The following is a 242,354-nucleotide window of genomic DNA, read 5'->3' as shown; positions in this document are numbered from 1 at the left end:
CTCAGTGTTTGTGACACAACAAAGTGTGCCAATATATAACCTGGACCGATGAATATTTAATAAGAGCAGGCCTGGTACGCATGGAGTCTCTTATTACTTATAAGTAGCTCTGATTGGTTCTTGTTTGCCTCATACATCTCGTTGACAACCTAGTTCATTTGCTATTCATTTATACAGTAAGCACTGTATTTACACACTCTGCTAGTGCAGTAATAGTGATATATAACCATAAGCAGATGGTGTGTATGGAGATCATTTTGATTTAGATGAGAAGTAAAATCTCAATTCACCAGCTTGTGTGTTTTCCGGCCAGGCAGTGAGCGTGCATGGGTCGTAAAGACTACGAAGATGAAGATGCAAACTGCAGCCGGCAGAACTAAAAAGGCAGAACGATTCAACAACCGAGAGAGGAAAGCCGCAGCACAAAGCCTAGTGAAGCTGTTATATCCTTCAAAGTGTGGCTAATATCAAAAACAAGGCTGTTGAGGCTGTTGGCAGCCAGAGCACAATCCACAGCTTAAAGAGAGACCCCCCAATTTAAAAAATGTGTTGCTCTTTCCAAATGGATACGTTCTGTCAAATACGTGTAACATTTACTGCCAACAGCTAAATGTGCAGTTAATTTTCATATAGAGCTCGTGAACACATAAAGACTATTAAAGGAATTCATTTAAAGCTGCTAGAATTATGTTGTAGCACTGATCAACTTACGTACTGCCTCCTTACATGTAATACTTTAAGTACATTTTAATATGAATTCTATTTTCACACCTAACTTGGGTTTTGATTACATGATTTTTTTTTCTTATAATGAGTTTTGCCCGATTTGTCCCGTTAATGTGTCACAGTTGGAGACGAAAATAACAACACGTGTGGCTTTAAAGACTTCACGTCAATGGAATTATTGCACACACGTGAAGGCCTCAAGAGTAAGTTCCAGGGTAAAAGGCTAAAATCAAACAATGAAGTGGATTCATTACAATCATTTGTGGGGTGATGACTGACAAAAACATCTCCCCCATTTCATCTTTAAAGAACAGGATTTCAAAGTTGTTGTGGTTACCTCGAGCACATGCCGGGATTTGTGTGCACAGGATATCCTCATTAAAAAAAATAAAAAGACATCCTCCTCTAATTGCTCAGCTTTGAGACTTCCTGGAGAACAAGCGTCCATATCCTTGCAGCCACCAAACATCCTCTGTGTTGTGTTGGTTGTAAGGCTGACTCATCTCAGAAGGAGGACAGTGGAAATCCCTTATTGTTCCATTGTGGTCATCTCTGTTGTCTTCGACGCCTTGTTTTTGCTTTACTTCGGTATCAAGCATTTCTTGACCTGTCATTTCCCGTCGCTCCGTGATGAACTACATGTCAGAGTCACATGTTGCTGTGATAGTCATCATGAGACAACACTGCTGAGTGGATCAAATAGAAAGACAAGTTTATTTTTCTAAGGTTATTAATGTTTGTTGGGGGAAAAAATGAGATTACAAAAGGCCCTGACATCCAACACTTGGCTCGACCTCGTTGCAATCTTTGTTTATTTACTTGAGTGATTCTTTGGCCTGAGCTGAATGCTAACGTGCTCATTTTGGCATGCTGTTCTTCCCTCAGTTAGCATGCCTGAAACATTTGAACTATTACATCACACACTAATTATGTACGTACTATGTTTTAGTTTTTCTATTATTCTTCTATTCTTAATAAGAGGTCACTATACAGAAGTAGAGAGAGAACTTCAAGAACTTCCTTGTATTCGTCTTGTGCATTTAAAGTCACAACTAGCTTAGCTTAACACAACTGTCAGCAAAAGTGCCATCTTTGTTCCATGGTAACGAAATAATTATGTATGCACCATTTTTTATTTTGTCTATTCTTCTTCTATTCTCAATAAGAGATCACTACACAGAAGTAGAGAGCAAGAACTTCCTTGAATTTGTGTGGTGCATTTAAAGTCACAGCTGAGCTATCTGGCAGTTAGCTTAGCTTAACATAACTACCAGGAAAAGCGCCATCTTTGTTAGAAGGTAATGACATTTGGCTTGTAGCACTCGTAAAACTAATAAATAAATATATTAAATGGCTTTTTTTTGTGTGGGGAAAAGGTGATTTTTTAGAGTTAGTTGCATGTCAAACTACAGCTAGCGTGCTTTGTTTTTATCAACTAAATGGATTTGACACCAAGATGGAGTAAAAATTATATTAATGATGTGGTACATTTCTGTAATAAAACAATAGGTTCTTTTATTAGTATTAGTGGTTAATCTATTCACAGTATTTATGCTTAACTCATGTCACAGTTGTTTAGCATCGTATGTATTTATTTAAGACTTACATGTAACTAACTGGCAAAGACTTGAATACACATATTCCCCTAATTGCTTGTACATTACAAACATTGTTATCAGGCAAACTAAACATTTGGGATCAGTAAGCGCTCATAAAAAAGAAGAAGAAAATTAAACAGTTGGCACTCACTTGTAGTATACTGTAGCATGATGAAGACACCCACAACAGCTGACATACAAGTCAGCTGAGGAGAATATAATTCATATCAGACCAGCTTGTCACATCTATGGACACTTTCAACTTGTAAAATTCACGCTGGCGCTCACTCTACTTTTAGCTCAAAGATAGCGACTTTGCTTTTAAGCAGGTTTAGTGAGGATGATAAGTAGCTTCTTTGTCTTTCATATTTTTGTTTATTGCTGTTTGACGTTTGTGGATAGTCATTATATTTCCCCATGAACTGGTCCAGCCTGTGTGTATGTAAGATAAGATGATACTTTATTAATATTCATATGTGATATACAGCGTAACATTTTGAGGTGTTGTAGAGTCTGTGTCATGATTGTATCTATAATAGTTGTAGGTTTAACTAAAAAAAAGTTAATTATATTAAAAAGTATGGAAATTGGAGAAATATTGCTGAGAAGATTAAATAGATTCCTTATTTAGAGGCAACAGAAACGCTAAACAGCTAAGAAGGTGATGTTATCTTATACTGATAAGATTCTAGTTGCTGTTGTGTTTTCCAGATATAAAATCTAAGATATACTGTAAATGCTTGTCCCCTTTACGATACAACTCCACCTTCTGTTATTAAACCGTCAGGTTTGAAGATTCCTCAAAGGCAGAAATGTCCCTTTTTTATCATTCACAGCCTGTCAGATCTCATGGCATTGTTTTTAAAGGAGATCTGAACATGTCCTGAGAAACCCACAAACAAATCCACAGCAGAAGCCACAGACAAATCCATGTATTCTGCTGTAAAATAGAAGTTAAAGACCAGAATAAACTGAAGACAGTAAATACTTTTGTTCAGTTTTGGACCGTTGAATACAAACATGTGAGGAAATTCACAGCTCGTTGTCTGTCTCCTATTTTTGAGCAGAGGTTGAAGAAAGACATATTATCTCGTTTGGGGAAATATTTTTGAACCAAGCATGAGATCTGTGGGTGATGTGAATCTCGTGGCTGCTAATAAAGTGCATCAGACTGAGATTTGCTCTTGTCTGTTAGTGCAGCAGCAGGAAGAAATTTGTCTGTGTGTATAAGTTGTAGAAATTTCCTTAAGAAATCTTTAAAATTAAAGCAAAAAGTAGATAATTTAAAAATATATACATATATATATATATATAGACAATAAAACAGCCCTGTTCAAAATTTCACATATTAGCAGAAATTACTTTGCTACAAACTAGGAATGCTTTCAGAAATGCAAGTGTTAATGGTTTATTATCATCAATTAGCAAAGTTCACTGAATGAACAGAAGATAATTTAAAATCAAATCAGTATTTGGTGTGACTACGCTTTGGCTTCAAGACAGCATCAGTTCTTCTTTGTCCCCTTGGATACAGTTTTTGAAGGACCTCGGCTGGTGGGTTGTTCCAAACATCTTGGAGAACTAACCACAGATCATCTGCGGATGTAGGCTTCCTCAAAACCTTCTGTCTCTTCATGTAATCCCAGACACACTCCATGATGTTGAGATCAGGGCTCTGTGGGGGCCATGCCATCACTTCCAGGACTTCTTGTTGTTCTTTAGATGACCTTGGCTGTATATTTGGGCTCATGCCGTAGAATAAATTTGATGGTATTTATGATGGATAAGTATCTGCTTGTATTTCTCAGCACTGAGGGCACCATTAATCCTGACCAAATCTCCAACTCCATTTGGAGAATTGCAGCCTAAAACTTACAAGGGACCTCCACCATGCTTCACTGTTGCCTGCAGACACTCATTATTGTACGCCTCTCCAGCCCTTCGGTGAACAAACTGCCTTCTGCTACAGGCAAATATTTCAAATTTTGACTCCTCAGTCCAAAGTATTAGTGTAACGGTGTGGGATCTTACAGTACGGTACGATGACGGTGTTAGTACAGTATCCTACAGTATTTCACGGTGACAGTATTTTATTTTTTTAAAGATTTTTTTTGGTCCTAGGGGCCATGAAATAACCAACAAAACAGAAAAGTATCATTCTTAGAAGAAAAACATTGCTTTATTGATAAATGAATGGAGTCGCTTGGCTGGAGGATAAAGAGGTGGTGAAGGATGGGATGCGGGTAAATCTGCCTCTTGTTCAGAGTCTGCCATCATCATTTTTTCTAGCTTCCTGGATCATATGGGTCTCGCGTGTGTTTACCAAAACTACCTTTTTTGATTGGACTGTCACTGAACCAACTAAAAGACGCTGATCATGCAGCCTGTCCTGTACTAAACGGAATATACATTTGAGCAGCACACAGGTAGGAAACGCTTTTTCAATCTGCTGCTGCAGCTGTAAAATTAGATTATAATGTGTATGAGTGCTGACGACTGACCACCACTGACCTTAATGTGAACGTGAAGTGAAATGTTTTATTTGCGAGTTCCCTACTCGTGTAAGTGGAGTTGTGCCGGCAACGCCGCATAATATTAAATTAATTAATTAATTACTGTCACCGTGAGCTTGGAAATCTCACATTGTCACCACCGTGGCTTTACACCAAATATACCGAAATACTGTATACCTTTTAGTTTTAGTTAATGACTGTGTTTCAACCTACATGTGACACTGATGAGCGCTAGCACCTGTTTGATATAATTGTGATCAAACTCTTGACTACAGTCCTGCAAAACCCCTGACATTTTGCAAGTGTACCAATAAGGATTGATGCTAGTTTGAAGGCAAAGGGTAGTTACACCAAATATTGATGTGACTTGAGTTTTCTGTCATTTGCTCACCTTACATTTTGTAAATTGACAAAAATAAACAATCATAATTTGTATTTTTGAGAGCATTATTAGTTTACAGCATTTTTTCCCCACACCTGCCTATACATATATATAAATATGTATACACAAACATTTTGAATAAAGCATTCAGCTGCTTGCAATATTCAGTCTCACCACTAGACACCACTGAATACTACACACTGGTCCTATAATGTGGAATACACTTTTTTGGACCACTGAACACAGCAGGAACCATATGCAGACCCAGACCGGCTAAATGCAAACTATAGGATACACTGAACAGCCACAACATTAAAACCACTAACATCACAAGTAAATAACACTGACCATCGTGTGACAATACATTGTTCTGCTGGGAAACTTCTGGACATGGCATTCCTGTTGATGTGTTACCACCCACCCATGTACCCATGTACCACCCACTTAGACCAGACCAGGCATCCCCACCCCATAGCAATCACACTCCTTGATGGCAGCAGCTGTCCCCCACAGAAACCCCTCAAAAAATATGAAGAACAGCACAATGTGTTGACCCGGCCTCCAAATTCACTAGATCCTAAACTGATGAAGTATCTGTGGGATGAACTGGAACAAACCTGATCCTGATCCTGGTTCATACCGACCACAGTGCGTCTATGCCTGGGTTCAGGACTATGGGTTGACACGCTCCACTGGTGTTTTCATCCCTCCCTCAGCGGACAAGGAAACACCATGCGATGGCACGATCCATGTCGCTGTTGCTATGCAACCAAATCAAGCAACCACATCACCTTGGACACTGTTTTTGCTGACTACTTGCTGATTCTGTAATTTTTTTATTTTTTTTTTTAAGACTGTTTACTTTTATGTGCAACAAAGCTACGGTGACAAAGTAATTCCCCCCCATGGATCATTAACGTTTGTGTAAGTCTAAGTCTACGTCTGAGTCTAAGTCCTTCCCTCAACCCACAGAAGCGACCTCAGTGCTCCGCATGCTACTCTGTAAATGGCTACCCAGTTTTCACTGTGCAAATATTAAAATATAAGAGCAGTGGAAACATATTCCTCCAGCGGTAGACTTTACCCTGAAGTAGGGTTGACCCTGGTCATATGGATGTCTGCTGTTTGCCAAGAGAAGTCAAAAGTTTAGCTGAAACTGTCATGTGTTAATCTAATATTTCCACTGATGGCTGCACTCTGCTCGCTGGACTTAATGTACTTTCCCGAGAAAGAAGATGAGCAGACCGGGGAAATATTGAATTTAAACATTTTTTTTTCTTTTTTTTTTTGCCCTGAGGTTGACAGTTTATCATTGAAAGCACATATGAGACACATCAGAAAACAAAACATCGCTGAAGACTCAATCCGCTGGCAATTCTCCACGAGTGACACCTTTCACGTACAGCTAGTCATTTGATTGACCGGCGCTTTGTAGTACTTAAACACTGTAAAACCTTATCCCAGGCGTCCACACATGCATACTAAACATTTACACCAAGCAACAATGGCTGAATTTGCATGAATAACCAACTTCGCCCTTTTGAAAATCTCTTTGCTCTTTTCTCCCAGAATAAAGACAACGCACATGCCTGTTCCCGCTGCTGCTGCTGCTGCTGCAATGTTCTCTGTGCCTGAATAATTCAATATTGCTCACTGTCTGCTTTTGTTGTGTGCTGCATGGTTAAGAGCCAGTGAAGTGGAAGGCTCAATGCATGGGGACAGGGGGAACTTGTTTGCTACGCCCGCAGTCAAGCGTGTGTCTTACGTAAGGGATGGGGCTGGATGGCCAGAGTACGACATCCACTACACGAAAACTCATGTCGCTCTGTCATCATGTCTTCCCCACCTCCACTCTCACTTTCTGTGTTGTACGACGTCGCTAATGCTCTAATTTTTAATGAGCGGGCCACATTCTCCTTGCAGACAGTTCTCCGCTTTGCTATTTCATTTTCCGTCACTCTGTTTTCCAATCCGCCATCCGCTTTTCTTTTTTCTTTTTTATCTCTCTGGCCCCCTCCCCCGCTCTCTCCTTTAAGAAGCAGAAGACGTTCAAACGGGACAATCACCATTATGTCATTTTGGACTTCTTTCGTCGCACAGTTTTGCTACGCTAACAATATATGTGGCAAATGGCTGTTTGCAAATTGCATGACGATGTCCTTAGTAAAACAGGAAGATTGTGCTTATTAAAAATAAATTGCAGCTCTCTGTATCTGTATCAAGTTTCTCTAAAGGAGAAGATTTGAACTTTTTTATCCTGCGAGACATCTGGAATATGTGGATTCAGCTGGTAACTGCATTATTTAACAAACCCTCCAGCCACCTGATCCCTCGCAGGTGTACTCTGGCCTGTTTCTCATGGTTTCACCCCACGCACTCTGCCCTTCAGATGTTTTTATTTTTCATTATTCTGAATTAGAAATAGCCACTGAACACATATTTTTGTCAATAACCTTGTATTTCAGCTTACAATTGGTTTAAGCTTCTTAGGCTTGTCTGGTCATCGACTGGTATTTTTAAACATCTTCGCTTTTCTGCTGAACTGACGCATACAGAAATGTTGCCGACCACAAATGAAGAACACGGCGTGTGCGTCCCAAAGTCAGGGCATGTGAACATTTTTTTTTTTTTCATAAGAAACAGAAATAAATCTTGCTAAAGTCCACTCACCAGCTGTTCATCTGCGCGTGCTAATCCCTCTCACATGCATAAGGAGGAATCAGGCGGCCCGCCGCTCTCACTGCTGGACTCCACGCTAGCATCATTTCATGCAGCTGCGACTAGTTTTGTAATAACGGTGAATGAAATAAACGGTGGTGTTAGGATCGACAAAACTGTAAGGAATTATTACCTGAAAATAAAGACACTTTACACAGCAGGGTGGGTATTGCACAGATAAAGACCCACATATTTCCCTCAGGAGCTGAAAGAGAGCGATTATTGGACTTAACCTCATCAGGTGGGCAGAAGCACAGATCATGCATCCATCTCTCCCTTAGCTGTACCAGCTTTGTCTTGTAGAGGGTCCAGTTGCCCGATCATAGCTGAGAGACAGGCGAGCATTCATCCTTAAACCTGTAGCGTCACAACCAGTTCATCTAACATGCACAACTCCAGTTGAGTGATAATGCGGCTTTGTTACCAGTGGATGTGTAAATAATCAGGTGTATCAACAAAAAAGTGATCAAATATTTACACCGATTGATCAGCCATAACATTAAAACTGTTGGACCTGGTATTCATACCGTCCAGATTTGTTTGAATGAATATGTAAAGGATCTCTGGCAGAGGGATGTAAACAAAGGATGTAGCTCTCACCTCCACAAAGAATGTACGATATACCCACTCACAAACTGCGTTTTACTGTCTTTTTGAGTCACAATCTTGATATAGTAACTGTCTGTTCTTACACTAGGACTCTACTAGTACTACTAGGACATTAGTACACACACTAGGACACACTTTGGTTATTATTAATACTTTTTGGCAAACCATGTGAGATTATGTCCCATTACATCCATTTTAGCATAACTTACATGGCGGAGAAGTATTAAAAGGTACTATATCATACATGTACTGGACACATTTGTAGTCCCACCATATGCTTTCAAAATAAAATTAGCCTCTGATTGGTTAATGTGTAATACATTCTGCATGAGGATCAATAACTCAGACGAAATGAGAGATCATTTGGCAAGCAAAGTAAATGATGAGGGTCAATGAAACACCTTGAGCTATCACAGCATACCCTCTTTGATGCAGTTTATTTTACCGCCTGACAGCCACACAAATCGATACAGTGTTTGACTTGCTGGTTAATATTTAATTATTGTGGACTCGTGGCATTCCTGAGGCTTTGGACGCACAATTACTGTTCTCATAAACAGTGAACGCAAAGTCTGTTACACAATACTGGAGGCCTTCATTTGTTATTTCACCAGTCTTTGCTGCAGGCCCCTCTTTGTGTGCAACTCAAAGTCAGGCCTTTCTCATTTGTCTTGAAGTACTGCCACAAGGTAAACAGAGTTTCTGTTTACTTTCTTTTACAGTAAAAGACACGATTTGCTAAATTTGGTTCTCAGACTAGAGAGTGAAGAGAGTTTTTGTGCCTTGTGTGTGTATAAATTTATATTCAATTGAACTAATAAGTTTTTGTTGTGTCTTATTATGATTACAAGTGTTGTGTAACAGACTTCATGATTCATCTAAGAGTCTTTTTTTCCTCTTCTTTATTCTTATTTGTCTCTGATATTTATACAAAAGGTCACCTGTTCACATTCTTTCTCATTACATGAATGGCCTTAAGTTTGCAGTTTAACTAACACTTTAGTCATCTTACTCTCTCAGGGCAGATGGAAACTCTCTCCTGTCCATGGCTCTCTCAATGGTTAGCAATTAGCTAGCGGTTAGCTTAGTTATCTTCTGGTCACAAAGGAATATCTAAAGTCTAAAGCCACACTAGTGTCATATGGGCCTGCGGACTGATCGTCCTGACCCTTTGTCTGTTAGTGAAACTTTTAAAACATTTGCTGTGCTCTTTTTAAATCTGAGACTATATTTTAAGAGTCCTGTTGGAAGGAATTCTTCGATTAACTCATGTTGCCGTTACAGCCCAACCAGGCAGAGGAGTTATTAATGCTCCTTTACACTGAGGTGAATTGAACTGTGCAATTAGATGTCTAAAAATAAAAATAAAACTTCAGGGTTTAATGGCCTCCTTCCTGTGCTTTAGCTAGAAGTTTGAGATGTAGCAGGCCTTCTTATGTCAGGTATTAGGTCTGATGCTTTCACCAGGATAAAAAAAAAGAAACCGATCTTTCTTCTAGAAGAAGGGAAAGGTTAACAAATTTCTCTTACAGGATCTGATTTCACAGAAGTATGATAGTAGGATTAAAACTGATTTGGACAGATGGTGTACGGTCATTGTACCTTTGCATTTTCAATGACGATCTGTTTAACAGAATATATCTTTCGGTTTCCCATGTCGATAGATTCAGATCCCGAAGTGAAATGAGTCATCTATACAAAACCAAAATGTGACAAGCAAGGGCTGCCGTACAGTACACTGGTTAGTAAACCTGTTGGTGGTTTGATACTGTGGTTTGACTATCAAATGGGGAGCCAAGTGTAGGAGTGTGTTGCCATTTTCGATCCTGTGTTTCTTTGTTATTTGTACAGTCCTGGAGGATAAACATCCGGCCAAGTGAGAATCCGAGTGTTGCCGACCGAAGACTCACAGGTTTTAACGTCTGGTCTTTGATGTTGCTGCTTTTTTCATGAGAAATATTAAAAAAACATGGAACCCTGAACCTCAATAAATCCAACATCACTTTAAGCCAGATTTTTTTTTTGATTTATCCCTTTGAACAGCTCAGAGACAGGCAGTTTTAATCAGCATTTAATACAGAAGTACTGTCAGTCACCCACCACAATGAACAACTAGTCTGAATGCACACATGTTTGTGGTCTCACTGATACCATATGTAGCTACAAGGACTAGCCACATTCAATTGGAGAGAACACGCTACACCAGTCCAAAGGTCCAAGATGAAATTGCAAATGAGCTGCAGCTGTCAGATGTACAACTCAAGCTCTCCAGGAACTTTTCTTCACATACTCTGAGTCATGTTTCTTGTCTCTGCCTTGATATTGATACTGATGCTGGTCTGAAGATAATCCAGGAGGGAATGTTGTTGTCTGGATTTACAGCTGCCAAGATTCCTAAAAGCCTGGATTACGGGCGACGTCTATATGCACTCATTCAGGATAAATAATCTGATCAACATAGTAAATCTGACTCCTTCGTATATACAGCTCCCCACTGAGGAACAATATAAAGGAGGGCCGAGGGCAGGGGCACGGAGTTCAGGTATTACTGGTTTTTATGTTCCATTTCTAAGACTAATACTGTAAGTGGAGTTGTCCTATATTCAGGTCAATGCAGTACGTACACTGCAATATCAATGATCCCAGTAAATGATGGTTAAATGTTATTCAGACGTCATTAATTTTTATTAATTCTACTATCCTACTTTGACCTGTTGTAGGAATGAATTCATATTAAATGATCAGCTTCTTCTGAAGTGTTATCTTAAAACAGGCATTCTAAAATTTTTGCATGAATTTCATATCAGTGTATATTTGAGTATGATATAGATAGCGATACAAGAACAACTGAGTCGCCAGAGGTCCCTTGCCATTATTTGTGCACCTTGTACCATTTCAGATAAAACCTCTATGGTAAGGACTTACGCTTTCAGACGGCGCTTTAATCAGAGGTCTGCATCTTGTAAACAGTGTTCCCTCAGTGGAAGCACATCAGGGCCCTGGATGTGTGTCACGTTCAGGGCCTGCAGCTGTTAGTTTTCCCTGAACGTCATGTGATGTGTGACTGGCAGACCAGAGCCCATTTCACAACACATTAGAGCCACTGACAGAGTAGCATGGTATATGGTATATACACATGTGTGAGTGGAGATCTAATAGATATAAAAAAACAAAAAAACACTTAATGTGGTAGTTTGAGACAAGAAGGAGAGGTAAAAGAATCACAGCTGAGTCACCACGAAAACTTCCAGCACTCAGCGTTGAGATTAAATGAGATGGAAGGCAGCCTTTCATGCGCTGCTATCCAGGCCACTGCCCTCGCAACAGTGGAGTGGCAGTTACTGTACTTTATCTGAACAAGCAGGAAACACAGAGGGCCTGTTTTTCCCCCACAGTGGCATGTGTTTCTCACCTGATCCTCCCGCACTCTTTCCAAACTGGATAAACCCCAGACATTTCCATTTGCTGTTGATGTTGTGAATGAGGACACTGACACCCACCTATTTTTTTCTTCTTCTTTTCCTTGTGCCTCTCACAGTTGTGACTGATCAGAGAGTGGACATGGGCCTTCTGAGGGTGTCCTGTGGTGGCTGGTGGCAGCATGTTGTTAGCAGGGGACCTTTGGGTCCGAAGGTTCGATGGGAGGGGCCTCTGTGGATCGGACTTGTTCCAGTACATCCCACAGATCAGTTTTCCTAAACTTTTAAGTGACTTCCTCGCTTTATTCAGTGGAACAGGAAAAAGGCGGAAGTGGTGCTCCTTTGCAAAATCAGCTTGAAGGTTTATGTTTTCACAAAGAGATCACCACCCACATTCCCACTGACCACAGACTTTTGCACAATATGTGAACCCAAAGCAGGGGTATTATTGTTGGTACGGACACAACTGCCTGGCGCACCAAACTTAAGTGGCCCACAAAGCAGCACTGAGCATTACATTTATGTACAATTTCAGAAGATTAGGAGAAGAAAAAACGTACAAAAAACATTTGAATTGGTGAAAATATAGTGTTTAGAATAGTTTGTGCATTCGATCTATAGAAAAACAATAAAATGCAATGCAAATAATAAAATTTTGATGATAATGAGTCAAATAGATTTGAGTACTTTATTTCAGTGTTACATGTTCAAGTACACAGTGCAAAGAGCCTAATACTTATGCACTTTTTGTTAAGTAACAATTTGGAACGATGACGTTTGTTTCTAATCAGGTCTGATGGGTTAGATGGGCTGGTATTGTTGTAGTTTTACAGAATCAGAATCAGCTTTATTATTTATGTGTGCACATACAGGGTATTTGACTTAAATAAGTGTCACATAGTTGTTACTTCGTCGAGGATCTTAAATCTAAATCTGCAGCTCCTCCCAGATAGAACCGCTCCCTGCTGTGTGTTTTCATTATTTATGACCAAAGACAACCCCCCGCCGTCCCCTTCGGGATTAAGAGGTAGATATCGATGTAATCCGTTTGGAAACGCATGCTGGCCGTCGGTAGGGGAGGAGCTTCAATCCAGGACCCGGTAGGTGTGGGGTGGGGTCGGATTTTCCTCGTGGAGTAGCAGCTGGACGCATGCGCCCCGCTTCCACTACTTGTCTCCATCCCCAGCGCAGGAGCAAATAGGATGAACTTGTGTTACCTGCTTAAAGGCGCCGCCACTTGCGCGAAAAGCTGAACCTGCTGGTGGGAGAAGTGACAATTTTTCTCCGCGTGGAAAGTTAAAAAAAAGATAAAGCGGCCAAACGGAAGCGGTCTGAACTAGAAGACTAATGAGGAGGAGAGCGTTTTGAATGTCAAGCGGGCAATCTGGGAGCGGATCAGATACCGTTGCGAGGAATCAGAGCGTGTGTTGTTGTTAAAGATGCGGAAACAACAGCAGAAGCAGCAACAATCTGGATTTTAATCCACTGGGATATCTACTCTGTGCGCTGGGAGCAGCATGTCTTGCTTCAGGAGAAGAGCGAAAACCTTCCAACTCGGACCAAAACACCCCGAAGAAGTTTTCTTTCTGGTGGGACAACCTGTGTGGTATGAGTCGTCCGATCTTCGCGCCATTCGTCGGATTTAACGGGTTTGGTTTGGACGTTAATCACCATGTCAAAAGTCATTCAGAAGAAGAACCACTGGATCACCAAAGTGAACGAGTGCGCGGTCCTCCGGGACGCGTACGGGGAGCTGAACGTGGATCTGCGCGGGGGAGCGGAGAATGGAGAGTTTGCATACATCGGGCAAGTTAGAGAGGATGCTATGGTTTATCAGCACGGTAAACTCTACGAAGGGGAGCTCCTCCTGGAAGTCGAGGGCCTTTCTGTGTCTGGATTACCCCTTTATGACATTTATACTCTGATGAAATGCTGCAAAGCTCCCGTCAGGTTGAAAACCGTTCGTCAAGGTAAGACAGGCCCCAAATATGGAATATGACGGAATTGTTTGTAAAGATTAAGTACAAAGGTGTTTACAAATCCCAGTGGAAGTTTTGTTTTTTATAATTGCAATGTGGCACAACATTATACACAAGTACACAGACAGAGAATGAGGGAGAGAAGTGAGGAGTCCTGCTGCTGCTGCTGCTGCTCCTCATCTTCCCTCCACACCGCCTGGAGTTTTCTCAGACTTTGACATGAAGCTGCCCTGACAGTCATCCTGTCCTCGTTTGTCTAACATTGCTAAAGCCACTCTGGGTCAAACTTGCAGGGTCACGGATTAGGCCACTTACACTTACACACAAGCACAGCATAGTGCCAGTTTGCTTCGGTGACATGTTGATTAAGAAAAGAAACCCCCCATTTTTTTATACTTTCTCCATCTTAAGGCTAACTTCCACTCTCACATTATGTGTCTTGTTATTTCTACAGATGTTTAAAATTGCATTTCGGCTACAAATTCCTAGACTTTCGGGTCACCTGTTCATAAAATGAATTGAGATTAGAAGCAGTATCCTAGATTCACTCATCTGTTTCACAGTTCAGCTGAACTTATTTGCTTAAAAGAGCGTGTTCATGCAAACCGAGGGGAACATAAGGGAGTGAGACGTACTCGTGGACAGCAGTTTTTTTTTTCTTTTGGAAGTATTCACTTTTGGATGAGCTTGACCCAGTGTCCAAGGTCTGCGTCGCTCTGCGGAGAGGGACACAGCCTCTGACTGAAGCTTTAGCTCTTGCATTTTTTCTTTTGCCTTTGTCTACTTTATACTGAGGATTCATTATCCGACCTAAATCCGGATATTCCGTGATGCCTGAGTAAAATACGTTATTGTTAAATTTAAATCTAAAGGGAGATTGTTGTGTATTTCACCTCAGAAGAAGTCTTTCCCAACACGCTCACATTCATTTCTCGCTTGCACGTCCACAATATTTGATAAAGCTGCAGTGCCTCCACTCTTGGGAAATCATTAACCATGTTATATAACTGTGCTTTAGTGACAGAGTAGCATCTTTTTCCTTTGTGCTGGATGTCCATTAGTGGCTGCACGCTGAATGTTTGACCTCTGAAACCGAAGTCTCGGCCCCTGGGACAAGAGCTCAGCATTAATGCTGTCATGTGTTTGCAGAGCAGGCGCTTGTTTGACTTACAATCAGCCCAACGGCATCATGTCATGGGAGATTTTTAATATTCACAAACCATTTTGTTATTATTCCTTACTCCTATGGAAACACTTTGTAATTTCAAAGAAAGCTGCAACACTCTGAACGTAGACATAAAGGATACCCAGGTCTGTCCGTCATTAGTTTCTTGCATGAGTCAGCAGGTTCTTCTTGTCTCTAATTAAAGGAGGGGGATATTCTTAGATTATCTGACCAGCTCACAAGACCTCCATTGTGTCCAGCAGTCTGTTGAGCTCCCAGGCAGAACCAGTAAGGGGTGGCGAGCCAAGCTGTTCCAAACCAGATGACTGTGGGGACGGATCAGATCGCTGTCCTTTTCTCTCCAAAGAACCGCGGGTCTTATTACGTGAGGCCACATCGCCTCAGTGCCATAACTAGAAACACTATCGTAGGGCGCAGGTAGGAAGGTTAGTGCCTACAGGTGTGTTTCTCCCGCAGAGGAATGCAGAAGGTGAACCAACTGAATGGAGTCTGAGCATTCAGGGAGGACATGGAACACTACACTCTTGTGGTTTTCATTTGTGGTTTTTATTAAGGTGTAGAATAAGTCTGACTAATTCAAAGTCTGGCACAGACTCTTACCTCCAGTAATTTGTCTTTATCGGATATCAGCTTCAAATATGTTGCTATGCAGCAGTGTGATGGCTGGCTGCAACATAAGCCACGTTTTTTTGTTGCCTAAATACCAAACTGGCAATTACAAATGTATGCAGAATGAGCTTTTAGCAACTCTAGTATGCGATGTAACCTTGGAAGTTCAAACAACTAAATTCACTGGGATACTTTGACTCTTAAGAATCCTTAAAAATGCGATGACTCACTATAATAAGTTGTCCACTGATGGCAGGGTTGGCGGTTTGCTCAACAACCCCTCCACATACACGTTCCATGGTAACAACAAACCGCTGTTGTTGTGTGAATCGGTGAATGAGAAACACAGTAATGTAGCCTTGGCTAATACCACGGTACTAAGTGCAGATCATTTGTGACGTAGATTTAAGGATGTTTATTCAAGATGGACGTCGAAAGGGAGTAGTTGAGGTTGTTCTGGCTTGTGATGAGGATGCCTCCTGAGCGCCTCCCTTTGGAGGCTGACAGGGCACGATGAGCCGGGATGGGACTCTAAGTTAGACCAGGTACTATGATCACATCCATGAGGTCAACATCACAGACAGTGCAGCTGTAGCTTCTGGCCGTGTGGATAAAAGATAGAGATTACAATAACTACCTTCTCGTTGTATTCTTTACAACAGCGTGCACCTGCCCCTTTCACCTCTTGTTGTTTCTTTGCCTCACACCTGTACCTCACACTTAAACAAACTGTCTCATTCAAAGGCATACAAAAGAAACATTCAATGGAAACACCCTCAGGTCATATTTTCTGCTCTATTTCCACGATGGGCTAGGGTTACTTCAGATTTAGTAATATGAAATTCCAGGTGAGAGACAAATGGTTTTATGGTATGGCATAATAGTCAGGTTAAAGTACAAAGAGGGAGTGCTTCCAGTCATGTTACGACCTACCTGTGTAGCTGTTATGTGTTGTCACCAGTTGGATCCTGTGCACTGATGAAACTTTTTATCGCCATTATCTTTCATCCTGATTATATTTAGGGAGCATCCAGTAACTGGGTAACGTGGTTTCCGGGTGAAGGTGCAAAGTTTGTATGTCATATAGTCATAAAAAGACCTGTATTGACATTCAGTGCGTTTACATGCAGAGCTTAATCAAGCTATGCTCAAAATTTGACTATCTCACTACAGTCCTTATCCCAGTTTGCATGCAGAGCAAGAAAATCGAATAACTGTTCTCCTCCTCTACACTAGGTGGCGATACATGTCTCTTTGTATAATAAACAGTCGTTCATGCAGCAGACCGACATTTCAAACAACAACCATGGGGATAATAGTACATATTTTAATCTCGTACATAATATTTGCGCTACTTCTGATGCAGATAAGTTGCGCGATATCCTTCAAACGGTTCTTCTAGCGGCTCCGTTTAGCTTCTTGGCTGTTTTTGTTCCGGGGTCACACTCCAGCGCAGCGGCTGTGGAGCATGTGCACATGGATTATCCGATTGAAAACTTCGATTCCACTGTATACATGCCGGGGAAAAACAAATTCCAATCACATTGGTGTCTCAATCGGATAATGAGAACTCCAAATTAAATCGGAGTAACGTGTTTACATGCACTTAAGTTCTCCTGTTATAGTCCAATTAAGGCAATAATTTGTTTTTTTCACGTGCATGTAAATGCACTGAGTGAGAGCCTTTCAGACTGGAATACATGAAGAACAAAGCTTTTGTTCACACCTTTTTTTCAACATGGGCATTCTTGTTCAGAGTTTACTTTTTAAGTGTACCACAAAAACCTCCTGCACCTAAAGGGTCTGGGGGTTTATGGTGCGCTGATTGAGAGTGTGATCTGGCCAGGTGTTTGACAAATCGCCCCCTGGTGTCTTTGGATCTTGCCTTGAACAGAATCCAGCCAGAGGGAATGTGGCCAGCCTGCTGAATGCCAGGCATTCCTGACGGGTGGCCAGGAGTTCATTGTAACACTCTGATGAAACTATGCAGACTTTTATACATAAAATTTTCAGTTTTGTTTAACATTAGTCCCATCTCTCAGGTGTCATTTTATGCATTTTTTTGCAGTGTATGTCAACTTAATGTTCACTAATAACTGACACCAGACATTGGCGGTATCCCCAAACTGATTCCCTTGTCCTTATCCATCTCCTTGGAGCACATGTGGGCTGAGTTTGTATGTTTTAGTGTAGAGAAGCAAAGGGAATTGTTCTAAATTTGCAATCTTCCCATTTTCCATTATAAAGTATAAACCATTCGCTGCTGTTATGCAAATAGTAGAAGTGGAGCACATCTTGATAAATAGCTGGAGGCACCAGTTCTTGAGTGCCTTTAAACAACTGCAGAAGGTGGAGTCACCATCAGACGATAAGAGAGCAAGTCAGTGTGTCATGCTGTACACTACCAGTTAGGAGTTTGGACACGCTTTCTCAGTGAATCCAAACTTTTGACATGTAGTTTATATTATTGTACGGAGAGGGGCTAACTGGCACGAGCTGCTTCTGTTTTCATGAGTCAGATTTGGTGAATGCAAATAACCAGGACTGTTGATTGAATGTCAGTTTCTGGACACAAATTGGACACAGGTTGTACACACAGTACTTTCCACATTCTGTAGAAATATCCAGTGTTCATATTTAGCTACAGTATACATTGTTCATTGCTGGCATTGCTAACAATGGCTGTGACAAAGGAGGCATCTAGACTTTGTGACTTCAGCTCTGGTGTGACGTCATTCATAGCTCAGACTTCCGAGGTAAGTGGAACGTGGCATGAGTACCATATGGAGTACTCAGATAAGTCACAGATGGCACCAAACAATGGCTAACCATGTTGGCCCTGCAAATGGCTAACAGCCTGAGAGACTGTTGGAATGAGAGCCATTTTACAAACCGACGCCGATACTGTATCACTGTATCATTCACACCTTCTGGGGAGCATGATGTTGCGGCTTCTATGACTACAGGAGAAAAAAAAAAACAAACAAAACAAAAAAACAGTTGATTCCTTTTGGTAGTTGCACTTTTAACCAGCACACAGTTAAAACAAATAAAGGAAGTTTAATTTGAGCATGATTTTAATCTCTGCGTCTTTGTTTGTGTGTCTCTTAAGAGGCTCCTCTGTCTCCTGCTTTTGTGCATGATTAACTAGGCTGACACAGTTGCTTTGGAGACACGCAGATATCTTCAGCGACGAACTCGTCCCAGAACGCTGGCATTTTCTTAAGCATGAAGACTTTGTCAGTCTTGATTAAATGCAACTGACAGCATATAAGCATACCCCTGAAAGACTTGTCAGAGGCTCGTTCCTCCGTCCCTCTGTTCCCGTTGCTTTTTTTTCCCCTTTTTACTTCCCCATCCACTGTTCATTTCTCGAGCTCTGTGTTTTAGACACCGTTGAGGCCTCTTAGATGTTTCGTGTTTCGTTTGACGTGATAAGAAACGTTGGTGAGGACGCCTTCAGTGGAGCTGTCTAAAAGGCTGTTAGCTTGTGTGCATACTGTATGAGGCTTATACGGTGGATTTGTAGTGACTCCCCTAAAGTGGCAGCACACCAGCTAAGGAACTGTACCGGCACTTGCACGCAGCTCGTGTCATTTACGCTCCAACAAATGGCTGTGTAATTCACAGACTGAGCCTCAGGTGTTGCAGCAATGAAGTCAGGATGGATCGCAGGCCAGAGGGCTAACAAGAAACATCCATCAGTACTGTGGATGTGACGCTCTGAGAGGCCTTCATTGTTTCCTCTCTGTGGCTATGTAACAGTGTTTTGCGTGTGCATTACCACAGCACAGTATTTTTAATCTTTGTTCAGATGCTTCATAAATTAAATGAAAAGCCTTTTTTTTATTGAGGCAAAGAGTTACTAGAGTTGCCAAAGCTACTCCTTTTTTTTTTTGATATTTAAAATCATAGAAGTTTGGTTTCCTTTATGACAAAAACAATGTGTTTGAGGGACACATTGTACATTAATTATCCTTAATTATCAACAAATAATTAACAGTTATTTTCCCAGTTAATCATTTAGTCCTTTTATTCAAAAAAAAAAGAAAGACTTAAAGGGAAAAAGAAATTAGGTGTCACAGCTCCAGTTTGGAGTTTCCTGTTTTATTTTGTTGTGAAGTTCCTTGGTTTCCTGTGTTTTCCCTTCATTGCTCGTTGGTCTCTCCTCGTGTGATTGCCCTGATTTGTTTCACCTGTGTCTCATCATCCCTTGGCCCTCTTGTGTGTATACTGTATATAGCCCTGTCTTTCCCTTTGTTCCCTGTCACGTCGTTTAGTCTTCTGGTTTAGTCTCCATGTGTTTCTTCTGTGCATTTGTTATTTCGCTTTTGTCTTCGGGATCCCTTTTGATTTTTGGATTCTTCCTGCCACCTGCAGCGCCTTTTGTTCTTGTTATACCTTTTGTTGTTTGGAACCTCTGCCCCATCTTCCTTTGTCCTGCATTTGGGTTCTACCCTACAACCCACATTTTCATGACATTAGGAACAATTTGTAACTATAATGAGACCTATAGTATTGAGACATGCAGCGATCAGCTGTAGACATTAATAACATTGACCATCTTGTAACAACACAATGTTCTGCTGGGAAGCTTTCACGACTGGGCATTTGTGTGGATGTTACTCAGACACGTAGCACCCACCTAGACCAGACCCCCACTAACAACATCCTGTTACCAGACACCACAGGACACCCTCAGAAGACCCATGTCCATTCTCTGATGAGTCACAACTGTTTTGGAGGCACAAGGGAGACCTACACAATATCACAAATGTGGTCGTAATGTTATGTCTGGTCGGTGTATAGTGAACCAGAAAATATTCCCTCTTGAAACCAGAGCAGAAACTGTAGTCACTGATTATCCAAATTCCATTGTTGTCATTAAACTTTTTGCACAGCAGCTAACTGATTAACCAATAATTGTTTCTACTCTGGTAAACACCTGTATGCATAAATTGGTTTCAGTATTTTGCTTCTCAATGTTGAAAGGCTGCAAAACTTGAGCTTTGTGTTTTTATAGAAACTATATACAAAATGTGCCACATTGTGCCATTAAGGCAGCTGTGATACTACAATTACATACAGGGGAGAATAGTGTAGCTGAACTCATATTAGCATTATCATAAATAGTATTCATCCAATATTAATATACAACATGGTATAAGAAATGTTGACAAAGCAAATTCTACCAAATAGTGCTGGGTATTGGCAAGGACTTTACGATATGATACGTGTCACAATACTTGAGTCACAATATGATACATTATTGCGATATTATGATACATAGTTTACTGAGAAATTTTAAATGCAGTTTAAAATACAAGTTGTATATATGTACACAGGATGACAGTGATAATTCATTGAACAAATTGCGTCAAAAAATTATTATTATTATTATCATTATTATTATTATGTTTATTATAAATGATTTCTAATTTCTTGGAAGAAAAAGTGTTGTGATATGTTACCATATCGATATTTTTTCTGGTAAGTGACAAATTACACAAAAACGTTTACAAAAATGCAAACAAAAACAAAGAATCCTCATTTCTCATTGATAGTTTGCAAGTTAGTCATAATGTAAATGGGATAATAGAAACTTTTTAATATCCATCCAACCGTTTTCTAACTACATTGGACTGTTTTTGATGATGTGTGAATAAAGGGGACCTTCCACAGCAAAGAAAAGACAATGAATTACGTGCATCATATAATCTGTTGTATAAAACATGATTACATAACATGATGGGAAGTCATTGTGACTGATTAGATTCTTGTTAATTATTGGATTAATAAAGAAAGATCCACGGAGAATAAAAACTAGCGTGTGTGTTTGTTTGTGTGATTTCCTGGAAACTTGAGGGAGCATTATGTTGCCAGTGTAGTAAACAGGTGTTACCCCCACAGGGAAACGCAGACACGCAATGTTTTTTCTTAAATGATTCAACTGTGTTTCAGGAAGAGCCTGGGGATGTTAGACTGTGTATTTCTGGGGGGGGGGGAGTGTTTAAATGTTTGTAATGACCTCAGCTTGAAAGGAATGCTGCAAATGATAACGGAGGGTATGTCCGTGTCTGTAGGTTCGTCAAGAGATACTCCTCCATGGCACTAAAGTTACATTATCAGCAGCAAACACAGAGAGCCTTAGGGATGTCTGAGGTACACAATGTGCGGTTCACATGTCCTTACGGTTTCATATTCACGCTCACAGCAAATAGACAGCATGTTACTGTGCATAGAGGGGTGATTGCAGTAAAAGTATAAAATCAACTATTATAATTTACTGAAACATGCACCACTTTAAGTGCCCCGAACTCAGCAATTACATTGCAGACCTGCAAGAAGAAAGCTGGTCCTCTTTTTCTAAACTGGGCAAATAAATGATAATTCTGTTAATATCTTCTACCTCATGTGTCATGAATGTGGAATGACTACACATTTTATCATTGTCTTCTTTATTCTAGCCTTAGCTAATTCCTGGGAGCTTTATGAGCTAACAGAGGATACCTGAACGCACCATTAGTTTAGTTTGGTGTAACGCTGGTTGGTTTTCGTGTGGAGGTGAATTCCCCTCCTTTAGTCCTCTGAACTCCACACCTGGTCTTTTGAATAGACGCAGGTTCTTTATGTCATATGTTTTTGAGTAGGTAGTGTCTTATGTACATGTTTAATGTTTAAACATGGAGACCCACCCTGGTTGTGATTGTGATTGTTGTGTCGTTGTTCCAAAGTACAGCCAGTGTGATCAGAGGTGAAGAGGCGGGGCGTATCCACACCTTTGACTACGGTGGTTTACAGTACACCAGCCTACATATGACACTTACTAAAGATTAGCCACAGACGCTCTCCTTTGCGTTGCATTCTGTGGTTTAAGTTTTGTGTAGACTTTTGTTCCCAGACGTGCAGCCAGTACCTCGTCTGATTGAATCTCGAGTTTACAGCCTGGAGACACAACGGGCAGAATGGAAGTATCCGTTTCTTGTTACCGAACACTTTATTTTTCTGAGAGTATGTGTGAAAATAAAAAAAAAAATTAAAAAAAATACTCTTGCTTTGAAGGAATCGTTATATTTCCCAACGTAAACACCTGATATCAAACATGACTTTTGGGTTTTAATCCTCTGGGATGTTTTTTTCTTTTTTCTTTTTCCAAATACTGTTGATTTTGCCTTTATATTTATTCTCCAGTGAAGTTGACAGCAGCGCTCCAGGTGACCTAGTTTTCCTGTTGTGATCATGGACTCGCAAAGGTTAAGCTTGTGTGGCGTATATCCTTATTTCTAAAGTAACTTCCGTTGCTACCCAGACTAACAAAGCTACTAGAAGGATTCAAATTGAGTGGGACACTTCAGATTAAGGATTGTTTACTGAGAGACTATTAGTGGCCAGTCACAACAACATTGCTATTAAATCTCTTATCCTGTCTGTGCTACTGTCTGTCTCCTGCACCCCTGTGCCGTAGTTTGACAAGAGAGTTTTAAGATCTTGCCTTTGGCTTCTTTCTCTATTAGTCCATCTCTCTCCGTGCTGCTCTGACATGCACATGCAGCTGCACTCATGCATGAGGCTACAAAGTCCATCACCCCCCCCACACACACACACACACATACACATCCTTACTGAGTGTCACATACTGGAAATAAATTGACATTTAAGCCTGGCTCCTCCTGGAGTCACACATCTGGAGGGGATTACTTAACATTACAGGCCTGTCACAGTTCCACTTTTAGGCAGTTTCTTTGGTTTTGTTGTGGTTTGTAGCCGCAGTAATTACACCTTCCTTAAGATGCAAATTGCATGTAGTGTGAGACACGTTCTAATTTTCCCAAAGCTCCTCTGTCATCAACCTGGCTTTTAGATCAGCCGGGGGAAGGACGCCTTGCAGAGTTGAAAATGTTTCTACAAAGGTCTGCGCCGAGCTTTCTCTCAAATAAAATGTGCCTATGTGGACACAACGGTTTTCTTATTGCGCGGCGTGCTGTTTAGGCCGAGGGGAAAGGTTCGCAGATCATCCTTAGAGGATTTCTCCTGCTGTTGATCTCTCCATCCCTCCCCTCCTCCTAGTCTGTCAATCTCCAGAGATTCAGGTTGCTCATAAGCTCTTGAGAGGCTGACCCGACCATGCCGGGTTTACCAGTGTGTAAACCACTTTATACACTATCAACTGATACACTGACACTGATGTTCACACTGCTGCTTAATCTGAAAGCATACTGTGTGTAGTAGTAAAACACTAAGATGTTATTCTACAAGTCAACGGCAGGCAGCAGCGCAGTGGCCAAGTTGCTAGAACGGAAAGGCCACTTTAGTTTATGAGTGCCCACAGCTCTAGGTTTACCCATGTTTACAGCAATGACAGCACAAGAGCTGTTAAAAGTATATGAGGTTTCTATTGACAGAACCCTGTTAATATTTAAAGAGTCACAGCGTTGTTGCGCTCAGCCTGTGAGAATCAAGGTAACTCGCTCTGACTTGAAAAGTCCCTTTTATGTTAATATCTCACTGCTTTGCTGAAACAATAATCAAGCTTTATCCAAAAAGGGGGAAAAAAAAATAAGAATGAATTGACAAATCTCTGAGCGTTACATAAGCTGTGCTGATGTGAAATATTTTTTCCTGGAACTTCGTCAGAGAGCTCCGCCAGTCATGTCTGCTCCAGCAGACAAAGTCCAGACTTTTGTTTGGTTTAGCGAAGCATCATGCCAAACCTACCGTCGCTCAGAGGGACAACAAAGTGATTTAAAATGTGATTATTTAAATGAGCTTTTTGGTCTGTTAAACATCGGTGTACTGTCCAAACTCAATGGTTTCACCTCAGTCCGAATATACACAGAGACAATCAGAAAATAGTCACGTTTAATAGGCTGGAATCAGAAACCGCTTGGAAAATGGCCAATGGCATTAATTGAGTATTAAAAGTTCAAATAGATTCTGGTTGTTTTTATAATGATCAAGTCATTAGACATTTTAGATTAGTTTGGAGTGGCAAGTGATTCAAACCAAAAATCAGCGTCAGGTTAGAAATACTAGGCCAGATGTTTGCGCTGCAATAAAAATGTACACAAATCAATTTTGGGTGAAAAATGTGTAAATGTACTTAGGATTAGTCAATGACATTAATCACACTATCGTCATGTATATTTTATCTTAAAGGATTTTCTAGTGTTTATCTAAACCACTGCTGCTTTGTTACATCACTTCCTGAGCAGCAGAGAAACTATCCAGCCGCAGTTGTAGCCTCCCGTAACTTCTTATGTGTTGATCCGCATTTGTATAACATCACCTAGATTATAAGACTATCAGAGGGGCATTATGAAACAGCTGGGAGTGGCTGGAGGATTGCAGACACGTTCCAGTGAGTCTAGAAGTAATTTCACACAGAGCCCTCCAGTGGTAGAATCATATAGTAGTATGGTCACGATGAGACCAAAAGACCCGGGGAGGCTTGGTGTCAGTTGTTTCCGTTTTTTATTCACCTTTAGTAATATAATACATCATTGAACTACACTGTTTCATGAGTTACAGACTTTTATATTGAAGTTGTGTGCAAGTAAAGCCTCCGGTGCCGCTGGCTTTGGTGCTGATATGAGAGGTGTCAGTTGAAGTTAAATTTCTCATTTTCATTCTAGTGACATTCACCGCAGACCTTTATGACCTTATGGAGCCTTTGAGAGTCTAATTACAAACGCTGCAATCTCCAGAAGTCATACTCTAGATGCAACAGTGCAATTGGTTTGGAAGGTATCTTTATTATTTATTTAAATAATTTAGGTCTGTCTGAAGGTTTTGTTACTTTTATTTACCCACATGGTGGATCATGGTGCTACCTGCTTGTCAGTCCAGACAGTCATATCATATGTGTGATGACGACACAGATGTTTGTTTATCACCACGGTAAAGTCTATGTGAATTCTGACATTTTCAGCTCTCTCAACTTTAAACGCATAGTGTTTAGATATTTGAACTCACAGACCCACACAAGGATATTTGGAGACAAATATATATAATTAAAACGTGTTATATGCAAAAAAAAAAAAAAAGAGATACTACAATTCATAAACACATATTGAACCAGGGTTTCCCTATATTGTTATATCCATCTATCTTGAAAGGTTGGTTTTTAAACCTTAACCGTACCATAGCAACTTGAGTCAGTAAGCAGAGCCAGCTTTGATCTTTGAGTGTAGAGGGGCCAGTCTAGTTTTCCCATGGTCTTGTATCCTTGAGTTTTTACCCTGCAGTAGGTGAAGAAGTGAAGCCCCACCACGGAGCACTGACAACTTTGAGCAGGTGGAGGCGAAGGTTCAAAAACCTTCATGTGCTCTTTGCGTCTGTGTGTACGATTGTGGCTCCTAGCATCCACATTATCTCCTCCTCTGTTCCCAGTCGTATATCTTTGTGCGTCAAGTGGAAGGACGCCTTATCTAAATCAAAGCAGCTTTGCAGGAACTGGCTTCTTTCATCTGATATTCTCATTACTGTCAAGATGCTTGCGGACGGTTCCGGTTGTGGTGGTCTAAGTTAGTCACGGTGAGGAAGTGGAGAATGCCACAGTAATGAAGGTGAAAGGTGTCGGCATGGGAAATGTCTCTGTTTACACCCGTACACCCGTACAACACAACAAGAAAGAAATACATGCTACTGCTATTGGACTATTGAAAACGCTTTATATGCTTGGGCTCTCTGACAGCTTTAACGAGCTACCAGATTATTAGTCACATATATATTATTCTAGTGATATATTATTCACTTTAGAAACATGTTCACATGTTATTGTACATCAGTAAGGAAAGGCCTTGCTCTGTGTCTCATTGAAATTCTTTGGTTCGCTTTTATTCTACAGTTTCTTAGTTGATAATGAGCCACGTTATGCCCGTCATCTTTTCAACTTTAACCAGTAATGTAGTTATGTGTGCAACATTTATGTTTGCAACTAAGATGAACAAAGTCAGTCTGTAATTTTTCTATTATTAATTGCTAGAGAATATAATAATAATTACAAAGAAAAAACAAAAAACAGAACGGAACAGAACGTCCTTTGTAACTTCTGACACCAGCGGCAAAGCTGGAGAAACTTGAATTGCTTCTTTTGTCTGATCAAAAGGACCTGAAGATATATACACCAATTAGGCATAACATTATGACCACCTTCCTAATATTGTGTAGGTCTCCCTTGTGCCTCCAAAACAGTTGTGACTCATCAGTAAATGGACATGGGTCTCCTGAGGGTGTCCTGTGGTGTCTGGCAACAGGATGTTGTTAGTGGGGGCCTTTGGGTCCTGTGGATTGAGGGGAGGGGCCTCTGTGGATCAGGCTGGTTCCCGGGCATCCCACAGATTCTTGATCAGTTTGTAATGTAGTAAATTTGGAGGCCAGGTCAACACCTTGTGCTTGTACATTTAAAATGTTTTTTTTTTGAGTTGTTTCTAAACTTTTTTTGCGTATGCTTGTGTCAGGCTGCATCCTGCTGGCCATCAACGAGTGTTGTTGCTGTAAGGTGGGGGTGTCTGGTCTAGGTGGGTGGTACATGTCTAGGTAACATCCACACAAATGCCAGGGCCAAAAGTTTTCCAGAAGAACACTGAATTGTCACAAGATGGTCGATGTAATTTACATCTCTCGTCGGTGGTCATAATGTTGTGGCTGATCAGTGTATTTATTATGTATTATATGTATATCAACATATGAGCAACCATCAGTCTGTTGATTTAGTGTTACACTTAAAACGGTGGGGACTCGCAGTAGAAAAAGTGACTTTGAAGGTGCGTTCAGGTGAGTGGTTGTTTCTGTGTCTCCTAATTATAAACATGAAGTCTGTGTAAATGAGAATTCACAATCACTGAACGTCCTGGCAACAAGTGATTTGGGTTGCGGCAACCTTGTTTCTTCAGCTGAAAGTGGATAGAGCTTGCTGTGTGAAAGTGTTAAGATTATTTGAGTCACACTGCAGAAATGCTAGATCTTATGTTTCCTTTTAAATGTTCTTTAGCGCCCCAGAGCTCAGCTGCAGCTGGTCTCTTATAAATACTCGGAAACAATGGTAACTCTGACAATATTAGCTAGACTTTTTTTTTTTTTTTTTTTTCAAATTGTAGATTGTTCCCTCCAGAGCCTAAGAAAACTTTACACAGCTGTTTAAAGAGGCAATGAAGTCGTCCAGCGTGGAGTGTGAGTGTTTTAAGCCGGTGACCCATGTTAACGGCTTAATGACTCATTTCATGATCAAAAACACTGTTCTATTAGTTTATTAACTAAACATTTCAGCCCTTCAGCCATTTCTTTTCAATAAGTAACTACCCTCCAGTAACTCTTAAACACGTGTTGAATTTATTTCTGTTGGCAGTGCCTCTAAAGTCCCTGCTGTACGAAAGTCATGTCTCGCTCTCTGCTCGTGGCCAGTGGCTCAGCCCATCAACATGAACCTTCCTATAGACCAATATTTTCCTCCAGTCATCCGGCGGGCATTCACGTACAAATCTACCGCAATCTGACACATGCCTCCACGCATCAAATCACTCTCTGTTTTTCTTCCAGCTGTGGCTCTGAAGCGCCGTGTTTCCAAAGTAAATTCAGAGTGTTTTTAACAAAGCGACATAATGACGGAAACATTTTTGTCTGAGCTGTTGGTGCCGGCTAAACTCACTGTTCGCTTCTTAACTTGTGCGACTCTCATGCCGTCGTATCTTGTGTTGTGCTGCCTTTGTTAACTTGACCTGAAACTGACTCAAATCTCATTCAGCTCTTAGGAGGAAAACAGCGTTTTATTCTTTCATGTTTATCTGTGTTCTCATTATATTCAGTGTGTGGGGGGTAGCTGGTGCTGTTTAATCAGTAAACCGTCACTGCAAAGGCCGTATTGTGGCCGTAATGCCTTCAGATGGCTGTTTTTAGAACGAGGAGTATTTTTAAAACCCTCGGCGGGTAATGTTATGAGATGATAAAAGGAGTTTCTGCTGTTCCTCAAAGCTGGAACGGATATACATGGAAACCGCGTGGCTGTTGCTTTTGTGTACTTCTGTCTGCACGGGGGGAGGGAGGGTGGTGACCTTGGGATGCAGCTGTTTGTTGGAAGGTGGCAGCGTCTGGTAGGCCCGAGGGCGAAGGTGTACAGAGGACAGGTTACAGGTTACAGATGAGAACAGGAAAAGAGACGGTCAGTGACACCTCAGCAGCCCGCAACCTATGTGGGCACCACATGTAATTTTATATACGCTACAGGCCAGAAGTCTGGAAGCAACTTCAAGTTTCTGGTCACAATGCCTTTCTTAAAAACCGGCATGAGTTATATGTATACTGGGATGTATTTATGATTCGTGATCAGACTTTGCTTTTATAAGTATGCACCATTTCCCTCAAGAAAAGAAGGGCTTAGATTTAGGGTTGAGAAGATTTGCAAGAGTCACAACTTCAGTGCAAAAGTAAAAAAACAAAAACAAAAAAAAACAAATCCTAGTTTGAATTATTCACTTTAACTCCTTGACGTTTGAGAATCTGCATATGAATATCTCCTGTGGAACGAATGCCTTGTAGATGCCGTCATGTTGTTAAAGTCAGAAGAGGTTACTTTGAAGAAAGCAAAGTATAAGCAAGAAAAACTCAAATACTTGATAATTATAGTAAAAAAGTAAGTCTTTATATAGTAATCATGTTTAGTTCGATGCAAAGTATAGGCTACTAATGAAACTATGATCTTTTATGTACAAATTTGATCTTGCTTCAAAACTTTTGGCCTGTAGTGTATATTTTTTTTTTCTTTCTTATTAAACCAGTGAGTTGTGTCATGCAATTGTCACAAAAGTAGCTACCCAGGTTGTAAACATGTATTTTTCAGTTGTAAAGTTGGTTTTGGAGGTTTATGGAGACTGGATTTGAAACCAGCCTCATGTGTCCATTTGATGAGCTACAGTTTCTGGCACTGGCTTCAAGTTTTAGAAAATGCTTTTAATGATACAGAGCAGGATTCTTTTTTACCCAGAACACAAATGGCAATAAATAACATTATGTTTCCACATAAATCAAAGATACATGAATACAATGGAGTCGCATGTATCCATGCATTCATAAATATGTCAAACAAATGATTAATGGTGAGCTTCCCTTCCCAAGGCCATTATTTTTTTTTTTACAGTCACATTAAACCTTGAGATACTCCAATAACATTGTGTTATCATTGTGTCTTATTTTGTTGCCGAGATGTGTTTTGTTTCACACTGATAGTTCATTCGTTGCATTTTAATGCCATAATGGGCTCAGCTTCTTTTATTGCAGCTTTGGCGAAATAGAAATAGAAAGGTTGTGTAATTCTTCTGATTAAACTACACACTTGGCTGCTGCTAGTATCTCGGTGATGAAGGCTTCTCTTGTAGTTTGTAGTTAACACGAAATTGAGCACTGAGCTTCTTAAGGTGAACCAAAATGGAATAATGTAATGTAATATAATCCCGGCCATACAGATTTCCCAGGTAAACGGAGTCTGATGCACTGAAGCATCAATAACAACAACATATTTACTGTTTGGTTATGTATTGCATTTTTGGCCAAACTCATGCACTACATCTGGCCACATCAAACGACCTTCTGCAGCAGAGAAAAAAAGTGATAAATACTCTACCGATTAGGCATAACATTATGACCACCTTCCTATCATTGTGTGGGTCTCCCTTGTGCCTCCAACACAGTTGTGACTCATCAGAGAAATGACGTGTGCCTTCTGAGGCCTTTGGGTCCTTTGGGTTGAGGGGAGGGGCCTGGATCATCATTGATGTTTTTCATGTTTTTTTTTTCTTAAACCCTTTTCATGAGTGTGTCAGACCAGACTACATCCTGCTGCCATCAAGGAGTGTCATTGCTATGGTGTGGGGGTGCCTGGTCTGGTCTAGGTCTAGGTGGGTTCTTAACACTGCATGCTAAGAAGAATGCATAAGGAATATGATTAAATGTTAAGATGTCACAAATATAACAAAAGACAGCAAAACAAAAAGAAAATATAATTAATTTCAGATTAAAACCTGTAAATATTCACATTCAACATACATTGAAACAAGTATCAGACCTTATAGATATTAAAGATTGCAAGGACGTTGACGCATGTCACGCATGTGGATAGACACCTCCCCCCAAAGTTTACCAGCTTTGTCGTGTGTCTTCCATGATCACACCAGGAAAAGTGGTTAAAAAAGGCACAAGGTCTTTACTATGTTTAGCTACAATTAATACACATCCTTCCTCGCGTCAGACCTTGAACTCATCACAGACTCAAATATGGCTGGGTAAGCACTGGAAATGTTCCAATCCTATTGTTACCGTCTCTGGTGGATTTCTTGTCGTTAAAATGAAGGATGTTGGAAGGAAGGAATTACGAATCACGTTTTAACGGTCCCCCGACAGTAGCCTTGAATGTAGCGGCGATACAAGAGGAGAAGAAGAAAAATTCCTTCCTGATCATTTTTGCCGCTATCCTGTGTCACGATGTGTTGTCACCACTTTTGGGTGCCAGCAGGCGCTCATTAAAAGAGAGCTCGGAAGGACGAGGACTCGGCGTATTATGTCACATCAAACAATGAATCAGTGCCTCATTAAAGGACTCGTACAGCAGCCACAGTCAAACGCCACACAGGCAGAAATGCAAGGAGTAGGAAGCAAAGCTCAGACTCATTTTAGTGATTTATGTAATAACGTCTGCTCCAGAGAAATGTTCATTTTATTGTGTTTATTTTTAAGCTGTAAACTGTTCTCAAACAGTCACCATCAACCATTTCTGACTGTGAAGCAGCTTTGATCCAAATACTTAAGATGTGGCTGTTGGTTTTCGCTTTCTTTCCTCTTTTTTCTTCTTTTACTTCTGAAGTACAGTTGCAGCAGTCGATAATTACGTTATTCAATATTAAATAATCACTGAATTGTTAGGCCATGAAATGTCACAAAAAAGGAATGCTCACCATAAGATGATAGAGGGTATGCTCTGACGTCACTGCCGTCTGGGGAAACGCCCCCCTGAGGTGAAATGTGTTAGAAAATGGGAAAAATGCAGATTATAAAATCAAATTAAGGACATTGGACAAGCCAATGATCCATACAAACTAGTATGGATGTGAAAAAGTGGATTAGCCTCAGTTTAAGTTAGTTTCAGCTGTGATAAATGTATTTCTGTCTGTATTTATCAGACAGCGTAACTTAAGGTATGACTGAAGAAGAAGTAACTGAAGGTATGACTTCATTAAACAAATACAGCATAAATTAATATTACCTGACAGCAAATGAGAACCACGACACCAGGTTTCTGTGGCTTTCGGAGATATCTATAAAAATATACAGTATCTCTCATTGCTTTTCAGATCTGTTGGTACAGTCAATCACAAAACAGCTCTTCATCTTTTTTTTAAGTTAATTTTATAATTTAGACACTATTAAATCCTATGGTTCAAGCTAATGCTGCTAATCTCCATGTTCAACTGTCACTTTTTGCCACTCAGTGGCCGCGGAGACGTCCGCTTGCCCTGATGTCACGTGCATACCCTCTATTACCTTCATCCTTCTCTTCAGTTTTCTATCTCAGTCAGGAGAAGAAAATACAAGTCTGTAACTCATCGATTCTACAGCTCTCCTGATTTCATCCTGGACCGTCGGTACATCATCTGTTGCAGAAGTTTACTGTATGTAGCTTTCTGATTAAACTTGACAAGACTCTATCAGTCGTGTTTATGAGCTGCACTCAGTCAAATACGTCTATAATGTCTTACTCTCACAAAGCTGTGGTAGCGGTTTGGATTGAACATACTTATGTCTTTGTAAAGGCTGGGGTTTGTGTTGCTGTTGAGTATTTCATTGTGAGATATCAAAACAAATATGATATGATTCTCCTCTCTCACAAAGGCAAATGTCTCTAAGAAACTCAAGTCCTGTTGACTTAATTTTTTATTTATTGGTAAGATCTTCATAGTGACCATACATTATGATTAGTTAAAAAACAACTAATTTAAATGTAAAAGCATACTCGCCTGACATTTGTTTCCTTGATATTTCACGACCAGAACACATATCTTGTGGAGGGTCCTGGTGGAGCTGCTGTGGGGCGAGAGGCATGGTACACCTTAGACAGGTCGTCGGGCTAACACAGAGAGACAGACAACCTTTCACATCCACACCAGCTGACGTAACTAGCACGTCTTTGGATTGTGGGATGAGGCCAGAGCACCACAGTCACAGGAACTTTCCTCCTGCAAGCCGCTGCATCACTGTGCTGCCTGAGTCTGGTCATCGTTCATCTTTTGTTGCTAAAGTTATTATAAAATCATTGATGTTTCTCTTTCATGCTACAAAAGAAGCCGTTAGCATTTCTTGTTTTATCTGAAATCTATCAGGTTTAGTATCATGCGTGACAAAGAGAAGCAGCAAATACTCGTGTTTGAGTAGCTGTAAATTGTTGCTGAAACAACTCATTTGTCCATTTTCGAAGGCATTTGTCTTTTAGGATCCTTGTTGCCTCTTGGTTCAGTAGTGTAATGAAACCCACACGTTCATTCCCCCTGTTTCTTTAAAAGGCGTCACACGTATTTCCCTTCAGTTTCCGGTCTTTGTTTCCATCACCTGCGGGTTCCATCTTAAAAGTCACTCAGTCGTCTCGTGTGCTCGGTTCTCTCCAGCTGTGAAGCAGAATCAGCCGTGTCTGCCAGTCTGATGGTCAGTGTTTGATGGTGAGCGGTTTATGAAGGGTGACCGCGGCCTCGCGTTACACACATACTCACCTTTAATCTGAAGCAGCTCAGCCCTGAGGGCCACAGATGGGTCACGTTGGTGGTTTAATGAACGCTCCAGTTAGGTTTCCCAAACTGAGCTCAGCGAGGAGATCTTATACTGCCAACATGTGTCGCTTGAAAGTGTCTTTTTGATTGGGCAGCGAGCATCTCGCAGAAAGGCCTTTTTGACATTTGTCTTTTTGTCGCCTGGTTAGGAAGAAGAACGCGCTGAAGCCCGTCCATTTCTGCATGTTTCTGTATTCACTCAGAGCTTATAAAAAGGGACAGACTCTTCTGTTCTCTGGACCATCTGTTATAGCGTCACCCATGGGGATGCTTAGATTTACCCGACGAATCAATCAGGTTGCATCACCCGAAGCCGGAAGCAGCGCATGAGTTTGGGAAGTGGCATCTCACAACATGGCATCAGCCTTTTTTTTTTTTTTTTTGCCGTTTCTGCTTCAGTGTTTAATTGAAAGGATAAGGCTTAGGGCTGTTACTTTGTTTCTCTTTTCTGTCTTGTTATCTCTTTGTCCCATTAACTTTTTTTTTTTTTAAAGGAAACAGAACTAGGTCTGAAATGTACCTATGAAGGTTTTTAGCATCGTGATAACAAGGCTTCCCACTGAGATCCGTGGTGTTTCTTCAATCCCCAGCTGTCAGTCTGCGGTCTGTTATCAGCTCCCAGTTTTGATGGAGCCTGAGATGTATGCTCCTCTTTAACCTAATCATAACTGCGAACCCCCACCTCCCCACCCACCATCTGTCTAAAGTAAAGTTTCTTGAACTCCAATTGTATTGTATTTTTTTTTTCCATTGTTGCTTTACACTTCCTTTTCTACGATATGAGCTAGGTCCTTTGACGAACATTGCCAGCCTGGCATTTCTGAAATAGTGCTTCCTCTAAACACAAATTTCTAATAGCAGCATCCAGTTGGGTTACAAACTGAAGAAATTCACACCACAGACAGCTCAGACACACACACACATACATATATATAAATATATAGGTCATTGGAAGTACCACCTCTGAAGTCATCTCCACTGGTTTGTTTGTGCGCTGCAGCAATACCCTTCAATTACAACCCTCAAGGTACAAATTAGTGGTTATTACACCCGGTGGAAAAGCTTCCCCCGTTTTCCACTCCTTCATTCAAATGCATATAAACCATAATTCAAGCCTAATGTGGTCATTTCTCCTCTCGTGTTTTATTGTGTTTCATCATATTAGCCGGCTGGTGATGACACACTCGTCCCTGTGGTGTGATGTGTTCCAGGCTGCAGCCGGGAGAGGGAGGGACGGAGGAGGAGGAGGAGGAGGAGGAGGGAGGAGGGATGAGGGATGAGTGGTGTGGGGGGTGGGCGTCTATCTGGTCTCATTGCCCGTGGTGGTCGGCTCCTGTGAAAGAGGGGACTTTAATGACAGAGGGGGCCCTTTGAGTGTGACGACGAGGCGGGCAGTGACATTTAACAGAGGCAGCCAGTCAGAACTGATGGCGTGCTCGCGTCCCCACCGTAGCTCGATGCTTTCCGTCGGGGAGGGGTGGGGAGGTTTCGGCTCGCCGGAAGCTTCGGAGTTTTTACATGTGCTGCCCATGGGAGGAAAAAAGATACAATAGACACATTAAAATAGCTGCTATGCGTGCGTTTTTATTTCTTTTTAAATACATGGCACACAGAAGAGTTTTTCCTTTACTTTACCATCAAACCCAGAGGATAATAATAGAAATCCTGCCATCTGGAGTGTATTGAATTTGGCGTTCCAGTATTTGACAGGAATATTCGTTCATGTTTAGTCTGTGCTAAAATATTTTTTGGGTGCAGGCAGAATGCTGAAGCTGCGTCTCTGTTTTTCTGGGTTGATGCCCATGTCAGTCAAGAGTGACCCTTCTCTCAACCCTCAAGCTGTTTCTCTTTCTTTTGGTCTCCACAATCGCTGCCTCTCCTCCCTGCCTCCCCTCTTCCTTTCTCCATCCTTCGGCCGACTCAGCTGCTAACAGCGAGCGGGAGGAGCGGCAGGCCCGGGTTCCTCTGGTTATATTTAGCAGTGAGCAGATGCAGCGCACTGGAGCGGAACATACCGCCTCTGCTTGCCTCAGTGTGTGTTTGTGTATGTATTCGTCTGTGACTCTTATTTCAAACCAGTTCTCCCATCATGCACTGCGGACTCTGACTCAGCAGCACAGCACCAGAGAACTGGGTCAGAACCATCCATACGTTTCTGCAGCTGTCCATCCAAAACCAACAACAAGTCTACAAAATAACATCAACTAACCAGTGATCAACTACGAGAACTGAGTAATCATTTTATATAATAATAATGATTTATCTAATGTTCTCTGGTTTTAGCTTACTTTTACATGTTGTCTTTCAGGTTAAAGTAGGGTTTTAGACAAAACAACAAGTGAGTATTTAACTAGTGTATACGAGTATACGAGTATATGAGTATTTTTATGATTTTAACAATGAAATAACATTTAATGCAAACTTTCTGAATCGTTACATGCTTGTTTATTGTGTATCTTTTTTGCATATGATACGTTGCAACACGTTCATGAAAAAAAAATACATGCACTGTGTTGTGGTGTGTCCATTTCCCTTTAAAAGAGTTGCTATGAGCTGATGTGATGATGTCAGTTTCTTAAAACACTTAAATATAGTTATCAATATCTCTCAGTAATCCAGAGCTTCAAACATGCACTTGAACGCACCATCAGTGCAAGACAAAATTAACACTTTCACACAATAATTATTTATGAGAACTAACACAAATAAAATAAAGTAAAAGTTAAGATTCATGTTAATTTGTCTCATTAGATAGAAATAAAGTCTCTTTTTGAAATACAGAGGAGAAAATGGCTTTCTGTATATCATGGTGTCATTTGGTGTTCTCTATGCTCCCTGCTTCGTACAGAGGGAATCACATGAAAGGAGTGCTGGGTGCGGCTGGTTGTGGAGGTAATTATAGGATGCGATGGCAGAGGACCCGTCCAGAGCTTTACTACGGACCTCTCTGAGGCTGTTGTTTTTTCCTCTCCACCCCTGGCTCTCTGATTGCAGGGCTCACGGTTGGCAGCAGTTGAACGGCGGCTGTGACGAATCTGAATACACTTCTTTTATATGTGTGCAACAGAGCGACAGGGATGATGTGTGAGCTTAATTGACAAACAAGTGACACCCATGTCCAGTGTGGTCATTATTGCGTCTTCTGTGTCTGCTGCCGTGCCCTCTCTCGGGCAGGGTAATGGTTGTGTAAAAGCTGGAGATTGCAGCTACTCTACCACACCAATAGATCCGAGTGAAGCACTTCGCTGACAGCAGCGCGGACTATCCGATTAGTTTTGTCTCTTGCATCCCTGCCTGTGTTCACCTCTCTCAGACAGCCTCTCCTTATATTACTGGATAATGCAGAGTTAAAGGCTCTCATCTGTAACTGGAGAGTCCAGTGTTGACTGACGGGATGTCCTGAGACCCACAGGAAGCCGCTGAAACAATGGAATTTACTGTTTAAGAACCAGCATTTCCAGTTCCTACTCTGTGGCCATTATTTGGAATAGGCGAGAGGAAATACAATATTATTTGTCCCCTGGAGGAGACCCCATTTCTTTGTCCTCGGCCTGGGATTGCTTGAGACAGTCACAAAAACCACTTGAAACGCTCAGAAGATGTTTAGTATAAATACATCTGTAATGGACGGTCGGTGTGTAATTTTGTTTTCAGCTGCTGCTGTTGTGCCACAATAGACGGAGGGATGCAGACAGAGCGGAGTCTTCTTAATCAAAATGTGATAACAGACAGGCTTGTGAAATCCCCGGCTGGATGCTGCTTTGTAGACCTTTCTAATTCTGCAGACTGTTGCAGCTTTGTTCATCCCATCCCGAGTAGATGAATTCTTCTGCCATCTGCTTTTCTGCAGGTGTCCAGCATATTAATTTGTTCGCTCGGCTCCTCATAAGGACCGGAGTCTCTGCAGTTCACAAGTCAACAAGTCATACCGGTCACGCCGTTATGCTTAGCTGACCTGCTGCTGGCGTCATATTCAACACACATGTGTGAGAGTTATTGATCTCAAAGTGAATATACACGGTTGGCTTTTTAACGGCCGAACCTCTAGACCCGATCACCTCACCCCAACATCCTCAGGCTTGGGGGGGCGTCTTGTCTTGCTCCGTAATCCTCTCTGTCATCACTGCAGGTGGCGTTTCATTAGGCAGAGCAGTGTGAGTGTGAGCGTGTCTTCCAGTTGCTGTGTGATTATTTGTTCTCCTCTACCCAAAGTAAGGGCAACCTGCCTGTCATTTAACACCTAATCTGTGCCAACGGCAGCTTCCACGGGAGAGAGAAACACACAAGGCCGCTCTCAACATGTGTGGACCGCTGATACAGTGACTCCTGGTATCTCTGTGTTACACCAGAAGCTGAAACAAACTTCTCTTTGGTGATGATTTGGTGTTTTTTTTAAAAATCTATTTGATGTAAAAAAAACAAAACAAAGCAAGAATTTCATATATGAGCAAATTAAACTATTGTTTGGGAACAATGTTCACCTTATCATGTAATACATATTTTGCCCTCAGTAATTGCCAGATGCAGGGTATTAACTGTGTAGCCTTCTCCCAGGCAGCAGCTGTAATTTAAGGATTTTATTTTCTGCTGTGGCCAGAACAAACCTACTATCTGCATGTGTGGTCCGTATCTTGAATCTTGTGGTGAAGCAGCGGTGTTGGTATATTTTAAACCTTTTTACACTCGATTTGTTCCAGCTTGGCTACAGATTGTTTGTGTCTGCTCTCCAACTGGGTTTTCGACTGCCAGAAAGATTTAGTTGCATTACAAAACACCTTGGTGATAGTGCTGGGAAACAAAATTATATATTTCATGTGGTAAAAGTTGCACTGCCACTCTTTAAAAATACACACGGGTGCATATTTCCGTGTCAAAGCTGGTAGTTTGGGAGCTATAATAACTTTAAACAACAGTATTCCCTGCAGAAACAAAGAGAAGTGAAGGTTTAAAGTTTAATGAAGAGGAAGAATGCTAGTAAAGTTGGAGTACCTTAGAATTTTACGTAAGACAGCCTTCACTTGTGAAAATGATATCTTTTGAATCTTTAAAAAAGCTCAGAGTGAAACCACGAGGGATTAAGAGCCACATGGTTTGAGATCCACCACCAGGGGGCAGCATCCCATAATGACTACACATGACTCCTCTCAGTCGCTGGTTGGCTCCGGGGTTTCCACGGTAACGGCTCTGCGTGAAGCAGACCTATTGGTTATGGCGCTTGGAGACACAGAGGGCAGTGTTGAGCTGGAGGACGGCAGATGAATCCCAATCAGCAGCTGAGCTTCACATGCAGACAAACACAGAGAGAGGAAACACACTGTGGTTGTGGACGTTTCCTCAAATGAATGTCAATCCTGTATCAGCTGTTTGCTTAACTTCTACATGAACACAAAATGATCACAATCACCCAAACCGCATCTGCTGCTCGGGATGTCTAGCGCAATGCTTTGAAATAATAACCACCTGGCATGTTTATTTCCACAGGCATGATAGACAGGCAGTGGGGATGACTTGTAGTGATGACAGCTGTTCTGTGGTACTATCGACTGCAGCTGCTTTGCAAAATCTTCCGCTGATGTCTCACACAGCTGCTACCATATGTTTTTGCTCTCTGCCTGCCTGTATTAATGCACAAGTTTTTGTTTAATCCTCCCCAAATGTCTTTTTATTTTATACAGTGGAGGGATATACGTAGAGAATGCGTGACTCACTATCTCCTCAGATGTTTTAGTGCACGCGCTGCCACCTCCCATCCTCATTCCCCAAAATGAGACGAGGATGCATAACTAGATTGAAGGTTATGCAATGCTGACTGGAGGCATGGAGGATGTGTTTAATCCACTCTTATTTGGGTTAAATCCATCTCTCTCTCTCTCTCTCTCTCTCACTCGCTCTCAGTCTATCTGCAAAGAGGACGGAGAACTCTCATCTTCACACGTCTCTTTTCTGCCTCATCTGGCTTAAAAAGCACCAATTTCCGTCACGCGCGGTCTTTTAACAGCCGGCTCCTACAAACACCTTCAGCTCCCAGGAAGCTGTCTCTCAGCGCAGTCATGTCTCTCGTGCCTTAGATGTTCCCTGATGAAGTGATTCTTTTTTTTTTAGCGTTATGAGAGAAGATCCTCTCCAAACTCTCAAATGATCCATCTTATCGTCTGGAGACAGACTGATAGTCAGAGATTTTCACTGACAAGATTAATATGGCATTTTTAGAGCTGCGAAACACCTTATCATCACTGATTAATGTGCAAGGCTCTCCCAAAGACGTCATGCCCACCATCGACCTTTTGTACTCACTTTAATAACAATGTTTTGCTGCTCAGACCTCATCAGGAAAGGTACACGGAGGACTGAATGTCTGGGGACGGAAACATTGTTAATAAAGGACAATTGATGAAATGCTGCCAATTTGTGGCTTATGGCTCAGCGCACCTGCACCCATGACTTTGTGATCATTTAGAAATGTAGGACCATTTGCTAAAACATACCTTATTCATTTTCAGTTAACTAGTTTGTATCAACAAAAAATCTCAGTGGTGTGGTTTAACATAAGGATCACAGTCAGTTCTCAACGTACTCAGTCCAGACTAAAAATTTCTGGCAATATTCATGGTTCCCACAGCGAATTCTAAACAATTTTACATCTCCTCTAGCATGTTTCCCTTGGCATGATTTTTAATATCTTTGGGGTTGCAAAATCATCTCTCCAATACTTTAATTCAACACTTTTGTGTTAAACTTGACACAGGTAATGGCCAAATGCCAAAGGACAGATGTATAGACCCCTTCATGACCTATGTCACTGTGACGTCACAGTGTTAGCTGGAGGCAAAACAGAGGGAAGCTTGAGGCAAGCACTGTCACTTTCAACAGTAAAAATGTTGTCTTGCTGTATATGAACTGAAAAATCAACAACACTAACTTGAAGTTTTATCACATACCAGTCACTGCCAGTCATAGACAATGTTGGTTTGGCTTCGGCAATTAAAGGAAAGGGTTGGAGTGAGACAATCAACAATGGACACACTTCATATCAGGTCAAATTAATATGTAATGCATCATCAGTTTCAGCCTGGAAAATGTTATAGGTCAGATTAAATTGTGACTGAAATTATGTTAAGTTATTATTTAGGTGATTCTTGTTGCATGTTAATGCTAATGCTAACCGCGACCTACCGCAACATCAGTTGCGTGTTTCAGCAGTGTCCAAGCAGAAGTTGCATTTACTACTTTACCCCACACAGTGGTTCCACTTACTTCTTGTAATATCTTTGTTGGAGAGACTTCACTTGATAAAGACAGACCAGACTTCATCCCGTCCGTGTCCTCCTTTGGTCAAATCGTCCATCTAGTGAATGAGAGTTTAGGGGGCAGTGAATGTCGTCCCATCTGTCTTTTTAAAGTAACACTCGCGGCCTTGGCGAGTGAGTATATTAGTATATTCTCTAAATATACTAATATGCTCTATTCTCTGTATTCTCGTCCATTCTTGCCGGAACAGTCTCTTGAAATATGCTAACTGCTATTTACAAGCTATAGTGAGATGTTTTGCATCCAGTTAAGCCCCGCCCCTCAAAATACATCACATTGTTTACAAACCGTGAAGGTTTGTGTCTATCGACACTAACTCCACAATCTTTCATTACATTGTCTCAACTGTGAACACATGTTATTATTTGAATACAACAGCAGTATTACTTTAAATGAACAATAGATCACACTTGTATCTGAACCTAGTCACCGTTTCGCTGATGCTCGTTTGCAACTCATCTTCCCATGCTAGCAGTCTCTATCATGTTCAGAATAAACACGTACAACTGTCTATTTTGGTAAAAAGGTCAATATTGCCCGTTCTATTTATTCAGAAATAAAGGCCTGTGGTTGCTGAGCTGGGATCATATATCCAGTTTTCTCAGCACATCCAGTTGTTTTCTTTAGATTTAAAAACTTCTTTTTGTTATATTCAGCTGAGAAACCACTTTAAATGGGCCAAATAATACTGCTTTTGTAAAGCTCAATGTTGTAATAAATTGAAAGCGAGACAACTATATTCTGAAATGCTTTTTCTAAATGTAAAATGTCTCCAACTGTGACACAGCTAAAATGTACCAAATCACACTTTCAAATCTTTTCCTCTGTCTGGGTCTGTGATGAACTTATTTTTTTTGTCAAGCAGCAAGATATGTGTTTTTTTTTTTCTTAAAATTTCCAATTTTACATGCAGAAAGCTACATCTGCTGCACCGTAACATCTGCTTATTTGGTTTTGCAAAACAGCATTTGGGATTAAAAATCCAGAGGGACACTAAGTAAACAGCAACTCGACACACACTCGCACAAACACACACACACACATGCGGCCCAGTGGTGTGATTGTACACTCTGATTCACACGGCTTTAATCCTCATAAATATTGAATATTTGATGACTTCCTCATTGATGGAGCATGACACCTGGGCGGCCCGCCCTCTGCTCGCTGTACGTACCCATGGGAGGGGGTTGTTCCTGACATGCAGTCTTTATCTTGGGGAAAGCATCTGAGCCAGCAAAACTGACTGGGCACTGAACACAAGCGCTAATGTATGTGTAACATATTTTATTTTTGATGAGATGGTGTTTATATAAATCAAAATGGAGCTGCAGACGATGCGCTGATAGGAAGAATGCTTGTATGTGTTAAATGAGTGTGCGTGTGCGTGTGTGCTGTTGTATCTTTTACAATCTGACTTCTGCTTGCCTAGCAGGGACCGTAATGATGGTCGTCAGCACTGGCTGGTTGCTAGGTAACAATTACCTGACTGTGCTTTGCTTGCACTGAATTACACAGTGGGCTATATGTGCGTGTGTGTGTATGTGTAGTGGAACGGAAAAATACAGCAAAGTAGAATACCAACCAATGTCTCCACTAAAAAAAAAAAAACAAAGTACCCCACACTACAATTCAAATCAAGACTATACTAATATAAGCAGTGTGAGCTGAATGTTCACCTTAAATGTGGTCATTTTGTGCATTGTGCTTTAAATCTCTGTCGTACAATTTACTGTAATCTCAATTATTGCAATCCCTTAATTATGACAAATGTTTTAGTGCCCTGTTTGATGATATCTTTTTATTGTTGTCACTGTAGTATTCGACGACAGTGTTGTCAGACTCATTGCTTCACGTTTTCATTGTTCCTTCAGTGTTTATAGTCCTGTCCGTGGAGGGAGGCGGTGGACGTGACGGATGATAATGTCACCGCGGGGCCACACCTCAGGGCAGATCTTTGATACCCCTCCGCTTTAAGTGGAGGTTTCCCTTTCTCAGCTGCTGAACTGATGCTTCTGATATGTTTGTCCTTTTCTAGATTTCCTAGTCCCTCAGTAGCAGTTCCTCTTAGGCTGCAAGAACTCAACGCCTACTTCCTGGCTCATGTTAGCCAGACTCAATTCTTATTTGAATGTGTCTGTTTTTGAGTATGTCTTCTGGTGTTGTAGGATTTTAACACCTAAAACCTGTAACCATAGCGGAATAGTTTGACATATTTCAGGAACTTATATATATATATATATTATATAATACTATACATTGCCGGGCCAAAAGAAAAGTCGCCACCAAATAAAAAAGTCACACACTCTAACATTTGATTGGACAGCATTCTCTGTGCCATTGTTTCAATAAACTTATGCAACGTCACAGCATTCACTTCCATCTAGTTTTGAATTAATTTTTGGCCAACATCTTGTATTGATAATGGGAGAGTCCTTCTCCAGCACATCCCAAAGGTTCTCAGTGGGGTTAAGGTCTGGACTCTGTTGTGGTTTTTCCATGTGTGAATGTCTCGTGCAATTTGAGCCCCATGAATCCTGGCATCACCTTGGAATATGCCTGTGTAATCAGGGAAGAAAAAAAATCCATTCATGTAAAAACCTGGTCATTCAGTATATTCAGGTAATGAGGCTCCCTTCATTATTTGGGTTTAATGTTGCTGAACCTGGACCTGAGCAACTGCAGCAACGCCAGATCATAGAACTGCTCCCACGGGTTTGTAGAGTAGGCTCTAAGCATGATGGGGGCATCACTTCATCTGTCTCTCTTTTTATCCTGATGCCCCATCATGATGGATCAGGGTAAATCTGGACTCATCAATCTTTATGCTCCCTAGTAAAATGAAGCCTTTTTTTCCTGGTTAGCCTCACTGATTAGTGGTTTTCTTAAGACAACACAGCTGTTCACCAATCCCTTGAACTCACTTGGCATTATATTGTGTAAATGCTCTTGCTTTCACTATTAAACATAGCCCTGAGTTCTGCTGTTGTTTTACTTCGTTTTGATTTCACCAAACGTTTAAGTGATAGCTGTTCACGATCAAGAAGAATTTTTTTCTGACCGCATTTCATCCTCGAAGACGGTGGTTCGCCACTCTCCTTCCAGTTTTTAATAATGTGTTGGACAGTTCTTCACACAATTTTAGTAGTTTCTGCTTCACTCTGGTTAAATATTTTATCTGCTTGATGCACATCAATGATTTCACTCTTATCAAACAGACTAACATCTTTTCTATGACCACGGGATGTGTCTTTTTACATGGTTGTTGAAGATATGAAAAGCTACTCATTGCATCAGTTCTGGGTTAAATAACTTGTTGCCAGCTGGATAATCACCCATGGAGTAATTATCCAATAGGAGGCTCATTCTATTTGCTTAGTTAAATCCAGGTGGCAACATCTTTTTTTTTGGACAGGCAGTGTATTATATATTAGCTTTCTTGCTGCGAGTTAGGCCAGTAATCAGAACAAGTATCAAACATGTGCAATAAAAGTGAAACCAACCACAGTTAGCTTGGCATAGCATTAAAACTGGGATTGTAAGATACCAGGAGACTCATCCATGATATAAAACTACAGTTGGCTCTGAGCTTACGTGTCATAGTAATTAGTAGATGACATCACTAATAAAAACCCAGTAGAAAGCAATGGATTCTGCAACGAGGAAATCTATATTCTTGACCTGACCCAGTTTGTGTGCTACATACTCTGTGGTGCACATATGTTACATATGTATAGCCTGTATAAAAACAGGCTGCAACTCAGCACCATCAGTAGCATTTAGTAGTTCTCCACTGCGTGTTCATTGGATAGTAATGGACTTCAACACTAAACCTTAGCGTTTCTTTTAGACACTCTGGTTTCACATCCATAACAACCATTTTGTTATTGTATCCATGACAACAGTCTTTCCCTTGGTCAACCCTAACCAGACAGAGGTGGAAAAATGTCACTGGTAGGTTTGTTGGTTCCTTAGAAATGAAAAACCTATGTGGTCATTAGGACGACCTAAGAGTGATGTAATGGGTCAGTTGAATCCCAGTTGTCAAAAAAAATAATTTACATCTCCACAGAATGTAGTTAAGGTCTGTTTTATTCATTCTACCTCCAGTAAAAAAGCTGCTGCTGGAGGTGTGCGCACATATTCTGTTTCATATGGTAATAGATCACTTTCAGTAGGTTTAACAAGCTCTAAATGACAACTTTAAACCATGTTATAAGTCCCAGTCCCCAAGTAAACTCAATACCCAGTCAGCACACTGACTCTGCCATCCACCCCAAAGCTCCAAGCCAGGAGAGACTCCTCCGGTGCGATCTGAGGCCGACAGGAGGCCGTAGTACCTCCCCCAAGAACTGCTTGCCAGCTCTCTCAGACATGGATGATATATTTGGAGATCATTAAATGGTCCTAAATGAGACCCTGGCGTGAGAGAGAGCTCTGACCATCTGGCCCCATTGTGAGCACCGGGGCTGTGTTCAAACTCAGCCAGCAGCATCAGCACGCCTGATTGGACGGATGCTTGAGAATTCCAGCCAATCAGAGATGCTTTTAATCAATTACCCAGACCTGACTCAGTCTCTGCCTATCCAATTTAATGAATCATATTGTTACATATTGTGTGAATCCATCTTGCTACTCAAATTTATTTCTTTAAAACTGGCCCATTACAATCTAATTAAATTGAATGGGTAGTATGTGTAAACCTGTGTCTGTGTGATGGATTTCCATGATGGATTTCCATGAAATATGGTACATTCATAGTGAGGAATCTAAATGACTTTGATAACTTTTCTGCCCCACTGTGTGCAAGCATCTTCTTCTTATTAATCCCATGACATGACTTAAGTGCTAACATCAAGTTAAATTAAATATAGATATAAATATCTTGCTTGGTAACAATTGAATTCAGCGTTCAACAGAACACAAAGTCATGTTACTGACTCTTGCATTTATGTTTTAGCTCTGTCAGTATTTGGAATGGAAATGCTGTTGCCTTTTGTTGGCTGTATTTCGATCAAATGAAAAAAAAAATTAGAACAAGACAGAATGACCAATTTTTTTATGTATATATCTTTATTGTTTTATTGTTCTTTTATTGTTTTTATAAGCTGTTTTTGTGTGTCTGCATTTGCCAGGTCACAGGCTCAACAAGGACCTGAAGCATTACCTGAGCTTGAGGTTTCAGAAGTCGTCTCCTGACCACGAGCTGCAGAAGACCATCCGAGCCAATCTGTATCGTCACGCTGTGCCTTGTGAGTAAAAGCATTAGTATTCATGATACTCTGATGGTGGGTGCTGAAACCAGGACATCTGGCTGAAGAATGGTGTCTTTAACCACTCTTTAACATCATTTCCTCATCGTCACCCAAATGACCCACTTTCTTTTGGCTTCTTTCTCAGCCGTTTCATCTCCTTTTTATCTTATCCCTCCCTTTCACTGACCCATAAATTATCCGGTTACACTTTATTTTTCGCCTTCAACTTTTAAAATGCTTAATGATGCTCTGTTTCTGATAAACAAAATGAGAAACATACATTTCCTAAACACCCTCGCTGTAGACTTTTTTTTTTATTATTGCCCATTAAAGCCACTCGTTGACCGTGCCAGGGCACCATCTTTGCAGCTGTCTCACATAGCTGTGAAATATACAAGGACTGTGGCCCAAGTCAAACACCCAGCACCGTGCCAGACTCCACAGCTGGGCTCGGTTACATCACAAACAGTTGGATCTGCGAGTGGTTGACACAGTCCAGCTCTGCTTGGTTAATTTTCCTACTGTACTCCTGTACTTGCGTTTCCAAAGCATTTTGCTTGATGTGCACAAGACTTGAGGCTTTAAGCGATTAAACCAGCCTGTATGGTGAATCTACTGGGGATATGATGAGCATGTGTGCGCGTTAATGTGTTTTTGCCCCCAGAGACACTGATTTCATTACCAAACATATGCACGGGCAGGATTTAACCAGCCAAAAAGAGGCATCGTCAATCCTATCAATCACCATTTGCTCTTGTTTCGTTGGAATGGGATTTGTGTGTTGGTTTGCATGTGTTTGCATTACAGTGTCCCTTAATAAACTGTAGCTTCTCTGCTAATGTATTTCCCCCCTCTCTCTTTCTCTCTAGTCCTTTGCTTATTCTCTCTCTGCCTCTCAATCTCTTGCGCTCAGCCATGTGACTGGTAAATCCTCCTCTCTGAGCCTCCCCCAGTGCCCTGCCTGGGATTATGATGTTCTGATATATTGAAAATAGATTCCTGCCTGATTATGTGATGAACATGTTGGGCTCTTGCAAAGGTCACAGTACATCAGAGAGGCCCCTGCGTGCAGAGGACAGGCTGTGTTGACACAAATAAAAAAGAAGAAAAAGAAAATGCTACATGTTTGCATTGCAAAGCAGTATATGGGGCACTGGATGATTAAAGGGCTTGAAACAGTTTTATAGACAGAATTTATTGTGTATATTTTTGTTAGTCTTTTCTCTGTAAGCAACTAAGATACATTTACTCTTATCACTCTTGAAAAATATTAAAATGTAATACTGTGTGTCCTCACTTCTACTGTTATGAATACATAGCTGTATGCTTTAACATTTTCAGATTTTAAAAATATCTAAAATAACTGTGGAGTGCATCATCGCCTCATCATCCCTCTTAAAAGTCCCTGACCCATAAATATATTCAGGTCATAACCTGTGATGATGGCTTGCAAGTGCACATGAAGTTCGTTTTTAGGGAAGGCAGAAGATTCGGAGCCACACAACAGATGCTGCTTGAGATGTCACTGTCAATAGATCATCAAGTTGTGTTTAACAATAATAAAATGAATCCTGAGCTGTTGCATATCTGTTTCTGCCTTTAAGTTTAGGGAGTAGCCATTACAGCAGTGCTTGTGTTAAGAGGTGGAAGTGTTATCATAGCTGACTGGTAAAAGCCACTGGAGAGGAAATGTGAGAGCTTCAGTGTGATTGAATTGAACAAGGCATCAGCAGCAGCATTAAGTTATAAGCTATAACCTTTCAGTGAGTGAAGAGTGAGACGTAGAAGGAACAATGTGCAACTCAGGGGTCATTTCTTTCAGACTTACACTGTAGTGCTCTGTGCTCTTTCTTTAAAGGAATCCAGTCGTGCATTGAAAGAGCTGTAATAAATGTGTGTGACCGATTAGACTAATTCATATATGAGAACGTATGAATAAAACACCAAATGTGCAGAACAGAATTTCATATTGCTACATTAGCCCTTGGTAATTCTCATATACTGCAATTGCTCTTCTGTTAACAAGAGACTGCACAGCAATAAATGTCAGTTTCATCATGCAAACATCTTCATAGTGACAATATGTTAACATGTTAATGTTGAGCTAAAGTTGCCTTCATCTCCAACTCTTGAGCTTGGCATTCAAACTAACAGTTTATTTAACTAGCAGTTTATCTAGCTAACAGTTTATTTAACTAGCAGTTTATCTAGCTAACAGTTTATCTAGCTTTCAGTTTATCTAGCTAATAGTTTATCTAGCTTTCAGTTTATCTAGCTTTCAGTTTATCTAGCTAGCAGTTTAGGAAGATAAGGGCCAGATAACTCAACGTAGGAAACGGAAATTTGAAAAACAAAGACTCCATACAACTAAATTACAGTTACAACAAGAGTGGCTTGTACATAAGCTTTCTCATAAACACAATTAAAACAACTTAACATTGTATGTGTTGGCGAATTAGCTCTAAAAAAATGGGTTTCATCTGAGGCAGGTGTAAATGTTATATCTGTTTTTGGTCAACCAAGGTGAACAAATAAAGTGGTTCCCCTGATAATGACACTACGACATGTCTGGAGGTTGCACTGAAATGCGTCCTTGGGGGAATATAAGTGTCTGTATCAAGTTTTCATGGCCATCCAGCCGGTAGATTGTGAGACACTTCAGTCTGGATCAAAGTGATGAATGTCGAATTAATGCTATTGAGTGTGGTACAGCTGCAGTAGATGCTTGTAAGGACAGAAAAATAATCGGTAAAGGCAAAAGCTCCTGAGATTGATGTCGTAATTTTATATTATGCTGCTTTACACTTCTACTAAATGTATTATTTCATTTTATTCATAGAAAAGTTACTGTAACAAGCAAGTTCTAATACTTATGTACAATGTGTTTTGTAGTCTACTGTAACATTACGAGTGCACAACACCTGTAATCCAGTAATTTTAGTACTTGTGTCTTTGTGTTTTGCAAACACATAGACATCCAGTGCAGTGTTTCCCCAAAGCGATTCACAGTCAGTGATTACAATAGTTATCGTGCATGAAGAATAAGAAGTATATGGCGCATAGCATCTGAAATTGTGCTATTTTCACACCTGAGTAAACCACCGCTGAATCTGGGCACTAATGGGTTGGTGGACGGACACAAATAAAAACACTCATTCGACGTTAATCGATGTTAAGTATTACATAGTTTGGAACATGAAGCAGTGCAGTGGGTTTCTCACAGTCACTGGAACACATAAATGCCTGAGCATTGTCCTTGATTACTCATTAATTACAAAGATTTCACATGGTTCTGGCTATAGAAAGCATTGCCGCATGGCTGAAGAATGGCTTTGAGTCTGCTATGGATAAATCATTTAAGGACACAGTTGGCTCTATATTTTTCCATGTAAGAAGTCAGTGTTTTACTCCACCAGTCAATACTTTCTGACTCACCTGATTGTGCCGAGGCCGACTCTCACAGATTCCAACCATGTAAATGTTTGGTTCACAAATGTGAATCTCATTATCAATTATAAATATTTCCTCAAGCAAGCGTAGACTATATATATATATATATATTATTTTTTTTTTTTTTTTTTTTTTTTTACCAGAGCATTACTCAAACAGGAGGAAGCATTTTTTGGAAGTGCATTGGGTGTGTAATTGAGTGTTTACAGCAGCAGGGCAGCATATGTAGGACTGACTTTAAATGAACTCCAGCATCCACATTCCTGTTGATAAGGGAACATGTCATCTGGCCCTACCTAGGACCAAATCTTAGTTAATCCTTGTGAGACTTAATATTCAATTTTAAGTAAAGTTTTTTTTTTTGACGGTGTAAATTATTATTATTTTTATTTTTATCTAGTAATGACTAAGAAAAGCCAAAGTGGGTCACACTACAATGCTGGTCAGTCTGTCACTGAAATGTTTCTACTGTTTTCCCCCTCCTTTCCCTCTTTCCCCTCTTCCTGTCCCTCCCTCTCTCCCTTTCTTGTTGACCTACAATCGCTGCCACCTCGTCTTTATTGTCTCCCTCTCTCCCTCTCTCTCTCACACACACACACACACATGCAAATATTGTCTTAGCATGACAAGGCAGAATGACAAAAGCAGTCAAATAAAAGCCACACTTCTCAGCCTTGTGTTTCTTTGTCTCTGGGCCTATCGTGTCTCCTCCCCCTCTCCTGACTACATGCTCTGCTCTCCCCATGCTTGACTCGAACAGGTGCCTTTCCCTCCACCACTGGCCAAGGTGTTTTTCTTTTTTTCCCTCCTCCTTTTGGGCATGTGTGAATGTGTGTTTATAGGAAAAGCACCCCCTCTCACCCCCCTTTCACTCATCCCACCCTCCGCTCCTTCGTAGCCCGGCCGCTACAGATGGCCATTGTTATCATGTGCAGCAAATGTCACAATTGATAGAGAAGTCGCTCTCTCGTGGGATTCGTTTCCCTCTCACGTCTACAGCTGCCGCTTGCGGATGAGGGTTATCTCGGCGTTATCCCGGCGTTTGAGCCACGGGGCGAACCAATCCTCCCTCCCCCACCTGATCTCTCCCTCCCTCTCCCTTCTCCCCCTGTCGCTCTCTTCACTTCAAATCCTCCAGTGAGTGTCAGCGTCCCTGTGGCTCGGCGGTGGCTGCTGCCTTCCTCCGTCGCTCTCTGTCACACTCTAGCTGCTCCCACTGTCTCCTCTTCCTCTGCTGCTCTCACCCTCCATCTCCTCCTCGTCTCTCTCTCTCTCTCGCACTCTCTCTCTTTCTCCCTCCCTCCCCTCCTCACTGTCTTTCACTCCCTCGCTTCCTTGTTTTCCACTCCACTGCCGATCTCGGGGAAATCATTGTGGGAGACAAATTTCTCTGTTTGCCGCTCACACAAAGAAAAGGATTACGGGTTGATTTGCTGGCTCCGAGCTCGCTCCGCATGCAGGCAAGTGGCAGCTCCTTATTCTCTCCTTCTTCTTCTTTTTTTTTTCCGCTCTCACCACCATCCACCATCCAAAGCCTGTGATGTATGCATGGCAGAGAGTGTGTGTGTGGTTGATGCTGTGTATATAGGCTAAGGGAATCAGGGAAGGTGGGGGTAGGGGTGGGAATTATGGGAGGAGAAGAGGGGGGCAGGCACACACGGAGCAGGCACGTCCAACCCAGAGGGACAGATGGCCAGTAGCCTTGGTGCTTTTTCCTCTTTGGTTTTCTGATTCACCCTGCAGGCTTTGTATAAGGCCCACTAATACACAGACCTTCTTTTCAAGAAGCAAGAGATGGCTGCTTTCCTTAGCTAGAATGGGGAGGGGGTATCTGTGAGTGAAGAACGGATAACGCGTAGAGAGGAGAGGAGCGGAGGAGAGGAGCGTAGGGGAGCGTGTGTGTGTGTGTTGGGGGGGGGGGGTGCTGTAGAGGCAGAGCAAGCTTTTAAGAGGAGGTTAGTAAAGGGGAGAAGATACGAGGAGCTGAAAGGCAACAGAGAGAGAGAGGGGGGGGGGGGGGGGGTCATCAGCCTTGAATGCGTGGAGGTCAGGTCCAGATGCTGCCCAAACAAAAGGGCTTCTCTCGGGGAACGGCAGGGGGAAGCGTGGCACTCGCCATTGTGTGTGTCGCTGCATTGCAGGGTGCTGCTGGGGAGCCTCATGCTAATGATGGCCATTCATTCTTGTAACGGATGAGTGGGCCCCAGCTTCTGTTTGCCTGCTTCTCACATACGCACGGTTCCTATTTTGTTCATGTGACCAAGTATCTGCTGCATTAACACACACACACACACGATTGTCTGTGGAAACGGCGAGGGAGATGGAAAAACGGCTTCTAAGTTCTTTCGAAGAAGCTGAGCAAATATGTGTTTTTGCATAATAATGATGTAAAAAGGCAGGTGCAGGCTGTCCGCGTGTGTGTATGTGTTTGCTGCCATATTTAACGTGTTTCACAGATATGATGACAAGCATTATTTGGTAAAATAAAAATAAAACACATGTCAGCTACAGGCCAAAACAAATCCTCCCTCTTGTCTGTCAGCGTTGACAACCTCCTCCTATCTTAAGGTACATTATCTTCAAGAGACCTCTGTTTCTGCTTCTTCTGCACCTGGGATCCAGAACTAAATTATACTCTAGATCACCACTAGCACACAATAATGTTATGGTTATATTTACTTATTTACGTGTCATTGTCATGCTCATGGAAGACGATCGGTTAATGTGAAGATTAATGTGAAGATTGTTGACAGGATCACTCGAGTCACCGAGGTCCACTTGAAGTGGCCAGTCACTGATTAATGAGCTGCTACGAATGTTCCTTCATAACTGTATAAATGCTTAATTGTCTCTGTATTGCTGGGGATAAACTGCAGTCTGTGCATGAAATGAAAAGAGAGGATTGTTGTTTAAAAGCAGGCGTGAAGTCTCTTCACTGTGCTGATATTTTTCAGAAGGTACCTAGTACATATGTTAAGTCAAGGGTATGTTTAAGGTGAAGGGAATGAGCTTATTAACCGGCTGAACAAAGACTGTCTGTTATGCTCATGAAGACTCATCTGTGTGTGAGAGTCTTGTGATTATTTGGATGTGGATCGGCCGTGGTGGTCAGCTAGCTCACATCCTAGCTTTCCCCCGAGGCCTCTAAGCAGTAAGCGTGATGATGGTACATGGATCTAAAATTGGACATGGTTTCGCTTACTTCACAGAGATTTGTATGTAGCTGTATTATCTTTAATGGCTAACAGGCATTTTAGCCGTCGAACTGAATCACATCATTTGCTAATCTACACATTTGGGCTTCTGCGAACCTGAGAATCTCTTTCAGGGCTGCAGGTTTTACGTTATATCTTAAGAAGTCAGAGAAAGTCCTCTTTCAGAATTTGATTGTCAATACGTTTGAGTTGACTATATTGCAAGCAGTGTGTTATGTGCCACGTTGCTGCTGTTTCCTCTGTGTAGGTAACCCATGCAAAGGAATAGTTTGACTTTTTGCGAAATATTAAGCTAAAGCTAAGGTTGAACCCTGGAACTTCAACAAATTAACACGTCGTATCGGTTTTGCCCTGTTAAAGTTAATTGTTGATTTTTGTACGTGTTAAACAAATGAGATAATAACGGTGCTTTTAGGCTATATGGTTTAGAGAGAACCCCTCCTGCTCCCAGCCATTATGCTAAACTAGCTAAACTGCTGGCTGTGTCTTCATATTTAGCGAACATACATAGGAGTGCTTTTGATCTCAGCTCCCTATACTTTTGCTGATTCACTTCAGGATTTTTTTTTTTTTTAATTATTTATTTTTTTTAAAAAACCTTATAGTTTCAGGTGTGGTATAATGAAGGCATGTGGCACAGACTGGACCATGCGAATCCAAGCAGAAAGCTGCAGTCTTTCTCCCTGAGGGCAGCTCCTGGGTTTTGTGGTCAGGTTGCCTGGGCAGCTGTCCATGTCCATGCAGGTACAGGCCTGCGCTGCCAGGTACAAGCTCTCCTTTAGTCAGCCACTGGGCCCTTAATCTCCCTAGTCTGGTCAAAGGATAGTAAACAAATCCAACCGACAAACTTCTTATTCTTGTCGTCAGGTGCATCTTCTACTTCTGTATGTATACTTCTGTGTGTCCCTCCCATCTTCCTGCCCTCTACACCTTTCTTTAACCCAGCGTTCACCCCGAGAGAGAGGATTTCTCAGTCAAGAGACCTGCATGGAGCTGTTTATCACGAGGGAACATGTGTTAGGTAATGTCAAGAGTCTATATTTATGACTAAGATAGCAGGGGAATGGAAGAAGAGAAAGACAGAGGAGAGGAAGAGAAAGGGAGAAAGGGAGAGGGAGGGAGTAAGTGGGCGGGAGTATGCGGGGGGCTGCAGCCATTGGCCTCAGACAGGAACTGGAGAGTGAATAGCTCACATTGGCTTAGCCTCTAAGCTGGGCTGGACCTGTAATTTGCTCTGCTTGTGGAGCTTTGAAGAAAAACGGCAGCTGCCTACTAGCTGCCTGCCTGAATGAGCTTGCAAGCTGGGAGCTAGCGGTCGCTCGCGGACAGCTGGATGATCCATGGATGGTTTGGACGGGGCAGGGAGAGCGGAATACAGCCTGCTCGGATCGATCTCTTTGAACGTGTCTGTGGAATAACGTGCAGGGAGAGAAGAGGAGGGGGAGCGGCAGCGGTGGCGGCGTAGAGGTAAATCTGTGACATTTGCTTCTTCTCCTGCGAGTGATGCCCTGGCTTCCGGGATTAGACTGAAAGAGATGTGGGTGGGGAGAATACACAGATACACAGAGGCAGAAATACGGGCAGGTGGATATTTTTTTTTTTTTTTTGAGACTGTGGGAATCAGTGCTATGCAGCTTTGTGATGTGGTGTTGATGGGATGTGATGTGTTGTGCCATGTGTCTCTGATGATGGCGGATCTGGACATGCACACATATGTATGTCTGTCCGTCTTGGATGGTGTTTGGTTAGGGGCTGCATTCAAACACTGATCTGTTGACACACTCGCCTGCTGTTAGAGGACATTTTCCCCTGCCACTGGCTCCTGCAGTCACATCTTTCCTCTCATCTTCCCTTCGTTTTTACCTCCTTGAGTCACCTTTCCCTGTGCACTAGCTCCTCAGCTTTACCCTCTAAATAAAACCTCCTTTCCTCCTTTTCCATCTTGCTTTGTCTCCACTAAACAGTAGGAGAGGGGGGAAAAAATACAAAAAAACCACTGCCATCTTTTGTGTCATTTTACGAGATTTCCAGCTAATGACGCTTGAGATTGTATGTGCTTGTGCCCACTATTCATTTTCAGCCCCCCCCTCCCTCATTCTTCTCCCCCCATATTGAAAGGGGAGAGATGGGGAGGGAGCAGAGGGAAACAGCAGGAGAATAGCGGCTGGACTCAGCTGTGGGGAGTGTTGTGGCGCGAGCTGAAAGAATGGCCTGTTGTGTTGGGCAGCAGCAGTATTGTGTGTCTGGCCTCTCTCTCCCTCCCCGCGTCCTTCTCCTCTTTAATGGGCAACTCCATCATGCCTTTATTCAGACAATCCCAGTGAGGAACATGCTCTTTTTATCGGAACGAAATAAATTAGGCTCTTTGATGGAGAAAGCTACCTTTTACATAAGCGCGGGGCTGGGTTATTGTTTGAAATATTTCCACTGTAGTACCAATAAAATACCTGCGATGCACATATTTAGGCCCGGTTGTGACACGTTGCTCCTATAAGTACATTACTGTGAGAAATAAAAAGACGTGTGTCTTCATGTAAAATATGTGTTTCATTTTAAATAACACCAGGAACAGCTACGATTATTTTCAACAGTAAATAGTTCTGTGTGTATATATATTATATATATATATATATATAATTTGCAAAGACACTTAGCCACGTGATAGTGCTACATTGCTGGTTTTTATGCCCAATATTTCCTAGTAAATCTAAAGGCAGAAAATATTTACGTTTGAAAAACTGGATTTCTTGCATTATTACCCAAAGAATGCAGGTTATTATTTCCTGTTATTTGACAAATCAATGAACTGACAGCTGTTGTAGTACTCTGCACAGATTGTCTGCTTCAAAAAAACTATTGCCATCAATATATATATATATGATGTGGCACTTCACGTACACTAAAAACAGAAATTCTGGTTTTGCGTGTGTGTTCTGAAGCTCATGGTGAAGCGTCCTACCACACCGCGCACGGCGTGATGTGCTATTAGCAGCGCCTCGGCCCTTGATGAGGATCTGGAGTGGGACTGCTATTCGCTTAATCATTAATCTGAGGGCCTTTGCTACATTGATCCTCTCCCTGCGCCCCTTCATAAATCATTATGGGCCAGCATTCCCTTTAATGGGGGATGGAAGTGCTGATTGAACACAGCCATAGCACTCAGGATGTAATGCTCACCTTGGTCTCCAGGTCAGCTGATCAGGAGGGAGGAAACAGGTCCAGTACCTGTCTATCTGAGCAGCAGCAGCAGCCGCCGTCAAGCATGGTGACAGAGGCCCCATCCTTGAATTCATTTAACCTACAGTATGTCCAAACGAATCACGAAACCTTAAATTGAAAAACATACGTTGTAATATTCCATTAGCGTCTCTAAAAAGATTTGTCCCGTTGACACCATAATGGATGCAAATGGCCATCTATCCATAGTTTGTGGTTGGGACGCTCCCATCGTCTGACCAGTGTATTAAGGGACTACTTGTGTAGATGAGGCCTTAAAGTGCTGCCTCAATCAATGCAGTCCGGGTAATTGGCTTAGAGGCCCAAGAGAGTTCCAAGCTAACTCCCTGTGTGACTGTTTGCTTTCCCTGCCTCTCTCCTGTTCTCTGTCTGCTCTGGGATATGGACGTAACGTCTTCTCATGTCACCCCTCCGCCTCTGTTTTCATAACACACACATCCCCGTCGACGCAGCGCCAGTGTTTATTCTGGAAACAAGACCCAATTCGTTCTGTGGCCGTGGTGTCATATGTTGTAGAGGGGGCAGTAAGTGTAAGTGGCGTTAGGGTGATTACTCTTTTAAGGAATAATTAATTAATTTCTAGAAACTACTAGTTTTCCTGCACAAGATACAATCCCACCACCGGGCTAATCTCACTCTCAGGTCAGTACTTGCTCTTGGGTGCCCCCCCAGCCACACCCCTCCCTTGTCACAATGGTCACACCAGCAGGGGTTAAAAACAGCAGATGTTTGGCTGAACCGGTGTGCGTGTGTCCCCGTGTGCGTCTACAAGTGTGTGTATGTCTGTGTCAGACAATGAGTGGAAGCTCCACAGACAATCAACAGCAGGAAGGCGATTGAGGGTATCAGATGTCACCAGAGCGCTGTCAGCCCACTGCCTATTGTTCACACACAGGAGGACGTTTCATCACCTGGATTCGTGCGTGATTGTTGTCGAGGCGGTGTTTTCATATGACGGAGGCTCTATTTGCATTTACACTGAAAGGTAGCTCGCGCTGCCACTGGCAGTTTGCGTCTTTGATGTCAATCTGTGCAGGTGAACGGAGTGAGGTTGGGTGGTGACAGGTGTGCAGGTTATCTCGGCCGTGAACCAAACTGAACCAAAGGTCAGGACAGGACAGCGGGAGAAAGGCCGCGGAAGATATCACCCGCAGTCTGACACCTCTCACTTCACCTGTTGTCTTGCTTGAACGATACAAAATAGAAACATCAAATGGGTAAAATCGGAGCTAGATCTGAACAGGTTAGGGAAAAGAAATCATACAGTAAAAACAAGAAAAGTCTAGAGGCTTTCTGCATTGCCTCCCTCGAGTAGGAAATACACACCTCAAACCACACTTGATTTTCACTTGGCTGCTTCGGCACAACCTGAGCTGTTACAACAACATGTTTTTATTTTTGACTTTTGAAGCAGTCTCCAAATGGTGCACTGTAGTCATCACGTGACTACTGAGCCACAGGAAACACGATGAAATAAATCCGCAATTTTTTTTTTTAGTGATAGAAATAAAGTTGAGGTTACAGTTATAGTAAATCTGTGCAGATCAATTAGGACCTGTATATAGTCGTGTATAGGTTTGATACTGATTTTTCAAAACATGTGAATAGAAATAACTCCCCACAAAGTACACATGTATTTTTTAAATCACTAGAATACATAGTATACTTCATAGTATACATGTACAAACAGGATTTAGAGTTTGCTGCTTCACAAGCGATTCTACCCAGTAATTTCAGATGAATGCTAACATTCAGAAGTCTTAATCAGATATGCACTTTCCCCAGAGTCTACATTAAGTATTAACACTGGGGAAGGGCTTTGCTCTACTCAACATTTCTATTGGTCAACCCCTCAGCAGCGTATTTTGCAGGACGCCGTGAGTCGACCTCAGTCAATAATCTAAGCAATAGTTTCATATCAATGAAAATTCAGTTTTTAAACATTTTTTGGGGGGCTGCTTTGCTTCTAGAGCTCTTCTCTTTTCCAACGTTGACTCAGTGACCCCATTTGAAAAGCTGTAAATCCTGATCAACTGCCTCTCGGCTTGAATTCCCTCCATGCTTGTTACTGTGTCAACGCTTTATATGGCATTATCATTGCCGTCTTGCTATAAATATCTCACCTACTGGACTGGAGTGGAGCAGGCTGCTGCATAGTCACATGCAGAAAAAATGGCACATAAAAACAGCCATCTTTTATTCAAAGGACTAATTTGCCTAATCTTCAGACCGACCTATAAAAACAGAGACAACCGACAGTCTGAAGGAACCTTTTAGTTGCTTCAAAAATGTTCCTTGGACAAAAGTTCTTATGGCTACCATGCTAGCATGCTTACATTTTCTAGTTGGCCAGTTACCAAAGAAACCCATCCAGGAGTTGTATATACATCTCTTGGCAACTCATTTCAGACAGGACCATAGAAGAGCATCGTCCAAGCAACTCCACCACGCCTAGCGCCCAACAGCACTATAAATATAACCTGGTATTTTAATTGAACACTCGTGAAAGCACTCAAAATCTTTTTATATTCATCTTTCAGTTTAGGCTCAAAAGCTCAACATTGGAACCAAACCACAGTTTTCAAACCTTTGACTCGTGTACGGTACGGTTACGTTACATGTGGATATCCCTGGCAGGCTGGGGCCGCTTTTAGACAAAGCAAACATTCAGTGGGCTACATGAATGAAATATTTAGTTAGCCTCCACAGATAACAGCTTCTCTCTCGGTATAAACTTCACACAGCTTGTGTCGGCCCACCAGAAAGGGCTGTAGTGCAACTTCACTTCCTGCAAAGACGCCATTTATTTGTGTTGTGGCGTGCATTAAAGACCTCGTCTAGCATTTCGTTGACCCGTTCATGTCATGTTATGTTTTTTCATGTTAGCTTAGAGCGTGTAACGGCGAAATGCCAAATGATGTGGAGCTATAGAACCAGGAAAATAGGAATATTTGGCTGCCAAAATGGTGAAAGTTGTGCCTTGTGCATTGTAAAAGATTCAGTAGCCAGATGGCCTTAGAATCTGTTTTTTTCAGAGGCTACATAAAATGGCCTCTAAATGTTTTGCCACTCGTATGCTGGCTCGTTTGCAGCGTGCAGTAGGAGAGGACATCGGAGAATTGGAGATGCTGTCTGAAGCAAACTTGTGGATCATTTCTTTTCTCTGGTCTTTCTTTGCAGGAGGAAGTAAAGTGCCGCTGTGCACTTCTTGGTTTAAAGCAGCTCTCCGTGTCATTTCAAGGCGAAATTTGCCAAACAACTCGGTCGAATTTAGTTGAGCTTCAGAACAATGTTGCCATCATGGAGGAGGAAGCTTATCAATAACAAGGCCTTCATAGTGTCCATCTTATCTGCGTACTTTGCTTTCTAAGGCGCCTCTCCGAAGGATTCATTTTAACTCTAATCTGTCTCCGTGCTCTAAATCTTCCTCGTATATCTTTTGCACAGACATCGGCGTTTACTATGCGCCTGATGTGAATGTCCATTCAACGCCGTGATTCAAATACGCGGAGCCCCTACTGTAAGGTGATAACATTTCTCTAAGGTGTGCAACTTCAAGGTCTGTAATTAATGTCTTCGCGCAGCTCTGATGCTCCTGCAGTTTATGGTGCATGTTCGGTAGCAGCGAGTGAGTGGCCCAGTATTAGGAGACAGGATGTGGGTCATAGTGTACACTGAAACAGGCCACTTCAGGGACACATGTCCCCTGCTCCGGAGCTTTTTATGAACTGCCAGAGAGGACAGAACCTGGCTTCACCATCCTGATATTTATAGTCCACGCTCTGAATAGACTATGTGTGTTTACACACTCGGTCCCTCCTCTATCGGTGTCCCGGTCTTCCTCATCTTTGATTGTGAGTCTTTGAATGTGTCAGTGTGGATGCTCGTACCTGTAAACGTGTGTTTTCACGGTAAATTCTACAGTCTGTAGCTAAATATAGAGCACAAAACTGCAGGGATGAAAAAGTAAGCAAGAATGGAACCCTATTCTTGTTGTTATTTTTTACTTCTGGTAGACCAATGAAATCAGTTCAACAACTTTAAGAAAATGTAGCGTTATTGGCGTTTCAGTACCACTGCAATGTATTTTTTATTATTTTTTAATAATTAATAAATCTAGATTATTCTTTTGATTAAACTGTGCATTATTTAATGTATAAAGTATAACAGGATGTTGTAAAATGTAAAAATCAAATTGTGAGATCATTTATTTAAATTGCGGTATTTTTTTTTTAATGTGGCCTTTTATTTGAAACCCAAATAAATATTCTCTTTACAATGAAATAAAACAGAATAAAGCTGCAACAGTTAGCGGTTCAACAAGTGACTGAATGACACAAAATTTGTGATTGCAATTTGATCTTCATATGTTTGTAACATTTCTGGCCTGACGAGAAAAAAAAAAAGCACTTGGCGCTGTGGAAATTCATCTCCTGTACATTATAGACTGAAAAGTGAAGCAATGATATGGAAGGAGAGCATTCCTTGCGCTTAAAAATGGAGACCCAAGGAACATTTTGTGGTTTTGCTTGCTAAAGGACTTCAAATTGATCCCCAAAATGGTTGCCAATTAATTTTCCGTCAGTCAGCTAATCAGCTGATTGACTGCTTGTTTCAGGCGTGACGTTGCACAGAGAGCTTTAGGTGGTGAAGCAGTACAGTGACACAGACATAGAGATGATGTCAATGCCGTGACAGAGGCGAGGACAGGCTTGCCTGGACTCCTTTATCCTTTTAGCAGTGCTTAGATCAATACCCTCCCTCCCTCCCTCCCTCTGTCTCTCCCTCTGTCTCTCACACATACAAACATGTATATATAGCCCATCTTCTTCCCTGGGAGAGGACAGTTAGATGCATTAAATAATGTGAGGCCCAGACAAAATGAAGTTTGGGATGTGAGGTCGACCAGCATGCCACACGACAAGCCAGCGCAGCTCTGTGTGTGTCTGCGTTTGACTTCCTGGTGGTGGGACGGTTTGTTGCTTGTCAGACAGCGAAAGGTGAAAATGAGGGAGAGCTAAAGGGCACAGGATTTCATCTGCCCATTAGGTGATTGGTTTGTCCTGCTGTGTGTGCCGGGCGTCGTACGTCCTCTCCTCCGTCCTCTTTCACTCTCTCCATCTCCTCTGTGCGGCTCCACCATTTGGCAGATGTTCCCTGTCACCACAGCCCGGCGTACGTCCTGCCCTCCTCTCGCTGTGGGAGCAGACCGGAATTGCTGATTGACGTAGGGGAAAAACTTTGACGCTTACTGGACTCTAAGCTCTCACACGTAGCAGTCTGTTTTATGGTGGACGCCCAATCACACCTGGAAAAAAAAAAAGCTGCCGTGTCTGTGGGCTAAGGCCAAAGACTGTTTTCAAATGTAGGAAGACAAAAACAAAAAAGAGAGGAGCATAGATTTGTCACAGTGAAAAAGAACAAAGACGAGATACAAAGCGTTTTTAGGAGGAGACACGTGTGGAAAGATATGAAATAGTGAGAAGGACACAAGATAGTCTGCTGCAGTTATTAGAACAAAAAGTCATAAGAGTGGTGGGCACATTGCTTTTGGTGTTTTTTTTTTAAAGCTATTTTATTCCATAGCCTCATACAACCTCTAAAGGCAAAGCATTGATTTATCTTATTTGGTGCAAAAATACAATGATATTATAGAAATCTCATTGATTGCCATGAAGTAAGGATTGTTAGGACTGTACCCCACAATGATGTTGATATTTAATTTGTTTTAGAGTAATTCATCAATATCTCCTGGATAGGTTTGGTCGAGACAGTTGTTGTTGATCCTTCCTGTTTTAGAGACGTTATTAAAGTTTGATTTTGATCAGATTCCTTCAACATTAAAGCTACAGTGTTCAAGTTTTTATTTTTTGTCTCCCCTTTATTAACTTCCAGTGAGACTCATTACACAAACAGCTGAGCTTGTATCCAGAAATACAATGGTGCCCTTAAAGATGTGATTTATATAAATACCAATAAAAAAATCCAACTTTATGAGCAACAGTGTAGTTAAAAGATACAGAGGATTTTCTACACTTTGCATAAACCGATGCTTTATTTTGGTAAACGAACTAATAATGTGGCCTTCTCCGAATGTCTTATCAATGTGTCCAAGAGCAGTGGGTGATATCTATGTCATCCAGTCCCTCTGAGACTAATGCAAAGAGGAAAAGCCCCACCTCTTTTAATCTGTGTTTGTCCTTGCAGGTCATTCTTTTCTTGTTTAGACTTTAATCCCTCCTCTGATCAGAAACTTTTCTTGGATGCTACCAGGGTTTCTCCACCGCATTCCACGTTTAGCAGGTTACTCTGCCTCCGTTTGCAGTGTTGGCTGACTTAGCCTTAGACTTTACCCAGACTTTACCCATCCAAGGGAAATTGCTTGGTCACAGTAGCTCAGTTACACATAAAAACACTCAAGTAAAAAGAAAAATAGGTGAAGGTGAGCTGTTGTGAAGTTGGATAGAGCGGGTTATGAATGAAGTCCTTCAGCGTTCACTGTGGGAGTGGAGCTGCATCCGTTTGTGCCAATTGTTGCTCAAATGTATTTTGATTGCCACCGAAGACACCATATTTAAATCTCCTTTAGGCTTAACTGATTGTAACAAACATTTTCACTGCACGTTAAAGTACCCATCTCCACCTTTGATTTCCATCAGTTGTCTTTTGCATTGTGCTAACATGGAGCATCAGAGCGTTGCTAGCGTGGCAGTAGTTAATCATATTTATCTGAGTGTCCAAATTCTGAGTGTGTGAATCAATCTCCTTGTGCGTTCAAATATTCCTCTACAGAATTACACAAGAATTGCCGTTCACGGTGTCTCTGTGGCCGCTGCGTGACTCAAGAGCTCAAGGCAAAATGGCTAAACATTAGTGTGTAATCTCAACACCAAGCAGTAAATTGAGATTTACTGCTCACCCTTGAATGGCCATTATATAGAAAGTAGTAAATAAGGGTTACTACGCATGGGAGAAGCCGTTGTATTCCAGCAGAATTCACACACGTCCCTCTCAACGTTGCATCAGCTACTCTTGAGACGCGTTTTATTTTGCGTTTGATCTGAAAGCAGAAATGTTCTTTACGAGATTAACTCATCGTGATCAGTCGCTGTGGTTGGCCGTTTGAAGTGGTGATTTGCTGTTTGGTTGTGTACGAAGCATGGGACATAGATACCTTATAAATGCTCCTCTGTGCATCAGCATTAACTGCGTAGCTGCACTTTTTGGCCTCCATCGTTCTCGCTCAAATTCTGGAGTCTTCTCATCGTTGTTTGAACGGGCACTGAATCAGTCGCCTTATTAATTACGCTGGCTTTCTATTCTCCCTCTTTGATGTTCATATTCACCTCACATGAATTAGTAATTTAGGATATTTATAAGCTTTCATCCTCAAAAAAAGTACAAGAAAACATGCTCACCTGGCAGAATCGTTACCAATAATTTCAGAGAACGTCATTTATCATGCATTGTCAGCGCTGACATTACTAATGCCCTTTGAAGAAATTTTTGATCATTAAAAATAAGTTAGGAAAGTTGACAAATACCCAAATCTCTCAACAGATCCAACTGTGACGCGTTATAATTAGATGTGAGTAAGTTGCCTGCTACACCCACAGATGTTCCTATTGAACCTCAACTCCCCACCAGTCCTCAGGAACTGAATTCTTCTCAGATGAGCGGCGAATGTCTTTGTGAAACTCCAGAAAGTCCAGTTGCCTTTCTTAAACGCCTGTCAGCGTCTCAGAACCTCTTTTAATATAAATTAAAAGCTGAGAAATTGGCCAAGGTACAACGTGTTTACCCTTTAAAAGGGATTTAACATTGTCTGTAAGACAATGCTGGGTGAATTTCGGTCTGGAGTCACTCCATTAGGTGATTATTATACTGGGCGAAGATCTGTTGGTCCAGTCAAATCATCTAGGGAAAGTTATGCAGCGATGGACAGAGGGGAACCAGTGACCTCGTCATACGCATCATCTGAGACAAATTAGGTGAAATTATTTCAAAGTGGCTGTCGTCAAAAGGAGCAAGGTGTGTAGATTCAAGTCCCATGACGACTGTAAAAGAGATTGACAGCACAATAACTTTAAAGAACGCACACTCCATAATGAAATCCAAATAACCCCGCCGTGTTGTAGGCTACAATAAACAAATGTGATATTTGTGTTCCACAGATTCAAGATCCTTTATTGTCCTGGTATTGAACACGAAATGAAAAATCTGAAATATAAAGCGTAATATAAAAGTAGAAATAAATACCTATTCGCACACACGTTTACACACTCATACACTCATGCAGACACGCTGCATATCCACTCTTCATTACGCGCTTGTTGTTGTCATCTGCACTGCAGCCATTATTCCACATTAGCGTCAATTTTGATACCATTGAGCAGAAACAAGCAATCGGTTTACTGTGTTTAAGCTAAGCTAATAGGCTGCTGTCCTGTTAGGCTGCTGCTTGATGTATAGGATAGTAGTGATCATCTCATCTCTCTTCAAGTCAACATGCTTCTCAAAACTACTCCTTTAAGGAACAGGCAAACTTCCCTGCTCAGTGTTAGATTCCACTTATGCTGACAGTTGATTTATTTAAGTCTTGCGCACAGACTCTGGTTCTGATCTAAACAGTTTTCTTTTTTTGCATTTAAGACAAATCCTCAAACCGAGCTTCAGCCCGAGTACGATAAGTCTGTTTGGTTTTCTGTCGAAGGAGCTCACACGTGGACTTGAATCCTGACATGAAGTCTCTCAATCTGTAACAAGCTGTCACTGTTATGTAACGCTCCAGCTTTGTTCTGTCCCACACTCTTCATTGCTAGATTTACATCACAGAGGCACTTTTCTTTCCGGTAACTAGTGTAAATGCTGAAAAAAAAACGTCATGGACACGAGCCTCTTCAATGGACATCTGCTCATGTGTATCACCTGACACGAGTTAGTGACAGTTAGGAACGTTTATCTCAGTGCTGAATCTTAGTGCTGACAGATTTGTCTCCTTTCCTTTATTGAATAATCATACGCTCTGGCACCGTTCAACTTGAAATGCAGTGTGCAAAAGTGGCTTTTCGAGAGCATATTTGATGCCTGCAGATGTAGGCCCGCCCTGTCATGTTAGATTTTCTGAAAGCAAAACAACCTACGCAGAGGAACACGGAGATCTTAATTCACAGCGGTTCAAGGAAGCGCAGTCAGAAGCTCTTTGAGTTGTATATATTGTAATTATTTTTAGTAATATGTGATGTTGTTTTTTTTTGTCTTGGAAATTGACAGAAAAAAAATATGGCAAGTGAACACCAAAACGAAATTAAGTTCAGTAGCCCTTCAGTAATTGCAGTGTTTAATATTATAATGTAATTGGGATCATTTGCAACCGCTAGTTTGTGTTTTTTTTTTTTTATTTATTTTGTTGCTTACCACCCTCCAAATCTCGCCTTTCTACTACATTTCTCCACAGAAAAATGAATGTGAATACTTTTTTCTACAGTCTGTTGTGCTCTCTAGATATATCGTTTTATCTGAACAAAGACGTGTTCAGTGTTTCAAAACTGAAGATGTTTCCGAACAAGCTTGTGTTTCATTTTCCATTCACACATGCACAGGGCCGGTTTCTCACAGTGAAAGAACAAAAGCCCATTGATGACCGTCCGTGGAAGTTAGTTCACCAGAACCAGGGTCGGCCCGGTCATTGTTTAACTGGACAGAGAAAATAGAGACAGTGATAGCCAGGAGCCGGACCCTGACCTCCCTGTTACTGTCCTAACAGTAGAGCATTCAGACTCTATCTGATCTCTGACTGAACAAGTGGAGACAACCGTGATTGTCTCCCACACTTAATATCTCTTTAGTTTAGCTCATGAGTCTGGCAGAATAGCCTTTTATGGAAAGACATGATCGTCTGTTTAGTTCAAGGATGTATCTGTGACTCACAAACTTACAGATGGAATAATGAATGTATCCAATGATACTATAGAAGATATTATATCAAAGGGTCCATATCTCTAGGTGTATCAGGCCTTTGTGGACACAAGCTGCCTAGTTGCAGCTACGAGTTATCATTTTGTGAATAAGTGTAAAGTCCAAGGATCTTCACTCTACAAAGATATGAAAACAGACAAAAGGAAGGATTAAAAGGAAACTACTTGCATTTAAGCAACTGGTACCAGCACCTTTTTGTCTTGAATAAACTATTCAGCTCTGTATGATGTTTGCTGAACACTGGAATACCTTCACCTCTAAGGTGTTTCATTTTATTGTGCCAATTAAATATTTATTTCAGAGGCACATTCAGGTATGGGCAGCGTATTATCAGGGGCGGCACAGCCACTGGAATAAAAATAAAAAATCGTAACATTTGTTACATTTATGTGCTCTGTTTTCTGACGGTTTGCATGCCGCGTCCCACCAGTTTGATCGTGGGTTGAAGTGGGCACAACTTTCTAATGAGTCCGTAACCCTCTGCTTCCTGGCCAGAATATCTCAGGGGGTCCCAGGGTGCCCCGGTCCCCTGGTCCCCCAGGGCCCTAAACAGGCTAGAAGCGCCTCTGTCATCCAACATACGGTTGTTACAGCTTACATGCACAAATAATTTAGATGCTTCAAACTGCAGACACAGTTGCTGAATGTTGACAGCAGGAATCCAGCTGTGTTAAAGTTAATGTGTGTGTTTAAAGTTTAGGCTGCCATGTCACTTTGTAAAGGTTAATAACTATGGTATGTGGTTTCATCAGGCAGCTGTTACCTTGACTTTCACCCACTGGTCAAGTGCAGCGACGTGCCATCACGAGTTGAGGGGAGTCAGCTGCCTGTGGCGCCACAGATAGAGTACCCTGTACGAACCATTGCCAATCTGACAGCAGTCCAAAACTGTACCTAGTCATGTCTGACATAAATGAGCATCATATGGAACCGCACCAAACAAATAAAGCCACGTAAAGTCACGTTGGACCCATAGATTTGATTTCGAGGTAGGGATGTATTTATTCTTATTGGACCGAAAATTCCTGTTAATTCTGTTTTTGTATAATGCACGCTGTCATTTTACCAGTTATTTAAAGGGTGTTTTTGTTCAGCTCTAAGGATTAGCTTAGCATAATATTTTTGTGACTGTCTCGTCGAGACAATCAAGGCATAGTCTGAAATGTGACTCCTTATTTCTCCTCTGTAAGTTTAAATATGAATAATATTCTCTAAAATGGGTGATTCTGCTAATGTAAGAAGGAAAAAAAAGTATCTCAAATAACATAAATGTGATGATGTGGATGTAGCGAAAACTTCAATATTGTGTAATATAGATACACCAGAATAAGTCAGCCTATCAGAGCAGTCCACTGTGGGGAATAGCCTGGAATAACAACTTCACTCCCAGCTCAGCAGTCAGAGTCATTAGAGCAAGCTGAGCCTCCGAAACATCATATTCCACCGAGAGACCACCCAGTCCTAAGACTCAAACTCCCAGACAACTTCACTTTCATCCTACCCTGATCCACGAGGTGAATACAAAGCAGCTCTTTGTAGCTGCTGTAAACGGCCAGTTTGATGATTTATCGTGTTGTTTTCTTCATGTGAAGAATTTAGACGTTCGCAATCGGAGCACCGCCTCTTCTCTAACAGAATTCCCTCCTCTTTATCAATTTATCCTGAAAATGGCAAGAAGAAAAGCAACAGTGAGAACCGTTGGTTCCTTTGTAGCGCAGGTGCTTGGTTATTATGAGGTGTTTGTGAGCTGGGTGTACCTTGAGGGAAGAAGTGTGAGAGGCTTGAGTAAACATTTAATATTTTTTTGTGTGTTTGTCTTTTATCTGGAACAGAACAGAGTGTTGCTGTTAAAGGGGATGGAGAGGGATGAACTGTAACTTCGGCACTTAACTTCTGCCTAAAAGCAATAATGTGGTTAGTTTGCAAAGCAGCCTCTCATAAGAGCAGCAAGATCATGAGGCTACAACAGAATCTATCTTGACAGACTTTGAGCTGTGCAATTTTTAAACCAATCAGTAATATATTAGGGACTTCTGGCAGGTGTGATGACAGTCTATGGTGATGCTGATTTGTTAAAGCCCATGCAGACAATGACAGACTGGATTTTTTGCACTAGTTTCTAAGAGAACCACTGGGAATTTAAATAAACAAATGACTGGAATGTCTTAGAAGAGTAGTAGTGCTTATAACCCTGAAGCTCTTTGCGTGTACTAGCACCTTTAGACTTCTTACACTTCAGTTAAAAATAGTTTCACTGAGGTCCAGTATGGTGTAAAACTTTCACACGGCTCCACACGTTCCAGTCAAGTGAACCTTGCTTGAGATAGGTGTTAAAATGCATCATACTCCTGCATGTGTAAACACGTCTACATTAACACTCCTGTCCTGATCACAGATGGTTTACAACTTCAGTCAACCATCTGGCATGCCATCTCATCTCCTTTTTGTAAAGGCTGAGACACAATAGCCCCTGTCTCCATTGTCTGGTGTTCGGCTTCCTCCTGCAAAGTGGTCTCGCTACAAAGTGAAACACCGCAGACCACTAATCATTAACCCCAAAAAGGGGATCAGGCTCAGGGCAGTTGGGCCATCAAGGAAAATGTTGATGACTGTTTACCCTTTAACAGATTCTGAAACCAAAGATTTGATCGAGAGTCGTATTGGACATGTGATTCACGGAGTTTCACAGTGTTGTGCTTTCTGTGATTTCACAACACTAAAGAAAGAGTTGTGGTTTATACTGTCTCAAACTGAAAAGCCTTTATTGTACTGCAGTTAAATCAAACAACACCTTTGAATGGAGTGAGTGCGCAGTTTTAACAGGAATAGTTGAGCTTTGACAATCAATAACAGCTTACTGCTGTAATAGCATGTCAGTTCATTTCACATTTTGAGGCTTACCATGAAGAAACTGATAGATTGATAAGAGTACGAGGACTAGTGTATTGTTAAAAGTGACCTTTATTTTATCTCCTAACCTAGCAGGCAGCAGTCTCCCATGAGGCAGAGAGATAGCTGGAGATGTGAGCCTTGATTTAATTTCCTGACATAATATTCGCAGCCACTCAATAGACGCCGTGCTTCCAGTGACGACGCTGAATTACAATCACACCCTCTTCATTTCAGAGCCCTTCCTCATGGCCGGTCATCATCTCTAACAGCTGAATGAATATTGGCATTGTGGCTGCATTTGAACATTAATGGTCGGTGGTGTCGTTGTTGTGAGAGAAGCGCACTGAACGTCTTCGTCGGGAAAATTCCGATTTCACCTTCAATCTCCTGTGAACACATGATTTGAATATAAAAATTGGCAGGCAAGTTAAATTTTTTTTTCTTTTTCTTTTCCACAGGTACAACCCGCCCCCCTCGAGACGGAGAGGTCCCAGGGGTGGATTACAACTTCCTCTCTGTGGAGGACTTCCTAGAGCTTGAGGAGAGTGGCACACTACTGGAAATAGGAACGTATGACGGTGAGGCTCGCGATGATAATGATCATAACTGGCACTCGATGTGACTCATGATAGCGCAGGTGTCCCCATTCTCCACAGACACAGCGAGCATGCAGCCATCAAAATATATTTTTTCCTACATGCAGGCAGGCTGTGAGACCATGCACTCAGTTGATTCTGATTAGACTGTGCATGATGGGGGAAGATGCATCCAGGAGACAGCAGGTCACTCCACATCTGCCCCTCTCACTCTGATTAGGACAGTGTTGTGCAGCGCTAAGTCTCATACTGACAAAAACCTGTGTGTGTAAAACACATGCGCATGAGTGTGTTTGTTTGTGAGGCTGTGTGTTACACAGGGCTAAGTCTGATTTGTGTGTGTGTGTGTGTGTGTGTGGTGACTGTGTGCATGGTGCTGGAGAGAGGATGTTACGACATTAATCTGCTTGGCACCGGTTCTGCTGTGTGTTGGCACGTTTCTCCCTTTCACGCAGACAATGTCAAATACCTGTCCGCAGGAGTCTGTGTCTGTGTCTGTTAAGTCCAGAGAACTGGAAGAAGAACAGATTATTTTTATTACTTTAAGCAAAAAAAAAAAAAGCAAACAGCCACGTTTGACTGTGATATCTGGAAGTATTTTCCAAACAGTATTTGTGCAGTGGTATTTTGTTTATGAGGTAATAGCCAGAGAGTTGACAGAAAATTTAGAGAGGTGATATGGTCAAATTCAAGGGCTAGTTATGCGCTTCTTATCTTTCTAGCCTAAATTTGCTGGTTAGCTTAGCTTAGCATAAAGCCTTGAGACTGGGAGAGACCGCTAGCCTAGCCCTGTCCAAATCCAACCAAACGTGGCATCTTGCTCTGCTAGCACAAATGATCCTTTTTCTTTTGGACGCAGCCAGACATCTATTCCTCCAGTGCTGAGCTAAACGAAGCTAAGCTAATTTGCGACCTACTGTATTATAGCGACTGTGTTGCTCTGTCACTGACATTTTTGCAAGAATGTTAAAATGTGTATATATATACCTATGTAAACTTTGGCTTTTGTGTAGGTCAAACAAATACAAAATAGACATAACAGATAAGTGAACCTGTCTCATGAGTGTGTATTGTTACCAGTCTAGCTGTTTACCATCCTTATGCTAAGCTATACTGGCTACATAGGGAATGGATAGATAAAATGTGCTTCTTTAAAAAAAAAAAAAAAAAAAAAAAACAAACATACAAAAAACTTGCACTAAAGAAGCATTTGAGCACAGTTTACAAAATACACATTATCATTTATTAGCATCACTGTATGTAGAATGCAATACATTTTAGCCCCAGAACACCACAGAAGACATACAAATATGTTTTGGCCTTTGCCTGCAGCACTGACTAAATAAACAACATTTTCTGTCTGAAAAAAGGTCACTAGAACAAGTTGGATGTTGTGATCTGATCTGTTGTCTTTCTAAATGTGCTTTCAGAGTCCAGACAATACAGCCGTATAACCTCACATACAAACTGGAATCATTTTGCTTTAGCACGGCTGCTTATTTCAATGATTCGTAGTCACATTGTGATCCAGCTTTATGTCTCTTTCCTCTCAGCATAAGAGATTAGGACATTTCATAGATGCTGTGCCTGCTATCTCTCTGTCCCCCCCGCGCTGCCTGTTTTTGTCCCCGGCTTCCTCTCTCCGTCTCCGTTTTTCCTTCTCCCTCCTTCTGTGTCTCTCTCAAGCATGCTAATGACCTTCTTGTTGCCTAGGTAACTATTATGGGACCCCCAAGCCGCCAAGGCAGCCCATCATTGGGACAGTGATTCTCAGTGATGCAGGTTCCCGTCAGTCCACCCCACCACGCACCAAGTCCTACAATGACATGCAAAACGCCCGCGTAGTGCCTGCTGACGACGATGATGACGACCAGGCCACGGAAATGAACAACAGTTTTACAGGTGAGGGCACCGCTGCAGCTCTCCAGCCCCTCTACATCTCTCTCTTCCTCTCTGTTTGCTGAAGTTTCTGCTTCTGCAGCTATTCTTGGTCTCTGAATGTGTAGTATTCTCCACCTGTGCTGCGTTTGCTCTCCACTGGATGCTTGTTTAGGAGCTTCTCTGTGTGAAAGATGAGGAATACAGGAGAGGACAGACAATGTGTGTATGTTTATGATTCTCTTCTGTCGTGCGGTGATGTGTGTCTGGCGGTTACATCATGTCTTTGTGATGCTGATTCCTCTTCTTCTTCCAAACACTGCCATCTGCCTGTGAGGAGGGGTGTAGACGGGGAAGAAGTCATTTACGCTCACAAGATTTGTACTTTTCTCTGCGGATCCTTGTATACATCCATGTCTGTATCTTACTTTTGTAGGTTTTTCATTAATGCTTTCAGTGGGCCAGATGATAAAAGGTTGTGACCTGCCTGTTACATGACAGCACATTTAAAATCTGTTGTGCTTATGTAAAGTTATTCTATAATATGAATTAAAAAAAAACAGGAAAAGGATGACATTATGAGGTTTAAAAGCCAAAGCCTCCGTTCTTTTCCTCTCTTCTTAGAGATCTATCCTGTTTTAGGTGCAGGAGATGGTGGGTTTTTCCTCAATGCTGTGAATCTATGCCCTCTCTGTGTCCCCCGGCCAGGCTGCCAGAGTGTTGAATTTGCATTTGATCAACCCTGAAAGGCCCACGGAAGTGTTGGAGGATATTTGGCCGAGACTGGAGAGTAAAACGGGAATGGGGGTTGGGATAGCTCGGAGGCTTATGTGTGTGTGGAGTGGTAAAAACGGGCGGGGGTCAGAATGAGTTTAGGAAAGGCTGCTGCTGAAAGAATTAGCATATTCCTGTGGCCCTTTTGATTAGAGTAGAGGTGGGCGGCAACCAAACTTAGAATAGGGGGAAGGTGAAGTGCAGGGAATTTGGCGTGGCTAAAGTTTCCTGCTTTTTTCCCTGTTCTTTTCATGCATGCATGAGGCGTAAACTGTGTTCTTGTTCTTTTTTTTGTTCTTGTTCCGTGTTGTGGTTGTTGCGTTACCCAGGATCCTTAGTGCGTAGTCTCTTCCCCTCTCCTTTGTTGTGCACAGGTAACCCTAATGACCAGGATGAGAGCCGCGGCGGCATCCTCCGGCCGTACCCTGCACGTGAAAATGCTCCACCCTTTGGTCTGAACAATGCAGCCGCCTCCACCGCAGAAAGCGGGCAGCAGACCCTCGCAGAGCCGCAGGTCTCTCCAGAAGACCCGCTGGGACCGCTGCCTGAAAACTGGGAGATGGCCTACACGGAGAACGGAGAACTTTACTTCATAGAGTATGTATCAACAGCCTGCAACAGATTAATCCTCTGAACACACTGCCTGAGTAAGCATTTCTCACCATAGCTCATGCTGTAGTTGGTGTTTTCTGTGTTTCACCTGCACTATTATCCCTTTTGTTCGTCCAGTGGCTTGTCTTCCCCAATGATTTGGTTTTTAGGCCTCCCCAGCCAACCTGCCCAGCCCCCTGGGTGCCACTGCTTTCCTGTTAATCCCTGCATGTCCCGATCTCAAAAGGAGATCACAACCTGATCACCTGACTACCTCCACTTCTCTGTCCTCTCTGCAGCACGGCAAAGGCACACCACCAGGACATGGCTGTGTGTTTTCAGAGCTTGTATGTTCACTTCTGCTATCAATGAATTACTGTATGTTCTTGTTTAAGAGTAGCGGGAATAGTCAGGTTGTTTTTGTTGATATCCTGTCTTTGTCACTCTTTTCATTCCTGTTTGCAGCAGACGCCTCTTGTCCTCTGTAAACATGCTGATCCTTTTTTTTTTTTTGCTCTAATTCTTATTGATGCATCCACGCGCCCCTGCTGTGCTTTTATGTGTCAGTTTGACGGCCTGCGCTGAATTATTCTGTTGTCTTGTTTGTTTCCTCAAAGCCACAACACAAAGACCACATCATGGCTGGATCCTCGGTGTAGAGACAAAGCCTCCAGGCCTTTGGAAGAGTGTGACGATGATGGTAAATGTCTAGACGTCATTTACAAATTCAAAGTATGCTTTCACACTTCTCTGTAGTCGTTTGGAAACAGTAGGTGGTGCTTGTGGTCTCCAACATGGGGCTGATTTCTAGTAGTGTTTTTAGTACTTTGATCTGGTTTCGATTGCAAGATTTGTTGATCGGAATTATGTCCTACATTTGTCATGTTGTAAATGCTGCTGTCGTCAAGCCTATTTAAATGTAACTGCCACATAAACATCTGCTAAATTCCAAAGGACACTTCATTCATGGCACAAATTGCAAAATTGCACCATCAAGTGGCGAAACCGAAAGTGGCACTTTTCTCTAGATGGCTCAGGTTGTTTTTTAGATGTTATTCTCTTTGATTATCAGTTTCTAAGGGCTCTCTGTTTCCCCTCTTGCCTTCCTCTGGACTGTCACTTTGCTCATTCCTCATTTGTCCTTGATTTCTCTATCCCCACCTCTCCCCTACTATCCATCCCTTTTCTATTCTTCATTTTGTTTTCTTTGTTTCATCCTGCTTTCACCTTGGAGAAGAAGGGATACATACTGAAGAGCTGGAGACTGATCTAGGTAAGGCTTTAAATGTTTTGGTTCAAAGCCAAGCTTTCAGCTGGGTACCTTCCACCGGATTAAGATAACGGTGTTTCAAACATCAACGTCTTTAATAGGAGATGATCTCAAACGAAATGTGAGCTGCTGTATTCTGTAAGAGGGCCAGAGTAGGATATTTTTCTGATTCAGTTACGAGAACCGTGAGTGGTGCTTTAGAGCAATATTATAATATTTGGACTTTGTGCTCCAGCGGCTCATGCTGTGCATGCTGCAAGCAAAGTATTGATGCAATCGATGCTTGTCTCAGCTGCAGAAAGCGGTGGCACATATCGACAGCTGGTGGTGGTAATGTGCTATAATGGCATTGTGACTGTAAACGAACAAGAATGAATGAAGACCTCATAAAACCATAAAAAAAAGTAATCTAGAGTTTCAGTGGGTTCATTAAGGCCTTCCACAGATGTATTTCCAGGGAAAAGAGGAATTCAGTTCTGGGAAGTTATTTTTACCCTTGCTTTCAGACCGACTGCTAATCTCCAGGAACTTTCCCAGAAATAAAATTCTCCAACTCACATTTATGTTTTCATATCAGAGAAAAAGATTATTCCAATTAATTTGCCCGTGTATCCAATTTGCAAAAGTGTCAGAGTTTCAGCTCCCTCCAAAAATGGACAACAACTCTCACTTATGCCTGGAGCCCTTGACTTTCTGTAGTCAGTCGGATTTCTGTTGTGTGTCTCTTTCCTTATTACAGAACCTGCTGATAGTGTCCATTTGACATGTGAAAGCAGGTAAAACACACGTGTAACTGATACTATTTATTATGGCCCCACTGGCAGTGGTAGCCCACTGGAATGGTTGCAAACCTAAGAATGAATTTCATCAATTACATCTGTGGTTGCCCAGCTTTGGCAAAACCGTTTGTTTGTTAACAATCTGCAGCGGCGTTCAATTTGGCAAGCCCCGCCAGGTTTGGTTGAGAAACGTTAAGTATAAACCAAACAATATGTGTTCTCTGAGAGGCCAGCAGGGTGGTTTTTAATCAAAATGCATTTGAATCGATTTTCTTTGGATCTGTCTTTCAGTTTCAAAATGGCGAATAAAACAAATGGTGGAAACGCTCTCGATCAATTATATTAATAGTTATATCTGTGTCTGTGACAGAAATAACTACAATAATATTTTTCCCTGTGGGTTTTTATTACAGTTCTTGCTCTGCTCGCCAAAGGTCCCTGTAGGCTTTTAGTTTGTAACGGAGCCACACAGCTTTAGTTGATTACATGTAGTCCTGTGAAGTCCACTGTGTGGTTTAGTTATATGTTGTTGATCACACTCAGCCTTTGTTCCTAGCCAAAATCCTCGCCAAAAGGTTGTGTTTTTTAGGACATCTGGGCTCACAAAGTGTGCTTTTGGTGTAATAAAAGTCATGTTTACACCTTCACAGAACGTAGCATGAGCGTCATGAGTCAGTTGCCCGGTATGCGCTATTTGGATCATGTGATGCTGAGGACACAGTTTGATATACTCTGTGTCCGTAAGGGTCACTTCACAGACTCGCAAATTGCTCAGCTGCCGACTCTTATCCCATTTGCAAGTCGCGCAAACAACCCCGTAATGGAACAAGAGCTCAGTCTCAAACAAGACTTCCAATGTCTGGCTGCATGCCTTTAACATTGCTGGCTGCTCCGATGCAGACAGTCTGTGATTATTGATTGTGAAATCCAATCTTTTATAAAAGTGTTTACTGGACTTGGGAGAAGCCCACAGGAACACAAAGAGGTAATGTCTTTGTGTGAAATCAAATACTGTGAGGAGCAGCGCTGATGCCAACATCTTAATGGGAATGTGTCAGTTTAATAGGCCTCATCTGTCCGCCTCCTCTCGTGGAGCAGGGTAGCGTGTGCGTACAGTGTGTCTGGGTGTGTGCACAGAGGCGGGCTGAGTGACTGAGCTGAGGATGCTATGCTGACATTTAGTTTTTTACAGTGTTTTAAATGACCAGACCTATGGTCTGCATTCTGCTTTCCCATATAGACTCTTTCGAAGATACTGTTGTATTTCAGTTTTTACTCGTGCTTTTGATCATAATGAGTGCAGTAAAAGTGGTGGTTGGCAGCAGGGGAGGTCGTTATCATTGATAGGTCTGACGTGTTGATCAGAGATAAATATGCACCGCTGGCGCAACTAGAATCTTCTCTGCCTGTTAGAGACACTTCAGGCTCCAAACGGGCTTTCACTTACTCAATTAAACAGAAAATGTAAAGAAAGAATTTAAAAGTGCTGCAAGTTCTTAACCACAACTGGAATTTCAGGAACACAATAAAAGAAAAAAGGGTTGCTTTCGAAGTAAAATAGGAACGCCCATTAAGGATCGTGTTGTGTGGTAGTTAAAATGTTATTTTGTACCTGATGTTATTGTTTGGGAGAATCCAAAACAACATCTGGACATGGTAAACCGCCATACTACCTCACTTAGCTCCACTAATAACCAAAGTAAAAGTGTTGTCTAATGCTGTGCACCTTGTGTATTTCAGAGCTGCCTCCGGGATGGGAGAGAATAGACGACCCAGTGTACGGCGTGTACTACGTGGAGTAAGCTAATTATCTTATTGATGCATCACCTCACAAAGACAAACGGGGTTCCTCCAAATTAAAGACCCTCCCGCAAGTCTTTTTAAGAACACATCGATAAGAGCACACGTGACATTTTATACACAAGAGCTGTGCCCTTTCCCCTAACCTCACTTCGCCCTTTTGTCTCCTTTCCCTGTGCCCCTGTTTCTCAGTCACATAAACAGGAAGACGCAGTATGAAAACCCAGTGGTGGAGGCGCGGCGTAGAAAAATCCTGGAGCAGCAGCAGCCGCAGCCTCCAGAAGGTGAGCGGTATATTCGAGGTTCGTTTCCTGCCCTGGCACGGCACCATTTCTTTCTTTCTTCATGTCTGTCAGTGTCATGTCCTTCTACTTCCGTCTGGTGCTTTCCGGGGTTTCGGCCAGACTTGACATGACTTCATTTACCTTGTCTATACATAATAAAAATAACCAAAAAAAAAATAATCAAAAAGTCAAACCTTGATCCTCTCTGGAGGTTTTACGAAACTAAAGCTGGCCCAAGCCCCGGCGTCGTGGTTGTTGATGAGGTTTTAATTTACGTGAGTTACGATCATAAATGCTCTATGCCATGTTGTATTTGATCATTTAATTTGTGTTACCATGAAAACACGAGGGAGAGGTTTTTAATTTAGCCCTGAGGTTATAAACGATACCGGTTCATGACAGTGCAGTAAAACAACATGAATAACAACCACTGTAAAATAAATAATAATGATAATGATAGCTTGCTACTCCTCAGTCATAAAAAAATAATAAATAATCATCTGAAAACCAAACTAAAATAATAACCTTACACATTGTATTTATCATTTTAAGCTTTAATCAGTCCAGCATTGATCTATTAATAGCTTTCTATACATCCCTGAGTATATTTAAAGCATTAACTTTTAATAACTGATTAAATATACCGTTAACATTGCTAGTTAGTCAAAATCTAAAAGAACAGAAATGCTCTACTCACTGCCTGTATGTGACCCTCTGTTTTTACACATCCCATAGTCAAATAGTAGTAGAGGTAGAGGTGACATCAGCTACCGATTATTCATTAGTTTGACAGCACTAAGACTCATGTTTAATACTTATATCCCCTTAACACTCCATTTTGCCGAGTGGTGACATCAAACTCACAACATTCAACCGCACCCGCCAATCATTGTATTATTTTTGCATTGTAACTGCTGAGACATGATATAGTTTATTTCTTTTTTAAAACAACAACATTAAGTAATGGGAACAGGGACAAACTATGACAAATAATAGTATAGACAACGATAAATGAAGAGCTGATAGCGACTGAATCATGTGCCAATTGTGTGTAGTATTTGCTTTAAGCTCAGTGTCTGTGTCTGTGTATGTGTGCAGTCGTATCTCATGTAAATACACGTTTTACGTTTGAGTGTGTGTGGATTAACGCGTGGAGGATTGTGTCTGTGCAGAGTGGATAGAGGAGCACTCCTCAGCTGCAGCACCACTGGGAAGCTATGCTCCGAACCACCTGGAGACCTACAGGGACCCACAAGTCCCACCAACTCTACCTCCCGGCCCTGCAGGAGTCAAACGTAAATCTTTATGTTTATAAACCCCTGTATGTGTTGCATTAGTATCAATTCATGCACTATAACGCAAGTGGAAAATGTACAAGCAGCAAGAAAATACAATAAATTCCATTGTTGGTCTTAGCAGCCATTTGAGGAATCCTTACCTTCCACATATGAAAATGCAGTCTGCAAAAGCTGATCTGAGAAATAAGATTAAATGTGTTGATTGTAATACACAAGAATGCACATGAAGATAAGAGTTAATTCTTCCATGCCCTGCAGGGGGGAAACCTTTCTTCACAAGAAACCCAGCGGAGCTGAAAGGAACCTTCATCAACACAAAGCTGAAGAAAAGCCGCCGTGGCTTTGGCTTCACCGTGGTCGGAGGCGACGAGCCGGATGAGTTTCTGCAGATCAAAAGTCTGGTGCTGGACGGGCCTGCTGCTGTGGATGGCAAGATGGAGACAGGTGCAGTACACGAACACCGACCACAGGGGGCACTGTTTTCATTCAGCTACAACGGTGGTGCTCATTTACATCATTTAATTTCACAGAAATGTCCCCATCACTGTAGACAAATACACCGCAAACTGTGTAATTTGAGTTTGACCTGATTTCTGTTTTTCAGCTGTGTGAAGGACTTACTTTCTAACGGCATGCTCTTCCTTCGTGCAGGTGATGTGATAGTCAGTGTGAATGACACCATTGTGCTGGGCTACACCCACGCTCAGGTGGTGAAGATCTTCCAGTCCATCCCCATCGGCTCAATGGTGGACCTGGCCTTGTGCCGTGGCTACCCGCTGCCCTTTGACCCCGACGACCCAAACACTAGCCTCGTGACCTCAGTGGCCATCCTAGACAAGGAGCCCATCATTGTTAACGGACAAGAGACGTTTGAATCGCCTTCCAGCCAATCCGGACCCATTAACGGCATGCGCGAGCCACGGCCACACAGCCCCTCAGCCGAGGTGGCGTCCAATGGCTCCCATGGCTACTCCAGCGATGTGGTCACCCTGGCCTCGTCCATAGCCACCCAGCCCGAGCTGATCACCATCCACATGGAGAAGGGAGACAAAGGTTTTGGCTTCACGATCGCCGACAGCCTGACGGGAGGAGGGCAGAGGGTCAAGCAGATAGTGGACTATCCACGGTGCCGTGGCCTCAAAGAGGGGGACATTCTGATGGAGGTCAACAAGAGGAACGTCCAAAACATGAGTCACAACCAGGTGGTGGACCTGCTGAGCAAATGTCCCAGAGGCAGTGAAGTCACCATGCTGGTGCAAAGAGGTGTGTATTACATGTCGGTGTCTGGCATTTTTCAGCAGGTGTAGATAAATGGCTGCAGGGACTGAAGTTTTGACACGAAAGGCTGTGAGATCTAACACTCAAACAAAACAATGTACTGTTGTCTGCTGGGTTTCAAGAGCTAGCGTAGAACGAGTGACATAATGAACAGGCAGGAGAGAAAAGTGAGGGGCGAGGGAGAGAGAGAGTGGGTGGCAGGTTGAAAATGCTCGCGCTGGATGGGACGGAACGAGGAGTGAGGAGAGGTGAAGAGACGATGGGAAGAACTAGTGTGGCGGCGGCGGTGGTGGTGGTGGTGGTGGATGAGCAGATGAGTTCAGGAAGGAGTGGGAGGATGAGTGATGAATGAGAGGGAGGAGAAGAGGAGGACACTGGGTCAGGGACTCGTATGTCAGAGACTTTGTCATTTGTCACTTTCGCATGTTGCCTATATGATAAGTCAGGAGTCGTGAAGGTTGAGCCCGTTCATAGCCTCCTGGGAACGTTCGTCGTTAACGTAATAAGTTAATAGTATCCTGATTTTTAAGTTTGCTGATTTTTAATGGTTCCTTAACGTCTCAGGCTACTTGCTACCACCCGTACACCAGCACGGTATACAGGTATGGCCTGGAATGACACACAGATAAATGTTTTTCTCATCGAAATGTCAACCAAATAAATTGCGTGGCCGAGGTGTAAAGTATTCACCTGGACACTGAATGACATTCGAGGTCCCCCATTTGTGTCCAGCCCTTATTGTTTGCTAAATTGCCGTTCACGTTGGCTGACCCACATTTCTGAAAGGGGCAGGTTGGGATATGCACCCCACATCAATTATGTCCTCTAATGAGCTGACCTTGTGCTCTGCTGCTGGAATAACACTGCTGTATTGTGTTAAATGTCAGCATCAATACAGACCTGTGTGTGTGTGTGTGTGTGTGAGAGAGAGAGAGAGAGAGAGAGAGAGAGGGAGAGAATAATATGGATGCGGGGGCAGTATTCCTGATACCAGAGCACAGAGGGAGAGGTATAAAGAATGAGAAGGAAGGATAGGAGGGAGGAGTCGGGCAGTCTGGTTGACTGACAGCAGCGTAGATCATCTCTGTTAGCCTGTCATTACTGTGGGCTCAGGGGAGTGACCAGGTGATGGGGGACAGAGAGTACACACCCACAGGCAGCCACGGGGTTGGCATTTAGACAAACTGAGCTGTCTAAAGTCATTTTTTAGCAATGCTTCGCTACAAATGGTGTAATGTATGCAGATGTATTTAGTCTTTTGTTTTAGAGAAGAACTTAAATGTCTACAAATATTTGGAGGGATTCTACTAGAATAAAATACCTTTTAGCAATAAATCCTTATTAGGGTTAGGACACATTCATTTTTACACTACTCACGTAAGATGTTTAGTTAGTTGATGAATCTGTCTCGTAATGACGTGGCTCATAGTCAAAACACGAGACATAGCAATCCGAAGCTAACCAGCAAATATCACCAACTAGTCCAACAGTAGGATAGCCAGCTTAGTGTCTATTAGCTTGTAGCTTTCAGTTAGCTCTCATCAGTGACTAAAAGTCAGACGGGGTTTTAGTCTCGTCCGGCCCCTTGCTTGCTCTTTGTTAACTTCCTCTTTGGAGTCTAGAACAAGCTTCTTCCAATAACAACCTGAAGATCCATAGTGCAGTAAAGCATGACACATTTCTCAATGGCGACCAGCCCACGTTCCATAATACCAGTACAGGCATTAGGGGGAAACAGTGATCGTGAATGAGACCACGATCTCCGTATTAGTCAGTCAGTGGTCGTGATTGTTCTGTTATTTTAAGGTTTGACTTTTAAATCAGACATGTCTCATTAAAGACTAAATAACAGGAAGTCAGGACGAGCATTCACACACAGGTTTGACTCACAGCCCTTACCTCGTATAAAGACTAAATTGACTATTTACATGACGCCAACTGAACCTCTCGACCTCGCCGTGTACGCTAACAAACCACTCCGAGCCTCTAGCATAAATTCAAACACTGGCAAAAGAAGTAGGATCAAAATAGCACTGTGTGACTCACACCATGGGACTAAAACTTTATCAGACTGATGTCGCGACTTCCAGACATTTACTCTGATAATCGTACAGTGTAAAGACACTATTAGTCAGAGAAAATTAGATTTCAGGTCATTTGAATGGCTCCTTGCCTGGTTCAGTATGATAATTTGACCTTTTTTTTTTTTTTAACTTATTCTAGATTTAACATCCTAAGGTTTTGGACAACTGATCAGACAAAGCATGCCATTTAGGAAAATGCACCCGGCGCTCTGTGAAATGACATGTGACTGGAATCAACTATTTATTTATTAATTTAGACACTGATAAATGAGCCCAAACTACACATGACAAATGAATAAAAACCATTAGCTGAAGCTGCACTTGATAATAACAGCTCTATGGATCAAGTTCTCAGCCTGATGTTTTTGTCTGATAAGGATACTGTGACCTTTCAGGTGACTGCTAGCTGCTGCAGAACTGTTCACAAACAAGAGGTCTGGGAACTAAAAGGATTGCGATAAGAAGAAAATAGAGGATGGGAAATTGGAGAGCCACGGATCATGTTTAGGGAGAGTGGAGGTGGAGGATTAGAGAAGAGAGTGTGAGAATTGCTGAACAGCACTGGAAGTTCAGTGAGGGGAGCGTATATGAGGGGATTGCTTTTTGAGATGCACGGGCGGAGGAGGAGGAGGAGGAGGAGGAAAGGATAAGGTGGACTTCAGCTAGAGGAAGGGAAAACCTTGTGTTCATCTGTGACTCATCAATCTGCACCGTCTGACTCAGAGTCAGCAGGGTACATTTTTAAGAAAGGGGCCCAAAGCACAAGGTCAGAGCGGCAATCAGTGACGTTTCCTCTCAAACCCTTGTTTTTATTTGTTTCCCACAGTTAGATTCTCATTTTGAATATGTCCCCGTGAGCGACATTTTCTGTGGTAAAATTATTAATATATATGCGCAAAGTTAAAAAACAGCCCTAGAGTTTGCTGTGTTATAAGCTGCACAGAACAAAGACAGAACAACATCTTCTGTTACGCTACACCCGGTTATTCCTATTGCTCTGAGGCAGAGCTGCACTGAACTGAACGCTGTCACAACAGTTTGCTGGTGGCTTATCTCAGGTAGATACACAATAAATTCAGAAACTTTACAAGTGGGGAAAAAAAATAAAAAATCCAGGTTTTTCAGAAGACTGTGGAGCATTTTGTACATCTGCCACAGAAGTATTTGAAATTATCAGAGCCACATTTTGATCCACATTTCTTGGATTGTTTAACAAACGGTCTCTTTAGGTGCATATTTGTGGTCATCAAACTTCTAGAGGAAGGCAGCAAGTAATGCAGTGTAGACTCAAAGGTTTGTCTAGCTAGATGAATATTTTCAAACCTGAAAGCAATGTGTTTTTTTCTTAATTGTTTACACCCCTCCAGATCTAATGGCTGTTGGCGTTTCAGGTATCTGCTTAAATATCTACTACTACTTTAATAACCAATAAAATTTTAACGATAACATCTGGCGCGCTCACTCACAGGATCCTCCTCTGTAAAGGAGGCCAGGCCAGCTATGACTCCTCCATCTTGCCTTTTCCACCGTTGTTGCCATGACAATCGTGCACGGCGCTCCTGTCCCCCAAGAGACGGAGAGAAAATAGAGAGAAAATGAAAAGACAGAGAGGAGGGGAATAAAGTGTAGAGGAAAATGAAGGAATGAAATATGATGATGACGGATGCAGGGGAGGGGTGAGGCCGTGTAATTTAGAGGAGATGAAGAGAGAGCACTGTCGGATAATGGGACAATCTTATAAGTAGAGCAAGGACAAATGTTTACAGGTTTAGCTGCACAAAAGAGAGTGTTGCTTACGTCGCACGCCCTCTAACTATGTACATATGTATAGTAAACCTGGAGGAAGGACTCTGCGCGGGCTTTTCATAGACCCACCAAGGCCACGGTTTCAGCAGCACGTTGAAATAATGGAACATTCACAGCGCTGCAGATTCTGTTTAAAGAGCTCGCTCTGCGCTGTCCCTCCAGGATGAAAGAATGACCACGTGCTTTGTACCAGCACAAAAACGCCTAAAGTGTACATTCATTGTTTTTGAACAGGTGCAAAGCAATAACAGAGCACCAGGTTTCTGAAATTCAATATCTTTTCTTGAGACATGTGACGAGGCAAGTGGAGACAGAAATGCGCCCGGAAACAGTCCTTGACCGTTGGTACACGCAAATTATTAAACTTCTTGAGCAAATACGCTACTTTCCATGGGCTAAAATTGCCAAATTTATAATATGTGTTATTTGAAGTCCTTTGTGTGTGTCATGATGTGACTCTGGCGTTGTTCAGCGTTTACTCCGTTTGCGTCTTGCGCTGCTTGGGTCAACAATTAACCGACGCTGCTTGCTTTCACTTCCTATCTGTTGGCTTCCGTTCTCATTTTAATAATAATGGACACTCTCAAGTTTGCCTCAGCATTAGAAAAAAGAGGCCTTTTTAAGTCAGAGTCAACTGAGAGTGTTGTCGTCAGGTACTGAGCTTGGCTTTGTCTTCATTCAGAAGCTTTAGCTGTGTAAAAAAAATAAAAATAGCAGGATTATGGCTCAGGTGCATAATCTAAATCTCAACGTGTTTGTGTGTCTGTGTGCAGTATATAAACGCTCACCTTTGTGCGTGCCTGCCATGCAGATATTACATATGCATGGCATGCGTGTATTTATGGATGCTTCCTCGAGGATGCATGCCTGCACATGCAATTCCCACATCAACTGTATTTCACGAGCTTCAGCGTTACACAAAGTCACATTCAACCACATTCAGCTAGGGCTTACGTACAACATTTTCAACAGTATCACAATGATTAAGTGAGTTAAGTAGATTTAAATGCTGCATCAACACACACACTGGGATGTAAATCAGCTGTTCTAGCTCACAAAAGCCAACGTGAGCAAATTTACAGTTAGGTCCCTGAACTTTTACCCCCTTAGGTTCAAAATGTTTAACCGTACGGCCACAGCTATATTCAGGTTCTACACATTTATAATTTGTAGGTTTCCTGAGGATGTTCCCAAGTTTTTTCTCTTACCTTCAACACTGAGCAATTTAGAGTTCAAGGGTCACATTACCTGCCGCTGTAACACAATTATTGTCTCCTGTGTAAGACACGCCCACAAATACGCTACCAATAAAAAACCAAACATCAGCCACCGCGTCAGCGGCCTGAGACGTTCCCGCTCGTACCCCGTAATCCGAGGAAGGGAGAGTGTGAGATAGAGAAAGAGAGAGGAGGAGAAAATAGGGATAAATTATGAATCGTGTGGAGAGAGGGGCTTTGCAGCAACAGAGAATTTTAACATTTAATGATTTTTTTGCCAGTGCAGCAGAAAGAGCCTAAGATGGATGCTCGCATGTTGTTGCGTGTGTTAATGTCACTGGAACGCTCCCATTAATGCTCCCCGTACACGATGGGCGTCGCAAGTCTTTGGTAATAATACATTTTCATTGGCCTCCATGGCAGAAAATGAAGGAGAAGGACGTCATAACGGATCAGGGGCCTACAATTAATTTAAATGTGATGTGCTGCTGCTGCTCACTGCTTATATGTAACAAAGCAGGCTGCTGCCGTTGCATATGGAACTACTTGATTGCCGTGGCAACGGCAACGCCTTGTGCTGTCGCCGCCTCATCTCGCACGTGTGTTCGTTTGTCTGTTTTTCCAGAAGCTGTAACAACTTTGTGACATTTGACTTTTTGGGGAAACCGATGCGGTCTGGGTCAAGTGGTCGGTATTAATGCGTTTGATGTAGAAGAATCTATACAGCGAATGGATGCAAATAAAGGCAGTGAAGTGGGAATGCGTATTATTCCCTTACACTGGTACGCTGTTAATCATCTCCCCTGAGAAGTGCCACCCAGTATTAATATTTAATTAGCACAAATGAGACTGATCTTCTCGGCAACTCTCTACAGTACGTCAACTACTGTGGAAGTGTGGCAGAACGAGTGGTGGTGAAGGAAAGACGAGAAGGGGGAGGGAACGAGGGAAAAAAAAGGGGCACAGAGAGAAGATGAGCTTCTCGGTGTAAGCCTTGAGCAAAGCAGTGGAGTTGAGAGGAGAGGAAGCAGCTCTGAAGATGTGCGTAGTAAGGCAGAAGCTCGGGCTATCCTTTTATATGATGCTCAAACTGCTGAGCTCCTTCTCTGTGCTTAGTGGCGGATATTGTGGCGCGTCTATCTTGGAGACGGCTGCCGAGCAGACTGTGAGGGACCTGTAGCTCGTAGCGGCGGTCCGAGGCTGCTGCAGCATCGGCCGGCCTGTCTAATGCAGACACATCGGTAGCTCCTCTTCCAATAGCACGGGTGAGAGCTCTGAGTGGAGCGAGACACAGCACAGGGGGAGGAGATCACTTAGATTAGCGAGCAGCCTAGCGCAGTGTGTTGCTCAGAGAGAGAAAGCAACAGAGAGGGGGAGGAAGAGGCGAGAGAGCCTGGCCAGTTGCGCTCCGTTCTGCTGCAGGAACCGAGGGCTCATCGGTTTGTCCCGGGGAGCTTTTCATCAGACGGGACGAGGGCAGTGCACCGCAGGTCATTGATGCTCTCTCTGTCTCTCTGCCGATGTTTTGCAGGAGTGGTGCCGGCCAAGAGGAGCCCGAAGCTGGTGGTGAGTACCATGATCTTCTGCTCTCTTGAATGTGTGCATTTCCACACGCCTGCTCCTGACAGAGAGGAGTGCTATTTAAAGAACAAAAGGCACAGACGTGCGATATCAAACTCTTCCCCTACTGTTCTGCGTCCAGATCTTCCCATTTCCCCCGCTGCCGTCATCCATTTTCACGTCTTTCTCAGAACCGTCACTTTGATTGTTGTTGCATGCTTTTATCTGTCACAGCTTCTCTTCGCTTCCCTTGCCTCGGCGCTGTCTTCTTCTCTTCTCTTGCTTTCCCTCTGCATCCCTCCGCTCCTGCCATGCTGTCATCCGGTGACTGATTAAGCATAGCCTAAGCAGAACAGTGGAACAGTGACCAGCTGTTGAGGAGGGCAGGCAGCCACAGCGGAGGGAAGATGGGAGGACGGGGCAGGAAGGGAAGGAAGGCAAAAGAGATGAGGACGAGGGAGGGGAAGCGTTTTGTCCCACAGCAGTGAATCACTGTGATAGCCCGCAGATACAGAGGGAGCACTGGGGCTAACGCACAGGGAGAAGAGGGCAATGATGCCAGAGTGGGGTGGACGAGGGGAATCGGGGGAAGCTAGGGGAGAGATTGCAACAGATTGCAGTGCGACTTGCGGTTGTGATTGATAAGAGAGGCAGAGGAAAGGCGAAGAGCCAGAAGGACTTCTGTGAGCAGCGCGGGGGTCTCCTAGGGGACAGTGCAGTTATTCAGGAGTTTAAAGAGCAAATGCCTCCTCGTTTTTACGACTCATCTCAACCAGATAAAAAAATCAATAGTGAGTCAGGAGAGACGCCGGTGTGGCTTTAAATTACAGTCACCCTATTTCACCCTGGGAGTCGCAGCTGAAGGATGTTTCCTTTGAGCGGGCTCATTCAAGGTCGGCGACGGGTTCGATTCCCACCGAGGAAGAAAACCTTGCCTCATGACTCTTGATCAACATTAAAGCCCCCCCCACACCCACACACACACACACACTCAGCTGGCTGGATATTAGGATTAGGATTAGTTTGGAATGGTATCCGTCAGAGCTGTGGGTGTTACCTATTCAGGTCACATGGTGGGTGGAGGAGGGTGGGCGCTGCATGGGGGTCGAGTAGGACCAATAGTGGCCCTGCCTGGCTGTCACCCTGGATTAGCTCAACGTAGAGGAAAAGCCCGTCCCACCCCCCTCCCCGCGTTATGTCAGTGAAATGTCACACTGCATGCAGCTTCATGTCATCCCAGAACAACCCCTTTGCCTCCAGTTCAGCGTCTAAATAGATGCTCACAGTAAACTCCCATATGCAAAAGAGACTGCGCTGTCTCTACTCATTAAGCTCTTAAGTCTCCAGTGATCAAATAAGAAGTCAGTTTTGCATTGGCTGATGTCCTCATTAAGAAGCGTTACTGGAATGCTGACCCTCAATCTCATACGGTGTGATGAGTGCGAGAGACTGGGAGACCGTTTCATGCATTGGTTTATTATTCACACCGGATAAAAAAATTATTCAGTTGTCAAATTTGTCCTTTTTTTCCCCTGTCAGTAATTACATTTTCTCAGCAAGGCTGATTTATTTTTTTATTTTTTTATGAGGTTCTAATGTGCAACTGTAAATAATAACGTGGCAGTATATACATTTTATGTTTGTAGAATCAGAATAAACAGATTACAGAAAATGAAAGGTGCACAGCAGCGCAATACAAGCCACTGAAAAATGCAAAACCAGTGCAGAGGGTTGGTGTCAGTAGGGCTGCGTTGCTTGAGGCGCAGGTGACAAAATGAAATATGATGCAGGAAGTGTAGTTTGAGTAACAGACATTTGAAGTCTTATGAAATGTCAAAACACTGCACAGTGTAGTATGCAGGGTTTTTTTTCTCCCCCCACCACCATGAGCTACCATGTGTCCTAAATATCTCGCATCGTAAAAGCTGTCATTCCCTTTTTAAAACATTTTAAGCAACCTCCGCTTTGAGGTTTTTACGATTTTTCCTGTCAAACCAGATTTTACACATTCCCGTTTCTGCCGAGGCCAACCTTGATTCTGTTTCCATGCAGAGGACCTTCTGCAATAAACAAAGAATCATGGGATTCATGAAAAGCAATATTTCTCTTCATTAAAATTCCCTCATATTTCAATCTGTCTCGCAACCATGGAAACCAAGTTATTTCTCCTCACACTCCAGCAGATGTTTTCAGTCAGAAATGTTTTCCTGCAGTATCTTAAAAAGATGACCTTGGACGCCTTTTCCTTCTCTTTGTCCTCCAACACTTTTCTCACTGATCTCTTTTGTCCTCTATCTCACACTTGTCACTGACTCACTTATCGCTCTTACCTGTTTTTCTTTCCTTCTCTCTCTCTCTCTCTCTCTCTCTCTCTGCCCTCATCTACATCTTCTGTGTATTTGTGTGTATCCACCCCCATCCTTTAAACTCATGCTCTTCTCTCTCTCTCTGTTTTCTGTCCACCCCAGCACCAGTTAGAAAGGAAGGACAGCCAGAACAGCTCCCAGCATAGTGTGTGCAGCCACCGCAGCGCCCACACCGATTCTCCCAGCCACCCACCCTCAGCCATGCCCAGCGAGGCAGTGGTTCCCACTCCCGCTGCGCCCACCCAGCCCCTGCCAGGCCTGCCCCCTCAGGACCCTGCAGATGGCACCCTCACCCTCCAGAAGAAGCCGGATCCCTTTAAGATCTGGGCGCAGTCCAGGAGCATGTACGAGAGTCGACGTGAGTGGAATTTTTTTATTTTTTTTTAATGTCTGTTTCTGGAAGATTTTATCTGATTATAGAGTTGATACAGTCAACAAGTTGTGGCTTGTGTAAACAGCCTGAGATCATCTTCTTCGCCTACCGCTTATCCTCACTGGGATCGCGGGGGCTGAGATAATCTGAGATAGATTAAAAAAAATATCTGCATTAATGTGCGAGGCTATTGTGTTCTGGTGCTTTTTTTTTCCATTATGAACTCATAAAATTGGATGCTACTTAATTGTTGCTATGCCTGTTCAACTGCGCTGTACACGAGGCCTATTGTGGGAATGCCGTGATTAGACATGGAGGTCAGACAATTTTCAAGATTCGTCTGATAATTGCTGAGCCTGAGCGAAATATTTCAACTAAAACATCCTCTGATTGAATCGTCACGCCCTGCTGATGAAGCCGAAACACGCCGCCTCTGATTGCCGTGCTCGGAGCGGTTCGGGGGGCAAACACATTTCTACGTTTGCGGGGGATTGACCTGCGCGTGGTTTCGCGTGTAGCTCCGTTCATTGCGGCCACCGCGGGGCACACCTCTGTGGGTTTTGTGCCTGTGAATGACTTTGTTTGCTAAACAATTTTGTGCTTACTAAGTCTCCACTGATCCTGTGACGGGTCTTCCTCCAAGAGAGGAGCGTCCTTGGGAAGTGGGAGCTGACGATTTGCGCTTTTTGCCAGTGGTACACACACACACACACACAGACTGCTGAAAATAACAAGAAATGGACAACAGAGCATGCGCCCACGCTTCACTGCACGTCACGCAGAGATACAGGTCGCTTCGCCTTACGGTGAAGTTTAAAAGTGCCCATATTAACACTGTTAGCCGCTAAACAAGTTTAGTCAATAAATGAAAATCCAAAAAGAAAAAAAACAAATGCCACAACAGCAGCCTCTCTGTAAGACTTTCCATTATTCTTTGAAACCATGGTCTATTCTTATAATATTGATGGGGAAACACTGTAAGGGTGTCAAAGTACTTCTCCTCAAACATGAGGGCTTCACTCGACTGCTCCGCCTGAATGACATCTTTTGGACCCCTTGTACCAGTGGTGTTACTCACGAGGAGGGTGTGTGTCTCTGTGTGTGTCACACTGTGATAGAGTATTATTTATGTGCGATCGTAGAGGGGTGATGTCGACAAGCATTTACGACCGTTCCCAGCCAGATGTGCTGACCCTGTTGCGTTCTGCAGTGTTGGTTAATAATCATGCCTGCCTGTAGAATCTAGGACTGCTGCTGATTAAATATTAACTGAGCCCGGAGAGGACGGCTTTAAGCTCCAGCTGATTGGTATATCTGTTTGATAACCCCTGAAGGAGCTGCAGCCCCTTTTTTTTTTGATTCAACGGGGGAGGAGGAGAGGAGACACAGTGAAACGAGAGCGTGCGAGGGAGACAAAGAATGACAAAGAGGCCCAGATTCTCCGTCTGTGTACTTTCATATATATTCATGTGAATGCTGCCACATGCGAGCGCACACCGCTTGAATTTGTGAGTGGGCGCATTCATGCGCGCGCTGAGCGTGCTTGAAGAGCGCCGTCACCAGAGGCAGGACGGTGTGACCGAAAGGTGAGCTTTGGGGTGGGGGGGTTTCTACACGTCACCTGTCGTTTGATGCGACAGCAGTACCCGTGATTGTTGGTTTATGTGGCGTAAATACGGGTCAGCGGAGGGTTAATTACAGGTCTAACTCACACCAATTGGGGGGGGGGGCTGAAGCTAATGGGTTCGCTGTGGGCCCTGTTTGGCAGCCGTGTGGGCAGAAGGCGGCGCAGAGAGAAATGGCCTGTGCCTCCTGCGCGTACTGGACCCGTGGGTTGAACAGGCTGACACCAAATTGCCTGTGTCCTCCTCCACAGTCTGCTCGGTTCGTGGCAGGATGCAAATGTGCGAGGTGGTGCGTCTTTAGTGGAACGCAGAAGAGATACAGAACATAGAAAAAAAAGAACGAAAGAAAGATTTGTTTGTAAATGACAGTGATCGGGATGTGACTGAGGCGAGGGAAGGAGCAGGTGTTGACCCAGTGCCCTTTATTTATTTTTAAATCACCTTAATGATCAGTGGCTACATGTCTGGACTTTGAGCAACAAGCACTCGGTGATCAGCTGACACATATTTCACTCGGACTCCATGTGTAGTCCTCTAACTGCTTCTCTTGTCTCTTCCAGTGCCAGATTGCCAGGAGCAGGACATTTTCCTCTGGCGGAAGGATACGGGCTTTGGCTTTCGCATCTTGGGAGGAAATGAGCCTGGGGAGCCTGTAAGTATCCCCTCACCTTTTAATCTCATCAATGGTTTATTGTAGTGGCTCGTGAATTAAAAGACTAAAGAGTACATGCGCGCTCAGCCTCATTTCTGAATGCTTTGTCCCAGAAGAGGTTCTTTGCTTCATTAGCTTCATCTGCCTTTATCCTCCTTTCAATCTGCCTTAAAACTAGAGTCACAGAAAGTCCAAACACATCTCTTTCTCTCTCCAACTGGAGCTGCTGCTCTCCGGAGAATCATACAGACAGCTTGTTAAGAGAAGCAAAGGCCTTATCCGCCGATCCTTCTGGTTGTGCGCCATGTATTTGGGAGCAAGAGGAGGAGTGGAAGGCCGATATTGAGGAATAGAGGGAAATAAAATGGCAGCGGACTTCAGGTCTACCCCACAGGAGTTTGTGCTTGTTGTTTGTGCCAGAGAAGCTGAGCTGTATTTTGCGAGCTTGTTTCTGTCAGAGCTGTGTGTACACTCCCACACAGTGCCTAAAGCGCACATGATGCTCCGCGGCCCCAGTAGGCTGCATTAGCCTGCTCAGTTTCTCCTACATCAGCCACACATACCGTGAAGTGATGCGACAGTAGATTCAGAGAGATCAGTTTAAAATCAGGAGAAGATAAGTCACACTGAGTCACTGCGCTGTTTTATTTACTGATAATTAGCGTCACATCATTTTACAGTATCCATGTAGTTACACACAAGGTAATGAAATAAACTGCGCCGTCATCTCATCAGTGTACGCCGTGTCTTCCTCTTCCAGATCTACATAGGACACATAGTGAAGTACGGGGCAGCGGATGAGGACGGGCGCCTGCGGTCGGGTGATGAGCTCATCTGTGTGGACGGCACAGCAGTGGTGGGCAAGTCTCACCAGCTGGTGGTGCAGCTGATGCAGCAGGCCGCCAAACAGGGCCATGTCAACCTAACTGTCAGACGCAAGACCCCCGGATACGGAGGTGATGAGAGTTTTACGCGAAGCTCCGTGTTGGTAAATGTGTCACGCATGTTGAGGAAACGCGCCGCACGCTGCCCGCTCTTCTGTTCTAGTTGAAGGCTTTGTCAGACCTGTGTCATCACTCTGCCGTCTCCCTCCCGCAGTGTCGAAAGGCGAAGGCGACGTCCCCCCATCGCCGGCCTCGTCCCACCACAGCAGCACCCAGGCGCCCAGTCTGACGGAGGGCAAGCGAACCCCCCAGGGGAGCCAGAACTCGCTCAACACGGTGAGCTCGGGCAGCGGGTCCACCAGCGGCATAGGCAGCGGCGGCGGAGGCGGCAGTGGAAGCGCGGTGGTGCCCGCCTCCCTGCAGCCGTACGACGTGGAGATCCAGCGGGGGGAGAACGAGGGGTTCGGTTTCGTCATCGTGTCGTCCGTTTCCCGGCCAGACGCCGGCACCACATTCGGTAAGCGAGGCTGGGGATGAGAGACGGAGCTAGTGGAGATTGACAGGAACTTCAATTGAGTTTGACTTGAGAATTTATTTTGTTTACCATCGGACGCCTCTATCTGACTGTGAAGAATAACAGGGTTCGATTTAGACTCTAATCTGACTCAACAGTTTGATGGTGTGGGCATTTGTAATTTGAATTAGTGCATGTTGTGTGGAAATGGTGTTTGAAGAGATCATCATTATCTTTCTCTGTGATTAATTTACTCTCTGGCTGTGAGCAGCATGCACAAATGACTTCAAAACAGAGCAATGTTTTGGTCTCAGTGCAACATTTCTCAAAGGTCACTGCTCGGCACTGACAACAGCGCTGTCACGGAGAACAAAACTGAACTATTCACCTGTTTGACAGTTACTCCGGAGTAAAAATCACCAAGAAAAAATCAAGACAGTTTTAGACCTCAAAGGTGCACCCTTCGTTTCACAAAGATGGCAGCTAAAAAATGGGATCATGTATTACTATATCACACTAGTATATCTCTTACACAAAAACACAACATTAAATAGAGGAGTTTGCAAAAATAATACATTTTGCCATCATTAAAAGCCCCATTCACATATAAAGCAGTTCACTCACGAGCCATCACTTTGTAGCTGACTATTGGTTGCTAGTGCACAGTTCAGGCTCTGGTGGCCTGGTTAATCCTCTTGTATGTTTCTTATCCCAAATCTCATTTAGTGAAAGACGTAGAACACAGAAACATTGTTGCTTATGGTTGGACCTGGTCGGATATTTCAATCCGATTTCACCTGACGATCAAAGGCTGCTGTTAGCATGGGAATTTTAGCGGCAGGGGAAGGAAGCAAAGTTGTTGGCAGGAACTCTGAGTTTGCATCATGTGTCAAGCAACTCCATTCCCATTTGCCTCGATCCATGTCAGTTTGGTTCGCGCCCACTTTGCCTGGCCAAAGGTGTTTTCCGCTATCGTCGCTACAACTTCAACTCAATTTCAACATTACATGGACTATTATTACCATATTGCTAGTGTTAGTCCCCTCCTGTTTGTCTGCCCCTTAATAATAATAATACCTTAAAAGCACATCCTCACTCTTTATTTATACAATCATGAAACCCTACTCATGAAAACCTCACAATCCACATCCGCTCATATCCACAAGGCTTCAACAAGGCAGCGTCTCGAACGCATACGTTCACACTTTCACAGAAAGCATGAAAGCACCACAGAGTGAAATGATTGATGTCGTTTCCTGGCGGAACGGCCATATTTCAGCACTTACTCCTCATTGGGTTTTCTCGACTTATGAATAGCAGGGGAGTGCCGTCCCTGGCTCAGGTCACGGCTCCACCATTATGAGTTTAAGCATAAAGAAACTCTTCACTCCCCCAGGACCAGACTGGACGCCTGTTCATCACGAGCACCATCACCACAGATTCGCGTCTCACAAGTGGCCCCCAACAATTCATTCCACGTGTAATTGAAGTCTCCTCGGCACAGTCCATAGCTGTCCACACCGTTTACGTGTCACAGCAAAACAGCCGAATTGCATGTATTAAAGTCGCTCAGGCAGTGATGACAAATTGCGGACGTCGTCCTTGGACAAATTTGGTTTTAACCTCAGAGTGATGAATTTCCAACACGAATGTCACACCAAGGTCCCATGTGCAGTTGGCCATTATGATGATGTACTGTGGCGCGCCATAGGTGGAGCACAAGAATGAATGATAGCCACACTGACTGCCCAGGGAAAATTTCATTGATCTCACGGGTTAACCGCGTGGTAAAATGCAATGCAAGAATGAATGCGTTGCTCATAATGACAGGTGTGACAGTGCCAGTCACCAGCCTCGTCTACGCGTCTTCTGTTTTTCTAAGGTTCCCGTGTTTGCTGCAGCGTCCCTTTGCTCCGCTCCCCTGCTCCGTCACTATTCCTTTTGGGAGCGCGAGATGAAGTGCCGCTTCGTGCGCTGATCTAGGATCATTGTTGTGGCATCCTGCGCTCACTCTCATAATGGATTCCAACCACGTGGGACTTAGACTGAAATCTGACAGAGGGATGTGAATTACAAATAAATAACTGCCGTGACATTGCTGTGAGCGCTCGTCCGTTCTTTACAGTCTTGGGACAAACAAAGCACTTTCAGCTGATTCAATCTCCCGTGCAGCAGGGATACTAAAACCGTTTTGCTACAGACCAGTAGGGCCCATCCCCCCCCCTCCTCATTCCCTCTTGCCGTGACCTGGGGTTGGTGTTGTGCTTAGCAGATTGGGTATTAAATCCTCGCCACACCCTGTAATGTCCTACATCTCATTATTTAGATAGTGAGTGACAGGACACAAGTACATTTTTCAATCAAGACAGAGGACGGGGTAACTGCAAACTAAGGTGATGCAATAAATTTTGGTCGCTACACAAAAAATACCAGATAAACATGAGGTGGGTGCAGGGAGAGATAAAATGAGAGATGGAGGCAGGCTGAGCGTCAAGATGCGGTGTATTGAACGCTGTCACTCGGGTGCAGCTTGTATTTCTTGCAGTGTTTGCATTGACCAGTGCACAGCTCACCTCAGAATACCTGTCACTTTCTGAGGATCCCTCTGCCTTTTAATTCTTTTTTTTTTTTTTTTGTTAGCATGTCCAACATTAACACAATTTATTGTCTTTCTATCGGGGAATTGGAAATTGGGACGGTGTGATTTGGATGATTAACCTTTCTTCTTCTTTCTTTCTTTTCTCTCCATGTTCTCTTCCCCCTTCTTCCCAAAATGCGAATGAATACAACCAATCAACACCATCAAACAAATCACCGCCCCCCACGCGCTGTTTCTAACACACAAAACACGCACGCAATCAAACATGTATGTTAACGCGAAAGCCGGAAATGCTTGTGTGGCCATGCCCCACAAAATAGGACGCATCATAGAGGGCAGCCCGGCGGACCGCTGCGGGAAGCTGAAAGTCGGGGACCGGATACTGGCGGTTAACTGCTGCTCCATCACCAACAAGTCGCACTCAGACATCGTCAACCTGATCAAGGAAGCCGGGAACACGGTCTCGCTCAGGATCATCCCGGGTGATGGTAAGACTCTTGGCCTCCAGCCTCACATGGCTGTTTCATAATGCAGCATGATGTGACTTATTCATGCATGTGGTGGGAAGCAATAGGGCACTGATGCTTTTCGCAGGCAGGAGCACTTTTCATCAGGGTGTGAGCCCTTGTCTCAGAAAGTGAGTCAGAGTAGGAGTACGGTGGAGTTGCCCTCGGAAGCAGATGTGTCAGAGCACCCGTCACTTTCTCCGCTTCATTTTTTTTGTTTATTTTTCTTGCTGGATTTGTTGTCAGATTGAAGGGATTAAAAACGCTGCTCGCATTAATTACGTGCTTTCTGTGGCATTAATCGCTTCAGTTTAGCCCAGGAGAAATAAATAAATTAAAGCATCTCAGCGTAGTTTGTGACCTAAACCTCCACGTATTTGGGGAAAAATGTGTCAAAAAAAAGACGCGGAGCGGAGATTAGCAACATAAACCTCTATAGAGACGTAAAATAATGTTTAATTGCGGCTGGAGGCGTGAGCAGTGGGAAGAAACTCCCACGCACACACATGTTCGTCCACTCACAGTTCTTGTGCCTGGAGAAGCACGATGCAAAGTTTACAAAGTGGAAGGTGTGACTTCGGCGAGCTGGTCACCTCAGAGGCAGAGAGGTGGACGCGAGGAAGTCATATTTCTTGGGAGTAATGAGGGAAGAGTGAGGAAGGAGCCTGAGACGGATGAACCGCGGCGACGTTCTTGCTAAAGACACAGTCGCGCTCCTGCCAGTGTCATTAGAGACTAAAACGTGCTGCTGCGCTCCGGCTGGTGAAAACAATTAAGGAGAAGCAAGAAAAGACAGTTGTTGTTTTGTTTTTTTTCCTTTGGTGGAATAACCAAGTGATTTTTCTCTTACTGTGCAGCGGGGCCAGTGTTGTCCATGAGTAAATGGCAAATGACAACATCACAGGCAGTTAGCGTCAGGTTGAGCAGGCGGTCCAGGGGACTCTTCCGGACTAACATTTTGTTCTTCAGAGTGCCTTTTGAAAACTACAGCTACAGGCGAATGCATTTTCCATTCATTCCCTTTGCAATGCTTTAATTGTGTCTATTCAGAATCTTCCAATGCTTCTCTGCTGACCAATGCGGAGAAGATAGCTACCATCACCACTACACACACACCTCAGCAGTCCACGGAGCCCCGGTACGTGATACCACAACATCTTCGTCGTTTTTAAACCCAGCTGTCTTTCCAGAGCATATTCTGTCATACACCACAAGGCATATTCACAATGTGTATTCTTCTGTTTCTCTTATTTTAAAGGAATAATTCAAAGTCAAAAGGAGCACCCCCTCCTCCGCCTATACAATCTCAGACACAGGTATGAATCGATGTTTTCACTCAACAGTTCACAGCCACTTCAGATTTATGCCAGTTCTTAGTTCACTGTCGATCAGTCAATAATACCAATGGTCTGATCAGTTTTCTTTGCTTTTAATTTTCAAGCAAATATAAGAAACAACTTCCTTTGTGTCGATTAAATATGCAGAGCCAAAAAATACTTCCTGTTTGTATCGAAATTATATTTCAAGAAACGAGACCAACCCATATATCTTACATCCTGATTGCTAGTTTTTTATTCCCCTCTGCGCCCGCGACCGTGACCTTGCAGTAGCCACGCAAGTGTCTGTGAGTGGTGCATGGGCTTGATTGTCCTTATCCTCTACACACGGGAAGCTTTGAATAGAAGGCATGGCTGAGGGGGCCTGCGACAACGACGCTCACCAGTCCTTATACCGCTGCTGAGACTTGTCGTCTTATTAAATAGTTCTTCTCGCAAATGCTTGAACGATGCTGATGTTGAAGTGTCAGCGCGAGCGTCTCAATCGGCCACTTGTGAGAAGACGTGGTTCAAACACTTGCCCGCAGTGGCCGTCGCCACTTCTTTGTTGCCAGAGCTCACTGTGTACTTATTTGGTGTTTTATTTGAGTTATAGAATGAAATGAGGTTTTTCTGTGACGTGTGCCCACATGCTGGTTGTAAATGGCGGCTCGTTCAGGAACTCAAAGGCTTGTTGTTATTCCTGTCTCACCTGTTCCGCAAATCAACCGATTTCCACCTATTTTATGTTATCTTGAAAAGTGGTTGTTTGTACAAAATTTAGTTTCTTCTCTTAGATTGATCTTTTTTTTTTTTTTTAATGATGTATCTTAAACCTGACATTCAAATTGTTGGATGCTGTAGTGTGATTACAAATAAAGCGTGGACCTGTTTTTATTTTATTTCCGGGGGAGACGGTGCTTCTGCTTGGGGGGGGCGGACGTTTGTGAGCGTGGTGAGTTTTGGGTGCAGCCCTTGAGGCGTCCTTGCTTAGTGATCTGTACCCTGCTCACAAGCACATGCGACATTAATTATTCATGCATTCCAGGGTGTTGTACTGCCATTGACATTTTGTGAGTTTTGTGTGACACGACTTGATTAGCCCTGAAGTTTGGCTTCACCTTTAGACTCCCACTGTGCACTATGGATTAGTCACTCTTCTTCTGCGTCTTTTTCCTTTCCCTCTCGTAGGATGCTGAGTTCTACTCTGTGGACCTGGAGCGGGACAGTAAGGGCTTTGGTTTCAGCTTGAGAGGAGGACGAGAGTACAACATGGACCTATATGTGTTGAGGCTGGCGGAGGATGGGGCAGCTGTCAGAAATGGGAAGATGAGGGTACGATTTATTTATTTATTTTCCCGCCTGATTCTTACCTCTTCATGTTGGCAGGTTAAATATCATTTTTGAATGCTGTTGATGAAACCCAATCAGTAGCCAGCTGTCACAGTAACACGGCCTCTCTGTTTTAGGTGGGAGATGAGATCCTGGAAATTAACGGTGAGAGCACAAAGAACATGAAGCATTCACGTGCCATAGAACTGATCAAGAACGGCGGCCGGAGGGCTCGGCTCGTCCTCAAACGGGGAGACGGATCTGTACCTGAATATGGTAGGTGAACACGCCGCACAGTTTGACCCTTGTTTTTGAACTGAGACCTTAGTAGTGTTCCCGCTGGACATGCCAGACTAGAATAAAGTTTCTTCTTTCTAAAATAGATTTACACAAATGTTATCACTGTTTCTGGTAAATGCTGAAACAACCTGTCGTGGTCTTTGCACGAGATCAAGCTGTCGAATATTACTGATGGATGAATGAACGCTTGGCACAAAAGCTTGTTAAGTGATTAAAACAATATATGATGTGTAGCACAGATGCTCCGTAGCTGAAGTAATACTTCCTCCCAGGAGCTGGGTGCTCTGCTGATGGATTATTCCTCTCGCAGCTTGAGTCATGTTGTTGTTCTCAGCACTATGTACTGGTTTATCCGGGGTTTAATCTTCATATTTTCCTCTCTCAGGTTGTTTTTGGATGTTGTGCAAAGTGTAATATTTTCTTGTCTTTCACGACAAAACCCCTTCTTCTCTCTATTAAGATGCTCTGTAAAACAGCCTCTTGTCTGTTTTATTTGTTCTCTCCTCTCCACTCCTCCTCCTTTCTCTCTCGCGTTGCTGGGCTCTTCCTCCTCTCTCCAGCGATGATGGCTCCTCATCTCGCTGTTGGTACAATGAGGAATGACAAGATGGGAGAGCCCTGTTTCTACCTAATGGGCCAAAATCAGACAACGGTTTGTAGCCAAAAGTCTGTCCCAATCCACTCAACCCTGTCATCTTTTGCCCTATGAGTTTTATCCACCTTTCCTTCCGGCTCATCCCAACCTGCATCCCACGTTGTGTGTGTTTTTTTTTTTTTTTGCGTGTGGAAGTTTTTACATGGTGTACGCTTTATGTCCCATCATGCCTGAATTAAACTTCTGTATGAACCCTCTCCTGTCTGCCCAGACCAGATATTTATTGTTAATGGGACTAATGTAATGCTCATCATATGCGGCTGCTATAGCAACTTACCCCTAATTTGGCAGACATTCAGCCAAACACAGTTTTTTGTGATTTCTTTTTGTTTATTCTTCCAATTGATGCACATTGAGTTGTTCGCCATTTCGTTTTGAATAGGTGCCTGCTGTGTCATTGATAACCCATGCCCTACACTTGCTGATGTGTTGCACCTGCTGTCGTCGCTGACATCACCTTGTGTTTTAACCCGCAGCCCTGTAAAGAAAACATATTGAAGTGATTTGTCACTTCAATGCAATTTATGTGTGTGTGTGTGTGTGTATGAAACAGTATTGTTTCTGCGGATATATACTGTACAGCATATGAAAGGGTATGTGTGTGCATGATCCATAAATTTCTGCATTGACCGTGTGTTATGTTAATGCAAGAGTTCACATGAACCAGCAAGGAAAGTAATGTCTGCTGAACGCAGTTATGGCACGTTTTTGGTGTGAAAGTATTCCTCAAACCAATCCCTCTCACAGGTATTCCCAGTCAACACTTATTTCCTCCTTTCTCCTTTCCTGCAGACGGCGGCAGTGACGGGCACCCTTCCACACCCGGGGCACAAAACTCTCCGGAAGTGAGAACGTTGCCACTCAACAGCCGATATCACACCTCATTGGAGTCCAGTTATCCACCAGACCTTCACAAACCATCACGCCAGGAGGAGGCTGCGCGTGGCCGAGACATGGACAGGAACAGGGACAGGGCTGAGTCAGATCAGATGCACTACCAAGGTCGGCAATTTAACCCCCATCATCATCACACCTGGAATAACAGTCACAGTCAAAGTACCCCCGGACAGCAGTCTCCTGACAACGGTAACAGCGGTAGCAATGGCAACAAGAAGGGCCGAGGACGCAAAGTCAAAAAGTCTGAGTCGGAGAGTGGCATCTCTAAACTCCTAAAGACTCTGAGGAAGGACAGCTCGGGGAAGAAGGCTGCAGCTGCCGACAAACTGAAAGAGCAAGCCATGTCAAGCAGCAGTTCCACCTCGGAGGGAACGTTTCGTCTGCAGCGTCGGGGCTCCCTGGACCGCTCACCAACACAAAAGCGCGCCTCATCTCCTGACCGTCGACGGGCCAAGTCGATGGACCGCAGGGCCGAGCGGACGCATCGTGACCGCACGCCTGAGAGGGAGTATGATGATGGAGGGTTCCTCGCAGTCACCCCTGAGCGGAAGTTCTATGAGCGGAGGCTCCTCAAGGACTCACAGATGTCTGGGCGAGTCAGGGAGGCCTCAACCCCCGAGCGCACCAACAACAACGGGGATTCCTCATCTCTTTCCAGAGGCCGTACATACGAAAGAGCCATGAAGAACGGCAATCTTTTGAGAGACTCTTCCTCAGAGAGGATGGAGGGGAGATATCGGATGAATGGGACAACGGAGAGACGACACCGCGTGGAGCGAGACTCTTCCCCTGACAGCAACTACAGCCGGGACGAGCTGAACTATGCAGCAGCACCAAGACTGAAGGACTACTACAGCATGATGAAGAACAACGCTGCACACAACAACGCTGCCTACAACCACACAGGTCATAACAATAACGCAGTAGGCCGCAGCCCAAACCAGCTTCCTGAGCCCAAGAGAAGGGTGTACAAAGAAAGCCCCAAAGACCTCAGCATCTAGAGCAGAGTAGAGATCCCCCTCGCCACACTCTCCTCTATCTGTGCAAACTATGTACCATACACTGGAATTGGACTTCTGAGGATACTAACTCTTGTGCTTTATTTGGTCGACTGGTTTATTGATTGATTGGTTTGATTGACTTACAAACTTGTGATCCCATCCAGAGATTCATAAAACAGCAGGAGTACAATCCTTCTATCAGTTCATACTGGTTGTTTTGTCATTGTTCTAGTTATTTTGAACATAACAGAGGTAGTTGTACTATAGTAAAGGTATTGTATGTGCCTGCATATGAAATCAGTGATATTGCTTTTTGTAGGCATTGCTGACTCTACATATTTGTTCCCTCAGAGGTATGAAACATGCTTCCAGTCGTGGTAACTTCGAACTACTAAGCTTGTTTTCAACTTGATTTTAAATGTCTTTATCATTCCTGAATTGCTTTACTGGACAAACTATAGCACAAGACACTGATGGTTCACAAGAACTGTGAAAGTCACGTTGGATTTTGGGCAAAAATCTAAATTTGTGATCTGATGGTAAAACTGACAGAGTTGTAATTATGAAAATAATATATGACCTTTCTGCATTTGCTTACTATTTATTTTTTTTTTAATTTGGCACATATCTTGGAAAAGCTCCAATAAGGACCAAGGTAGAAGTGTAAACTGTACCTGGGAACGCATGCTGAACCCGTACACGCGTTGCATCCCTGAAACGCGCGGCAGCTGGCCGTCCTTTTCCCGAATGCAACCAGAAATCAGACAAGTGACGAGGAAAAAAAATTAAAAAAAAATAAAATTGGCAAAGCTATTTTTAGTTTCCTCCTGGAGTAGGATTACAGACTAACCCCTTTGCTCCTCTGTGTGTATTGATGCAGTGGGAAAAGAGCTTGACTTACTTACAGCTACAGCAAAACTGTTGCGCATCCAAATTTTAAATTCAGTACTTGAGATGAGTCTACATTATGCCACAATTCCAGCTGAAGCTGCCATAAAGTATGATTTTTCAAATAGGCCAAAAAAAAAGAAAAAAAAGAAGAAGAAGAAGCAAATAAATATGTAAATTATCCCTGTGCAAGATGCATGTGTAAACTAAAATGTAGTGTAACCACTTTATCTGATAGGTCTGAATGAGAATAATCGATAAGGAACATGCACTGTAATCCCACAGTAATTGTTACCCCTGTCCTCACGTTTATTATTATGCCCACATTTGTGCACCGACCACCTGCTGGGTCCTGAAACAAAGAGCTGATGTGGTTTGTTGTGTTGGTAACATACGGAGAGTCCCGGTACAGGAGACAACTAATCTGCCATGCTGAGCCATGCTGTCACGCCACTGGAGTCTGACTGCTGCTTTTTTAATGTGTTTTGTGTGTATTCTCTGTTTTATGTTTCGTTTAAGAACTAAAATATATATTGGATAAACCACAAAAAAAAATGCATTGTTTGATCACTGTTGTCGCCATGGTACTGTATTCAACAACAACAAGAAAAAAAAAGAATTAAAAAAAAGGAGTCACATGTAAGAAGTTAACCTGTTGGCCATCACCTGTAAAGAAATTTTCCAATGTAACTACTAGGAACCTGTCGAGGAATAAAATGTTGCCTTTTTCTTGTACAAAAGAGAAATTTATGAAAAACCTCAGCAGTGAGGAATGTGATATTGTGTTTATATCTCTGAAATGGACCTGATGATTTCTGGGAAATATGTTGATTTACTCTGGATCAGGTATGTAAAGACATTTTAAAATGAAAGACTGTATTTGGTCAATCAAAAAACTGTTTGATGGTTTGAGTCTCTCTCGATGGTTAGCCTGCCTTTGTATTATAAAGCACTTGTATGCAGTCTGTGTTCTTCAAGCATTATTTCTTGCTATGTGCTCCAGACATAATGCTGTCTCTGTGTTGATAAAAGCAGTACATGTATATGGGCCAATCTTTTTTATATAACTATGCATATATAAATACTACATTGTTCATAGCTTTATTTGATCCATGAAGCTATACATAACATTAGTCAAAGTACAAGTAGATGTGGACTTATCCAGCTTCTTTCCTTGAGATGGATTACAATGTATATGTAGCTATCAAAAGAAGTCTGTGAATGCTATTTTTATTATCAAATAAAGTTTTCCATACAAATTCAAAAGGATTTTATATTTCTACATAGCTGCGTGTCTCAGGAGAGGCCTTTGAGTTTGCTCGCTGCTTTTGATCAAATCTCTGGTGGTGTCAGTTGTGGTCACGCTGTGATTTAATATGCAGCTTTAGAGACTGGAGACGGGTGGAAAGATTATATCTAACAGTGACTGTACACTGGTTCAGAAACTCTCAAATGTTACAGCAGAATTAAGATCAGAAGAATTACTTGTCATAAGTGCGTGTCGTCAACTAGAATGCCGAGTCTTAAAAGCACTACTCATACGCTCCATTTAATATTCTCGGTGTAATATCTCTCATTTACCTGTAGTAAAAGAGGAATCCATTTATTGTTGTTATTATAGTACAGTAATACGCTGATTAGCCACATCATTAAAACCACTGATAGGATAACATTCAGCATCATGTGACAATGTGCTCTGCCGGGAAAACGTTTGGACCTGGCATTAGTGTGGACGTTGCTTAGACCTGTACCACCCACCCAGACCAGACCAGACATCCCCAAACCACAGGAATGACACTTCTTGATGGGCAGCAGCCATCCCCGGCAGGATGCAGCCTGACACAGGCACATGAACAAAAATGTTTGAGAAACAATTGAAAAAAAACATGATAAACAGCACAAGGTGTGGATCTGGCCTCCACATTTACTAGACCTCATCCTCATCAAGTATCTGTAGCACAAGGGAGAACTACACAATATTAGGAAGGTGGTCATAATGTTATGCCTGAATGTATAATGAATATATAGTAGTATATAGTCTATAATAATCTATAGTCTCTCAGCCTTAATCTCATGGGTTCCCATCCAAAATGGAGGAAAGGTGCAGGCATCACAACCACTTTTACACACAGAGCCCTCTATTTTTTTGGCAGCGTGACACACTTTAAGCCCACACTCTTTATATAGCTGTAGCTTCAGTATGTTTTAGGGAACAGCCAAAATAAATTGTCCAAGTGTCCAAGCATTGTGCATAAATGTATCTGACTGTATCACATATTTTTTATTAGATTTGTTTGAACTGTACTTGTTTACAAAAAGGTAAATGGTGTCTGCGTGAACACAACTACAGAAAGAGAAGCTTTTAACGCTAAAATAAAACAGAGAGTGATTGTTTCTTCGCTTAATCTCTCAGCTGGAGACTGGCTTCAGACTGCTCTGTGAGCATACCGTATCTATATTCCACAAAAGATCCGCTGGTGTTATGGTTGCTATGGCTACACATGAAGGTCGTTCTCCATCGGGGGTGTTTTATCAGTCTAGCGTGCCGCACAATCAAGAACTGAGGCGGAATCACTTCAGTTTCTGTTGTTCATTGCTCGACTGTAGTGTCATTCAAAGTCTTCAAAGAATTCTGCATTCGCATAAATTTGCAACAAGCTTGAAAGGAGCACAAATTGTTTCACAGTAACATCAACATCTGCAGCATTGTCTTTTGTTATGCTGCTGTAATCACTGTAAAGTGATACTGGACGTAATATAAAAGAATTCCTTTATTCTTTTTACCTGATCCTCAAATTTCTTTATTCAGACTTTATGAGATGTTTTAAAAATGCTGATCATTCCCGTCAAAGTATAATGTAGCTCTTCAGAAGCGTACTGTATTTGTCAGAACTTGTTTTGTCAAGACATATTCTATAATATCTGTTTATAGTTCCCACACAAGGAGCAACCTTGCTGCTTATCGATGCTAAATGGTTATCGAGTTCTTGCATCTTCTTTTGACACTGATTTTAGTTTAAGCTCTCTGTCCATAACCTTCGCATCATGTCTCTTGGTAATACCGATTTGTTTAATCCAGTAAATCTCTGTTCTGATTCATGTGATTAATATTCATCATCAGATAAACTTGGGTGTTGTGTCATGTGTATATCTATCCCTGATTAATAATGTCATAATCCCTTTACTAGGTCAAGTTCTAAGTCCAAGCAAGGTGACCTGTGACTGAAATGGCATTAGAGTATTACGGTAATGCAGATACCACTCCAAAAGAAACGAAAACAACTACTCTTGTTCTGTTCTTTGTAACACAAAGCAGAAGAGCAGCAGTCACTGCAATAATAGCTCTAAAATAGAGATGGACTCAAGACATGAATGCATTCTGAATAGGTCATTCACGTTTATTCATTTGATTAAATATACTACAGTCATATGAACTTTGCCACCCAGATCGCAATTAAAACATAAACAGGATGATTCATTTGCAAAGTGCGTTTTATTTTACGTTGCCTTGATTACATGCCTCTACATTCAAAAATAAGCCAGTATCATGTAGGATACAACTGTGAAAGATTAACCTTTTTCCCCTTTCTTCTCAGGAAAAAAAAAAATTTAAGTTGGATATTCTGTACATACAGGAACAACTCTGTAATGGGCTGACCTTTCCTGCAACTGTCTTTAGGTTGAATCAACTCGTTTGTAAAAATACAAAAAGGAAGTTATTTCTGTAGACATTAGCCTTCAGTCGTTTCCCTGGGGGAGCAGAAGTCTTCTTCTCGGAGGATGGATCATGGAGCATTTGCTGGACGCCCCTTTTATGCCGGAGACACAGAGCTGGAGGACACAGAGGAGGCCTCGGTCTTGGAGGTGGTGGAGGCTCCCTCCTCTTCTTCAAAGGGATTCTTCCCGCAGCACAAGGTGGTGATCATGCAGTGGCGGAACTGCTTGTTCATGCAGATGTAGATCATTGGGTTGTAGATGGAGGAACTCTTGGCAAAGAAGGCTGGGAAGGTCATGAAGAGTGGTCCAAATTCAGATCCCTGATGTGTGAAGATGTACCAGGCCACACCGGCATAGGGACACCAACATATCAGGAAGGCGACTACCATGATTACGACCATGCGGGAGACTTCCCTCTCAGCCCTCTGGGTGGTTTCAGACTCCTGCTGGGCAGCAGCAGCCTCCTTGACTGCACAGAGCAGACGGCCGTAGCAGAAAAACACCACAACCAGTGGAATGAGGAAGTGGCAGACGAACATGTAGATGACAAAGGACTCGTTGTTGAAGCCTTCTGCGCGTGTGTAGTAGTCGATTCCACATGAGCACTGCATGCCCTCGGGGATGTAACGGGACCAGCCAACAAGAGGAGGAACGGCGCAAGCACTAGCCATCACCCAGGTGAAGGCCAATCCCATAATAGCGTGATTCTCACCGAAGCGGAAGTTGCTAATGGGCTTGCAGACGACCATCCACCTTTCAATAGCCAGAACAACCAGAGACCAGAGGCCGATTTCACCACCAAGGGTAGCAAAGAATCCTTCCAGATTGCAGCCAAGGCGTCCGAGGACGAAGTAGCCGTGCATGGAGGTGTACATCGTTGTGGTGAATCCTCCGAACACCATGAAGAGGTTAGCCACAGCAAGATTCAGCAGGATGTAGTTTAGAGGGGTTCGCAGCTTCTTGTGTTCGATGGTAACGTAGAGAGTGAGGAAGTTGATAGGGAAGCCGAGGAGGATGAGCAGGAACATGTAGGCACCCAGAGCAGCATAGGCTGCTGGGTTGACAAGGTAGTACTGAGGATATTCATAAGGACTCCGGACAATGCCGGTGGTGTTAACCATAGGGATATAGAAATAGGGTCCCTCTGTGCCGTTCATGGTTGCAGCTGGCGGTTGCGATCAGCCCTTCAGTGGTGTTTCTTCTGGCTGTTTGGAAGAGTGATGGAAAGGGACCTTGCTACAAATGGACTCAGGTGGCACAGTCTGGCTTTTAAAGGCACACCTTGGATTATCACTTTCCAAATCTGTCAGCACAAACTGATTTAGGCCACAGTTAATATCTAATCCAGCCACCACTGCAAACATAACTGACCACTCATCAAGATATTAAGGTGACACCTGCCCGTGCCTATCAATGAGTTATTCAATAACTGCTTAATTTAAACATAAAATAAAAAATAATAATAAAATGTAGTATTTAAAAAGCAACCTCAGCTGTGAAATTATAGAACCAGTCCTCTCTCTTTTTCAGATCAATTTAAAAGCTTCCACTGAGAGTGACAGTTTCTGTGAACAGTCCAGATGTCTTCTCTTTTCCCTGTACATTTCATCCAGAAAAATTATGGTAAAAAACATACAAGTGCATGAGGACTGTGACAACCAATTTGCTCATATGTACATTTCACTGCACATACATCTTTCCTATGTGACAGATCTAGATCACACGTTCAATGTGTCCTTCCCTTTTTGCTGGAAGACCTCTATACCCTAGTCTGAAAATAGATTTAAGTCATTTGAATTATTCTGAATCCAGAACATTTTGTGAAAAATCTGCAAAGGACTTGGTACTTCATATGGAGGACTATAATAACCGCTGTCTTATGTGTTAGTAAAAGCAGGTATCGTGTCCTGCTCATGTGAGCAGCAGAAGAAAGCCTTGAACATTTCTTAAAATACATTCTGGTCTCATATATATTAATGTGTACTGAGTATTTTGTATACTATACTGTATGTAGAGCAGAGGCAGCGGTGTTGCTGAGTGGTGGAGCATCTTAGCTGTTGGTAAAGAGCTCAGCACTTTCCTAATGGGTGTTGTATTAAAGAGATTTGGGGCTTATGGACGTGTTCCTCTCACAAGCCTGTAATGGATTTAATGTCGCAGAGGGTCATTCTCACGCAGTAGGATACTACAGTCCTCACATGTGATACTTTATACTTATTTCTTTTCAAAATTTTGTTCATGATGAATAGGTAGACTAGTTATACCATAATAAGGTTGAATTATTTAGCATTTGTATGTGGTTGTATTCCCTTTAAATACTCAGTGAACCCAGTATCATCAGCTCTAAACAATATTTTTCTCTACTGTAACATTTTAAATTGCATTATTAAAGATAATGTTATACGATATATTGCCAGAAGTATTCACTCACCCATCCAAATAACTGAATTCAGGTGTTCCAATCACTTCTATGACCACAAGTGTATAAAATCTAGGACATAAACATGGAGACGGCTTCTACAAACATTTGTGAAAGAATGGGTCTCTCTCAGGAGCTCAGTGAATTCCAGTGTGGTACTGTGACAGGATGCCACCTGTGCAACACTTGAAATTTCCTCGCTACTAAATATTCGACTGTCGGTGGTTTTATAACAAACTGGAAGCGACTGGGAACTACAGCAACTTAACCACGAAGTGACAGGCCACATAAAATGAGTGGGGTCAGTGGATGCTGAGGTGCATAGTAAACAGAGGCCACCAACTTTCTACAGAGTCAATCGCTACAGATCTCCAAATTCATGTGACCTTCAGACTATCTCAAGAACACCAGAGAGCTTCATGGAATGGGTACAGCCAAGAAGCTGCATCCAAGCCAAATATCACCAAGTGCAACGCAAAGCGGTGCAGTGGTGTAAAGCAGCACGCCACCACTGGCTTCTAGAGCGTTCTCTGCAGTGATGAATCACAATCCTCCATCTGATGGACGAATTTGGGTTTGGCCGTTGCCAGGAGAACGTTACTTGTCTGACAGCATTGTGCAAAGAGTGAAGTTTGGTGGAGGGTGGATTATGGTGTGGGGTTGTTTTTCAGGAGCTGGGCTTGGCCCCTTAGTTGAAGTGAAAGGAACTCCTCAGCACACAGATAGATTTTGGACAATTCCGTGCTCCCAACTTTGTGGGATCAGTTTGGGGATGGCCCCTTCCTGTTCCAGCATGATGCTCACCAGTGAACAAAGCAAGGTCCATATAGACATGGATGAGTTAGTTTGTTCTGGACCTTAACCGAATAGAACACCTTTGGGACGAATTAGGTGAAGACTGTGAGCCAGACCTTCTAATCCCTCATTAGTGTCAGACCTCACAAATGTGCTTCTGGATGAATGGTCAAACATTCCCATAAACACGCTTCTAAACCTTGTGGAAAGCGTTTCCAGAAACCCAGTACATTTTGAACTTTTGGAAAGTTGTAACAGTAATTTTTCATTACTATTAATTAACATTTAATGGACTAAAACATCCATCATGTTATGACCTTCTGCATGCCAACTGGCAATGCTAAAGATGCCTGCAGAAGTCACAACTTGCCTTTTCTTTTCTTTCTTTCTTTTTTTTAATTCAATGGGAAAATTATTTTTATAAACTCCGGTGTCCATTCTTGACTTTATGTTGCAGCCTGTGAGCTGTAAAACGAAATTTACTTTTACAACTTAAAACTTCTTCACATATGTGGTATTTTTGGTTGATTAGTCTTGACACACAGTTAAAGGCATAGTACTATATTTTCACCTTTACTAATATGAATGCACCAAAAAGACAGTAGTATTAGGTTGACCAGATAGTGCTATTCTGGCATGGGGTGAGTTAAAACGGAGAAAAAGTGTGTTTATGGAGCATAAAAGAATTTTTAGCTTTCTGAGCAAACTGTGCTCTCTGGTGGAGAGTAAGTGAAATCGCCTATGTGAGTAGTAAATAATGGAAACTCTTGCATATACTGTAGTAACTCAACTCCCAACTCCCATACAACTGCAATGGTTATACATAATTAATCATTTCAAGAGTATGTGAATAAACACTTTGAAATTATCTTCATTAATATATGAATGGTCAGATAACCATCCAAGTCACAAACTATTGATTTCATTTTATCAGTTCCATTTGAACTAATAACATGAAAATAATGTAGGCTGGAAAAAGTGAATTCCTGGTCTAAAACCAAAAAATAAATAAAATAAAAATAGATATCCTTGAACCCTTATGAATACTCATACTAAAACAACATCAACATCAATAATATTAATAATAATAATAATAATGATAATCTACGTGAAGCTGAATGGAGGCATGACATGATATTAAATCTTCACCTGTACATAAATGGAAATTACTTAGTACTATAAAAAGTCCAATGCAAAATGCTCAGTGACTCAAAATAGCAACTTAAAGAATAAGTTTGTTAACATCTGTCGGTACAAATTATAGTTGTATAAAGGATTTCTATCGAATTGTGGCTACACAGCACAGATTTGGCAGCTTCTGGGCCGTCACAGCTCACCATCATCAAGAGGTAAAGTTTACTGAGGATTTATTGAATCCAGATTGCAACACTGTAAACATCTAATGGATGTGTTCAATAAACATGTTAAAGATTCTAACTAATATTAGCTCAAGCAGCATTGTGGTTACTGAGTGAGGTTGTGTGAGGTTTATACGTACGATAAAAACTAAACTACATTTTACGACCTATTACTGCAGAAAAGCTGGTTGTTCACATACTTCCTGCAACTACTGTGAAAGAATAGCTTCAGGGTTTGAACAAAATAGATGACATGATGATATCACATGGGCTACTAAACTGTAGAGTGTAAGAAACTAAATAATGCAAAAAAAAAAAAAATAATTAAAAACCAGAGCCAGTGGGAGAGTGTTGTGAGCTACTGTGTGCACCTGTTTTTCATCCACATGCTGTAAAGGATTAGAAGATCCTGCAGGAGAGGACAGACCTGTTGCTGAGCTGCAAAGCTTCTCCGTCTTGTTGATGCAGATCTGTAGGTGCTTTGCTGCTCTCCTCAGGAAGCTAAAGTAATTACACATTAATCTATGGGTCAGTGTTGATTCTCATTTTCCTTCATATTCATCTCTTTTTCGTACTGTGACAGGGTTTCACAACACAAACACAGTCATTTTTCCAGGCATTAATTTGTTAAAAATATTTGATATGTATTTCTTCTACAAAAATAATCACAATAATAACCTGATACTCAAAATTTCCAATATTTCGAAGTGCAAAAGCACTTCGTGTATCTGGCAGTTAGTTACTTGCTACTTACGTTCACATGAAGGGTTGTACAGACTGGCCGACTGGTCGATTAGTTTTACTCACACTGTGCCCTGACGCTTTAAGCGTCATATCGACGAGTCACTGATCACGTGACAATAACAACTCTCACAAGACAGGTGATGAAGAGATGAGAAGCTCGGTGGGTCCTTGCTGAAAATTAGCAGCTGTTCAAGTGTGTGGAAATGCTTCACTAAAGATGATGCCCATTGTACCGTGACGTACAAAATATGTAAGTCCGTCCTGAAATATAACTTAAGTACTACTGCAGCACACTCACGTGAAAAGGCATCTGCTAACGTTAACGAAGGAACGGTGCGAATCCTGTCGACAGCAGTAAATTAACAATTCATTAATTAACAATCGATTAACCAGAATGAATGCTGGTGAATTTGATTATCAAAGTTACTAGACATTTAACTGCTGTAGACTACACTGTGACAGAGAAATATCGCTACTGTCCTATCTTACAACATGCTGTGAAGTACTATTAAACGCTATTGATTGTGCCGATTTATCTAGGCTACACATATTTGCACCTCACAGTATTGATAAGCTCATGTGTTAATGTTCAGTTCTGTTGTGTTCTGTTAGTTGACTTTGTTGCTGTGGTTGTAGAGCGTGTTTGTTGTCCTTTATGTCAGTGAATGCACCATACGAGAGACTGACGTTACGGTGTCTGAGCTTTCTAAGAGTGTCAGGCTGACAGTGTTTGTTGTGATGACGTGGGCTACGGCCGACGGTAGCCTGTGTTCAAGCTTCAGTAAACTTGAAGAAAAGAGTCCGTAGCTTATTTTGTGTGAGACGCAACAATATTCAGGTCAAAATATGGATTTAATTATTCCAAAGCATTTCTTCCCACTGTATTTATATTAATGACATCATCGGCAACTACTCAGCCATGATTCGACCTCATAATAGTCAACTTAAAAAAACGTGAAGTTGTTCAAACCCTAGTATGATTTATATTTTGCATTGAAAAGAATATGTCATGCTTTTAATGTCTGACAGATAGTAGGGTAATATTTCTGTAGAGGCCAAAATACTCAAGAGAGAATTGCATAAAACTATTTCATAGAGCCTTGGAGTGGAACAAGAACAACTCCACTCCACTAAACTTCCAAATACTAGTATATTAATATGTCAAAAATATAAAAAATAGACATATCTGCGTCAACTACACCAAGTAAATAATATTTATGCATTGACACATTTCTATTTTTCCTTTTGTCTTTTTAATACCGCTGCATGTTTATTTGACTGAATGCAACACCTACTTTCTTATATTTGAGAGAATGCAGTATTTTAAGTTAAACGTGAAAAATACTTAAAATAATGATAACGAAAACAAATATTTAACTAAAATGGAGTGTAGTGTGGTAAAAAGCATCCACCTTGGGTTTGTATATCAGATGCCTTAAACATGGACTTCTCTAATGAATAATGCAGCAAGATTCACTATGAATAGTTTATGGCTTTCTCTCCAAAGATAAGTGCATATTGCACAGGAGATGTAAAGTACTGTTAGTGTTTTAAGGTGGGCTTATTTTTAAAGTAGAGATGAGAGGAAGGTATCAAATTTCACCAATAGCATTTTTTCACAGCAGATTTTACTTTGCAAGGGAGTGCAAAAACTGAAATTGTTTGTTAACCAGATTGAAATCATTCTGATTAGAGACTAAAAAGTAGCTGTTATTGTTGAATACAATGATCTGTTTAGATGCCCCAGAAGATCAATCAGAATGAAACCTTTTTTTGACTTTTTCGCCCGTCAAAACTGCTGGAAACATAATGGAAGAAGAAATTCATCGACAGTACAATTTCACTAGAAGAACATTCCATGACAGAAACACTCTTCCACCGGTTCTGTCCACATCTATTCAGGCTTTGTTTGTCTTTGTTCATCACCTCCAAGGCTATGTCATTCCCAAAAGCTCATCACATCACCTGATGTTCACATATTTTCACTCCATCCTGACTCAAATGACCAGGTCAATCACTAATATGTTCCTGTTGACTTTAAAAAAAACTGTACACTCCTCCTCTTAGTCTGATATTTTAATTCTGACTAAACCAGTCAGTTGATTACATGCTGACATGACGTACTTTACTATTATATTGATTATTAGAAGAATAATAGTGTCCAAGTAAACATACTTATGTTAAAAGACTTGGATGCTGCTGGTCAGTCTCAGGAGAGTCCACTGTCAGGTTTGACTGCCACATTTGGACACTGTAATGACATTTATGTCATGTTCAAATTTACAAACTTTGAGTATGTTTAAACAGCCACAGCCTCACCGCCTGATAAAGATGACTGGGGCTTTTAGAGGACAAATGTGTGGGCAGAGTGTGATGCTCTCTCACTCTGCCCACAGGAAGTCTCTTGCTGAGTGACCGGTAGAGAGGAGGGAACACTGTGACCAGGACATGGCACATTCCACACCACCAGCTCCCACAAACATTTCACACTGCAGGGTTATACATCATCAGACCCGTAAGAGCAAAAATAACATGAGCTGGTGTCGGGCATGTCAAGATTCGTCTGGAGCTTGAGTGTACAAACGTTTAAAAAATTCTGTAAGGTATTGTTCTTAAAATGATCTCCGATGTTATCTTCATTATTATCAATTACTCTGTTATACAACTGCCTTATCGCCATTACATTTAACAAAATATTACATTTTAATGTTAATTATTATTTAAAAAAGAAAGTCATTGGGAAAATCTTTAAATTTATTTTTTATGATGTTTGTTGCTTTCATCAGGCAACAGTCCGAAACCTGTAAGTGTAAAATGAACAAAGATATAACAGAGAAAAGCTGCAACTGATAAATTATTTTTTTGTTGTTGTGAGACAGAAAAGCAAAAATAGGAAAGACGCTTGCATTTACTGCACAAAATGCAAAACAGCAGCATAAACAAAGGTGTGCTTCCTGCAGTGACATTCATAAAGTTGCCTTTAACATATAAGTTGCAAACCACCAGTACTTGATTAATTGATTGATCACATAATTCACCTGCAGTCTGTCAGATCAAAGCTGAAAAAAGGAGAGTAAATAAATCAGAGCTTCTCCAAAGTTAGCCGAGTAGAAATCCCTACATATGCCTGCAGCATGTTAACCAGCAGTGGGAGCTGTTTGCCTTCAAGTGAACTGCATGGCATACATTGTTTACACTCTGCATTATTATTGATTCCACGGGAGTCGACTGAAGCAATGTTTGCATCTTGTTGCTGAATTAACAGCACCATGTCAGGCTGGCAGTATCTGAGGATGTCAAACGACAAAACTCCACATTTTACAGATTGTCTGTAAGGACAACACTTCTGAATTGTGGTGCAAAACAGTGGATGTACGTTCACGTTTCAGTGCCATTTCCACCGACTCTGCTGGTGTTGCCTGGCGCACTAATGTGTGACAAATGCACTTCTCAGAGCCCCCTTCTAGTCGGCAAAGACTGCTATTTGTCAGGAAACGCATTCAGGCCCACTCAGTCTTAAAGTATAGAGAAGATGAGGTCAGAGGTGTTGTTAGAGCTTCATTCAAATCATACTGCATCAACAGCATCCGCTCTTACCTGAAATTACAAGGTAGAAGAGAGAGGTTTTTTTTTTTTTTAGACTTAGACCTATATTTACATCTGTGTACAGCCACTGATCCCTGTGTGCAATCAAATCTAGGATAGCTGCAATCTGGATTTAACTTAACCAATACCTATTTGAATTGGGAGGAATAAAAAGAAACCCTCTTTAGCAAGCCGAGGAGCTCACAGTGTTTCCTTTCGATTAGTCAAAAGCATAAACAGCAAGTTCCTCTTCGTTCTGTCTGTCTCCAGCTTCTGATTAGCTGTGATTTTGCCTCTGTCTATGGTAGCCCTTCAAGTTCACACACACACACAACATTCTGTCTGTGGTAACGTTTCTGTGACTCCTTCTCACCACCCATTGTTCATGTTTGACAACGGCAAAGAAATTAGCAGTCTTTGACATGATTCATCATCTTTCAATCGACTGGTTGCTAAGGTGATGAATCCACTGTGTATGTGCGGAGCGCTGAAATCCTGTGGAGTGTGTGGAGAGCGGTGTCCTTAGTTTGACACACACAGACACACACACGCACACACGGACTGATGGTGGAAACGGGACTAAACTGGGTGAGCTCGGTTCTTGCCTCTCCTGGTTCGGCATTTTAGGGTTTAGAGAAGGAGTCCCAGATGCTGGTGGTTAAACCTCTCACTGTGCGCACAAATGTCACCCTCATCAGCAGACACTTCCAGACATACACACATCCACACACACGCACACGACACCTCCCACGCTCTCATCTGCACACGATCACACAACAACCGCTTCAAAGCCACACATATTCATCAGCCCTCTCTAAACTCCTTTTATCATATCTCATTATTCATATGTTAAACAGCCACACAGATTTTGGGATTGTGAACTAGAGCGTGGCAGCTGCTAAGGTAAACACCTGGCTCAAGAATGATTCTAGCTTGCTTTTGTTATTGTACTGAGCTCGCATTGACAAATGTTTCTCTCTCTCTCTCTCGCTCTCTTTTGATTTTGGTGCACTATTAAAGGGCCAATTTGTCAATTTTCAACCCGAATCTTTCTAATGTGGTGATCACAGGCGGCCAGATAGCCAAACAGAGGACAGAGAAACAAGCACCACTGATTGCCCGAGTCACGCCAGACTAATGATGACTGAACAATGGGCCAAAATCAGCCAGATTGGGCAACACTGCTCCAAATCCACTAATGGATTCTCAGCCCACAAATTATACCAAACCGACTGCCCCAAAACCTGGAGCGAATTGGCATCCACACCGACCAGCCATAACATTACAACCACCGACGGGAGAAGTGAATAACATTGATCATCTTGTGATGATCCAGTGTTCTGCTGGGAAACCTTTGGACCTGGCATTCATGTGGATGTTACTTAGACATGTAGCAACCACCTAGACCAGACCAAGTGCCCCCACCCCATAGCACTGAAGCTCCTTGATGGCAGCAGCCATCCCCAGCAGGATGCAGCCTGACATTGAAACACTTACAAAAACAGTTTAGGAACTCAAAAACATGAAGATCAGCACAAGGTGCTGAGCTGGCCTCCAAATTCACTAGATCCCAAACTGATCAAGTATCTGTGGGATGCACTGGAAAGAACCTGATCCACAGTGGCCCCTCCCCTCAACCCATAGGACACATAAGCCCACACAACAGGACACCCTCAGAAAGCCCATGTTCATTCTCTGATGAATCCAAATTCTTTGAGGTTAGATACCAGTAGTTAAGTACTTACAAAAGCTGATGAGAATACCCACTATTAGACAACTTTGTACAAATAAAATATAAACACAAACATTATTTGTTACTTTTTAGAGATAAAACATGTAGTAGATGAAGTGATTCCCGTTAATCAGCAATTATTTAGATTCTCCTGAAAACCACTCTGTGATTCCAGCTATGTCCATGTCACAGACAAATTATTCACTGTTTAAGCAAATAAACTGATGATGATGTACAAAGCTGTTAAGGATCCCTGAAATTTGTCTTCCTCCTAACACTTTCTAGACTGAAAATGAACCTATCTGTGATGGACAGTATACTTGAGTCAGTGTTGTTAAATGATACTGGACAGCAATCGCCTGTTAACTCATTTGTTAACACGTACGCTATTATGTCTTCAGTAAGCCAATGTTTAGATGAGCATAATGACGCGGGGTGGTGCTGTGTCTGTTTACTGATCTGCTGTCTCTATTGGCAACAACATTTTCCCAGTTGTCCTCTTTATCTGTCGTTCACGGCACAAAAAGAATATGGCAAGCAGTCTCAGTATTTAAAACAGTCCAAAAACAGGAGTGCTGCCTTTAAACCTTTTTTTTTTTTTTTTTTTTGGAGCTCAATTATTTATTATGCTGTCCAACATGAGGAACCATGACCCACTGAAGCCACTATACTATCCATCTACATGATTGTAGATCCAATTTTCCACCACAGATTAGTTTCGGTGAACCAGCGTGCTTGGGAGTGTTAAGGGCATTAATCATGGGGCTCATAATAATGTGGCGTGAATAGGGGAAAGTGGATGAAAATGATTTTAACGGGAATATGCATCAGCAGAGCTGCCTCCCCAAATTTGCCAAGTATGTCTGCAATTTAGGGGAAGTGAAGGGGAGATCGCGTTTAAGACATGTCAGAGAATTAACACAATTTCCAATTAAGGCGCTCATTTTCTTAATGAGAGGGAGGTGCTAGCGGAGGCTCGGGGGCAGCTAAACAGATGATGGATTGTGCTCTTGAGGGGTGGGACTGTGAAAATGCTGGTAAGGCTTTACACCCCATCTGCCTGGAAGCATGACTTGACTCTTGTGAAGAAGAAGACGTGCTGCTAGAGTACCCTGCTCCATGGATCAAATGTTTTTATGAGAGAAAGAAATTATTAAGCCCACTTAGATCGCAGATTGTTTTATTTTGCGAACTCTATGATGAAAGCGTTATCTCTCAAGGTTATATCTGAGGAGCTTCTGCAGCAGCTGGAGAGCTGATTGAAGTGTGCTAGTTAGACAGAGGTTTCTGCAGAAGCAGCAGGACCGAAACGCCTCAGGTCTGTTTATTGAATTAGGTGGGGGTCTGATGATTGGCATGGCATCTCATCTGCAGGGAAAATGACTGTAAGAAAGTAGAAATCAGATGGTTCTGTCCACATGACCCACTAAGGGAGGCAGAGACAGTGCCTCAGTGCTGTCAAGCTCAAACTCATTTCTGTTCACACTTAAATGAGACTTCCTTTTAGATATTTAGATTGTGACAGTGTTTCTGAACTGTTTCTGAAGAACAGATACTGTACACAGAAACAGGAAGAGCCTTAAAAACAATTTTAATTATTGATTAATTTAACTTATTAATTTTGTAATTAAATAAATGATTCAAGCAAGAAAAATGCCTGATCATTATTTCCCAAATTCAAATTAACGTCCTCTAATATCTACTACAGTCTGAAGAATTTCTTTTAAATATTTGTTCTTGTAAAACTGCTAATGGTAGATTGAACAAAAAAAAAAGTATTTTCTGTCATTTAAACAAATAATCGTTTCAGCTTTACAGCTGATTAGTCACTGAAAAGACGTTAATGCCAAACTTTCTCTGCTGCCATCTTCTTCAGTGTAACCTCATAATATATCGCTGTGAAACGATTTTTAATCAGATTAATAACAGGGTGACTGTGGATTAATTTTGATTAATCACAGTTAAATATCATCGTTATCATATAAAAACAACTTGGAACTAATGGGACCCTGTTAGTCTTATTTCCAGCTACTAAGACAAAGTAACTTAGTGACATTGGGTGGAGACCAGACCACTTTTTATTTACATTGTTCCCTGCAACTGAGAACAGTCTCTCACACATAACACAGGGTACCTACACAAGTATGGAAAGTATGGAATTTGATTTTATGATTTAAATATGGAAAAATTCTGTTCAGTTTTCTTAAACATAAAATTATGAATATCTAAAAAAAAAAAAAAAAAAATAGATGGATCAATCTGTTTTTTAAAGGCGCTTGGCAGCACAGCTAAAATGTTTGTCTGAGAGCACACGGTAGACTACGTGTCCAAAAAACTTTTGGGCAGATTGACAGGTTGAATGCACAGCCATCTGCTCCAACCCATTTTAAGGGCTACCCAGGTGTCGTCCGGTTTCACTGCTGCTTTGACAGACAGGTGACCACGTTTGAACCTCCTGAGCGAGTGATTCCTAACGTCTTTTATCTTTTCAATTTATGATTTATTCATTTATTTTTGTATTTGACTTAATTTAGTTACTTGTTAAAGAGTATTTGAATGCTTATTTGATGTTTAAGAATCCTAGTGAGGCCAAGTCTATTGTAACATCAGGTAGTTCAGCTGCTCATGTGCAACTTACAATAAAAACAAAACATCCACTGAATTTATCTTTAACTTATTTGTATTAGCTACATTACCTACCTACCTATAATCTTCTTGAAATTATTTGGTGACATAACCACAAATATATTCAGAATAATGAAAACAAACAATTAATTCCTTAATTATTATTATATACTTAATAATTATATTATTTACATGATGCAAGAATATTTACTCAAATGCCATAATTTACAAGAAAGTTTGGAAATTAGGGTCTGGAAAAACTATGTAATTTTGAATTATGTAGGAACCAACAGCTGTTGCAGAAGTTGCTAGATTATTGCAAGCCAGCTTGTCTTTCTTTGTCTTGATTCATCACAAGATGGGCGAGGAGATTTTTTGAAAAAGAATCAGTAATGTTAACTGAGGATGTTTGGAGATGCAGACATTTCTATGACTCGTGGGACAGAAATTTCAGTCGCCATTGTTGGAAGTGAATCAAGAAGAGCCAGAAGCCAGACTGACGAGCACACAAGTAGAAATGTCTCACATCAGCGGAGGATTCATGTGTAGGTCAGCGCAGTTCTATAAATTAGGCGTTAGCCAAAGTGCTAGCAGCATCACCGACTGATGTATACCACGTGAATGTGGTGCGTTAAGCTGAAAGTGCTTCGAAGTGCATAATACTTTATGTGAGTCGACTGTTCCGTCTTGTTTTTGTTTCTTTTGTACTCAGATTTCCCATGGAGAGGACCATCATCTGTTTAGTGTCTTGTGTAACAGTTGCTCTACTTGGACACACTGCCCAAAATGTGTTGCAAAATAGGTTCTGCGTCATTCTGCCCTGAAGATGGATTAACCCTGTTAAAAACTTTAATCAGGTTAATGGTGATGATGGATTAATTTGTGTTAACATGTTAATTTCGACAGCCCTAACATACAGTTGGTTCTCATCTGTGGTAACAATAAAATGAAGAAATTAGTAACTCCTCATGTAAATTGCACTGCGCTGAAAAAATGATTAATGGGTTATTTGCAAACATAATACTGATAGTAATTAGCTGCGGTGCGGTTGTACCAGTTTGGACTTGCGGTCATTGCTGCTTCAGCGTGTGGTTATGCAGTTTTGCTTCTAACTGCTACACACAGCTGCTGCTGTTCACGCCACCTCCCGTCCAACCCTCTGCCCTGTGCTGTGGTTTCTTATTAATCATACATTGATATTGCATTATGTATATTCCATATCTCGGTGATACGCTTCTGCTGTTCTGTTACCCTCTGCAGTTTCTGCTGCCTGAATGCTGAGCGGAGCCCTCTTTTCTCTTCCTTTTCTGTACAAACAGAAAGCCATTTGTAGCTATAAATGGCCCGGTCCTCTTTGACGCAAGTGCCACTAAATTATTTATTCGTCTTGCATGTTGACAGTGGACACAGCCAAATATAAAAATCAAACATCATGACAGGCAAAGAAAGGAGAACATAGAATAGATGTTTACGTTTAGCAAACCCATCATTATGTTGTTTGGTTGAAAATCTGTGAGCAGAAAGGGAGGTGTTAATCCTGCGTTAGCCACACAACAGATTTTCAGCAAGACAATGAAACGGAGTAGCTGCACGCACGCACCCACATACTGTACGTGTGCTCGAAACAGCCTCGCAGCTTTTGGAGAAGCTGATTATTTCTAACAAGGCTGGATGTTTTCATTTTGAACTGCTCTCTGCCTGCCTTTGAAAGGCAAATCTGCCTCACACAACGCCTCATGTGCTTACATGTGATGATTGATTCAAGTCGCTGGAGATGAATATTTCTTGTTTATTTGCGTGCATCTGTGTGTGTGTGTGTGTGTGCAATATGAAGGAGTACTACTCCACAATCTTAATTGAAAGCTGAACAGTATCTCGTGCTGCTCATCATGATCATGCACAACCACCGTTAAAATCAGCCATTGTTGCCGTACGCATGCAGCCTCCCATCTTCTGCCCTACACTCACATACGAACACGATTGTGCTTCTTCTGTCTCATCCTACTCGCACACTTAATGACACAGCCCATATTAGATAATTCCTTTTAAATGATGTTGCCAAAAATATGATAGGCTCCTCACTAATCCCTCCAAGGCTTGGAATAGAACTGAATTACCAAAATGCTAACATGATCATCCAGTGCTTAGGTTGTGTAAGTGTTGGTGCTTCTCCGTTGCTCTTATGATCCTGCTACTGCTGCACAGTTTAATCTCTTTTCTTTTCTCACACCAGCGGAACACCTGCCCAAAGCTCAACGCTCATCCGGGAGACAGAGCCCCTCGCTGTCTGCTAAATTGTCTTATAGATCATGGCCAAACATTGTGCTCATCTCTGCTGAGCTCACAGTCTTTAGCTGACTAGTCTGAGTATACTCTTCCAGTGCCTTTCTCTGGCCTCATCCTGGCTTTCAGCAGGCCTGCAACAAACGACAGTGGGTTTATGTGCTATGTTCAGCGGGTAAAAGTCTTAGTGTTTTGTTTTGTTCTGGCAAACACGGAGCAAAGATGAGCAACTGACTAGATCACGTGGCTCCAAAGTGTTTGGCAGGAGAACATAGCGAAGGCTCTGTGTTAAATCATACGACATGAGAAAATAAAACAGAGCACAGCGATCCCTGTGTTCCTTCATCTGTTTGTTCATACCAATTAAAACTCCCCTGAATGTGGATGTATTAGCAGGGTGGTAGAAGGGTGCCATGAATAGCACCGGGTCATGAGTTTTCTCTAGTTTTCTCCCAGAATTAAGACTAAATTGGCTGTAGGTGTAAGTGTGCATGATTGTTTGTCTCTCTGTGTTGGACAGGCGATTTGACCAGGGTGTACTACATCTCTTGCCCGATGTCTGCTGGGATATGTTTCAGCGTGTGATGAACCTCTACAGGATAAGTGTTTATGTAAGGAATGGGCATGTTGTTGTTTTTTTTTTAAGTTCTCTGGGGATCGTTTTTAAAATCTGGTGTTCTTGCGGGACCCAGTGTCATCACTGGCTGTCAGAAAAACTGGGCACTACTTGCTTGTTAAGCAAACTCCCTATTAGGGGTGTGCAAAGCATTCAGAATTTAAAACTCATAAAATAGGAGTAACAATCTAATTCGATATCTTCTTATTATAACTTCTAATTTAGGATATGTAAGTGTAAAAAATATCCATTATAATAATTATTGTGGATGTATACACAATATTGGTTGATGTTTAGCATTAAATGCAGCTAAAATAAGTGATTTATGGTGACTTGAAGGGGCAGAATATGACTATGATGATGATTTGCTTCTTGTTGGAGACATTAGGGGAGACACTGAACCTCTAACTGTAAAGCACTTTGTGTACCATTAGGTAGAAAAGTGCTATATATAAGCAAGAGCATTTACCATTTGCCAATAGATAATAGTCTGAATTACCGAGCTAACGAATGTTAACAGACGAATGCTACCATGAACATGACAGAACCTGACTGCAGACGTCTCAATACTAATGTAACGTAGCAGAATAATCTCCCGGTCAGACTCCGCTTCCCAAAAGTTATATGCTGCCTCTGCAACCTGGTTACGGTAAAAAAAAAAAAAAAAAAAAAAAAAAAATCATAATTCATATTTCGTATGAATTCATGCCTCCTCTTTTCACCCTGACTCCTGAATGTCGCTCAAACCGAGCAGACGCACAAATATTCACTGAGGTCACACAAGGAAAGACAGCTATTTGTAGATCTCGAATACAAATAGTTTGAAAACTATGTTTGTAAAAAACATGTTATTTGTGCCTTTCCGAATACTGTATTCGGGCTCGGCTCCACCGGTACCGGTATGTTTCTAACTGTAAAAATGCTCTCTAATGATTGCAGAGGATGTTATGGACTTGGAAAGATAGCCAGGTATGTATTTTATAGAGGAACAACCAATCCAGCAGACAGAGGCCGAGGCTGCAGCTGTATTGATCAACGTGTGAAAGTACGCTGTCAAAACCACAAGGTACCAAAGTAAATGTGGAAAAGACACCAGCAGGACAGAGAGAGCAGACGATCATCAAGTATGATAATGATATGTTTTGCCGACAGACAGAAAGCTTCAGGGTGGGGTGTTGATACATGGCTACAGCTTTTTCCTAAACAGTTGCACTATTTACATGGCAGATTGAGCTCCAGTTGGACAATAAAGAATCATTATTTGAGACATCCTTACTATTTATGCACACAACGCATCATGGTGCATGTGCAGTAGCACAATAGCAGCTGTACGAGCAGGACAACTCGCCAAACCCTTTCTTTGCCGTAGCAGTGGTGTGAATATAGCATGCAATTTATAGCTTCAGTCTGCTACTATTACCATCCACGCTCATTGGATAGCCACATAAAAAAGCCTTTAATTTAGTTCTGATAATATTGTTTTAAAAATAAGCAGGAAAAGAAGAACAAAATCTTTATTTTGCTTTACCGCACTTTTCAATGTTAGTTTATTCAGTTTAGAGCAAATGCAAACATCTTATAGTGGAATTGAGGCAGACGCACAAGTATCGCCTCCTCGAATGAGTGGTTCATGTTTCTTTTCAAGCCACAGTTGGGGAAATCTTTGGAGAAAGCATTTATCTGAAAGGATTTGCCACCACTTAAGCCATTCCCTGTGTTGCCAGCCACTCGGGTGTCTTTTGATGTCAATGAGCATGAAATAAAACATTTAACTGTTTTTTAAACTGATGTTATGAGATGCATAAGAGAAAGTTTCAGTCCACGCTGATCTCATCAAGCAATCTCACTAGCTTTAAACGCATCTAATTTGTAGTTTTAGTTTTGAAATGGAACCAAAATGCTACAATTTGACTCTGTCATGCTGGGCTCTGTGTGCAAATCACATAACAGATACCTTTGCTCAATACAAGTCTCATGCCGGGCAATTACACTTCAAGTGTCATGTCCACCTGAAACAGACTACCTGTTATTAGAACTGGGAGATACGGATCAAATCATCTATTAAGGTACATATAATTTCAACTCCATAGAGAAGCTGTTATGAATGAAGTAACCACATCTTGATTTCTGACTCACCAAGCAAATTAAATACCTGATGACATGGCTCGGCCCTTTGAGTTAAGTGGGCAGATGTGTCATTTCCTGTTCCCCTCTTTGTTTTGATGATTTTTACGTACTCCAACTTTAGTAACAGGTTAATGTCATGTATCCTGTGCAACCCATAGGATATTTTGTGACCCAGAGGAGTGGACTGTTGGATGGATCGGCTCAGAGATGTGATAAGTATCAAATTACTTGTAACAGCTGATGTGCAAGCCACAAACGCATCGTAATTTAATGTAGTGTCTCGGACATCGGAGTGCAGTCTGTGTGTGTCTGTGGCTACTCCTAAGTTGGCCAGTTATTTTAACAAAGACTAAGTTGAGCCATTTAGTCTTTAAAAATCTGGACTGTCTCCTTTGGTATACACCTGAGCTCTCAACTCAAGGCCTAAGTTTGCCAACTGGAGCATCTTCCTGCAGAAACTGGACGTCTGTACAACAAAAAATCATGTATTCAGATTTGATCAAGTAGGACAAAGGGAGGTAAAGCCCTATTCTCCCTGGTTAACATGATTTTACACCCACCAGATGCTCTTGCACCTCACCTCTACTCAACTGCTCAATGCAAAAATTTCACGACTTTCTTTTAAGATAAAATTTACAATATTCACCAGCAACTGAACTCCTCATCTTCACCAGCTTTCATCTGCAGCTCAGATCCACGACTGTTTAACTATTAGCAACACATTTGAAGAATCTTCACTCATCACCCACTAAATTTGTTCAGCATAAACACTTCAGATCTCACTCTTCCCCCGTTGCCCGAGGAGTCCTCCAGGGCTCTGTTCTGGATCATCAACTATTCATTGTCTACCTTTATCCTTTTAGCAACATTTTCCATAAATACAACATACATTTTCACTCCTACACAGATGACATCCAGCTCTACTTGTCTACAAAGCCGACTTTCACGATTCCATCCTCTCTTGTTTCCTTCTGTCCAACGGAAATCAAATCCTGGTTCTCCTGCAACTTTTTACAAATGAACAGCAGTAAAATATGACTGCTCTTTGTCGGCTCTAAGTCCACTGTAGCCAAAGTTGACTGTGTCTCATTAAATATTGATAAATCCACTGTACTTCCTTCTCCTCCGGTTCAGAGTCTGGGTGTCATCTCTGACACTACTTTATCTTTTGAAGTCCACATCACCAACGTCACTTGGCCCACTTACTTCAGGCTCTGCAGCATTAATCGACTTGGCCCATCTCTAGCACAGAATACCACTGCCATTCCTTTTCATGCCCTCGTGATTACTGCAAGTCTGTTCTTTTTGGTCTGCCCTGCAGCTTGTAACATCACCCAAACTCATTCCGTAGACCACATCACTCCAGTTTTTCAGCAGCTGTACTGGCTTCCTATAAAGTCCCGTACTGTGTACAGGATGCTGTTATTTCCTTCAAGGCTCTTCACAACCAAGCTCCATCATATCTGTCTGATCTTGTCCAATTATACACACCCTTCAGTACTCTCAGATCCTCCTCAGCCATGCAGCTTACTGCACCACCTTCTGTCTGACTTTCTACCATAGGTTTCAGAGCATTCAGTCACTCAGCTCCCTGCCTTTGGGACAGTCTCAGACCTGACATCCGAAACTTAAACTGTCTGACATGTCTCAAATCTTAAAACTGCTTACTCCCCTTTTCCCTTTATCTCATTCTGTATACTTCTAAATCTGCTTTTATCTTCATCAAATTGTTCGTTTTATTGTTATGGTGCTTTATATGTTACAAATATAGTGCTATTTAGACATCATCACATTGCAGTGATCAGTTGTATGTTTCTGTTGAAGTCGGGCCGTACCAGCTGTTGACATTAGTTAACAGTAGATGGTTTCTCAGTCAATCAGGTCAGCACATTTGGATGTAAAGGCAGACACTTAAGTATTAATGAAAGACAAAATTGACTCTTCACAGTCATCATTTCAGTTCATCACATAGACAAGTACATTTTATTTTAGGTGCAGTAAACCCAGCATGAAGTGCAGCGGCGCTGAGTTTGGTAATGTGCAGTGAATTAAAACATGAATAATTCAACCATTGCACTTAACAATAACTGCAACTGACCATTTAAAATTACATTACTCACTTATGCTGGCCTTTGTGCTTGGCTCTGAGCCAAAACTTCACAAATTAGGCCTGTTCCTGAGTAGTTCAGTTTCTGTGGAAAATATGGCCAGTGCATTGCTGACTCGTGTGCGTTTTGGGGACATGTCACGGTGCTGTGATGAAAATGTTTTAATATAAACCTGTTTGGAGCCTGTTTAGAGTGCAGTGTCTGCATTTAGGGAAAAGCTGCTTTAATGTGAGAGTCTATGAAATATGAGCTGGTGAACGTGCTGAACGTGGCGTTAATTAACCAACTTTTTTTATTGTCTGGATTAATAGTTCATAATAATTTTCTATCTACAGAGGGGATGAAGACTTGGTGTTGTGTGTTTTTTTTGTTTGTTTGTTTTTACCTTTTACTGTGATGTGTCTGTTTCCTGCCCAGGTAGCCGTCAGCCATCTTTGTTTTGATTTGGAAAAAAAGTGGCGCAGCTTGATAGAAGGAGTACATTTTTTTTAAATTTCTTTTTATATTCTGCAGATGGGATCTTTTCAATCCATATGGTAGTAAGAGTCCCCGGGGACAACGTAAACATCCTCGCAACAATATAAGCGTTTTTAAATGACTTGTGCTTTTTAGAGTGTTTAATTGCCTTTTAGAGAAACTGATAGTTACATCTGTGTTTCCAGTGTGGGGTAATACATGAGAAGTTAAAAGCGGGACTTACTGATACATCTCTTCAACAAACACACTTTTATTTTAATTGAATCAGTGTATGAATGAGTGTAAAGTTTTACATTTGAGAAGAACATTGAGGCTTGTTGTAGTCTCCCTGTTCCTTGTGTGGCTTTAGAGAAGTTGTCCTCCTGCCTCTGGATATAGGCCACGTTCCATGAAGCTGGCCACTTTTGTGCGATATCATTCTGGCTGCACACACTTAAAGTAGAAGGCTGCACAATATTAAAGTAGAATTTATTTTTGTTCGAATTGCAGATGCTGCAGTGCAATCTGAATGAGTTCTACCAGAGCTTATTTTTGTCACAGGAAAATTGTCTGTTCATCCTGGGCTCTAGAAAGAGCAGAAAGTTCGATTAATATATCCCTGCGAAACAGGATGGGGAGGGAATCATGCCTGATTGCAATAACAGGGTAACTCATCATTTTCCTGCTTTGAAAGAGAGGGGAGCAAAACTTCAATATACTGTCAGTGGATAGTGTACAGTAATTTAAATACAGAGTTATGTAACAGTGCAATAAGTGCAGTGGTTTAATCGTAAATGCTTTTACTTTATTGCACAATATCAACCTCACTTCCACTGCTCTTTATTCTGAATCGGCTGCATCTCAAATTGAAAGAAATGTGATGCACTGAGTCGGATGAGGTGATGATTCATTTTTCATTGATACTAAAATAGTTTACGTCCAAAACCTTGTGAAGTGATGAATGGTAACCTATTTACTGGTGTTATTGCTACCTGAGTTGAATGGCAAAAACCAATTGTTCAATGCAATATGACATTATCTAGTTAATTTACTCATGAGCCTTTGCCGGCATTGCACCGTTTTCCTCCTCAGAGAGAGCTGCCAAAAAGACAGAGTTTGGAGACTGTAACTCCTGAAACTCTTCTGGATCAACTTTCTATGACTCCTGATGATTTCAGTCGCCTTCCCACATGCTTCTGATTCTGTGACCAGTTATGTTCTGGTTTGGAAACTGGGTGCCAGGTTTTGGATTTCTTTTTTTCATCAGACTTAAGTAATTAATATTTCGCTAATTACATTCGGATTAAAGGAGCATAGCCCAAGGGAGAAAAGATTGCTTTTGGTTTCATTGGGTATCTTACAACGGCGTCGTGAGAAGATGTGTTTAATCCTGCCTGTATAAATTGCAGCTTTCTCCATTCTTCCCAAAATAGTAACTGGTAATGAAAGGGGGTATGATGAGACAGCCTGTTTGGAGAGCAGAGCAGGACTGAGCCTTTCCCGTCCTATGACCCGTCCATCCTGGATGCAAGAAATGTTACGGTGACTTGGCCCTCTTGCTGGATGCGGTAACATCCCACTGAAGCTGTTAATCTCTGACAGTCATGGAGACATAGATGAGAGCATACAAAAATAGAAATGCAAATGCTGACAGTTTCATAACTCCTCATATAGAAATCATTATCCTGATCTCTTTATCTGCTTCTTGCATCCTTTCATGCAGCGCAGTTTAGAATCGTATCCAAATAAGTTTTGGGGGTTTTTTATCAACACAGACAGGTTCTGTTGTGAATGTATTATTCATTAAAAATGATCTTTTTTTTTTTCTTTTTTTTTTTTGCTGCAGTTTTTTACTCTGTGATATGGGGCAGCTGTTTGGAGTAAGATTCTTTAAACATATGCCGCATTTGATCTCCGCAGAACAAACTGTGTAATAAAATAGGCAGTCTGGACCCCACAAGTGATGTGCTCCTTGACTGCAGGATTTATTAAGCATAACAAAGAGGTTTATAGTTATGCTTGTGTGGTTTGCCGGGCTAATTTGTGCCAGGGAGTTTAAGGTTGAGCCTCTGTAGCGTTGCTTTTATTAGATCTAATGCTGCACTTGTGGCCTGAGATGAGAGAGGGAGGCTGGGAAACATTTAATAGCCTCTTGCGTGTTTCTTGTGATGGTGGCATCTTGTGGAAATAGTAACAGATAGGTGAAATTAGGGGGCAGACTGCACACAGTGTCCATGTGGTTCCATCTATTCAACATGCTGTCATTAAGTGTCTTATGTAATTACTTCCACCCAAAGTGAATGTGGCAAATCCACTGGGCTTCTCCCCCCTGGCTCAGACACTTGATGCCGGACTGCTGAATGCAAAGAGACCTGTGGACACAGACCATATAATGTTTGGTTGTAAACGTTATTAGGCGCAAAGCAATAGTTCTGATCTCTTCTAAAGGACACGTAATCCAGAGCAGCAACAACCGCATACGAGTTCGGCGTTTATGGTTCGTTTTTGTTCCATTTCAGTGGAGGCTGAGGCGAAGATCAAATAGCTGCAGTTGGATTGCAGCAGATGGAGAGTAGCACAGGATGAAACAAAGATGGCATCTGAAAGAAAAACAGCTGGAGACCTTGCCTGTCGTTCCTCCTTTATTCATTTCAATTTCATCCTCCATGAATGAGAGATCTCTACATGAAGGTTTCTTTTATAGCTTCAGGGAAAAAGTCTCTCTACAAAAAAAAACAGAAGTGAGATATTTCTACTTGGGATAATAAAAACACAGCAAGCCAGAGTGTGAACTTCATGTTCAATGCCTTCTATGCATTTTACTGCACACTCGTGTGTCATCACGTTGCAGACCTCTATTTTTCGCCCAGAGTGCTCTCCTGCGGAAGCTTCGTGTCCATTTGTGTTCATCCCTGTCTTTCGGATCTGTCTTTATTTTTTTTTTACGGCAATAAAAATGATAGCTCAGTGCCCTGGGAGTTGTGATAAAGAACATTGTCGTACAAAGATGTCTGCTGGTTGACATCTCCCCTGCGACATTATGACACGTAGCGCTTGTGGAGGAGGGCTGTTCATCCAACGCAGGCTTCAAAGGGAACAGGTGGACATGGGAGTATGTGGAGGGTGACGGATGTGAATAGGATAAAAGATGTGGAGATGCAGCAGGAGGAAGAAGACACATTTCTCTCAGTGTGTGTGTATTAGCAGAGTTTGCACTGTTCCTCCCAGGTTTCAGCGCAAACAGCCATCTACTTTTACCTTAATCTCCTTTTTGAATAGAATGTTGTGATCGAAATGCTTTTTCTAGCCCATGAAAGTGGATTATCTGTGCTGTGTGACTCCTCTCCTCCTGTATTATGGCTGTGCAGCCGTGCGTCGAGCCACTACGGAATCAATGGCTCATTTCCTGAAAGCTCTCACGGGTCTCAAACGTGAGTAGTTGTGGCCGAGCGTTAACCCGTTCTCTCACGCAGCGTCCTCAGCAGCGGCAAATTGAACACCGAACTAAGTAAAAGCATGAAAAGACGTAATTTATAACACCTCCTAATACCAACAATAATGTGCAATATTTAACACTGTGAATAATCAAAGCCTGACAGTCCGGGTGTTAATAGATGTAGTTTTAACTGTCATATTCCACATATTACCAGAGACCTAATCTGCATTCAGCTAAAACATAATTTACCGTGTAATAAAACAGTTTTGTAGCTTTATTAGATTTCAGTGAAGAGGTTGAAGCAAACACGCAGACCTTTGTCAGTCAAAAGCAGGTCTGGTAATTGGAAAAGGGACACTGGGACATAATCACTCTATCGCAATCCTGGTGAGGCTTGTAAATATTCACACTTCGGTGACACAAAATAGCGCTACCTGGAAATGGTGATGTTTTGCTCAGACGGAGAAGGCCGTCTATAAAAAGCCGAACCCAGACGAATGCGAACACGGCTTGCGTCTCAGGCCACACTCCCACAGCAAAATGTGTTTTCACCCAGAGGAAATGTGCATTTTTCATGTTGGTCTTCGTGCGTGTTGTGTTTTCTGTCTTTCCTTAGAGGGGATTGGCAGGTCTTTCACCCCCTGAACAATAGTGTGAATTGTATCTGGTCTCAGCTGAATAGTGGCAGATATCAGCAAGGGATATTTTTCTTCTGCGCTTTTGGACCATAACTGAGTATAACAGCTACAACTGGCTGTCACTCTTGGTCTCCTATTTTTGGATGAGGGCTGGAAAAGTAAAATGTTGATGTTTTAGGAACAGATGTTGTCAACAGCGTGATGTAATGTGAGTTCACTAAAAGTGTATTCGGTGTAATTCTGTCTGGATGTCGGTGGGTGCTTTAAATATCTCAATGCCTATTAAATAGATTGCCGCGCTGCGAAGGTCGGTCTTGTGCTTCTCTTATGATCTCATCTGACATCGCCCCTCACTCCTCAGGGCAGAAATCACAGCCTTGGGAAGGACTTCTAGATGGATGACGGATATGTTTTCCGAGTCAAGCAAAGATACCTGATGCCAAATGTGCTTTCAATTGTCAGACTAACCTTGGTGTTTATCTAGAGGAGATATTTTATTCATCAGGATCTCTCAATTCTATTTAATATTAAACACAGTTTATACAAATCCTAGACACACTTTCCATGCGAGGACCAAAATTATATTTGTTATGCATTTAAGAGGAGAAGTCAAAAGAAAATTGAGGAAAAAAAACTGCCAGACTGTGACAATCCCTAATAATTTAATTAAATGCCTACTGAAGGAGTCACAAAACAAGATATGATTTCTGTTCGCAGTAGTAAAGTTCATGTTGTGGTAACCACTGGGGCTTGATGCAGCAAGTGCACGACACATTTAAAACAATAAAAGCCTCTGAAGGCCCAGTAACTACACATAAATGCACAAATTCGAGTTAACCAAACAATTATCAGAAGAGAAAAGGCCCACGAGGAATGTCTTTCAAACTTAAAAACCAACAAAGGATGATTGACTGAGTCATTAGAATTAGTCCAAAGTTTAGATGGAGATGTAATTGACAGGAAAATAGAGAGTGAACACAGTGAATTAAAGAGACAAAGAGAGGATTTGCCCTTATCTTCTTCTTCTAACGGGAAGAGGAAAAAAATCCCATTAAGGTAAATACGTTTGTTTCATTTCCTGCAAAGCTATATACAGCATGTTGTTTAGTCGATGTTTCTGTTATGAGCCTCTGCTTAGGAGAAAAAAAAAAGCTAGGTGTCAGGCTTCCTTGTCGCAGTGAAAGTGAGTAACGAGAGCGCTGCTTATCAGGCTGTGCAACTTATTGTGTGATCAAATCAAAGGGCAAGCAGGATGACACAGAGTCTAATAGAAGCAACACATCACTGTCATTCTCATTATCTCCCCTCTCCGCTGACCTCATCGACTCTGCAACGCCGCTCACCCAGCACAATGGAGCGTCAGTCCATTAAAATGTAAATAATTTCCTCACGGTGGAGCTGAATCGGAACTGGATGCGTGCAGGGGTACGTACAGTAACTGTGACATGTGGACACACAAAAAGTGTTTTATCCCACATGTGCATCTACGGACTCGCACTCAGTTACACGTCTATAAAAGGAAAGCCCTTAGGGTTGGGGCTTGGCAGCTCTGTCATCCCCTGACACCGTGCAGTGATGGAGGAGATAAAAACCCCCATGTGTCTTACTCACAATCACCCACAGCCACCGAGACGTGCCTCGGTGGCTGAGTAAGGCAGGATGGAGGTTCCCGGTGCTTGGAGCATTTAACATCAGTGTCCCGGTGTCAGATGTGGTCGTCCTCCAGGGAGTCGAGGAACTCCGTTCCAGAAGAAAACACAACAGACACACGAGCTGACGGTGAGAGAGGAGTCCCAAATGGGGTGCGAGTACCTTGACAAACCGATACTGGTCAGAACGGCCTCTTGTCAGGGTCAGACTTGATCTTTTTTTTTTTTTGCTTCTCTCTGTTTATCTTTGCCTGAGTAGCTCCTCCTTTAAAATTTCGTGTCACGACTGGAGGGTCACCTTCCTTTTACCCGACGTAATCACTGAGGTCATCGACGCTCACAGAACCAAAAATTACTGGGAGGAAAGGGTCATATGATAAATATGCAAGTGATCCGTCACCGGCTGCAGTTAAGTGGGAAAAAAAAAATAACCAAGAGAACCATGTGATTGTGCTATTGTAGGTGCACAATGGCCACTAATGAACACATGATTGTGAATAACGGTGTTAATGGAAAAGGGTCAAGGCCGCCTGCTTTATGTAGACTGACACTCTGGTCGGCGGAAAAATAACTAAATTTGCTTCCCTCTTGCATAATATTTTGCTCACAAATCGTAAGCACGTCTTTCCAAACGCGTTCGTTTGACAAAAGTTGCTTCATTTCGAAAGATCAGAAAAACATTACTCCATTAATGTTGCAGTCGAGCAGGATGAGTAATGTCCTACTTACTTAATGTCTGAGCTGATATTTTCAAGTCTCCAATGTAAATGTCAAGCACAGTTTTTCTTTTTTGTGGTTGTCATGCCATCTATCACTCTCAGCTGGCTGCAGCTGCTTTTACAAGGTCCTGCTTTGTGTAAGGACAAGCGCAGACTTTCTCCCTGCTTTGCATCAAACCATGCGGCTTGACATTTGGCACCTTATTCTTATTTATGTGCAAGAACTTTTAAGGGTGTTTTAACCAGAAATGTCTCAAGCCGACTGGGCTGTGTGTTGCCCTAAGAAGCCTCCACTTACGAAGCCTTAGCCCCCGATGTAGCATTTTGCTCGAGTAAAGATCATGAACGTGAACAAATCATTTGGTTGCCTCTGTGTGAATGACCAGGCGTTCTGGATTGTTGGCAAAAAAAGAGTCCCATTTTAGTCAGTGCTCATTGTTGTTGTCTCCGGTGATGCCAATTTAGACTGCAAATGTATTCGGCGATCAGCCAAACCTGGGAGTTTGTGTAAAATTTGTCTGGTTCCCCTTTCGCTGATACAGATTTCCACCCGTGATTGCCTATGTCAAGCAAATCACAACTGTTTATTTGCAATGTGGTAGGTTTAACGAAATAGATGTTTAAAGGAAAAGCCATTTAGTCGGCCAGGGTGGAAGGAAATGGAAGGAATTTATTCAGCACTTCCATGGCTTCCTCAGGATATTCACCTTTGACTTTGATCCAGAATCCCAGATATGGTGCCAAACTCTTTTCAGCCAATCATATTTCGCAAGGTCAAGCAGTTGACTTTCTTCCTGCAGTCTGTGGCGAGTAGTGAAGGACAAGTTCCGTGCGTAGTTTGGGATAAACACGGCCCCGCTTCAGTCTCTCCAAAAATCCTTGCTAATGTTGCACAGTTATTTGTCATTTTTACTCATTTTTACTGCAGAATTACTCCTCTAGATATGTTTGGTACACTTTCTAAACGAGTAAAGTCATCTCACTCACCATTAAATCCACTTTTTGTATATTCACTTATTTTCAATAGCTATGCCAAAATGCCTTTTGTGTCCCTTTTCAGTATTTATATATTTATTTTACAGCTAACAGAAATTGTGCCAAAAAAAAAGCTCAGACAAATAATCTTCAAGTTATTGCGTTTGTATTTTCCGCCTGCAATTTTATGGAGGGGAAATGATTTTAACGGCCACCCTGCAGATTTCCTTTGAGGCATATGGAATAAGCTTTCTTGTCTCCACATGCATCTGTCGCCCTCCTGTTGTTCCGCTATCAGATGATGGACTATTGATCACTTTTATATCTCTGGCCTTCTTTACCTGGTCTGTACTTCCTCACCTTCACACCCTTTGGCTCAAATCCTTCTCCTGATGGACCGGACATGACAGAAATCCATTCAGAATGTGACCTTGGCAATAGACTGCCACAGTTTTGATTCGTTAAAACCCATTTTTGTTGGCAGATATTGAGTTACATTTATTGTATTATGTGCCGCACTCTTCACAGATGTCCCCACATTTCATCTGATTTTACTCAAATTAAATCTTGACTCGGCCGTAAGTGCTGCTCACAATTGATTTCCATTGTAACCCTACGTAACCCCATTATTTGACAAGTGGGATGTCGATCAAGATTAATGACAATGTTTGAAGATTTCAAATGAAATATATAATCATGACTGAGAGGGTATATGTTATATTTATTTTGTGACATAGCGTTGGTCTGGTCAACAAAAAGGGCTGAGAAATTGTTTGACTTTCAGTTCCCTTGTGGATTTTTACGTTGACATTTATAAGAGGAGATGGTTTGAAAGTAAATAAAATAAAAATAAAATAAAAACTGACGAGAAGCGACATTACAGGCAGAGCAGAATTCTACATGAAGATAATAGATGCGGACGACTCCGGTATATGAGTCTAGAAACATGCTGTTTGGTTTTCATTATGAGGCGCATGTCAACCAAAACTGAGAAGAAAGTACTTCAGCGACCAATCAGAGCCACTTTGTGGCTTTAACAAATCCAACTCCACAGCGCTCAGATGACAGCTATGACTACGTCGCTTGTACTCTTCTGTCCATCACCACATAAACCCCAACAAACAGTTCGAATGGCCCAGCGGGTCCCAGTGGAGTGGTTCCAGACAAACTAGATACGGACAGGACCCCTTGATGTCTAGACGCTGGTGGTGGTGGAGGAGATAGGCTGAGAGACTCCAGTCAAGGCCCCCCAGGAAAACAGGAGGAGGTAGAGAGGGAGAGGGTTGTACAACAGACTGCCAGGAATATCAAGAAGAGGTACTGATTGGCTCGGAGTACACAGGCGCACAGATCATTGGATGAGCAGTGAAACTGAAATGGAGAACGAAGGGCTTTGCACAGCATTGGAAAGCAGAAGGGGGGGAAAAAAGGAGAGTGGATCAGCAGAGAAAATGTAGGAATAGAGGCAGAATGTGTGAACAGATTTTCCTTACTGAACTTTTGCTTAAGTACCGGATTTGGTGGCACCACTGCGGTTTGTTGCATAGTGTAAAAGTAAATTCCTTTACCAGCTGATAAGAATATATTTAGTATGACAGCTGAATAGAGAGAAAACCTCCCAGTCACATTCTCAAGAACAAACATTTGGAGCTTTGGAGAAAAACTAAAACCCAGCATAAACAATATACCGTCAGACCTGCCCAGTGTTTTCCTTCAACCGAAACATTAATTCAATAAATCGCGTCTTCTCTTCAGTGATAAAACATGACAAATTTGGCTCAGACTCCTCAATCAGAGGATGATACAGTAGCTGCAGGGTTGAAGGAAAAGGAGCTGCTTTTCAGGTTATGCAGCGGGTACCACATTCACCTGTTTGCTAAGCTTCATGCTGAAGTGTTGCAGATTATTGCCTCTCGGCTAAGGAGAAGCCGCTAACCACCCAAGTCCATCCATCCATTCATCCAGATGAGATGAAGACATGTACTATTATTACCCTATTATAACAGGGGTTGCGCGAGTTCAGTCAGCTCTGGTGAAAGTCGAGTTGACACCAACTAGTCACTGATAAACACACAATAGAAAGTATTGCTTTGCAACAATGACCTTGAATACACGTGCTGAGAACAGATGAGGCAGCTCATGTGCTATACACTGTGCACTGTGCAAATACTGTGTATAAAACCTGTATAAAAACAGGCTGCGACTCATCAGTAGCATTTAATAGCACTCCACAACATGTTAGATAGGTTAGTGTAGCCTGTTTAACCTCCTGAGACCCCACGTTCTCATATGGGGACCTTCAGTTTTAGGTTTTATTGCAGCTTATCCGGCTTCTTTAAACCCATTGTCCTCATTAGTGGACACTTTAGCCTGCCATCTAGTGGTATCAAAGGTTAAAACTTATTTATGCTTATTAATACTACTAGTTCGATATGACATGCTGTTTAAGAAATTAGCAACTTTTGCTAATTAGCAAGTACTCATTTGGAGATATTGAGACTAAATTGTTCTGTCTTTGCTGAGCCATGTTCAGTTATTAAAATAAGTAGTTTTATATTTTGTCACACATTGGTGACTTCTTTAATATAAATACTGAAATAATCCACATAATTTCCACATATGAGAACATCATTTGTTTTTTGTTTTTCTTCAAAAACTAGTACTTCCTGTCTGTTTTTGTATGTCTTACTAGTTGTCCTACTTATCCCAAAGACCTCAGAGAAATTAAAAATGCATACCAAATAAAAGCCTGGGTCTCAGGAGGTTAAAAATGCAGTATTTCTCTGAAGCCTTCTCTCTGTACAGCAGCTAAAGGTCTAATAACGTTGGCAATAAAATTCCTAAGCAAACTGTTGCTTAGCAGCTTAGCTAGCGTTAGCGGATGCCTTTTGTTGTATTTCGGACTGACTTACATATTTTGCATGTCATGGCAGAACGGGCTTCATCTTTAGTAAAGTATTTCCACACACTTGACGCCGTCCTGGGCTCCTCATGTTGTCACTGTCACGTGACCAGCGACTAGTCGACGTGGTGCCTATAGCGCCATGTCATAGCAGCCAAGACGGCAAACCAATTAGTCTGTACAATCCCCACTTTACAAACTTAGGTCTGCCTCAGTATCCCCTATGCTCCCCAGTTGGTTGAGACCTTGAGGTGATTTTTCACCTACGGCGATTTCACCCAAAATAGTTTACCTCCGTCCAACGTTGCTGCAGCTCCTACTGCCACCAAACAGTGTTTAATGCAGAAACAATAACACTAAGAATAACTCCTCCTACCTCACTACACAGAAGGGCCCTTGGATCGCTGCGTAGTCACAGATTGTGCAACGCTGTAGCGGAGCAGCGTATCTGTGATCCATTTTAGTCAGTTACCTTCATTCTACCCAGGGTCGGACCTCAATTTAATCTAATGTGGCTTCAGCCTTGATTGAGTGAATCATACCGTACCACCAATGAGTCACACCTGACGAGTAATGCAGTGCAGTGATGCATCCCGAACATTTATAATAATACATCACCGTAATGCTTTGTAAGCAGTTAAAGTACTGTCGGAGAAAAAAAACAACAAAAAAACTCCTTAATCTCAGTGGCTAAAATGCTCTTTTCTGTCTTTTTTAAAACAACCGATGTTCTAAATTTTGTATTATCTGTTACCGCCTGATCTTGACCACTCAGAGCAAAGTATGTCAAGTCTCCATTTCATTTTTCATCTCCTTCAAACAGGAGTGCAGAAAATACTCCTGTTATTCTAATCGGAGGCTGTGTGCCACCGAGCGATTGGCTGATAGCTGATGACTCATTTCAACAGGCTGGTGTGGAGCTGGTGAGAAGAGAGGGGGTAAGTGGGTGGGTGGGGGGGTGGAGGGGAGTGGGAGGGTGTTAGGTGGAGAAAAGGGGGGGGGGGGGGAGCAGAAGGTGGGAGTGAAGAAGCTTTCTCCCACCGCCTGCACGCCCGTGTTGTTGACGGAGCATGCCGTTCCTCGCACGCAAACACACAACATAAATACTTGCAAAACGCAGTCAACTTAATCTATATACCCTTCCTCGCTGTTTTCTCCCCAGCCGCGGGTGCCCGTGGCCACACTTGAGGGGAGACACAGAGCCCGGAGGAGAGAGAGAGAGAGAGGGAAAAGAGAGAGGGAGAGAGAGAGAGAGAAGGAGAGAGGCTTGTGCTGATCAGAGTCTGCAGCCCTTCCCTGTTCTGCTGCTGCTGCTGCTGCTGCTGCTACAGTACGTGTGAAAGGCGGGGAGGGAGCGGAGGCAGAGCTGCTGTTTGTCTCTGAGACTCGGAGGGAAGAGGAGAGAGCTGTGAGCTGAGCAGATCTGAGCCAGTCAGTCCTCTGGTATGTGTCCAGTGTGAGCAGCCCTGTCCAGCCCCTGCGCACTTCTGCCGCTGTCTGAGCAGCATCACACGCCAGGACTCAGGCAACACAAAACAGGTGAGTCCCAGCAGCTTCACGATGATCTGGACCCGGTTCTTCAGTGCCATCATCGCTGCTGTGTTTTACTTTTTAAAATAATGGCACTGCGTGCGTATTGTGGCATTTCACTAGAAGAAGGATGTAACCATTTAACACGTGCTGAAAGTTGTGATTAAGAACCGAGGCGCATTTGTTCATGCGTGTAGATGTGACAGGTGGAGGGAGGGGGGGATGGAGAGAGGGGGAAGCTTTATGTGAAGGCTTGTTTACCTCTTGAGTGGCAGGTGAGAAAGAGCAAGGGGACTTGGGGAAAGCGGCGCCTCTGATGGGAGTGAACGCATCTGATTTCGTCCCCGTGTGTGTGAATCCATGTGTCCCCGCAAGAGAAAGTGGGTGGAGTGGGAACAGTTTCAGCTCTGCCGCTGCTCTCTCAGTCTTTAGAAACAGAAAGAAGACAAAAAAAAAAAAAAAAACGTGATGAAGATGGTGCCAGCAGCTTTGAGCCCACTCCAGTCTTTGATGGAATGCAGATTGTGCGTACGTCTCAGCCCTTAATCTGCGCGCGTGTGGACACAGTAGTTTATGGGCAGCTGTCAAGAATATCTGAAGGTGTTTACGATTCAGATTTGCGCTGTTTTCCTTGAGCTTAGTGCGCCTTTTGTCTCGACTGCGCAAGAGAACTACTGCATCCTTCCTAATTGATGTGGCACTGAGACTATGCGACGGCTGTTGTGTAAGATTGTAACAATATTCTCGGTCTAATCCATTACATAATAAGATCCACATCAAGCTGGTGCGGCCTCAAAAATAGGGCTGACATCGAATCAAAGACACGTCTAATGGGGGAGATTACGTATGTTTTTCTGTAACATCACAAGCACGGCACATAATTCAGTGTAAAGTTGTCACTCGAGAGATGGGTGGATTTTATTTCCCACGCAGCCTGTCCGTCCTCTCACGCACACCTAAAGACGACGTCATTAATGATGTTGCTAATTGCTTCGGCCGCGACTGAGATCAAACTTCATTAATCGTGCTGTGACACGACACTGTGCTCTTTAGCACCTTCTCCTCCTCCATGTTGGTATGTAACACTTGTCGCTTGCGCTGCTTCCTGGGATGTAATAGTGCGTAATGGCAGCTCATGAGTGTTTACCGCAGGGATTCAGGGGGATGGTCCAAAATTATTTTCCCCTCCGGTGCACAACTTGTTGAATCCACTTGAGCTCTTTTGAAGTTTGTCCGTGAGGTAAGCCCTAATCTGCCATGACTTGCTTCAAGCTTGTATGATTTGCGTAATGAGAGGACAGAGAAACGCGAGCCTTTGAACCAGAGCATATGGCTGAGGGAGATTGCACACAGAGACATTGTCAGTGTCTGGACGGTTTAAACCCCTGAGCCATGACCGCGAACTGGTCTCCCATTGACAGTGAAAAATCCCCTCAGTGTTTGTCCCTCTCGCTGTGGATGCTGCCGTTTGTTTGCCTCCGACTGTCAATCTGTCACTGACTGTGATGTTGAGGAGTCGACCCCAGCTCCCCGTTGACCCTTCATCACTCATCTCTCAATGTAGCCCCCCCCAATCCGTCCATCCATCCATCCATCCATCCATCCATCCATCCATCCATCCATCCATCCATCCATCCATCCATCCGTTCATCCATCCTTTCATGTTTCTCCCACCAGGTTTCAAATGTTTGTCTCTTCACTTTCGCTGAGCGCCTCCCTCCACCCCTCTCCGCTCTGGTCGCCACAGAAACGGCTGATTCAGGAAGGGTGGGCGGGTGTCTCAGAGCTCTTGCTGCTCTGCCCCATGCGGTGCTTTCACAGTACATTTCTGCTTCTGTGCTGCTTTTATGGCCCTGATACGCTGACAGTTCAGGTGGCTCAGTCAGATGTTACACAATTGTATCAGTCGCACAAAGGCTGTTTGTTTAGTTCCCTCAAAGGACGTGTTCGGGATTTAGAGTTGCATTGCCATTCATGTTCAGCTATTCTGCTAACAAACGGATCACGGGGAGCCTCTTCATTTCCCGCTGACAAATCACTGGCGCTGGCAGATTTTTCCAAGGCTCTACTTTGCTAAATTTGTCAAGACACTATTCACGATTCTGACGCAGATGACCGAAACGTCTCTTGAATTCTATTTAAGGGATGTGGGTAAATTACAGGGCTGAGTTTTTTCTTAAACGTATGTGACACCTGGGTCAAAGTCGCACCGTGGGTGTTTGGAGACTCTACTGAGGTGATTAATAATGTAACATACCATGACCAAGCCAGTTAATAATAGATACGCTATGACCTTTCACTTGCGTAAGGTTGATGGCGCAGAGTAAGCGTGATGGTGTAGAGGTTTTGCTATGAATAGATAGTACTGAAAACATTTTTTTTTTAAATATATTTTTAACCAGTGTGTTACAATAGAACTCCCACACTCCCCAAAAATAATAATCACACCCGAATAAAAGACTTGCTTCTGTAATTACAGCTGAATTTATCTGAAGTGGCTTCTTGTTTTTGTGTTCCGGCTTCACCCATTTGTGTTGCATTTTTAGGATAGCTCTCGGTTGCCATGGTGATGGTTTGTACAGTAGCTTTAAACGCTGGCTTCTGGAAACGCTCCTGAACAGGAAATGAATCCTGTGCTGCGCCGCATTCACTTTCAAGCAGGACCCCGGCTCGGTCCTGCTGTGCCGGATTAAATTAAGAAGGGAATTTTATTCCGCCGAGGAGACGACGGTGAAGGCCGGCTACGTCTGAGTGTATTGTGCTCTGTGAAAATCAAACTTGTTTTTGTATTCTTTGCACAAACACGCTATTGATCACAGAGCCACAGACTTTCTATGACGTTCTAGCTGAAAAAAATAAATAAAAAAAAGTTACTCACTCAATATTTTACCTGATGTTCAAACAAAAACAAGAACATTGACTTTAACCAATATGAATCCTAACAACTTGCTCTTAATTCATTTGTTTTTCTTCTGGAAACATCAAGGTAAAAATACATACATGTTGCAGTGGTTTTTCCACCCTGCAGTGTTCAGCCTTCACAGTCAGTGGTGACGCAGGCCGAGACTCATACAAACAGCACACTGCAGACCCGTCACGAGACACAGCCAGAACAAAGAGCGCACACTGGCATCTGAGAGAGGAACTCAACACAGGAGCTGCCTTTGCGCAATTCACCGAATGACTGTGGAGCGCGAAAAGTGTGACATGCAGTTTGATGTCATGCGCCGACACCTGACTGGCACAGGTGTGACACTTTTAGATCACTTCCTGTAAATATACTGCATGACTGTACTTCGCCGTTTGACACATGTTTGGCTAACATAAAGGTGCAAATGAAACAGGAGGAGTAGTTCACCGATGACAGTTCATAAAAACTAGGAGGACATTTTTATTTGGATTCTTAAAATTTAAACATATAGTGTAGTTGGCCAACTTTGTTTTTTTATGAATACAACCCTGGCAACAAATGAGAACTGAAATAAAATAAGTGATAACACAACCCTGGGTCAACCTAATCTCTACCTACAGGCACACATGCACACATTAAATCACTGCGCGCACATGAAAATCACAACCTCACTGCCAACTTTAAGAAGCTGGCGTGATTTCAGTGGTGACACAACCCTACAAGCCAGCTACAACTACACTGTGGAAGTAAAACAGTCGACAACAGCTGGTTGTAGCATCAGCCTGATTTAAGATATTAATAAAGAAGCTGAGTCATGGGTGATGAAGGTAAAGTTTACAAGCATCGACCTGGGGTACGGCATAAAACTGATGGTAAGGCTGCATTAAACGATTATTTCCTACAACTGACTAATTTCTTATTATTATTATTATTGATTATTTTCTGTGTAGTGCATTAATCTTTCAACCTTTCATTCAAATATTTTATGATAATGACCTACAGCATTGCAATAAACAAATCTATAAATTACCAAACCATTGAGTTACCTAATGATACTATTCATCACAACGGTTCCATATTATATTGTGCCGTTAGTTTGCATACGTGGCTGATTGCAAATGGAAATGCACACGTATTATTTATCTGATGAAGGTTGCTTGCACCCACTTAGATCATAACGTTAATGGAAATCCACGCCCCGGTCGTATAGGTCCGTGCACTGCAACAAAAAATAAATAAATAAATAAAAAACTGGAAAAGCAGCATCTGTTCTAATGAGTCTTTGTTGATCTCTTGTCTGAGAAACGAGAACATTAGCAGAAAAAATGAGGCCACAATAAAGACTTGGAGGCGCTGGCTACCGACCAGGAATCACACAGCACTCGAGGCGTGGAGGTGCTTGGCCATGGCGGCTGTGCTTCGGTCACACGCCGTTTCATTTTTACATTTAATTTTGCTGTTGCAGAAAAATAAAATCATCCCTAAAGAAAATGCACTTCTTGCTCCAGTTTGAGTGATTGAAATTAGTTACAAACACACAAATACTCAGAGACAGACTGACAAGTTGATGGCTTTTGAGCAACATTTACAAAAAAAAAAGAAGAAAATCAGCAGACTTAAAAAGCAATATTTAAATAAAAACATACATCCAAAAAGGTTATTAATTTAGGAGCTTAATGCAAAAAGTTACTCAGTAATACCTTAGGAGTGATAAACTGTGATGAAATGTAATGTGAGAACAACAAATCCACCTATTATACTCAGAAAAATTAAAAAATAAACCAGTTGCTGCAGAACTCATTGTTCTTGTACAAAAACTGTTCTCCTTTGCTGTGGTGAGTATATTAATGGTCGTGGAGAGTGTCTTTCTTTATCGAGTTTACTCGTACTACACTCGCCATCTCAACAAGATGGATTTCTTTCAATAAGGGAGCCCTGGTCTCTTAGCTGAGCCGTGCTGTTGAAGGATTGTGTAATGATGGTGTACTAGAACATGTTAAAATGGGCCGAGAAAAGGGAGTGGATTGATGGGAAGAAGCTCAATGGTAATCTTGGAGAGCGAAAAAGAGAGCTTGAATCCTGTTATGTGTTTGAGGTGCAGACGCCTTGATTTGATTTCCACGGGGAGCGAAATGTGAATATTTTCCCTCCAGTCGGTCGTTAGCGCAATCAAGCCCCTTGTGAAGTGGATCCTGGATGATTCCCCGAGGCTGGCTTCTGTCTGATGACTAATGTTCTCCCAAGTGCCGTGTTAAAGCCCCTTAATTGGTTAGAATAAACCAATCATTAACTTGCTCATTAAAGCTTATTGTAGGGCTGAGACCACTGCGACTTGATCGTGGCAAACTTCTGTAATTGTTCCCAAAGCTGCGTCGTGGTCCTGTTCACGCCGTTATTCCTGATTCATCGCCACCAACTTCCTGACTCATTTTGCTTCTTTAAAGATTCCTCAGCACTTAATGTGTCGTGGTGTCTCTGCGCTAACTTCGCTTTTTCTGGCCAAAACTTCCCATCTGGACTCATTCTTCCTACCATCTGCTCCACTGCTTTCTCATTGGCCAGTTGTGAAGCTTTTAGATCAAACATCCCCCCCACACACTTTTGTTGGACGAAAAGAAGGAAGGAGGTGGACTGGAAGAATGGACGAGGAAGAGGCGCAGAGCTTCTTAAAGCTCGGGTTTAAGCTTGATTCAGTTTTCTTCGTTGCTGTGGCGGTGTGCGTCTCAGCAGTTTCCATCCAATCTCTGTGTTTCCCAGAAAGTGCTGACTGGCTGACGATAGGGATCACTAAGAGAACAATTCGCGGTTTATGCTTAGTCAGAGAAAGGGCCGTTTGCCTGAAATTCAAAGCTACACAGAGAAGCAGGGACAAATGGAGGCTGCAGTCACAGTGCAGGTGTATGGATTATTGCCAGAGGAGAGTGACAGTCTGATGTAAATGCTGCTGCTGCTGCTGCTGGTGTTTATTGTGGCGCTAGTTTGGCCTCACTGACTAATGGATACGAGGAAAGTTAACTCTAGGGGAATCATCTGCAGCGCTGCTGTGCCCTGAAGTTTAATACTCACTCCATCCTCACACTAATGGGATCATTACTGTGCTTCTGAAATAGCATTTCCATACTTGCAAAAAAAAAATTCATACTTGCAAACACACACATACACACACGGCATGGGCACATCTGCCCATGCAAATACTCACGCAGATATAAAAAGCTCAAGAAATGTATGCACACAGGCATTTATGATTAAGAATGACACAATGCATGAAAAAGGAAATCACTTTAAAGTGAGCGTCGCAAACACTGTGCGTCTTTTCCAACGTGTGCGTCCCATTTGTTGCACGTCACGCATCGTTTCAGTGAATTAACACAAGTTTGTAGTTTCATTCATTTAATATTTGTATTAATTGCCTTGTATGTATATGGTATAATACTTCTTATGAAATATCCGCAATAAAATGCATAACAGTGCTAATAAATATCAATCCAGCTAATGTCTTATGACTTCAGTTGACCTTAATGATCCGAACACAAAAGAAACTTATTATGGGAGTCACACCAAACTTCCCCTAGCGCACAACCAACCTAACTCATCATCTGGCCACCATGTAGCTGAACAACAAAATGTCTCTGATTGGCTGTAGGACTAACCTTTTTTTTCCCCTTTGTATTAGTTGAAACATAATAAAATTCTGAGGACATGTTACCAGCTTCACTGGGCTACATCAAACATCTACTTTGTTAATCAATACAGTTAAAAACTGTATACTTTTTTTTTTTTTTACCATTTACGTATCAGAGGGTTATACACATGTAAGAAATTTAACATGGTTTTAAGTATCTGTTATTAATATATTTGTCAAGCATGTACACACTTCCTTTGGATATTTGGATATCCGCAAGTGGAGTCTGATGACAATATATTGAAGACAGAGGATCAGCCCCGAGTGATTTCCATATCACAGAAAAAGGACCGGGATCCACAAACCACAAAGTCCTGGCTCCGAATCCAGCTGTGACTTTTACTGTTTTGTATTATATCCCCTTTTTAAAGTAGACTGTTGCTCCATCAGTTTCAGCTGCCATATAAATCAAATCTGTATCTAAATTGAAAAATATTTCTCCAATTGATCTTTTTCACAGTTCCATCTGTCCCCTGAGTATGTGCCATGACTTCATCCTGCGTCCCCAACTCTAATCCAATACAGAGAGCATAAGAAAAAAACAAAAAACAAATGTGAATTATATATTTTATATTGAAATTCCGTCTTTGCAAACATAGTATTTGGCTGCAGGGAAAGTCTTGATCATTGTACTAGAATTTTGATAAAGTCTCCAGTTTTAAACAGATGTTCCACGGTGACATTTTTGCTCCAATAAAAAAACAAATCAACACATCTGAATTCAAAGTCAGAAAAAGATATGGTTCAATGTGAGTAATCTGGAGTTTAATCAGAATATAAACATACTTGCTTTTCCACTTAACAACGTTCAGATAGCAAATATGACTAAGTCACTGTTATGCTTCTGTCCAACTCCTCCCAAAATGATTTTTTTTTTTTTTTAGATTAAAATATGATCACGCTAGAAGTCAAATTAAAATTCATCTTGAGGCTAAAGTCAATGTCTGCATCAAATGTCATGGCAATCCATCTAAATAGAGATCTTTTGCTCAAAAGTCAAGGGATCACCAAAGTTATTACAGCGCCTCCTTTGGGAACCTTTCATCTAATCGTTGCTGACACATTTCAATTTGATCAAACTGGTCCACTGACCAACAGATCACCCACAGTGTTGCTAATGATTAGTACAACGTGCCCCTACCACACACACACACACACACACACACACACAGACTCAAAATCCTCCCTTTTGTGGAGTAATTTAAGTTGATTTTAATTTAATTCATATTATGTATGCTGCACCCTAGAGATGATGTAGAAAAAGTCAACAATGCCTGCGTGATGCTCTAAATCTTCTTTTCCCATGGAGCTGCAGGGGAATTACTTCACAGACACAAATCTTCGGTTTCCTCTTGTGGGCTTTGCGTCACTCTAAACGGCTTTGACGAGATGAGGATATGATGCGGGCAAAGCTGTTAACTATTACACCTCCTTTGTGAGAACCACAAACACACGGACTCACATACTTCCAACCATCAGATCCTCTCCGTTTGCGGCGCCACCTGCCTCTCATCAACCCCCTCATCAAGCGGAATAAGATCACTGTTAATCCACTTGCCTCAGCCCATTGCATACCAACAGTGCTCCCACTGCACGGCTCAGCGGTTCCCTTAAGGCATCCCAGAATCCAAAGGTATAGAAAGGTGCTCCTGGCTTTCACACTCCCTTTATGCCACTGTCTTTGCTTTTACATACACATCCATGCTTCTCTTTTTCCTCTCAATAAAAAACACTGGGTGGATTTGTGGACAAGTCTGGCGTATACTGATGACATTCACTTAATTAAGTACGATACCTTGTTAACTATGCTAATGTTACACAACTCTACAAGATTCTACTAGTAGAGTTGTAGTAGTATTACCAGACACACTTTAAATACACTGTGGTTTCCAACATTTTTAACCTTATAAAAAACGTACCGTCAGATTTTAGATAGTGAATCAACATAGGAGACATTTCTAAACTTCTCACATGGTATCATTTAAAAAAGAAGATACTCTTGATGGCAGCAGTCATCCCCCGGCAGGATGTGGTCTGATACAGGGACACACACACAAAAGCTGTTTAAGAACAACAACAACAAAAAAAAAAAAAACATGAAGAACAGCACAAGGTGTTGACCTGGCCTCCAGATTCACTAGATCCCAAACTGATCAAGTATCTGTGAGATGATCCACAGAGGCCCCTCCCCTCAACCCACAGGACCCAAAGACCTCCACTAACAACATCCTGTTGCCAGAAACCACATGACACCCTCAGAAGGTCCATGTCCATTCTCTGATGAGCCAAAACTGCTTTGGAGATGCAAGGGACACCTACACAGTATCAGGCAGGTGGTCATAATGTTATGCCTGATCGGTGTAGCTTCTTTTACTTAAAGGTTCTGACTACTTCCTCCAGCTCTGGTCAGGTTTATTTCCAAGCGGTGAGGCACATGTTCTGTTGTCCGCACTCTCCCACTGGACACTCCTGTGGCACAACAAATCATACCTCCTTCATTTTGGACTTGATTTGTATTTGTTTACCCGTGCTGCTCCCCGCCAGGTCGCCAAATGTTCCTCTGAGTATTTCTGATTGTGTTGTTCCATCGATGGCAGCTCCTGATCCTGTCTGGGCCTGGATCTCATCTGGCAGGGGAGATCAGAGTAGTGGGAGGGAGTTGTGGGGGTTATTTCGGCTACAAAGTCCTCCGGAGACCCATCAGAGGAGATCCAGTAGTGGGGAAGTAATTGAATTCGAGGTTTCAGCTAATGATTTTTCCAACAGCAGGACGCTCACCCGTTCTCAGAACGCGCTGCGTCACGCATGGCCTCCGCAGAGTGTCGCTTAGGCGAGCTCTAAATCATCTAATAATGGCTTTAGAGAAGCTAAGTACCTCTTACTCTTTTAACAGGCGTGATTTAATAGCACTTGTTAGTACATATAATTCCATCAACATATACAGACCTTTCCATATTGTGTTGCCTTATAGGCGTCACTAAATACATGTTATACTAGACTAATTGCATTTGAACAAGAATGACTTTGTTAAATACCAGTTAAGTATCCCCTTGACATCAGGATGTTGTGTTGTACCTTCACTTCTTAGTAAGACCACTGGAATTTGTTTAATCAGTCCACTTACATTAACATCAATGTTTAAAGACAAATAGAGCTGGAGCCTTAGCTTTGCAATTAACTTTGACCAGTGCAGTGAGATGTATGTTTTATTTTGATACCTCAACATCTGGCTTCATTTATTGCCAGATGTAAGACGAGGTAGATGGTTCAATCTTACTCAAGTGGTGATCTCTGGTAAAACCCCACGCTGCCTTTTGACCCGGGCAGATTGTCAGCTTCGACGCTGCTCTTAAACCTGGCCACTCCGATTGGTTTCCGTTTGCAGTTCAGTCAGGAACACGCACTTCTCCCCTTGGACTCCTTGTCTCTTCACCTCCATTGTTATGCTTTTATCCTTTTAATGTTGCTCCACATAATCTCCATCTCAATGTCTCCCTTTTCTTTCGCCAAATCGTATTCGGTTATCTACCCTCTATTAAGCCGCTTAATATATTTATTTTTCTTTCCAGCTTGGAAGCGGCTCTTATCACAGAACGAGTGGGTATCATAATTGTTCCTGTTATTCCTCCCCGTCTCAGCCCACCGCTTTCTCTCTCACTCTCTCTCTCTCTCGCACACACACTGTTGTCGTCCCTGGTGCTGCACTGTAACCCATTTAGGTGCGACATCTTGCCGCTGCCCTTCTGCTGCAGAGAGGCACTGCTAATGGCCAACAGGTTTCTCTCATTAGTTAATTATGTTTTGTGATATTGTCTACAGCTTTGTGCTGTAAGCTGAATAGCTTTTAGGCTAATGGTAACTGATCACCTTTGTGCACAGGTAACAATTGCCTTTATTTTTTTTTGCACTTTTTGCATTTTCACAGCAACCTATTATGGCTAACAGCATTCTTCATTCAACCGCACAGACTAGCTGGTGTTTATCTTGTTGAACTTCCATGAACCTTTCTGCAGCATCACACTGCTGTGTGACAGAGGTCAGTGGCTAGTAAAAAAAAAAAAGGCCCCATCATAAATAATGGTGGTACCTACTGGTCTATATGTAATCATACTCTTACCCGTAGAAGTTGAGTCATTTTCCTCTCAGCCTGTAATTCCAGTTTTCCTGTTATGGAGGGGAAAGTGAATCACAGATTTGCAAGTTTAGTGGGGACACCTGCAGCAGCTTCAAAACCATCGCATACATACATATACAGATTTGTTCTTTTCAGAATTTGTGTCTGGTTGAGGCTTGAGATCTAATCAGTTCGTCCCATCTCATTGTCTGCTTCTTTTGTACTGTCACACTCAATTTATATGTCTTTGTTTGCTTTTGAACAACTCTGGCATGAGTCATTGCATGTTCATTGTTGACTGCATCTCTCCACAAAAGTCCTGGTTCTCGAAAAAAAAGAAAAAAAAAGAAAAAGGCTACAACATTGACAGAGGGTGTTAAATGAATCATGCTTTCAGTGGCTACTCTTTCCACGCTTTTGAATTCGGGCTGGTATCCTGCTCTGCGCTTTTGAACCCAGGGTTCGGTGTTAAACAGATGTTGGTGTTGGATTATTTTCTTTCTGTGCACAGCGAGTTATCTTTTATTAGCTTTCTGTTTGCAGCACCTTCGTGCAATTTAAAACAACACAATTCACACCTCATGAGCCCGTCTTCTGTTCTGGACATAATTGTGTGAATACATAAAAAGAGACAGGCCTCACTCTCTGGTGTACCACTCACATTTAATTGTCGTGGCTGCCCCGACATTGTAAAGAAGTCTTCTCCGGACTAAACATGGAAAGACGTCTCTTTCGTATGGAGAGCACTTTACACATGCATGAAGAGAAGTAAATGCTTCCCATATGGCAGGTTCCACATATTTGTCAGCCCTTCTGCGTTGGTTAAAAAAAAAAAAAAAAACATTAGCGGCTAGTTCGCTGCCAGTAAAAGAGAGATTATGGAAATATATTGAGATTTATAATATTATTTCGGGAGAGAGTGCTGAGATTGTGAAATTCACACAGTGCTGTCACTTCGTAGCAGAGTTGTGATCAGTCAAAGTTGTCAGAACAGGAATAACAGGCTTCCTTGCTCGGCCCTAAATGAATTATTATTACATTAGAAGTGCTCGAATATGTCTGTTTCATATGTTTCATATGTGTCCCAGTGTCGGTGACTGACATAAGAAAGGAAGCAACTAAATTAAATTAGTTTTTAATAGGAAGCACAATTAAAGCAATTGTCAGGTTCAGGTCTGTAATCACGATTACAAGTGACAAAGGAATCGTGACAGGAACAAATAAGGAAGACAGCATAGGGAGGAGGCTGGGGTGGATGGATGGGTCAACAAAATATTAGACTAGCCCAAACCTTCCCTTATCTTCTCAATATGAAAAGTTACATTACAAAAGGGATTCATTTTAGTAATGGTTTTGCAAGGCACAGGCGGCATTTTGTCTTTTTAAGTTTTAAAGTAGTATTTGAGAAAAGGACGAAAATTCTTTCAGCGATGCACGCGTCTAGTTTTTGAGCCCTTACGTAACTCAGAAGTTACGTAATAACCCATCGAACAGAACTCTTCGCCGCAGGTTAAACTGCAAAATAACATCATGCCTTGAGTCAACAATAAAACACAACCCGACTTCCCCGTGGCTCTAACCCTGGAACCCATCGAAGTAATGGAGCAATCTGGCGAATCAGCGAGCAATTTAAGGGGGTTCAAGCCCTTTTCCCTCACAGCATCAGGACGGTTCAGCGGTCCGCCCGACCTCTCACGCCATCCTGAAGCTTTCAGGGCTTTTATTGCTAAAACATTGTTGCATCACAGAAAACTGGCTCGGCTACGTGTGTTTAACTCCTCTCTGCCGTGATGTTTCATGTGAAGAGACTAGTGGGAGGACGTGTAAAAATGCATAGCAACAGACTCGTTCTCTCCTGTTCTCTCCCTCTTTCTCTCTCACATACTCACACAGACACATTAACAGACACACACACGCACGCATGCACATGCACAGGAAAATAAATACACGCCTGCACAGATATAGCACACATGTACTCTCCTCCCCACCAACAATACAAGGCTCTGAGGGGTAATAATGGCCCCCGTATTGAAGAGTACACCTTCAGGCAAATGATGTGAATGGCATCACACAACAGAGATTAGCCTCAGTTTGTGAATCACCAGCAGCAGTTGCCCGCCCAGCTGCTCTCCCTGCACAGGTTGCGGGCCTCGGCCTGGAGATTGATCAACTCTCCGCGTCTGTGTGCGTCGTCACTTCAGACGGAGTCACTGCTCCTCGGCCCTGCCTGTCATCGCACCTGATCACGCCTGTCTGTCAAATAATTCGCTAAAATTCCCACAAAGATGGGGAGCCTTACGAGCACAGCCGGTATCCGTTTCCCTCCCCGAGTCGCGGGAAGGTGCCTGTGCAGCGGTGTGGAGCGCGATTTGCCTGTTGAAACCCTGCAATTCTATTTCAGGCCATCCCACACACAGTGGGAGAGGAGCAGAAATGTGTCACCCTTTAATTACAGCTTTTCGGGTCCTTGTGAAATTTTGTGCATCTGTAGGTAAGAGAGTCCTACTTTGGATTTCAGGAACACACCTCCAGCAATTAGCACATCAGGGACATGAACAGTGGCGCGTGTGTGTGTGTGTGGTTAATTGCTTTCGTTTAAGCATTTTGCTTCAGTTGCCTGTACTTTCGGAATCCGCGGTTTCAGCCGATGAAAATTATGTCCTTGCAGCAACTGATGACAACACCGCCACTGAGTAATGCGGACGGCCACTTTGAGTGTGTGTGCGTTATGTTCCCAATTATATCACCAGGATTGTCACTCACTCCGAGCTTTTCTCAGTCTGTTCTGCCGGCTGAACTGACGAGCTTTATTCCTATAGGGTCAGCCCCCTTCAATTAATTTCTTGTTAGTCCTGATCCAAATAAGCTGCAGTAAGAATTTAATCCCCATAACTGGATTATGAGCTGATTGGCGCTACAAGAGAGCTGTTTGTTATTAAAATGAGGGGTTACATAATTCTGGTTGGATGGCGTATTGACAGCCAATCGGAGGCGAACGCTTAATTTAAAATCAGGAACTTGTCTTCACCCATCGAGCGGATGGTTTCCCCGTTCCATCCGGAGACTAGCTCTGACGGAGCACTGGCTGTTTTTATGGGTGTCCTTGATACTGATTTTCGACACAGACCTCAGAGAGCTGTCGAACACACAACACTCACACACACACACATGCGCACGCGCGCACACATCTCCCCTTCTGTTAGGATTAAGATACAAGATGGAGGAGGATGCAGGACACTGAACTTCCTCGAAAGACTGCAGTTTAAAGATTTGGTGAAGACGAGTCCCCCGTCCTCGTCAAATGCAGAATACACAAATCATCTCATTACATCTGTGTGTCTATGTTTAGATAAATGAATAACCCATTTCCTGGCAAGCCTCCTGCGCAGTTGCCATGCTGTCACAGAAATTCTTTTCTTTTCATTACATGGCCGTGTATCTGAAAATGTCATGAAAGGGTTACTGTATTTACTCAACCTGGCTGACACCATGGCGACCAGCTCCCATTATCCTGTATGGAAGGTTACTGTGTTCTGGCACACTTGTTCCCTGCTGTGTAAGATAATTCCCCCGTCACTCGTGGATAAGCTAGAAAGGCTGCAAGTTTGAGAATTGTGAACGTGCGCAGGCGGTCCTTTGTGCATGTGTGCGTGCGCATGTGTGTCTATAGTCCTTTATTATTAATCAAGGATAACTGTGAGGTCTGCAGGGGTGGGGGAAAGAGGCCAAGGGTTGACATTTTGGGCCGTTGTTTGTCCAGCGGGGAGGCTTACACACCAGCATCAGTGGAGCAGTAGGTTACTGTTTCAGTCCTGCCAACTGTGCTTTGTTGTGTCACCGTGAATCTGCGTGAGTGCATTTAAATGCCTGTGAAAGGACTTCACGCCGACAGAAATATTGTCCATATTTAAACTTGGAGATTTTTTGTGCACTGTACTTTTTCTGTTTGTGTCTTTGTGCCCAAACCAAACTGTACCCACTGAGCCACTCGAAAGCCATTTGCGTTGGAAAACTGGTTGAGGTGGAGAGGATATTTTCATCCATCTGTGGTCCTATAAAATTGATTATCAGTTTATTATGCAAGTGAGGAATGAGTTGAGCCACCAAAGTAGATTCGTAGCGTTGCACTTGGTTCCATCATGAAGGATTTTTGATTTTTCCATCGCCTTGACAAAGACTCAGCCAGGTTGAGTGGTAGTCCTCTTACTTTTTTTCTACACCAAAAATGTAATCCAAAATGAAAATCATGTTGTTATACTACAACCGCACATTTTCTTTTCCAGATGTAATGGAGAATTACCAACAGAAGTGATCTGAGAATGATCCGGAGAACATTAATGACACTAAGAAGAGCCATGTTTGAATGTTTTCCTTATCGTGTATGTTAAAAGAACAAATAGAAGCATCTTTGAACAAGAAAACTAATAAATGAGCTGTTTCATCATGTGCGTATTACAGCTGCTGGTTCTGTATTGGTTTTGTGCTGCACTCTCAGTTTTGCATTTTGATTCATCTCGCCTGTGTAACTGTGTTACCTTAGCAGTATCTGTAAAATGAGCGGAGCGCAGAACGGAGACGCCTTCTTGCTCAGTCTTTTTTCATCCTGCTTATCCCCTCCTTTGATTTTTAATAATTGTCCTCCACTGACTGTATTTGGTCTTATCATGAGCAGTGTTTGTGTGCCACAATCCTCCGGGGACGTGGTTGGACTGTGGCAAAAAAAAAAAGGGAGGAGGGGCAAACTAAACCAGAACCACTTTTTTTTTTTGGTTTTTAGCACATGCTTATCCACTAGACACACACTGAAGATATGAACTGAAAGCCTCAAACCTCCCACTGTTCTCTGCCTTTAATATTTCATCTGATGTGCGCATGGGTTTTTGAGAAAGGGATGCTGTTGAAAGTTGTAAAGTGCTGCCATTACTCAACAGAGGACGAGAGCGTATGAAACGAATATGCTGCTGCATCTGCTTTTGGTGGTTTCACGCACACAGTAAATGGTTTAACGCCATTTATAAGCCCCGCGTGCTTCCCAAAAAAGCTTCAGCAGAGTCCGCAACAGGCAAATTATGATTAATTACTGTATGTTGGAGGAATAATTCCACACAGCGTTTGTTTGCAGTGACATAATTGCTTACATACGGCTCTGACAGTAGCTGACAGCTAAGAACCTGTTGAGACAATTAGTATCCTCTTTTGTTCTGTGTTTGCATATTCGAGGAGTGGATACAATCGATTGAAGACTATTTTCCCAGTTTTGTAGATAGCAGCTTTTATTGTTTCCTGATTAAATTCAAATCACTGATTCATCTTGATTGAAAATATCCGTGAAGAGCTTAATACGTCCTTTTCTGCCTTGTTTCCATTTGCCTTTTAAATGAGAATTCGAAAAGGGAGTCCAGGGAGATTGTAATTACTGTAGAGGTAATAGATACAGAGATTAAAAAGTCAGCTCGGCATTGCCGACATGGAGAGCCTGTAGTTGATTTTGGTCGGTGTTTCTCCGACTGTGGAGTGTTAATAGAGCCTTGGTCAGGCTCCGTGCTTCAGCGGAGTACCTCCTCTCATGTCAGCTTTTACATAAATAAGAGCTTTTTCTCTCCATCACTCCCTCTCCTTCTCTTTCTCTCATGCACACCCACACAGAGCCTGTCAGAGGCACATGAGGATGGGAGGAGGAAGGAGGGAGGTGGGTGAAGCATGACACGTGAAAAAGGAAAAGCGTTGCTCTTAACGCTGCATCTACAGCCCTTTATCTGCTGTTTCTCTTTATCTCTTCTTTCGCCCCTTTCAGTTTCCAAATAGTGCGTGTTTTCAAGAGTATTTTCTCTCAATGAAATTATAGCTATTGTGAGTTTATACGCAGAGCCTCTTCTCTTTGTTCTCAAAATTACCCAATTTGTTGTGAAGATCTTCTCTCCTCTGGCAAAGAGACGCAGATTAATCTCAGTTAATTTATGTGTAAATGAAGATGCCGCTAATTGGGTTCGGCGAAAGATGTGGCAAATCATGGAAAAACTCGAGCCAGGTTGGCTGGTGATTGATGATCTGTGAAGCGCGGAGTGCCTACTGCTTCTACATTAACCATTATTTAATGGACCTGTCGTATTTGGAAAAACAAAGCATGACGGAAGATTCATGCTTCCCAACGAGGACGGCGGCCGGAAGAAAAATTTACCACACGTTTCCCTCTGCTTGTACTTTAGTGTTAAATCCATAAAGTCATAGATTTCTGCAGACGCTAGTAGATGGGTGTTGTTTAAGACTTTGCACACCAATCGGTTGCCATGGAAACTTGCAGAGTTTTTCCAAGTGACCTACAGTTGGCTGACTGCTGCCTCACAGAGGTACACTTCGGATGAGTTGTCTTCTCCTCTGTTATACTAGTCAGTACATTCAGCGTTCAGCAGTGTCAGATAATTATATTTCTAAATAACGGAACTAAATCCGCCTTTTCAAACTAATTGCATCATTAAGCTATGATTATTTGAAAAATGTCAGGTAGGCACTGAAGGCAAAGCTCTTCAAATCCACCGTGGATGATAATAAATGCGACCCCAAAAGAAATGAACGCGTTCTTTGAAGTTTTCTTGAGTCACTACTTTGAATTGATCTCGATTTAATATGCCCTTTTAAGTCGATAATCGTAGGGAACCACTATTTCACAATAAAAAATATATCTCTACCATACACCGATTTATTGGGACGCACCTGAATCATCACTTATGGTTTTAGAGCTCACACAATTAGTTGTGCGCACTCATAAATAGAAAAATAAGCACTAACAAGCTATGAGAAGGATACACGACACTTCCAAGGCTGTAAACGTCCCTTGAAGTTCAATTTAATAATCATCATCTCATCTCTAAATCTAAGCAGTGCAGGCTTTCCTCAAAAGCTGAGTGACCTTCCAAGAAGGAGACCAGTGAAGGACATGAGAGACACGCTGAGTATCTGAGAAACTATATTTCACCTGCTGCTTCAAGAAAACACAAGATATTTGGAGATTCGCAAAGAGAAAGCCACTCTGGACAGAATCTGCAAACTCTTTGCTGGCTGTGCCTACGTTATTCTGTAACTTCTATATTTGTAATGTTGAATATGCTGTGAAGGCAAAGGTGAAGACTTGACAATGAACGATGATGATGATGCTGCAAATATTGGAAATCAAGACACGTGTTTGTAATAATTGTTGGGCTACATGCTGCGTGGACGCCAGAGGGTCCGTGGCTTTTTTTCTGGCCCATCACACCTTCGTGTGATTTCGCTGATTAGTTCTTTCTGTCTGTTTGAAAGTGTATTGATTAGTCACGCAGTCTCTTGATCCTGCACGGCACGGCATTGCCAAAGACCTTTACACAATGTTAATTACAAATCCCGGGTTCTTTCACAGCCAAGCTTGTAAAAACGACAAACCAACCAACACTGATTATACCTTTAGTGAGATCCACAAAGACACTCTGACAAAGAAATGCCCTTCATGGCATTTAGTTAAATAAATGTCATTAGTGTCTTTCATTTAAGCATTGAATAATTAGCATTAATTGTGGAAATAAAATCCTAAAAATGTAATCATAGATTACTGTCTCCAAATGTATAGAGAAAAACAGATGAATCAAACAGAGTACAGCTCTGTCAATGTGTAGGAATATTTACAGAATGATTACAGTAAACCAGGTTTCACATATAGGAAGGCAAACAGCCTAAGACAGTGTGGAAAATGACAAAACAGAAAACTCCGGAGCGCTTATTTTCTCCCCAAATTTATTACCACTTCTGAAAAATGAATAACCCAAAAGTAGCCTCCTCCAGGAAGCAGAACTTCACAACTTGTCTCTCCTCTCTGCTTGTGTTGCTGGGGAAGAACAGAGGAGTGTGTTATGACTAACCAGTCGGCCTGGCGAGTGTGTTTTACGTCAAAAAGTCACACACTCATCAGCAGCCTTCTGTACCAGCTGAATGCGTGTCCAGTCAAACGTTAGGGTGTAAAGACGGCACTGTGGGACATTAAATCTGTGTCTTTGTTTAACTAGAGCAGAGACTTACAGTACAACTTAATAAGTGCAGTGTGAAGGGGCCATTAATCGAAGCACTGGTGCGAACAGCGGCGCTGTCGTCCCCTTCATCTAACTATGTTTGTGTTACATTGGGCAACACGGAATAATAGAGTTGAAAACTGCATATATTAAAACCAGTTCCATTGTATGAATTTGTAGTTCCGTTACCGTACTTAAAGAATCTCACACACCAAAAAGAAGGCGGTCGACCACTTCACTCTGTCACCACCCGACACTTTGACTTGTGATGGCAAGTAAAACATATAGCTGGTGTCAGCCATGTCACGGGCTACGTGCTATCCGCTAATAATCGCTTATATCGCCTCATGTGTCCACCTCAGTCTGAACGGGCTGTCCTGATTGTAGAGAATCTCCATTCCGACAGAGAGGAGTGGTGTAAAGCTTTGATAATGCACTGAACTAAAAAAGATTAGCCTCTAACATCCACATTAATTCTCTTTGGGTGTAGCGAATGAGACACTACATCAGGTAAAGTGATAACTTTCTTTCAGTGAAAAATGGCACCAGCTTTGTTTAAAAAGATGAACAATACCAGTTGACTATTGACTACTATTGCACTTTCCTGCAATTGAACTTGTTTATCCTTGTGTATTACTATTTCTAGCTTGCTAGTATACAACACAGGACATGTAAATAAGTTACTATTTACCTATCTTTCGGTTACTGAAGGCTCAAAGCGCTCTGTGCGTTGGCTGTAATTAGCTGTGATCTACAGTATGAAAAACTACCAAACCATTGAAACAATGCAGTGTGACTGATGTTCATACTGTTGATGTGCATTATGAACAAACAATGAAGAAGCGTCGAAGAACTGAACAAGTATTAACCTTTCAAAAATATTTAAATATTTACGTATCTCGACATTCCCTTTTGCTACGTACACGTGGGACCTCTTCTTGGGCACATATGGCAACTTCCTTCAGTGCTTGCTAGTCAACCCCCTACCTACTATAAGTGTTCTATATTAAACTCAACCAGGTGCTGTTTATACATTTGCATCATTATCATCGTCAGTAGGGTGGCTATGGAACTGCCATAAACATAAACATACCTAACTGGTTTGTGTGTACACTGACAGATATTATTGTATATTGACAGATAAAGAAAATAACTGACAGATTCAAGTTTTAACTTTAAACATAGCTAATGTAGTAGGGACAGTGAATCACCTGTAGTATTTAAAGAAATTTAAATTTGTGGGGGAAAATTAAAAATATATAATAAAAATGTCTAGTCAACCAAAGAGTTTGTGATCCCACCTGCAGTACCTCTGCAGACCCTCTAGGGGGTCACGGACCCCCCATTGAAGACCTATGGTCTACTGTCAAGCTCAACGTGGTAACGGAACTACAGAAAGAAGATTAACCAACATAAAACAGTACTTTTGATCAAACAGTTTTAATTTAATGTTTTATTCCATTGTTTATGTTTATGCTAAACTAAGCTAAGGCCGTAGCTTCATATTTATCAAACAGACTGTGTGTCACTTTTCTCACACCTATCATTTGACAGTAATCATCTGATACTTATCATACTTTATGATACTTATCATAAAATACTCCTTCAATACTGACAATAGACATGTTGTTGTCTTTAAAGTGGCGTCAAAGCCAAACCAAGGCCAGCATTCCAGTGAAATAAATCAAAGGGAAACGTATTTAAAATTGTTGCAAGGCTATTCAACAATGATTTGATTTCCTATTTCTTGCCAAAGTCACGTTTGAAGTGATGTCTAACAATGGGCAACAGGCTGCAGGTTAGCCAGCAGGCCCACTCTCACTCAGCCTCCGTGCACTAATGACGAACAGCCTCGGGCCAGGCTGGAGGCTCAAGGTTACATACCTGCGATCTCTCCTCACAAAGAAATCAGCAGCACCCATCTTAGAGAGATAAACAGTACTCAGCTCTGCTTGGATGGAGGCTGACTCACTGGCTCAGTCTGTGGAAATGTCTGCTGTGCCTTGGCCACTGCTTAAGCTCTGTTTTTCTGTGATTTCTAATCTGTGGGAAATAGTGTTGCTGTCTGAAACTGCCGGAGAGCACCTGTCTCGTGGAATGGGAGAAATCATTTTGAATCACAAATGTCAGGGCCTGTTCACACTTTCCTCACGGACCATCATCCAGTGTTGTTTTTGTCAGCGAGCTGCCGTGACCTTGATGCCTGACCTACAGATAGAGAACAAACGTCTCATCCGCTGTCTCATATTCTTTTCTGGCGAGTCCGCAAGTGGTCAGATTGCATTCTCTGGTTACACATTACAACAAGTCCAATGATCACTGTGAATTCTTTTCTGTGAGCTTATGACAAGGCTCGAAACCACCATTGTTCCCTCTATGTTACATTAATTGATTCTAATATCTCTCCACTCAACAGCTTTGAAAGTAACAACGCATGAGATGTAAACACATCTCCGTCTTGTGCTCATTTCTGGCTCTCTGCGTGTTCCAGTTGCCTGGAAAATTAGTTGCGTTTCATTTTCATACTTTGGTGGTGCGGGCGATACCTACTGTTAATTATTCATGTGTCAGTAATGTGTGCAGCTGTTCTCCTCTCAGACAGAAAGAAGGAGGAGGACAAGATCAAATTGTATCTGTAATCCATACATTTCAGCAAAGCTGTGGAGGCAAATAAAACAGCGTCTGCTCATAATGATGTCTGGGAATCTGCCGACTGTCGAGGTCCCCAGGGGCGAATTCTGCTGACTTTAGGTGACTTCTCCACTTTATCTCTAGCGACAACGGGAAAGACAAAACTCGTACAACACGTACTGTATCTAAAAAATCTCAACATCTACAAGAGAGATTCCCTCACGATTTATTCTGCTGACTTTGGTCATCGCCGGATGTTTTCTCTAGTGTCACCACTGACATTAAAGATGTGACTCAGATTTCAGATTTTTTTTCCACCAGACTGAACTTGAATAACTTTAGAGGTCCTGTCATCTTTCTTTTCAATGTCGTCATCATCAGATCTGCAAAAGTGCTTTGCGTTCGGACCCTAATTAGCAAATATTAGCTTGCTGATGTTAGCATTTAGTTAGACGCTCTCAGCTGACACAGCTGCATCGCGTTTCTCAAATCTTGACGACTAAGTTGTTTTTCATGAGTACGTGAGAATGGTGGAGAGTCTGGACAGAATAAATCTGCCCATGTACTACATTCTTCACGCTACAAAAATCTTCCCACTTCTCTGATTCTTCTGTTCTTTATTTCTCCTCAACAGGAATACCTGTGTCCACTGAAGCGTGTTGTGTAGAGGAGCATGTTGTGACAGCCATGTCTCTGGAGATGGAGAAGACCATCACCAAGCTGATGTACGATTTCCAGAGGAACTCCACCTCTGATGATGACTCTGGATGTGCGCTGGAGGAATATGTCTGGGTTCCCCCCGGCCTCAGTCCTGAGCAGGTACCCATTTCCCGTCACTCATAAGTGGTTCATTAAGCGTTGCTTATTCTTCGTCCAGCGCAGCCAGACCACGTCAAATTGAACTGAAACGGTCAGAAGAATTTAATTATTTGGGTGATAAAGTATCCGTGGCATTTTTCTTAATAATCACCAATCTGGAAACAAGACATGGGGGTCAAAGGTGTTTTAAATCCCCTTCATGGGGGTTTAGTCCCCGTGGGTCGGACTGGGGACAGAGGAAGGACAGAGACAGAGCTGACGTCGTACAGGAATCAAATTCAGAATCAGACCAAATGACGACCTTTAATAACTTGGCAAGAGAGGAGTTCATCACTATGTCTGAAGAACAGTGAGGTATCAACGAATAAAATGTGTATGATAATTGTGATGGATCTTTTCCGTGTCTAGATTTATAGGTTTGTGTTTATCTAATGTCAAAAGATAACACGATTAGAAATAAGCAGTTTCCCCCGATGACCATCAAGTACATGCTATTCATTTCTATTAATATGAAACTGTACATTAAGAGTTTAAAGTCTCTCTGAAGAGCCATTTGTTGCAGGAAGAACTAAGGCGACCCATTCAATAGATAAATTAACTGCAGGCTAACTAGATGTTGTCGTATTTCATTGAACATTCGGTTTAAGCTGTTTAGCTCAACAATAACAACACAACATAAAGATTTCTCTTTACTCTATAAACTATACAGTCGATGGACAGCCACAATCTGACATTTCTAATGTCTAGAGGAGATTTAAAGGCATTTAATTAGTATTTACTTCTCACAATCATCTGACTAAAAACATCACATTTATTTAATTATAGGTATAAAGACTAGTGGCACTCATTATTACATTTTCAATCCAACCATTGCATTTATTATACAATACATTTAATCACGCCAGTAGCCATTTAAATTACATTATTGATTACAGAAATTTTGCAATCTCTGGGAAAAATGGTCTTAATAATGGATGATCGGAGCAGTTTGAAACTAGGCTGAAAGCAGTACAGCGTGGAACAGGGCCTGGCCATGATTGGACGATATTCAGACGGATGAGAAAATGTCTACAACAGTGACAGTTATTGACAAAACCACCGTGGGTCAGTGAGCTTGAAAAATAAATCTCTTTCTTTCCCCCTCTGACAATGAGTCGCCGCGAGGAACAAGCCGCCCAGAATATACATTATTTACTCCATAACTGAATGCATGTTGTCGTTTCCCATTTCGTTTTGCCTTTGGTACACTAAGCCACACTTTGTCTGGCATTTTGGCGTATCCTTGCAAACTCAAACCCAGAGAAGCAGGAGTCATTTGAGTCGGTGAATGTTTGGATGAACCTAACTGAAAATGTGTTTACGTGTGCAGGTTTCACAATTCCCTGTCTGGAGTAATTTGCAGTTTAAATGCCTTTTATCTGCATGCATGACCAAGCTAATGTAGTCAGTTGAAGAAGACGTTTCCTCCACATTTTTTTTATTTTTATCTGCTGGTATTGTGACATAAGATAAACAACATGGTGGTGTTCAGTTGTACTGAGTATAAACACTTCTGTCTTTATTTAGTAAGAGAAGCACTCTAATGCAGCAGGACTCCTAGGGCTCTGTTAACAGATGACAAGATGGGCTGATAACAGTCATTTTCTCCAGTCAGCCATCTTGACAGGATGCTGAAAGAGGCTGCAGCCCCTGTCATCCCACAGGAGGTGCAGGCAATTGTAGCTGCCTGTTTCTTTTTTAATGCACTTGAATGTAATAAATTTCAAGCCTGTCACTTCATGTGACTTGTCTGTGCAGTGTCATTAATGAGCCTTTCATTTTAAAAGGAAATCATGATGTTGTGTAGTATAGTTCATGGAGCTGTCAAACATCAAAAAGGCCCCCTTTTGACTTCATTTCCTATGCCATTAGCCTTCAGTTGTGTCAGAATTGGCTTATTGGACTGTTTTGTTTCCCAAGTTCCTGAGAAAATGCTCCCAACTGAACCGTCTACCACTGACCGTCTCTGACCCAGTTACTAGAAGAGACCAACGGTACTCAGAAGAGTTCATCTAAACATTTATTGAAATGCAACATATTTCTCCTACGTGTTCTCAGATGCAGAGCTAGGTGATGATCTGAACAATAACAGCTGTATTTTACGTGGTCTAGCTTATGGCTGGTTTCCTCGTAAAATTATTGGAGACATTTGGATTTCCTTTAATGTTCCCTCACAGTGAAACCCAGGGTTTGAGGGTTGACGGTTAACAATTTGCTCAAGGCACCTCACTTATCAACATAGAGGGATGCGAACTGGTGACCTTTCAGTCCCAAAGCTGCATCTCTAACCACTGGGCACAGCTCCCACAGCACCAGCAGGTATTATTCAGACAGTGTTCAGATTAATCAGCCATAATAATAATCAGTACCTTCAAAAGGAACCGATTTTGGGGAAAAGTTACTTACTTTTAAAGCTAGCAGCATTGTCAGTGTCAGTGTGTAAAATACAAACAAGTGGGTATGAGGGGCAGCACTCAGAGATACTCTTTCTCTCCCTTTAACTCTCCACCCCAGTGATTATGTAAATTGAATCAGAAAAACCTGAACAAAACAGATCTTCACACTGCGCTGAACACTTTGTGTCAAAGGCTGTTTTGATGAAAATCACAGACAAGTGACAAGATTTCTCCTTCTCAGACGCCAATCAGGGTCTTCTCTGTTTCACTCACTAACACAAAAAAAAAAAAAAAAAAAAAAAAAAATAACAAAAGAAGACTCAGGCTATGGCTTCCAGGTGCCTCTGCATCATGAATTCTATTCGCAGTGAGGATACGGGCAACTGAGATTTCCTTTAAGCAATGTGAATATTAGCTGTTGAAAATTTAAAGAGCCTTATGCTGTTCAAGGTTGTGACTGCAGCAGCAGCACGGAGAACATTATGGTGCACGCTTTCAATTCCAGACACTGACTTTCCAAGGGCAAAACAAAAACACATTCTAATTTCATTACAACCATGTTAAATTAATTTGAAAGTAATTTCAGATTAATTTTGGTAGGTTTGTCATCAGTAACAAAATACGTATACATCATGTAAACCAACATTTAATGTAATCAACACACAGTGATCCGGATGCCACTCTGTAAATTAGTGTATGCATTAAAGCTGCGATAAGTCATATTTTGATACTAAGAAAGGATCAAACGGCTGCTTGTGTTTGAACACTTGTTGCATGTTGTGGCAGACCCACGGGGATTTATCACTCAACTCTGCAGTGCCCACCTGTTCTCACTATGTCTCTCCCCCACAGCTTTATTGTCTAGGTTCACTCTCATCAGCTTCGTTTTCAGCAGCAGGCGGCAGTTTTTAGCGGCAACTACCTGCCTATCACCAAACGGCCGACACACAAGGATATCAGCTAGCACGGTAGAGAATTATGCTGCTAAAGAGACAGACATTTATCCCAGGGTTAGTGAAACACTGAGCTCCATAAAAGACCAGTCAGTTTTTCGTAGGACACGTTGTATGAATTGCAACGTCTTTCCTTTTACCTGAAGTGGCCAACTCTTTGTGCTTCTTGAGGTGTAGTCACAGCCATATATTTGTTTTTGTGTGTTTCAGGTGCATCAGTATTATAACTCCTTACCAGAAGAGAAGGTCCCGTACATTAACAGCCCCGGAGAGAAATATCGCATCAAACAACTGCTGCACCAGCTGCCACCACATGACAATGAGGTAAAGTATAACAAATTTCTTCTGCTTTTCTTTATGTAGACTGCGCTCTGATTTAAATGATGATGCCTCATGATGCGCCGTGTTTCTTTAGGTGCGTTATTGTAATGCACTGGACGAGGAAGAGAAACGAGAGCTCAAGCTCTTTAGTAACCAACGGAAGAAGGATAACTTGGGAAGAGGAAACGTTCGCCCTTTTCCCCTCACCATTAATGGGGCCATCTGTGATAAGGTAAATGCAACATTTTTGTTTCTTTATTTTACCCCGTTGTCACACTTTTTACTCTCTGAGGACATCTCTCGACATTCTTAGATTGTATTCAGCCTTTTCGCTGCCTGTCCTCCCACACCTACTTGATCCCTTTCCTTTTTCTTTCCTTTCCTTTCCTTTCCTTTCCTTTCCTTTCCTTTCCTTTCCTTTCCTTTCCTTTCCTTTCCTTTCCTTTCCTTTCCTTTCCTTTCCTTTCCTACAGTGTGGTGGTCAGATAAACGGAGGAGACATTGTAGTTTTTGCTGCAAGGGCGGGTCACGGAAAATGCTGGCATCCTCACTGCTTTGTGTGCGGCACGTGTGAGGAACTGTTGGTAGATCTCATATACTTCCACCAGGATGGCAAGATCTTCTGCGGCCGGCACCATGCCGAGAGGCTGAAACCCCGCTGCTGTGCCTGTGATGAGGTGCGCCTGTCTGGGCCTGGAGCCCTTCAGGGTTGGAAAAGCCTGAATGGTTCATAGCTTGGATGGGGTTGAAACCAGTCTGGACAGAAAAGATGTCTCAGTGTTCGTGCCATGTTAGAAAGTCTGCTTGTTTACTAAGCCCAAGACAACAGCAATAATGACTCTGGCAAGAAAAGGATTTAGGTGTATATTTTTGGGAATATTTCTATTTGATAATTTCATTTTCCTTAATTCATTAATGAATTAGTTTAGTGTAAAGACATGAAGCGGTAGCCAGTGTGAATATCATAAAATACTGTTTTACTTCTTCACATGTCTAAAACTAATAAATAAATTGTCAAATTAGAGAAATAATACCCTTTAGTGGGACAGCAAACTACTCACTATCACATGCAACATGTGAGGAAAGTCTACAAGTTGATATAAAAAAAAATACTAATGGCCTGAGAATGGAGCCCTGAGGTACCCCAAACATGATAGTAAATCCAACCTTAAAACTAAATGCTCTCACGAATGCTATTCAACTCAATTGTATGTGTGTGTTCTGCTGCTTAATGTAATGTCTCAATCATGCAGATAATCTTTGCTGATGAGTGCACTGAGGCGGAGGGCAGACACTGGCACATGAAGCATTTCTGTTGCTACGAGTGCGAGACCACCCTCGGTGGCCAGCGCTACATCATGAAGGACGGACGGCCACACTGCTGCAACTGCTTTGAGTCCCTTTATGCAGAGTACTGTGACGCTTGTGGAGAACACATAGGTACAACACATGTTTCCTGCTGTTTTTATACTGTTGCTTAGAGTTCTCTAATATATTTGAACTGTAACCAAAACACATGGGCATGTTTTTTTTTTGTCTTATACTAGCATCCTAGAAAACCTCTAACAGCCATTTATTGTAAGTGTGGGTGTTGTCAGTTCTGTGAGCCTTGTGTGCCACAGCTGTGGAGAGGCGGATCCAGTGCAGTGAGATGTGGATGGTTATTATCATCCGAAGACCCAGTCACAGTGAAAGAGTGTGTTTCAGAGGATGCTCCCATGCTGCATCCAGATGGGAGCTGTGAAAGATGATTACTTCCTCTAGCAGGGGAGCAGGGCTGCTGAAATACATTTGTGCTGTCTCATGTATGGGCATGGAATCACAAATGTTTTAGGAGAAAAAAAACTGTCTTTGTACAAAATTTGAATACATTATAACAGTTGTATCTGTTGTAACAAAGTGAACTTCAACAACTGGTTAATGGATGAAACAGGTTGTGGATTGTGTTCTTTAGCACAGATTTAAAACAACATTTCTAATGTGGTTCAAAAGATATTGTGTATTTAATTAAGAACGTATTGTTTATACTGTACACACTGGTCCATTATGTCACACACTAAATTATTATTATCTTACCAAAGGCATTGACCAAGGCCAGATGACATATGATGGGCAGCACTGGCACGCAACTGAGGAGTGTTTCTGCTGTGCTCGTTGCAAGCGCTCTCTGCTGGGCCGCCCCTTCCTGCCAAAGCAGGGGCAGATCTTCTGCTCGCGATCCTGTAGTGCTGGACAGGTAAGAGGAATAAAAATGCAAGTTTTAGCTTTTAACAGTTTGATAACTGTGCTAATCTGATTTATTTAAACCAATCAGGATCCCGAGGAATCTGACTCCTCAGACTCTGCCTTCCAAAGCGCTCGTTCCCGTGAGTCCCGCCACAGCACCAAGATTGGGAAAAAGGAGCGCAGGAATGCTGAGCAGGATCGGCGCAGTGGCGAGGCCCGCCAGCCAGGTGCTCCGCCCATGCCCGACCGTCTGTCTGCTGAAATCGATCCCCTGTCTGTTCAGATGGACCGTTTAAGCCTCTCATCCAGCCAGACTCCAAGCAGGACACCTAATCGCACCCCCAGCCGCACTCCCAGCCGTGCCCCGAGCCTTAACCAGGTGTGGATGAGCAGGGATGACCCCTACATCCCTGCTTCTTATGAGGGCCCCCAGCGGGATCCCTCCCCCACCCCTGCACCGATACATCTGATAGGCCAGTGTAACGCCAGGCAAGGCTACAATCCCAACGCAAACGCTCACCCACCAGCCCAGACTCCTGCCAACCCAGGGAAAAGGCCTGACTCCTGGGGGAAGGAACAGGGCAATGCTAAGAGGACCCCTATGGCCGCCCTCAGAGGCCATTCCTTTAATGAAAACTGGATGCACCACAGCCAGGATGAGTTCAGGCCCAACAAGCTGCGCACCCAGATGAGCTTCAATGAGATGTCCAGCCAGAATCAGGGCTTCTCTGACAAGAGGAGCATCAGTCTGCATGGATTCCAGAGAGACGGCAGACCCCCGCTGACCAGGAGGAACCCCATCAATGCCATGAGCTTCAATGAGCCCCTCACTCCTCTAGAACAAACCCCTCGTGGATCCATGGACTCCCTCACGATGTCCAATGCTACAGGTACATTGTTATAAATGATACAAATTCATACAATATGGCATAAAGTAAGATGACATTAACATGACAATTTGTCACTTGTGATTCTAGCAGGTAACTCTCTGGATGGGGGCAGTAAGCGTCAGGAGCACCTGTCACGGTTCTCCATGCCTGACCTGAGCAAGGACTCGGGTGTTAATGTATCTGAAAAGAGCAACATGGGCACTCTCAGCTCCTCAGTCCAGTTCCACAGCACAGAGTCACTGTCCTCCTCTCGCCCTTACAACAACAACAACATGTACGCTCCACTGAGAGTTGGCTACCCACTGCAGTACTGGGACGGCCCTCAGCCGCTAGGCTTCGATGACAAAGGCCGTGTCGGAGTGATGGGTAGCAGCGGAAACCTGCGGATGGCTCCCATGAGCGACAGAATGCCTCGCAGGCGCATAAGCGGGCAGGAGCCTGTGTCCCAGCAACAGCCGCCACAGCCAAGACGTCGCAAACACCACCGCGGAAACAATGGGAGCGGGCAGCACCGCAGCGGCCGCCACCACAAACGCTCTCGCCGCTCTCGCTCCGATAATGCCTTGCACCTGGTGGCAGACAGGCCCGCACAAATGGTGGAGCTGCCGTACCGCCGCGTTCAGGAGGATTATGATCGCTTCCCATCTGGTCACGCTGCCCGGGAGTTGTTCGGCCTGGAACCAGGCGGGTACAGGCAACAGCCTCACCGGCCCTGCCCCCGCACCACTTCAGATCTCACACTGCAAAATGCTGGCTGGCAGCCTGTGGGGCTGGGTGGTCCATGCTGGGGCGACGGGTACATGGAGGCTGCTGACCCCTGGTGCTCCAGCTGCTCCTCTTCCTCCGAGTCTGAGGGAGATGAGGGTTATTTCCTGGGCGAACCAATCCCTCGACCCGTGCAGCTGTGCTACATCAACAACGAGGAGCTGCGCCATCGCTACAGCCCCTCTGGGATAGGTGGCCATCATGGACCTCTGCACGGACCGATTCATGGCCAGCTGCACACCCGCCAGAGGAGGAAGAGCAAAAACTGCATAATTTCCTAGATATAGATCAAGGGGATGGGGAGGGAAGTGCATGAGAGTGAAAGAGATGAGAGAGAAAGGTAAGGAGACAGTTAAAGCAGCAGAGAGGAGGAACAGAGGGAGTGGGAAGGTGAGAGTGAGACGGTTGAGAGTGAATAGAGATTTTGTATGATTGTGTGAGTGTGTGTGTGTGTGTGTGTGTGTGTGTGTGTGTGTGTGTGTGTGTGTGTGTGTGTGTGTTGGAGCTGAAGAGAAAAAAGGCCGATTTTTTGTGCTTGTGAGCTTACACAACTCTACACCGGGTAGTGTTTGTGTACACCTACACAGGATGATCTAATCATAAGAGGAAGCTCAGCTGGCTTACACAACAGAAATGTTTACAGTGATGGAGATCAACTGATGATGATGGTACCAGGAATTGACAAAATTGACTACTAAATATACTGTGGTCAAGGTAAATAACACGATGTGTGTGTGTGTGCCTGTGCGTGTATCCATGTTACAGAGCGATTGAACAATTCCTATACAGTTGGAAGAGGAAGGTAAAAATGGTCGGACTGAAGTGACCGTTCACGCCACAGCTCAGTGATCCAAGCCCTGGACAGTAAAACTTATTCTATGTGGACAAACCAGAAATTGTGTTGGGATAGTGAAAGCTACGTGCTAGATTCCAAGCTATGTCATTGTTTACCTCAGTGGAATCCAAATGCTGCTGGAATATAGTGTTGGCTCGCTAGCCCTGTTATCACCTTGTACAAATAGTCTGTTGAACCTTGTGCTCTACATAGCCAGCTCTCTCCATGCTTTACCAAGGACGGAGCGCTGGACAGCCTCTGCTCCTTGACCATTCAGGCACAGTAACGTCAGGTATGGTCCCGTTTTCTCTTCTGCAACATGCTTCGTTTTTTTGAGAGTTACTTATAGAAGATTATGAATAATGGAAATAATAATAATGGTAACAATAACCGTAATAATAAGGCAAATAATAACTATAAGAATATTAAAGAATAATACCTGTTAAATGTATATATAGTAATACACTTTAATAATGGATGTAGTAATGTAAATGTTCTGTACATATGGTCTTAAATATTTATATATTTTGTAACTAAAGAATCATTATTTGTATAACATGATGTAGAGATCAGGCTTGCATGTTAATTTGTTGTTGTTGTCTCATACTGAAAATAAAGTGTACTTCAATGAACGAGCAAGAAGTCGCTTTTGTAAGTTAATATTTAGTTCTCTGGGTGGTTGAGACTGATCCTTTGTTGTAACTCTATTGGTACACTTCGAATGCACACAAATGCACCAAATTCATCCGATAGATGTTTGCACCACAAATCACTGGTATCTTGATAAGATTTTCAGTCTGTGCGACGCTAATGTCAGACCCACATTACCATCCATAGAACAATGCTAACAATACAGCTAAAGAAATATGTATTAAATCTGTGAGAAATACGGTGTATTCTCTTTTTGATGTTTGTTGTGGTTGAAGTTGCCGTTGAATGGCAAAGTATGTTCACTGATATGGTGAAAAAACAGCACACTGTGACACATACACACCAGCTTAATGTTATCAATACCTCAGGTTTTGACTAATACTAATAATACTACTAACATCAGTAACACAAAAACAGGTGCCCTCATATAGGCCATCTCATTCTGAACATAAACACTAATATTTACATAATTTAAATGGTACTCCATGCTCAGATTAAAACTATAAGCATCAGAAGCCAAGATATCACACCTTTTGATCCATAATGAGGTTACAAATATATCAGATCCTACATTTCACACAGCACAACTTCACAATAATCTAAAACTTTCTGCAATATTCCAGATCCCACCTGTCTTTCTTCTGTGATTTGGTCCTTGTCAGAGACCCTCAGGTGTTCAGAGCAACCCATTCCTCTCATCCAAGAGGTTACAAACAGTTCGCCTATGGGTTAAATTAAATTGTGACTGAAATTACGTCAAGTTAATCATTATTTAGGGGACTTTTGTTACACTTACTGCTAATGCTAACCACGAGCTAACGCAACATTACTTGCGTGTTTCTGGGGTGTCCAAGCAGAACTTTACGGTCCACAGTGGTTCCACTTACTTCTTGAAATATCTTTGTTGGAGAGGCTTCAGACCAGACTTTTTCCCCTCCGTGTCCTCCTTTGGTCAAATCTCCATCCAGTGAGTGAGAGCGTAGAGTTGAACATCGTCCCATCAATCAGATTCAACTTTTTTAATTCACCGTCTCGGGGAGTGAGTGTATTCTGTAAAATATTTGTTTTCCATGTCCATTCTTACCAAAACAGTCCAATGAAATATGCTAACCACCGTTTACAAGCTATAGTGTTTGAGATGTTTGGCATCCAGTTAAGCCCCGCCCCTCAAAAAACGTCACATTGTTTACAAACCGCAAAGGGGTCTATACCAGCATCATCAACAGAAAAACATCCGTAATCATATATTTCTTTCTTCTTATAAACACTAATGATTTTATAATTTAAATGGCACTCCACACTGAAAATAAAGGCACAACGCAACCTGACGATTGTCACCAACATCCCACATCATTCCACTTCCAGATTTGTGATTTGGTCCTTGTCAAAAATGCTCGGGCCTCACACGCCAATAACTAAAAAGTACAGCCCTAAGATTCTAATTTTGTTCATGACAAATAAGGATATTTTAATTGTTCTGTTTTGTAGTTGGAAGCTCTGGAATCTATGAACATGAGCAGCTGGTTCTTTTAGGCAAGTCCGTTGGATGAGGGAGAAACGAGCAGATCTGCCTGAGCATCTACGACAAGGACCAAATCACTAGTCAGACATCTGGGATCTGGAACCGTGGTGGGTGTTTCTGATCTTCATCACTGCACCAATGTTTTTGTAGGGACAGGCACTTCAGCTGTCATCAGGATTCGGTTCATCTGCATATGCAAAGAGTGGGACAATTAAAATGTCCTTGTTAGCTTGCTAGCACCGGAACACAATGAAATGCTAGACTGAAATAGAAATATACTTGACACCAGATTTTCACTCTTCTATGATTAACCAATATCGACCATACTCTTCCTCATTCTATGTGTACTTAAACCATCAGCCCGTCACCCACTGACCCATTTATGTAATTTCTTCTATCAGATTTCACCAAGCGGCAACTTCTGGGTCTGAGCCATGAAGCCCATTCATCGAGTGGCCGTTTGAGGCTGGCTGCAAAAGGGAGCAAATCCCCATAGACCCCCATGTTAAAAAGCCCAATTTAACATCATTATTAAACATGTTTACAGCCTGGTTCAAAAAATGGTTTTAGTCTCAATGGTTCATTTCACTATTCATGACAACTGTTGGGGGGTTGAATTTTTTTCTGACTCATTCGTTTATTTTTTATTAAGGTTTAAAATTCTGCATAACTAAGGCTGGTGGTAGCCTGAGCTAACAGGTAGTAGAGGGTTGGGTGGTCCGGTCTCAACGTCCGACACGACTCCCCACATCCTTATATGGAGTATCCACGTGTGGGCGGGGTAAAGCTCATCCAACATGGAGACTGCGGACTCCGCCCACTTCAGGCTTCGTTTTCAAGGTTCAGAATCCAATGGGTGACGTCACAATCGTTTTATCCATAGTACAAACAGTCAATGGATTTCACCCACAAGTTCAAGTCACTGAAAATATGTTGGAATACTTGTTTAGTATGTTGTAAACAAAGTTTAATTATTGAAAGTCAATTGATAATAAATTAGGCCAAATGTCAATACACATATGATCATTAAAGCCAATACATCCAGTGTATTTTTATCCTCACATTCTCAAATTTTAAAATCAATAACAGAGATTACCTTTTCATTCTTTCACAAGAGCTGCTCACTTGAGACTCAGCGCTGACAGGCAGCAGAGAAGAATATATAAGATAATTACAAACACGTAAACACAAAAGCAGCGTTCAATCAAATTAAGTGACACTCTCAACACTTTGAGTGGAAGACAAAACGTTAGGGAGACGGGCCGGGCTTTGTGTCTGATTAGTGCGACAGCTCCCTCGAGTCGTAGTCCTCGATAAATTTCTCCATGGCCTCCACGCAACGCTGGCCAATGTCCCTGAGGTTTTCCTGCAGCGAGGACTGGATAGGCCGCTCCAGGGATGGATCCTTTGCAATCAGCATCTTTACCACAAGGCCAAAGATTTCACATTCCTGATAGTACACCTAAAAGACAAAACACGAGGGTGGTTTTAGGGCGAATCGGAAGAGGGAAGGAATGAAGAATGAGAGGAAAACAGGCAGAAGAGAGTATTGGAGGATGAGACGAGCAAATGAGCTGGGTGTGAAGTCTTGTCATGCGTTTCCAGTTACCGCTGAATGGATTAACAATCGAAGGAAACGCTCACAGGGAGGCTGTTCACGAGCACGTGAGTTTTGTGGACATTTTTGCAGCAGCTACCTGTTGCCAGACCGCTTTTCCGTGCAGCGCATCTGTAGCCCTGCAACCATGGAGATATGAAAAGCAAGAGGCCATCTTTTCCTCCAAGTGGGTGGAAACGCACATAGACTCGCTCGCACACAAACACACAGCCGATGAGCAGAGCCTCATGTGATGTCTGTCACATTGAACGCAGCATTAAGGCACGTGTTGGGAGCTCTTTGTGACACAGGTGAGCCCTAGCCCCACTCTGTGCGTCCAATCAGACAGTGAAATAAAAATAGAAGAACAGCAGGCATCAATTGTGTCAGATGGGGACTTAGACCTCCTTTGTCCCACTTGGTAAAGTTAAGCCAGTAATGACACTCATTTCACCTTTAGACTCAGCCTTTCAAAAACTGTTATCTTTATCACACATCTCTCAGCGTTTTCTAAGGTGTGTCACTGTTTTTCTAATCCCAGCGTCTCTTATCTTTCTCTCTCTATATCTGTTTATAGCCATCCCTTCCCCCAAGATGTGCGTGCGTGTGTTTGTGCAATCCCCCCACCTCATCTATTTCCCTCCTCTTCTTTTGGATGGCTCTGTCTCGAGCCACTGTCTGGCTCACAACCGACGGTAGCTCCCTGTCTCTGCTACTGGTCCCCCTGTGATCTCTGTCCCTGCCTTGGCTCCAGTCGCTCTGATAAACCTGCAAGAGAAAAAAAAGGAAAAAATAATAGAAAAAAAGTAGCCGGACTGCAGCGCTCAAGACAGTTGGCCAAAAACATGCAAACACTCATGATGACTGAGCTGCTAATGACCAGAAGCTGAGTAGAAGTGACGCTCCACATGCCCACTTGTGACACTGAGGAAAGTTGATTGCAAATTCCGCAACTGTTTTCACTCTGTTTGTATTCAGTGGTAAAAACACAACGAAAGGGAAGTAGGATACAGGGGTAAAAGTGAAATGATTGTTAATCAGTGTGCAGGAAAAACAACTATTTGGTGAATGAAATAGTGGATTAATTAATGAAAGGATAGAAGGATGTTAGTCACCCAAGTGTTGGTTAGAACCAAAAACCGAGCCAGAAACTCCAGACCAAGGTCAATGTCACCCGTACATAAGCAACATTTGCTGTTCAGCTTTATAAGGTGATGATATATCAGTTTCGCACACTGTTCCCGCTGCCTTCAAATGACCAAAACCATCAGTTAATACAGACTTAACGAGGCTTTAATGTAACGGTGTTTGAATGGTGTTTCTTACTTGATTAGCCAACCACATAAATTAATGAGAAATACAGTTATACTAGAAGGGATTAAAGGAGTTAAAGGGGAGACTCACAAACTGCCCAGAAATGGTTCTTACAAACTATTACTCCTCAAAGCATCCCTGAAGTATCTTTTTAGAAAGGGTCACAATATAAATCCAGTGCTGTGACTTTATGAAACAGCCATTCTTAGATTTCAGCTCCCCTCTTGATTTAGACTTCACTGCAGCAGTAACCAGCTGAGCGATATCATGTGCTGCTCGGCTGTGCGCTGCGCTTAGGTCAGCCAAGAAATGTATGCGATAGCTGGATGTCAGCCCAATTCTGCAGCGCCCAGCTATTTGCATTCAAGTCTGCGCTCTGAAATCCTCTCAGATGAAACAAACAAAACAAAAACGCCACCTACTACTCTATACATATATGCACATGACTAATGCAGTCGATTAACCAGTTGATCAAGCCACAGAAAAATAACCTCCAGCCACGACAGATAGACAGAAAGATAGATAGATAGATGGTCGACAGATGCATTAACTCATTGAGTGAATGAATTTATTGATCCCACAAGGAAAATTCATTCGAATTTGAAAGAACACCGAAACAACATTTTCAAAATGTTACTTACGGCTTTAGGAAATAGGCCCCTGTCAGTGCTTTCTGACTGTAGACAGATTAATCAAGAAAATGATGTGCGGATAACACATTTATAAAGATATTTGTTAGTTACTGCAGGACATGAGTCATTACGTCAGTACGCAGCAGCTGATATTTTTAATTCTCAAATAATCTGCCAATTTTGATCAATAGTTTGGTCTTTAAACGTAGAAGAATACCGGTCACAGTATCCCACACACAAATGTGCATAATGAAACGTTTTATTCATTCAGAACAACAACATGTAACTCATAAGTAATAATATATATAGCTGCTAGCTAAATCTCACGTTTGAGAACGTGGAAACTATCAAATATCTGCTGCCTTTTATCATTCAAGTCAAGTCATTGTCATTAAAAAATGACTTGAACGCTTGATGATTAACTTTCTTTTGACAGATAAACTGAATCAAGCAATTAACTGCTGCTCATTTATTTCCTCCCAAATGTATTATTTCATACTGCAAATTGCCATTTTTCTTAGAGTTTTCAGCATCAGCATGAAATGGTCGTAAAGGCTGTGCTGCCCCGCATCACACTGACATGTTTAGAGGGAAAAATACAATACTACAACAAAGTGTCGTTTTTAGGAAAAAGGGAGGACCGCTGGATTTTATACAACATTTTATAACAAAAGTAGCCTCTCTGCTTGTGAACTTACGGTGAACTGCATGTCCTTGTCTCTGCTGGAGATGAACTTTGGTAAGAAAGGTCTAGAACCTGGAAGACAGACAAAGCACAAGGTCAATGCGCACAAGGTCTTAAACAAAATAAGTGATGAGTATTAGTAGGGTCTTCTTTATAGTGACTCTAGCTACCTCTATACTATACTATACTATACTATACTATACTATACTATACTATACTATATATGTTACACTTGTGCCTTCTGTTATTTTTTGTTTAATTTTTTTGTAATCAGGGTCTGAACCCAGGACAAGAATCTGCTGATATTTGGGAAATCTGCCTTGCGATGTCAGGCTGCAGTATTCCTATGTAAAGCAATAGCTTCATTATGGCTCATTATAGAGTGCTGGGTAGTCTCTCCTTCTCCTTTTCTCCCTCACTCTCATATACACACAAATCAGCGATGAGTCACCATGATCGCACCATCACTCAGGCACACAAGAAACCTGTTCCATACTCACACATACACAAACACACACCTCCACAGTGCTGCAGTGTGCTACACTGGCTATATTCAAGAGAGGATTAAAAACATACAGTACCAGCAGCCCAAAACAACATACCACAGCGCTTCTGAATCTGAAACTTCACAGTTTGTTTTGAGGACGAAGGTTTGAAACCGCTCTTGTTTGCGTGAATACTGTTAATTCTACATCTAACTTATTAAGTCAGTTGAACGTGAGGGACAGGACGATGCGATGGCTCCAATACCAGGAGTTCAGTCCACCTATCAAGTCCAGGATAATCTTCATAGTGATGAACGTTATGTAACACCGGTTTGTTGCTACCAGAGTGAGGCTCCCTACCAACCAGCAGTTACAACGATGAGCAAATGCCCTCAAAATATTTGCAATGCAAAGTGCTCGTGAAAACGTGTGCGTGCGCCTCTGCTTGCTTATACTGCCACCCGATGGTCAATTAATAAACTGCAGCAAGATGAGATGAAGCCAGTTTGTTACATAATATACTGTAAATGTATCACCAAAGTTGGATTTTTGTTGAGTCAGGGAGTTATTTGCCAAATTCCCAGGTCGTGATACTGACATGTGTCCTTCTGTTGTTGTGTTATTGAGTCTAACCACTGCTCATGTGTGTAAAAAACACGTGCCGCATGCCAAAAAGTGTTGGCAGCGTTGGAACCCAAACATATGTAACTGCTGAACATTTCATTCAAAGCACACGTTTGTAGATTTAAATCTGGACAAAAGAATTTTAGTGAGATTCCACTAATAAACACAATAAGAGCCTAATGAGAATAAAAAGACCTCATGTGGCCACCTGTTTGAATACATTCTTTCTGTGCATGTTCGCCTTGTGTGTGACAAACATCAGTAGACATGATGAGTTTCAAATGCTTCTACACTTTCAAATATGGTTTGTTAAGGCACAATCGATGTGGTTCCATCTCGGGCCATCTTCTTCTACTGAATAAATAAAAATTAAATATGTTGTTCATAAAGTTGGGAGACATTAATCTTTTGACGTATCTAAATGCAAGTTGGGTTTAAGAAATAATGTCCACATGAACGCATTCACAGTCAGCACAGCAGCCGAAAATTGGATCCATACAAAGCTTTTCATGTATCTTCAAAGAGACCAGCTCCAATATCTATTCTAGTGTGTGTGCGAGTGCAGCGTCTTACGTTGCTTGTGTTGTATTTTTTATGTGAAAATGCTGCTTCTGGTAATCACGTACCGAGTATGAAGAAAAATAAAGTACTACTTTAGTTTTTTCAACAATGTGGATCAACAGCGCCAGGTGAATGGAAGGACTTTCATATTTTTACAATATTCTTGAATTGTTCCAGTAGTTTTAATATTAGTCTGTACCGACATGTATCCTGCACATGGAGACAGATTAAAGTTACAGCAACTGGGAACTTCAGAAGACTATTGCTTTACTTTGTGTAAGTTTTCTGTAGGCAACTTGTTTTTTTTTCAATTAGGATTTAATTTAATTGGTTAATAACATTTAATGAAAATTTTAATTCTTTGGGCTAAATCCACTTGATTAGCTGTTTCATTCTTGTGGACGCCTGTCCTAGTTGTTTGCCAATAGCTGCCCATGAGCTTAGTCAGATGGTGCTGAAGTCAAGTGTTTCCACACCAGACTTTTATGTGGACCTCATAAATTATCAGCGTAAACACATCTGAACACATATATACAGCGAGCATTTCGGTCATGTTTTTGTCTGCTCTCCGTGTGTGTGTCCACAGGCCTCTTCAGCACCTGTAACATTACCGCTGCTCTGTTTTGGGGGTGAATTTCCCTCGCTCCTGTCTCTCTGCTCGTGTCGCTCCTTTTCCCTCTCTCGCTCTCGCTCTCGCTCTCGCTCTTTCACTGCGATGTGGTGAAGCTTAGGATGGATGGGATCCCTTCGGTAGTCGTGGGACCGGGGGTTATGGTAGCGGTGCTTCGAGTAGAAGGGATGGTCATCCCTTGGCAAGCAACATCAAAAGAAGGAAAAAGCTTTCAGAGCAGCCAGAATAACATTCAGCATCCTCACGTCTACTTTGTTATTGCCATGTAATTACAGGGCTGCCCGTCCCCGACCCATCAGTCTTACCGAGGCTTGTAGAATCGCCCTCCAAACTTAGGTTTGTAAGAACTGGACATCCATGCCCTCGGTATGGACGGACTTGGCACCCTCCTGAACGGCCTCTTCTCCTCCTGAAGCGACAAGGGTAATTGATCACTTTGGTGCTTTACAAAGAAAACAGAACAGTTGCACAGACTGTAAAGGTCATTCTGAATCGAGACACCTGTGACAGGGTGTACCTCGTTGGTAGACACAGTGCTGTCAGTGGACCTCTTGACAGAGTCATCGCTGTGTTCCCTGTAGCTCTGAGGAGAGAAAGCACCGCATTTATTTAGACATTGCAGTATTAATTTCATGTCATTTTTCAAGTTAAATTTTCATTTTCCAGTGCACCAATGGTGGAGATATTAAGCATTTCCACCTTTGATTGTACAGAAATATAGCACCTCCAAACTGTTGTTACCATAAACCAAGTTATGTCTACGTAAACTACTGACAAATTAACCAATAATCACGATAACTGTTGTTATGAATGTTCGTTGAAATGCCATAAAATGCAGCTTTACTGAGAGAAACGTGTGCACTCGAGGCTTTAAATATATTGACAGACCAACAATAACCACAACCAGGAAATCATTGTGTTGTGATGAACTACAAGTATTGCCACGGCGCACACACAACCAGAAATAGCCAAAGCATACTTCCTGTCATTCATGAAACACAAAGTCCCTTTCGAGTGGCACCGTTGTAAAGTGAAATAAAAGACATTGTAGGTGAAGTTCCTTGAACATAAAGATGCGTTCACTGTCACCCGCATGTCACTGCCTCAACTGTAAGTGAGTGAGTGCATGGCTAAAACTGGACTTTTTAACCGTGTTATTATTATATTTGTACTAAAGCGATAACAACAGTTGTTGTCTACTTGCTCATGATTTTATTACACATGAAGACAGGTGGCACGCTATCCACCCGTGCGCACAAGAAGAAGAGATTGGAACAGACGGCAGTTTAACGTATTTTTTAATTTAAGTTTTTGCGGGTTTTTCTGTGATTTTTTTTTTTTTTTACCTTGTTTTCTTGAGTATCTGGCGCTCGTGCGTGGTCCATTTCTGCCAGCTTGTATGATTGGTCTTTCTGAAACCCACACGGTTTTTATTTCTCTCTGTCTCGAGTCCGACAGACCAGGAAGTGTAGTCCCTTAAAATAAGTCAGTCCAGTCTGTCCACTTCTAAAGTGAAACCTTTTACATCTTGTTCATTCCCTCGCTACTCTAGTAGTTGAAAAAGCTAAACTTGGACTTAAATTTCTCACATTGTCTCGCCTCGCATTGTCTTCTTACGTTTTCTGAGTGCTGTGTCGCGCATGAAAGTAACGCAACATGTTTTACTTCCCTTTTCTACAGCTGCCCAATCAGATCCAGGCTGCCGCTGCCATAAAGGCTTATCAAAAAACTTAACAGCACAAATGATCAGTGGGTTCTCCCAAAAACACGCAGGCGCAGTCCGCCGTGGAGCCGGTCACACCTGATTCCACCTTCGCTCCTCGTGCAGGTTCAGTTGAAAACGGAAAGATTCCGTAGTAAAAAATGTCACGCTTGAGCTGCTCTGTCTTCAAAAGTGAAACTACGGTGACACAAAACTCATCCTTTTCAGTACCTGCGCTGGTCTCGTTTCCTGTTTATTTGCTGTGTTTATATTAATTATAACAAATTTGGGGAATCAATGATGAACTACAGAATTGTATACAATTCTATTTTACCTGAGAATATTAAAAGTGCAACGGCACACGTGCTCAAAAATGCTCTTCTGTAGTCTGGTACGCCGGCCATAACATTACGACCTCTGACAGGAGATGTAAATAACATTGACCTTCCTGAGAATATAAAATGTTCTGCTGGGAAACCTTTGGCCCTGACATTCATGTAGACCAGACCAGACAACCCCAGCCCATAGCTGTGACAGGATGCAGCCTGACACGCACACACAAGCTTGAAAAACATGAAAAGCAGCACAAGGTGTTGACCTGGCCTCCAAATTCACCAGATCCCAAACGTATCACGTATCTGTGGGATGCACTGGAGCAAGCCTGATCCACGGAGGCCCCTCCCTTCAATCCACAGGACCCAAAGGCTACTACCACTAACGACATCCTGTTACCAGACACCACAGGACACCCTCAGAAAGACCACGTCCATTCTCTGATTAGTCAGATCTGTTCTGGAGGCACAAGGGAGACCTACATAATGTTAGGAAGGTGGTCATAATGTTATGCCTGATCAGTGTATATAGGGTGTCTCCAAAACATTGTGTAAAACGTAAATAAAAAATCAATGTATTGATTTCCAAAATCATTTAAATCTCACATTTCATCTAAAATAGTACACACGTGTGTGTGGAAACTGTCTGTTGTTGATGTTGTTAAAATAAGGCCTTAAATATGGATAGAAAACCATGAGCTTTGTTCGCTGATAATTTGGTAATACCCAGGTATGACCTGAAAAAACAAAAAACAACAAAAGAACAGAAAGGAGATAAGTTTCCTGGAAGCAAAGACATTTTGTTTTGTTTGTGAAACAAGTGACACGGTTAGCACAAAGAATTGCTGAGGCCATCACACACCGACATCCCTCCCCTGTACTTAGGTGTTCCTCCCACTGTCTCCACCCATCACTCTTTTCTCCCGCCTGGACGGACACACGGAGAGAGTGAGGGAAAAAAAACCTTAAGAGAGAACCTTAAAACCAGACGGCTTTAAGATGACTCGGAGTCGTGCAGTCCTCTACTCTTCCCCTTCAACCTGTGGCAGACTTAAAACATTTATCCAAGGCACGCTGACGAAGAGGAAAACGCACTGAGACTCTGTTTTGCCCTGCTGTTGGTGTTTGGTGGTGACAACCTGTCCGAACAGGTTTTCTTTCTTGCCAGGTCAGTAATTCTAATTGTTCTGTGAGAATGTTAGACTTGTTACGTGAAGCTTTATATTAAAATAGGCCATAGGAACAGAGATATAGTTCGCCTAGAATGGACAAAAATAAAAAAATAAAAAAATAAAAAATTCTGCTGCAGTAACCCTCCGGCTTTCCTGGTCTTACTCTGGTGTCACTCACGCTGAGAAGGTAAAATTCCTCTTTAACAAGTAGTGGGGGAGGGGGAAACAAGAGGTAGTATTTAACTTTGACACTGTTAAGATGAACGTTGTTGTTTATATTGGGGAGGTATCTTCATAAGCCTCTTGGCTTCCAACTTCTCCAGCACAACGTTTAACTTTATTATTACTCTTATGTTTGTATGTAAAATGTACAAATAAAACAAAAACAAAAAGTAGACACGACGCTTTTCAGTTCAGGTTACGTTATCACTTATTCTGTTGTACAGGACTTTAAATATCACAGACCCTGAAATCCTGGCATCGCTGGACAACCGGTTTCTTTGCAAAAAGCATATGATCACCTGAAAGAGAAGACATGAGGTAAGGATAAAGTCTCACACAATGTCCCCCAGCCATCAGCCATACACCCCCTACTGAACAAAGAAAAGACTGAACAGATACACTCTTTACATTCACCCAATCACCTGTAACACCTAAACATCCTAAGGCATCTATGTATATATAGAAACTGTTTTAGTTTTTGGTGAAAAACTCAGCTCTAAGACGAGGAGGAATACTTGGTTTCGGGCTTTTAATTTCTCACCAGTAAGAAAAATTATTGACTTCTGCAATCTTTTTTTTTTTCAGGGTGCAACCTTTACCAAGAGCGCAAATTCTGGAGGAGTTAAACCTGCGATGCCAGGCGCTGGCTGCCAATTATAACAGAGGCTTTAAACAGGAGTTTGAGGTGACTATCCTAAAACGAAAACGAGCCCAGGTCTGATTTGTGAAGTGTTTGTCGTGTGTTTTAATGTTGCGGCTCTGCGCAGGAGCTGAATGAAGTTGGCAGAGACCTCTCGACCAGAGCGGGGGAATCCGATGTCAACAGAGAGAAGAACAGATACCCCTGCATTTTACCCTGTGAGTGAAAAACTTACAAAATCGACTGCAGCGCACGCGTGGAGCAAAGTTTGAGACTTTAATTTGTGTTAATTTCCGGTTGTAGACGATCACTGTCGGGTGAGGCTGTCTGTTCACACCATCCACCCTCAAACCGACTACATCAACGCCAGTTTTGTGCCTGTAAGCTCTCAATCCCGTTCATTTTTATCACTCGCTTGCTCATGCTGCTCACGGCCTCTGCATCTGTCCGCGCCCGTTAATGACTGTTGTGTCTGGATTCAGGGCGGAGGATCAGAGAGAGACTTCATCTGCACCCAGGGCCCTTTGCCCAACACCATGGCCGACTTCTGGAGGATGGTGTGGGAGCAAAACGTCAGGATAATCGTCATGGTGACGGCTCTGAGATACAAAGACATAGTGAGAGACACATTCAGTTTATGTGCGCGCGCACGCATTGTCATTGCGTGTGCGGCCTTTGCATGCTTATTTTTCTATTGCTGACCCTTGTTTGCCTTGTTAGAATTAACACACACCGATATCAGGGCTAACATCAACACAGGAGAAGCACTGATATTAAGCAGGTGGTCATAATGTTATGCCTGATCAGAGTGGATATCTGCATAGCTCGACCTAGAATAAAAAATTAAAATAAAAAAAAAATAGAAATTGAGAGCTTTTCAGCACACAACCAAGTGCTGAAGTGACTTTACCCTTTAGAGGCAGTATAGCTCTTGACTATCAGGGCAAATAATGAAGACAGGTGACATCATTATACATAGCGCCCGAAAGCTCACAACCTGTGACTGATTTGTGTCCTCCTGCCAATAGTGGAGTCACCTCTAAACAGTACCATTAATTCTCTTATTAACAAATGGCAATGTGTGTTTGCTAACAGACCATGTAATGACTGTGGTGTTTACTGGCATCCAGCCAAGAAGACAGACTTTAGGAGATGACCGTACCCACACCAGGAATACTTACTAATCATAATAATGATAATGCGTTGGTTTTATATTGGGCTCTTTCCATTGTGAGATGCTTAAAGGGCTTACAATTCATTGCATTATTCATTCGCTCACACAGTCACACCCTGGTGGTGGTAAATTAAAGGCCAACGGAAACGTGGCCGCCAATGTGCGCCTACGGCCTCTCCCACCACCAACATCAACACCACTCACTCACAATCATACACCAGGGAGCACACACCTCAGGGCAAGGTGGGTTTAGTGTCTTGTCCAAGGACACAACGGACAGGCTAGGGATAGGGCGGAATCGAACTTCCAACCTTTCGGTTATTGGACAAAATATTTGTAGAAATTAAGCAGTGAGATATAACTGGCAATAGTCTAAATGTAAAGAAAGGTTCAAAGGTGGACTTTCCTGTCTGTACGAACCTGAGATAACAGGTTGCCAGCTGTGACAAACAAGATCAACTTGAATTCATATCGAGTCATTATGTTGTTCTCCCTGTTGTTGTCCATATCAAATATATCATTTAATTATTCAAACAGGAAGAGAGGCAAAAGCTACTTACACTCATAAATTAGCCGGAGTCCAATCAATGGTATGAGAGTGGAGCTGTGAAACACTCAGATACATTGAGCTGGCAATTAATAAAAAGCATCTTCTTTAGTGAATTCCTCCCAAAATTCTAACAGATTCATCATGTTATTAGCACTATTTGGTGCGACTTTGTGATTATCTCTAGTCGTGAGTCAGGTGAGGATCAAGATGACATTTCATGACAGATTAATGCAGACAACCTGGTATTTCCAAAGGTTCCCCATACATCATGTCAGGACATTCCCTCTGACCTCATCTCTTCTTTCTGCCTGCGTAGGTGCTGTGTGATAAGTACTGGCCTCTGGAACCGAGGACAGTTTATCATGGACTGATCCAAGTGACAACGGTGACTCGCAAACAAGGTCCAGATTATTTTATCACGACCATTAACCTCCGACAGGTGAGCAGCAGACACATCCATCACGCTCTCGTCCCTTTAACCTGCCGCTGCTGACTTGCGTGTGCACCGGCCGTACCCGCAATCAATCAGAGACGTGTTTGTGTTTCAGAGAGACTGCCCGACAGACAGGATAATCACACACTACTACTACCCCTCCTGGCCGGACCGGGGCACCCCCAGCCCGTCCTCCCTTTGCGGCTTCACTGAGCACGTGCGGCAACATTTGGAAGCCATCCCTCGTCTCGGGCCGACTGTGGTGCACTGCAGGTTTGACCTCTGACTTTAAGCTTCTCCGTCAGCATTATCCCTGCAGAGTCTTTAGGGGGTTTATCGGTCAGTTAAAGTCAATGCTCTCTTTTTTTTTTCTTTCTCTCTTTTGTCTCAGTGCAGGCGTCGGACGCTCGGGGACATTTGTGGCGCTGCTGTGGTTGATGCAGCTGTGTGCGAGGGGTATCCGGCCTGATGTCCGGGCTGCTGTGGAGGATCTGCGGCTGCATCGAATGTGCATGGTCCAGACTCTGGTCAGTCACAAGCAGAAATGGAAGAAGTATCATTTAATATATATATATATATATATATGTGTGTGTGTGTGTTTTTTTTTTTTTTTTTTTTTTTAAAAAAAAGCATTTTTTTCCTGCATACAAAATTGCACTTGAACATTAAATGTAAAATGTGTTCATATTATATTCACACTGCTTCTTTTTCAATAACAGGTTTTGTAGATGAAGCTTAATCTAAAACTAACAATTGCAGTGGTCAACAAAAGTGTAAAATCAATTATAAAGGAGTAGTATTTCAAACTTTTGTGACGTACAGTACAACACCAAAACAAAGCTCATCAAGCACGGTGGGAATCTAATGTCAGAGTCTTAAAATGATTATACTTAGTTTAAGTTCATCAGCTGCTGTACCAGTATCAAGTAATAACAACACCTTACTACCGGAAAGGGTTGTATCCAATGCAGTCTGAGTGGCACATACTTTGTGAAGCTGCAGTCTATTTTCTTAGCTTAGCATAAAGAGTGGGCGCAGGGGGAAAGAGCTCCTTGCTTCCAGTCTTCATGCTAAGAATGCTAAGCTAAGCTGCAGGCCATCATATTCAACATACGAGACATCTACACTGTTTAAATAGTAGTGTAAATGTAAATAGCATACCTCCTAACCGTAACCGGATTTTCAACTTTCTTAAACACAAAATAATCATGTAAACAACAGTATGAAGAGTATTTGAATGTAACTCACTCACATATGTTCAGCTGCTTTCCAAAAATGTGTCACCTGGATTCTTTTTAACAGTGTGCTTTACTGGTTTGTGTAAAATATAAGACCAAGCTTCCTCATCACCTGCTCATTCTTTTGTGTGCACTCAGGAGCAGTACATGTTTGTTCATCAGTGTCTGCTGCTCTGGCTCAGTGGAGGAGCCTCAGCAGGGTGAGAATACAGAAATAAATACCCCACCGGGATCCAACATACAGTTTCCAGGCTCAGGCACCGTATTATTAGTCACTGTAACGTACGGCGACATTTTAATTAGGCGTCTTCTCTTTCCCAGCAGCCCACAGACCCGGGGAGCCGGCTCGAACGCTAACCAAGGCACTCAGGATCAGCCCCACGGCTCCTCAGGACGGGGAGCCCGAGCAGGAAGGAGGAGACATCACCGCCAACGACAGACACCCCCATCAGACCAACAGCAGAACACAATACAGAACTTACTGAGGAGGCTACTGCCTTCCTCCTCATCCCTGAATCCAGCCTCGTGAACTCATGCACGGCAAGAAGCATCATACAAAAACACTGCGTATAAAAAAAAACAAAACACAAACACAAATCACACCTCAGACAGATGAACAAAGACTGCAGAAATAAATAGCGCTGCGTATGGTATGAGGACAGGCCCTGCAGGTGGAAAACCGGCCGAACAACATGCAGATAAAGAATCTACACACACAGCACTTTGCATCTTTACCGGGAAGACAAATTGAGGGAATAACCTGCCAGCCAGGTCAAGCGGGTTCTTCTACCCCTCGCTACTGTGAGATTCATGAGAAAAAGATGCTCCATGACACAAAATCCACCTCAGGGGACTAACAAAACCTTTCTACTGTGTACAGCTCCACTACTGATAAAGCGCCATTGTGAGATGTCTTTTATTAAGATTGTTTTTTTCGTTTGTTTTTTTTTTTTTTTTTTGAAAAATCATTGTGCATCATTTTATATCACACAATGCAGGCTATCAGTACTTAAGGATGCATGTGCAGAGTTGATACGAGACTTGCTAGAAAGGCAGACACATGGTATAGTGACTGTACAAAAAAGGTCATGTTTCAAAAACACACAGGCACTGCCATTCTCCTTAGATGACTGAAACTCATTACAGTACATGAAGGAGCTATGAGTACTATACATTATAGAACATTAAGGGCTACCCCCACATTTCAAAGAGTCTCTTGTCTGTCGTGTAATAAGACCTGTATGATACAATAGATCCCCGTCAGGTGAGTTTTTGGGGTTGATGATGTACTTAGGATCCAGCAGCGGTCGTCATCCTCCCTCTGCCACGTCTCTAAAGTGTGGCAAGTGCTAAGTAGCTGCAGGTCCAGTGGCGATGGCGCGTTGCAGCCGAGTCCAGACGTGATTCGATGCGGCTGAGATAGTCCCAGTAGCTTCTGCTATCGAGCCAAGTCACTTCAGAGTCCAGCGTGTCCGCATGAGGTCTGAGCTCCAGACAGACGAAAGTGAAAGACAAAGAAAGGGGAACCTAAACGACATGAAAATCAGCTTTTACCCTACGTTTGGCTGCTCAATACAGTTTTAATACCGAGGAGGTATTCACTGGGACCAAGGCAGAAAAAGGAAAAAAACGGAGCAACAAAGAGGGATGTCTAACAAAAGCAGCATAGCGCAGGCCAACCCTAGTGAAAATATATCTGAAATATATTACAGATTAAAACAGGAAAGAAAATTAACAATTATTCCAGACCATTGGTGAAGAGAGCCAACAGTTAAACCAACAGTAAAATAACAATTAAATTAGAGTTCAGGTCCGATAAAAAGATTAGACACTACATCCTTTGGCCAAAACAAACATAAAATCCGATTGCCTCGGTGAGACAAATCATCTGTATTGGTTTTATGTGTATGTACAGTCCGTGTGTGTGTGTGAGAGAGATGCAGACACATAATGAATATAAACACATACATGCCACCCATAAAGACCACAAGAGGGTGTGAGAGAATAGAAAAACTACTCGCAATGAGCAATCAAAGGCTGGGTGAAGAAAAAGACAAAGAGTCTAGTCCGTTTTTCTTTCTCCTCCTCCAGTCCAACTAGCGCGCGCTCTCCGACATGTGAATGGCTTCCTGGATTTCGCGAACGGCAAGGATGCGGGCGAGCATCTGCTCCAGCTGTTCTTTTGGGATTGGCTGAGTCGAGTACCAGATGGGGCTGTTTGGAGCCACCACCGGCTCAGGGGTCAGGTAGAAGGTGTCATTGCGACCTTTAGCACTCTGCGGACTGAGAGGAGAAAAACAGAACACAATGAGAAGAGATTTTCCCAACAGGCTTTAAAAAAAAAAAAACTATTTAGATATAAAAGTCAGTTTGAGCAATCTAAATGTTACGCAACACTTTTTGTGGAAACAGGAAAAAGTAGAAAAGGAAATCCCCTAATGCGCTCTGAGAACCACTAAGACAGGAAAGTGCTACATGAGGTTAAGGGATAATGTAGTCTTTAGTGTGACCATCACTCCCTTCATCTTGACATAAGCTCAGTCGCTCAGCAGTCGAATATAATAATCCAGCAAAAGGATCAAAAAGTTAAATCACTGCCTCTCTAAAAACTTTCAACACAAATTGAATATTCGTACATCAGCATAAACTAGATGTCTTTAATGATCCGAAACAAGAGAGCCCCAAAATCCCACTGTCTATGTTGTAACTACAATTACCACCTCACAGTCTTATGTATAGGTTGAGTTCACTTGGAGACCGATACAGAGCTTCATGACATGATACAATATTCATCACCTGAGAAACAGACTCAGCAAAGTCACCAAGTCTGCGCTTTAATACCAGAGGAACAGAATGTGTCGTAATGGTCGTCATGCAGAACGACTCCCCAAAAATGACCAAACTTTGACCTAATCTGTTAATCTTTGAGCCCAAATGAACATCGGAGCCAAATCTAAACAAAATCCCTCGAGGTGTTCCAGATATATCCTGTTCTCAAGAACTGGACGACCGGACAACCTGAAAACACGATGCCTCTGGCTACGGCTGTTGCCAGCGCTGAAGCATAATGAATAATTTAAGCGTGACCGTTTGCTCAAACATTCAGTTGTATTTCCATTTTTCTCAGCGTGATGTTTCTCTACATTCACCAGCAACGATCGCCACCGACATTAATTAAAAAATAACAAAACAACAAAAAAAAAAAAAACGAAAGAGGCCAAAGAAGTTATAATCCCTATTAATGTTTAAATGCAGATAAAAATGATTCACCTTTTTGGAGAGGAGCTTAAGGGAATAGTTGTCCATCAGCCATGTTGTTCTCAGTTGCCTAGCAACAGTATTCTCACACATCTAAGTGAGTGTACTCCACTTCCCATGTCACTAACGCATTTATTTAAAGATGGCATCACCTCGAAAGAAACTAAAGACTCTCTGTGTGAATTAATGTTCAACATTGGCCAGAGTAACATTACTAACACTCCAATGTTAGTAACTAGTAAATTTCTGCTCAGGTTACGCTTCAAAGGGATGTACAAAACGTTGACTCTTCACGAGAGGTTATATTTACCATTTAAAGAGGTAGAAATCATAGAGTTTGATGGGGCATCGCAGCGGGTTCTCTGGGTCTTCCAGCTGTTCTGAGTACATGTCATCTGTCACTGAACCATAAAACAAAAAAAATTAGACAGACAATCATAATTTATCCTTAAGATAGGTTTCCACTCTGCACAGTGGAGATGCACGGACGCACTCACCTTTCTGCCCAATGAACCTCTCCGTCGACTTTAGGTATCGGATGCTGGTGCTCTTGTCTTTGGGGTTGTTGGGACTCTTCCTGGTGTGTCTCAGCACCTTGGAAAAGGCCACTTTTAGATGCTGATCCACTGTTTTCAGGTGGAAATACCTGTAAAATAATGTATCAGCACTGATTAAATATACCACAAGAGCCTAGAAATCATAGAGAAAAACAGTGTCTCATATAGGACAGTATTTTATAGATCCATGGGCTGTGAGTTAGTTGTGTCCTAAATGAATATTTGTTCCTATTAACAAAATCTTATCAGGCAACATTTCATGCTAATTGAAGATTAAAATAGCACCAGGAAGTAATTTAAATATTTTTACAGTATTGGGGAACTCACTTGGTGTTGAAGAACATGAGGGTTGTGAGCAGTGTTGATGGAGAATGAGCTCCCAGCTGTTTACATTCCCACAGCATCTCCTCCGTTACATGACTTGGGATGATATAACCTGGTAGGGGCGAGAGGGAGCAGACTATGAAGACCTGCAGGGTCCAAGTTAAACAACAGAAATGACTTATCTTTTATTAAAAACCTTATTTCTGGGTTACACTGTGCAGGTGTGTTTTTTAGGGGCATATATCAGACAGGATTGTGACCGGGGCAGAAACTTTGTGTAATATACACATCAACAGTAGCAGGCAAGCTGAAGGGACGTTAGTAGAAACAGCCCAATGCAGAGCAGTCAGAGGATTGAAATGTACTGTTTTATTAAAAAAAAAAAAAAAAAAAAAAAAAAAAGGGAAGCAATTATCAGAACGGTTTCATGTCAAAACGTGTCTCTCTTAAAATATGTTTGAACAAATGTTAAAAGGAGGAAACCGTTTCTTATTTTGTCAGAAATCAATCAATGCATTAATCAGCTGAAAAAGTAATTGTTTGTAAACACCACTGTTTACTGCATTGGAGACAGAATTGGTGAAACTATGAAGCTTATTTTAAAGGAACGCTTATAGAAACACAGAAACAGTAGGTTTGACAAACAACTTTTGTCGCACCTAGCGGATGAACAGATGGTCTCCAAGGCTCCAGGATCTGGTGCAGACTCTGAGCGAAGCGAGTGTAGTACTGATCTGAGAAAACATCGTCCACTCGACCATTATCAAACAGATACTGCGGAAAAAAAATGGAAGGAGACTCATGTTATGAGTGTTGCTGCATTACAAACGATCATCATCATCATCAACAGAGATTTAATGGACGATCGATTGAGGGTGTGGATGTGTGTGTGCATGGTAAACTCACTTTTTGAATGCACAGAAACACATAGTAAAGAACGTCGGCCTCATAAGACTCTCCTTCCAGACCCCGGGCCTCTGTTGTCATTAAGGAAAGGCCCATGCACAGCTCAGCAACTGCACAGGACACCAAATCTTCCTGGAAACGCAGTACCTGGCGTCCTAAAACACACACACACACAGTGACTGGGCTGGCAGCTCAAACAGAGAAAAGGAAGTGGCAACATACATGAGTCAATAACAAAATGTGGTTTTCACTATTTAGGGACTGTGTGTACTTACGGCCAATTGGAGCCAGTTTATTTCTGTCCGACTTATCCAACTCTGCATTTTTCCGCTGGGCCCAAAGCCGCCAGACATCAAACCCCTCCTCTGGCTTCAGAGTGGCAGGCAGCAGTAATTCCTGCACCTGCACTTGCTGCTGGCCTTGACCATCTACTTCAGTTACCACCGCTTGACTCTGCACAGACACGGTTATTTCAGACAATCTGGAAAAGCACCTCTACAAGACAAACGTCTGATATGACTGAACAACCATGTTATTACCTGTAGCTGCTGTACCTCCTGCCCTGACAGCCCCTGTGTGTGCAGCACCTGCTGCTGCGGATCCCAGATAAGGGATTGTGTAGCATTAGAGTAGCCTTGTACAGCAACTGGGATGTGGATGTTTCCGTTCATGAGCTGGGCAGGGAACAGTGTGTTTGCAGCAAGTGTGTGCACCACTTCTTCCTGGCCCCCCATAACTCCAGAGCTGGTGATGCTGGAAACGGCCTGTGCTGTCTGACTTTGACTGGCGGGGATTTTCAGCTTGTCATTTTCAACAGTAACTTGTGTTGGCATCGTGGTCATGGTTGTAGTGTTTGTCCCCGCAACCTGCACTGTCCCGTAAGCCTCCTGGGGGATGGCAATATGTGTGACCTGCTCACGGCCTCCAGATCCAGCCGGCGCAGAATACACTGGGATGGTCCAGGTCTCCCCGGTGGGACTCGTGATGGTGCCTGTAGCACTGTAAAGGTGGGAACTGTCCACAGTCAGGAGGTCTGGCCGCAGGGACACGTAACTTTGCTGCTGGCCCTGTCCCTGGGGGATTGCCAGGACCGTGGCTACCTGCTGTCCAGGCAGGGCATAGGACACTGTGATGGGCATGTCCACCTTACGCTTTTTGGCCGGCTGGAGGACACCTGCTCCCTGGGACGTGGCAACTGTGGTTCCCATGACTCTCCTCTCTGAACCGTCCTGCTGGGTGGGTGAGAGGGCTCCCACCGTCTGGATTTGGATCTGCTGTCCTCCTGCAACAGCTGCTACCAACTGGGCTTGCAGCTAAAACGAGCAGAAAGATGATAACTTGGAAATTAATAACAAGTTTTTGATGCCAAAATAGCGACCTCTTATGATATTTGTGTACTAACCTGTTGGTGCTGCTCCTCTGTCAATTCCCCAGATTGAATCAGCTGTGCAGTGGTCACACCTTGTAGCTGCTGGTGGGAGCCAGAGGGCACTTGGAGAACCTGGCCCAGCATCTGACCCTGCTGCTGGCCCTGGATCTGCACCTGGAAACAGACATTTAGGATTCGGGATTAAAAGGAACAAAATAAACTAATGCACATAACATAAAAGGTAAAGGACGGACACAGACCTGTACTATCTGCTGCTCCGTGTTCTGTACAGACTGCTGCTGCTGCGATGTGGACTCCTGTATCTGCTGCTGCTGTGGCTGAACCTGCACCTGCACCTGAATCAGAAGACGGCAACTGTCAGAGAGCTTAATTTAACGGACCGAAACCCTTTAGCTTTACAATCATCTAGCACGCTTATTTACCGGACACGCCAGTTCCAACAGTGACCCCGCCACCTCGGTGCTGTCTGTATAGATGCAGTTAGCCTCTTGTTGGTAAACCATAGTGGTGGTAGTGGTAGTGGCATCTCCACTTTGCTGGCTGAACTCCTGCAGGGCATCTGGACCTTTGTTTGCCAAGGACTCCAGGAACTCCTTCATGCGATGCTGAGGGATGCTCCTGGCTTTCTGCCTCACCAGCTCCTCATAGGAGCCTGTGCCATCCAGGGAGTTATTCATTGCGGACAGTGCCCTCGTAAAAAGGGGTGAACCTGTGAAAATGTTTACTAGGTAAGCATTGGTTGATATCAAGATAAAGCTTGTGTATTAATAAAATTAACTGTGTACAGTATGATTATGACTCAAAATCCAATGGGGCCTGTCAGAACTAAACGCATTTGAATCAGGTGGAAGATTTAAAAATAAAATCGCTGTGCTAACACCAGTGTTTACAAAGTGACCTACAGCCCACAGTCCTGCAGCAACACAGGCTGATGGTATTAGGAAAGGGTTAATTCTGGCTGAGTGTGAACGAGCTGGGACAAAAGCGCGGTCACTTTCCAAATCCGATGCCGTATTCAAAGCTGCGATGGAAACTACTGCGTAATGAACACATGCACGTTTCAAGCAAAGACCGAGTTACCATTATGTGTATGGTGCACGATCTAAATACCTGCTAATCTATCAGGTGATTGCACGCCAAGCTAGGTTAGCCAGCTACACGGCTAACTAGCCGCGTGTTGTTTGCAAATAACATCTTGCGGAGTTGTGTTTGGAAGCGCAAATCAGCGCAAACATGTCCACGTATGACAAAATGTTAGCTTCCTTGCATGCGATACCCACGCACAAAACAGAACAAATGTTAGGGTGTGACTCTCCAGTGTCGGCGGCGTTACACCGATTACATTTTTCTGTTTTCTCCCGAGCTAGCAGGCTAGCGTTAGCAGGCGCGTTAGCTACCTCTCTTTCTCAACCGGGCCGAGGTTTGAGCCGCACACCAGCGCTTCTCTGCCCTCCAAACCACTCTCCTCTTCCAACGAGCAGCGACGCGGAGCGCTACTGGGGTTCCCTGCGGCTGCTTTTAATCTTTGTTTTCGTTGGTTTTCGTTAGATGGTCGGCTGTAGCTTTTCTTTCTCTGCAGCACTCATATTTCGCTGGGCGCCATCTTACAACAGCAGCCTCAGACCAATGGGCGAACGATTTGTAGCGCTGCCGTGTTGTCGCGGTATTTCCACCACGCGATATCGCGATAACTGGCGCCGGCTGAGTAGTCCGTTAAAGGCGACACATTCGGGCTGAGTAGGCGGCAAGATGAGGTAGATGTCAGTCCACCTTAAAACGCAGTTCTGCCAGAGAGACGCTCCTAGTGGTTCACTGGGTTCTGAAACTTTTAAGGTGGTCCGAAGGAGATGTGCTGAATATTTGGGTGGTGCTCAGGAAGCGATGGGCATTTGAGGGTTAATTCCCACGGCCTACACTTCAGCATGGTCTGCGTCTGCCACACTAATTTGTGTTATGGACTAAATATGTGCCTGGGAATGTACTTACTGATGAGATCACCGACCCTTTCCTGGACCCCTGCCGTTCGCCTACACAGCCGACATGAATCTAAAGTTTCTTCTGTAGCTTTGATTTTGATCACAGAGAGTTAAAGCTCATACTTACATAATATAATATATCAACATCAATAACAATGTTCATTCTTATATTGTTAGAGTTTGTTGCCTATATGCACTTGTACATGATAACTAATCAAATAAATAACAGTGTAAATTAATTATACAGTTAACATTTCCACTTGTAAATCTTCTGTTAACATACAGTATTGTTGCAGAAGTAGTTTGAACTGGGTGAACAGACGTCCTATTTTTCCCCAGATATGACCTCTAAAAACGTGCCAAACCCAGATAATTTCAAAATTGTCTCAAACTGCTTCAAACATGTTTACATCAAATGTGGGTTGCATTTCTCTGTGTGTCCATCCTTGTTCCCATCCTGCGCTGACATGAACAGTTCTGTCTTTAAATTGTGTACTGAGTGATTAAAAGTACTGTTCAAACATCTCTTTTGGAGGGAGGGGACACATCCCTTTCCTAACGGGGCCTCCTAGTTGTTGAAAATGATGCCATGTTTTCACTGGCACTGTTTCCATCTCATCAATGGACAGATTTACTGCAGGTGATGTCGAATCTGTGATATGTATTCTATGAGTTCAGGATCCCATCTGCAGTGGCTGAGTGCAATAGCACTCAGCTTATTACATGTAAAAAAAAAATAAATAAATAAAAAATAAACTAACCTCCTCCATCACCTCTGTTTTGAGGAAAGGAAATGTCCTCCACAACTAATTAACCTTTTGAGAGCTCCAGAGGACAGCCAGTAGATGGCGATCAGCTCCCTTTTTTTTTTTTTTTTACATTGCTCCATTAATAGACTTTATGCTGTGCCTGGTTATTCTGAAGGGTGTAGTATTGAGCTGAATTTGAATTCTCTATCTGAATTGTTTGGTTTTCATACAAAAAAATATTTCACTAAAGAAACTGGAAGAATGCAAGCCATTTATTTCTTCATCTATTTGGATTAAGGCCTATAACGCATGAATCGAGCTGTTAAAGTAGGTTAGACACAGCAGATAACATCAAAGCAGTTTGCTGCTTGAGGAATAAATTATGATGGCTAGATAAATAGGCCAAGGAATGGCTTTGAGAAGTGGGCTGACTGGATGGTGAAGCTCAGTGTTGAGAGGATTGTCACAAGGAATGAGGTGAAACCTGAAATGTTTGGGAAGGGGCTTTTATGGTTATTTATTAGGCGTCTCAACTACTGCATTGAGATCATCAGGGTCAGGTCAGGTAATTGTTTACTCCAGCGATGCAGTTATTTTCACTAGAAGCTACCTGAGTCTAACCAAAATATGGGAAATATGGGGCTGCAACTTACACCCATTAAACCGGTTCACCAGATAGAGGGTGAGGCCTGTAGTGACAGTTTTGGGCGTAGCTGAGAGAGAATGAGTTGGGATTATTGAATCTGTGAGTTTCTGAGGAGCTGGTGAACCACTGAGAAAGTACTTTCTCCTGTAGCATGGCCGTGCTGGAACCCGAAACCTGCTAGAGAACATCCTGACTGCAGTCAGACATTAACAATGATGACAACACAAAGCAAATAGTACATATGCTACTTCTAGCCTCTCTGAGCTGAAACTATAGGAGAGAGGAACATATTTAACGTTTACTAGCACTGGCATGATTGGCTGATTAAAACCTAGGAAGGACCTGATTGGCTGCGCTAGAAACGCCTATAGTTTACTGATTAAAACAGATAGAAAGAGTTGTCAGTGGGGGAGATAAAGATCGTCTACCTTGTGATATAATTTACGCTGAGCTTAATCAACACTTTTGCTGCTTTACTTTTCATTTTTTGGACAACTTTTGGTAACTACAGACCACTTCAGAACAAAAACAGAACAAAAAGCTGCCTTCTAGTCATCAAAGTTTGCTCCTCCTCATAGTCATTAAAATTCTCCCACTTGTCAATTTTCCCTGATTCCAACACACAAACGTTAAGGACATTTTTTTTTTCTTGTTGCCTAATATAGCCCACCCACTGACAGGTGCTATGATAATGAGATAATCAGTAGTAATCACTGATTATGATAAGGTTGCTCATAACGTGATGGCTGCTCTGTGCATACTCCTTATTGAGTGAAATTCTAAGATTAGTGCTACTTGCTCACTAAATGTAATGTTAAGGCAGAATAGTTAGGACACCTCAGTCAACTCATCCAGCAATGAATGAATTTTATTTGAGCAATGCTATGGTGAATTTAGATGAAAACTTTAACCATCTACATTCAGATTATTTCCATTAAGCTTTACGGCTTTATTGTGCCCCCTGTTGGATTCACAGGGAGCTGCAGAGGAGTGTTATCATAGGCATGGAAAAAGAAATTGCCCAAATTTAGGGCCCTATGACAGCGCCATCATGCAGATGGAAATTTTAAATAGTACAGTGTTTTTAGAAAAATAAAGTAAAACAGAGTCATGGAACAAACTGAACCCAATCACAGGAGCAAAACAATTGTGTTCTGCTATTCTTCCTGCATTTATGTTTTTGCTTATTTATATTAATGTTTTTTTTTCAACATAATGCAATTTAAACAGAATAATGGCTGCATTTTTTTTTTTAGTGTTCTTCATGTTTGGGAGTTGTTGCCGTTAGTGTGGGTAGATTATTTGTTAATCGAGATTTCCACAAGTTCTTACAGCCTAATTAAAATCGAGGTCTAAAACTATTCTGCAGGGATTTTATTTAGCCTGGTAGTTTCTGTCTTTCAGTGTATTATGTGTACCTATTTAATTAATTCTCATTATCTGTTTTGCAGTTTTGCTTGTACAAAATTTAAACTTTTTTTTAGAGAAAATAGACCTGACACTATATAAAACAACTGCTGTTGTTGAATCGTTTCAATGAAAGCATGTAATAATAATAATAATAATAATAATAATAATAATAACAAATGACTAGTTAACTTCAATATTCTTTCTGCTTGTAGTTCTTTACGTCTTTATATGAGCTGTTTGTGTTCTACATTGAAACCACGAAAGCAGTTCATTTTATATTTATTGATCACAGTTTTTTGTGAATTAAACCTCGACGGGGGGAGGGGCGGTGTCCACTGGTGGGCGTGTCTGACCCGGACGAGGGGGCGTGGCCTCCGGGGTCAAAGTTGAACGCGTTGTGTCTTTTGTGCTTAGCAGAAGAAGAAGAAGAGTTGGAGTCCCATCGAACAGCGGCGTCTCTTCCCTCTTCCCCGGATCCTTTCAAAACTCCCTCCCGAACCTCTCCCCTTCCACCCTTGCCACCCTACCCACCCCCTGAACACACTTCAAGGGACGGTTCGGGTAAGGCTGCTAGAAGTGCGGTTTTATTTTTAACAATGTATTAATTTCCTGTGGGAGTGAAGGGCAGGGATAACTCAGTGTGCTCCGTAGGCCGCGGGATCAGGCTATTTCCCGGATGGAACGATGCTAACGCTAGTGCGCTGCATGGAAAATTACCGAACTGTGTGTTACTTGATTGTAGATCAGGTGTTAGCTTCTAGCTGCTGCATTAAAGTGAAAGTTATAGATGCGGTGGTTAACAATTCTTGCACTTAACCTATCCTCCGCATTTGTTTTGATCAAAGGAAGTTGCACTAGAAATGTGTCGGGGCTAATTTAGCCTTACAAATCGTGCTTGCGTGACTAGCTGAGATGCTCTTTGCAAAATAGGATTTGCGATGATAGCGCTCTACTGTTTGCCTCTTGCTGTTCTTACGACGGCAGCTCTCGACAGAGAGTTGTTGTAATGTGAAGAGTTGAGTCGGGTAGCTCGCATTTTGGCCACAGAAAAATAAAAGCGACACGCTGTGTCGCCACTGTGCCGTTCAGTGCCAGGAAATAGACTTGGCCGCGCGGAGACAGTGGGTCATTGTGTTAACGTGAATGAGTGGACCCGGGCCAGTCTAATGTGAATTACTGAGCTGAAACGTCCCTTTCTTTCGAAGTGGCTCACGACGTTGTTGAAGCACAGAGCGATGAGATATTAACTGCCTGTATCACTTCATTGATCTGCACCGACAGCAGCTTTGTAGTAAACAAGCCCGGTTCTTCTGAGATGTCCTCACAGTTTCCAGTTACTACGTCCGTCTCTGACAGTCACGTTTTCCGCTCTGTTGCAGACATCCAGCCAGTGACCAAAGACTCTCTTTGTTGAGTTAAACGTGGATCTATCTGCAGAAATGGACTCCAGTCTGGTTGAAGGAGGACTTAATGTCACTTTAACCATCAGGCTACTCATGCATGGGAAGGTGAGTGTGATTCCACTCATCAGTGCAGTCAGCAGCTATTGCCTGTAAACGAAAGCAAACGAGCTTATTTTAAACATCTGTGTTTTTGTCTCCTGTAGGAGGTTGGAAGCATCATCGGCAAGGTGAGTTGTTTTTACTTACACAGTGAAACAATCTGCTGCTTATCCCTTTTTGTGCCTTGTAAACCTTACGTATTCCTGTTCTGTTTTTCTACAGAAAGGCGAGTCGGTTAAGAAGATGAGAGAAGAGGTAAGTTCGTGGCTCCATTGGCGTTGACTCACACGCCGCATGATAACGCCGCGCCTGATTTGTCTTTTCCGTCTCGTTCCTCTTTCCGCGCAGAGTGGTGCTCGCATCAACATCTCAGAGGGGAACTGTCCGGAGAGGATCATCACCCTCGCGGGACCCACCACCTCCATCTTTAAGGCCTTCTCCATGATCATCGAGAAGCTGGAGGAGGTGAGTGGCGCGGCCTCCGTCGATGAACGAAGCGCAGAACGGTGGCGCGGATTCTAACTCATGGCGTCTCCTTCCCTGCAGGACATCAGCACCTCAATGACTAACAGCACGGCCACCAGCAAACCGCCAGTCACCATGCGCCTCGTCGTGCCTGCCAGCCAATGCGGCTCGCTCATTGGCAAGGGCGGCTGTAAGATCAAAGAAATCAGAGAGGTTTGTCGCCGCGTGCCTCTTCTCGTAAACTTGTAGATCTGCGCCGTGTCGCTGATGTGTCCTGAAAGTTCTCGTTGTGTGTCTCTCCACAGTCGGCAGGAGCTCAGGTACAAGTAGCAGGGGACATGTTGCCCAACTCAACAGAGCGTGCCATTACCGTTGCAGGGACCCCTCAGTCCATTATTGAGTGTGTCAAGCAGATCTGTGTCGTCATGCTTGAGGTACGGACTTTACTCGGTGTATGTTTGCGGTCGCCGTTGCTTTCTCTTTTGGTGTTTGTGCTAAAAGCCACATGTTTCTGTTTTTAGTCTCCACCAAAAGGAGTGACCATCCCGTACAGACCCAAACCCTCAGGCTCTCCTGTCATCTTTGCAGGTGGTCAGGTAAACAACACAAGCCGTTTGTTTCAGAGAAGATACTTTTGAAATCCAGTGGTCAGACGTGTTTAAATCTAGACGCGGTGTCATTGTAGTAGCTGGGGTTCTGTGTGTTATGCCTTTGGTTTGGTAACACGTCAAGGACACCGGACTGATGGTTATTGGAGTATATGCTCTGTGTCACATTGCCACACCCTCCTAAGTGCTGTCCTCTCCTTGCAGGCATACGCTGTCCAAGGGCAGCACGCCATTCCACAGCCTGATGTAAGTGAAGGGCCCTCTGTAAGTGATCCAATATATTTGTAACTTCGGTCCTGGGAAGCCATGCCACCTTCTTATTCCATCCCTCTGATTTTTTTTTGATTTTTTTTTCCCGCCCTCAGTCACCACTGCTTGATACACACATTCATTTAAAAACATCAACAGATTAGAAACTTCTAACAAATCTGTTTTCAAGTCACGGATCCCATTTTCCATTTCATGTTTTCCGCACATTATCACTACAACCACGCACAAGCGGGACAAAAATATTTCAATCTTGAGGAACGTTTTCATTTTTTTTCCTAATTGCTTTCTGTCTGTATGTGTGTGTTCTTTTTCGCCGTTGTTTCGACAGCTCACCAAACTTCACCAGCTGGCCATGCAGCAGAGCCCCTTCCCCATTGCACATAGCAACCAGGGCTTCCAGGGTAGGTGGACATGTTGAAAAGAGGGAACGCGATTGCTGTATATGTGTAATAATCCACCAAGTCAGCGCTCTCATGTGGTTTCTTTGTGTTGCTTCAGCTGGGATGGATGCCTCTGCACAAACTGGCTCTCACGAGCTGACCATTCCAAACGATGTAAGTCAACGCGGGTCGCGTTTCGCTCGTTCGCGCTCCGTTCTCGGCAGCAAAGCCAACCTTGCATCTCTTTTTATGGTGGCATTGAAGATATCGACGGGGTCTCACGTTTTTTTTTTTTTTCTTCTTCTTCTTCTTCCCATCACCCAGCTCATTGGCTGCATCATCGGCCGTCAGGGCGCAAAGATCAATGAGATCCGTCAGATGTCAGGGGCTCAGATCAAGATTGCCAACCCTGTGGAGGGCTCGACTGACAGACAGGTCACCATCACTGGCTCCCACGCCAGCATCAGCCTGGCTGAGTACCTGATCAATGCCCGGTAAGAAAGAGGCCGCACGCCACGACACATCCATCAGAGCCAGTGTGCGGTAAATTAACTCTGCTCTAAGTTCAATGAGGCTCAGTTTTCTTCTCAGAGCAGTTAGTCGTTGTCAACGACCTTTAAAGCAAAGACGAGCAGAATTTAAAAAAATAAATAAATAAATAAAAGCAATGACAACGGGTGCTTCTTCCTTAAAACAAAACTATTTGAACACACGTCATTGGCTTTAAACTCGCCCTGGTTTTTAAAAGCCATTTCACACGTGCAGAGAAACGCTGAGTCCTGCCTCTTCCAACCGCTGCATATTTATCTGACTATAGTGCAAAGTCCTGTTTGGACAATGAGGCACGTTTTTAGCAATGGTCAGAGCATGATCAGCCATTATTTACTCAATCATGTACAGCGCTGATTATTTTACCTCGGTGAAAGGTGCTGTATAAATATGGTTTGATGGATTGAATTGGGAAGTCTTGTAGTGCACCGGTAGTTGTTATCAGAGAATCGGTTGTAGCCGTTTTTATAGACTGGAGAATGAAGGGGAGATGGTGCGTTTGTGTTGTTTAACAGAAATCTGTTTGTAAGAGTTTGTGCTACAGAACTTAACTTGTGTAGCAGGAAAAAAAAATAGAAAATTGACTGAAATAATCCCTGTGTGACATATGACTTTATGTAATTTTCTTTGTTGGTGACACATCAGATGTTTTCATCACTGACTGATAGATTCAAGCTGCTGTATTTTTGATCAGACGTGGCTGATGTTCGTCTGTTTCCTCTCAGGCTGTCTTCTGAAGCTACTGGACTCGCAGCCAACTGACATGGAGGATCTTCATCAGCACCTAATGTAACCCCTCCCCCTACTTTTTACCAAGAGGACCCTTATTGAACTTAATGCAAAAACCAAGTACTATAAACTCACTGTTTCCTCCTCTGCTTTGGTTAGACACCTACTCAGTTGTAATTACACCATCATCATGATATTGGTATTTTATTTATTTATTATGTTTTTAAATTCCCTTTGCATATAGTTTTTAAAGACTTCTTTTCGTTGTATTTTCCTTTTATTTTTTGCTGTATATCTGTATGATCTTCTTGATATACTGTAGGTAAAAAGTTTTAGAAAAATCTGAAAAGGCATAAATAATGTTTTTTTTTTCTTATGTCAGATTTTTCTTAGAAAATGTAAAAATGAAGAAAAAAAGACACACAATAACATTGTAGACGGACTGTTCTTTCCCTTCCTTTTAAATATCTATTTATTTTTATTTAATACACAGCTCCTTGTACGAGTAGAGTTCATTGATATTTGCCATCTTCTATCTGAAGCTGTACTTCCTGAATGAGGATGTGTGGGGTTTAACGGGTTTCAGAGGGTGTAAATGATTTCCAGCCGAAGACGTATGCAGGAAAAACCTTAGTAGGTGATTCATCCCAGGTCTAGTGCGGGTCTGTATGGAGAATTTTAAGCTACATAATGTCTCACCTCTAATTTTTGCCGAGTAATTGTTTTTGTGTCATTCCTGTGTTTCCATCCGTTTTATTTCTCGATCAGGACTTTTGAGCATTGTTGTGTATTGGATTCTGATAAGGGTGGGTGGGCCTCGGTCTCAAGGAGTGGGCCTGAACGAGAGGAAAATATTTTCTTTTCTCTGAAATTACTAAGACCATAGATGATGATAAAAATGATGATGATGATGATGATAATAACACTGAAATGTTTGTTTTAAATAGAGAAAATATTTTTTTTAACTGCAGGGCTGGGGGAATGCTGCAAGGGGCAAAACTACAAGACATATTGGTCTTTATAAGTATATTATGCTGAGGTATTAAATTATGATTAACTAGAAGGAGAATTATAGAATTAACACTAGTTTCCTGCTATCCTTTTTTGCCTGGGTCAGATTTTATTTTTTATTATTCTTTGCAGGATGAAGAAACTCACGTTTTTGTGCACGTTTTCAAACTATTGTAGATCTGGGTGCAATTAAATTGTTGAAGAAATGAAATGCAGAAATAAAAGATGTGAAATGCTTAAACAGTGTTTGTGTTGCTTGTTTGGCCCCTTTTTAGTGTCAGTAATCCAGTAGCTTTTTTCCCGTTTTTGTTTGTGTAAATCTTGCACTACTTATGTCTCATTTAGCCGAGTTGCGAGATGCAGAAACGGTAGCTATGACTCAGACCTTCACATCAAACAAGCGTCAGCCTTTTCTTAACCAATACATTATTTATTGTTGCTCATAATATTTTGCTTTTCGATATAATTCCTATGTTACAGGTACAATGTGCAATGCTGTATAAAAACAAAACATCTCTATTCAAACCCAAAGGATACTTAGTGTTCTACTGGTAACCACCACAGAGAAGTGCTCTATTCTTTATCTGGCTACTTCTGCAGTAATCTTAAAGGGTAAAAGGAGCAGATGAGGTTTTTAATGGAGCCTGCCAACACCGTGAACTGCAGGAGGCCTTTTGGTTCACGCTCCAGTGTTTACTCGTGGGGGAACCACTACTACGCTGCTTTTGTGATTTAGTGCTGCGTTCACTTGATCTCAATAGAATAGGAAAAGCTACGACTCGGGTTCACCTTTTACTCCGTGCGTTGACCACATTGAATAAATAAAATGACACCGTTTTGTCACCGCTGAAACTATCTGTAAATATGTAGACTGCCCGTCAAAAGTTTAGACACTCCTGCCCGCTCCATTCACTGAGAAGAAGTGTCCACACCTTTGACTGGTAGTGCACATATATTTTACTCTTATTTTTATTTATTTTTTTTATTGAATAAGACACTGTCCAAGCTACAGCAGTGTAACGCTAAATCTGTGGCGTTCTTCTGCACTTGACAAAAAATTGTCAAAGCAGAAATGTTAGCTTTGTTAACAATGCTAGCGCATGTCAAAGGAGGTAATTTCTAAGAGCAGAATGTTTCAGGAAGCTAAATAAATACCAGTTAACGCTGAGTTGTCGGTGTTGAGGTATATGTAGCACAAACTAATGCAGTCAAATACAGTAATGCTGCAATAAATGCTACCTTCCATCATTTAATAGACACGCCTGGTCATTTTGGAAGATTAGGTTTGAGGTGATGTCACAGGCAGATGTTTCCATCATTTTATCCACCTCTTTTTACAACGAGGACACCGCAAAGTAGCTGCATCATCCAGCATCATCCAGCATGACCACACAAGTGAATCTCTCAAAAAATCCTTTCAACAAAAACTTAACAATCTAGACTACGTGAAAGTAGGATTCACTGCAGGAATTCTGTGCATTGGCCTAAACTTTGTGTACCTAATGATGTGGTCAAACGCAAATAAATCCAAGGGCAAAAGTGCCCTTTGGGTGAACCTGAAGGCCTCCCATCACGGACCTGATAAACTCAGTGAAAAACCTCAAACGCACCGTGTGTATTCAAAACTCAGTAGTAGGAGGGTTAAAAAAAATAATATATTACTACTGAGAACCCTAATTATGCATCATGATCAATGTCTTGATGGGATTTTCATTCCATTTTGACTTTTTTTTTCTCTTGAGTGCTGACATTTATTAACAAAAGAAAAAAACAAAAAAAAAACTTAAGTAATACTTTTTAGGATTTAAAAAAGTGTAAACTTTCACAAAATATAAAACGGACACATTCGAACCATAAATTATAAACATGTAGTCATGCATTTGTTCACAGGGCTGCATACCGTTTTAGTCTTACATTTTATCTTACAAATAAAATAAAGTTAGATATTTCTCATGTGGTACGTAATGGATATTTACATTATTATTCATTAGTATCTGATGCATTAAGTGCGGAGTATCATGGAGGATGCTCCCAGAGTGAGGGTTAGAGTGTTTAAAGGACTAAGAGTGTCGTATCTTCTTGTGCGTGCGTGCGTGCTCATCTGTGGAAGGTTTTTTTTGCTGAACTGTAGCGGTGGCTATGGTTACCGCGGCAACAGTTTTGCCTAAAAACAAACCCTACTGAAACTAAATGACACTTATCTGATGTCACAAGCTGCCAAAATATCTGATGTCAGGTTATGACAAATGTCCTATGTCATCTGATGCAGGTTTGCCCGCCCAACAAAACTTATGAGACACCATAAGTCCACTTGTCATAGTCTGAGTGGTGTTGTAGGTGTGATCCCTCATGACAACAGTAATGTACTGCACTGACAGATTGGTGGACGCCTGTGATTATAGTTCACTGTAGGGCAGCTGGAGGTCTTTCTTTCTTTTTTTTTTTTTTTTTTGCTCTCTTCCAGACACCTATGGAGGTCCCGAATGGGGCAGCTGCGGAGACCCCTGGTAGGGTTGAGATGGGGACGCCCACGCTCCGGCGCTGGGAGGACGGCTCGGCTCTCCGCTACCTGACTGGTCCAGCTCAGCGCTGTCGCAGTCGGAGTCATCGCACAAGGCCCGACTCTAAAGGGTGAGTGGGAAAGAGGTGTCATGCACGACCTATGTAAGACAAAAAGTGTTTCGGCACATTTGGTATTTAATTCGTCATATAACTAAGTATTAAAGCACTTAGAGTGTAAAGTGAAGCTACACTTTCAGAGAAGCATTTTACTGCTGCACCAGGTCAACATTGTTTCTCTGTATCAGGGGTCGCCAACGTTTTTTAGGCCAAGGACTCCCACACTGATGGAGAGATTAAGTACTTACTATACGTGTTCTTTATTAAACTCAGCCTAGCGCTATTTATAAATATACATTATTATTATCATTTAATATTAAGCTATCCTTTTATCCCTTTACTACAATATGTTGGAGTCGTGTTAATGTGTATTGAAAGAAATTTAAATTTGTGGGGTAAAATTAAAAAAAAAATATATAAAAAAAATGTCTAATCAACCAAAGATTTCGCGACCCCCCCTGCAGTACCTCCGCGAACCCCCTAGGGGTCACGGACCCCCTAGGGGTCACGGACCCCCTAGTCTGATAGTTTGTCTCTGCTGGTTTCCAACCCTGCTCACACCTCCTCTGAAAGGGCACCAGACAGATTCATTACAAATTGAATTAACTTTTAATCCTTTGACCATTTAACTTATCTTTGATACATATATAACTGTATATTTTCTGTATCCCACTATAACCATCAGAGAACTCATAGAGATCCGTAACACGACAAGAAGCCCCAACAACGTGTGGCGAGATTATAAAAAAGATATTATGTTTACACCACACTTGACAGAAATACAAAACCACTGACTGGGCCGTCGTTTAAATGTTACTAAAACGCTTGTCGGCATTGTCGTGTGGTGATCTCTTTAAAAATGAGCTGGCGAAACAAACATGATACGCTTTCGCAACATCGTTGAGGACAGCACGGCTTCTTGGTTGCACAGTGAGAAGGGTCAGTTTGTAGCTTTATATCACCAGGTCCCACTGAAAGTAATTTAGCTTAACCAGTTGCTTTTTGTCTGGTTGTGTGAACAGTGCAAGAGCTCAAATGCTAAAACCGTCAGCAACCACTTTTTAAATCTGTACCCATGCACTGTATTTTTGTTCATTATATGGTTTTAATGTTGAACAGTTAGTGCCTAGTTATTGGTGAACTCAAGTGGTAAAGTATTATCCTGTGGAATGTATTAGACTTTAATTAAATTTAATCAAATTAAATGGATGAATGCCTTAAAATTGTACAAACTGATGCATGTGGTCCTCTGTGGAGTTTCTTTACCTCGTTTGGATTCTGCCCGGAGTCCAGCTGAGCTTTGGCCTGACCCAGCGCCCCGTCTCTCTCCGACAGGCCGTCGGAGGCCTGTGCGGGATCGGTGTTGTCTGCCGGGATCTCGGACCCCTGAGAGAGGAGGTCGTCGCTGCGGTCGTCCAGCCTGTCGTCGGTGTTGGTGCTGACCACGTCGGGGGTGCCGCTGTGCGAGTGGTCGGTGGTGTGGCCCTCCTCGCCGTCTGACACCGACAGGTTCTCCGAACTGAAGGTAGACACCGACTGGCACTTGGTAATGCTCGTTGGACGTCTGGAGAGATTATAAAGAAGAGGCCGTGTTTGGTGATGCGACAGAATGACACAGATTAGAAGTGAATCTCGGTCCTCTGAATAAATCAGCTACTTGTCAGGGAGGACGACGGCTTGAGGGAATTTTCTAGTGACGAAGGACAGCAAGTTACTCACCGTCTCCGTGGTAACTCAACCTCACTGTCAACTTCACCCTCCTCCTCTTCTGATGACACTCCACGCCTCTGTAGCCAGAAACGGGAAAAGATGCACAAGCGAAGATGATCAAAGTCTCACCAGAGGGATGGAGAGAGACGTGAACAGACGTCCGGCGCCGTACCTGTTTGCGTGTGATAGCTGCCCTGTACAGAATGGCTGAAGGTGTGAGGTGCTGACTCCCGATTCCCCCCGACGCCCCCCGGGGCAACCTCACGGCCCCGGCTCCCTCCTCTTTGTCGTCCCCGTCGTGAGGGAGGCGCGGGGACCCCAGGGATCCCCGTCCCGCTGCCGCCCCCCTCCCGCACGGCGAGTCCGGGCTGCTGGAGAACGGGAACGACGCGGCGTCCTCGCTTGGGGTGTCGCTGCGCGGAGGAGTTTCTGTGAGATCCTCCAGCCCGCCCGCCCCTCCTTCTGACCCCCCTAAGCCGGCGGAAGCGCTGAGGCTCCCTCCCCTCTCCAGGCCGCCTACAGGGGACTCCCCTTTCCCCTGGCCCTCTGCCTCTAGCGTGGTGCAGATGAGGTCGGGGCTGGAGGAGGATAGCTGCCTCTGCTGCTGCTCGTGACTGAGGCCCCTCAGGGCTGCAGAGGGCTCCAGGAGCTGCTTAGAGGTGTTAGTGGCAGAACTGTTAGCCTGGACATTAGCGTCCCTGTTAGGGGAGGACTGGTTCGCCTTAAGTCCGGCCAGGTCTCCACTGCTGCCCTTGCCAGGCTTGCGATGACGGGTCTTTACCCTCCGAGACCGACTGGGAGAAGTAGAGCTTCTATTGGGGCAGGCTGGGATAGTCACTTGCATTACGGAGGAATCCATTTTGGGAATGATTACCTCAGACTTAAGGATGTCCGGCCTGAAAGGGAGGGGAGGATTAGTCAACACCACGGTTCACAAGCCACGATAAATATTAATTTAATGATTTCAGCATCAATCTTTCATCAAATACCCACTGAAATGAGATCTCGCACCTCTTTCCCGAGGGCAGCTTCTGTGGGACATTTCTTTTCTTAATGAGCTTGTCCATGGAGTTGGAGGAGCTGCTCTGCCTGGAGCTGTGGTGCTTGAACAACCCCGGATACTTCTTATCCAAAGACTGCTCTCTCCTGGAGAGATGTCACACAAAAGTGTAAATGCGCCGTGTCTCATTAATTGTGTCAGCACTTCTCAAACGTGTACCCTTGCGCTCATTTGTACCTCTGCAGCTCTTTTTCCTTGAGCTCCAGCTGCAGCATGACAGCACTGAGCTCCATGTAGAGGTTGTTAGCCCTCTCCAGCTTCCTCTCGTAGTGCTCGCGAATGTCCAAAGCGTGCCTGGGGAGAAAAAGAAGCCGCTCGCGTCATTGTGCGTGCGCTTGAGAGAACCCGAATGCTGTACAATAGACGGGCACTCAAGGCACTTATTTCGTCCAGAGGGGCGGACAAAAGAGTGGCGGCGAGATATGGGACGGAGGGAAAGTGGGTTCATACATGTAAGGTAAAGTCAAACTACCGACATCTGCTCGACGCCATCGATCTCGAGTATTAAGATGCCTTTGGTTTAAATGAGGAAATCAAACGGTAAAGAAACAAACCTGAGCTCTTCTCTGCGCCGGTTGATCAGTTCCTCATCGAGCCGGTGGAGACAAGTGCCCTCAGATTTAATCTTCTCAAAGTGCTGTTTCACCTCTTCTCGCCATTCAGCCTGATGAGAGCACATTTCTGTTAACCACCTACGCCTGGCCAGAGCAGACCAGTCCTCTTCGGTGAGGGATTCAATGTCTGATTCGCCAGCATGCGTGACTGCATGGCTTTTTTGTGTGCGTGTGTGTGTGTGTGTGTGTGTGTGTGTCTGTGTACACATGTTTAAATATCAACTATATCTAAATGTATTACGAAGAGCAGCGGCCGTACCTGAGACTTGAAGTACGTCTCCTGTGGAGTGGACAGCACGTCGGCTGACGCTATATCCAGATGAAGAAGTATCTGGCGAAAAGAAGGCCTATTCCTGGGCTTACAGTTCCTGCAAATCCAAGACGGGAAACACAGCTGTGTACATTTACAGTGCACAGTAAAATCAATAATGCCTTTAAACTGCAGACGCTTCTCCGTGCAACAAATGCCAACCCTTGCTTCGACTACTCTCATCTGCCCATTTGTCCTGCTGTCCCTGCAGTGCTCATTATTTTTCCCATCCCACACTGTAACTGTCCATTTCCAGGCGCTGCTCACCAGCACTGTCTGAGGAGGATCTTGAAGCCATCTGGGCAGCTCTCAGGTATGGGCAGCTGAAGGCTGTTGTTTCCCACGCCCCAGATGATGGCAGATGAGTCGACATCTTTATAGGGGATCTCTCCGGTTAGCATCTCCCACAGCACCACTCCAAAGGACCTTTAAGATGAGTCCAGTTTTATTTGTCCAGAAAGTCAGAAACTAATGAAAGATAATCGTTAAATCAAGAATATTGGTGGATTTGTAAGATGAAAACGGGGACGTGAACATTTGTCAGACTCACCAGATGTCCACCTTTTCCGACACCGGCTCATTCCGTATTACTTCGGGAGCCATCCAGGCGACAGTGCCGGCAAATGACATCTTGGTGCTCTTGTCGCTGAGCTCCTTTGAAGTGCCGAAGTCAGAGATCTTCACCAGGTCATCATGAGTGATCAGCATGCTGCAGAGGTGAGATCACACAGGCATAACCAATCGTCAGTTATAGAATTTCAGCTCCTGCGTTGGATGAAGCTGTCGTTGTGCTCAGTCTCACTTGGGGGACTTGAGGTCTCGGTGGATGATTTTGTGGAGGTGTAGGTAGTTCATGCCGCCCGCGATGCCCATGGACCAGTCGACCAGAAGGGAAGGGGTGATTTTACGGCCTGCCCGAAGCACCTCGTACAGCTGGCCTTGAGCACAGTACTCCATTAGGATACAGTAACAAGGAGCCTGAGTGCAGACGCCCCTGCAAGGAAGCAAAGCAGGCAGATAACGGAGCGCCGGCAAACAGACGGGGAAAGTGCAGTCAGATATGTTAATCTGTGAGCCAGCAGAATATTAGTAGTAGTTTCCTCACTTGAAAGTGATGATGTTGGGGTGCTTGAGTTTGCGGAGGTGTTTGATCTCGGTTTCCTTGATGTCCCGCACTTTCTTTACAGCCACGTCCTCTCCGTGGAACTTGCCGAGGAAGACGGCCCCTTGGGCCCCGCTGCCCACCCACTGCAGGTCGGAGATCTCCTCAAAGGGAACCTCCCAGGACTCTATACTCCGACCAACAAGTCGAAAGAAGAAAAAAACTAAAGTGAATAAACATGAAAGTTAAACACAGCTGACAAGAGTGCTTGAGTGATTACTTAATTTATATCCATCACACATCGCAAAGCCTCCCAACGCCAATATGCGCATTTGCTTTGTTGAGCCCATGCTTCACATCAGAACCGACAATTGCATCATACAAAGAGTGTGTCATGTTAAAACAAATGGCATATTAACCATTTATTCACTAGACCATTACCCAGAGCAGAGATAACAGAATATGTGAGGGGAAAAAAACAACAATCCACTTATAGCATTATCTGTCTGTCATCTGTCACACTGACATTACTTAAATTACTGTGAGAGCTCAGTCACTAAAGACGGACGAGCCCAGCAGAAAAAAAAAGAAGACAGGCAGATCAATTCTTCATGAGGTCCACTGAAGTGTCGAGATCTCTTGAGTGATGCAGCAGCAGCAGCAGCACAGGCGGATGCACATGGTGCTTCCCCCTGACCAGCTGTGAAAACTCAGAGCAGCTGACGGCTGTGGCCGAGCTAAAGACACAGTCACGATGCCACTATGACAAGGTGGCAGTCAGGGAGCAACCAAAAGAAGTTCTAGGTATTCGAGTAAAATAACTACACATACCCAAGTGCTGATACTGAGCTGTGTTTTGAGAAGCCTGGGCTTCAGTGTTTCTTTTTTATGTCACTTTACACTGGTGCTCTACTAAATTTCAAGGCGAAATATTTCACTACCAGACCAGAATTTTCAGAACCAGACTAACGCATAAAAACCAATGAAAAAGCTATAAATGGTAAGGATAAACCAGCAATTGCAAAAATCTTTGGCTGAGGTTTGGGCCGTTTCCATGTTTCATTTGAATAAGTGTTCAATGCTGAAACCAAAATATTCAACATTTCACAAAAAAAAAAAAAACTTCTAAAAGAAAAAAACTCACAAATGTGTGCAGCAGAATAATTGCTAGCATATCTGTGTTTCTAATGATGTAGGATTTTAAATGCAGGTTGTTAACTTCTTCCACCACTGTGAAGTTCAAGCTACAGATGTTAGTTTTTTTTTTTTTTGCGGTGCATCTCCATGGTTACTAAGGAACCACAATAACTCCGTGTACTGAATGACTGACATGTTTAAGCCAGTCTGACTTCTCTTTCCAAATGCAGCGGACAGTGTAGAGGTGGAGGATTTACTGTTATCTTCACATACCTTCTTGACAGTGTTTGTGTTCAGTGGAGTAGGCCTTTCCAATCATGGTCCAGACTGGTTTTAGGCAGCCAAACAGTCCCTCCAAAAAACCTCCACTTCCTGATTGCAGCCGAATGTTCTCTGACTGGCTCCGAACAGCGCCAGCCTCTGGACTGTGGCCTGCCTCGGCCCCGCCGCCACATTGGCAGGCCTCATGTTCATGTAGTTTCAGCACACTGTTGTCAAAGTGGGTTGCGGGTCCATCGCTGGGAGTGGGGCTGCTGCCTCCCGGCGCCACTTGTCCACCGGTGTCGATGGATAGCACGTTACGGAGGACACACTGTGTGGGGGTCAGGTCCGTTTCGGGGGTGCAGGCAGGGGTGTCTCCATCGAGTCTTCGATAGGGGGGTTCTGAGATGGGGGTGCTGAAGCCTGACAGGGAGGGGGAAGGGGCACGGGGCTCATGGATACAGGTCCCACTCATCAGGGGTTTCCCCAACACTGCAGGTTAGGGTGGATGGAGGATGGGGAGATGAGAAGAAAGCCTGAAGAAGATTTATGAGAGCAAACGCATCAGAGTGGTTAATAATTGTCGGTGCGTACAGAAACTGCTCAGATGTGCTTAATGCATTTTATTACATACACATTCATTTCAGCACCGAACAGCTCCAGTAGTTAAACAGACATCTGTGGTAAGGAGCTGTCCGGTGCTGAAACATCTGCTTGCTTCGCGTACGCCGTCTCCTCGCGCCTGCACTAACTTTTCTTCCAATCAAGAAATGCAAAACACCAAAACAGTGGAGTCGTGCTGTGATTTTGGGCATGCAGCCAGTCTCCCAGTTCACCCACTACACCGAATTCTGTCTGAATCGTGTAGCGAAGCCTCATCTCTGTGTCTGTGAATGGGAAAAACCAGGCGGCCCAGAGGAGCCATCACCCAGAGTGGAGATGGGCTTTATGAATGAACCGAGCAAAGGAGGTTGTGCAGTTTACAGCCCTGACTGTCACCTGTTCTTTAACTGTCCCTCTGAGCAGCACCGGAGAGGCTGACAGAGCTCGGAGCAAGGCAGCTCCCATATGTCTTCAGTCATGCATCAAGTGAAGACCGTTGTGTGTTACGAAGAATATGACGAATTGCATAACCAGCTTCAGTGTGGATGTGTGTGTGAGAGGGAGCAAGACAGAGAGGAAGAAAGAGAGAGAGACCACATGTACCCAATTCACATATCCTACACCAGTGTCTTGTACTGCACCACTGCCCCAGAGGAGAGAGTGAAATGAGAGCGTGAAAAAACGAGCAATAAACATCCACCGGGCCTGTGCAAAAGGAACACTGCACACACACGTATACGCACACACACACACACACTTCACACACACACACACACAACACACACACACACAACACACACACACACACACACACACAGGAAGATCAATCTTTAAATAACCGAGGATGTGATGATGACACTCAGCAGCATCATAGCCGACGTGCATGAATTGCAAGCCTACTATAGTCCATGCCAAGTGAAACTGCCGCAGCGTCTGCACATTTACTCAACGTTGGCACCAGCACAAATGTTTCGTAACGTGAGCGTTTTTCCTCGCCGCAATAAAAAAAAAAAAAAAAATATATATGATTTTGTGTGGGCATTCATCGACGATGATCGGTGTCTTGGCAGCCTCAGTTCAGTGGTGCAGTGTGAGCGGCGTGAACGCTACCGCACCGTGCAACGGCATCATGCGTCCTGTGGCACCTGATTTCTAATTCAATCAGCATTTAAGCGGATACTATGACATTCCCATACCTTTCTGCCTGGTTTGATGTCGCGTTGTCAAGTGAAAGGGGTGGGCTCGGCTCTCTATTTGTCGGCGATAACCAGCAAATCGTTTGTTTTTTCCTCAGTCCGCGGCGTCTCTCGTATCTCCGGCGCCCGTATCCACGAGTTTCACGTTACCGGGATGGATCCCAGCGGGTAAATTGTATTATCAATAAGCGGGGACCCATGCAACGTGAGGCGCGCTGGGCTTTTTGGGGGAGGGAGCTGTCTCCTTCCCAGTGCTGAATTGACGTCACGGAAATGCGAGTTGCGCCGACAGGGGGCGCTACCAGCTATCAGCCCCCCCCTGCAAAAACACTCTCAGCACAATGGAGCAAGTTTCAGTCCTCCATCATTTCCATTCGTAAAATGTGTCATTATGCCATTCATTGATTTCCATGTTTTTTTTTTTCCTTTTCTAATCTTTAACCAAGCCTGATGCTGATGATGATGATGTGCCCTTGAGCAAGACACACTTACAACATTCTCCACCTTGGATGGTGCCACTGACCATGTGCTCCCCAATGAGGAGAAACAGACGGCACCATTAAATGTGTCTTAATAATAAATCAAACCCTTGTTTAATCCTTATAGGGCACTCGTGAAATACTATAATGATATTATGATTGTTTATTTTAATCAGTTTACAAAATGCACAGTGAGCGAACAAAAGAAAAATCTAAATCACATCAATATTTGGTGTTACTACCCTTTGCCTTCAAACCAGCATCAATATTGATTTGATTTAAAAGTCTCTTCTGTTCATTCATTGCATTTTGCAAATAAACCATTAAAACTTTAATGCTGTAAACTATTCTTAGTGTACAGCGTTTTTTCCACACTTGCCTAAAACTTTTGCACAGTACTGTATATATAAGACTCCGTAACCACAGGCTGTGGCCTGTTTGTCGCTTTGTGTCCTGAAGAGGGCAGCGTTGTATCAAGACTCCGTATAGTTTGTCCCTTCGGCTCGCCGTAGCTCACACGGCGGGACTCGAAGTGGAAACTTGAATGTGTCATATCAGTTAGCATGTGTTATGGTTTGTTGTTTTTTTGTGGGGAAACACGCACAACAACGACAATCCACCACATAATACAGGACACTGTACGAGGTAACGTCCACGATACGTATGGGACGCTGTTGCCAAAGCAGGATCTTTAACATGGATAGATAGAGCTAACTAGTTAACTTTAGCCGTACGCTAAGTAGCTAGCCACGTTTAAAGTCTGCTCCCAGTGTGAAGTGATAGCATAACGTCCACTTCTCTGTGTTTAATTTTACCTGATGTGTTGTGTTGTGTGTCCAGGGACCTTTAGACGGTGCTGAAGATGTGCTCTCTGGGTCTGTTCCCCGCTCCGCTGCCCCCCGGACACATCACTCTGTGTGAGGCCAACAACGAGCTGCGGTCCGGGTCCAGCACCGAGGACCAAGACCGACTGAAACAGGTCCTTATTATACAGCCCCTTAAATATGTATATACATATATATAACTAATCATTAGTCACTACGTGTTGACCAAAAGGCTCTAAAGTCACGTCTTTGACTATAAGTTATCGGTTGTTGTTTGTATGGGTTTGATCTTTTCAGATTATACTTAATTGTTACAAATGTGGAGTCTTGGTTATATTTAATGTGAAATAAAACTGTTTGCCAGAGGTAAGGAAGGTGAAATCATATTATTGTGAATACACTGTTGTTTTTATTTTATGTTTTCCAGTTTTTGTTAACTATCATTAGTTGCTAGTTGCATCAGTACATGAGTGTTGTATGTGTGTATGTGTATATATATGTGTTTATGTCGGCCCACCTATGTCGTATTCTCTGCAGGACTCCAGTCCTCTGAATCTGCATTTCCCCCGAGAGTCTCTGAAGCTTCACAGTCGCACAGAAAGCAGCAGCAAGGCGGCCTTCCTGGACCACTCTGAAACACTGTGGATGAGGAGCGCCGCAGCGTGGTAGGTGATGGACAGAAAGGCGTACAATAACATACTTTACACCCTAATCAAGCTGAAACTGTTACTGTCTAAACCTATTAAAGTGCTGCTGAACTGCAGTGTAGGGATGTCCCAGTCGAGCTGATTTTGACCCTGATGTCACTAATTTGATATTCAGCACCAAATTTATTTAATAATTATGTTTTGCATGCTTTGTTAATAAAGCAAATTTCCTCTGGTTATTCCTGAGTAGGTAGCAGGAAGTGAGATTATATGTTCTGTAACCAATGTTGGGCAAAAGACTTAAATTGCCACTAAACAGAACATCTCCAAAGTTAAAATAGAAAGCTCCTGTTGAACCTCGTTTGCCTGCAAATCTCAGCTGGTATCAGTAATATTTTACTAACCCTGGTTAAAGGTAATTAATCAGACTGTGTCTCTTCCAGGCGGGATGGTGGGTTCACAGGGCTGCTCAATGAAATTACCAACTCGCACACAGAGGGTACGTACGCGCACAAACTCCTGGTTCTGCACATGCAGTGAGGAGTTAACGCTCACATAACTGGTTCCCTTGCAGTGCCTAAATGGCTGTCGATGAGTTCTGGTTGTATCCTGGCGTTGCTCCGTTGGGTCTCTTCCTTCCACGGCTCCTTGTTTCCTCATCTCACCGTGAGTTGTGCGCTGGTTGAACATCTCACACTTTAGCACCAGATGTTTGCTGTGTTAAACTATTACTTGTTATATCTTTGTGTAGTTGAGCAGTGAGGACATGATCGCTGAGTTTTCACAAGTGCTGAACTGGTAAGTGACAAGTTGGGAATCTGAAGCTTATTTTTCTCTCAAATTCTGAATGATTCAAACACTATGAAGACATTTTGTTAAAATGACTTAATAGAACAGAGTAGAACAGCTATTTTAGCGTTCCCTTAGGTTTGGAACTATGGTTCGATAAAACCGGGCATTTAATGGCAGTGTTTTGTGTAACAGTGATTGAATCATTAATTTATCCTTAAATCAATGGCTAATGAAAACAGTGACTAATTGAATCTCTGCTCTGCTCTTTAATCCTTCCTTTGTTCCCAGGTCTGACTGTGTGGTGCGAGCCTTTGCCTGGCATCCTCATACAGATAAGTTTGCTGTAGCCCTGCTGGACGACTCCATCAAGATCTACAACCCCAAAAGGTGCCACAGCGACAGCTCTTGGAATAAAGACTGCAGCTTACGTATATCTGTTATTCTGAAATACTTTTTTCCTTTCTAAATTGTTGCACTTAATTTGTTGCAAAGTGTAACAAGCTTCAAATGCATGAACCCTGAAACACAGTCAGACAGCTTCACAGTGGAACGCTGCTCGTGTCCGGACAAAGCCAAAGTGTCTCCTTGACGAACTAAAACTGAGCACAGAGCAGCATTGTTCTTTGACCTCCCAGTCATTCTGTGACATTTGTTCCTCAGTGCGACGACTCCCACGCTGAAGCACCGTCTGCAGAGGAACGTCGCAGCGGTGCAGTGGAAGCCGCTGTGTGCGTCCGCCCTCGCTGTCGCCTGTCAGAACTGTTTATTGGTTTGGCACGTAGACCCGTGCTCACTGTCAACCAGGTACGATGGCACCAGAGCCTCTGCACCTCTTCAAGTATTGAAAACTGTTCTTAAAAAAAAAAAAGCCATTCAGAGAAATGAAATGAACTTGATGTCAATGCAAGTGTCTGTGAAGCAAACAAAGCTAAAACAAAGACAACTGACCTTGTTTAGTTTACTCGAACACCATTCACATTTTAACAAGTGCCTTCTTCATTTCTAAATGATCGGTGGGTAGTTGGAGTATAAATAGGATCATCTATGGGGTGTGCTTATCTGAAACTAACAGATAAGCAGGACCAGATACTTACTTGTAATTGGAGGAATTCGTCATGATCCTGCTTTCTTCCCCCAGCGCGTGAGACTCTGAAGAGTCATTCATGGTCTAATGTTGGAAGATAATTGTTTCTGTGAGAGTGCGAGAGTCAGCACCGTTAGTCACTACTGCTAGCTTCATTAGCTAGCAAGGTCATTAGATCATCAAATCGAGAATTAGCAAAAACTCAAACTGACCATCAGTCTAAAAGTCAAGATGTTGATAAGAAAGAAAGAAAGAAAGAAAGAAAGAAAGAAAGAAAGAAAGAAAGAAGACTCTGCAGCTGTTCTTTGGCATCAATGATTGTAGATAACATACATTTTGAAATTTCAGGCCGTCGCTTTGGGAAATTGAGGCTGTGAAGGCTCTTTCACTACTTGTGTTATTCTAAAAAGATCATTTATTTGAGCCCTAATCTATTACTGTTATAATTACTTAAGGGTAGTCAGTGTATGTTTTCTTCTTACCTTAGTTCCTTTATTAAGTGACACAACTTTGCTTTTTAGCCACCGAGTTCTCAGTGAACTACATTAGCCCAGCAGGAGTGAACGTGTTGCAAGCTTAAGGGGGAAAAAATTTATTCATTACTAATCTAAATTCATATAATTAATTAATCAAATGAAAATAATTATGTCACGTAGCCTACTACATAGTAAAACATAATGATAAAAAAAAAAAAAAGCACGTTAAAATCTCATCTCGAATGAGCGTAAAAAAATGAAACTCTTATGTCTTTTCCGGAGCTGTATTTGTTTATTAATCTCCCTTTTAATCTTCTCCGTATCCAGGCCTTCCTCTGGTTGCGCTCAGGTTTTGTCTCATCCCGGCCACTCTCCCGTCACTTCCATCGCCTGGTCTCCCAGCGGCTCCCTCCTCGTGTCTGCCTCGCCGATGGACACGGCAATGATGGTACGAAGGAGCCGGTGTTTGGCTGAGGTTCTCGTTGCTGCTTGTCGCAGCTTTGACATGACACGTGTCTTTCAGGTTTGGGACGTAGCTGCGGAAAACTGCGTGCCTCTTCAGCGCGTTGGAGGAGGCGGCGTCACATTCCTGTCCTGGTCCCCTGACGGCAGCCACGTCCTGGCTTCTACGCCGTCTGCGCTGTTCAGGTCAGAGCAGAAACATTTAAATCTCCGTCACGGTTAACGCGCACGAACCCGAGCGATTGGCAACATGCTATGTCATAATAGAGGCTGATTCAGCTTCATGAATATTTATGAACATGTGAGGGGTTAGCAGCACGCTCTGGAGGTTAGCAGCTATTAGTGTGAGTTAATAAGAGGACAGAAAGCTTTTGCACGCAAATAAAAAATGTCTCTCTTCAGAGTTTGGGAGACCAGGATGTGGACCTGTGAGCGTTGGCCATGTTTGAAAGGGCGCTGCCAGGTGAAAACTCCCCACAATGTTTTAACACTATAGTTAAGGATCTAAATATTCTGTATTTAATAAACAATGATTGTCTGCTCTGGTCAGTCTGGCTGTTGGAGTCCAGATGGGAGTCGACTTCTCTTCAGTGTCCAGGGAGAGACGGTCATCTACGCTCTGACTTTCACCGACACACCAGGTTAACCATCCCAGACACAATAAACTCACACACATTAATTGTTTCCTTCTAAACATAGCTCTAATTTGACTCTTTGTTGACTTTCTGACTGGTCTGCTGCCCACCAACCAACCAACCAGCCACGTCCTCTTGCTAAATGGACGCGTGCTCTTGCTAGATTACACCAACAGTAACCATGTGGGGGTCCTTTCCCATATTAAAAATCCTGTTGATTTATTAAGCAATTAAACTGCTCATAGTGATTCAGCTTGGTTATTGCATGTGCTAACCAAACCACAGCAACGTAGGAACGTGGGGAGCTGACAAAGGGGAGGAGCCATCTGAGCGGACCAGTCGGAGGGCCAACGGGGGATCAGTGGACTGAAGTGCTTTGATAACTTCTGTTAATTCCATGATTAAATGTGTACGGTGTGATTGTTATTCAAGCAGCTGTTCCCACAAGCACGTCGGTGGGGTCGCAGGCAGCAGTCGTGGTGGCCGACCTGTCGGAGACGACCTTTAACACACCAGATGGAGACATCATGTAAGAGCTCTGCGTTTATCGGCTAATTGGGAATCTTATAACCCAACTACATCAGAAACAGGCGCCCGCTGACAACAGCAGGGCCGCCGGAAGCCCTGTCCTGAAAGCGTGTTTAGTATTCCACAAGCACAAATTAACAGACAGAAGGTATTTAGTGGAAAATACACTGAGCTCAGTTGTATTTTAGAGTAACAGCGGTAGTTAGTAATTACTCTACATAGAAAACAGATGATCAGTTTCTAAGAGTTATGTTTTTTCTATGGATGAAACTACCCACATGTAGGCGGGTTACTTTAGTTTTCATAGAATTCATTAATTTGAATCTGTTTTTACCTCATGTCTCCCTCAGTGTCGGTGGAGAGATCCAGTCTCTATCCTGGGACCCACGAGGAGAGAGACTCGCCGTGCTTCTCAAAGGTCTCACTTTTCCCCCGTTTTCATGAACCCCGTCCATATTTACGTTTTTTCGTAGCTCGTCTGAGTCTTCGTTCTTTCCCGTCCTCTCAGGTGATCCACAAGTGGCGGGCCGGCCTGCCATCATAGCCGTGTTCAAGACGAGAGCCAACCCCATCTTTGAGCTCCTGCCGTGGTGCGTACTTTCACGCGTGCTCTCACGTCACTCTCGTGTTGCGGTGTTGTGTTTCCTTGTAACACTTGCTTGTCTCGTTTAGTGGGTTTGTTCAGGGGGAGCCGGGAGCAGAGCCGAGGCTGATGCAGTTTCATCCGAATTTCCGGCACGGAGCTCTTCTCACAGTGGTCAGTCTGGTGTATTATTACTTTTTCAAGTCATGCGGTTGTATCTATCGACAGATATTAAAAAGTCTGCACCGGCTAACGTCTTAAATATTTGATCTCGCCTGCTGTAGGCGGCTTGTTACATGTGAAATGTTTTTGTGTGTTTTTGATTCCCCGGAGCTCATCCTTCGTTTATAATTTCAGTTCACTCGTTACGTATCTGGACCGACTTTTAGACAGTCGTTAACTCTGCAGTAGATACATCTTTTACCATCTGTCTTTTGTCGCCTGGTTTTCTGCATGTCTGATTTATTCTGTGAAGATTGTCAGGGAAAGGAAAAAAAAAGTAATTTACACAAATCTGTTTTGTTCAAGAATCTTTAATTTCATTGGTTATATTTATATCACGTTTAATCTATTTGAAGGTCATATAATTATAATTAGTTTTTGTCCAGTTCATTCCTACTGCTTTTTAATCATCATTTCATACAATAGATGTGTATGATTGTGACACTGGTATTAAACTGGATCCTACGTCGCATTAAATAAACCTTTAAAGACTGACTGATCGTTCTCTACCATCTCCAAAGTCATGTTTCTCTCTCTGCCTGCAGTGTTGGTCCAGTGGGAGAATCACCCACGTGCCTTTCTATTTCCTGAGCGCTGGCGTGCCTCACCTCGGCCTCAACGGTAGCCCGTCTCTGCCTCGCCCGCAGGAAAGACCCGCCGACTTCTCCAATCAGTCGCTCTTTACGGAGCTCATCTCCTGACCCCCCGGCCCGCTACCACTGATTCACTCACAAGTGATTTCTGTTATTATTATTCATTGTCAATAAATGTGTAGAAAGTTCTTGCTTTATGAACTCTCGTTTGCTGCATTATTTCTCAAACTTTTGTTGCGCAAACTTACTGTTGGGCTCTCGATGTTCGAACAAAGCTCCATGAGCATGCTTACTAGAGGCCTACTGTGAGCCAGCTAGAGCAGACAGTGAGGATGGAAATTAAATTGTACTCAGAGCAGCTGAAGATTTCTTTTTGAGTGAACTGTTGATTCTCAGCATTTTGACGATATTTTTTCCACACACAACTGAAAAAATAAAAATTACTTTCCCTGACTTTTAAACGTTAAGTCAGTTCAACTCACTAATTTCACCATGTTGCACATTCTGCATGCAATTAGCAGAGCCTGCTAATATAAAGCTATAAAGCTAACATTTGATTTGACTGTGCACATTCTTCACTTAAAAAAAAAAAGAAAAGAAAGAAGGTGCCTACATTACCCACAATGCTGAGTAAACCTTTAATAGAGCTGGTGACTCAACTTTAGAAACAATATATGTGATGTGGGTATAATTTCCAAATTTCACGTCTTCTTAGGTTATAGTGTAACTTGCTGTATCCATGGCAACATTGTGCTCCTGCTTTATTTCTCTCTCTCTCTCTCTCTCTCTCTCTCTCTCTCTGTGGCAGAGTGAGGCAGCATCTTGCTTGTAATGTAGGATCCAGTGTCATCCATGGTTCACACAAGACCTCTCATATTCATTACACCTGAACACTGCACCCACTCACCCACTTTTTTTTTTTTGGTGGTGCACGGCATCAATTGGCTTAATCAGACACACCTAAGTAGTATTTAAAGTCATTTTGTTGTGTTTTTAAAGTACTCTGTTGCCCATGTAATTTAATTTATAGAAAGAAATCCTTTATTTTTAGTTAACTCTGATCTAATCTAATAGTTTAATCTTAGAATGACGTTCATATCGATCACTGGTGTCTTTTTGTGAGACATATTTACATTATAAAATGTAAACTAGACCTTGTGTAAATGAAGTTGTATGACCTTAAATGAGAGTATGTCACCGCAGTGGCTTCAGACAAGCTTTTATTGCTCAGATGAGTCAGTAAATATGAGCAGAGATGCAGCTGTTCTGGTGCGCAACTCCTCTACAAAATACTTGATTCCAGTCAACAATATGTTCTTTATTAGTTCAGACAAACAGGAGCCAGCGACAGCCCCACCCTGATACCGCAGAACGAATACAGTACTTTTGTTCTTCTTCTTCTCTTTTTTTTTTTGTTACGAGACTCTCTCACGAAGACACACATTTCCGTCACAGTCTCAAACTATCACACACATGCTCACTCACACTCACAGTGAAGAGTAACTGACCTCGAGAAGTACAGGTTTAGCAAAAATAAAAAATAAAGGTTTCGAGCACACGTGAACGGTTCTGCTGGAAGGAGAAAAGCATCCTCGCGCCATTTCTGTTTCTATTCAAAAGTCAATTAAAAGTCCACCTCAGCCTTCATTCGGTTTTCCTTTTATTTTCCAATTTACATCAATTAGAAGTGTAACAAAATAAGAACAAAAACGATCGTGATCATAATAAAATTAATTAGAAAAATGTACACGCCCTCACACACACACAGAGACAACCCACCCTGGTTGTTTTTGATCAGCCGTCCTTGGAGTCCCACGGTCGGCTGTTGGGGACTCCAGGCCCTGTCTCCCCTGTCTTAACCCGGCTCACCCCTCCTCCAGGGTGGAGTGTGAGTGTGTGATGTGAGGCTAGTGGGAATGAGGGGAGGGGGTTAGGGTTGGGGGGGTATGTGTGGGGGAAGAGGGGGGTTAATTAACAGAACTCGTAGCACCTTCTGAAGAGAGAGCAACCCAAAGCAAAGATGGCCGTTCAGCCCCAGATCCATCTGAAAGCTAATGTTTGGTTCAGCTCAGATTTAAACTCGACATGTTCACTTTGTTTATCAGCGTGAGGTAGCTTTAAACAATCTGGATGACTACAATAAAAAAAAAAGAAAAAAAAAGAGCAAAACAAATTTCCCTCAAATTCTTCAATGTTTTTGGGATGAGAACTGGGCCTTCTTCTGATGGGCAGTCAAGGGGTACAGGACACTGAAACATACATCCCAAATGTAACCTCACTTTCCAAAAAGTGTTGGTGTGCATATAGACACATGTACACACATAATGTGGAAATATATATAAAACCATCTGCTTGTTTATAAACACAGACTTTTACAACAATAGAACCAAGGATTTATAATACACAGTAAAGCTTCTGCTCCTGCTCACGATGGACAGGCCTGGAGCACCTGGTTGTTGTTTTTTTTTTTTTTTACTTACTGAGAGTATTTATTTTAATTCTACACTGATTCAAAATGCTGTATTTGTGTGTCAGGAGGAGGGAAACAGGGAGGGAGGTGGAGTAGGACTGGGACAGAGGTTGTGCGGCTGTAGTGGAAAAGGGGGAGGGGCTTGTCTTACTTACAAAGTGAACCCGTCCAGTCCTACCTCAACTCTGCCCATTCAGGTTAGACAATAAATAAGTGACATCAAGCCATGTTTCTGTTCTCCATAACTTGTTTGCTTGGTCCCTCTTCCTCCTGGCTCTGACTCGTTCCCGTCAACAGTGGGCCATGGGAAACATGACTGGATTTCAGGAAGCGGGTTGACAGAGAATGCTGGTGTGGTGTACAGATATTGCCGGTGCCCTTCAGTGCTAACATCCAGGGAGTACAACTTGGAGAGCACTTTGTTGTGAGAGAAAAAGTATCAATTTTCTTTTACAAATTTCCAGTCTTCTTTATTGTGGAGGTGTGTGTAAATGTTTCATGGTTGAGTTCATTTATTTCCTGTGTTTTGGGGGGCCATTGTGATACTCCACTTTACAAGAAGCAGACAGCTCCAACTTCCACTCCGAACTCCTGATCCGCTCCTCCGATGTCCATAGGGGCAATGTCCACGATTGGCAGACGGGAGGTTTTCTGTGTTTTGTACTCAAAGACAGTCTTGCCCCACCGACCTGTGTGTCTCTGTTGAGTAACAGCAGATAAATATGTTACCTACGGTCCTATAAATAGAAATATAGAGCATATACAACTGAGAGATTTGTCCTGTTTCCGTTTCGCACTCACCTGGCAGCCATCCTCCAACACACCGTAAATGAAGCGACTGTTTCCCTCTGCACGGATCTCAATCTCATTGGAGCCCTGCAGCAGCAAAGCCTTCTTCAGGTTGTCTGTGGCAGCGTCCATGTAGGCAATGCTGTTCTTGCAGTGGTAAGTGAGGTTCTGGGATGCTTCAGTGGATAGAAGCCTCAGGAAATTCAGCTGGATGGTGGCAGCGTTGCCAACAGGGCCGTCCTCAGCGTAGCTGAACTGTGGAACCAGACAACAGGTGGAGGAGTCAGCACTGAATCCACATTTACTACCGACTCTTCGGGGATTTATTTAAACACAACGTTACTCACGTGGAATCCACCGTTCATGGTCTCTCCGAACCAGACGTGTTTGCGGTCCTTGCTCTTGCTGGTCCACCAGTTCTTCTTTGGTACCTTGTCGATGGTTGGGTAGACGCAGGTCTCTCCATTCTCCATGTTACAGAAGACCTTGATGGCATCGGCTGTGCAACCGATGTTGGGATCAATCCAGTAGTCACCTGGACATTAGAGAGAGTCAGCGAAATAATGAGAGAAGCTTGATAACTGAATCCAAGAATGTGCAGTCACTCATTTTCCAAAACCGTGTTCATCAACCAAGTCCCTTGATGTACAGTTTTTTAACGCACCCATAAAGGTATTGATAGTGAGATTCCTGTATGGGTTTAATGGAGTTTTCACATGCCCAGTCATTATGTTGGAATACATTTTATTGTTTTCCTCGTTTTAACCATTGCAGTTTATGTGAGATGATAATACGATTAAAAGGGCTATTTAATTGAATCTTGAATAACATGTTTATCTGAGTGTTGTGTCTTGTCCTGAGTCATTTATGTTTTAGTTTGAACTCTAAACATAGCCAGGCCGCCTCTTTTCTAAACTTGTTAAATCTCCAGTGTTCAGCATCAGTGAATCCACATAATCAGACTAATTAAGTAAACTGGGGAAACAGAAACATATCACAGCATAACTGGCTATTTTTAAACTCTATGAAGTGCAGCATGGGAATCCAGAAGTATGAGGACAGAAGTGTATAAACATCACATGAACATCATTAAAAGTGTTGTCCACTCAAACTTCCTATCAGGCCTTGGATTTCTGCTCTACTTACCGCTCTGCCACTCAGGATGGCTCAGTTTGAGGTCTCTGCAGGTACGAGCAGGGTTCTTCTGGGAGCCGTCTGGGCTGCGCAGGTTCTCAATCTGGTTGTTGAGGGCCTTGAGTGTGGTATCAACCTCAACGTCGTGCTGCCTCAGAGAGTTGGAGGCCTCATCAGCTCTCATGTACCTGAGAGGATCAGGGGACTTCTCAGTCTGACCCAGTCCAGCAAAGGCAGACATGTCAATACCAGGGCCAGGGGGACCAGGAGGACCAGGGGGTCCGGGGTTTCCAGGAGGACCCTAAAGGAAGGTAAAAGAGGAGAAATGAGACCTCACTGGAACAGAACAGTATACAGACCTGTGGAGGTTGTAGATTTTCTAATTGCATGTCACATACAGCAGGACCAGATTCTCCAGAACGTCCACGAGGTCCAGGGGGTCCAATGGGACCAAGCTGTCCATTAGATCCATCTTTGCCAGCGGGTCCAGCAGGTCCAGGTGGTCCCTACAGAAACAGTGAGTGTTGATCAAAGTGACGCCCAGAAACAGCACTTCATTTAGTAAACTTATGCTTTCTGCTCAGCTATTTTTTCTATTGCTTTAGAGCCACTATGTCGTCTGGATGAGAAAGAATCTGATGAATCATTTCAAATGCACCAGCAGCTTCTCTCTATTATGCTCAGACATTTGCCTAATGCATGAAGATTTGTAGGGTGACTTTCACTTCACATTTTTTCTTATCATCCTCAGCGTTTGGCTTAATCTAGAATAGATAAACCGAAGCCCATTTCCAATCTCCACAGGGGTGGTTTCACAAATCATAGCCCCCCCATCTGTCTGCCACTTTCCCTCACAGAGAGTAATTGCAAAATGCTTCGGCTGCCCATCTTATCACAGCAGTAGGCAATTAAAGCACGTTGCCCTTCCTGTCCCCATCTTTGTCAGGTGATTGGAGACTTACAAAGAGACTAACCCGTGCCCTATATTACCATCACATATCTTGAGTGTTAAAACTGCAAGATGAAAATGCAACAGGGGAATATTTCTTCTCTTTCACCCAGTTTTTTCACCTTAGCGCCACTTGGTCCAGCAGGTCCAGAGGCTCCAGCATCTCCAGCGGGACCCTGTCAAGACAAGGACAAAAACAGATTAGAGGACACACAAGACGGATGATAAGTGGCACTGCGGGGATGAAATATTAGTCTTGGATTACTTACAGGGGGTCCAGGAAGACCTTGCAGACCAGTGAAGCCACGGTGACCCTTCTGTCCCCTCTCGCCGGTCTCACCAGCCTCTCCCTTGTCTCCACGTGGTCCTTGTGGTCCCTGGAGTAAATGTTGGTAGGTAATTTATTACTGGATGTAAATAGCACTTTTAATTACCTCAGCCAAAGAAAAATTTGAAAAAAAAACAAAAAAAAAACTTAATGGTAGGTGTCAGCATACTCACAGCCATTCCTCTAGCACCAGCTGATCCAGGGGGTCCTGCAGGTCCTTGTGCGCCCTAAGTAACAAAATGAGTTTTTACACTAAGTATACTAAATTAATCAGTGTCCAACACTGTGTCTCTAGTGCCTACAGTTACTTACAGCCTCTCCTCTGTCTCCCTGCTTGCCAAGGGGTCCGACAGGTCCAGGGGCACCAGGGGCACCGGGAGCTCCGGGGGCACCAGCAGGACCAGTGTTACCTCGCTCTCCCTGCAGGAGGACACAAGATGATGAGGCAGGATAACAGTCGTTTTTGCTAACTAGCACATCTGGAATAGATTTTTTTAAGGAGTAAGTTTTTAGACGGATTTCTAATCTTTATGTGAGTCTCTCACCTTGACTCCAGTGGATCCATCTCTACCAGGGGGGCCATCAGATCCAGGGGTTCCCTGATTCACAAAACCAAATTAATATTGATGATGAAGACAGCATGAGTCAATTTGATGAACCAAGATGACAGTACTGTTTCCAGAGTTGTAATTATGGGTATTTTGATGTGGTTGTTGTTCAGTTCTTACCTCTCTACCAGTCTCTCCAGGAGGGCCTGTAAGTCCAGGGGGGCCAACAGGTCCAGGGGGTCCACGGTCACCACCAGAGCCAGGACTTCCCTGTTTACCAGGCTCTCCCTGCACAGAGAGGAAAAAAATAGATTTCAGAAGCTCCTTCGTCATCATCAAAGGTCCAGAATAATATTCGGATATTTAATAGATCAATAAAAGAATCACAGTGTGAAAAGAGTCTGGAAAATGTCCAGACTTACAAAAAACACGTGGTATATACAATTTTATTGAAATTGTCCCACTGTTTACATTGAAACATACTCATACACATTTGTTGACAGAAGCACTTACAGAAGGTCCAGGGAGTCCAGGGAAACCTCTCTCTCCACGCTGACCAGGCAAACCAACAATACCACGGGATCCAGCCAGACCCTGAGGACCTGAAGGTCCATCAGCACCCTACAGAGTCAAGACAGAGGAAACCAAGTCATGAAATGTTCCTTTTTAGGTGCCTGTGGCTGAATTGAAATAGGTACAAAATCAAACTCACAGGTTCTCCTATATCTCCAGGCTCTCCCTTCTCTCCGGGAGGACCAGAAGGTCCACGGAGGCCAGCGTCTCCCTGTCTTCCTGGGGGGCCAGCATCACCACGGACACCCTTTGGTCCATCTTTACCAGCAGGGCCAGCAGGACCTGAAGGGCCAGGGTTACCCTGCATTGGAAAGATGAAGAATTTCAGTGGGTGAGAGCAATAATAGAATGATTTAGGATTTATTGGTTGTTTGTTTTGATGAAATACTCACATTAGGTCCAGGTGATCCAACTCTGCCTGCAGCTCCAGGGAAACCTGTAGCACCCTGTAAACGTGAAAGAGAGAAAGTAAACATTAACCCATAAGCTCACTTCTCCTTGTACTTGGAATCAAAATAAACTACACACTCTCCTTTTGAGACATTAGGGAAAACAATATGTAAATAATGAGTAGTAGAATTAATAGTATAATGCAACTGGTCAGTTTTAAGGTTCTGGTATTGTACATGCTGGCTCACTGTGACACCAGGACAGATCACTGGTGCATTATTCCTACTGCAGAAAGTGTCTGCTCAGGAAAAAGACTCTTAATGTTGCCACTAGAGTCTGGAGCTTCATTGTACAACGTGACATCAGACATATACTTTTAGATCTGCTGATGTTCATCTCTGAAGCCCAGTGTGACAGTGTGTAATATGCTGGGTTTATAAAAAATATGTTTTGTTTAGTATATGTTGTATGTGTTGGTGTATTTTGAGGTCAAATAACAGTGAGCACCAGCAGTGATCCATGCGTGACCACCTGGTTTGCCTTCAGCTTGATTTACTGTATTGTATCCAAATATCTACAGCTCTGTTAAGCTGTAATTAAAGATTATTAATCAAGGTTTATGCTTTATGTGACCAGAAGTGTCCAGCCAGATTAGTAAACAATACTTCATAAATGTTCCATTTTCAATTATCTGAGCTTTAAAGACGCGTGTTATTGAATTTATACATTCATCTACTCTGGAAATAAATTGTGTCATAACTGTGTCATTTTTACAACCAGTACATCCTCACTAAGGATTAGAACTCAAACCTTGGGAGATCTGCTATTTTTTTTATTTATGGGTTTATTTGGACATTTAATTAGATTTTTCTATCAACTAACTGATTACTACACTAAATTTTAGTGTGTCCTTTGTCTTGGTTGCATGATGTTAATTAATCAGAAATCGTTCAGGACTACAAAATGGGTCATATATGTGATGTGTACGAGTTACTTACAGGAGCTCCCTGAGCACCACGTGCTCCTTTAGGTCCAGTTACACCAGTAGGTCCCTGAAAAAGAGATAAACAATTAATGATGTTCACAAACTCATTAGAGTGACTCTAAATCACAGTGTAGCCCTGTTTGCTGTGTTTCTATCTCCAGTTTAATATAACACGAGATGAATACAAGAGACACAGTGTCCATTTCCACGTCTTCATTTTCAGGTCAAACACCCACCACGGGTCCAGGAGCTCCGGATGGTCCCTGAGGTCCAGGAGAACCAGCTTCTCCCTTCTGTCCGCCCTCACCGATTTCTCCCTTGGCACCAGGCTGACCATCTGCACCCTGTGTATTTCAAACAGAACAGTGATATTAGCAGAGCGCCAATAAATGTGGGTGAGCTATTTGATGTGAACAGAAGGTATTGAGGTGGTTTTACTTACAGGAGGTCCAGCGAAGCCAGCAGGCCCAGGAGGACCAACCTCACCACGGTCACCCTGCAAGAAAGTAGAAGAGACTGTTGGTCAGTGTGAGGTCAGGACAAGAGGCTGGTACCTTTTTAAATTTAAAAAATACAGTGTCAATAATAGTTGTTACTTATTACATCATGATACCTGTGCAAGGGTAGGGGAGTAAGTATTATTTAACATCGTGTTTCCTCCAAACTGTGACACTGACACAAAAGAAGGTACTTACAGGAGCACCACGGACACCAGGAGCACCACTTGGGCCAGAAGGTCCAGTCTCACCCTGGATAGAAGAGAAACTGTCAGTTAAACTCTATCCCAGTGGATCTGTTTAACCATCTAGAGAGAAGCACAACATTCATACCTTGGCACCATTGGGTCCAGATGGGCCAGGAGGACCAATGGGACCAGTCAAACCCTGAGAAAGAAAAAAGCATGGGTGGAGAAATAAGGGAAAGACATTAGAAATAGGTCTGATGGAAATTTAATGTTAAATTGTTTGATCATAGCCCAAATGTTTTACTCTTTAAATTCTATTTTGAACTCACTCTACCACCATCTTTTCCAGGAGCACCCTCAGGTCCCTTCTGTCCATTGTCACCCTGTTGGACAAAAAAGAAGGCCACAGTATTAGACATTACTCTTCACTGCTACTATGAGCTACACACTTGAAATAATACCCAATGTAAAAATAAAAGTGTGCCATAACATTTTCAAAACATTTTTGTCACTTACTCTGTCTCCCTTGGGTCCTGGGATACCACCGGTTCCTCTCTCTCCGGGCATACCCTGCAGGCCTGGGGCTCCCTGGGGTCCAGCAGCACCAGCTGGTCCAATAGCTCCCTGATAAAAACCGAGAAGGAAAGTTGGATTAGAAATAGGATCTCACCGGTGAGTCATGTTCTTTGGTGTCATGTTGAATAAAGTTTCGTTATTTATTTATAATATATCACCCTTCAGAAAGGTTTCAGCATATACAACAATGAATAAAATCAACAGACCATTATTTTATGTTTTTATGTCTTACTTAATTCATGTTAAGGCACAAACTGGACATTTTGAGACATACATTGAGAAGATGATACCATCACTGATAAGAACCAGTTAGATTTACATTAACAGGAAAGAGGGAGAATCAGTTGAGACTTCAGGAAGTCTTTGTTGGTCATTCAAGAAATCAAAAGAGAATCCTATGGAAACCCGAAATAGCTTTATAGAGAAGTAGAAGTAAGAATTATTAAAGTTCATTGTTTTAGTCATGACTCTAGCTGGACCTAAATTTTAGCCTTTGTTTCACCCTGAAGACACACCAGTATGAATGATATGGAGTAAAATGCAATCATCACAGACTCCTTCACACATTCTCTTAAGCTCCACGTTCCAACAATTAAAACACCTTCTAAGGAACAGTTAATACATTTCACTGTAATATAAGCTATTATTTGGGAGTGGTTCAAAAGTCATCTACTGACCTTGGGTCCATCAGTTCCAGGAGTTCCAGGAAGTCCACGGGGTCCCTGAAGACCCTGAGGTCCAGAACCACCCCTCTCACCTGGGAAACCACGTTCACCCTGTCAGAGAACAAAGACACGGTGGATTAACAAGAGAAAGAGGAAGTGGCATCAATATCTCAGTTAAGGTCAAGACCTACAGTGTAAATTAGTAATGCACATGTATGAGATCTATGTGTACAAGTCATAGCTTGCAGTGTTTGTACTTTTCTTTCCATCAATAACACCAGAAATGTAGATGAAAAGTGTGAACATGGAAACTCACTCTGGGTCCAACAGCACCAGGAGCTCCACCCTCTCCAGGAACACCCTGCAGACAGAAAAGACTTATTAGTTTTTATAATCACACACGGACACACACATCTAAAAACTTCTATGTCCTATAATCAATGTCAAGGAATGTCATTTGTTAAATTTGTAAAATTAAAGCAAGACAAAATTACTATACTAAACTATAACAGACAATAGAGACTAATAAGACCATTACTTAAGATATGATTTCAGGCTATATTTGGTATATGAGCCATTTTGGTAATTTTAGCATTAACACAGGGATATTAAAGTGTCTTCCTCATAATTTTGTTGTGACAGGGAACAGCACTGAATATTACTGTAGGACAGAATAAAAACTCACCAACATTACGTTATCTCTACTGTCTTAAATCAGAGACTATTGCTTGTCTTTTAGAATCAGAATCAAAAGACTTATTGCTGAGTATATTTGTACATACAAGGGATTTGTTTTGGTGTCTGTTTCATAAAAAAGATAAAATAAGATAAAACAAAATAAATCCTAAACATTGCCCGTTTAAGAAGTGTAGACAGTTTGCTATAGACAGATTATAATACGTTATGTCTTAAAATTGGTTGTTGTGGACCTGCAGATGGCACAAATCAGTCAGAATGAATACTCACTTGGTCTCCAGGTTTTCCAGCCTCTCCAGGAGGACCAGATGGTCCAGGCAGACCCTGTTCAACAACAGCAAATGAGTTAGTGAAAGTCTGATAATGATAACTTATCATGTTGCTGTTCATGTTTCAATTATTTGTATGTATGTTTTGCCGAAACTCACCTGGAATCCAGATGGTCCAGGCTGTCCTTGCTCTCCTCTCTCTCCAGCAGGACCCTAAGGTAGACCCAAACACAGGTGATCAGTGAAGGACAAGGAGCAAATAAACTGTCACAGGAGTGTAAGACATGTCTTATGTCTTACAACATGTAGGTAAGCTGAAATACTCACAGCAGGGCCTGGAGGTCCACCAGCACCAGTCTCTCCATCTTTTCCAGGCAGACCCTGTTCAGAGAAGTTTACTTAAATTATGTAAAGTTCTCAGGAAACTGATGATGTTAAATCCATTTGTAAGATACGTAACATTTGGAGGATAGTAAAGGTACTTACTCTAAGACCAGGACGACCCACAAGACCCTTCTCTCCAGGCTTTCCAGGTTCACCCTGTTGAAGAGAAATAGTATTAAATCATCTGTAGAAAGTCTTGTTGGATTTTGAGGGCAATAAGATTAATGTAGTTTAATTACAGTAGAATAGTATAATTTGTATATGCGTGCACAAGGGTGTATTTAGAACAGTGTGTCGCATGCAGTCATGAAGTGTCTGTACTACTGTGACCCTCAGACACGTACATTGGCTCCCTTTGGTCCAGGGAATCCCATCACTCCTGGCTGTCCACGGGCTCCCAGAGGACCAGGTGGGCCGGGGCGACCGTCCTCACCAGGGGCACCCTGTCAAAAGCACAAATCATAAATCAACACTGAAACAGAAAAACAGCAGCTCTTACCCCAAAACTTGAAACCAGTGGGTTCTTGATAATTATATTGTATATTTTATATTGTATATCTAGATAGAAAATACTGTTATACTAGAATGCAAAAGTTACTATCAAGTTTAAACAGATGTCTCTGGATTGCATATCAGGCTTTGTGGCCAGTGTAAATTGCTCTGTTCTCTGCTACAGTGAAACAGTAGATAATTGTGTTGAGCTTGTTCAATACAATGCTTTCACCATGGTGAAATAAATGCTGCAGTTACTGAGGTCAAACTATATTTACTGTGCTTTAATGCTATGTCTGTGCTGCTTAAGTACTATTTTCAGACATGAAAATGCATATCAATAGTCAGGCTTGTGTATCATAGAAAATTACATTAATGTTGTACTTACAGAGGGTCCAACTTTGCCTTGAGGACCAGCATCTCCAGGACGACCAGTAAGACCCTATGAAAGGCACACCCATATTTTAGAGATTGTAAGTGGGACAAATAATGGAAATAAATCAGTGGACTCACACAAACCACACTAAATATCCAAGAAGAGTATAGGAGAGCAACACCGCTCGACTGATTCTGGACTAATACTGTGTGAAATTGCAAGACTCACTCTGGCTCCAGGGAGGCCAGACTCTCCTGTGCGTCCGGGGTCTCCAGTAGCACCTTTAGGCCCAGCAGCACCAGGAACACCACGGTCACCAGGGGCACCCTTAAAAAAGTAAGAGCAAAGGAAGTGAGCTTTAAATACGAGTTATACAACAATCAGCTTTTGTTGCATCTTTGTCCTGCTGTGATAAAGTCAGTCACAGATAAAGTCAGTGGTGTTTATCAGATGAAATCAACATTCAATAAATGCTACTTTACGCAGAACCCACCTTAGCACCAGCAAGACCATCCTGACCTGGGAAACCACGGTTACCAGGAGCTCCCTGAGAGAAATCACAGAATGAAGTATAACAATTAGAGTGTGCATAAAACAGCCCATATTACATTTTGTTATTGTTATAAAAGTGACCAGTAATATGTTGCATGTCCTGATTACGTACTCTCTCTCCTGGAGGTCCGAGGGGTCCAGCAGCTCCAGGCTCTCCTCTGGCACCTCTCTTTCCTTCTTCTCCTGCAGGGCCAGGTGCACCTTGAGGACCAGCAGGGCCCTGAAAATATTATCATATATCAGTAAATCGCCTCTAAGTTGTAGGTGTCTCCTTGTGTTTATGACCCACTATATTGCATGGTCTAAATCTATAAAATTAAATCTGAGCAACTCACAAGCTCTCCCTTGGGTCCAGCTTCTCCTTTAAATCCAGGAAGACCAGGGTCTCCCTAAACATGGCAAGAGAGGAAGACAGCCACAACTATTACTAATCATAACAGGAGCAAAAACTGAAGTTTCACATTGTATCAGTTTGTCCACAGCTCGCTTACAGACTGTCCTTTGGGCCCCAGAGGTCCAGTTGCTCCTTGAGGTCCAGGTGGGCCACGGGGGCCAGGGAATCCGGGGGCACCAGCAATACCAGAAGCACCCTTCAGGGAGAAAGAGACAGAAATATATCATGTAAAATGTGAATCTCATAAAATATAAACACCACAGAACCGCCAAGAGTTTGGACTTACAGCAGATCCTTTAGCTCCAGGGATACCATCAGTACCAGGATTGCCCTATACAGCCAGAGAAGGAGAAACATTATATTACAATGCATCAACATTAAATCAGTAAAAATCAAGAAGAATGATACTGAGATCAAAGACTAACCGATGCTCCAGCGGGTCCAGGAGATCCTGGGGTACCAGCCTCTCCACGGGGTCCCTGTGCTCCTTCAGCTCCACGGGCACCTGTGGGACCAGCTTCTCCCTGACAGGCCATAGAAAATTGTTTCATCCAGCTGAACACAATGCTGGAATTATTCATTATCATACAGTTTGTTCCAAGATTAGTGACACTGAAATTACCTGTCTGTGACTAAATTACACATTTAGCCACAAACAGGAAGTCAACCAAAGATGAAAGGACTCTGAAAGACTTTTTGTTCTGTGACATCGGTATTACTGAGTAGTTTGCATTACATTCAACTGAACGTGGCTATGAAAAATTAAACTGACCCTTTATTTGTTTATTGTTTTTTTTTAAAAAAAAATAATAGATCGACTACAGGTAAGTATGAAGGATGATGTGATTTATACAAACCTTAGCTCCTGGAGATCCTGGGAAACCGGGAGCTCCAGCAGGACCAACGGGACCCTGCAAAGGCAACAAAAATCATCATGTTATCATCAGGAGTTCATCTTTGATCACTTTGTTGCTGTGATATATCAAAGTGATACAAGACATATTTATAAAAGAAAAATCAATCGGATGAATTGGATGAAAAATGGGGACTGTGATACGTACAGGGGGACCAGCAGGACCAGGCAAGCCATCATTTCCACGGGCACCCTGAAAAGTGCAAAGACAGAAGAGTCAGTTCCATGCATCATTACAAAAAGGCCAATGAAACTACGATCTACCAAAGGATCCAAAGTTAAAACAAAAAACAACTACAAAAAAAACCCAAAAGCAAAAAACTTATTTTCTTGTAGAATTATTGATGCATATGTGAAATTATAACTTACTGCAGCTCCAGAAGCTCCAGGGCGTCCCCTCTCACCAGGCAGACCACGTGGGCCCTATGACAGAAGATGCAATTGATCAGGTTAATCATTTTCATTCAAACATCTATTATTTCTGTTATGTAACAATGTGTCACTATCCACTTGATGTGGTCGACCCGATAAAGCAGGGTACACTCACCATGGGTCCAGGGGCACCGTTCTCTCCAGAAGCACCGCTCTCACCCTGATAGGAACCAAGATAAGAAGAAATTAGAAGACGTGAGCATAAAAGAGTGACAGGTCTAAAGACACAGGGCAATTAGACAATGAGCTAACCTTAGCTCCTGCAGCACCATTCTCTCCCTTAGCTCCATCCAGACCAGGATGACCCTAGAAAGAAACATGATAAGTCAGTCGTAATTCATTGTGATTGAGCATCTACAGTTTAGCTGAAACTGAATATTTTGGCAACAATGGCTGAAACACTCACTCTGTGTCCTTTGATTCCAGGTAGTCCAGGAGTTCCAGGGAATCCACGAGCTCCCTGAAATTTAAAAATTAATATGTTTTATTCATCATAATTTTCTGGTTTAAGCCTTAAGTGGGCTACAGCAGAAAAACATTGACCGATTATTTTCTGCTCACCTGAGGCCCTGCAGGTCCACGTTCACCAGCTTTGCCAGGTTTGCCAGCTTCACCCTGAAAACAAACAGGAAGTACCGTAATTAATTGTGCATCTGTGTGATATGATGTATCTGCTCTGAAATTCCCTGGAAAGCTATTGTATACAGGTACACGTGTAAAATGTGAAGTCATCATTTTCATCAGTAACATTAGGGGATAGATAGTGCCCCCTGGTGGTACATAGAATTTATCATGATGAGTACATCAGGGAGCTGAGTAGTTTGTGAAGAAGGAGGAACAGATTGACTCTGACGTCAGTGTAAAAGTGAGGGAATAGACTGAGATGGTTTTGTATATAGATGGAACACATTTAAGGACATTTTTTTATATAATAAGATGAGGACTGACATTTGGCCGTGGCTTGGTGTGGGTTTTGTGTTTATATCTTAAGGAGCTGTGAGTTTTATATTTAGATGATGATTCACCACTTACATCACTTCCTGGTTTTCCAGAAGGTCCAGGTGGTCCACGAGGTCCCATTGGTCCCTGTCAAAAAGCAAACAAAACAAGAAATCACTAACAATTATACAGTATATGTATTATATATACTAGCTCCACATAATGACAGTTAGATAGGCTTATGTGATGCAAAGTGATAACTGTGTGTTCTTGTTTATAGCATGTCAGATTTGGTTGTAATATTAGTTATTTGCTCTGAGTGAGATGTGCTAAACAGCCACAAGATTAAAATGGACGCATGGTACTATTTATAGAAATATAACAACGTATGTGTTGTTGTTAAGTCTTAAACATTACACCAGAAAACAAGTAGAGATGCATTCTGGGATTTATATTAATACTTACAGCTGGGCCAGGCTCTCCAGCCTCTCCGGGGGAACCTTGGAAACCCTGTGGCCCCTATTTGTTCAAATAATAAATGATAGCATTAGAAATTTCTAAATTAATGTCAACAGTTCTTTATATATTTGAACATTAGCTGCCTGAATGAATGTACTTACAGGAGCTCCGGTAGGTCCAGGGGGACCACGAGGACCCATAGGACCCTGAAAAACAAACATAAGACACGTAGACAACATTTTTCACAACCTGATCCGACATATAAATAAAATAGAAAGCCACTGAGATTTAAGTAAAATTTAACCCTTAATCATTGACCCAGAAAGGGCTTAGAGCTGATATCCCATTACAGTACCTTTATTGGGAGACCTTTGCAAAATCTATTTCTAGAGATCTCTAAACAATAATATTTCATGGAATATTACGTATGAGGCATATTTCAATGTAATTTGCTCTCAAACATACTCTTTTTTACGGTCTGTTTAAATTTCAGCTCCGGTATTCAGCCCAGCAAACATCAGTTTAAAAAGTCAGATGGACTGACTGCATGAGAAATCCCTCAATCACAAGGTGGCAGCACTGCAGTCACTGGTGTCTGTGACAGATAAACCCTCTTCATACTGGACAATTATACATAGATTTGTCCTGTGAGCCACAGTAAACAATGTTACGTACCATTGGTCCCTGCATCACACCCATCGCAGCACCTCCAGCCTTCTCATCAAAACCTCCAGCCATCTGAGCAGCAAAGTTCTGCAAACACACAAAACAGACCAGTCTCAGTTCATCCAGTTTGTCTGCTGGAGGTAAGTGGTCTCAAATACTGATTTGAATGGAGCTTTAGGAAGATACGCCTGGAAGAACTTGCACCTGCTCCCTGCACATAATTTGTCACACTTCTTGTTTTGATAACAGGTGCCAGTGTGTCTGCAGCCTGGCGACCCGCTGGTCTGTCTGTTCACTTGTTTATGTCTTTATGCTTTTCACTGAATCATTTTATGCCAGATTTCAGATCACTTTATTCTTCCTCTAGTTTGTCTAAAGAACAAGCACAGTGAGTATCAGAAAATACACAGATGTCAATGTATTGCTCATTGTATTATTAGTTTCCGTTGTGTCACAAATTGTAGCACCGTATGATGTGTGTGTAATATCAGACCAGGCACAATTTGGCAAAATGCCATGTTTTACAGCTTAGACTTACCCCTCCAAGCCCTGGTGGTCCGGGTGGTCCGGGTGGTCCAGCGGGTCCTGGATTTCCAGGGGTGCCAGGCTCACCATCTCTTCCTCGTGGTCCAGGATTTCCCTAGGGAAAAGAGAGAGAGGTGGTTTCTTTGAGTCACTGAATGCACTAAAAATACCTCAGGTCATAAATGGTAACTGTGTTGTACAGAGACACAGACAAGTCCACCATCTCTGTGACTTTATCCATCTGCTGTTGGTGTTAACCGGCCAGAGCAATGTGTTCATTCTATTATTTTAAGCTTCACAGTTGCATGAATTGGTTTGTCTGTTAGTCACTGGTATTAGTGGTCTCTTGTTTTGTCAGTCCACTTTTTAACAAGGCATTTACAGACATATTCATATATGTGTTGCATGATTAGATTTCCATGCTTGTGTAGAACTGACTTCTAATAATGATCAGAACTGCTGTTGTTTGACTGAGGATCTGGTGGCTCAGTGCTGAAATTATTCTATAACATCAACATGAGATAGTTTCTTCTGAATTGTCTCCTAAGTAGATCAGTGGGAGGGTTGGTTTGTCCCAGTGTGATGTCTCTTACCTTGTCACCCTTAGCGCCGGCTTCTCCGCGTGTTCCTTGCTCACCTGGGGGTCCCTGCAAAAAAACAAACATGCTTGTCTCAGCAACTGAGTATAATGAAAAGATTTATAGCAAAGCTCATGTTGTTGTGCAACATTATCGCAAAGTTTGTGTAGATATAGCATAAATGTGACCAACTCTTTCTCTTAATCATTGGAATTAACACAATGTTTAATATTTACCATCGGGCCAGGGGGTCCTTTTGGGCCTACAACCTGCACAAATATGAAAAGAAAGGTTTAGTCAGGTTTCTGTGTCTATTATCATAAGAAAAAACAAAACATTTCATTAACATCTTTCACACTGAGCCCTTCTTTGTTTCTAACCACACTATGTTTTGAGAACATTCCAACTTTGTAGGAGGTAGATCTTACTCTTAAAATTAAACCTGATGAGGATTTAGTTTGACAGGAAAAGCTTTTTCTAAAAACATCACCTCCCCTTAACCCCTGATTTGTCTGACTTTCTCCACCTGACGTGTGGACTTGACCCAAAGTTGCTGAGAATATCTAAGAGGATTTGACTGGGCTCATTATGTCCTAGGAATGCAGGTTTGTCCTCATTTAATGGGAAGTCTCAGATACTGTAGTTATCAGTGAGAAACTGCTGCCTTTCTTCAAACAAAAATGTTGAAAACTCAAGGAAAGTGGCTTAAATAATAAGACTAGGATAAGACAGAAATATTAAAAATGTCAAGATCTTGGGAAGTATGCTTTGTGTGTGGGGAAATTATGATATATTTTAATAGCACATTACATTCTGTAGTTGGTAATTGTCTAAGGAAGACTGAAAGCTTTATGTCCAGTGATTGTGTATCATTATTAAGTAATAGTAGTTGTTATTAAGTACCAATGAGGGTCTTTACTTACATCTGCAATATCTCCTGGTTCTCCTTTCTGGCCCTGAGATAAAGAAAAAGAAGAAAACAAGACAAAAATTAAATGAAATGCTATTATATTTATAATACAGGTTATGTTGTGTGAATATATTACTTGTTAAGAGTATGGACATCAGTATTATCCCACCACCTCACCTTAGCACCAAAAGTCTCTGATGTTGCAGATGGACGGATGAGGGGAAAGAAAGAAGAACATCATTAAAAGTGGTTCTTTGCTGTGACACGTTTCAGACACCGTGATTGACTTGAGATCTACAGTCTGTGATTCCAAAGAAAAGGAACCTGCAAGGAAATCTAAGGATGCTAAAGTGATCAAATACCATTTACCGAACCCCAAGGTTGAAGGACCCATCCAGATTATATTAATGATGCAAGCGATGAGGCAAAAGCAAGCATGGACTGAGAGATGAGGGTTAAGATTCAGTCATTAAAGCGAAACGTTAAAGCAAGTAAAGAGCTAGTGGTGTATTTTGTCTTTAACAGCTTAGTGTTAATTTGACAGGAATAGAGTAGTTGTGTGTACAAGAACCTGAAACTTTCACAGGTTCAGCTATAGTGTACTCTTGAAGGTTGGAAAGACTCTCAGAAGACACTTTTTTGTAGTAGACCTTGGAAACTGGTTAAATGCTGAGTTGTGACTCAATAATATGAAGAAAGACTTCATCTTGTGTTACACTGAGCAGAAGTGTCTGCTAGTTTAGATGAAGACCAGACAGCACAGCCCAGGATCCCAAATGGAAAAGATTTTCATTGAGGGTGAAACAATCCTGATAATGCTGCTTGTCTAGTCTCCATAAAAAAACACGACTGTCACCTTGGAATAGGGAACGCCTGATGCCAACTGAGTTACAGCTTCCAAATCATGAAATCAAGATGACATTATAATTACAGTCTATTTTAATCCTGATCAGGCAGAATATTTGGATCCAGTGGCAGTTCCCTGTTCAAAAGTGTCAGCCAGAAAAGAGATAAATGCAAGCAAAAAGAGTAATTTATTTATGGGTATGTGAATAAATAAATTACAACCAATGGGCGCACTGGCATCAGCAGGGCAGATGGGACAGCACTCTCCAGATGGGATGATAGGGTTGGCACACTCTTTGATCTCCTCGCAGATTATCTCATCACACAGAACCGCTCCGCTGTCACACACACAGATGCGGCACGGCTCTGGTTTCCACACATCCTTATCACTATACTGCTGGCCGTCCTGGATGCAGGCACCTGCCTCCTCTGTGGTGACCAGCAGGGGGCGCATAGCAGGTGGAGAGGGAAGGAACAGGAGTAATAAGAAGGTAGAAAGGTTGGTTCAAGGTAGGTAATGGATTATTTTTAGTGTTGTGAGTTGGTATGAATGTTTTTTTGTTGTTGTTGTTTTTTTTTTAAAAAAAGGTTTAAGAGAAGGAAGTGGGAATGAGAGGATATAAGGGGTCAAAGGGCAAGGCGAGGAGGTGGGAGGAGTAAGAGCAGTATAGGGTAAGATGGAGGAGTGGTCAGCGGGTACAGGGGAGGGGCGTAGAGGCAAAAAATATAATGAGTAATCTTACATAAAAAGATTTAATGAAAAAGCACACAATACTTCAGTAGTCATGAAAAAACACAATACATAATCAATCAGTGTGATTTTTAGTTAACACAGAGTGAGAGGACTTTTCCGTTCGATGCTGATGAACAGGTGCTGCTCTGACCCAAAAAAAGATCAACTGTGGCAACTATAATTTACAAGCTTTAATAGTAACTCACAAAGACGGCAAGAAAATTCACCAATTCATCAGAAGGAGAATTTTACTGCAACATTAAATTTAATGTCAACACAAGGCACAGTTAACAGCTAACAGCACTGAGGTATTTCACGTCTTTAGCAGAGTATATTTAACCTGCAGGCCTGCTTTGCTGCTCGAATGAATGAACCTCTCTTACAGGGATACTGTGCCCAATTGACAAGCTGCTGCCTTAAGTAAACAGAGGTGTCCCTCTGAATTTCTCCATCTGGATCCCATAGATGTGTTAAGCATTAGTGCAAACTGGAGAATTAAGCTTGGGGCTGGGCCTGCTAACTACTGTAATTACTTTTTAAGCATATCTGTTAAAGTGATACTTGGCACATAGGTGCTAGGTGACAATCATTTTCACTACTTGCACACAAACTCCCATTTATTTAAACTTCTAGACACTAAAAGCTAATAAAAGAAATAAGGCAGGAGAAAACTAGGCGTCATAAAACTTAAGTGAATCTTGCTAAAAATATATGTGTCCATCATCTGTTGACTCCCTGCTGTGCATGCTGCCCTCTGTCCTACTCCCTTCCTGCTCCCCTTTGAGCCTGCTAGTCTGGGGTCAAGCACTGTCTGACCCTGTCACTTTGCATCATGAAAATCCTGACTCTGCTCCAGCCAAACCCTGTGGGTGAGGTTTATTTTACAAGTCTTGAAGAAACAATTAAACTCACTTTTCATTTGTACATAATGGGCAATTGTTTGTGCTCCAGAAAAAAAAGGCATGCATTAAATATATATATTTTTTGCTGAAAACACTCCAGAGCTGGTTTCCAGCAAAAACTTAAAAAGCTTAATATAGCTAAGCAAATAGCACTATAATGTGACCAAACACTACAGGAATGTCTGAGCAGTAACCAGTGACAAATGGACACTTGTTCACCTGGTCCTCCATCGCACACAGATGCACCTTGACAGCCTCACCTATCCTACAAAAACACATGCGCTGGAGAGACTTTTGACATCCAGCTTGACAGAATGAGAAATGATTAGAAACTTCTACAAAAAAAAACTACATCCAGTCAAATTCATTTGACATAATACCACAGAAATGTAATTTCTCCAACACACATTTTATGAAACTACAGGTATGAAGAACTGAAATGGCAACACAAAACTAGTAATGTGATCAGAGTTTGCAAGACAAAAAGGAAAAATAAAACAAATTTTGCAACTTACGGTCATCCTCTTCCTGACATCTGACCACGGATAGTAAAACAACTTGGGATGCTACAAGTAGCAGAACAGTCCTTGAATCCACAAAGCTGAACATGTCTAAATATTAGACATGCAGGAGCTTGGGTGAGAATGAAGGGACAGAGTAGACCCGGCTTTCAGGCAGTGGTGTGTTAAGTGAGTGTTCCCAGAGACTTATGGCACCATGCAGTCAAACCCTCCAAACTCTAAGTGGAATCCAACGCGGGGCCCCAGCTGGCACTCTGCACCCACCGCGTCAGGGCAAGTACCGCGGTTTTATGTCCACTGTGCCTTGTATGGATCTTCGTATATTCCAAAATACCAGTCCTTCCCCCAGACCCCCTGTCAGGCTGAAACCTGAACCACATCTCCCTCCCCTCAATCCAGCAGCATCTACTTCTCCCAGGGATTTTTTTTTTAACCCAAGCCCTCCTTCCTCCCTTGACCTGTTTGGCCTGGCCAGCCCAAGAGATGCACCTTCACTTTCACATTAAAATGACAGCTACAAGCAGCAGGGTACAGGTCAACCTTTGACTCAACTACATGCCATTGTGTCAATTCAAAAGCTGGATTTCAGTGCCATCATTCTTGTAATCTCATAAAATTAATAGCTTCCTTGTGGACAAAAACTCTAAAATGCTATTGGGATACAACCAAATATGTTTTGGTCTACACAAACATAATAAAATGATGTATTCTTCCTTGACTATCTGCATATTGAACTGTTTGCACAAAACTGGCTAATGTATGTTAAAATGAACAAATCCACATGTTCCTGAAATACTGCATACCTGATTGTAT

The 242,354-nt window shown here is 42.6% G+C and overlaps 10 protein-coding genes and 1 long non-coding RNA gene across 42 annotated transcripts; 6 read left to right on the top strand and 5 right to left on the bottom strand.

The window, feature by feature from the left end:
- Positions 1-13,053: 13,053 nt before the first annotated feature.
- Positions 13,054-103,264, top strand: LOC124996960 (membrane-associated guanylate kinase, WW and PDZ domain-containing protein 1-like). Of its 17 annotated transcripts, XM_047570513.1 has the most exons (25): positions 13,054-13,935; positions 45,984-46,100; positions 69,334-69,453; positions 71,185-71,373; positions 72,453-72,720; positions 73,014-73,061; positions 73,332-73,414; positions 73,949-73,987; positions 76,504-76,561; positions 76,756-76,865; positions 78,020-78,142; positions 78,404-78,589; positions 78,797-79,408; positions 86,062-86,096; positions 88,559-88,814; positions 91,015-91,106; positions 91,867-92,062; positions 92,205-92,507; positions 95,388-95,591; positions 96,660-96,747; positions 96,868-96,925; positions 98,117-98,260; positions 98,395-98,533; positions 99,118-99,209; positions 100,005-100,214. In XM_047570513.1, the coding sequence occupies exons 1-25, from the start codon at positions 13,638-13,640 to the stop codon at positions 100,059-100,061; spliced, it is 3,915 nt and encodes a 1,304-aa protein (XP_047426469.1). In that variant the 5' UTR covers positions 13,054-13,637; the 3' UTR covers positions 100,062-100,214. The 17 variants fall into 17 exon arrangements, with proteins under 17 accessions (XP_047426469.1, XP_047426486.1, XP_047426394.1 ...); XM_047570530.1 differs by lacking the exon at positions 73,014-73,061 and having other exon boundaries at positions 13,057-13,935; positions 72,498-72,720; positions 73,952-73,987; positions 76,756-76,847; XM_047570438.1 differs by lacking the exon at positions 99,118-99,209 and having other exon boundaries at positions 13,068-13,935; positions 95,424-95,591; positions 100,005-103,264.
- Positions 103,265-105,472: 2,208 nt separating this feature from the next.
- On the bottom strand, positions 105,473-106,973 carry LOC125008035 (rhodopsin). Its single transcript, XM_047585039.1, has one exon. The coding sequence runs from the start codon at positions 106,870-106,872 to the stop codon at positions 105,811-105,813; it is 1,062 nt and encodes a 353-aa protein (XP_047440995.1). The 5' UTR covers positions 106,873-106,973; the 3' UTR covers positions 105,473-105,810.
- Positions 106,974-111,199: 4,226 nt separating this feature from the next.
- LOC125024414 (prickle-like protein 2) lies at positions 111,200-168,653 on the top strand. Of its 3 annotated transcripts, none has more exons than XM_047612170.1 (9): positions 111,200-111,281; positions 160,421-160,605; positions 164,204-164,317; positions 164,409-164,546; positions 164,788-164,991; positions 165,568-165,754; positions 166,396-166,550; positions 166,629-167,430; positions 167,518-168,653. In XM_047612170.1, exons 2-9 carry the CDS (start codon positions 160,474-160,476, stop codon positions 168,474-168,476), a joined length of 2,691 nt encoding a protein of 896 aa, XP_047468126.1. In that variant the 5' UTR covers positions 111,200-111,281; positions 160,421-160,473; the 3' UTR covers positions 168,477-168,653. The 3 variants fall into 3 exon arrangements, with proteins under 3 accessions (XP_047468126.1, XP_047468134.1, XP_047468117.1); XM_047612178.1 differs by lacking the exon at positions 111,200-111,281 and adding an exon at positions 137,946-138,421 and having other exon boundaries at positions 167,521-168,653; XM_047612161.1 differs by lacking the exon at positions 111,200-111,281 and adding an exon at positions 137,947-138,421.
- A 22-nt stretch (positions 168,654-168,675) lies between these two features.
- LOC125024427 lies at positions 168,676-171,756 on the top strand. Its single transcript, XR_007114752.1, has 3 exons — positions 168,676-169,322; positions 171,170-171,310; positions 171,605-171,756. It is a non-coding gene; the product is annotated as an uncharacterized LOC125024427 (long non-coding RNA).
- Positions 171,757-171,829: 73 nt separating this feature from the next.
- Positions 171,830-179,548, bottom strand: LOC124998695 (periphilin-1). 6 transcript variants are annotated; one of them, XR_007111090.1, is made up of 9 exons: positions 179,079-179,536; positions 178,250-178,315; positions 178,038-178,141; positions 177,701-177,909; positions 175,445-175,503; positions 174,756-174,791; positions 173,428-173,568; positions 172,300-172,665; positions 171,830-172,125 (listed from the first exon to the last, which is right to left on the bottom strand). XR_007111090.1 is itself a non-coding variant. In XM_047573196.1 (8 exons), the coding sequence occupies exons 2-8, from the start codon at positions 178,294-178,296 to the stop codon at positions 172,483-172,485; spliced, it is 795 nt and encodes a 264-aa protein (XP_047429152.1). In that variant the 5' UTR covers positions 178,297-178,315; positions 179,079-179,548; the 3' UTR covers positions 172,154-172,482. The 6 variants fall into 6 exon arrangements, 5 of the variants coding, with proteins under 5 accessions (XP_047429152.1, XP_047429126.1, XP_047429134.1 ...); XM_047573196.1 differs by lacking the exon at positions 171,830-172,125 and having other exon boundaries at positions 172,154-172,665; positions 178,234-178,315; positions 179,079-179,548; XM_047573170.1 differs by lacking the exon at positions 171,830-172,125 and having other exon boundaries at positions 172,154-172,665.
- A 759-nt stretch (positions 179,549-180,307) lies between these two features.
- On the top strand, positions 180,308-186,816 carry LOC125014484 (receptor-type tyrosine-protein phosphatase V-like). 3 transcript variants are annotated; one of them, XM_047595586.1, is made up of 12 exons: positions 180,308-180,934; positions 181,076-181,125; positions 181,385-181,478; positions 181,746-181,845; positions 181,928-182,018; positions 182,104-182,180; positions 182,283-182,417; positions 183,841-183,963; positions 184,073-184,230; positions 184,349-184,484; positions 185,334-185,395; positions 185,517-186,816. In XM_047595586.1, the coding sequence occupies exons 3-12, from the start codon at positions 181,474-181,476 to the stop codon at positions 185,722-185,724; spliced, it is 1,095 nt and encodes a 364-aa protein (XP_047451542.1). In that variant the 5' UTR covers positions 180,308-180,934; positions 181,076-181,125; positions 181,385-181,473; the 3' UTR covers positions 185,725-186,816. The 3 variants fall into 3 exon arrangements, with proteins under 3 accessions (XP_047451542.1, XP_047451552.1, XP_047451532.1); XM_047595596.1 differs by lacking the exon at positions 181,076-181,125 and having other exon boundaries at positions 180,309-180,934; positions 185,520-186,816; XM_047595576.1 differs by lacking the exon at positions 181,076-181,125 and having other exon boundaries at positions 180,309-180,934.
- On the bottom strand, positions 186,265-193,265 carry LOC125014477 (transcriptional regulator QRICH1-like). Its single transcript, XM_047595564.1, has 12 exons — positions 193,028-193,265; positions 192,053-192,339; positions 191,870-191,965; positions 191,643-191,783; positions 190,780-191,553; positions 190,516-190,693; positions 190,241-190,395; positions 189,994-190,108; positions 189,338-189,446; positions 188,951-189,099; positions 188,764-188,854; positions 186,265-187,478 (listed from the first exon to the last, which is right to left on the bottom strand). The coding sequence occupies exons 2-12, from the start codon at positions 192,305-192,307 to the stop codon at positions 187,292-187,294; spliced, it is 2,250 nt and encodes a 749-aa protein (XP_047451520.1). The 5' UTR covers positions 192,308-192,339; positions 193,028-193,265; the 3' UTR covers positions 186,265-187,291.
- A 3,543-nt stretch (positions 193,266-196,808) lies between these two features.
- On the top strand, positions 196,809-202,166 carry LOC125015262 (poly(rC)-binding protein 2-like). Of its 2 annotated transcripts, none has more exons than XM_047596986.1 (13): positions 196,809-196,972; positions 197,791-197,919; positions 198,018-198,041; positions 198,136-198,168; positions 198,262-198,378; positions 198,460-198,591; positions 198,684-198,812; positions 198,900-198,974; positions 199,191-199,232; positions 199,585-199,657; positions 199,755-199,810; positions 199,961-200,130; positions 200,911-202,166. In XM_047596986.1, the coding sequence occupies exons 2-13, from the start codon at positions 197,851-197,853 to the stop codon at positions 200,945-200,947; spliced, it is 957 nt and encodes a 318-aa protein (XP_047452942.1). In that variant the 5' UTR covers positions 196,809-196,972; positions 197,791-197,850; the 3' UTR covers positions 200,948-202,166. The 2 variants fall into 2 exon arrangements, with proteins under 2 accessions (XP_047452942.1, XP_047452936.1); XM_047596980.1 differs by having other exon boundaries at positions 199,191-199,250.
- A 173-nt stretch (positions 202,167-202,339) lies between these two features.
- On the bottom strand, positions 202,340-212,796 carry map3k12 (mitogen-activated protein kinase kinase kinase 12). 4 transcript variants are annotated; one of them, XM_047572005.1, is made up of 14 exons: positions 212,538-212,796; positions 210,751-211,274; positions 209,344-209,539; positions 209,041-209,232; positions 208,789-208,947; positions 208,506-208,664; positions 208,188-208,296; positions 207,869-207,978; positions 207,492-207,608; positions 207,248-207,400; positions 206,427-207,150; positions 206,264-206,331; positions 205,811-206,108; positions 202,340-204,549 (listed from the first exon to the last, which is right to left on the bottom strand). In XM_047572005.1, exons 2-14 carry the CDS (start codon positions 211,211-211,213, stop codon positions 204,394-204,396), a joined length of 2,904 nt encoding a protein of 967 aa, XP_047427961.1. In that variant the 5' UTR covers positions 211,214-211,274; positions 212,538-212,796; the 3' UTR covers positions 202,340-204,393. The 4 variants fall into 4 exon arrangements, with proteins under 4 accessions (XP_047427961.1, XP_047427980.1, XP_047427971.1 ...); XM_047572024.1 differs by having other exon boundaries at positions 207,266-207,400; XM_047572015.1 differs by having other exon boundaries at positions 209,344-209,527.
- Positions 212,797-213,499: 703 nt separating this feature from the next.
- On the top strand, positions 213,500-220,059 carry aaas (achalasia, adrenocortical insufficiency, alacrimia). 2 transcript variants are annotated; one of them, XM_047578269.1, is made up of 17 exons: positions 213,500-213,661; positions 213,857-213,995; positions 214,378-214,505; positions 214,931-214,986; positions 215,062-215,153; positions 215,239-215,285; positions 215,568-215,666; positions 215,940-216,083; positions 217,167-217,287; positions 217,363-217,487; positions 217,704-217,764; positions 217,852-217,942; positions 218,372-218,465; positions 218,815-218,882; positions 218,973-219,054; positions 219,137-219,221; positions 219,815-220,059. In XM_047578269.1, exons 2-17 carry the CDS (start codon positions 213,879-213,881, stop codon positions 219,968-219,970), a joined length of 1,566 nt encoding a protein of 521 aa, XP_047434225.1. In that variant the 5' UTR covers positions 213,500-213,661; positions 213,857-213,878; the 3' UTR covers positions 219,971-220,059. The 2 variants fall into 2 exon arrangements, with proteins under 2 accessions (XP_047434225.1, XP_047434151.1); XM_047578195.1 differs by having other exon boundaries at positions 218,369-218,465.
- Positions 220,060-222,321: 2,262 nt separating this feature from the next.
- col2a1a (collagen, type II, alpha 1a) lies at positions 222,322-241,850 on the bottom strand. 2 transcript variants are annotated; one of them, XM_047596846.1, is made up of 54 exons: positions 241,536-241,850; positions 239,608-239,814; positions 238,717-238,733; positions 238,553-238,585; positions 237,866-237,898; positions 237,645-237,698; positions 237,065-237,166; positions 236,536-236,613; positions 236,022-236,066; positions 235,867-235,920; positions 235,495-235,548; positions 235,024-235,077; positions 234,869-234,922; positions 234,715-234,768; positions 234,578-234,622; positions 234,400-234,453; positions 234,179-234,223; positions 233,975-234,028; positions 233,543-233,641; positions 233,404-233,448; positions 233,215-233,313; positions 233,059-233,112; positions 232,836-232,943; positions 232,665-232,718; positions 232,400-232,498; positions 232,184-232,237; positions 231,648-231,746; positions 231,406-231,459; positions 231,247-231,300; positions 231,079-231,132; positions 230,921-230,974; positions 230,271-230,315; positions 229,967-230,065; positions 229,230-229,337; positions 229,043-229,096; positions 228,859-228,912; positions 228,724-228,777; positions 228,471-228,524; positions 228,265-228,372; positions 228,042-228,095; positions 227,046-227,099; positions 226,793-226,954; positions 226,594-226,701; positions 226,261-226,368; positions 226,078-226,131; positions 225,845-225,952; positions 225,706-225,759; positions 225,474-225,581; positions 225,327-225,380; positions 224,654-224,761; positions 224,268-224,556; positions 223,469-223,656; positions 223,134-223,376; positions 222,322-223,031 (listed from the first exon to the last, which is right to left on the bottom strand). In XM_047596846.1, the coding sequence occupies exons 1-54, from the start codon at positions 241,627-241,629 to the stop codon at positions 222,885-222,887; spliced, it is 4,473 nt and encodes a 1,490-aa protein (XP_047452802.1). In that variant the 5' UTR covers positions 241,630-241,850; the 3' UTR covers positions 222,322-222,884. The 2 variants fall into 2 exon arrangements, with proteins under 2 accessions (XP_047452802.1, XP_047452810.1); XM_047596854.1 differs by lacking the exon at positions 239,608-239,814 and having other exon boundaries at positions 241,536-241,849.
- Positions 241,851-242,354: the final 504 nt, after the last annotated feature.

The sequence above is a fragment of the Mugil cephalus genome, chromosome 1 (assembly GCF_022458985.1).
Source record: "Mugil cephalus isolate CIBA_MC_2020 chromosome 1, CIBA_Mcephalus_1.1, whole genome shotgun sequence".
NCBI lineage: Eukaryota > Metazoa > Chordata > Actinopteri > Mugiliformes > Mugilidae > Mugil > Mugil cephalus.
This window is presented reverse-complemented; position numbering and strand designations above follow the sequence as displayed.

Bases quoted from the DNA above. Each gene is read 5' to 3' on its own strand.
- LOC124996960 (XM_047570404.1), top strand. From the start codon at position 13,638: ATGTCAAAAGTCATTCAGAAGAAGAACCACTGGATCACCAAAGTGAAC. The intron at 69,454-71,184 runs GTGAGGCTCGCG...CTTGTTGCCTAG, and splicing joins GGAAATAGGAACGTATGACG to GTAACTATTATGGGACCCCC. The intron at 78,590-78,796 runs GTGCAGTACACG...TCCTTCGTGCAG, and splicing joins GGATGGCAAGATGGAGACAG to GTGATGTGATAGTCAGTGTG.
- LOC125008035 (XM_047585039.1), bottom strand. From the start codon at position 106,872: ATGAACGGCACAGAGGGACCCTATTTCTATATCCCTATGGTTAACACC.
- LOC125024414 (XM_047612170.1), top strand. From the start codon at position 160,474: ATGTCTCTGGAGATGGAGAAGACCATCACCAAGCTGATGTACGATTTC. The intron at 164,992-165,567 runs GTGCGCCTGTCT...TCAATCATGCAG, and splicing joins GCTGCTGTGCCTGTGATGAG to ATAATCTTTGCTGATGAGTG. The intron at 165,755-166,395 runs GTACAACACATG...ATCTTACCAAAG, and splicing joins CGCTTGTGGAGAACACATAG to GCATTGACCAAGGCCAGATG.
- LOC124998695 (XM_047573170.1), bottom strand. From the start codon at position 179,117: ATGGACCACGCACGAGCGCCAGATACTCAAGAAAACAAG. The intron at 178,316-179,078 runs GTAAAAAAAAAA...TTCTCTCCTCAG, and splicing joins CAGATACTCAAGAAAACAAG to AGCTACAGGGAACACAGCGA. The intron at 175,504-177,700 runs GTGCTGAAGAGG...TCTGTCTTCCAG, and splicing joins GAGCAGCGGTAATGTTACAG to GTTCTAGACCTTTCTTACCA.
- LOC125014484 (XM_047595586.1), top strand. The intron at 182,181-182,282 runs GTAAGCTCTCAA...GTCTGGATTCAG, and splicing joins TCAACGCCAGTTTTGTGCCT to GGCGGAGGATCAGAGAGAGA. The intron at 185,396-185,516 runs GTGAGAATACAG...TCTCTTTCCCAG, and splicing joins AGTGGAGGAGCCTCAGCAGG to CAGCCCACAGACCCGGGGAG.
- LOC125014477 (XM_047595564.1), bottom strand. From the start codon at position 192,307: ATGAATAACTCCCTGGATGGCACAGGCTCCTATGAGGAGCTGGTGAGG. The intron at 191,554-191,642 runs GTTAGTACACAA...TGCTCGTTTTAG, and splicing joins CAGAGGAGCAGCACCAACAG to CTGCAAGCCCAGTTGGTAGC. The intron at 189,100-189,337 runs GTGAGTTCCCCA...ATTATTTTACAG, and splicing joins CTCATGTTCTTCAACACCAA to GTATTTCCACCTGAAAACAG.
- LOC125015262 (XM_047596980.1), top strand. From the start codon at position 197,851: ATGGACTCCAGTCTGGTTGAAGGAGGACTTAATGTCACTTTAACCATC. The intron at 198,592-198,683 runs GTTTGTCGCCGC...GTCTCTCCACAG, and splicing joins AGATCAAAGAAATCAGAGAG to TCGGCAGGAGCTCAGGTACA. The intron at 198,975-199,190 runs GTAAACAACACA...CTCTCCTTGCAG, and splicing joins TCATCTTTGCAGGTGGTCAG to GCATACGCTGTCCAAGGGCA.
- map3k12 (XM_047572005.1), bottom strand. From the start codon at position 211,213: ATGAGTGGGACCTGTATCCATGAGCCCCGTGCCCCTTCCCCCTCCCTG. The intron at 208,948-209,040 runs GTGAGACTGAGC...TCACCTCTGCAG, and splicing joins CGAGACCTCAAGTCCCCCAA to CATGCTGATCACTCATGATG. The intron at 208,297-208,505 runs GTGAGCAGCGCC...TTGGATTTGCAG, and splicing joins ATCCTCCTCAGACAGTGCTG to GAACTGTAAGCCCAGGAATA.
- aaas (XM_047578195.1), top strand. From the start codon at position 213,879: ATGTGCTCTCTGGGTCTGTTCCCCGCTCCGCTGCCCCCCGGACACATC. The intron at 216,084-217,166 runs GTACGATGGCAC...CTCCGTATCCAG, and splicing joins CCGTGCTCACTGTCAACCAG to GCCTTCCTCTGGTTGCGCTC. The intron at 218,883-218,972 runs GTCTCACTTTTC...CCGTCCTCTCAG, and splicing joins ACTCGCCGTGCTTCTCAAAG to GTGATCCACAAGTGGCGGGC.
- col2a1a (XM_047596846.1), bottom strand. From the start codon at position 241,629: ATGTTCAGCTTTGTGGATTCAAGGACTGTTCTGCTACTTGTAGCATCC. The intron at 235,921-236,021 runs GTAAGTACATTC...TTGAACAAATAG, and splicing joins CTGGACCTACCGGAGCTCCT to GGGCCACAGGGTTTCCAAGG. The intron at 230,316-230,920 runs GTGAGTATTCAT...TTCTGTCTGCAG, and splicing joins CTGGAAAACCTGGAGACCAA to GGTGTTCCTGGAGAGGGTGG.